Source organism: Lepidochelys olivacea (assembly GCF_965140295.1).
Source record: "Lepidochelys olivacea isolate rLepOli2 genome assembly, chromosome: 8".
Taxonomy (NCBI): Eukaryota; Metazoa; Chordata; order Testudines; family Cheloniidae; genus Lepidochelys; species Lepidochelys olivacea.
In genome coordinates, this window is record NC_140418.1 from 39,022,701 (window position 1) to 39,304,862 (window position 282,162).

At 54.5% G+C, this 282,162-nt stretch overlaps 4 protein-coding genes, 1 long non-coding RNA gene and 1 pseudogene across 13 annotated transcripts; 2 read left to right on the forward strand and 4 right to left on the reverse strand.

The window, feature by feature from the left end:
* Window positions 1-9,286: 9,286 nt before the first annotated feature.
* Window positions 9,287-14,654, reverse strand: LOC311525051. Of its 3 annotated transcripts, none has more exons than XR_014712663.1 (4): window positions 14,162-14,654; window positions 12,027-12,253; window positions 11,444-11,510; window positions 9,287-10,671 (listed from the first exon to the last, which is right to left on the reverse strand). It is a non-coding gene; the product is annotated as an uncharacterized lncRNA (long non-coding RNA). The 3 variants fall into 3 exon arrangements; XR_014712664.1 differs by having other exon boundaries at window positions 12,027-12,079; window positions 14,162-14,646; XR_014712665.1 differs by lacking the exon at window positions 12,027-12,253 and having other exon boundaries at window positions 14,162-14,642.
* Window positions 14,655-15,610: 956 nt separating this feature from the next.
* Window positions 15,611-59,655, forward strand: RELL2 (RELT like 2). 5 transcript variants are annotated; one of them, XM_084636790.1, is made up of 9 exons: window positions 15,611-16,018; window positions 17,957-18,170; window positions 24,370-24,435; window positions 24,518-24,584; window positions 25,920-26,108; window positions 26,845-26,919; window positions 33,654-34,215; window positions 56,141-56,183; window positions 58,216-59,655. In XM_084636790.1, exons 2-8 carry the CDS (start codon window positions 17,963-17,965, stop codon window positions 56,180-56,182), a joined length of 1,209 nt encoding a protein of 402 aa, XP_084492916.1. In that variant the 5' UTR covers window positions 15,611-16,018; window positions 17,957-17,962; the 3' UTR covers window position 56,183; window positions 58,216-59,655. The 5 variants fall into 5 exon arrangements, with proteins under 5 accessions (XP_084492916.1, XP_084492919.1, XP_084492920.1 ...); XM_084636792.1 differs by lacking the exon at window positions 15,611-16,018 and adding an exon at window positions 16,083-16,310; XM_084636791.1 differs by lacking the exon at window positions 15,611-16,018 and adding an exon at window positions 16,549-16,671.
* On the reverse strand, window positions 59,645-85,485 carry FCHSD1 (FCH and double SH3 domains 1). The gene is made up of 20 exons (XM_084636789.1): window positions 85,407-85,485; window positions 84,973-85,070; window positions 84,015-84,060; window positions 78,109-78,182; window positions 70,917-71,061; window positions 70,630-70,766; window positions 70,241-70,304; window positions 69,833-69,961; window positions 68,195-68,317; window positions 67,828-67,923; window positions 67,559-67,675; window positions 67,143-67,247; window positions 64,820-64,981; window positions 64,444-64,572; window positions 64,106-64,189; window positions 63,589-63,766; window positions 62,792-62,997; window positions 61,782-61,878; window positions 61,266-61,333; window positions 59,645-60,654 (listed from the first exon to the last, which is right to left on the reverse strand). Exons 1-20 carry the CDS (start codon window positions 85,425-85,427, stop codon window positions 60,589-60,591), a joined length of 2,145 nt encoding a protein of 714 aa, XP_084492915.1. The 5' UTR covers window positions 85,428-85,485; the 3' UTR covers window positions 59,645-60,588.
* Window positions 85,486-91,544: 6,059 nt separating this feature from the next.
* LOC311524598 (proteinase-activated receptor 4-like) lies at window positions 91,545-104,361 on the forward strand (annotated as a pseudogene). The gene is made up of 2 exons: window positions 91,545-91,698; window positions 103,319-104,361. The product of its transcript is annotated as a proteinase-activated receptor 4-like (transcript).
* A 7,331-nt stretch (window positions 104,362-111,692) lies between these two features.
* On the reverse strand, window positions 111,693-165,313 carry ARAP3 (ArfGAP with RhoGAP domain, ankyrin repeat and PH domain 3). Of its 2 annotated transcripts, none has more exons than XM_084635733.1 (34): window positions 165,193-165,313; window positions 161,434-162,629; window positions 158,523-158,572; window positions 157,587-157,660; window positions 157,183-157,259; window positions 146,649-146,918; window positions 146,056-146,125; window positions 140,931-141,051; window positions 140,070-140,257; window positions 139,146-139,252; window positions 138,786-138,985; window positions 138,497-138,582; window positions 138,021-138,203; window positions 137,587-137,749; window positions 131,877-132,008; window positions 131,630-131,783; window positions 130,728-130,830; window positions 130,108-130,306; window positions 129,731-129,794; window positions 127,794-127,957; window positions 127,003-127,215; window positions 126,497-126,602; window positions 125,357-125,501; window positions 125,207-125,275; window positions 123,926-124,000; window positions 121,450-121,564; window positions 120,615-120,743; window positions 119,676-119,809; window positions 119,037-119,119; window positions 118,578-118,613; window positions 116,737-116,800; window positions 116,505-116,642; window positions 114,862-114,900; window positions 111,693-113,042 (listed from the first exon to the last, which is right to left on the reverse strand). In XM_084635733.1, exons 2-34 carry the CDS (start codon window positions 162,588-162,590, stop codon window positions 112,428-112,430), a joined length of 5,523 nt encoding a protein of 1,840 aa, XP_084491859.1. In that variant the 5' UTR covers window positions 162,591-162,629; window positions 165,193-165,313; the 3' UTR covers window positions 111,693-112,427. The 2 variants fall into 2 exon arrangements, with proteins under 2 accessions (XP_084491859.1, XP_084491860.1); XM_084635734.1 differs by lacking the exon at window positions 165,193-165,313 and adding an exon at window positions 163,651-163,689.
* Window positions 165,314-201,025: 35,712 nt separating this feature from the next.
* Window positions 201,026-247,289, reverse strand: LOC311525459 (START domain-containing protein 10-like). Its single transcript, XM_084637634.1, has 6 exons — window positions 246,593-247,289; window positions 208,569-208,716; window positions 207,522-207,625; window positions 207,078-207,195; window positions 204,819-204,871; window positions 201,026-202,204 (listed from the first exon to the last, which is right to left on the reverse strand). Exons 1-6 carry the CDS (start codon window positions 246,755-246,757, stop codon window positions 201,992-201,994), a joined length of 801 nt encoding a protein of 266 aa, XP_084493760.1. The 5' UTR covers window positions 246,758-247,289; the 3' UTR covers window positions 201,026-201,991.
* Between the last annotated feature and the right edge of the window lie 34,873 nt (window positions 247,290-282,162).

Sequence of the window (282,162 nt, forward strand, 5' to 3'; positions counted from 1 at the left end):
TGTTCCACCTTGTATTTAGCTGTGACACTCCAGCCTGGTCTATACGAGGAAATTAGAGTGGTGTGAAAAATCCAACCCTCTGAGCAACACAGTTAACTCAACCTAACTCCCAGTGTAGACAGCACTATAGTCAATGGGAGAATTCTCCTATCTACTGCTCAGGGAGGTGGATTACCTACACTGATGAGAGAACTGCTCCCATTGGCACAGGCAGTGTCTTCACTGAAGTGTAACTGTAGCATTTTAAGTGTAGACAAGTGTTCAGAGTACCTTCCTGAGACCCGAAGAAAGCTCTGTGTAGCTCAAAAATGTGTTTCTTCCACAAAAAGAAGTCGTTCCAGTAAAGGATATTATCTCGCCCACTTGTCTCTCTAATATCCTGGAACCAACATGACTACAACACTGCAAATAGATCTTCTTTCGGTATTTAAGTGCCTAACTCCCATTGATTTCAATGGGAGTTATGTGCTAAATACATTGAGGCCTGCATCCTCAAGATACTATATTATATTGATGAGAACCATGTATATATATAGACTGCTGATGAGGGAGCAAAAAACCTCATTTAAGAGGTTTCACTAGGAAGAGCTGGATATTATGCTCAGGTGTTTGAAATGACTCAAGTTGTAGTTTGTTTTATTCAGCTTTGAAGGTTTCAAGCTAGGGAATAGACAAGTGTGTGTTCCTACCCGACAGTCCTCTGAGCTACCCTAGGCTGTCTCTGCATCCACACCTACTGAGTACTGGGAGGGGTGCGGAAAAGAGAAGAAGTTAGTTGAGATGGACTGGAGCTGTCGTTGTTGTTGTTAAAGCCAGATCCCATTTCCTGAAAGACAAAACAAGACAAATACACACACAAGGGAAGAGAAAAGAGCAAAGACAGAAAATGCAGCTTGTCTCTGGTATTGACTCACCTGCAGCTTCATTGCTGGAAAAACACAGGCCCAGCACATGGTCTGATCAGCCCCTCTGAGACCTGGCAAACTTAGACCAGCATCAGGCTGTTTAGCGCATTGCTTTTAGTTGTCTCTCTGATCAGAGGCTCACAGCAGTGTTGCAAAATATGTAGTCTTAGTTGGCTAAGCCTGGCTCTTATTAGACAGAAGGAAATGGGGGGTGGGGAGGGAGAAGAAGTAAGATAGGAAAGGAAAAAGACATTGAGGGGGGCTGGGGGAGAGAGACAAAGTCTCACGTCCCAGGTGTTCAGGTTTCAGCTGGTGCAGGTGACAATGTCATCTGGCTCCCTTTCTTGTTGGCCTGGTCTTGACAGGACTTATCTCAGAATTAGAGTGAAGATGACCCAGGGTCCCAGGAGATGATGGGTGCGGCAGCCAGGATGGTAGAACTCCCTCCAGTAGCCAATTTTTCTCCAGACGTTTCTCCTCATCTCCTCATTCTTTTGTTAACTAATTAGGCCTAATGTCCTACATAGCAATTTTGGTTCACTGATTTTCAGTCTCACCCTGTTCTTGTTCACCAGGCATGATCCAAGCACAGTCCTTGAGTTATATCAAAAGGCCTTTTTGTTTGCACTAATTCAGTCTTTGCATCTCCCCTTTGTACCTTTTCCCACCACCTTATAGGTTATTGTGCCATCATACGACCTTACACTCACATCTCACAGTTGAGCTCACAGTCAGGGTAAACTTGTAGGCCCAAATATCACAACAGACCCTACAGGCAGGAGGTGGCAGCATGGATTCAGGTTTGGTGGGAAGAGTCAGTTCTGGTAGGCTTGGGTCAGGTTAGGCTAGAGCAAACTTCTACCTTGGGCCAGATTCACAAAGGGATTTAGGTATTCCCATGCTTAGCATCTAAACTTTTAGGTGCCTAGAAAAATCACTGGAACAACTCTGATCCCCAAAGCCTCAGTTAACCATGAGGGCTCCCTATAAAGTGAATGGGGGAAGATTAGTGCCTTATGTATACTAACCCCTAGCCAGTGGGATATTCTCACCTGGGGCTCCCTTGGTGCCTCCTGTTGAAGTTATTCCACTTCAATTAAACAACTGAATAATTAAAGATTAGTTGGGTCAGAGAAAAAGTGAGACTGACTCTATAGTCCAATGCTTAGAGCGCTCAGCTGAGAGATGGCAAATCCCTGTTCAAATCCCTTCTCATCAGGCACAGAGTGGACTTGAACTGGGGTCTTCCACATCTTGGGTGAGTACCTATAACACTTCCTAGGGATACCCAGGGTTGTGAGGTACCTTGCTATCACCTGCCCCTAGTGTAAGAAAGCCTTGTCTGTGACTTCTGTGGGTCAATTCCCCGACTTCACCAGCCATGGGCAGCACAAGCACTGCCTCCCAAGTCTCTGCAGGCCTCTCTCTCTCTTTACAAGTTAACAGGGGGTGCACACCAATACCTGAGCACACAGAGGTCCCTGTGGAGTGTCCAGCCCCGTTCCACTGACAGTCATAGAATTCAGACCTGCTACTCTGAAAGGAGTAGTACACAGTAGCTTACCAGTTATACCTCAAGATCACTGTGCCGCTCAACACACAGCACTTAGATACATTTGTGGTAAAAACAAGAAGTTTAACAAAGAACAGAGGTTCAAGAAGAAGCAGGTAGAATTAATGGAAACAAATGGTTACATATATAAAAAAAAAAATCACACCACCTCTAGAGCCGGAACTTAATGAACAAGTCAGTCCCCAGACCTAGAAATGTTAGCTCACCCAAAGTTTGTCTCCCAGCATTTAACAGCCAGACCAACTGTGATCCTCCACTCATAAGACTAGCCTTGTCTGGTAGCTTATCCCCTAGATGAAGATCATAGAATCATAGAATATCAGGGTTGGAAGGGACCTCAGGAGGTCATCTAGTCCAACCCCCTGCTCAAAGCAGGGCCAATCCCCAACTAAATCATCCCAGCCAGGACTTTCTCAAGCCTGATCTTAAAAACTTTAAAAGCCTTAAAGATAACTGGGTGTACCTCTGCACCCCCAGATATAGTTCCAAGATTCATTGTCTTCACTTGTAAAAAGGGTAACCCCCATGCTTGCTTTTTCCTGTTTAGAATCTCACCTGGAGACCTTACAATCACTTGATTAGCATTTTGTGCAAACTGTAAGCAGGCAGTCTTTGTGATCTACACACTACCCAATCTACATATAGCCAGACAGGTGGATCAGTGTGTCCCGCCAGAAAGCAGCCTATTTATTTCCTTCTGGTGACCAGCCCCAACTCAGATACCTATATTTTCAGCATAGATACATACTCGTTACATGTTATCCATCCATCCCTTATGCAATGATTGACACAGGCCTTCAGAGAGCTGAAATGGCACCTTCTGGCCCCAACTGTATGTAGTTACCAGACCCAGGAGTCCCTGTAACCTTATGCACCCCTGTGAACTCTGCCAGTTGGCACCAACAGGTCCCTGGGTCACAATGCCATTACCACTGGGCCACAGGTATGTAACCCTTCTGCCCATCAGAGCTGGCAGCAACAAGGGCCGGGTTCAATATCTAGGGGATCCATTCCAATAACACAATGCAAAACCAGCTCGAGCCCCCACCCACTGACCTGGGACAACCACCCCCGCTGGGCGCTTCCAAGAGACAATACTTCCCCTCTCGCAAGCACAGAGTCTGAGTGTAGCAAAAAGTCTTTTAATAACAGAGATAAACAATGTGGCATTATGTTGGGGAAACACCAGGAACAGGATTCATAACACAACCCATGAGCAAAAACCCACCCCAAGCAGATTGGGGCGTGTCCTTTCGCTTGGGTTCTTGAGTCCAGCAACCCGAAATCACCCAAAGTCTCGAAAGTCCAATGGCCCAGAAGTCTCTGGTCAGGGCAGCCCCAGAGTTCAAAAGTTTATCTGCATAGTTTTACCTCCCAACCTGGGTGGAGATGGGGGGGGGGGCAAGAGAAGAGGTAAGGGGGCACCTTACATGATCTGAAGCTGACTGCCCCACAGCTCCACTTCGCTCCTCCAGCCAGTCCACAAGCCGCTCCTGCTGTCCCATGAACTGCTCCACCAGCCAGTCCACAAGCTGCTCCAGCCTTCCCGCAAACTGCTCCACAATATATCCATCAGGCTCCCCCACTACTTAACACAACACTCAGTGATTTCAGTTCTTAGTCAGTTTTTAGCTCTTTTGTGATTTCAGCTTGTAGTAGGGGAGCCTTAGGGCTGGCACACCATTAGCCCAAAGTGAATTCAGCTCAGCAGCCTGTAATTAGACTCCTAATAGAATCAACATTAGCTCTAACATTCCACAGTGGAGAGAGGAGGAAGTGTAATTAGCACATAAGGCCCTCTCTAGGGAGCCAATACCACCAAGTATAAATACCTATCCTCAGCCTCTCTCAAGTCACAGAGTTTTGGAACCCATGTCCCTTGCCTAGCGAGTGCTACTTAGTGGATGGCGAGTCCCTCCATCATAACAAAAGGCCAAGTACAGTTCCAAGCACAGTTCCCATAATCAGGGTAATAACAATTTATTCTTCCTGCCCCAATAACAGAGACACTGGGGATCCCACAGCAGCCAAAGTGACCATTTGGGCAGCTATGGCCTTATTCTAGGCGGGGTGGGTGTACCTATGCAAATGAGATCAGCCCCTAAAGTTCTTTTCCACAACTTGCCACACCTCACCACCAGATGTCAGGGTGGAGCTCATCCTGACTCTGCTTACAGGTACAAGGAGGCCTCCTCCCCACCCAGCTGTTCTTTGTAGAGCTAGGTGGCCTATGAGCACACCTATTGGATTAGGCCCAGCACATAAATAAGACAGAGGAGCACCTATCTTCCCCCGGTTCATGGAGCACTGTGGGGCCTAGGCAGGAGATAGATATGTGGATGCTGTGTGTAGGCCAGAGGAAGAAACTTACGTGCTGAGTGAGTTTAGGCACCTAAAGGCTTAGATGGTTGTTGAGCAGGTGCTTCGTGGATCACAGTAGTGCCTAAACATAGGACTTAAGTGCCTAATTCTGGGGTTTAGGCACTTAAGTTCTTTTGTGAATTCAGGCCCTTGACCTGAAGGGAAGGGGCATTATTTTAGGGAAGTTCTACAGCCACTTTGGGGGAAGTTCTCTGGTCTGTGTTATCCAGGAGTTCAGACCAAATAATAACAATGGTCCCATCTGGCCTTCGAATCTATGAATGGGATATGAAGCGATTCACAGTTAGATGCTTTGTATATTAGGCCAAGTGGTCACCATACTTTAATGAACAATAAGGGGTATGAACTTAGTCAAAATGAGCAGCTGTTTGAAACTGGAACAAGTTATTACAAGCCCCACTTTTGTAGAATCTAGAATAATTAGGAATACAGGTTTGCTATAGTGTAGGTAGACTAGTCTATCTCAATCTCACAGCTGCCAATTAAGCCATAGGGGGAAAAGTAGTTCCATGACACCAGATAAAAACACCTATGAAACCCACATTATTTTATAAAACTATCAGGGAGTGATGTGATGATAAAGCTATTGCAAGTATGCATCATAATGTGGTAATCAGTCAACATAAACAGGAAGTACAAAGGAGGCATTGTTTTAGTGTTTGTTGATGAAAGTACAGAGCATATGCTGAGATCTGAAAGAAAGAGGAGCTGAATTTCATTTAAAGAGTGTGCTGCAGTCTTTGTTAGAACAGCTAATGATCAGCCTGTACTCTGAAGCAGCAGGACTGACAGCCCTTATAGTTAATTGTTTTTTGCATATTGTGTATAATTTTCAGAATCTTACCAAACTATTTTCCTGCAGTATTTCTTGTAATATCCTGTGCCAGTGAGTTGCACAAGTTGATAATGTTATGTAAAAGGAATACAGTATTAGAGATGAGGTAGGTGAGGTAACTTCTTTGTTCAACCAATGTATTGGTCTTGTCTACACTTGACATGCTACAGCAGCAACCCTGAGGCAGTTTCTACACTGAAGTGCTACAGCAGCATAGGTAATCCCATCTCCCCCAGCGGCAGTATTTAGGTCAATGGAAGAATTCTTCCATCTACTTAGCACTACCTACACTGGGGCCTAGGTCAGCTTAACTATGCTGCTCAGGGTGGGCATCACACTTTAAGAAAAATGTGGCTAAATTGGAGACAGTCCAGAGGAGAACAACAAAAATGATAAAAAGTTTAGAAAACTTGACCTACAAGGAAAGGCTAAAAAAACAAAGGCCTATGAACTGGTGATATTTAGTCTTGAGAAAAAAAGACTGAGGGTGGACCTGATAGGGGCTGTGATAAAGAGGACATTGATCAATGTCTGCTGAAGGTAGGACAAAGAAGCAATGGGCTTAATCTGTAGCAAGGGAGATTTAGGTTAGTTGTTAGGAAAAACTTTCTAACTCTCAGGGTAGTGAAGCTCTGGACCAGGCTCCAAGGGATGTTGTGGAATCCCTGCCACTGGAAGTTTTTACGAACAGGTCAGACAAACACCAGTCAGGGATGGTCTGGGTTTCCTTGGTCCTGCCTCAGTGCTGGACTTGACGACTGCTTGAGGTTCCTGCCAACCCTACATTTCTGCGATGACAGCCACCAGCACCTTCCAGCATAACATCTCCACCCACCCCACCCCCAACTTGTGTCCTTGACCCCAGCACTCATCCCCAACACCTGCTCCTTCCCAGTATGTTATCCTGCCTGCACAGCTAAACTTGTCCCAGGGAATCAGCCTCACTCTTGCCATCTGCTCCTACTTCCGCTGTGTTCTCAGCGGCTCCAGTCCCAGCTGTGACCCCATCCTGCTCCTTCTTCCTGCAGCTTTCTCCTGCCAGACCTCCCTACCCCTAAAGATCCCACTTCCTGCCTGGCCAGGCTCCTGCAGTTCCTGTGAGTATCTCTTGGCTGTTGGTACACATGACCCCAGATTCACCACATACCCACTGTATAAACAGAGATCATTTAATGGCTGCTGTGACAGGCTTGGGATATAATGGGATATGACGTGAGTGCTGGCTGAGGCCTTTTGTCTGCCTGACAGAACTGTCTAATGCAGCCATCACTCCCAGTTCTGTCTGGTAAGAGACCCAAACAAGGCATAGGGTTTAGAAAGCCATGATTGTGTGACTCCAGTGTTGCCGTGGTTGTGTTATTTTCACATCCAGCAGACCCAGCTCTGTGTATAACAGACTGCACACTCTGACATCCTCTCAAACAACACCATCAGCCTGGGTGTAGATATGGGTGCTTCCTACTCATGCATTGCATGCCTCACATATGCACACATGCACACACACACTGGGGTTCTGCGCCTAAAACCAGGAAACAATGCTGATTCTGCCCGTGTCATATATACAACCTGGCACTGTCACAAACCAACTATACATCAGTCTTGCAAAACTCTGCTTACCCTGAGTGGGGCTGGAAATTCTCATGCTAGTTTTGCAGAGCTGACACATACACATACAGAGACAGTGTGTGTGTTTGGTGTCTGAGTGCTTCTAGGGACCCTGTCACCATAGTATCTGAGTGCTTCCCAAGTATTTAAAAAACAGACATGATTTTCTCTGTCTTCCAGGTCTGTATGAGAAATAGCTTAATTAGGAAGTGTTCATGCTTGCTGCTGGGAGTGGGTGGGTGTGTTTGCCGCATGTGAACAACTTATTCATGAGAAGCTAAGTAGAAGAAATGAGTTTTGCATTCATTTTGAGTGTGATGTGGCCTGTGGTCATTCTTCTCACTTGTGGGAGTGAATTTCAGGTCCAACTCCTGTGAAGGTTCTGTCCCTGGCACCACAAGTCTCTCTTAGGCTCCCCAGTACTCACAGATCTGCTGGCTGACACTTGCATTGTTTGGCTGGAATGCAGCTGTTGTGGGAGGTTGCAGCTGTGAGGGTGGGGAGGTTTCTCAAGTAGTGAGGGCATGTGCATGGAGGGCTTTGACCATCACAGCAGAAATCCTGATCTGGATTCTGTATTCCACAGGGAGCCAGTGCAGAGAGTGGAGTATTGGGGAGATATACCCTTGGCAGCCTGTGCTGCTGTGTTCTGTACCAGTTGGAGTCATTTCAGGGGGTGAGGCTTCATTCCTAGGTAGAATGAGCTGCAGTAATCAAGTCTGGAGATCATGAATTCATGGGTTATCGTGGCCAGGTCTGTATCTGATAGGATGAGGCACAATCTTCTGGTCCGCTGCAGATGGGAATGGGCACTTTTGTCATTGTCATATTTGGGTACTAATAGCATTAAGTCCCAAAGGACCCCAAGGGGGTAAAATGATACAACAATGAACAGGCAGATGCCTTTGATCATGGGGAATGTTTGAAAGGAGGCCAGGTGTGATGCTGGTGGATCAGGTGCCAAAGCCCCAGGTCTCACTGAACACTTACAAATGCATGGCTGGAATCCATGCCAATTCCCTTCTGTATTAGTATAGCTCAAAGTGATTGTTAAATGTATGAGAATGTATTTGGTGTTTAAACTTCATGAAAATTAATGGATGCTGCATGCATTGTTTTCCCTTATCTGTATCCTGTTATAATGTAATAGCAAACATTTACATTGCATATATCCCTGTAACTAAATAATCCATCAACAAGAAAGAAGCCTTGGATAATGCAAATGAAGAACTTTAACAGAAAAGTGCACATTTCTTGCGCATTTCAAAGATCCCCAGAGTTATTCAGAGAAGCCCTAAGAGACTTTTGGGAAACTGGTAGATAACTACATCTCTGCTACCATTTGGGAATTAGAGACTGTGACTCACCTGCACATATATTTTACCTGTTGTAACCTCTCAATAACTCCCATTTATTCTTCCTAGCTAATAAACCTTTAGTTAGTTTACTACAGAATTGCTGACCATCATTGTCTTTGATGGGAGATCTAGGATACAAATCGATCTGGGTCAGTGACTGGTCTCTTGGGACTGGGGGTAACCTGAATATTTGTGATTTTTGGTGTAAGTGACCATTTGTCATATAGTCCATCTTGCCTGGGTAGCAAGATAGACTGAAGTGTCTAAGGGGACTGCCTGTGAGTCCATAATAATATTACTGCAGTACTTTAGGAGTTCACATTTGTTACTGGCTTGGTGAAATCTAATTATAGAACCAGGGGGTGTCTGCCCTGGTTATGATAGTCTGCCCTGAGGTGGGTACACACAGTCATGAGCCCTCCAGACAGCGGGACACCGGGTCTTCCAAAAAGCAAAGGAGTACTTGTGGCACCTTAGAGACTAACCAATTTATTTGAGCATGAGCTTTCGTGAGCTACAGCTCACTTCATCGGATGCATACTGTGGAAAATACAGAAGGTGTTTCTATACACACAAACCATGAAAAAATGGGTGTTTGTTGCGGTTCAGTGATGAGACAGAACACAGCTTTATGCAAGCAAACAGGCTGGTCAGCGGAGATGGGCTGTTCTGCCCCCCCTGCCTTCCACCTTCTCCTTTTATTATATTTCTCCCCCTAAGCATTACACACTGCTACACAAAGGAATGTATGACGTTGATTCATATGCTTAGTTACCATCCTCTATCTACTACAGTCCTGGTTCTCAGGCCTTGAGCCCAGGCTAAAGAAACCTCCCACAGTTGCTGTCCAAACAATCAAGTTCTCAGGGTTCATATCTAGCCCTTGTCCTTGGATAGAGCAATGTGTGCATTGCTTCTAGGAAACAGTCAGGGTGTGCCCCGCCTGCTTCCAGGTGGAATAGCTAGACATTAACCCTTCATCTCCCCTTTTTTTGTTTATTGAAGTTGGCCATCTCATGGTAGCCGCCAATTTGTTTTGTCATGCTATTTAACTCCCAGACAGACAAGGACATAACCTGGGGAGCTTTCCAGGGCAAAAATTTTACAAAGTCTTAACAAGGAAGGAATACATTGTACACAGCAGCAACAAAAAAAATAAGCCCAATGATTACAAACACAAAATAACCAAAAGCTTAACATCTGCAATATAATCATCTAAAAGGGGTACACTTCTTTTACTACAATTGTGACCAGCAAAAGGCAATATAAATATCATTCTACTAAGACAGCAAAGGGTGCCATCGCTTAAATTTGCAGGAATATAATTAAAGGTACATGAACCACAAGTAAAAACCCATCCTGATGGTAGGATGATATGGCCATAATTATATGAAACATTAACAGCATGGGAACAATTTAAAAGGGATTGAGAAATTTTTTGACAGCCCAATGGCACCTTTGTACTAGTGCAGTTAACTACACGCGCACAGGTGACATTGTGAGCCCCGGCCGGGTACGGTGTGTGAAGGGATATAGCCGTGCGAGGCAGAGTATAGTTGGCCGGGCCCCAATTAGCCATGCTAGAGTACTGGGAGGAAAGATTAGCATAAGCAAAGAGCAGTGTCTTATTCTCCTTCGGGCTTGTAATGGGGGAGGCGCTTCCGAGCCAACCCCTACAGGAAATAGCAGGCACAAAAGGCACACAATCATCACAGAATTAGCAGTGATTTGGGCGAGAATCGCCACAAACAAAGTCTTAGGAGTTTCTGGCTGCTGATCTGCTGCCAGTTTTCGTTGAGCCGTGGCGACCAATGCTTTTACTGCTCCCCATGTCACGGGCTGGCTTGGGACGCTACGCGTCCTCCGTTTCCGTCCCGCCGTTGTCGACTCGGGGGACAACGCGGTCTCCTCCAAGGTCAGCTGAAACTCTGGTATGGGATTCGACAGCCCCTGGTGCCATGCCATGTTGTTTAAGTGCTGGTCGCACACACCGGGCTGGAACCCACAACGGTCCTGCAGGGAGAGACACAGCAGCATATCCCCGACCCCAAGTGATTAGAGGTGCTGGGCCCAGCCACTGTGGATCGGGCAGCTGACGGTAAAAGACACGCGGTCTTTCCAGTACCTCAGATTTGTGAAAATGCCGATCCGCAGGGGTCTGCTGATCTGCATTCAGTGTTAAATTATTTAAAGTAAACAAGAGGATATACATTTGTTGTTGAATGTCTCCTAAGGTTCGGAGACGCAGCTCCCCTTGTTTTAATTGTTTATCTAGCAAGGTTTTGAGTGTGCGATTGGCACGTTCAACAATGGCTTGGCCCGTGGAATTATAAGGGATTCCGTGTTTAAGACGGATGTCCCAGCGGGCACAAAAGGTGGAGAGGGCTGCAGAGCAGTAGGCTGGGGCATTATCTGTTTTAATTTGGCAGGGGCGACCCATAACAGAAAAGCAGGCCAGCAAATGGTGAATAACTTTGTTAGTGGCTTCCCCACGTTGTGGGGTTGCCCAAAGGAAGCCTGAATAAGTATCAACGGAAACATGTAAAAATTAATAGGGGTGGAATTGTGGTACATGAGTAACATCCATTTGCCACAGCTGATTTGCTGCGGTACCTCGGGGGTTAACGGCATAAGAAAAAGTAGGAGCAGCAGCAGCACAGTGGGGGCAGGAACGAACAATGGAACGTGCATGATCAGCAGGAATGTGAAACTGCCGGGCCAAAACAGAGGCAGACTGATGAAAAAAGGCATGGCTTTCAATGGGGTCAGAAAAAAGGGAATTTACCTGACCACGCAACGTGCGATCGGCGCGTGCATTGCCCTCAGTGAGTGGCCCAGGCAGAGGGGTATGACTGCGAATATAAGCAACAAAGTAAGGGAAATGACGAGTGGCAAGAAGATGCTGTAAAGACAAAAACAGGTGAAGGAGGTCTGCATCAACCTGAGGGGTAATGAGGGCAAGGGGTAAATGATCAATTACCTGATAAGCATAATGGGTATCCACAATTAAATTAAAGGGACAATCAGCAAAAGATTGAAAGGCCAAAATAACAGCAGCTAATTCTGAACGCTGTGCCGAACGCTGAGGCAGTGTAAAACGAGAATGCCAACGAGGGGGGTCACCCAACTGATAAGTGACTACACCTCGGTGGGGAGAGCCATCAGATGTTAATATCGAGGGTGGTGTCTAACTTTGTAAGTAAATCACGGCCCCAAATATTGAGGTGGACAGGGAGCACAAAAGGGCGGATTGTAGCAAGGGCACGGCCTCCTGGTTTAGAGACTGTGACCCAAGACAAACTTTGGTGCCCGGGTTTGCTACCCCCAATCCCCCACAACTCTTTAGAAGGAACCGTAGGCCAACTAACCGGCCACTCCAGATCACGAATCACTGTAACGTCAGCTCCAGTGTCCACCAGCCCTGTAAAAGGAACATCATTTAAGAGAAGTGTTAACTGAGGTTTCGAGGGGCGGACTGACATTGTCAGAGCAACAAGTGGAGAAGACGCGCTGTGAGACGGCGAGTGAGACAATGTAGATCCAAAGCCTCTTCCGCCCCGAGTTCGATCCTCGGCAGCTGGCACCTGATAGGGGACTAAAATCAATTGTGCAATTGACCGTCCACGTGGGAGCGACTGTGGAAGATGAGTCCACACCTGAACCTTAATAATGCCAGTGTAATCAGCATCAATGACCCCTGGAATGACAAAAAAGCCCTGTTTCCCAGCATGTGAGCGAGGGAGAACAAGACCTACAAAGCCGGCAGGGAGAGGTCCCATCACCTGTGTAGGTATGGCACAGACCTCCCCTGGCAGCTGAAAGTCAGTGTCCTCCTGCATGATCAAATCAAGCCCTGCACTTCCAGCAGTCGCTGCCCTCATAGAGTCTACGGATTCCAAGGCAGAGGAGCGATTGCCTGAGTAGGAAACACCCCTGTTTGGCCCTGGGTTCGGGGGGGACCCGTCGCGCGGTTTCCTGACCCGCCACGACACTGATTAGCCCAGTGATAACCTTTCCCACACTTGGGGCACTTCTTTGAGGGTCGGGCTGGTGCCTTAGATGAGCGGCACTCCCGCTGAAAATGACCCTCCTTACCACAGCGGTAACAGCGCTTCCCCTCCTTCCCAGTTTTTCTGAGGGCGGCAGCCAGAACTCCAGCCTTGTGGGCTTGTGTGCCAATGTTCTGGCACGCCCGCAGCATGTCTGAGAGCTCTAAAATACCAGAGACTTGTGCTGCCTGGAGAGCACGGCGGCAATCCTCATTTGCATTTTCAACTGCCAATTTTAACAGGAGCTCGTGAGCTGCCTCAGTGTTATCCACCTGTCGGAGGATAGCCTCCTGCAATCTGTTGGTAAAATCCAAAAAGGACTCTAAGGCACCCTGACGGATACTGACAAAGCGTTTGGTAGGCTTGCCTGAATCCGGGACCTTCTTGAAAGCATGCTGGGCACAGGTGGAAATAATGGGGAAGACGGCCTGAGGGAGTTGAGACTGCATCTCAATAGTAGCAAACTGGCCCTCCCCTGCCAAATGCTCATAAATGATACCTTGCTCTCTATATACCTGGGCTTGGCGTTCTGCCATCTGCCGATACTCACTAAGCCAAATAACATACTGACTGGGTGACAACATCATGCGCAGCAGCGTTTTCCAATCCTCAGGGATTAGGGAGTACCCAGCACCCATCCCTTCAATGAGACCACGCACAAAGGTGCTAGTCAGGCCAAATTCACGAATTGCTTTCTTTACCTCTCTAACCACCGAGTATGGCAGAGTGGTCCAGGTGCCCACGGGGTTGCCCTGGTCATCATTCTGCCAGGTCACCGGGCAAACGGAGACCAGATCAGCCAGCTCCTCTGCTGTAAGATCTGATCGAGCTTTCGCTGCGTGAACCATTTGTTGCACCAGCGAAAGCTTCTGAGCAGATGCAGATGACTCTCCGGGGGGCCCCACGGGGGGGGAGGGTGATCACACACCAGCTCCGGTGGGGAAGGCCAGGGAGGCGGTGGTAATAGAGGCACTGGGGGCGAAGCAGGGGGAGGGATGGCTGCAGGAGCGGACGGGGGTGGCAGGATCGGCAGCTCCTCTGTTGGTGCTGGAGAGGGCCTTTCCGAGGCGACACGCTGTGTCGCATCGCCAGGAGGGGGGATGGCTGCAGGGGCGGACGGGGGCGGCGAGAGCACCAGCCTCGCGAGGGAGGGTCTGTCCGAAGCGACACGCTGTACCATGTCGCGGCAGAGGTGCCAGGCATGTAAAGCCTGCACGGGTGCCCGAGGCTCTTTGTGCAATGTCTGGCCCAACTGCTCCCAGTCCGCTAGCTTAAGGCTTCCGGCTTCAGGATACCACGGGCACTTGGCACGCACCTCCTGTAGCAGGAGAATGAGTTCTCGAGCCGGGCAGTCATGCTGAGCCTTACGCAGCAAATACTGCAGCTCATTGCGGTGTTGCACTTGCAAAGCAGAGAGGGAGCTTCCCATACTTACCACAATGAAAAATACTCACCGGGATCCACGAAGTGGATGAGTGACGCGTCTGAAACCCTTGCCGGGCGAGGTGAGTGCTGAGGGCCCCACGTTTGGGCGCCAGTTGTTGCGGTTCAGTGATGAGACAGAACACAGCTTTATGCAAGCAAACAGGCTGGTCAGCGGAGATGGGCTGTTCTGCCCCCCCTGCCTTCCACCTTCTCCTTTTATTATATTTCTCCCCCTAAGCATTACACACTGCTACACAAAGGAATGTATGACGTTGATTCATATGCTTAGTTACCATCCTCTATCTACTACAATCCTGGTTCTCAGGCCTTGAGCCCAGGCTAAAGAAACCTCCCACAGTTGCTGTCCAAACAATCAAGTTCTCAGGGTTCATATCTAGCCCTTGTCCTTGGATAGAGCAATGTGTGCATTGCTCCTAGGAAACAGTCAGGGTGTGCCCCGCCTGCTTCCAGGTGGAATAGCTAGACATTAACCCTTCAGGTGTTTATCACTACAAAAGGTTTTCTCTCCCCCACCCCACTCTCCTGCTGGTAATAGCTTATGTAAGGAGAGTGATCACTTTACACTTTTGTGAGCTGTAGCTCACAAAAGCTTATGCTCAAATAAATTGGTTAGTCTCTAAGGTGCCACAAGTCCTCCTTTTCTTTTTGCGAATACAGACTAACACGGCTGTTACTCTGAAACGGGTCTTCCAAGCGCTTCTCTCTTTTGTCCCCTCTTGGCCAGGCTCAGCCCTAGACAGCTGCTGTTCACCCAGACACTGGATGTGTAGGAGATGTGGAGCCTGGAGTCCATTGTGAGCTGCTGGCATTAGTCCGGGTTCTCTCACCAGCTCTCTGGATGGCTTCTTATATCATGTTAAATACCGTGGTGCAGACAGCTGAGCCCTGTGGGACTCTGGGGACAGGAGCAGTTCCCAGGACAACCTTCTGGGTTTGGTCTGAGAGGAAGGACCTAGAACTGCTTCAGGATGTTCCCAATCCTGACTGCAGCCTTGGCAGATGGGACAAGAGTGTTTAGTGACCAATAGTATCACATGCTGCTGAGGGTTCAGCTGGGTGAGTCTGTGGCTGGAGTTCCCTTGTCTAGGGGCAGCAACAGTCCTCTCTGTACTGGTCTTTGACTTAAGGCCTGGCTGAGAGGGAACCAGGATTCTCACAGCTAAGAAGTTGTTTTTATTAGGCTAGACACCAGGCAGTAGTTTGTGAAATCTCTGCCATCAAAAGAGCCCATTAGTGCTGTCATAATGCTGCACCCCCACCCCCCATGAACATGCAGGTGTGCACACACGTGCCCTGGCACAGACACAGTCTGCTGCTATTTGCTGTCATAACTATACTGGCTAGTGCAGATAAACTCATGTGTCTCCTCAACCCCCGCCCCACTGCAGGTACTGCCACCCTCTTGCTAAGTAGTATTTTCAGCATTGTCCTTTCAAAATGTCTCCTTGCTCTCTAGATGGAGAAGTGCTGCTGTGGAAGGACAGGGCTGTAGAAATGGAGGCGATCGCTATTGTTTCCATGATGTTACAACGCGCACCTGCCTCCCCCACCCCACAGATGTGTGCAGCCTGCAAATGCTGTCTCCATTCCAGGCTCCCTGTTGTATGTTCCTGCCAGCTGCTGCTGGCTTTGTTCTGGGGGAGTGCCCTGAGCTTCAGTGGTTTTCTGGGTGTCCGAGAACAGGCAGGTGCCTGGAACAGACAGCAGAAGGCTGCTCAGAGGGACAGAAGCAGCCCGGAGCCTGCCTGGTTTGGTGCTTCCCGAGAAGGAGAAGGATGCTCCCGGCCGTAGCCAGCGGCAGGGATGCTGAGTTGCTAGGAGACAGGTGAAGAGAGAGGACCGATGTGCAGAGGCGGGACGCTCAGGTACCTGCTGCCCTCTGGCAAACGCTGCCCAGGAATGGCAGGAGGGACAGTGGCGGCTGCGCCCGGGCTGCTGAGGCGGCCTGGAGCCCGAGAGCAGCCGGCTGCAGGACCGGGACTCCGGGACAGGCCCGGAGCGGGGGGCTGCGGCGGATGCTGAAGCCCAGGCAGAGCCCCGCCAGGCTCCGGATCGGGCAGACGATGCTGGAGCTGCCGGCTCCCTTTGCTGCTCCCGAGCCCTGCCGGTGCTAACCCCGCTCCCCGGGGCTGACCGTCCCCTCTGAGCCCCGCCGCTGTAAGTGCCTGCCGCGGCCCGCGCCGGGAGCGCCCGGGCGGCTGCTGCAGGACTGCGGGGCGGGCGAAGGGGCCGAGGGGAGAGCGAGGCACAGCGAGCGCGGCTCTCCCAGCTGCAGAGCCTGAGCGCGGAACCAGTGCCCTTGGGAACCCGCCGGGAAACGAACCCGCCGGGAAAGCCGCAGCAGGGCCCCGAGGGAGAGACACACCTGGGAGGGCTGAGAGCGGGGCTGCTGGAGCCCGAGGGAGGGAGCCCGCGGCTGCTCGGAGGGGGGGATGGAGCGAGGCGTGCAAGGCTCGCGGCGTCCTTGGGAAACCCGCAGCAGCGCAGGGAGCGAGGAAATGCAGAGAGACGCGGGCAGGTAAACAAAAGAAGAGGCAGGGGCTCCCCGGGGTTCCTCCGACTCCCGCCCTTGTGTCTGACCCTTCCCAGAGCAGCCGGGGGAGGGGGCGCTCGGTGTTCAGGAGCCCCGGGGGGGACGGGACGCGGGACAGCGAGCCGGCAGTGGGACAGCGCGGCGTTTTGGCATGGCAGAAGGCAGCGTGCACTAGGGGTACGGCAAGGTGGTATGGCAGGGCAGAGGGCAGCGCCGGTAGCAGTAAAGGGAGGCGGCAGGGAGTGGCAGAGGGCAGTGTGCCGACAGCGGTATGGCATGTCGGTATGGAGTGGCAGAGGGCACGGTGCCAGTGGCAGTAAGGCGAGGCGGCACGGAGTGGCAGAGGGGAGTGTGCCTCTACCAGTATGGCTAGGCAGTGGAATGGCAGAGGGCAGTGTGCCGGTAGCCATACCGTTAGGCGGTTTGGCATGGCAGAGGGGAGAGTGCGGTAGTGGTATGTCAAGGCGGTATTGCACAGCAGAGGGCAGTGTGTTGGTAGCAGTGCGGCGAGGCGGTATGGAATGGCAGAGGGCAGTGTGCCGGTCGTGGTATGGTGATGCCGTATGGCATGGCAGAGGGCAGTGCCAGTGGCTGTACGGTGCGGCGGTATGGAATGGCAGAGGGCAGTGCCGGTGGCTGGACGGTGAGGCGGTATGGAATGGCAGAGGGCAGTGCCGGTGGCTGGACGGTGCGGCGGTATGGAATGGCAGAGGGCAGTGCCGGTGGCTGGACGGTGCGGCGGTATGGAATGGCAGAGGGCAGTGCCGGTGGCTGTACGGTGCGGCCGTATGGAATGGCAGAGGGCAGTGCCGGTGGCTGTACGGTGAGGCGGTATGGAATGGCAGAGGGCAGTGCCGGTGGCTGGACGGTGCGGCGCTATGGAATGGCAGAGGGCAGTGCCGGTGGCTGGACGGTGCGGCGGTATGGAATGGCAGAGGGCAGTGCCGGTGGCTGTACGGTGAGGCGGTATGGAATGGCAGAGGGCAGTGCCGGTGGCTGGACGGTGCGGCGGTATGGAATGGCAGAGGGCAGTGCCGGTGGCTGGACGGTGCGGCGGTATGGAATGGCAGAGGGCAGTGCCGGTGGCTGGACGGTGCGGCGGTATGGAATGGCAGAGGGCAGTTTGCCAGTAGCAGCATGGAGAGGCAGTATGGAATGACAGAGAGCAGTGTTCCGGTAGCGTTACGGCGAGGCAGTATTGAATGGCAGAGGGGAGTCTGCCAAGGGGTGAATGGTAGGGCTCTGAGTCGTCTTCCCTGCTTTCTCCTAGACCCCTATGTCGGAGCAGAACAGCACCAGTGATGGGGATGCGGATCCCCATCACAGCATGTCTATGCTCTTGCTACTCGTGCTGGTCTTCTTCATCATGGGACTTGTGGGGTTCCTGATCTGCCATGTCCTGAAGAAAAAGGGTTATCGCTGTCGGACCTTTCGCGATGAGCTAGACCTGGAGCACAAGGAGGTGCTGACGGAGCTGCAGGCCAGTGAGTAATGGGGCAGCAGGGTGCGGGAGGGGCTTTCAGCTGGACCCATTCTGCATGTCTTGGCAGCCCCAGCTCACTGACAGGCTGGAGCTGAGTAAGGGAGTGCTGAACCCAGGGAGCCTATGGAAGCCAGTGGTGGATAAGCTATACAGCGAGTGTGAGTGGGTCACAGCAAGTAAATGGCAGTATAGTAAATGGCAAGCAGCACATGCACCGTACATGTCACATGAGTGGGAGGGGCCGGGGAGCAGAAAAAGCAGCCAATATCAGCGTGGAAGATAAAGGGCCCTCATTTTAGCATGTGATCAATAGGGTAAGTTTAGCCCTGGTGTAACTGAGTACAAGTCCCACTGATTTAATCGTGCCTGCTTATGCTAAGGGCTAAATGTGTACTTTACGCTCCTTTGCCACTCATACTGACCGCCAGATCGGTGGCAGTTCCACTTAACGTTCACAGCAGCCATGTAATTTACACCATCATTATGTCACCACTGAATTTGGCCCTGAGAGTACAACTCTGTTTGACTGTGTCTGGCTCAGAGATGCAGCAGTGACGTGCCTGGGGGATTAACAGGGCCAAGATCATGAGGGGGAACGAAAAGCAGGGGTGCATTGCCTATGAGCCCCTCTCTGTTTGGCCATTCCAGCCCTGCCACGGGAAAGGGAGAGCCACACACCTCAACTGCCTTAGCCAAAAGAGATCTCTGGGCATATCTTAGGCCACCAGCACTGGTAACAAATGAGTGCCTGCATCTAGAGCCTGCTGGGCACTGGGTCAGGATGACAGCACAAGGTTGCTTTCCTAATATAATCCCACACACGCTTTGTAAAGGCAGAGCTGGTGCAGAGTGTGTTGCTCTGTAGTAGTGTTAATATCACAGATGGTTCTTAATGGAAGCTAGAAACTCGGTTAAGGTTCCAACACCTCGTTTCTGACTCACGTCCCCATCTGTTTTTCAGTGTACAAGCAGGAGACCCTTTACAGCTGTGACACAAAATGCCAGTCTGTCCTGTTGAGTATGTTCTTCAGCTGTATGTTTCTATAGCCTACATGTGCACCCTTCAGCCTAGATCACGAGTAGGGGCATTTCTACTATGGATCAGGAGGCTGTCAAGGCTGTCCGTCTGTGAGATCTGGACCCCAGGCTGTAAAGGGCCCCCATATCTGGCAGTGCAGAGCTGAAGGCTGCTGGAGAGCCCTGCCCTGCTGCCCTCTACCATGCAGGACTCAGACTGAGTGGACAGAGGAGCACGGGAGGGAGCTACAAGGTGGCTTGCCACCAGGGCCGATTAATCTTTTGTGGGCCCGGTGCCAAACATATTTGTGGGCCCCCATGGGGACAAAGGAGCATGCCATGGGGAGTTCAGTCTCCAGAGCAAGGAGTCAGCCAAGGCCAATGGGGCATAGCATGGTGGAGCCGGCCCCGCTCCACCCAGCCCAGTGCAAGGGAACTGTATACAAACCAGCAGTTGCCAGATGCACACTGGCCCACCCAGCCCTGTGTTGCCAGGGCACCCCTTCCCCTTGGGGGTGGGCCCATGCTGTGCCACACAGCACCCGACTTCCTATGCCCAGCCTCCCCCAGAACTGCTATGCCCATCAGCCCCACACACAGACCCTCCACCACAAATGCACAGTGGCCTGCACACTACCACCCCTGCCCAGCACCCCCCCCACACACAGCCGCACCACTACTGCCCAATGCACTTCCCCAGAGCCCACCACCACAACTACACAGCACCCCACTCAGACCCCCCACTGCCCAGCATCCCAACACACAGACCTCCCTCAAGAGACCCCCCCACTGGCCAGCAGCCCCCCACACACCTCCAGAGGCCCACTCCCTCACATCCTGCCCCCACCGACCAGCCCTGCTGGAAGGTGACAGTGTCTGCCAGGCTGAGCTGGCAGCGTGGCCAGGGCCGGTGCAGTGCCAGGGCGGGGAAACACTCCAGCCTCTCGGGAGTGGCATGATTAGCCAGGCCAGGGTCTGCCAGACTCCCTCAGGACCCACTTGCCTGGAGATAGGGTGACCATACGTCCCCGTTTGGCTGGGACAGTTCCCTTTTTAAGCTCTGTCCCGGCCATCCTGACTTGTTTGACAAAAATGGGCATTTATTCCGTTCGCTCTTGGCAACTGATGAGTTGGCAAGAGCAAATGAACAACTGCCCAGTTTACCAAAAATGTCTGGTGCGCCCCCCTCGCGGGGCGGGGAGGAACGTGTGGGGGGGCGTGGCAATGAGAGGTGTCATGCAGCAGGGCTTGGGGGGGTCAGCCTCAGCCCCTGCCAGAAGGGAGCTTGGGGGGGTGTGGGGGTTAAGGGCCAGCCCCTGGCAGCGGTGTGGGAAGGGTGTCAGCCCCAGCCCCTGGCAGCGGTGTGGGAAGGGTGTCAGCCCCAGCTCCTGGCAGTGGCATGTGGAGCTCGGGGAGTGGGGGGTCAGCCCCTGGCTGTGGTTGCGGGAGCTGTGGGGGAGGGGTCAACCCCAGTGGCAGATTTAGAGTTAGTGGGGCCCTGTGCTGAGCTTCATTTTGGGAGCCCCTCCTAGGGACCCAGCCAAGAAAAAGAACATTCTCTCTTATCTCCCTCCCACCCCTGTTTTTCATTCTTTTTTTCTTCCTCCTCCTCCTATAAGTTATAGCAAGTAAATGAAAATAAAGGGAGATACCTTGATTGTTCTTGTAGTCTGACCTATTTTTCCACAGATCACTTGAAAATCGCGGGGGGTCTCGGCGGACACTTAATGATCTTTCCAAATATTGTTTGTACCGTTAGCTAACGATTGTAGAGCGCTTTATAAAAAAAATGTAAAAAGACATTGGGGTGTGGGGTCTGACCAGGGTTTAGGGTGTGGGAGGGGGCTCAGGGCTGGGGGTGCAGGGTCTGGGAGGGAGTTAGGGTGCAGGAGCAGGCTGGGGGTTGGGGTGTGGGTTCTGACCAGGGTTTAGGGTGTGGGAGGGGGCTCAGGGCTGGGGGTGCAGGGTCTGGGAGGGAGTTAGGGTGCAGGAGCTGGCTGGGGGTTGGGGTGTGGGGTCTGACCAGGCCTTAGGGTGCGGGAGGGGGCTCAGGGCTGGGGGTGCAGGGTCTGGGAGGGAATTAGGGTGCAGGAGCAGGCTGTGGGTTGGGGTGCAGGCTCTGGCCAGGAGTTAGGATGCAGGAGGGGGCTCAGGGTTGGGGCAGGAGATTGGGGTGTGGAGCGCTTACCAGGGGCAGCTTCCATTTGGTGCGAGGGGTGCAGGTGGGGATGTGGGGGGTGCAGGAGTCAGAGAGGGCAGGGAGCTGGGTGTGTGTGAGAGGGATGCAGGACTCAGGGAGGGCAGGGGACTGGGGGTATATGAGGGGGTGCAGGAGTCAGGGCTCGGGGTGCAGGAGCAGGCTGGGAGTTGGAGTGCAGGGTCTGGCCAGGAGTTAGGATGCAGGAGGTGGCTCAGCGTTGGGGTGTGGAGTGCTTACGTGGGGCAGCTCCCATTTGGTGCTAGGGGTGCAGATTGGGATGTGGGGGGTGGGGGTGCAGTAGCTCCAATTTGGTTCTCAGGGTGGGGGTGGGTATGTGCAGGAGTCAGGGCATGAGGTGGGGAGGGCTGGGTATGTGTGGGGGGCCAGTGGAGCCATGGTAAACCCGGTACTGCTTGCCACTCCCCAGGTGACTTGGTGTGAGAGCTGAGGGAAGGGGATTTAGGGCAGAGTCAGGTGCTGCCAAGCAGGGCCCTACAGACAGCCACTCCCATCTCCAGCTGTGGGGAGAGGAGTAGAAGTAAAGCCCCTGCTCGGTATATGAAGTGCTCTGGCTATGCTGTTGTGTATGTTGAGTGGGTGGGGTAAAGTTGGAATCCTGGCTGGAATGTGAAAGATGGCATCTCCCATCCCTCTGGGGAGGGTGATCAGATTAGGAGCAATGGGGCTGCTAGTACATTTCTGGGGCATGGAGTCTACCCTCTAGCCCCATGTGAGACAGCAGCTGAGGGAGGGGACTGTCTCCAGATCGAAGGTGAGCGATAAATGCAAGATGATGTAGTCTTTGGCTGGGAGCAGGAAGGTGACTGAGCCTCTGGCCTGTCTGGGGGGAGCAAGTAGAGAGGGAGGGTAGGCATGGTGCTGGGGAAAGGTCTGTGTTGCCAGTGGGGAGGGGTGAGAGGAGCAGCATTAAGGGGATCTGGTTTGGAGGTGGAAGAGAGGGTAGGGTTAAGGTTGGTTTGCAAGTATGGAAGTTTCACTGCAAATCTCCTGTATTAATTGTGTTTAGTCAGACACTGAGCCATTCTGTCAGTGCTGTTCTAAGGGGCGATGTATTATCAGCCAGAGCTCAGCCTTAGCCACGGTTGTTTGGTAATTTCCTTAGCTTTTACTGAAGTAGAAAAAATATGTGTTTTTCGTGCTTCTTTCATAACTCAGACTGGCTGAGCAGCTCTTGCATAACTGCAGTGAGTCCTGCATTTCAGCAGTGGGTTTGGGAGAGCTGCGGGCTTGGACTGCACAGAGCATCTCTAGCTGGCAGTGCTTACACCTTCCGTGGAGCACATGTGGCTCTCACCACCATTGAACCCCCTCCCGCAGCTGCACAGGTGGAACTTCGAGGTAGCCTCAGACCTAGGTTTGAGTAGCTTGGCTTAGTGGAAACATATCTGGGCTTCCCTGAAATCATTAGCTTTGTACGCTCAGCTACTAGAGGGCTCAATCCAAAGCCCATTGAAATCAGTGGGAGTCTTTCCTTTGCTGGATCGGGCCCAGAGATCGCAGCTGTGGGGAATAGTTAGTTTCAGGCCTCCCTAAAGTTACAAGCTCTGCTGGCATAGTACCTGGGGGCTCCATGCTTCCTGGTACAGCTCAGCTTTTAAATAACTAGAAAAGTTTTCATGGGGCTCAGAATTCAGGGCCCCTATGGGAACCACTGAGGAGGCCCCTCCTTGACATTTTGCTCTGCCCATTGCAAGCAGAACACATGAGGCTCTGAGAGTGGCCAGGCAAACCTGGCACCCCTACATGAGCATGGCCTTGGGGAATGCGTCCCAGGAAATGTTTGTGATGTCCGATGACAAATCGCTCAGGGGCATTCGTTCAAATCAGGTCTTAAATCAAAATAAATCATATGGTGTATGGAAAACTGAACTAAAATTACAGAGCTAAGGTTTTAAATGTTCTGGGGTTTCACAGTCCTGCTGGCAGCCGAGGGGGTTCTGAAGGCCATGTGCAGCAGTCAATTCAGCAGACAGTCAGCTTCAGTGATGCAGGGGGAGCTGTGCCGCTGGTTTAGGGAGTAGCCTGCTTTGTCTCTGGTTTTTGGAGCTCCTATGTGCTATTGTCTGAATTTTAAATAATAAAATAGGGTTAGATTGCAGCCACCCAAGCAGGAGCAATGGTTTGTTTAGGTAATGTCTGTGTACGTATGTACACTAGGAACATAACAACCCTTCCTCACTCTAGGTGAGGAAGATGGGGCAGGCTGGGCCGAAGGCCAAGCATCTGACACCATGTTCCCCTTGACTTAAGGAAGCAGAAGTCCAGCTTCCTGTGGTGGGCTTCAGTGATGCCCTGCAGCTACCTGCCTTGGTCCCAAGCACACTGCAAAGCCAGGAGCATGATTGACAGTGAAGCATGCATGTCTCAGGGGGCCTGCGTTCTCGGATTTTATCTGAAGTTGTTTCTCTTGGACGATGTAATATTCCTGCCTTTTGAACTCCAGTGAGTTCAGGAGCCACTGCCACGGGGAGCCATGGTTCCCCATAGCATGAAATTAGAGATGAGTATTCCACCTCCATCTGCCTACTTCGCCATAGGCATGAAGGCCCAGAACCTCAAAGGTATTTAGGCTGTGGGGGAAAGGGAGGGCTTAAGTACCTTTGAGGATCTGGGCTGAAGGTCCTACCACCACATGTCTTCTAAGAGGGGGATGTGAAGATTCCCTCTCTCCTGCCCCCCCCCACCGCAGAGGAGAACGAAGTACCAGAGCATCTAGTTTCTGCTGCTGCTAAGGGGTTCCTGTAGCATTGAGGCTGGAAGGTGAACGAGAAGGCCCAGACACATGGTGTGTCAGCCCCAGGGCACGGTGGCAGGGGAGCTCTGCTTTCAGGGCTCTCCATATGTAGCTGGGGAGCACTGGGCTTTACTCTGTTGTACTTCAGAGCTGGGCTGGCTGTGGAAAGTCTCCTCACCAGGCGACTGCCTGAATCCCTTCACCTGCTGCCACTTTCTCTCCTTCCAGACGAAGAGGAGGAGCTAAACGAGGACACGGTGGAGAAGATAGTGAGATGTATCATTCAGAATGAAGGTGGGTGTTTCCTGGCTCAGCTCGGTGGGCTTTCCCAAGCACCTGGCTCCCTCACACATTTCCTCGTTCTTCTCTTTGCCAGCAAATGTGGAGGCCCTGAAGGAGATGCTGGGGGACAGTGAAGGGGATGTGCCGGTGCCAATGCTCAGGTGAGGCATGCATCCACCACTCCGTGACTCTTGCAAGGTGTGCAGGAGTCGACTGGGTCCAGCAGAGAAGCTCTTTCTGCTCTAGCAGCCCCTGTTGGCAGCCACTCCAGTGCTGTGGCAATCTGCCTCTTCTCACACCTCAGCCCTCCGGCCAGGTTAGGTGTAGCTCCACCCTCCTGTTGAGCAGGAAGTCCTGCACCACAGAAGTCCAACATCCTTACATAGGGGCTTTTGACCCAACTCTGGGCCCCATGCTTCTTACATCCTCTTATCTCAGGTCTCTCAAAAGTCCTTATCCCCTTGGACCATGGGGCTTCACACCACCTTTTCCAGTGACTGGCAGGGAACCCAGGCCTGCTCTGTATGCTGGGTTCCAGTCCAGGGACCTATAACCAGCAGCCCAGATCTACTTCATCAGCCTCTCTACGTTTACCCTTCTTTCAGGGCCAGGACTCACAAGCCTCTCCCCTGGAATCCACCAATAAATCCCAAACCAAAACCAACCTCTGCCCTCCACGAGCTTCGCCTTTCATCCTTCTCCTTCCCTTCCACTGCTCCTCCACTAAACACCTCCCAGGACTCTCTCCCCCAGACTTTTACCAGGGTTCACCACCACAGCCTGCTCCACCCCCCTGGCTACTCTGTGTCTCTCCTGGCCTCTTGCCAGACTTCTCCACTTAGGACAGGATCCCTGGGCCAACTCTTCCACGGGCTTCCTCCTGGTCCCCACCAGTCTCTGGTTTCTCTACTGCCAAGAGAGGGACTACAGAGTTTCTCTCTGAAGCCCCCTTCTGCCCCAGACTCCCTCTCTTTAAACTGTGCACTGAGAACCATTCTTAACTGAGCCTGGCATCCCCTTCTGGTGTGACCTGATGAGCTAATTTGCCTCTCCAGCTCCAGTTAACTTTTTCTGAGCCCATCACACAAAGATCTTAGGGATCAGCAGTGCCATGGGAGGCACTCCATTCTGAGGCCCCCTGAGTTCGCTCCAGCCCCTTGGCCAGTCCCACTCAGACTCAGTGCCTGGCTGGAAAGTATATTGCCATTGATGAGGAAGAGGAGAGGTTGAGGCCTTATGGTTCAGCCGTGGAGAAGCCAGATCCTCCAATATATGGAGGCCTCATTTCTTTGACTCCATGTGAATGCTGCCCTGCCAGCAGGCTGGCACATGCCTTCCCTGCTTCCAACCTGTTGCCCTCATGTTGTGAGATAAAGGGGCATTTCTTCAAGAGCTGCTGCCTCTCAGAGTACAATGACCTGAAGCCAGGCCAAGGCGAGAGGTGGACCCCCAGGCGAAAGGAACTGACTGTCTCTTTGTTTGCTCTCCTACTGCAGCCTTTGTCCACATCGTAACAGCCAGGATGGGGGCCTGCCACATCACCACACGGTGCACCTGGGCTCCACTCAGGCACCATGCATTCACTGCAGCAAGAGAAAGAGGCCCCCACTGCAGCGCCAAGGCAGATCCAAGGACGGCAAAGGCAAGATGCACCCTAGAGAGACCACGGTCTTCTCCGTGGGCAGGTACTTGGCGAGACCGACCACCACATGTCTGTCTGCACGTGTGCTGTAACCAGGTTGGCCTTAGGTTCTGAGAGAGACAAGGTGGGTGAGGTAATATGTTTTATTGGACCAACTTCTGTTGGTGGAAGGTGTGTAGCTCGAAAGCTTGTTCCTTCCACCAATAGAAGCTGATCCCATAAAAGATGTTCCCTCCTGCACTGTGTCTCCACCACATTTCTGTCAGCCTTAGCAGTTATTGTGTGTGACGCTCTCCTCAAGGAGCCCAGAACTGTAAGCCTCGGTGTTACATCTCTGCCATAGCAAGGGAGAGCTTTGCTGGTGCTTGAACTGTGTCAGCCCCCTGCCATGCCAGCCTGCCTTTCCACCGACTCCTCGCAACTCTGCCAGTCAAAGCCTTGCAGTATAAGTCAGCGAACCCCAGCTCCCGAGTTCCCCAGAGACGTCCCAAGCAGTGGCCAGTCCCTCTCACTGGGCACTCACAAAAATGATTAGCTTCACTGCCTGCAAAGAGACAGTACATCCCACTAGCCCGTTAGCCCAGCCATGGACACCCATTTCATCTTAATCCACAGCACGGAGGCAGTTTATAGTAAAACTAAGAATAAGTTTATTTATAAAGAGCAGAGATTTAAGTGATACTAAGCAAGAGAAAAAGACATGTCTGTTTACAAACACAAAACAGTCTTTCTAGTGACTACAGCTTAACTTTAGCAAGCTATAATCTTCTCCTAAGCAGGTTTCTCATTTCCATCAAGCTGTCACCATCGCCTGGCCCTGAGGCAGGAGGCTCTACCGTTCACAGGATCAGAGGGTGCTGACTCCTTTGTTCTCTATGTCAGCGTTTCTCAAACTGGTACTCCAGGGGGGTCCGCAGGCCCCTCTGATCAACTCCTCCCCCTCCCTCCCAGTGCCTCCTACACACTGGAAAACAGCTGTTCAGCAGCATGCAGGAGGTGCTGGGAGGGAGAGGGAGGAGCGGGGACAGGGTGCACTCAGGGGAGGGGGCGGAATCATGTCCAGGGCCACTGGCCCCACTGATTAACTCTTCCCCCTTCTCCCAATGCCTCCTGCATGCCGGGGAACAGCTGTTCCATGACATGCAGGAGGCACTGGGAGGGAGGGGGAGGAGCAGGGACAGGTGTGCTCAGGGGAGGGGTGCGTTCGGGGGAGGGGGTGGAAAGAGGGGAGAAGAGGAGGGGTTGGGGAGGAGTGGGGGCAGGAAGAGGGGGGGTGGAGGCTTGGGGGAAGGAGTGAAGTGGGGATAGGGCCTGGGGATGAATGGGGGGGGATTTGAGGGTCCATGAAAAATTTTAAATCAAAATGGGGGTCCTTGGGTTGCTAAGTTTGAGAATTGCTGCTCTAAGTGATGGGTAACTAAGGGCTTCTCTCCCCTGCTTTTTATCATCCATGAAACCTTTGCAATATATTCCTTCCAAGTGCACAGCCCAGACAGAGTGCTTCTCCCCGGCTGACATGCAGACGCCATGCTGTCATCCTCATCCCCTGCTGTAACGCTGCTGGTTCTGGCAGGATCCAGCTGAGAGTGCCAATTCAGGACAAATTGCTTAAAGCTGGGCAGTTACAGCCCAAGGCTGGGGTTTCTGGGCACACCAAGGCAAACCAAACCAGCCAGCCAGAGAGGACTTTGGTTTTACCCTGCTGGCTAACCACAAGTCACACAAGTAATTCCCTTAGACACCCCAGTTTCCCAGTATCACCACCAGTGCCACTCGTTATGGGGACAAATGGTTATGAAAACCAATACCCCAGTAAAAGAAAAAAGGTTCTCTCGATCCCAAAGGACCAAACCCTAGACTCAGGTCAATATACAAATCAGATCTTACCCACAAATCACGCTGTTGCCAGTCCTTTAGAATCTAAAATCTAAAGGTTTATTCATAAAAGGAAAAAGATATAGATGAGAGCTAGGATTGGTTAAATGGAATCAATTACATACAGTCATGGCAAAGTTCTTGGGTCAGGCTTGTAGCAGTGATAGAATAAACTGCAGGCTCAAATCCAGTCTCTGGAGTACATCCACAGCTGGGATGGGTCAGTCAGTTCTCTGTTCAGAACTTCATTTTGTAGCAAAGTCCCCCCAGAGGTCAGAAGCAGGATTGAAGACAAGATGGAGGAGCTGCAGTAGCTTTTTATAGTCTCTTGCCATGTGGTCTTTCTTTCTTTGTCCCAAGGACAAGCTGTCCATCACATGGCCTGGAAAAACCTCAGAGTTCTGTCCATAGGCATGTCCCTGCATACCTTGCTGAGTCACAAGGTGTTTCTGCCTTTTCTCAATGGGTCAGTTGTATAGCTGATGATCCTTAACGGGCCATCAAGCAGGCTAGGCATAGCTGACGCCAACTTGTTGGTGTCAGGAGTCTTCCGGGGTCAGGGGACAAAGGGACCTAAGGCAGGGCCTGAGGACAAGCTGCCAGCAGCCTCTAGTGACTTTGGCAAAAGGCAGAGTGGAGCAGCACTAATAAATGGCTGAATGTGTCAAGGAAGGGCAGTGCTGGGCCCCTCTTCCATCAGGCTGCATAAGCCATATGGGGAAACTCCATTCAGAGTTCATGGCTTGCAGGGCCACTGGGCACTGGGGAGGGGAGAAGGGGCTAATGCTCCATTTGCTAGAGAAAAATGCCTTCTCTCCAGAAGCCGAGCCACACAGGGCAACGCACCATTTGGAAATCACGTGGGACTGTCCCATGCGTGTCAGTAGGAAAGTTAACCAGACAATCTTCATACCAACTGGCGTGAGGGATAAACAAATGGAGAGAGACACATGCCTTCTCCCTTGAGAGGGTATTCCTAACTGAAATGGTACCCTCTTGGAGGATGACTTCAGGCTGGTCTCATCTTACGCCATGAGGTTAAAACGGGCAGCTGCTGTCGGTCAGCCTCTCTCAGAGCTTTGTGACCAGCTAGCAAGACAAATATGACAGCAACAGCCATTCTGCAAAGCATGAAGGGAAATGTGTACAAAGAGGAGGGTCAGGGAGGGCAGCATGTCCAAGGGGCAGGAGCAATGAAATTGGGGTCATGAGAAGCATGGCCAAGGGGCAGGAGCAAGGTGTGTTTGTGGAGGGGGGTTCAGGATGTGCATAATGAAGGTGTTTGCATGAAGAGGGTCAGAATTCAGTTGTCAGCAAGCATGCTGAAGTGTTGTGGAGGGTCTGAGGTCCAACATCAGATGGCCTGTGGAAGTCAGAGGTCATTACTGACATCTGAAGGGGTTGGCTTGATGGGGTCAGATGTAAGTACCAGCATGAAGGAAGAGTCAGAATGAGAGTTCAGGATTCAATTACAGTATGTTGAAAGAAAATATAAAGGAACTAGGGGTCAGAGACTGGAGGGGGGCATCAGCACAGCAGTAGGATGGGAACGAGGTGTCCGAGGCTGGAGGGCGGCACCGAGATGGAAATAGGATGGTGTGGTGGTGTATGCACACCCTGTCCCCCTCGGGGGGGGAGGGGATTGTGAGTATGCTGACACTGCAATTAGTCTACCTCAACTGTCCTGGGCCTCAACAATGTGGCCCAATGGCCAGAGTCAAAGTGGTGGCCCTTTGGTTCTGGGCTGCATTGTTACCTGTACAAAATTCTCTGTTACTCACACACTCTAGGGGGCACCCACTTTTACCCAGTTCCTAGGGCTCAAGGCATAACACTCTTAATTTAGACACACACACCCTTACCCAATTCCTAGTGCTCAGGGTGTACTCTTTGTGGGTCTGCAGGACCTTTTACCAGTGAAAGAGCCTTACACAGTAATATCCTTATCCTCTATTTATTAACAAATTTCCAAGCAGAATACACATGCTAAGCATACAATGATACACTCACCAATCCTGATCAGGCAGGCGGACTTTTCCTGATGACCAGGCAAGGTCAATCTCATCTGGATTCTGGTTACTGCATGTCATGGTTGTGCAGAAGATTCATAGCAGCTTTGATCTTAAGCTGTGTCTTAGAGGTGAGTTCTTTTTCTTCTTCCCGGTCTTTCCTTCTTCTTATTCTTCTGTTCCTTCCGCTGGTCTTCTTCTTGGACCCCAGTTTATATAGTGAAACTTGAGTCCTGCTTAACTATACCTTAACCAATCATTTTATTAAATTTTACTAACCAATCCTAACATATTGAAACAAAATTCTCTAGCCTAATCATACCCCACCACCTTATTAATTTACACCTAGCAAACTTAATTATAGAACAGACAGAAACAATCAAAGAACCAGACAGATATACATACAAACAATAGAGAAGTGGGTACCATAAAGATAAAACAATAAAGAAATGAGGATTTCACAACCACAACTATTAATAAGTGATTTCTTGCCAGACAGAACAATATCAAACTAAGTTTTCTTTAACCATCTTAAGCTCTGTTTCTTTATCTGAAAAAAGAAAAGGAGTACTTGTGGCACCTTAGAGACTAACCAATTTATTTGAGCATGAGCTTTCGTGAGCTACAGCTCACTTCATCGGATGCATACCGTGGAAACTGCAGCAGACTTTATATACACACAGAGAATATGAAACAATACCTCCTCCCACCCCACTGTCCTGCTGGTAATAGCTTATCTAAAGTGATCATCAGGTTGGGCCATTTCCAGCACAAATCCAGGTTTTCTCATCCTCCACCCCCCCACACAAATTCACTCTCCTGCTGGTGATAGCCCATCCAAAGTGACAACTCTTTACACAATGTGCATGATAATCAAGTTGGGCCATTTCCTGCACAAATCCAGGTTCTCTCACCCCCCTCCCAAAAACCACACACACAAACTCACTCTCCTGCTGGTAATAGCTCATCCAAACTGACCACTCTCCAAGTTTAAATCCAAGTTAAACCAGAACATCGGGGGGGGGGGGGTAGGAAAAAACAAGGGGAAATAGGCTACCTTGCATAATGACTTAGCCACTCCCAGTCTCTATTTAAGCCTAAAATAATAGTATCCAATTTGCAAATGAATTCCAATTCAGCAGTTTCTCGCTGGAGTCTGGATTTGAAGTTTTTTTGTTTTAAGATAGCGACCTTCATGTCTGTGATTGCGTGACCAGAGAGATTGAAGTGTTCTCCGACTGGTTTATGAATGTTATAATTCTTGACATCTGATTTGTGTCCATTTATTCTTTTACGTAGAGACTGTCCAGTTTGACCAATGTAAATGGCAGAGGGGCATTGCTGGCACATGATGGCATATATCACATTGGTGGATGTGCAGGTGAACGAGCCTCTGATAGTGTGGCTGATGTTATTAGGCCCTGTGATGGTGTCCCCTGAATAGATATGTGGGCACAATTGGCAACGGGCTTTGTTGCAAGGATAAGTTCTGGGGTTAGTGGTTCTGTTGTGTGGTATGTGGTTGTTGGTGAGTATTTGCTTCAGGTTGCGGGGCTGTCTGTAGGCAAGGACTGGCCTGTCTCCCAAGGTTTGTGAGAGTGTTGGGTCATCCCTTAGGATAGGTTGTAGATCCTTAATAATGAGTTGGAGGGGTTTTAGTTGGGGGCTGAAGGTGACGGCTAGTGGCGTTCTGTTATTTTCTTTGTTAGGCCTGTCCTGTAGTAGGTAACTTCTGGGAACTCTTCTGGCTCTATCAATCTGTTTCTTTACTTCCGCAGGTGGGTATTGTAGTTGTAAGAAAGCTTGACAGAGATCTTGTAGGTGTTTGTCTCTGTCTGAGGGGTTGGAGCAAATGCGGTTGTATCGCAGAGCTTGGCTGTAGACGATGGATCGTGTGGTGTGGTCAGGGTGAAAGCTGGGGGCATGCAGGTAGGAATAGCGGTCAGTAGGTTTCCGGTATAGGGTGGTGTTTATGTGACCATTGTTTGTTAGCACTATAGTGTCCAGGAAGTGGATCTCTTGTGTGGACTGGACCAGGCTGAGGTTGGTGGTGGGATGGAAATTGTTGAAATCATGGTGGAATTCCTCAAGGGCTTCTTTTCCATGGGTCCAGATGATGAAGATGTCATCAATATAGCGCAAGTAGAGTAGGGGCTTTAGGGGACGAGAGCTGAGGCCCCACAGTATGCCAACATTTTTATGGCTGACTTAGAACAACGCTTCCTCAACTCTCGTCCCCTAAAGTATTGTTTCATATTCTCTGTGTGTATATAAAGTCTGCTGCAGTTTCCACGGTATGCATCCGATGAAGTGAGCTGTAGCTCACGAAAGCTCATGCTCAAATAAATTGGTTAGTCTCTAAGGTGCCACAAGTACTCCTTTTCTTTTTGCGAATACAGACTAACACGGCTGTTACTCTGAAACCTTTCTTTATCTGGTGATGGTGGGTGCTATTAGGACAGAACCGCCTTCTTAACAGCCCAATATTACCTTGTTTTAATGTAATTGAGATGGAATGTGAGGATGTGACTTCCTGCTTCATAGCTAATGGCTGCTGCTCTCCTAATATGGCTGCAGACAAAGGACTTAGGCCTTACGATATGGCTACAGGAAAAGGCCTTATCCTTACAGCACAGTCTAATGGCCCGAGAAAATGTGGCTGCCCATGAGCATAGGGCGATGTGGCCTAGTGGCTGGAGTCAATATAGCGGCCCTCGAGTGCAAGGCGGAGTGGCCTAGTGGCCAGAGTCAGTACAACGGCCCTTGAGTGCAGGGCAGCACGGCCTAATGGCCAAATCTGGGGGCTGCCACCAAAGGGGGTGGCGGCCAGGGTAGGGGACCCAGGCCCACCCAACAACACCAGGTCCCAACCCAGGGCCCTAACAGTGGTGGAATAGTCTACCACTGGGTCAGTGGGGAATTCAACCACAACACACTGACCTTATATGGGTGGGAGATTCCACTCACTCCATCTCCCTGGGTTACTTCCTACCGGGCTTCCTGAAGCTGCAGTCCATGTGATGTCAGGCTCTCCGGGCTCCTCGGCACAGGTAACTCCCTGGGACTCTGACTCCAGCTGGTCAGCTGTAGGCAACAGGTCTCCAGTCTGGGTCTCGGGATCTCCAGTTCCCGCAGGCAAGGGTTGTAACGGCTTCTGGGCTGGAGCCTCCACCACAGGTCCTTGCTCCTTGGCGGTCAGCACAGACTGAGTTGGGCTGCTCTCCTTTATACTAGCACAGCAGTTGGAACATGCCCAGCAGGATTTGAGGGGTGGGATTTCCTCTGCCCATTGTGTGGGATTAACCCTTTCCTGCCTAGTTCGGGGTATGCATACCCCATCACAGATGGAAATGATGGGTCCGAGGCTGGAGAGCAGCACCGGCATGGCGATAAAATGGGAACAAGGGGTCAGAGGCTGTAGGGCAGCACCAGCACGGAGATAGAATGGGAACGAGGGGTCTGAGGTGGAGGGTGATGCCAGCATGGCAATAGGATGGGAACAAGGGGTCAGAGGCTGGAGGGCGGTGCTGGCACGGTGATAGGATAGGAACGAGGGGTCCAAGGCCTGAGGGCAGCATTGGCATAGCGATAGGATGGGAACAGGGTGTCCGAAGCTGGAGGGCAGTGCCAGCACATTGAAGGGCTGGGTGAGATTGTAGGAGGGAGCCATCACCACTTGTGACCGGACTCTCTTGCCCTGGTAGGTTTCATGTGACCCACATTGAGAAGAAGCCCATTTTCCCAGAGCAGCAGGATGTGTCACTTTCTGATGGCAGCAAGGAAGCTGGGGCCAGAGACCCAGCGGTCCATAGCAATGAACAGCTCCATCAGGAGGGTCTGCAAAATGGAACCATCCAGACAGAGTGTTGTCCAAATGGAACAGGCCAAGGGGAGGATCCTCCTAATGCACCAGTCAAGGCAGATGCTCCCACCAATGGGCCAGTGGGGAAGAGGTTTGGTAAGACAGGTTCACTGCAGGACGTTGACCTCCAAGACCTTACCCCAGGGAATGGACATGACCAAAGCAAGGGGGAGGGGCTTCAGGCCCCAGGAGCACAGGGTGCTGGAGCCCCTGCAGACTTGCAGAAGGAGGTGAAGTGCGCTGAGCCACATGATGCCATGCAGGAGGAGGCTGTACCAGGGCCAGCTAATGAAACGGCAGAAGTTAAAGGAAGCCAAGGTGTGCAAGAAGGAACCCGAGCTGCCATGGCAGGAAACAAGGATGCCAACAGGAAAGAATCTAGAGTGGAGGACATGGGGCAACAGGTAAGGTCCCCTCCACTCGTTCCTCATCCCCAGTGCAGGGTATGCAAAGTCCGCCTGGGGCTCCCTGAGCAGCCACTCTGCAGGGAGTTGTGGCTGAGGGGTGTAAAACTACAAGGGGATAAGAAAGTTCAGGCAAATATCAAAGCCCACACAGCGTATCCAAAGCCTGGAAGTGTTTGGTGCTGCTGAGCAGACCAGGTACCATGAGTCCACAGATCCATTGAGTTAGTGCAATGTGGAGGCAGCACAGTGGGCGCAGTGCAGGACAAGCAGCAAAAGTGTTATGCTGTGAGTCATTGCTCAGGTTTCCTTTAGACTTGGGTTCTGGAGACAGGGAGCAAATCTGCCTAATCCAGCGTAACCGCCCGCGAGAAGAGCTCTCCGAGAGCAGCTCCCTCAGCACCAGGCCTGCAAAGGCCCCACGGATTTCAGCCCATTAGTGTGATGAGCATCAGCTCCTTGAGGCAGAAATTGCCCAGACATTGGTGATGTGACTCCGTCTCCTTCCCTGGAGCAGAGCCCAGGGGCTGCGGGCACCTTCCTTGTCTACAGACCCTGATGGGAGGAAATGGCCCTTTTCTGGGAGGGGCAGGGGAAAGGCCAAGCATGTACTCAGGGAGGGCTGGGCTCCCTGCATGGGGCGGCTGTTACCAGCTTTGCCCGTTACTTTGGGGTATCCTCGTTTATTAGGATTACTCCTCTGGGGACAAGAGGGGGTTTTGTACTTCTATCAATGCACTGCTTGTGTCACTTGTGTTCTCATACAGAGGTCTACTTCTCCCTGCTGCAAGTCCCTCCCAATGGAGCTATCCTGCAGGACCTAGGTTAAACACACACACACACACACTAACAGAGCACATTGGAGAGGACCGGGTTAATCAGCACTCCCAAACTGACCCCTTATATGTCCCTGGACTCAGCAGGCTGGGTAGAGCAGCACCTCCAAGCTGCTACCCTCCTATGTCCCAGGTTCAGCACCTCTCTATCCCCACTTTCAAGTTACAATTGTTCTGGCAGTAGCCCACTTCATGGGCAAACCCCACAGGATTTTTGGGCGCTGCAGGGATTTTTAGCTTAGGTACAAGGAGCGTTGCTGCAGAGTGAATGAGGAAACCAAAAAACATCCATGAAGGGGAGAGAGAGAGAAGCAACCAGCTTAATCATGAAAGTTATTTATTGCCAGGTAATAACCATAGGGGAGCCAAACAAACAAAACAGTTATAATATTAAATCTAACTTGATTTTGTATATTAATAATATTTTTTTTAATTTTTAATTTAATTTAATTTTTAATAATAATATTAAATCTGCACTTGATTATAAAAGTTAGGTTTAGAAAACCATAACTGATCACAGAAGTCAGGGTCAGAAGGCTATACTTAGAGAGAGAGAGAGCTGGGTTCTTACCACTCCATGAAGCTTGAATCGATCAGGGGTCCCAGGTGGTGGGGGTAGCTAAGGGTCCAGAGTGCTAGAAACAGGCAGAGCCCCCAGCATGATCAGTCAGGAGAAGATGAAGTCCCAATGGCACTGATACAGACTCTGGATCCAGGCATCACACCCCTTACTTGAGCATGGATAGGGGTTTTTGTAGAGAAACAACAATGGTTCAAGGGAGAGCACTAGATTTGTTTATATGTAAACAAGGGAGTATACCAAAGTTGTTTTGTTCAGGTTAGACATGGAAGCTGATCATTCCTGGCTATGGGCGTTCCTTGGAGGGAGCTCACAGTGCAATTAGGCAGCTTCACTATTTTGGATACCAATAAAGGATTTATTACTAGAATTGGTCTGGTAACTACTGAGCTGGGTGTGTGCAGGCGTGGGTTCATTAACATCTGGAGTGGAGATCCCCTATCATGCAGTGCTTCCCTTCTTTTCTGGTTCCAGAGTTCCTTGCGGTTCTTGCCTTGGAATCTCTCTTCTCCATTCTTTATGCTAATGGAGATGTCTACTTGTCCCATCTTTGATGCAAATGAAGCTAGGGGAGTTTCCTTAATCCTGTCATGCTTATCCCAGGGGTTTAGGTGTGCCTCCCACTGCCTTTTCATTGCTTTTTGTAAGCCTTTCTTCTGATACAGATATTGTTCAAGCAGAGGCTGGGGATGGGCGGGTGTCTTTTATGAGTCAGACAGGCTGGGTACTGTGCCCTGATTCCCCCTGCTAGGTAACAAGTTCCCCCTTTGATAGGGTGCTTGCAATGAGCGAGTATCCCCATCACATCCTTACTCTGTGGTACCGGGTCTGATCTTCAATCCATTGCAGCCACCGCATCAGTCGCTGGATCCAGCAAACCAGTAGAACAAGACTAATTGCTTGTATAATTTGGAAACTGATGATCACCACAATGGGGCGAAGCATGATATTCAAAAGACCTGTTGCACTGGGGCTCCACCCATGCAAAGTCTCCCGCCAGGAGTGATGGCCTGTGTTTTTAACTGTAGCTGCTAGCCTAGAGAGCTCCTGGTTGTGGTGCTGAATCTCGAGTTTGCCATTCTCCCGCAAAGTTCGGAGCTTCTGCAGCTCAGTCTGTAAGGAGGGATGAGTTAATAGTCCCTTAATGGCAGTGAGACCCATTCCCAGTGAAATGGGAGAAACCTCCTTGTAGAGCTCAGGATAGGCTTTTAAATGTTGTACAGTCCATATAGGCACTGTACACTTAATATTACAACTAACAATAGTGGTTACATTACGGAAACAGCAATTAACGTAAGGCACCATGGGTTGAATCCAATGTCTATTAATCAATACAATATTACATTTTGTTCTTACACACACGTGCTTTACCAACATAGATAAAATCAAGACCCCTTTTCCTGGGCAACATTGAAGGAACAGTGAGACTTATTCCCAGGTTGTGGGAAGAAGTATTCATCATGTTCCTCCAATGCTTGGTCTTCACAGATATAGCCCAAACATTCTTTCCTCCTACACTCCTTTACATTTACTGTGTTCCACACATTATCTTTCTGCCAGGCCCAAGTGTTAGGATCTCTGAAGTACATTATTGAGTTATCATTTGTCTGTAATCCCAGTGGGACTACTGGGTGGATTACTCTAATTTCTTTACCTGCCACAGTTATCAAAAATAACTGCAAGCTTTGCTGGTGGTGATTGTACAAAGCATTAACTAGTCTCCACCAGGGCCATAGGACTAATTCTTCTTCTGTTACATGGGACTGAATCAAGGTTGATTGCCTCCATGGGAATTTGTCCGGCTATGGCTTGCCGAATCATTCCCATGATTACGTTCTGGGTGAGAGCCTGAGTTTGCTCACATGCTGAGGTCAATGAGACATTATTCTGGAGGGACTGTACATCAGACATCATTAACTCTTCGTCTTTTTCTATGAGTCTTTCCCACCCAGGAAATACCTTACTTATTAACCGCTGTTCCTCACTTAACTGTTTCAAAGATGCTGTTAATGGGGTTCCCATCTTTCAAGGCTGATTCCCCACTCTGGCACTTGGAGTGCAGAAGGTGGGGGCCCTCAAGGATTCTAATAATTAATACTGGCCACTCCAGGCTTGTATTAAACTCCCAAGGTTACAGCTTTTCTCTGACCTTGGATGGGTAGATGCTGCCATCACGCAAGTGCCAAAGCCCTTTGAGCACCCAGGAAGGCGCACTTGGGAATTCCTTCCTGTGGGGTACCCTCAAGCTCTTTCACCTCCCCTCCAGGGAAGAGCTGAGAAAGAAAAACAAAGGAAATCAGCTGTTGCCACCAGCTAATTAAAACAACATGCACAAACCTCTTAGGACACAAAAATTCAATTCTGTTCTTTAAAAAAGGTAAACTTTATTAAAAAAAGAAAAAGGAAGAAAATACATTTGGGAACTTAGGCTATTGCTAGATTTAAAGAGAACAACTACAATGATTAAGCATCAAGAATAGTTTCTTGAGGTCCAGCTTAAAGGTTATAAGCAAAATAAAAGCATTTGGCTTAGCACAGAAGAGACCACAAGCCATAAATAAATAAAAAGAGAGAAACCTAATCGCATCTTCCTAGACATTTCCTGATCTACTTACATATCTGGGATTTCAAATGAGTAGTTTCTAGGTATGATACTGAAGATTTTTCATACCTGGCCCCAAGCTTCTTACAGCATAGTTGCTCCCTGTCTGCCTCTCCCCGAGAGCAACCACAGATAGACAAAGGGGAAGTTTTTTCCCCAAGTTTAAAAAGTTCTAGTCTTCCCATTGGTTCTTTTGGTCAGGTGCCCACTCCCTTTCTTTTACTTATGCATAGCAGGGAGACTTTTTAACCCTTTACAGGTAAAGCAAGTAGAGAACAGCTACTAAGAGGGATTTTATAGCTAACTGGCTGTCTGGGTGTCCATAAAAGGGAGCTACTCCTCTTCCCCCCCTTCATTTATCACACCATCTTTCCTATATTTTCAGTGGCATATGATAGAAGTTCTGGCTAATAAACTATGTCTGCCGCATCAACTAAAGAGATCCCTGTTCTTGCAGGTGCAATCCAATCATTTAATTCCCTTTGTACTCTATTTACATGGTCAGCCCCTTGCCACATTCTTACCCATTCATCCCAACCCTTATGGGTAGTTCCAATCAAGGGAGTGCATACAGGTGCTATGTGAGAGATAGTCATACCTTCTAAATGGATTTGAACCTCCTTCAGAGAATTCTGAAGATGAAGAACCAAATGTTCTTGTTGATCCAATTTAAACACAGGGGGTCCTGAAATTGGGGCTCTTAAATGTCAGAGGAGAGTGAAGTTTGTGATCAGAGGGTCAAAATTTAAAACTGTTTTTTGTTGTTGGCCCAACCTGAGGAGCTGCCGACAGCATAGAACTGGTAGTGATGCTGCAGGGCCAGGGGGTTGCTTCCATTCCCATAGAATCCATGTATGTGGCACAGCAATTTTACTTCCTGGGCTCCAGCTGGCAAGCACCTCCAGAGGTTCAGAGGGATTGCAGGTTCAGCATAGAGAATGGACAGCATCAGACTCCAGACACTTGTGAACAGCAGGGTGCTGGTGCAATGATGGGATGTCATGGCTCATGTTCGGGATCTGTGAGGGGGCAGAGAAGAGAGAACAAACTCCCACACTCCCCCCGTATATACTGGGAGAGTCTGGGACCAATCCTGCATGGTGAACATGAAGCAGTGACCTATGTGAGTGTGGCCATAATAAGTTGAAGACTTCTCTGGCCTTTTTCTGCCTCAACATCGGGGTAGGCACTGACAAGCCCACCCGACGCGTATTTTCCGAAGGCCCCAAGCTGTTCCTTCTTGCTAGCCAAGAAGGGTGGCTGGCAGGATGGAGAAGACAGTTATACTATTCCTTGTGGGTCAGATGGTTTACCCTTCCACTCTTTCAGCTGTGAGGAATGAAACCATTTCCACCAGGGTTTCCCATTTTTCCCATTTAGGATTTCTACCTGATAAACACTGGGACTGGCCCGATTCACAGTAAAGCAGGGGCCATACCAGGTGTGTGCCAAAGAGTACTCCTTTGCTGAAAACTTTCTGTACATTACTGGTTAGCCTAATTGTTACCCGCACAAAATTCTGTTACTTACGCTCTAGGGCAGGGGTGGGCAAACTTTTTGGCCCAAGGGCCACATCGGGGTTGCAAAATTGTATGGAGGGCAGGGTAGGGAAGGCTGTGCCTCCCCAAACAGCCTGGCCCCTGCCCCCATCCGCCCCCTCCCACTTCCCGCCCCCTGACTGCCCCCCTCAGAATCCCTGACCCATCCAACCCCCCCTGCTCCTGGTCCCCCAACTGCCCCCTCCTGGGATCCCCCACCCCATCCAACCCCCCTGCTTCCTGTCCCCTGACAGCCCCGCCCCCTATCCACACCCCTGCCCCCTGACAGGGCCCCTGGGACTCCCACACCTATCCAACCCCCCCTATTCCCCATCCCCTGACTGCCCTTTCCGCCCCAGAACCTCCGCCCCATCCAACCGCCCCCTGCTCCCCGACTGCCCATCCGGGACCCTCTGCCCCTTATCCAACCCCTTCACCCTGCTCCCCACCCCTTACCATGCTGCTCAGAGCAGCAGGAGCTCGCAGCCCCGATGGAGCCAGCCAGCCAGGAGCCGCAGGCTAGAGTGCTGGCGGCACGGCGAGGTGAGGCTGCGAGGATGAGGGACAGTGAGGGAGGGGCCGGAGGCTAAACTCCCTGGCCGGGAACTCAAGGGCTGGGCAGGACGGTCCCGCGGGCCAGATGTGGCCCGCGGCTGTAGTTTGCCCACCTCTGCTCTAGGGGCACCCACCTTTACCCAGTTCCTAGGGCTCAAGGCATAACCCTCTTAATCTAGGCACTCACACCTTTTCCCAGTTCCTAGGGCTCCAGGCGAAAGGCACCTAATTTTACCCTCCTAGTGAAATAGTTTTTCCTAATATCCAACCTAGACCTCCCACACTGCAACTGGAGACCATTGCTTCTTGTTCTGTCATCTGCTACCACTCGGGTTACCCGATAAAATTGGGACTGTCCCAATTTTTAGTTCTTTGTCCCGCGTCCCAGCTGATGCACGGTCGGGACACCATTTGTCCCGATATTGCAGCTTTCGTTGCTTTTCTTTTTTTTTTGCTTCCCCCATGTATCCCGATATTTTGTCCATTTCATCTGGTCACCATAACTACCACTGAGAACAGCTGAGCTCCATCCTCTTTGGAACCCCTCTTCAGGTAGTTGAAGGCTGCTATCAAATCCCCCCTCACTCTTCTCTTCTGCAGACTAAATAACCCCAGTTCCCTCAGTCTCCTCATAAGTCTTGTGACCCAGCCCCCTAATCATTTTAGTTGCTCTACGCTGGACTCTCTCCAGTTTGTCCACATCCTTTCTGTACTGGGGGGCCTAAAACTGGACATAATACTCCAGATGTGGCCTCACCAGTGTTGAATAGAGGGGAATAATCACTTCCCTCAGTCTGCTGGCAATGCTCCTACTAATGCAGCCCAATATGTCCTTAGTCTTCTTGACAACAAGGGCACACTGTTGACTCATATCCAGCTTCTCATCTACTGTAATCCCCAGGTCTTTTTCTGCAGAACTGTTGCTTAGCCAGTTGGTCCCCAGCCTGTAGCGGTGCATGGGATTCTTCCATCCTAAGTGCAGGACTCCGCACTTGTCCTTGTTGAGCCTCATCAGATTTCTTTTGGCCCAATCCTCCAATTTGTCTAGGTCACTCTGGACCCTATCCCTACCCTCCAGAGTATCTACCTCTCCCTGCAGCTTAGTGTTGGCCGCAAACTTGCTGAGGGTACAATCCATCCCATCATCCAGATTATTAATGAAGATGTTGAACAAAACTGACCCCAGGACCTAAGTTCCCTGTAAACTGTGTGGCTATGCAGCAGCCTATTTAGTGCCATGCAGGTACTCATGGAACCTGCCCAGGGACTTGCTGTGGCTGGGGACTGGCCGGGGGAGGAGCACCCCTCCCCCAGCCCCAACCTAACCAGGCCCCCAACCTGACGTGGCCAGGGCGCCCCTCCCCCATCCCCAACCTGCCATGGCCAGGGCACCCAGCCCTGCCGGGGTGGCCTGACCCGGCCCAGCCCAGCCCAGCCCGGACTCAGGAGCAGCTTGGGGTGGCGCAGACCCAAGAGGGGCCTAGCTCGGCCCAGACCCAAACATGGACAGAGCGGCCCAGCCCAGCCCAAACCTGTGTGTGGCTGGAGCGGCCTGGCCCGGCCTGGACCCAGGCACGGCAGAAGCAGTGTGGCCCAGCCCAGCCCAGCCCTAGCCACAGCCAGGGTGGCGTGGACAGCCCGGCCCCAGGCGCACCCAGGGCGGCACGGCCCGGACCCAGGCACAGCTGGAGTGCCCCTCCCCTGGCTTGAACCCAGTCCAGGCCTGGACCTGCTGGGGCCAGGGAAAGGGCACCTATCCTTCAGCCCCAACCCCAGAGATGCCTCAGCAGGGAGAGGCGCCTCTCCCTCACAGCCCAAGTGTTGCTGCAGGGAGAGAGAGCTGGGGGGAGTCCTCTCTCCTTGCCGTAGCCCCAGAGCCCCCTCCTGCACCCCAAGCCCCTTATCCCCAGCCCCACCCCAGAGCCTGCACCCCCAGCCGGAGCCCTCACCCCTGCGCCCCACATATCACATATCACCTCCATATTGGTGCACATAAAATTAATTCCGCATATGGGTGGGAAAAATTAGTGGGAATGCTGCCCAGGACCGACCCCTGGGGCACTCCGCTTGATACCGGCTGCCAACTAGACATTGAACCATTGATCACTACCCTTTTAGCCCAACGATCTAGCCAGATTTCTATCCACCTTATATAGGGTGACCAGATGTCCCAATTTTATAGGGACAGTCCCCATGTTTGGGTATTTTTCTTATATAGGCTCCTATTACCCGTGGGGGGCTGTGGGCCCCAGGCCTCCTCCCCCCCAGGGTCTGGGAGGCAGGAGCTGTGTGGGGGCACTTTTGGATGCCTCACAGGCCCAGAGTGGCCCAGGGGATTAGCGGGGGGCTGGGAGCAGCCTGCTCCAGTTCTCTTACCCTGGTCCCAGCCATGTCGCTCGGGGGAGGAGGCTTGGGGGAAGGGATCCGCCCCCCACACTCACCAGCAGCGGGAAATGAAGCAGTCCAGCCCCAGCCTGCTCTATTCTGCCAGCTGCCAGCCACAGGGCTCCGCTTCCCGCCACCAGTGAGAGCAGGGGGTGGTCCTTTTCCCCAACCCGAGCGACATGGCTGGGGCTGGGACAAGGGAAGCGGAGTGGGCTGAGGCCGCATCGCTCCGCTTCCCGCTGCCGGTGAGTGCAGGGGGCGGTACTTTCCCCAACCTGCAACTCACCGGTGGCAGGAAGCGGAGTTCCACGGCTGGGATCTGGTGGAGTGGAGTGGGCTGAGGCCGGGTTGCTCTGCTTCCCACCAATGCCAGTGAGTGCGGGGTCGCTGGGGGGAAGAGGTGGAATGCGGGCAGGCCAGGGGTGGAGCATGGGGGAAGGTTAGAGGTGGAACAGAGGGAGTTGTCCAGGGCCCCACACACCCCTAGGGACGGGCCTGGCCCTTGCAGTGGGCACAGCCCTTAGAGGGGGTGGGGGCTGCCGAGGGATAGGGCTGGTTACCAGGGCTGGTGCTGCTACGTATGCAGCAGGCAGCTGCCTAGGGCACCATGAAATTTGGGGCAATTTGATCCCTGGGCCTGAGCGCGAAGCCGCCGCCTGCTTCTCAGCCCTCCCAGGCTTCCCGTACGAACAGCTGATCCGCGGGAAGCCGGGGTGGGGCGGAGAAGCAGAGCGGGGTGGCGCATTCAGGGAGGAGGCGGAGCGGAGGTGAGCTGGGGCTGGGTGCGGGGCGGGGAGCTGCCGGTGGAGTCTCTGCACCCACCAAATTTCCCCCATGGGTGCTCCAGCCCCGGAACACCCACAGAGTCAGTGCCTAAGGCGCCGCTTTTGATGTGATCAGTGGGGGGAGCAGGTGCTCCCCCGCTCCTCCCCTAGCTACACTACCCCACCCCTAGGAGCCAGAGGGACCTGCCAGATGCTTCCTGGGAGCCGCCCCAGGTAAGCACCACCAGGACTTCCCACCTCACCCCCCGGCAGATCCCTCTCGCTTTTAGGGGGCGGGGTGGGCACCCACTACGGTGGCCCACGGACCCTCTTGCCTGGTTCTGGGGGCAGTCAGGGGACAGGGGAGGGGAGTGGATGGGGCCGGGGTCCCGGGGGGGCATCAAGGAATGTGGGGGGGGTTGGCTGGGGCAGGAGTCCTGGGGGGCAGAGGTGGGCTAGGACCCCCTCGTGGGGTGAGGAGGGAACCGGTTGTTAAGATTTTGGCAGCTCATCACTGCATGGAGCCACTTGCACCATTGTAAACCCGGCACTGTCTGGATGACAGTCTGCACAATCCCCCTCCTATGGCATCACCAAGCATCATGGGGTCAGAGCCCCCAGCCTCACGGACTGCTGCTGTAGGTCATGAGCAGGAGCTCAGTGGTGTACACTGCTGCCCCACTGGGCCCTTTTGGAACAGAGCCGGCATTTTAATTGTAGAGTGGGATTTTCAGCAGGGCTCCCCACTGGCCTAACTCTGCTCTGAGTCCAGCGGGAGCCACATTAGGCAAACACTTTGGGAATTCCCCCCCATGCAGCTGGAGGAGTTAGAGTTAGGGGCAGGCTTTTTACACACTTTTGGGACCCATCTGGCCATTGTGTTTTCTTCATGTTTTCAGGCCTTTCCTTTATAACTGAGACCAAGTCCTCTGGCCTCAAGCCATGTCCCTTCTGTGATGGTGCCAGGGCCATGACAGAGGTGTATGATCGATTTCTTCTCTGCTTAGAGGAGGGGCACGTTCCCAGATGAGCTCTTTGTGCCATGCTTTTACCTAATGCACATACAGAGCTAAAAAGAGTCACCCTGAGCTCCAGCTGCTGGGAGCGGCCATGTGGGCGACTCTTCCTGGTTCTGATTGTTCAGAGGAGTTGCCACCCACACTCTTGCCCGTTGAGTCAGGAACAGGTATCCAGATGGGTTCTGTGCCTGGGTTAAATGCAATAGCCAGAACACAGTGATGTCATCCCAGATACTATGCATCTGGTCTGAGAGTCAGTGTGAAGAGCCTACAAGGAACTCTCTGGCCTTTTTGTCATGTTCCCAAAAATCTAGCAGCAAGAGTAGGAAGAGGCTGACTCCACCAAAAGCACTCGCTGACTTGGATGAAGAGTCCATGTGCCCGCCCTATGGAGCTGGTTCTGGAACTGGTTCCTGGCATGATGTTTCGTCCTCCGAGCTGAGGAAGGAGAAGCCCAGCCATGAGTCACACACCTTGTCTTGACATCATGACTGCATGACACTATACCAGCTTTGCTGCCTAGAATGATGGGGACCTGCCTCTGGAGCCGCAGACCCAAGGGTCTCTGCTGCATTGGGCCGGGGCGTTCTGGTGTTGGCTGCCCTGGGCTCAGTTGCCTTGGTGAGAGCCTTTTAGCGCTGCATGCATCAAGCTCTCTTCCCTGGTGCTCAATATTTTGGTTAGGGATCCTGAGCAGTGGGACAGTCAATCTAGGGTGTCAGTTATTCTGGCACTGTCTGCTACTTTGATTGAGATCCCGGTCACAGATCTGGTTCCCTCGGCACCAGCCCTCCCGAGCCATAGTTTCTGTAGGCTTTGTTATCTTCTACAGCTGTGAGCTGGGAACCTTTCTCTGCTTCCCTTGTTCGTATCTCCCCATACCACATCCTGGAGGGGTCAATCCTGTGGCTGTTGATGACCTCACTGCCTTCTGGGATGGTGCCTGAGTTGCACCCCAGGAGCACTTGCCCTTATGGCCTACTTACGTGCCTCAGCTCGAGTATTCCCCTGGTTTGTGGGTTCCTCTGGGGATGAATCCACCTCCTCTTAGGGACCACTAGCACTTGGTCCTTTTGGATTATGTGGACTCAGTCACCTGAGACCTAGGAAGCCAGCCGCTGCTCTACCAGAAGAACTGGGAAGTCCCATGTCATCTCCTTTTACGAGATGCCTTTTATCAGTTTGTGACGGGTTGGATCACAGAAAACCCCCTTGGGGCTGCCAACTGATCTGCTGAGACTACTTTTGCCCCTGCCTTCCCTGCCAGCTTGGGACTCCAGCACCCTGCCTGGTTGAGCCAGACACGCCTGCCAGCTACAAATCCAGACCCAGGTCTGAACCACATCCCACAAACTGCAGGCTTAACTGAAAGCGGCTTAAGAAGTGTTCCAGTCTCTAACACTCAGATGCCCAGCTCCCAGTGAGGTCCAAGCCCCAAATAAATCCATTTTACCCTGTATAAAGCTTATACAGGGTAAACTCATAAATTGTTCGCCCTCTATAACACTGATAGAGACATGTGCACAGCTGTTAACCCGCCCCCCCCCCCCCCGGTATTAATACATACTCTGGGTTAATAAGTGAAAAGTGATTTTATTAAATACAAAAAGTAGGATTTAAGTGGTTCCAAGTAATAACCAACAGAACCAAGTAAATTACCAAGCAAAATAAAATAAAAAAACACAAGTCTATGCCTAATACAGTAAGAAAACTGAATACGGATAAAACCTCACCCTCAGATGTTTCAATAAGCTTCTGTCACAGACTGGACTCCTTCGTAGTCTGGGCCTAATCCTTTCCCCTGGTACAGCCCTTGTTCCAGCTCAGGTGATAACTAGGGGATTTCTCATGATTGCAGCCCCCTTTGTTCTGTTCCACGCCCTTATATAGCTTTAGCACAAGGCAGGAATCTTTTGTCTCTCTGGGTCCCCACTCGCCCCTTCTAAATGGAAAAGCACCAGGTTTAAAATGGATTTCAGTACCAGGTGACATGGTCACATGCCCTGTGAGACCCCAAGCCTTCATTCCTCCCAGCCTGACTCACAGGAAGGCCTGCCTGCAAACAGAGCCATCCATAGTCAATTGTCCTGGCTGATGGGAGCCAGGAAGATTCCAAACCACCATTAATAGCCCACACTTTGCATAATTACAGTAGGCTCTCAGAGTTATATTTCATATTTCTAGTTTCAGATACAAGAATGATACATTCATAGATTTTTATTTCATTTGATTCTACATTTTCCTTACAAAAGATATTGCAGCTCCAGCAGTGGCCAGTCTGTCACCCTCTCTCAAGGTTCAGGTTGTGCCTCTAGGAGTGTGACCTGGGGCTCCCACCCCATGCGGATCCAGTGTAGGGGATGCACATGGGCCATGTGCCCTGGGGACCTCACCGCTTGCTCTAGGCTTTCTGAGAGGAGGCAGGAGAGCTCACTCACTCCCCCATCTCCTCCAGAGTGATGGTAGTGCCGTTCCAGCCTCCTCTTCCCACAGCTCTTGCTCGAGTCTGTATCCTCTGGGTGCCCAGACACATGCACAACCCGCCTCCTCCTCTCTGTGCTGCTGCAGGCACCTGGGCTCTGGAAATCACAGGCAGGATTAGCCTCCTACTACCAGCCCAGATTCAGTGCGATGATCCCCCAGGGCCAGCTAGTCTTGGTCCCTCCATGGGAAAACCTGGTGTTGCCTGCGTATCCCCACCCATTGTCTCCATCCGCCTGGGACCCCTCTTTACTGCTCTTTGGTTTCCAGGAGAGCCCTCCCAATTCAGCAGTCTTCTCACGCATCTAGTCAATGGCCACAGCCCAGCTCCGCAAAGGTACTTAAGCTCATAGCTTCCACTGATTTCAATGGGAGTCAGGTGCCTACATATCGCTGAGGAGCTGGGCCCAGCCAATCCTGGCCAGACTTGGCCTCTACCCACCTCCCTTGGTAGACTCTAAGGGACCTTAGAGTCTTACCTCTTGTAATGCACACAAAGGGCACAGGCTCAGACTCACTCTCCCACAACTCTGCTTCCAACTGCGGTCTCAGAATCAGAGTTTCTCTCACCTTACCCTCCATGTGCACTTTTCAGACATCACCCTCCTTCCCCCACTGCCCCCTAGGAGCCCAACAACTTAACATCACCCCATCTCTGGTGCTTTTCTTATGCAGACTGGAAGTAGCAGAAAACCTATCTCATTCCCGGCGCCACTTGTCACATGCAGGTGGGGATCTACGGGCACCCACCTCCCATAGAACTGCCTTGTGCCCTGTAGGCACAGCCCCATTTTAGTGGGGGAGGAGAACAGGACATGCCCCGTTGCAGGCGTCTGCTAGGAGGAATGCTGACTGACATGGCAGCTCCACCTCTCTTTAGCAAATGCAGCATGTATGACCTTGACCTAGCAGTGCTGCTAGCATGGCTCTGAGCAGCCTCACACCTCCATGCAAAGACAGCCCCACTCTGGCCTCTTTACTGCTCACACTAACTGCACGTGTCCACGGAACCTGCTCGCTGCCCCGTGCTGTGAGATCTTCCTCAGAAAGGGGGAAAGAACCCACGTTACCACAGACAATGTGATATTGTTCTTGCTAGTCAATCAGCACTGTTTGCAACATCCTGGTGTCCCCACTGTCTGGTGATGGACAGGACCACAGGGCAACTAATGAACTAACCCCAGCCTTGAATTCAATAATTTTTGTGCATTTCATGTTTGGTTTTCTAGTTTTTGCCTTTTTTCCTTGTCAGCCTTGGTCACTGTCTTGCTGACTCAACAATGGTTTTTGTCTAGGAATTTCCAGATTTTATTTTTAAGGGAGTTGATTTAGATTCTAGACATTTCCAAGAGTTCTGTGTGGTTCTTTCTGACACTGTTTTAAAGCAGTAACCATCCTGGAAAATGCATAGTGAAGAATACAGACAACTTGTAGGGAATTTCCCATGTATCAAACCCAGGAAGGCATTGAAGCAGAATTAGTGGGGGCTGCTTGTCGCCTCCCAGGAGATCTGGTACATGGCAGCAACAGGGCTCCATTTTGCTAGCTAGGAGACTTAAGGAACAGAAGCACTGGTGACCTCACTCCCTGGGGAGAGATCCTAGGAGGAGACAAAAAAAAAAGAGAACACCAAGGAGTACTTGTGGCACCTTAGAGACTAACAAATTTATTTGGGCATAAGCTTTTGTGGGCTAAAACCCACTTAATCAGATGCATGCAGTGAAAAATACAGTAGGAAGACTATATCTATCTATACACACAAACACACACACCATGAAAAAAATGGGGGTTGCCATACCAACTGTAATGAGACTAATCAATTAAGGTGGGCTATTATCAGCAGTAGAAGAAAAAAAAACTTTTGTAGTGATAATCAGGATGGCCATTTCAAAAAGTTGACAAGAAGCTGAGTAACAGTAGCGGGAAAATTAGCATGGGGAAATAGTTTTTATTTTGTGTAATGATCCATCCACTCCCAGTCTTTATTCAAGCCTAATTTAATGGTGTCCAGTTTGCAAATTAATTCCAATTCTGCAGTTTCTCATTGGAGTCTGTTTTTGAAGTTTTTTTGTTGGAGAATTGCGACTTTTAGGTCTGAAATCGAGTGACCAGAGAGATTGAAGTGTTCTCCGGCTGGTTTTTGAATTTCTAATTCCTGACGTCTGATTTGTGTCCATTTATTCTTTTACGTAGAGACTGTCTGGTTTGGCCAATGTACATGGCAGAGGGGCATTGCTGGTACATGATGGCATATATCACATTGGTAGATGTGCAGGTGAATGAGCTTCTGATGGTGTGGCTGATGTGGTTAGGTCCTATGATGGTGTCCCCTGAATAGATATGTGGACAGAGTTGGAAACGGGCTTTGTTGCAAGGATACATTCCTGGGTTAGTGGTTCTGTTGTGTGGTTGCTGGTGAGTTTTCGCTTCAGGTTGTGGGGCTGTCTGTAAGTGAGGACTGGCCTGTCTCCCAAGATCTGTGAGAGTGAGGTATCGTCGTTCAGGATAGGTTGTAGATCCTTGATGATGCGCTGGAGAGGTTTTAGCTGGGGAGAGTGGGAGACAGTGGCTCTTTTTTGCTCCCAGGGTTGGCAGCAACAAGACTCTGCTTCCTTCCTCATGTGCTGCAAGCACAGGGCCTATTCGTCCCTCTCAGAGCAATTGGTCTGTGAGGAATTGTCCCACCTGCTAGACTTCCATGGTGAAAGGTTTCTGTGCAAAACACAGTTTTGTTGTAATGCCTAGAACAGCATCTACACAACAGCCTTCCCTAGACAGCTTTCCATACACAAGCACACTGGCTAGACGTTTGCTGTGCAAGGATTTCTGAGCTAGAAAGGCTCAGGTGTGAGGGACTTGGGGCTAGAGCTTTCCTTCCATGCCCTGGAACACTGGGGAGGTCTCCAAACAGGTGTAGTAACTTAGACCCAGATCCCCAAAGATATTTTGGCTTCTAGCTGCCTTTGCTGTCAGTGGAAGTTAGGAGCCTAAACGCCTTTGGGAATCTGGCCCTTAAGCTGGGATTTTAAAAGGAGGCCTAACGTGCCCAGCTCTTAGATTTTCATTCTGTATGCAAACTGCCACAGTTACCTAAACATGATACCACATCTTTCTCCTCAAGGTTCACAATGGCTGGTTGGCTGTTGAAATGCAAGATACTGAGAATGAAGGATTTTTACGTTATAGAGCAAGCAAAAGTGGCCACTATAATTAAGATTGTAGAAAGGAGGGGCTTGCACAATGTTGGCTTTAGTCTTTCCTAAGGCAGGTCAGCAAGAACTGGGCACCTAACTCACTTAGGCCCCTTTGAAAATTCCAGCCTTAATGATTTCCCTGATATTTCTGTCTTCAAATGTAATGATTGACCTTGATGAAGAGCTATTTGAGTTCTGAGACCTACAATGCAGGTTAGTACCTTGACTGCAGCTGTTGACCTTTGATCCTTGACAGAGCTGTCATGGGTTCATGGCAATCAGCACCGGGTAAATGGCCTGCAGACTTTGTAAGCTTCTTAGCTGCACACCCAGAGTTTACCAGCTCTACAGGATGAAGGCTGAGGGTCTTGTAAAGTCTGGGGGGGCTTTTACTTTCCCTGGAGGTACTACTGAGCTCTGATGCCAGCCAGCAGCAACCACCCAGCTCAGTGTCTACAAAGCTTTGAGCAAAGCGGATCTCCTCATGGGGAAAAAACTAAGGACCATACCTCCTAGGGACATGGAAGGGGGGAGTGCCCACTCCCCTGCATCATTTCCCCTCTTTAAGACCTCACAGATGCCTCTTTAGGGAGACCCCAGAGGTAGGGTTGAGCATGGTTCTGGGGCAAGGGGTGCTTTTTGCACCCCAGTGCCTCTAGCAGGGAAATTATTGCTGATCTCATCAGCCTTAGCTCACCCACTGTCCCACACTCCTGTGTGAACCCTGCCCTCCTATGGGAATGCTGAATGCAGGGGCTCCGGCAGGAGGTGCCCAGGGAGGTGGGAAACACCACAGAGGCACAGTGCTGCTGTGCAGATGGCCTGGAGCTCCCACAGACCTCAGGGAAGAGCAAAGGAAAATCCATGGGTGCAAACACGCAGCATTTCCTGCAGAGAGGGGGATAGGGCCCTATACAGATTAGGCACTGAAGGAGGCTATTCAGCTTGACCTCTGTGCTAGGCCTTCCGGGGCGTGTGAGATGAGTTTGTCAATGTTAGCCCAAACCAGTTTTCAAATGGGGGGGCCCATATCTGAATGGCCGTTCAATGCCTCACGAGAGTTTTCAATCACTGGGCTCCCAGTCATGTGTCACATTTGCTTTGCTGTGGATAAGTACCCACAACCTCAGACCCCAGGGACACGGAGAAGGAGCCAGAGCTTGAGTCGAGCCTAGAAGCTCTCTCCAACCAGACCAGATGGTGAAGGCGCTACTGTGACTCCCCAGTCCCTTACCTACCTCACCGGGGTGCTGGGAGGATTAATTAGATGCTGTTCGGTAAACACTGAGAGATTTTCTGATGGAAGGTTAAAGCTCTATTGTTTGTTTGTTATCCCAGGCCTCCCCCTCTTCCAGCTTTTCCAGTGCTCCTCACCGTGACTGATCGCACCTGCAACTAGGGCAGTGCTCATGTTAAATCATAGGCCCAAAGAGTCCGAGGTGTTAATGTGACCCAGTCACTGTCCAGCACTAAACAGGGTTAAACAAGGGTCAGGGTTTGCTACCTGGAGACCCCAGCCTGCATCTTACTGTGGCAACACCCCATTAAACAGCCTGTTATTGAAGATACAGCAAAGGAGGAAAAACAGTTCCAAGTGTTTGAAACGTGAAGTATTAAGTCAGGCTGTCAGTGTAACCACATCCCTGGGTCCATTCCCCTTAGCTGGAGAGGAAACTCCCCCCATATGACTGCCTTTTAAAATGGTAATAAAAGTGTCCTTTTGGGGGGACAAGAAAAAGTTCATGGAGATGGACTGGAGCTGACATTGGTAAAGTCTAAAAGACAAGCCAAACTGTGACCTCGCTGGGCACAATCCAGCCCAATGAGCAGCTGGGTCACCCCACCCTCTAACCTGGGGTGCCCTTTATACAGCCTGGCTGCTCACAAACCGACTCCAGCATGCTAGTCACTCCCAGCCATTTCTCTGTGTGCTGCAGCCAGCCAGCCACACCTTGGTGCTCACCAACCTTAAAGAGTCTACAGGGTGAGCCCAGCACACTCTCAGTCCCAAATCGCCCCCCAGAAACATGTGTCCTGTACTACCCAGTCCTCTCCTGCACAGTGCAAATATAGCCGGGCCACTATTCCTTGAAGGGAAAAGGCAAAAGATTTATACGATCTGAAGAGAAACCAGAGTACACACAACTTGCTACCCCAAATGAAGGTACCCAGACACTGCAACTTGAGCACATTGGATTAGATCAAACAATAAAATAAGTTTACTAACTACAAAGAGAGAGAGATTTAAGGGCATACAAGTCATGAGGCATAAAAGTCAGAAATGCTTACAAGACAAATAAAGATAAAACACTTCCTGATGCTTAACTTAACAAACTACATTAGATTCAAAGCAAATTTTCTCATCACATGCTATCAGCTCTGTTACTGACCAAATGCCTTAGGTCATGATCTCTCCCCCAGAGTTTATCAGCTGTTTCCTTTTTCTCTTCAGGTGCAGAGAATACAATTGGAGGGTAGGGGGGAGAGGTTCCTTGAGGTGTTTTCCCCTCCTTTTTATAACTTCAGTCCCCCTCTTGCAAAACATTTCCAGCTGAGATCCTAGAGCCAAAGAGTCCATGTGGAAGGATGTTCCCTGCTAGTTTTTGTACCTGTTTGTACTTCCTTTTTTTCCCCTCCCTGCTTGATGACTTTGTTTACTGCTTACATGCAAATTAAGCAGAGTGCACGTTCCTTTGTTTAGGACAGAGCTGTTTGCCAGCTTCCATTTGCGCAGGGCTGTGTGGTTTGGAACATGTGTTCATAACATCACACAGGGTAATCTTGTAACTTCTCATACACTGTTGCCATACATATTTTACCAGGACTGTACTGACCAGCAAATTATGAGTTTTCAAAGGATACAAGGCATACCTTGTACACAGCCTAGTACCCTAGTGTGTGAACACAGGGGTGTATTCTGTCACACAAACATACACAAAAAGGGAGAGACAAGACCAGCAAAGACAGAAAAATGCAGTTTCTGGCTCTGGTGTTTACTTTCACTTGCAGCCTTATCTGCTGGAAAAACACAGGCCGTGCACAGGGTCTGATCAGCACTTCTGAGACTTGCCAAACTTGTACCAGCAACAGACTGTTTAGGGCATTGCTTTGAGCTGCTTCTTTCTGGTTACAGTCTCTCAGCAGCATTGCAAAATATACAGGCTTAGTTGAGTAAGGCAGACTTTAATTAAACAGAAGGCAAAAGGAGAGAGAGAGAGGAAAGTGAAGAAATAAGGTGGGTATGGGCAGTGGGTATAGCTGCTGCAGGATGCTGGACTGGGGCTGCTCCAGCTCGCATAGTTGAGACTGCTCTGGCCCCAGGCCGGCCCAAGCTGCTGGGGCCGCTGGGGCCAGGACTCGGGTCGGTTGGCCAGCTGGGGCTAGGCTGGGGCTCTTTGGCTGGGGGGAAGGGGCTCAGGGTTCTGGCTGGCCCAGGGCTTCTCTAGCCACAGGGGGGTTGTCTCAGGGCTCTGGCCACAGGGGGACCTTGTGCGGAAGGGGCGGAGCCGCAGGGCTAGCCTCCCTGATGCGGGGGAGGGGCACCTGCCACCCATTAAGGTGAGGAAGGAAAAGGATGTGTGGGTGTGGGGGGATGATGTCATCTGGGTCTCTCTTACTGGCCCAGTCTAGGCAGGATAAAGGCCCAACAGTGTCAGGGTCAATCCCAGGGTCCCAGGAGATGGGAGGAGGTGGCAGCCTTGAGGATAAAGCTCGCGCCTTTCCTTCCTCACAGTCTGCAGTTGTTGTCAGACAGCTTCGTCTGCCTTTCCCCCCACAAACGACCTTTCTTGTGAGACCCCCCCAAAGAGGGGGGGTTGGGAGAAATATTCCGTCCCCTCAATATTTTGTTCACTAATTAGGCCTAATTGTCAAGACACCAATTTTGGTTTATTGATTTTCGGTACCACGCGTTGCTAGTTCACCAGGCGTGATGCTCGCACAGCCCTACTGCTAGGAGGATGTTTTGTTTGGACTTACTTGGTTTTTTTATGTCTCACATTTGCACCTTTTTCCCATCAACAGTAAATGTTATAAGTTAGTTGCCTCTGAAGAAGTGGGTTTTTTACCCACAAAAGCTTATGCCCGAATAAATCTCTTAAGGTGCCACAGGACTCCTCATTGTTTTTGTGGATACAGACTAACAAGGCTACCATTCTGATAATAGGTTAGTGTGACACTTTACACACTTTCACTCACTGGTCACAGTTGAGCTTGTATGTAAGCAGGGTCTGAATGAATGCTTCCCTGACAGCTAGCTGGGAGCGGAGAGGGAGAGACTTGAGTGTGTTTATGTGAATACAGGATTCAGAGTAGCAGCCGTGTTAGTCTGTATTTGTAAAAAGAAAAGGAGTATTTGTGGCACCTTAGAGACTAACAAATTTATTAGTCTCTAAGGTGCCACAAGTACTCCTTTTCTTTTTATGTGAATACAGTTTGCTTGTACTCTGTTTATGTATTCAGCAGAATATAGTGGTGTCCAACTGGTATTTGGTACAAATCATCTTAGTACTGAATGCAAGGGTAGTGAAATATGGTTTCCAGTGTTGTAATTGTTGTGGGAATACAGGAAAGCAGGACTATGCTTAACCTGTCCCAAATGGGGAGGGGCGGCACCCTCAGTTAAATGAACCTCGTGAAAGCAGAGGCTCGAATGTCAGAGCTCTGTGAAAATAAGAGGCGGGTGGGGGACAGGAGTCCTGGTATCATGGTCAGGAGGCTGCATAACTCCCTCCCTGCGGGGTCCTCTCTACAGTGGCTTAACCTGTTCTTCCCCACTGTTCAAAGACTGGTGCTAAATAGGCTTTATTAGGAGCCTCTTGTTATTTTAATTGCTCAATCAGAGCTGAAAACAGTTGTAGTAGGACTGTATTTCTGTCCTGCCTGCGATGAACTAAAATCACTGGAGATGGGGCAGTGTTTCTGCCCAACAACCCAAAAGTCCTTTTCACATGCCTGACCCTTATCTGCACCCCACTCACAGTTGCTGTTCTTGGTCAGTGCAGACCCAGAGTTCAGAGGTGCATCTGCAGAGTTCACCTTCCACACTGGGGTGTTTGTGGAAAGAGGCATCTTACTCGCTCTGCATTGCGCCTCTCTGCTGTGGCCCTGCTGGCCACTCATCGCACCTCTCTGCTGCCACCCATTCACCAGCTCACTGTCAGTCACCTTCTGCCTCTCTGCTGTGACCTCAGCACATCAGTCTCTCAATGATGTTCAGCTCTTAGCAAGCAGAGCAGAAACACAGTCCTACCACAGCTGGTTTCAGCTCTGATTGAACAATTAAAGTAACAAAATTGGTTCCTAATGAAGCCTATTTAGCTCCAGTCTTTGAACAGTGGGGAAGAACAAGTTAAGCCAGGGGAGAGAGAACCCCCAGGAAGATCATTCCACCTCCTGATCACAATACCAGGACTCTAACCCTGCACACACCCCTCATTCACAGGGCTCTGACATTCAAGCCTCTGCTTTCACAAGGTTCTTAGAGGTGAGAGTGACCCCCCCCCCTCCCATTTGGGACAGGTTAAGCACAGTCCTGTTTTCCTGCATTCGTACAACAATTACAACATTGGTAACCATATTTCACTACCCTTGCATTCAGTACTAAAGTGATTTGTACCCAACACCAGTTTGACACCACTGTATTCTGCTGAATATGTAAACAGAGCAGGAGCAAACTGTATTCACATAAACACACCCAAGTCTCTTCCCCTCTCAGCTAGCTGTCAGGGAAGCATTCATTCAGACCCTGCTTACATGTACATTGGTGGGCAAATTTATCGCACTAGTCCTCACACAGCGCCACCGCTGCACCTGACTCTTGACACATCTTGTTCAGGGCGAGGGGGCCCCTGCACAGCTCTGCCAGCGTCCCGCATCCTAACCTGCAGCACTCCCCATCTCCTTTGTGTAGCAAGAGCTACAAAATGCTCTCTGGTCTTGTCTCTCATGTTTCTGTCTCCCTTTCCCTCAGGAGCAGAACTCTGCGGCGCACGACCCAGGAGTGACGGTGTGACGTAAGTGCCACCTTCTAGCTACTGGCAGCAGGGACCAGAGCCGACTTTGTGCGTGTGTGTGCGTGTCTGTGCATATGTCCGTGTGTGCGTGCACATGTGCATGTTTGCATGCGTGCGCATGTTTGTGTATGGACACGTGTCAGTGATGCAAGATGTAATGCCGAAGGGCAGCCACGCTGTCTCAGGTTGTGAGTCTCACGACTGTCACATGCTGAGCAGGCCCTGGCCTTGCAAACACCGGCCTTGCAAACACCTGCGTTAAGAGAGCTCCAAGGAATTCCCGGGTGCGGCAAGAAATGGAATTGCTGACGCAGTAGGCACACATCTCCCTCGGGCAGCACTGACCCCAGTGCCCTCAGTTAGCTGTAGTGGGGTGGTGTAATGCTCTTGTGGTGGTTAAAGATGCCCTGGTGCTTTTCTCAGGAGTAGGAAAATCAGTCGCAGCCTCCTGGCACAATTCCAGCTTCTATTTCTCTCGACCTGCCACTGCATTTTCAGCCAGACACAGCATTCTCCATGCCTGTGCGAGGCTGCTGCGTGTCACTCCAGAGGCAGCTGCAGTGCAGTGGCAAGTGAAGTGTTGGGGATGGGAGGAAGCCATAACCAATGTTGCTGGGATCCCTCTGGCTGGAAGCCAGCAGAGCTGCGCACTATAGAGACAGAGGCTCAGTGCAGGTTGGATGCAGGCGAGGTGCCAGCAGTGGGCTGCATTATCTCTGTCCCTCTTACATCCCTGTGTTCGCTTTCTTGCTGAGGCACCTGAACCATGAGATAAGGGCAGCAGGAACCACATCAGCGGCTCAAGCCAGGCCTAGTTGGGGCAGGGTGTCCTGAACAAGAATCCTGAACTACCTCATGGAGGGGCAGGGGGGTGTTTGGTGGTGACAGCAGGGGAGCGTGTGTGTTGGGTTGAGATTGCCAAGGCAGACAAGGGGCTTCTCTGCCTTTACACTGTCAATCCCCGTCCTCACCGTTCCCATGTGCCTTCCCCATAGCAGCCTTACAGCTGTGTCAGCATAGGAACCCAGAACACGCCTATGCGTGGCAGAGCCCAGGCAGAGCACAAACACAAGCACAAACACAAACACTCCATCAGCATGGCGGGTGGGATGGTCAAAGCTAAAGGAAATTACTTAGCAGACAGGAAACTCCGTTGCCTGGAGACACAATTTTATGGGGAAATCCATGGAAGTTAGGAGCCTAAATACATCTCAGGATCTGGGCCTCTGTGCCTGCCAGCCCTTCCCCTTGTCAGGGCCTTGTTCTCCTAGATCCCTGTCTCCACCGATTCCCTCCTATTGCAGGCACTCTGTGCCCACAGATTCGTAGACCTGCTGTGTGGGCCATGCCCTTGGGCTTTCCCCCCAACCCTGCCCATGGGCACCCGGGGAGCCAGCAGAGGTACTGGTGTTTGCAGCACTGAGAAAAGTAGGCCGGAGAGCTACAAGGTGTGGGGACAGTGAATTTCTCCTCCCCACATCCTGGCCTACAGAAACTTGGTGTGATTTGCAAGGCTAGGGCTCAGCTGGCTCTAAGCCTTCTTGGGAAAGAATCAAGGCTCTTGAAGGGTGTTGCCTGGGGGCCGGAGGGAGAAGTACCCTGACATGGATCAGCAGGGGCCAGACACTAGCCCAGCTTTGCTCACCACTGTTCTCTCTGATAGAGCAGGAGCCCTGCCAACCAAAGGGCAAGACAAGAGTCAGATGAAGGTTGGCATGGGTGGCCCAGTGCCAGTAGCAAGAGGAAGCAGGATAGGTGGGAGCGATGGCCAAGCTGGGAGGGGGATTGAATCCAGGTTCACAGCTGGGAGCACCCTGGGAATTCCCCACTGACTGGCAGGACATGGCCCAGGACAGTCCTGCCTCTCCGGGAGTTTCTCAGGTGCCAGCTTTAACCAGCACTAGCCAGAGCAGCACTCCAGCTTCTGAAGGGCCAGTGGCAGCCCTGGGGAGGAGAGGGGCCCGTCTGCAGCCAACACCTGACACGTTTGTCTTCATTCTCTCCTCTCGCAACTCTCTCCACTCCCACACAGACACAGCCAACCCAAGGCAGGCTCAGCGCGAGGAGCTGAGTGGGGACAATAGAGGCAAGCCCTGGCCCAGAAGAGCTAAACTGCACTTGGCATGGCCAGAGCGACGCATGGATGCGCTGCTTCATTAAACAAACGACTGTACTTGGCGACAGACTCATACCCATCGGCAAGTCACCGGAGCTCCCAGCCCCCCCTTGTGCCCCCCCTCAGAGTGCAGGCTGCCCCATGCCCTGGGGACACCCCACATTTGGCCCTCTGGGGAACCCTTCCACTCCCCCAGCCAGACTGGCACTGGTAGGAAATCACCAGCCCCATGAGCCTGGCGTTGGCATGCTGGGCAGGCCCAGCTCCACAACCTGCACCCTGCTGCTATACAGATCTTCCCAGCTCCTACCAGCTGACTGGGCAGGACGCCCGCTCTGTGACCCTGCCTAGCTGGGGTACTTGGACTGGCTCAGCCCTGCGCTTCACTCTGGGGCTCGAGGGACTGAGCCATAGACACTGGGCTCCAGTCCCAGCTCCACCTCGCAGCCATGGTGCTTCAGCGACACTTGCCCTCCCAAGGGGTGACCCAGGGCCCAGTGCTTCTGAGTCGTTCGTGGTGCTGAGCTCGGAGCTCACCCCTTGGAGGAACCGCTCTGCCCTCTCCTAGCGTCTGCCATTTCAAGCATAACCCGCGTTGTCTCCAGCAGCCCAGGGCTGGGCGCCCCCTAGGAATTGCCATTCTGAGACAGCTAGTGAGTGCAAAGGGGCCAGAGCTGGGATAGCGCAGCCTATGCCGAGCCCAGGGCAAGGATTCACACACTGACCAGCACTGGCTGCTGTGAGCAGCCCTAGCAAGCCAAGTCCAGCATGGCAGCAGCAGTGTGTCTGCACCAACCCCTGCCTGGAGAGCTAAGTGCCATGCAGAGCACAGCAGCTGGTGCAGCTCAGGCAGGGTCTGTCTGTGTGTGGCCCCACCAAAGCAAGCTGAGACAGACGGTCATCACCTCCGGCAGGGGGCACTGCCCAGACTACCACCAGCCAAGGACTGGCAGAGCTGGTACAGCAGTCTCTCCACAAGGACAGAGCCACAAATGGCACCATCTCCTCTTCTGAGCAGCTGCTGCCCAATGAGCAGAGGGGAGCTGCCTGGACCAGCTCTGCTGTAGGACTTCATGGCAGGGGACCTGGGCCATGGCCTGGGGCAGACCGGGTGGAAGTGGCTTTTACCCAGCGCTGTAGCAGAGGGGCAGGAGCAGCCTGCTCTCCACAGCCTAGCTAGGAAGAAGGGGTCAGAGCAGGATGGAAGCAGCTTCCCTGTAGCTACATTGGTGTGTATTATAGCGTAGTGTGTTGGTGGTGACCAGAACAGTGCACAGCCCAGCTGCTGGGGCCCGGCTTTGGTGTTTAACCCCACTGTAAATAGACAAGCCGAAACCATTAAAGCTGCTGAGCACACGTGCAGAATGAAATCTGTTTATTGGGGCCTAGTGACCAGGCCGTCCCCAGCACAGGCGGAAGGCAGCCGAGGCAACCAGGGTCCAGCCTGAACACAGCTGCTCAGCAGAAGCATCCGCTGCTGGGCCCTGCAGAAAGAGGGGCACAGTGCACTCAGTGCAGTTCTTCCCATCCTGCCCTGCGCTCACCTGCAGCCCTGCTCTAGGGACAGGGCACAGGGCAGGTCTCTCGGTGCCTTTCAGGGGGAATGTGCAGAAATGCCAGCTACCAGCAGATGAGCCAGGGAGGGGCAGGATGGGCACAAGAGATGCTAGATACCCCACCCTGAAAGAGGATTAATCCTCACATGCCCACAGGTGGGAGGGCCCCTGGGCTCAGCACTTGACAGGGGGTCTGGCAGAACTGAGAGCCAGTTGGAAGCGGGCAGTGAAAGGAGGAGGGAGACAGTGCTGGCTACAGGTCCCCAGCCTCCTGGCAGATGCGTTTCCCACTCCAAGCCTAGGGGTGGGAGCACCCTGCTGGCAGCTGCCTGGAAGGGAAGTGGCTGCAGATGTACTTCTCCATCCCTTTGCTGCAGGTCTCCTGGGGTGAGGGACCCACTGTCCAGTCCCCTCAGTGCTGGGGGAGTGAGGAGCATGCATTCGGTAGCTCTCTGCCCTCCCCTGGGACTATGCTCCCCCAGGACCCCTCCAGAATGATCAGCCCATGGGGGTGCAGACAGGCAGCGTGGGCTGCTGATCAGGCTCTCTGCCGCACTAGGGGTGAGCTCCAGCACCCCCATCCCCGCCGTGGGACCATCCCCAGATTTCTGCTGCTGGCTGGGGAGGAGTGGGAAGGTTCTGAAGCAGCAGGAAGCCAGCGCACCCACAGGGTGGCGAAGTCGGTGGCAGCAGTTTTGCTCAGGCGACACACTGCGCTCCCAGCTGAATGGCATCAGCTGATGCGCGGTTCAGGCTCGGGTTCTGAGGCTTTGGCAGGGGGAGGAGGCGGCGCTCGCAGCTAGAGAGAGAGAGAGAGAGAGATACTGATTACAAGAGGCCAAGGACCCTGCACTGCACCCACACGTCCCCGCTCCGTGCCATCTCCCCACCCTCCCTCCTCACACACGGGGCACATGGGGATCAGGAACACAGCCCTCAGAGAGGAGAAGCTGCTCCAGGCAAAGGTGTAATTACGGGGGCCCCTCCCCAGCTTCCAGGCTGTGAGGGACAGCGATGTCTGCGGTCCCAACAGGAGGGCTGGGGGCAGTGAACAGCACAGGACCGTCGGAGGCTGCGTTATGTACCAAGCTCAGCAGAGATCCCTGGCTGCAGACCCCCAAACCGTGGAGCCGCAATGGAGAGGCAGGGGTTAAGGAGGGACTCGCAGCTAGGGGAGAGAGGACAGGCCAGGGGGACTAGGGTTGGACGATGGCTGTGGTGCAAGCATGGAACAGGGTGAGGAGAGTTGGACATTTGGGAGGAAGTAACAGGGTGACGCTGCTGGGAGCCGAGGCAGGCTCATGGGCCCCCCCAGGAAGCCTTTGTCCTCACGCGCCACTTTGTGAGCACCAGCCCGAACCCCTGGATGGGGCAGACGTGATTCATCCTGTGCCTGCAAATGCTTCTTACCGGGCGGATCCGTGCTGCTCCCAGGTCTGGAGAGCTCGGTCCACTGGCTACACCATCCTGCCTGCAGGCTGAGAACACAGACCGGCGTTAATGGCAGGACACCGGCTGCTCTCCACACGCCTGCACACCAGCCCAGCAGGGACCCCCAAGATGCTGGGCCCAGTCTCTTTCCACCCTCACCAGTTCCCTCCCTATCCCCCCAACCTCCACAACACAGACACCCCATGTGCCAAGCGGCCCTAGCAGTACCCTTCCCACCAGGAACCCACTTTCCATCCACGGCTGCCATTGGGGGCTCCTGCACAGAAGAAACGCCTGCTGTCTTGCTGAGGGGACATATTTCTGGAGGTTTCCTCACATGACAATCTTTAATTTCTGGAGATTCCAGGACAATTCTGGAGAGCTGGCAACCCTAGTCTTGCCCCCTTCTGAGCATTCCGTTTAGGCCAATGCCCTGGAGCCATCTGGGGGAAATCATTAGAGCAGCGGGAGGCCAGCACCCCGTGAGGCACTCACCTCCCAGCAGCACTTCCGGAAGGGGGTGGGAGCCCAGCCTGGCACCGGGCACAAGGACCGGAGGGGAGAAGGCTGGAGGAGATGGTGATGGGAGCTCCTGGAAATACAAGCACAAGCAGGCCGCAATTAAAGAATTTTGGGGCCTTCATACTAAGGAAATTGCTCCCGCCACCTTCCTTAGAGTGCCCACACTCACACAGACCCCGCATGCCCCTCAAACCCACCAATCATACTGGGGCGCTGTGACAATTTCTAGAGGAGGTGCTGAAAGCCATTGAACTGTAACCCTGTGCGTGACAGAAGCCAGGCACTCACTTGCTATTACTCCAAGCTGCTGCACGCTCAGCACCCCTAGTTCCAGTGCCCCAGTGTGCCCCACCAACCTTCCACCAGACCCCCAACATCCCAATCACCGCAGCCCCCAACTTCACTCCACAGCTCCCTCAACACTCCCCACAGCCCACCAACAACTTGTCCACACCTACTTCTCCCAGGACCTTCCTGACCATTCACTGGTGCCCCCCCCACCCCCCCGGCTCAGCAATCCATTCCCGTCTCAGGCTAGGGTGGCTCCTTCCAATCACGGGGGCCCCATCACCTGCCCCACACACCCACAGCCCCACGCAGACAAAGTCCCCAGGCTAGGGGAAGAGTCTCCCCATGGGAATTCAGTGACCAGGAGCCAGAAGCAGAGCCTGGAAAGGAATTCAAGGCAGTGCCCCCTCCTAGGCGTACAGGGGAACTCAATCCACACCCTGGTTTGGTCCTGGGAGGAACAAGGAACAGAGGCCTTGTCTACACTATGGAACTTCAGTACTTCTGAAGCCAGCTGCCAGTAGCCATGTTAGCTGAACAGGGCTGGGAACAGGAAGTCCCTTGTCCGCCCTTACAACTGCTCTAGGCCACTGGCACAATGCTGGGAATCGGGGCCTGTCTCCGTCAGTCTGTCTTGGAGAGAGGGACACAGACAGCCAAGCCTGAGAATGGCAAAAGGGGAAGTGGAGACCAACCTGCCCAGCCACTCCTATGGCTCCAGTTATTTCTTCCACCACCAGTGAAGGGAAGACCCCAACACGCCCGTTGAAGTCCCCTTTCCAGAAGCCATCGTCCACTTCCCCCTCCTCTCTGGGGAGCACTCGGATTATGGCTCCCTCGGGGAAGGTCAGCTCCTCCACACTCTGCCCCTCGTAATCGTAGAGGGCTCGCACCAGCCATGCTGCAGGCAGCCAGAGAGAGCAGGCAGAGCTGGCGCCAGCCGGGCACACACATAGAGACATTGAAGAGCCTCCGCCCCGCATGGGACGGTCTGAGCCCATTCTGCTGACACTGAGGGACACTGAGGCAGAGGTGCCAAGGCTCAGGGGGACTAGGCAAATGCTGATACCAGATGGAGGCACTGGGGTTTTCAGAGGTGACAGGAGCCCCCATTGGCTCTGCAGGTCAGGGGGAGCTGCGGGTACTGAGGTCAGGGGGAGCTGCGGGTTCCGAGCCCCCCAGGAACCAGGCCCTGGGCATGCCCCATGGCAGGCCTGTTAAGTCAGGGGCCACTCTTGGAAGTGCTGGCCAAAGGTCCCAGGGGAGACAGGCATGAGTGGCCACAGGACTGGGACCATGTGCTCAAGCCAGCGGCCAGCCCCCCTCAGCCACGCTGCAGGCAGAGCTGCTGGTCCCCAATCATCCAGGGACGGACCCTGGGAACTGAACTCCTTCCCCAGCTGCGTGTGCCCAGGGCACTCCTCTTCCCACATGCGGACACAACCCCATTGTCCCAGTGCACCCACACGGAGCCCCAGGGCTTGCCACCTACCTCCTGGCTCCAGCACCAGGTCCATGGTCATAATGCTAGTGAGCTCCCTTTCCAAGGCAGTCTCGGAGGAGCCCTCCTGGCAGCTCCCGGTCAGCGCCCTGCGCTCTCTCCCCACAGCGTCCAGGAACATCAGGTACTTCTCGGGGACATAGCCCACCTGCCCCGCTTGGTTCCGAGCCTACAGACAGCCGCCGGGGGCAGGAGAAGCCGAGTTAGGAGAACCCAGCCAGCTCCCGGGGCCAGGCAGCAAGGACTCAGCCCTGAGCCAACCCAACTCCTGCACGAGAACCCAGGGCAGCCAACCCAAGGCTCCCCCATCCCATCCCAGGTCACGGGCCAGCGCCCAGGAGGGAGGGAGGCCCGAGGGAGCCAGCGTCCACAGCCCATTCCCCAGCTCTCTCCGGTGCTGCCTCCAGCGAGGGAGGAGGCTAACCAGCTGCTGTGCTGGAAGGGGATGTGCCCATGGTGGTTCTTCCCCTCCCTCATCACAGACACATCCCCACTGCCCCGTGCCCACCTTGACCCATTCTTCCACATCGCCGTCCTCAATGACCTCCAGCTCCTCGCCCTGGAGGATGGACAGCTCGTCAGACTGGCAGGCCTGCACAAGGGACAAAAGCCATGGGACAAGTCAGAAGCAGTGCTCCCTGCAGCCAGCTCCGGCTGCCAAGCTCCTGGAGGAATGCAGTGCCCCAGCCTGGGGGGAGGGGGGAGGGAGCAGAGAACCTGCTGCCAGCAGGCATTACCCCAGCCTGGGGCACAGGGCCCTTCACTCAGCATCCAGAGCACCCTGAAAGAGCGTTGCATGGTTCAGAGGTCTCCTGGGTGCTAGTGTCCCTGGGGTGGGGGCCTTACCTGGTACCCGAAGAACACCCTGCAGGTGGATGGGTAGATGCGGGCAGTGCCAGGGCAGAGACCAGCATCCTCAAAGAGCTCCTCATTATCATCATAATCGTCAAACTCTGCCAGATCAAACTCTTCTGCCTGTGGACAAACCCAGCATGAGAGAGCACCCTGCACCCTTTCGCCCTGCCACTCCCTGGGCACACGGGGCTGCCACAGGACCAAGTCTACACTCCTGGCCCAGGCCACCCCAGCAGCAGATGCTCCCGCTCCCCACAGCCGCTGGCACAGAGGGCTCCGCCCTGCGGAAGGGGTGCTCTGGGCTCTCAAGGGCGCTCTGGGCTCTCAGGGGTGGATGGGAAACCAAGAGCACAGGGACAGCTCTCACCGTGGGAGTCGACTCCTTGTCCGACTTGCGGGCCTCGCTCAGCCGTCGCTCCTGCTCCAGCTCCTCCAGGACCTGCCCCATGGCTCCTGCCAGCCAGGTGTCCACATCTAGGCCGGCCTGGCGCAGCAATGCCAGCCGGGCATCGGCCTTTACTCTGCTGACCTTAGGGACAGTGGGAGAGCAAGCGCCTAGTCAGCTCAGGCCTCAGCACCTGCCATGGGCCTGGGCCCCCAGCCAGCCAGCCAGCATGAGGAGTCCCTCCTGCCCAGCAGCAGGGCTGGGCCGGGGCCATCAGCTGGTGCCAGAGCCATGTGGGGGGCAGGGTTGCCAACTTTCTAATCACAGCAACAGACTGGACTTTTACCGGCCTATTAAAATCTCCCAGATTGCTTTCAATAGCCATCAGGAGATCGAAGCCGATTCCAGTACATGCACGGCCAGTCCAGGAGGGTTGACAACCCTAACGGGGCAGGGGCAGGGGGTGGGAGGGCTTGAGTCTTGTTCAAGTTGGAATCATGTTTTTATGCAACTCCACTTGTGTCTCCAAGGAATAGCCCTGTCCCTGCTCCTCCCCGCAACCCTCTTGGATGTTTTTTTCCCCAAGAGTTCTGCTCTGCGAATAATTTGGGGGCAGGTCTCTGGCCTGTGCTATACAGGAGGTCAGGCTGGATGATCCCAATGATCCCGTCTGCTTTGGAATCTATGAGTGCGTGTGAAATACACCCTGGACCCTGCTTCAACCCAGACTAGATGAAGTTTAACAGAATAATAGGGGACTAGGCATGCCAGAGATGCCCCTACATGACCATTGTCATTCACTGTGGCCAGAGCGGGCTGCACAGAGGGCTAACAGTCTGCAGAGATGCATGCCACATACATGGCAGGAGCTAGAGATGCTGGGCCAGACTGTTGCTAGTGACATGAGTAGGGCCCTACCAAATTCACAATCCATTTTGGTCAATTTCACGGTCATAGGATTTTAAAACAAGTAAATTTCATGATTTCAGCTATTTAAATCTGAAATTTCAGTGTTGTAATTGTAGGCGTCCTGACCCAAAAAGGAGTTGTGGGGGAGCAGTGGCGCTGGAACATTTTAAAAAAAGTGGTGGTGCTGAAAGCCAGCCCCCCTTACCCTTGTCCACTCTCCCACCCACCTGAGGCTGGGAGCAAAGCTCCAGGGGTGGGACTGGCAGCCGGAGCCCTGGGCCAGCTGCCCTGGGCCGGCAGCACCCCCTCATCCCTAGTTCCTGCACCTATGTGTGGGAGTTACAAAGTTATTGTGGTACTGCTACCCTTACTTCTGCGCTCCTGCTGGTGGCCGTGCTGCTTTCAGAGTTGGGCAGCTGGAGAGCGGCGGTTGCTGGCCGGGAGCCCAGCTTTGAAGGCAGCACCGCCGCCAGCAGCAGCACAGAAGTAAGGATGGCACGGTATGGTATTGCCACCCTTACTTCTGCGCTGCTGCCTGCAGAGCTGGGCCCTCAGTCAGCAGCTGCCGCTCTCCGGCCAACCAGCTCTGAGGGCAGCGCAAAAGTAAAGGTGACAATACCGCAACCCCTGTAAAATAACCTTGCGACCCCCCTGCAACCCGCTTTTGGGTCAGGACCCCCAATTTGAGAAACGCTGGTCTCCCCTGTGAAATCTGTATAGTATAGAGTAAAAGCACACACAAGACCAGATTTCACAGAGGGAGACCAGATTTCACGGTTTTTCATGGGCATGAATTTGGTAAGGCCCTAGACATGAGAGTAAGAAAAAGCCAATTCAAATACCGTGCAATGCTGCATGTGGGGCAGAGACCCGAGGACAGAGCCCAAGGCTGCTCTGTTGCCTTGAGAAGAGTTCACGGCCAGGTAATCCAAGACCAACACGTCTGCTAAGGGGCAGAGGGAAAGCCAGGGCCACCCTGCTGATTCTAAGCAACACACGTGGCAAGCAGCATGTTCTCTCCACAATGCTTTCGTAATGCAGCATTATCGACAGCATTGTCTGTGCATTGTGGGGCCCCGTTGCAGCTGCCACAGAAGCATGGCGTGTCGGGAACTTGTGTTACCCTGCCCGTCTACCCCCCTTGCTGCTGGGATTCACGTCCTGGCCAGTCCTTCCCATTCCAGCTGCACGGAGGGCTCTGCAGGCACAAATCCTGGCAGAACAAGCTGCATCCAGCAGCAGCAGCGCTGGGTGCACTGGCCAGCAACAGGAGCAGCAGCACAGGAGCGGAGGATGGGTAACCAGTGGGCACAGTACAAGTGGTGCACATGGAACAAAGCCAGTAGCCAGAGGGATGCGCAGCCCTACGGACCTGCCCCCCACCTGCCAGACCCACCTCTGCTTTCCGGATGTTCTCGCTCACTTCTTCCATCCTTCTCTCCATGCCGGGCATCTCCACTTCAGGGGCCTGCTGCCTCCTGGCTTCCATCCTCTGCAGAACCTGCACAAGTCCAGGCCAGACTGAGCCCTCCTGCCGCCTGGGGCTGCGGCTCCACCACAACCCCACTGGCCCCAGACCCCTGCCCCGGAGAGAGACCGGGACTACTGGGTTGGGGGCTGCCCTCACTTCCCCCTGACGAGGCCAGAGACCCCCTGGCCATGCCCCACAAGAGTAGAGAGGTTTTTTGGGGGCAGGGAGAAGTGGATCCGTCCCGCACCGGAGGCAGAGGACAAGCCCTGCAGCGAGGATGCTCCTTCTGCTCTGGGACGAACCCAGGACTGGGGCTTAGCTGGGCAGCCCTAGGCACTCACCTGCTTGCCATGAGTCTTTATTTTGTAGTCTCTGGCTGCCCGGGTGGCCCAGCGCCGAGCCTCCTTCTCCAGCCCGCTCTCCACAGCGCTGCCACTCCTCGCCTCCAGGAGGCGCGCCTAGGACAGAGTATCACAGGTCAGAGTGCACCCTGCCACCTTCTGCTGCCAGCCCTCAGACACCTCTGCCGGCTGCCTGGCACCACCCTGGGAGAGCTCTGCCAGGGAGTCCCTTGTCCCCACTGCTACACGAGCCCGGCCTCCCGTCTTACCTGGTCAGCGCCCGATGGCTGGAACTGCTGCTCAGGAGTTGGGGCGAAGGCAGTGTTATCCTGCAGGAACAGGAGGAGGCTCTGCTCCCTGCACACCTGCAGGAGCAACAGTGGGAGGGTGAGCGGGGCAGCACACTGGGCCCTGGGAGGGGTTTGGGGTAGGGGCAGTCGGGGCCAAGTCACTGCTTGGTCACTAGGAACCCATGACCCATGGCAGTCCACATCCAAGCCAGGTGCAGGGGCACAGGCATGCCTGGGGGCTGGCACCATGCCAGGAGGTAGGGGTGTGGGGACAGCCAGCACTACACAAGGTGTGGAGATGGGATGAGACTGGCCCCTCCTTGCAAAGCAGGGCAGATTCCATTACCTGTGCGGAGGCCTCCAGGATTCCCCGAAACCGCTCCTGCGTGGCGTGGCAGGCCTCTAATTCTGTCTGACTGACCAGGGTCAGGTGATCCCGGAGCCGCTCGTACAAGTCACCATCCAGGGTCTGGAAAAGCACAATCAGGCCAGATACTGGGGGGAGGACAGGGTTGGCGGGACTCCCCAAGAACGACCTTGTGCGCCCACAGGAGAGGAGAGTCCTCCTCTGAGCTCTGCTGCACAGGGGGAGGGATAGCTCAGTGGTTTGAACATTGGCCTGCTAAACCCAGGGTTGTGAGTTCAATCCTTGAGGGGGCCATTTAGGGATCTGGGGCAAAAATTGGGGATAGCTCCTGCTTTGAGCGGGGGGTTGGACTAGATGACCTCCTGAGGTCCCTTCCAACCCGGAGATTCTATGATCACACAGACCAGAGGAAAACTAGGATGGCTCCTCAAAGGACAAGAGAGCCCCCTACTGCCAGGGGAGAAGGCAGCCAGTGAATGGCAACAGGATCAGCTGGAGTGAGGTCTGCTTGGAGAAGGGGCAAACAGGCCAGCTGGGGCTGGGGAGAAAGGGGTCAGAGGTGCACGGGGCTTCGCGTGGGTTCAGGCTGATCCATGGTTTGCGGCTCCTGAGCCGGCCCCAAAGGACATTCTGGAAAGAACTGAAGGGACAGCTGCAGCTGCTTGGCTTATGGGACAGGGCTGCACTCAGGGAATGCAGGGCTTCCCCCTAAGCTACTGTCCCAACACAGCATGAGCTTGTGTGGATCTCCCAGCTCCTGGCCTGACCCACCAGGGGGCGCTGTGGGGGCAGGAGTTCTGGCTGTAGGGGTACTCACCGTCCCAGCCTCTGCCAGGAAGGCTGCTGTAGTGCTGGGGAATCTCTTTCAGCCCATCAGCAGTTTTGTGCCATATGACAAACACGTCCTTCCCTGCCCATGGGACACCGAGCTGGGGCTGCCCATTGGCAGCGACCTTGGACTCCTCCCCTCCCAGAATCACAGCGGTTCCGCCATGCCTGACGTGCGGAAGAGGAGCGAGCGCTGCATCCCCAGCCTGGGAGCAGGTGGGTACATGCAGCAAACCCTCTGCACCAAGAACCACGCCCTGGTGCTCAAAGGCAGAGCCCAGGGGGAAGCTGCACAGGAGACATATCACAGTCTGCCCTAGACACTGGGAGGCCCAGGCAGATATGGCCTGGCTTCAGGTCTCAGGGGAACCCCAACAGGAGGGAAGGGCCTTCGCCCATGTCCGGCCCCAGCTGCACAGCAGATGCTTTCCAAAGCAAACCTGGAACTCCAGGACCTCAAGCCCACCACCACCCAAGGCCTCTGCTCCCAGCTCTGCCACCCTCCTGGGGCAGGGCTAAGAGGCTCCTGCCTCCTCAGTGAGCTACACAGGAAACCTCCACAGGCCCCAGGATGCTGTCACCCTAGGGAACCCGGCAGAGAGAGGGGCTGGGGCACTCAGCAAAGCAGCAACACAGCCTGGGAACAGCTCCAGGATTCGGGGTTGTTCGTCTCCCCTCTAGTCACTGGAGCCTGCCTCCCGCCCCTAGACTGGCTTCTTAGGGCAGGCAGGAGCATGAGTGCCCCAGCTGGAAGAGGGGCTGGCTGGCTGCAAGGCGAGGCTCTTCTACCTTCATGACGGCAGGCAGCTCGATGTGGTAGTAGTGCCCCAGGTGGGCATTGGCAGCTCCCAGCGTCAGCAGGTATTCATTCTGCGCCACCGCCAGCTGCTGCGAGTACTCGGCCAGCTGCACGGAAAACTGTGGGTGGTGGGGAGAGCACAGCCTGGGTAATGGGGCAGAGCATGGCCCGCTGCCCCGTGCCCTCTGCAGGGAATCCCCCGATCAGGCCCGGCATCCCCCTCTCCCCACAATCAGCCCCTCCCTCAAAGGGCTCTGCCCTCCTCTCATATGGTGTCTCAGGGCCTCCCAGCAACCCTGTACCCAAAGCACTGCCCCTCCCACAGGAAGAGTCAGGCTTTCCCCACCGTGCCTGCCAGGCCCCCTTGGCCAGAGGCCTGGGCCTGCAACAAGTCTGACCTTGGTGCTGAGCTTCTGCAAACTGGCCTTGGTGTGGAATATGCCATGGTCACTCTTCCGGAGCCTACAGAAGGGACATGGCTATCAGTGCTCAGGTCGCTTCCCCTTCCCACAGGCCCCTCCAAGACAGGCACACTCATCCCACACCAAGGGAGCCACGTCTGCAGTGGGGGCTCTCTCTAGGCCCCACAGAGCACCCTGCTCTCATGGGGTGCAGCCAGAGGCAGAGGTGGGTGGTCAGGAGATCCCCTCCCCCTTCCCAGGACTGGTGGGATCATGTTTCCTGCATGGACCATCTGACCAATACCCAGGCACCATGGTGCCCTCTACTAGATGCCCTTACAGGCCCCCCCCAGCCCCGATCCACAGGGCAGGTGCTGCTTGCTCACCGGGCCTCCACATCAGTCGCTTTCTCCTTGGCCACCTCGCTGACCCGCTGCAGATGCACGTAGCGCTTCTTGGCTTTGCCCACTTCCTTCACTGTCTCCAGGAGCTCTGCCTGTACCCTCTGCAGCTGCTCCGTGCTCTGGGGCAGAGAGGGGGTGTGAGCCCCACAGCCCCTCCCCCAGCCCGCCCGGCGCCTGCCCCCTCCTCTGGGAAGCCCCTCTGAAGAGCAGGAGGTTGGGGCCTGTACCCCAGTCTCTCCTCCCCTCCCCCCCACCCCCAAAGACTGTACCTTTTTGAGCAGGTGTTCCTTGGACAGTCGGGTGGTTTTAGCCACCTCCAGACTCAGGTTGCGGTAATTCTCTGAGGCTGCCACCCGGGCCTGCCCGGTGCACACTGTGCTGTCAATCGCCCCCTTCCAGACGGCAAAGGCACTCCTGCAGGGGACGAACACCGGAAGGAGCCTGGCTGCCCCCACGGAGCAGAACAGCCCCTCTCCCCCACACTGGCCCTGTACACGCACCCTGTCTCCCGCCCCCTGTCTCCACAGCAGCTGTCCCAGCTCCTCCATTGCACCTGGATGGCCAACCTGCTCCAGGGACCCCATGGCTCCCAGACCCTGAATGGAGAGCCCTGGGTCGGGTGCTTTGCACAGCCCAGCCTGGCTGGCTCTTCCCTGGGTTTCTGCTGATGTGCAGTCCCAGATCTATCTCGGGGCCATTATCCAGCCCTGCCTCTGGAAGCAGCAAAGCCATTTCCTGAGCTTCTGTCCACCCACCTCAGTTGCCCGAGCCCCACCCACATCCTGCATCAGCCCTGCAAACGACTGGCCATGCTTGCAGGCCTTGGCAGAATCACTGCTGTCCAGCTGGTTTTTGGGAAGCCCTGTCCCTCGGGATCTCACCTTGCTGCCCAGAAAGTCTGACCCAGAAAAACCCCGTTATTACAGCACAAAGCACCCCCACATGCTTCTCCACAGCCCCTGCAGAACATGACATGGCCTAATGCTGCATGGCCTACGACAGCTCCTGTCATAAATATAAAGGGAAGGGTAAACCCCTTTAAAATCCCTCCTGGCCAGAGGAAAAATCCTCTCACCTGTAAAGGGTTAAGAAGCTAAAGGTAACCTCGCTGGCACCTGACCCAAATGACCAATGAGGAGACAAGATACTTTCAAAAGCTGGGAGGAAGGAGAGAAACAAAGGGTCTGTGTCTGCCTGTATGCTGCTTTTGCTGGGGATAGACCAGGAATGGAGTCTTAGAACTTTTAGTAAGTAATCTAGCTTATGATTTCTTTAAATGGCTGAGAATATCAGGGTTGGAAGGGACCTCAGGAGGTCATTTAGTCCAACCCCCTGCTCAAAGCAGGACCAATCCCCAATTAAATCATCCCAGCCAGGGCTTTGTCAAGCCTGACCTTAAAAACTTCTAAGGAAGGAGATTCTACCAGAAAGGAACTGTGCTGAATAGAATGACTATTCCTGTCTGTGTGTCTTTTTTGTAACTTAAGGTTCTGCCTAGAGGGATTCTCTATGTTTTGAATCTAATTACCCTGTAAGGTATCTACCATCCTGATTTTACAGAGGGGATTTCTTTACTTCTATTAAAAGTCTTCTTGTAAGAAAACTAAATGCTTTTTCATTGTTCTCAGATCCAAGGGTTTGGGTCTGTGGTCACCTATGCAAATTGGTGAGGATTTTTACCAAACCTTTCCCAGGAAGTGGGGTGCAAGGGTGGGGAGGATTTTGGGGGGAAAGACATGTCCAAACTACGTTTCCCAGTAAACCCAGTTAGAGTTTGGTGGTGGCAGTGGAGATCCAGGGACAAAGGATAAAATTAATTTGTACCTTGGGGAAGTTTTAACCTAAGCTGGTGAAAGTAAGCTTAGGAGGTTTTCATGCAGGTCCCCACATCTGTACCCTAGAGTTCAGAGTGGGGGAGGAACCTTGACAGCTCCCTCCCCAGCTGCCTTTCCCCTCACGCCGACTCCAGCTCCTAGCTCTCCCCTCCCACTGGCCTCCACTCAGTAGCTTTGGATTTCTCTCTGGCCCTGGACTTTTCTTCTCTCCCCACATGCGCTCCATCAGCAAGGCAGGACATCTCCATCTCTGAAGCACTACCCCTGCCGTCCCCTGTGCGGAGACCCTCTCCGAGCCTTCCTCTCCTGTACCTCTTCCTCCTCATCCCCACCCGAGCCCCAGCTCTCCAGACCAGGGCTGCCCTCCTCACACACGGGAAGAGGTGCAATCCTCAAACTTGGGCTCCCAACAGGCACCACAGTGCAGGGGACAAGAGCCCCCTTGGGGGAAGAGGCAGATTACCATTTTGAGGGGCCCTAGGCCAGAGTAAGTGGGGGCCACTCCCCACCCCTTTTGCCTGCAGTCGCCCTTGCCCCCCGCCTCTCCTCAGCACTCCTGCCGGGGAAATGAGGTTGGGGCACGAGGGCTTGCCAGTGTGCTCCTGCTGGGGAGCAGGGGAAGCCCCTGCACCCCAACCCCATTCTCCAGCAGAAGCACTGGGTGGGTGGGCGGAGCAGGGCATGGGGGCACCCATTTTTCCAGGGCCCCGCAATTGGCATGGGCCCCACTGGTCCAGTAGCTAATCCGCCACTGCTTCGTGGGTTGCTCTAATGAGCCAATGGGTCTTCTCTCCTGGCCCCTATGTCTTTCCTCTCTGCAACTCCTATTGCCTGTACTGAGCTTCCTGCATCTCTCTACCTCATTGACTCTTGCCCCTCATATCTCCCAGGTGAAAACCTCTCCGCTCTCCACTGCCCCTCTCGTATGCCAGAAAATAAATAGCTCTGGACAGTGTTTAGCGGGACCATCTTCCCCCTAGAATACCAGAGCTCTCAAGAATGCCACACATATGTACACGCACTCCCATACACACACACACACGCCACTGCAGTGCATGGTTAAACTCTGCCGCATTTCACCCCAGAAGTGGCTGAATTTTCGTGGTAGATGAGCGACTCTCACACAGGTATCACTCGTTCTGTAAATGTAGTCACCTCTGGGGTGAAACATGGCAAAGTTTAACAATGCACTGCAATGCCACAAAACCTGGTGGGGAATGGGAAGCGAAGAAGAATTTCATTGTGATGCTGGCAGCTTGTGCCAGGGTCCTAGGTCTTGCTGAATGCTTACAAATGCATAGCGAAACCAGTCCGTCTTCCCTGTGTGTTGGCACAATCCAAATAGATGTTAGATGTGAAGTTGATAAGAATGTGTTTAATGTTTTATAAAATGCTTGTAGGATGCTGCATGTATTGTCCTCACTCAGCTACGCCCCATATTATAAAGTGATAGCAAGCATCTGCATTGTAAACCTCTGACTGCGTAACTCACCACACAGGGAAAAAGCCTTGTGTAATGCAAATGATGGACTCTAACAATGTTAAATCCTGTTCATTAAATGCAAAGGAGCCATGGTGTGAGATCAAGGCTCAAAGACTTCAAGTGCTTTCTTTCCCCTCATCCCATGAAGAAGGGACCTGCATGGGAACTGTTGTGATTGGCTTGATTTCTGAGGAAAGAAGATATAAAAATGCCTTACAGTGAAAACTGACCATCTCTTTGCTGCTTGAAGCAAACAGGTCCAGGGCTGGGGACTCTATACTGAAGTGAGAGATCTTCCAGGGTTATCCCTGGGTTTGCCCAGAAAGACATTTTGAATGGACAGATTATTACATCTGTCACCTTTAGGAATCACACATGGTAACTCACTTGTGTATACATTTGCTTGCTTCAACCTGTAAATAACCCATTTCTTTATCTAGAGGTTTATTAACTAGGAAAATTTATTACAGGATGGGCTACAGGTGTTGTCTTTGGTGTAAGACCTACAGTACCAGTTGATCTGGGGGTAAGTGACTGATCTCTTGGGACTGGAAGCAATCTGAATATTGTGTGATTTTTTTTTTTTTTTTTGGTGTAAGTGACCATTTATCGCTAAATCCACCTTGCCTGGGTAGCAACATAGACTAGAGAGTCTGAGGGAACTGTCTGTGACTCCATGGTGAGACTGGTACAGTGATCCAGGAGTTCACAGTTGTTACAGGGTTGGTGAAATCTAATTACAGAACACGCCGCCAGCTTGGGGTGTCTGCCCTCTTTCTGACAGTCTGCCCTCAGTGTCATGAGCCTCCAGACAGCATGACACCCCTCTCCAGTTCAAACGGGCAGAAAGATAATTGCCCACTTTCAGTACCAAGAAATTCCAATGGCCAAGGCACAAAGGCTGTGTCTGCACCAAGCATTCACAGCTCTCCCCACGGTTGGCCTAGCACTGCTCAAGCTCTGCCTGGGCTAGCAATGGCAGAAGGACCCATGATGGCTAGACAAGGGTGAAATGCCCACAGCCAAATCTACACAACTGCTCCCACCAGGGTAGGGGAACCAGGAACAGGGGAACAGCAGGGAAAATGCTGAGGTTCTACTCTAACAGCATTAGCTAGCAGGTGCCTCCCACCCCAAGGCCTAGCTACACCATCCTCCTTCCCCAACATCCCCGTAGATCTACACCCTGATATAGACACCACCCTGCCCACAAGACCTAGCCGCACCTGCTCTGGGATCTACACCATAACAGACACCCCTGCACCCCAGACATCCCCATGTCCCCCTGCCCCGACACCCCTGGGGATGTACACTCCAAAACAGACACCCCAATAATCTAGCCTCTCCCCCATGCTCTGTTCCTCTGGGATCTAGCCCCCTGCACCCACCCACTCTCCCCCCTCCTCGCTGATCAGCTGCCATAGTTAGGCCAGCTTCCGCAGCAGGGCTGGGGGTCTCTGCTCTGGTGCAACTGGGATGTAGCACCACCTCTGCTTGAGCACTGCTCCATCCCCCTCAGAGCCCCCCGGCACAATTCCCTGCTGGCTGAAAATCTGGGACATTCAAAATGGGGCCGAGAGTGGCTGGTTCTGTACATGGACTTGGCAGCCTCAAACTGTCAGGGTGAGCTCAGGAACTTCCTGCTGGTTCAGCACTTGCACATGCCAGGCCATGCAGGGAGGCACCTGACAAAGACTTCAGGAACCTCACTGCAGGCCCCATTGTTTACATTCCTGGCCTGAATTAGCTCTGACCTCCCCACAGCCAGCACTCCTGCCCCATTCCTCATAGCGCCCCCTGCTGGGAGAGGCTGGGGCTGGAGTATCTGGGAGCTCCCCACAGCCAGTGCTCCTGCCCCATTCCTCAGAGTGCCCCCTGCTGGCAAAGGTGGTGAGCTTTTGTGATAATTGGGCCTACAAATGTATCCTGCTTGTGAACCTAACTGTGGGAAGTGGCTAAAGATTTATGAAATGTTCCGATAACAATGAAGGTTGTTGGGAAAAGGTGCAAAAAGGAGACAGGGAAACAGAATTAGTCCAAATAAAAAGGCTTCTATCACTCAAGGATTGTGCTAGGATCAGGCCTGGTGAACAAGAAAAGTGTGAGACTGGAAATTAATGGATCAAAATAGGGTTGCCAACTTTCTAATTGCACAAACCTGAACACTCTTTCCCCACCCTGTCCCTTCCCTGAGGCCCTGCTCATTCCACCGCCCCCCATTTCTCACTCTCCCCCACCCTCACTCACTTTTACCAGGCTGGGACAGGGGATTGGGGTGCAGGAGGAGGTGAGGGCTCCAGCTGGGGGTGTAGGCTCCGGGAGGGGCAGAAATGGGGGGTTCAGGGCATGGGAGAGGGCTCTGGGTTGGGGCAGAGGGTTGGGGTGCAAGAGGTGGTGAGGGCTGTGGCTGGGGGTGTGGGTTTCAAAGTGCAGGAGGGGGCTCAAGGGTGGGGGTTTGGGGTGCAGGCTCTGGGAGGGAGTTTAGGTGCAGAAGGGAGCTAAGGGCTGGGGCAAAATGTTGGGGGGGGGGGTCTCTGGGAGGGAGTTTGGGTGTGGGAGCAGTTCCGACCTGGGGTAGGGGTTTGGGGTGCACTTACCTCAGGCGGCTCCTGGAAGCAGCCAGCATGTCTGGCTCCTAGGCTCAGGGGCAGCCAGTAGGCTCTGTGTGCTGCCCCTGCCTGCAGGCACTGCCCCTGCAGCTCCCGTTAGCCATGGTTCCTGGCCAATGGGAGCTGAGGAGCTGGTGCTTGCGGTGCGGGCAGCACGCAGAGACCCCCTGGCCGCCTCTCTGCCTAGGAGCCGGACATGCCAGTCGCTTCTGGGAGCCGTGCAGAGCCAGGGCAGGCAGGGAGCCTGCCTTAGACCTGTTGCGCCCCAACTGGACTTTGGCCTATTAAAATCTCCCAGATCACCTTTTAATAGTCACCGGGAGATTGAGGCCAATTCCGGGAGACCCCCAGCCGATCCAGGAAGGTTAGCAACCCTAACTGGCAATTAGACCGAATTGGCGACCAACATACTGAGAGGATGGGCTAGTCCGCCAACACTGCTCCTTGTGTTCTCAGAAAGAAACTTTGTGGGGGGACTGCTTCCCCCCCACCCCCATGTGTCTCTTTTCTTCCCTACCTTATTTCTTCTCTTTCCTCTTCTCTTCTCCCTCTTCCCCTTTTTCCTTCGGTCTAATATGAGTCTGGCTTAACCAGCCAAGACTGCATATTTTGCAACACTTCTGTGAGCCTGGCATCAAAGAGGAAGCTCAAAGCAATGCCCTAAACAGCCTGATACTGGTACTAGTTTGCCAGGTCTCAGGGCAGCTAATCAGACCATGTGCTGGGCCTGTTTTGTTCCAGCAGCAAGGCTGCAAATAAAAGTCAACACCAGAGCCAGAAGCTGCATTTTCTGCCCTCACTGTTCTCATCTCTCCCCTTCGGTGTGTGTTTGGCTTGTTTTGTTTTCTAGACAGCAGGATCAGGCTTTAACAACAATTCCAGCTCCAGTTAACTGGCCTTTCGGGGAAAAGAAGTTATTACCATCTCTGATACCATCTGAGAGACTGTCCAACAAGGGGCTTTTCCTTCTAAAGACTCTCCAGCTAAGGAGAAGGGACCCAGGGATGTGGTTACACTGACAGCCTGACTTAATACTTCACATTTCAAACTCTTGAACTGTTTCTCCTCCTTTGCTGTATCTTCAATAACAGGCTGCTTAATGGGGTGCTGCCACGGTACGACGTACGCTGGGGTCTCTGGGTAGCAAACCCTGACCCTTGTTTAACCCTGTTTAGTGCTGGACAGTGAGTAAGTGTGTCACATTAACACCTCTGACTCTTTGTGCCCATATCTTCCACCTAAGTTAACAGAACAGAGCTCCCCCAACAGCCAGCTCTCCTGTTCTGCTCCCTACAGCGCCCCATGCTGGAGAAGGCTGGGACTGGAGTTACTCTGAGCTCCCTACAGCTGGTGTTCCTATGCTATTCTTTATAGTGCCTCCTGCTGGCAAGTCCAGGACTAACATAGCAGAGAGCTGCCCCTGGCTGGAGCTCCCTCACAGCCCCAGATGCTGACGGCAGGGCAGGGCAGGGCAGGCCAGCCCAGTACAAACAGCGCGTGGCTAGCAGGCTCGGGGCCCAGCGAGCTGTCCCACCTGGAGTTGTTGGTCTCATTTCGGCCCCGCTGCCAGTCTCTCTTCAGGAACTGACCAGCCAGCCTCTGCAGTGCCTGCAAATAAACCCTAGATCAGTCACCAGTGCGTCTCCTCTACCGGCCCCACCTGGGGCTTCCAGCCAATGCGGGGAGGAGGCTTCTCCCAGACAGGGCTCGCACCCAGGGCACCAAGCTCCTCCACCTCCTGGTTTGTTCCCAGCAATGCCCCACTCAGAGAACAAAACCACGGCTGTTCCTATGCACACTGCACATGTCCCAGCAACGCCCCCCAGGGCACACTTCCCGCACCGGGACAGTCAGAAGAACTGGGGAACGAGCGCGGCACCGACCAAGGCTGTGCAGTCATTCAGCTGGGTACAGAGTCAAGTGCGTTGTCTCTATCCATGAGCCCCCCTCCCTCCAGGGCCTCCCTCTGGGAGAGGCTGGCAACGGAGCAGCAAGGAGCCAGCACTAATGCACCTCTCCCTCCAGTGCTTCCTGCTGCGGGAGGCTGAGAGCTCTCCAAGGCCAGAGTTTGGCCACTGTTCTCTGCCCCTTTGGGCCCTTTGCTACCTGCAACAACAATGAAATGGGAGTGAGAAATGGAGGGGCAGTGCAAGCGAGGGGACAGAATGAGTGGGGCAGGAGGGGCAGCGGGAGAGCGAGAGCACAAGTATCTATTACAGGAGAACCCTGGTCTGCGAGGGAGGCAGGAAACGAGGCAGCTGAGTGGAGCAGGGGCGATGGAGTCACAAACCAAGAGCAGGCCGACACTCAGAAGGCTTGGCCAGGGTGGTTATACCACTGTCCTACACTGGCAACGTGCTCCTCACGCGGACAAGCCTGGCAAACTGTATTTGGACTAGCCCAGCGTAATCCAGTCCCCTCAGCGAGATAAGCCACTCTGGCAAAGATGCAGCATGACGGGGGTTTGGGTTGTTATCTCAGTGCGGCTGTGCCTGCACTAGGGCTTTGGCTGGCACTATTCGAGCTATACCACTCTTCACCCCGCTGACCGATTGGCTAGGCCGGCCAAGTCTGCCTCAGAGACGGGCCAACAACACAATCAGCTGCATCCTGGAGGCAGGATGGGGTGGGGGCAGGGAGGGGCACCAGCCACTGAGATGGGGAAGCCAATGGAGGGCAAGAGGCCAGGAATGACCCTGCTTCCAGCACAGAGAACTATGTGGGCAGCTGGCACAGGCTCCTGAGGGGACTCAGAGCCTAGCACAGCCCCCTGCAGCCCAGGGTCTGTGGCCTGACTGCACAGCCGCCATACACATTGTGAGCATCTCTCAGAGAAAGCAGGTAGCTCTGCTGCGGGGGCACATCTCCCTCCTGAGCACCACGCAGAAACAGAGGCCTGCTCAAGGCAGGGAGCTTGGCAAACTCTGCTGAGGCTGTGGCATCATTACACAATTGGTTGGCGAGACAATGCCCACTGCCGCCCGATGCAGCAGGCACAGCCCATCCTCTCTGTGGTACCCACTAAGGGCTGTCGCACTGGTTTAACCCAACCCTTGTGTGGATGCTCTTATTCTGGTTTAAACCAGCCTTTTGTCCATTTCGGTTCACTTGAGTGGGGACAGGTTCAGGCTACATGGAAATGAGCTGCTTGGGAAGAGAAAGTGTCCACGGCGGGGTCTGCACCACTTCAACACCACCACCTTCGCAACCAGTTCAAATGAATCCGGCGCATCCTTCCTGTGTGGTCACAGCCCAAGGAACATGGCCCTCATGCAAGTGACACCTGCAGCTACCGGGAGGCCTGCATGTCACCTCCAGCAGGGGCCCCATTCTCCCCGCGAGCTCGAGAGCACAGAGCCCTGGGGAGGAGGTGGGAGTGGAAGAACCAAGCTCTGGCTGATGCTGGTCGCCCAGTCTCTTTGGCTAAGGGGACTGACCCGGTGAGCCCCAGTGCCCACAGGGTTCCAGAGCTTAGACATTAGCATGTGCTGGCTCAGCTGGCAGAGTCAGCAGCTCTCAGGAGCCGCCTAGCAACAGCGACACTATAGAGCTGCCGCCAGGGGACTGCAGCGAGATGTCAGCCCCTGAATAATGTGATCTGGAAAGGGAACAATCCTGCTTCTCCTGGGCCTGCTCACCCACCATGGGGGGAAACCAGCAACAGGATTAAAGCAAATAAACAGTGGCAGTTTTCAGGAGTGAGAGCAGCTAGAGATAAAGGAGTGAAGTCAGAGCCCCCTGGGCAAGCTGGAGAGCCAGCAGTGTGCTAGAGTTCAAGGCTATGAAACAGCTCGACCAGTCAGCCAATTCACTGGCACCTTCCAAAATATTCTCCTCCAACCCCAGACTAAATCCAAGACGTGTCAGACCTGGAGGAGGGTCTGGGGTTTTGAGGAGTGACAGCCAGCTCCCTTCTCCGCCCCATCTCTCAAACTCGGCTGAGAGTCGTGACCACGACTGGCCAGCAAACGCCCAGCTCGCAGCATGGGAAAAGGTGTCCAGCCAGGGGCCAGTTCAGAAGACTGTGTAGCAGCCTGGCAAATGGGGGCTTGCTGACAACACAGAATGATCTATTCTATGGGAATCAAGGCTGAGAGATTTAACCTAGGAAATGGGACATGGCAGCAGATGGAATCAACACAGACAGGTGGAACACAACACACAGTGGGGCCACATCAAGTACTCACACACAGCTGGGCGGGGAGTTAGTGGTAATCTCTCGAGCTAGGCCTAGGAATCAACATGGGCAGTGATGACGTCTGCTCAGCGCCCAGCAGCAGCCAGGAGAGAGAAGAAGAAGTTAGGTCGGAGCAGGGACAGGCAGGAAATAACACAGGAAGGATGTCAAGTGCACAGGAGACACCTCTGCGCTCGCTTGCCTACCCACCTTGCCAGAGGAGCGGGCCAGACAAGGAGACAGGTGGCCAGAGCAGCCGCGAGAGGAAGCAACACAGATCAGGGCCCTTTCATTTTGGAGAGGAGAAAAGCAAGAGGCACAGACAGGCCCCAGCCCACAGTCATAGAGGCCCACAGCCACCATCTCTGAGGTGTGCCTAGGATCCCGGCCCCTCTCACAGGGACACGCAGCCCCCCCTCTCTGGGTTGTCCCCACCACCTCCTGCCTTGTCACAGGGGCACACAGCCCCCCTCTCTGGGGTGTCCCTTAGTCCTGATTCCCTGGAAGAAGCCCGCATGCGCGTCTGTCTCAGGATGTTCCCAGGTGCCCTACTCAGCTTTGCTCGCTGCACTCATCCACTTGGCGACACTGTCTCGGTTCCTGGCCAGCGGTACCATCAGCACACAGAGGGCCTCCCACTCTCTGCGTAGCCACCTCTCTCTCCACCTGCCTTTCTCCACTTCCTCTTGAGTGAAGGCAATTTGAACAGGGCCTGGCAGCAATCCTACCCTCCCTCATGCGAGCATGCCCCATATCCTCCTGGTATCACCACTAGGAGCCCCAGCTTCCTCATTAGTCAGCTTCTCCTCAGTGCAGCCATGTGTCTAACCTTATAGGCATCTCACAGCCCTGCCACAGAGCCAATGGGGCCAGAGCCTCCGCAGCCCCAGCAGCCACTTGCTGGTGGGTCACACCTCTCGTCTTCCTTCTGCTCACGGCACAGTCCTCAGCCACCCACGCAGTCCCCTCTGCTCTTTTTCAGGAGAGCTCAGGCTCAAGCCCCTCTGGGAGATCTGGCCCCACCAGGGGCACTGAGCACTTGGGAACCCTGACCCTTAACGCCACAGGTTGACCCAGCACTCCTCCCCTCATTCCTTCACACCTGCCGGCTGCTCCCTTCACTCCTCCTGTCTCCACGAATTCTTCTCTTGCTGAGTCTATCACACTCTCTCTATTACCCCCAGCTCTTTGGGGAGCTCATTCTCTTTCCACCCTTTCAAACCCTCACCTGGTACCTTCAAGTTTCTTCCCTTCCTCACCTTGCAGGCTCAGCATTTGGTTCTCCCTTGTGGGCTGCAGCTCGGGTGGGCTGGTGTTACTTATTGTCCTTTGTAGCAGAAGCTCTGTACCATGAAAACACAATGTAATACTGGATAACGAACTCTCCTGAGAAGGCCATTTAGAGGCTTTCATTGCCTAAGGACCAGGTGGCACGTGAAGTAAAAAGGCTAACGTTCTGAATGAATCAAAGGAAAGGATTCTCCGCTAACCTATGGAATTCACTGCAGCAGGACATTTGAGGCAAACCACTTAAGAAAAACCTGCCACTTAAAAGAGCAGCACACACCATGGCCCTAGCAAGGAGAATAGAGAAAGTGGGCCCCATTACCAAGTCCCTGAAAGATTCTAGCCATTCCATATCCACTCTCTGCAAGATGGAGATTGGACTGGAACTTTACAAGAGGATTCTCCAGCTTCAGGGCACAAGGTGGAGCTCAGCCAGGCTCAGAGAGGAATTTGCTTCCAAGGGGTAACACTGTGGACACAACACATAGCGTGACGGGCATTTCACGTTTTACATCAGACCAGTGACCTACTTAGGAATGACGGTGCCTCTGTTTCTATTGCAGGTGGGAGGGAGCTATGGGGGGGGAAAGGAGGGGGAGATCGTGAGGAGGAAATCCAGAGTAAGGTGGATGGGGAGCCGGCAGGGGGGAGCTGTGAGAGTGCAGGAGGCATAAGGGTTTTGCTGAATGAACACCAAGCTCCTCCTTGGGCCCAGTTCTACAAACGCTTAGTCCCAGTCATGGCCCAGCTGGCTCCAATGTGGCCGTGTGGGAAAATTACTGCAGGATCAGGCCCTCTCTAGATATTTTGATTACACCCACTGCCATGGTCTCTCTCTAGCACTGGGAGAAAACAGCCCAGCAGAAGGGACCGAATGCCCCTGCCTAGGGCTGGGTACAGAATCATTTATCCTGGATGTGTTCTCATTCGTGACCTATGCCCAAGGAAAAACTACTGGGCCAGGTGGGAGCAGGAGAAGAGGGGCTAATGGCAGCAACACCCATTGCTGGTGGGACTCACCAGAGCCATGAGGGTTAAACATATGCCCCCACCCCCTCCTGCAGTCTAACACCCAGCACTGCAGGCAGCAGGACGGAGAGAGCAGAAGTGTGCCGTGTCAGCCTGGCAGAGATGCTCCCCTCTGACCAGGTGCAGAGCAGCCCTGCTCCAAGTGACTGTTATGCCCAGGGCTCTGCACATCACCCAGATGGTCTCCCCAATGACAGCTCCATGCTGGTGCCAGCTGACACCAGAGGAGGCATCAATGCTGGGAGAGGTAGTGATGGAACCCGGATGCCACATTGCCCCAGCTCAGGTACCATTGGTGAAGGAGGGCTGACTCAGAGCCTGTCCAGCGGAGGAACGACGAGAGCTGCCCGCTCAGCTACACCATGTCCAATGCCAATAGATCCTTTTGGACTCCAGTGGAAGGGCTCAAGCCTGTAGAGTGGATGGAGGGACCCAGCACCTCGTTGGATGGGGCCCAGCCTGGCTTTCCCCAAACTTCACCCCAAGGAATAGACATATGACCTGACCTCCCGCGAACAGACCTGATTCATCCCTGGGCTTCGGGCCTCCCTCGCATGCACTCTGATGGCTCCACAGCACCCATGTGCCCAAATAACCAAAGCCTGGAGAACAAGACAATGACAGCTGCACATCTTGCCCTCCACCAGACCCCCCCAGCGGCTCTGGGGTTCATTCCACAGCTCGGAAGAACAATGGCTTCAAACAGGTGGAACAGGCCAGCCCTATTCCTCCTGCTTGGCGTGACATTACTGTGAGCTCTGAGCCATGACAAACAGGCCATGACTAAGGCTGGTTGCCAAACTGCTTTGACTTCTTGCCCTAATTGCCTTCGAGTCACCCCTGCCATGGCCTGTGATTAGCACCTTGGGATTCAGATTACACACACCTGTACCGGAATGCGCTCAGTGATGTCTCTGAACAAAGCCCGAGACATGGCCCCTCCTTACCTGCCCATACTCCCGCTCGATGGCAGATCTCTGCTTGCTGTAGGACCTGCAGGGAGAGCACATGGTGGTAAGTGGCAGCTTGTACATGGCTCAGGACATGCCCAGAGCCCCTCACCCTTCATCTGTCAGCCCGGCTTCGTTGCAGCTCCCCATGCACCCTGCACGGCCACTGGGACACCACACCCATGAGTCCTGGGGATTGCCTGCATCAGAGCTAGTAAAAGGGCATGGAGCCTTTTGCCTCCACGGTGCCCATCCCAACATACTCCAGGTGAGCAGCAAATGGAAGCTGTTCCCACGTGACGGCTGCTTGATGGCCCACAAGAGGAACAAGTGGCTGAGACTTAGGTCAGTCCCTGGTCAGTACGTATCCTCACCATGTAAAGCAAGATCACAACCGACACCAGCCAGCACAGGCACAAAACGAATGGGCCCACATTGGGGTGGGGCGGGGGGGACGCGAATGGGCCCCGCAGATGACACACCGTGTCCAGTGGGGCAGCAGAAGTGTATTGCCACTGCCTACACCTTACAGGGCTGAGGATTCTGCCTCCAGCCTCGGCTGTCAGTGACCTCTTAGTAGCTGCTAAATGCATCTTAAATTACCGTCGCTGTAATATATCCCCGCTATGCTGTCCCCCACCCTGCATTCCCATGGGTCTCTTCCGGCACCATCACCAGGAGCTGCTGGTGAACAGCACAGGACACAGGCTGCCCAGAGGGTTCCTGCTTCTCAGCTTCATTTGTCTCCTTCCCCCACTGTGAAGAAGGAAAAAGACTCCACCTAGCTCATTGCCCAAATGAGGGATGTCCCCGGGGGAGGGGTACAGCCTGGCGGAGTTTGCAGGTCTCAGCCAGAAGGATCAGCCTGGGGGGCTGACAGCAAGGCACAAGGCGCAGGATAGACACAGCCACTCTCTGCTAGTCCCTGATCCAAGGCAGCTTTGGCCTCCGGTACCTGATGTCCTCCAACAGCTCTGTCTCTCGCTGCTGCTTACTCTGCAGGCTGGACAGCTGCTCTATGAAGCGCACTTTCACCTCCTGGGTCAATTTCACCTGCCAAGGAAGGAGTTCTTAGGTCAGGGCCATGCTCTCCACCCCGGGCCTCACACGCTCCGCAGCATCAGCGGCCCCCTCCCACGATCGGCTCGCCGCCGTCCACACCACAGACCCCTCCCCCCGCCCGGTGTGGCCTGACTTCCAGACCCTGCTAAGCAGGAACCCAGCAATAGCCTGGAAAAGCAGGAGCCGAGAGGGGACAAGGCAGGGTGCTGCAGGGCTGAGCTGGCAGGGCAAGGGCCGAGCGCAGCCACTGTCCACAGCCCGCACCGGACACTGCCGGTCTGGGCACCGGGCTCCTCCGCTCCGCTCCCTAGCTGCGTCCTGACCCACCTTGCGGGGAGGCGGCTGCATCCTCCCCGGTGAGCTGCGCCGCGTCCTGCAGCGGCCGGGGTTGGGGGAGCCCGGAACTGCCGGGATCCGCCCCCGCCTGTCGGCTCCGCCCCGGCCGGGCCCGGACTCCTCCTAGCAGCGGGGCGCTGCTCCACGGGCACAGCCAGTGCCTCGGGCCCGCGGCGTAGGGAGGGCAGTGATCCCAGGCGGGGCCTGGCCACGGACCGGCAGGGAGAGGTGTTGGGCTGGGTACAGAGGGAGCCCTGGGCACAGACCGGCAGGGAGGGGGCACTGGACTGGGTACAGAGGGAGCCCTGGGCACAGACCGGCAGGGAGAATCATAGAATATCAGGGTTGGAAGGGACCCCAGAAGGTCATCTAGTCCAACCTCCTGCTTGAAGCAGGACCAATTCCCAGTTAAATCATCCCAGCCAGGGCTTTGTCAAGCCTGACCTTAAAAACCTCTAAGGAAGGAGATTGGGCGTTGGGCTGGGCTGGGCACAGAAGGAGCCCTGGGCACAGACCGGCAGGGAGGGGGCGTTGGGCTGGGCACAAAGAGAGCCCTGGGCACAGACCGGCAGGGAGGGGGCGTTGGGCTGGGCACAAAGAGAGCCCTGGGCACAGACCGGCAGGGAGGGGGCGTTGGGCTGGGCACAGAGGGAGTCCTGGGCACAGACCGGCAGGGAGGGGGTGTTGGCCAGGGATGAGCACCCTGGAAATACTGCTTGGTGTTACTGTTACACCGTGTCTGTTGGTGGCACCAACCTCTGCCTGGGGCCCTGTGCCCATGTCTTTACTCTTCCAGTTGCAGGTCTCAGGCCCTGTGCCCATGTCTTTACTCTTCCAGTTGCAGGTCTCAGTGCCAAGGCAGCTCCAGGTCTCTCTGGGGCAGCTGCATGCCCAGTGTCTATGCAAGGTGCTCACGGCCCTATCTGGCTGCCTGGCCCTTGCAGCCAGCATTGCCCTGGACTCACGGCCACAACCACCGCCTGGTGCTTTCTGTGGGAGCCCCACTCCTGCCTCAGCCTGGCAGAACCCGGCTGTTCTCTCTCCATCTCATCCCGAGCTGGATCCCCCACACGAAGGGCTCAGAGGACCAGCTGGTGGCACAGGCCTCTGCCTGGTTGGGGAGGATCTCATCTGGAAAATGTACTGTAGGGGCCCCCAGCAACGCTTTCTTCCCCATCAAAGCTAGTTGGGCTACAACAGCTGCTTGCCTGGAGCTAGAGCTCTGTCCCAGGTATGCCCCTCACCCTGCCCTGGCCCAGAGGTGGGCACAGTGTGGGACTCGCACATACCTGAGTCCTGCGGGAGCTGGGCCCTTGGGGTGACTGGCTCTGGCTCTCTTCTGATGCCTGTGATAGTCCACAGGAAAGTGAGGGTTGGCACATCTGTGCCAATGCAGTTACAGGGGAGAGGACATCCCTCCAATTGCGGGGCAGGTAAGAGCTGCGACCTCAGCTCCTGATGTGGTTCCAATTCCTGGGAGGCTCCTTGGGCTGGGAGTCTGGACAGGGCCGGAGGACACGGTTCAGCAGTAGTGCCGCAGTATGTAAGGACCTGGCTGGCCAGGTAGCCAGCACAACTGTCCCCTGCTCCCCAGGCCCATTGGTTATCCTGGCCAGCCTTAAAGGACTGAACAGCAGCTCTGGCCGTTCCAAAGCTGGTACACTCACAAGAAGCATGAGCAATGCTTGGGGGAGGGGAGATTGTGGGCAAGTGAGTCCGGGGGGGTGCTAGGACAGTGCTCTGGTGTGGAGGGGGCCCCCTGGAAGAGGCTGAGATTATCACCTGATAAACTGTTGCGATTTGGTGTCAAGGATCCAGGCCAATCCTGCACTTGCATCCATCATGCACTAGCTACAAAGCTGTGTCTTTCCTTGCTTTCCCTTGTCCTCTTCCTGCTCTGCCATCCCCATCTTCCCCTTCCCCTCTGCCTCCAGCTCCCTCTCTCTGTCTCATACCATTCCTATCTGAGGCATTGCCACCCATGTGTTCCCTCCTCGATTAGCCTCATTTCCTGCGACTCGTTAATATTGCCCGATCCACCATGCCCCTTCCCTTTGCTCCACCTTCTCCCCACAAGGAGCTTCCCTGCACCCAGGGACCTGACTGGGGATGGGGCTGAGGGTGATTCATGGGACAGGGACAGCCTGGGGTTTGGCCCACAGGAGCCAGGCTGGAGAAGAGGTGTGTGGTACATAGAGATGCCCAGATAAACCCTGGAGCGGAGCAGAGCAGACCAGGGTGAATAACTGAGGTTTTGGATTGGCGGCAATTCTGAAATATAGAAGAAAAACACTGGATTCAGCTCCAGCCAAATCTGAACTGGTTTGTGATTGTTAGTGAATCGAAAAAGCCATTTTTGGTCTGTTCGAGAGAGGGGATGTCCTGGGGTGGCACTGGGCATGTGGAGCTATTGGTTAGCCTGGCCCTGGGGGAGAGGGCTGGGGAGCAGGGCAGTTCTCAGTCCTGGGACTGAAACAATCCAAGCCCGCAAGCTGGGGGAGCTTTGGGGGACCTGTCACTGAGGGATGTCTGGGGCTGGGAGGCTCCTCGCCAGCTTTGAAGAGTAGCTGTGGCTCACTCGCCCCATGCAGCACCCATGGCCCGAGTGCTGTCCCTGCACCGTACACAGTTACAAGGCCTGGGGCCCCTTGCTGAATGGGGCAGTGTCAGCCCCTAGCACTGTGCCCTCACCTGCCGCTCCAGTGTAATCTGGCCCGTGGTTCTGAGCTACACAGGTCAGTGACTAGTAGTGAGTATTAGTTAAATCCCCAGGGATGGGCATTTGCTCAGTTCTACATTTTCTGCTGTTACTTTAAACCAATCCATGGATCAACGCTGCTCTCCCCACTGTGCTCTAGCGACTTGCCCACTATGACCTTTCAGTGCTCAGGCACTTCCAGGCTCTTCTCACCTAAACAAGGTCAGAACTTTGTAGCTGGGCAAATCCCTCTTCTGACTCCTAGCCCAGAAACACAGCCTGACTTATCTCAATTCATCCAAGACCAGTCAGTCTCCCTTCAGGGGCAGGTTTCGGCTGGTTCTCTGGCTGGGCAAACAGGGATTTGCAGCTCTAGCATGGGAACTGTTTTGCAACATTAACCATGATGATCAAACCCAGCATGTCAGCTGATGTGCTAGGCCCCAATCCTGTAGCCAGATCCAAGGGGGCAAGCCCAATGGGTCTCTCATGGACACAGGTAGGGCTCCCACCTCTGAGGTGCAAAATATGGGCCTTGTGGGCTGATCCTGAGCCCATAACACTGGCCAGCTGGCAGTGGGCACTGAGCACCCATCCAGCTTTCCTGGGACAGGTACCTCAAAAAATGGATGCTACTGAGAAAACCTGAACAGGTGGCAGCTCTACTGTGGTGTCCTGCTGCACAGATATGACCAAGGGATTGGGACCTGAGTGAGTTTATTGGTGGTTTAAATGACAGAGGCTGGGGCCCCCTGTTCCAGGCCCATTCTTAGTCTCACCCCAGGCCCAGCCTGACCTCCAGGAAAAGGTGTCATGGGGCCTCACTGCTTCTGAGCTCTGTCATGTTCTCCACCCCAGGTCAGTTCTCTGAAGCATGGCACTAGCTAGGGGACTTGCTAAGCCTGGCTCCTGCAACGTCCCTGCGGCGCCCTGTTCCACCAGCCCAGCTCTTCGGAACATTCTGAAAATAGAATTGGTTGAATAATGCAGAAAAGTCCTGAATAATTTATTCACCGAATAACAATATTATTCACCATCTCCATTATTCAGCCAGCTGCACAGGGCTAGAGCCCGGCTCAGGGCTTTTTGCTGTTCAGAAGGCGCCACACTGCAGTAACGGCTGCCCAGTCTGCCCCAGTCCTGCTGGGAGGTGGCGGGATTTCTGCTCTCTTTGCTGGTGCTTTATTGGTGTAAGATGGCTGCAGGTGAGAGAGGCCCTGGGCAACAGCACAGCAGCCTGGGCTGTTAGTTATGGCTTGGAATAAGGGGGTGAGATAGAAGCCACAGGGCACGGTCACTCTGCTGGCCTTTCTCTAGGGACCCATAAAGGGTGCACAGGGAGTTGGGCCAGTGGCTCCTTCTCCCTTTTTCCCATTGCTCGTTCCCCCTGCCCCCAGTATCTCATTGCAGGAAGCTGCATCGTTGGCTGGCCAAGGAAGGATGGGTGGGAGAAGGGAGTCATGACCAAGTTTTCCAAAGTGCTCAGCTCGCAGAGGAGGATAAGAGTGGCAGGGGCTGCTGGGGGTTGTGCTGCTTTGACAGCCTGCTGCTAAGGAGGTGCCTGCACTGGCCAGCTCGCAAGAAAGCTAAAGGCAGCAGGAGGTCGGGGGGGGGGGGGGGGCTAGAGAGCAGACCAGGAAACTGCATGTAGAGGTGGGTTGTAGCGGCTGCAAGATTCACACTCGGTGCTGCAGCTTGGTCCTGCTCTGTTGGGTCCTCTCCATGCATCACTGGTACGTCCAGCAATGGGGCAAGTGGGGATGAGTTGGTCCATCCCTGCACCACGGCGCTTGGGGGGGATGCAGGAGGGGAGTTCCCCTTGCCGCAGCTGCTGCAGCTAAAGCAATGATGGGTGCTCCCACACCATTGCAGTGGCCTGAGTGAGCGGCAGCCGGCTCGGTGCAAGCCTCAGCGAGAGCTGGATGTCTTAGCAAGCAGCCACAGCATTTCTAGGAGCCTGCAGCACACTGTCCTACCCCGCCATGCATCCGATCCCTGCCCATCCTAGTCATTCCACGATGCACAGCTCTTTGGGAATCACCCATCTGTCACTGTGTCACTGGACCTTACAGTGTGTGCACCCTGTGGAAAAGTCCTCCTGGGTGTAAAGGAGAACAAGGAGTTTCCAGAGGCTTCCCCTTGGAAAAGGACCCAGTTCTCTATGAAATGCTCCAGATGTCTAGAGTAATTTCTACAGGCTCCTATTAAATGGCTAGAGAACCCAGTAGTTTAATCCTTATTCCAGCCTGTTGCTCTGTCCCACAAGGGCATGGGATGGGGAGAAGTCTTTGGCCAGCCAAAGAACTGTTTGTTCCTTTCAGCCCCAGTATCTGGTTGCTGGCCGTGGATGTTTCCAAGGGACCTGGGCCAGATTTTTTAAGTTGCCGAGAGGCACCGGCTGGGACTTTCCAAAGTGCCTTGGTGCAGCTAAATACCGTTACAAATATGTTACACTGCTGAGCTGTGATTCTGCTGCTTAGGGCCCAGGGCTGGCTCCCCAGGCTGACTACAGGGTGTCTCGCAACCTGCTAGTTGCCATGTGTGCCTATGGCATGTCTATGTCTCTGGCTCTCCCTGGCAGGTGTAGGCATTTGAAAATCCGGACCCCCTGTCTGGTTGCCATTACGCTGTCCTGGCTGTATGCCCCCAGAGACATGCTGTTGTTGCCGGCACCCAGTGCCGAGAGGCAAAACAACAGCAGGGGTTGGTTCGTTACCCGGTATGCTTCACCCAATAATCACAACGGGGTGGAGAAGCAGGAAAGTTTATTTGCAGCTGCAAAAAGGTACAGGGAAAATAGAATCTCAAATCCTGCACACAGAGCAGGAAGTTGTACAGGCTTTTATACATTTTTTTTTAAGCATACTTATTTAATAGCAAGCTGCCCTAAGTATCCATATAGCCAGCTAATTTAGTTACCAGCTAGTTTCCTTGTTTTTTTGTATTATTTGTTAAACTATACATAAAGCTGCTTTATTTAGCATTGTTTTTTTATATTTGCCCTGTGTGGCCTTGTTTAGTTTCAGGCAATCTGACTCTGCAACATATTGTTGCAGATTCTCAGCATAACTGCTGCGAGTGCCTCCAGGCGGGGGGGGGGCCAAGGACACCTGGGCCTAGTGCGAGGGGGCTTCATCAACACTCATGGTCTTCCATCCCCTCGAGTTACCTAGTGGCCATGCCCCAGGGTCCCCAACACTGTGGCTGGGAACATTTCAGGCCTCCTCTGTCAGCTCCTCAGGTGTGAGCGCCTGCCCTGGGCGTTCAAACGCAGAATCACAGAGACCCCGGCCTGCAAGGAAAGAGGAAGAGAAAGCGACAGAAAAGGAACCAGAGAGGGAGTTGTCTAGCGCCTGTGCCATCACTGGGACTCTCCCCGCAGGGGCCGCCCCCTCATCCAGCACTTTACAGAGCCTGACAATGCACCACGCATGTGCTGCACTCGCTGCCCCAGTTCAGATGAAGTCTAGCCTGCCTGGGTTGCAAACATGTTGTCCCTGCAGTCTGGACCATACTCTGCAGCTCTCTGCACCTCACTTCTACTCACCTGCACCTGGCTGGGCTGGGCTGAGCAATGCCCCACAGGTAAGCGCCCTGCGAGGCTCCTTTGCTCCACATGGTGAGGAGGTTTTCCGCTCCTGCCCCCCCCCCGCTTCAAGCCATCCCAATGCCCATGGGAGTCTCCCCTCTTGGGCTCACTGCAGTGGGGGCAGGGAGCAACTCCGGGGAGGACTCTCTTAGCACTGGCTGGGTAGAATTGGACACGCTGCTTATAAGGTTGCATAAGGCAAGTGGGTTCTTCCTTCTCTCTGCCTAGGTGCCGAGCTGCCTGGTGGGTGAGGCCAGGGCCCCACAGGCCATCGGGATGAATGCATTGCCATGGCTTCCTGTTTGGTGCAAGGATTTCTTGCTCCCAGAGGCCTCAGCTGGACACCTGTCTGATGGGTGAGAGCCTGGCTATGAATCCCATGACCTGGGGGGGAATTCCCACCCATAGCCCAGGGCTTATAGTGCATTAGGTCCGAGCCCTCCTGTCCCCACTCTGACCGGCTGGCCAGCCGCTGTTTGTTGTCAGGATGTCAGGCCCGTGGGCTCTGTTATCACCGAGGACTGCTATTGCTGAGGCGGTGGAGCAGGGATGTGCCTGCCCATTTGGAGCTGGGAGCATTTGGGGCAGGCTGTTTGTTCATCTCAGAGTAGTGGCTCTCAACCTTTCCAGACAACTGGACCCCTTTCAGTCTGATTTGTCTTGTGTACCCCAAGTTTCACCTCACTTAAAAACTACTTGCTTATAAAATCAGACATAAAAATGCAAAAGTGACTCAGCTCATTGTTACTGAACAACTTTCTCATTTTTACCATATAATTATAAAATAAATCAATTGGGATATAAATATTGTCCTTACAGTTCAGTGTACAGTATATAGAGCAGTATAAACAAGTCATTGTCTGTATGAAATTTTAGTTTGTACTGACTTCACTAGTGCTTTTTCTGCAGCCTGTTGTAAAACTAGGCAAATATCTAGATGAGTTGATGTACCCCCTGGAAGATCTCTGCATACCCCCAGGAGTGCACATACCACTGTTTTAGAGACAGTCAGACTGAGACTCCGCTGGGGTTGGGGGAGGAGGGATGGGAGCCATGAACTTCCTTCTTCTCAGCTGGTAGACTTTCCAAATGAAAAAGCCATGGGCTTGTGGGTTGGGCTCCCTTCCTTCACCTTGGCTGGGTAGAAATAACACCAAATGCCCCTGCTGGCCTGCAATGCTCCCTGCCTGGTCCGAGAGCCAAGGGGCAGGCTTGGGCGCAGGCCGCAGGAAATCCATCCAGCTGGGTCTGAAACATGACCGAGGAACATTGCAGGCTGCTGTTTGGCTCCTACATCCATCTGCAGGGAGGTGGTGGAATCTCCTTCCTTAGAAGTTTTTAAGGTCAGGCTTGACAAAGCCCTGGCTGGGATGATTTAATTGGGTATGGGTCCTGCTTTTGAGCAGGGGGTTGGACTAGATGACCTCCTGAGGTCCCTTCCAACCCTGATATTCTATGATTCTATGCAGGCACCTAAAGGAGTGGTTTGATTTTCAAAGGTGCTGAGATCCCACTGGAGTCAACAGGAGTGGCTGGGGATTCGCTGCCTTTGAAAATCAGGCCATCTACTTAGGGCCATCTAAATATGGACCCAGGAGCCTGCCCGTAAGCCACCCATGTTGACAGTCTTATCTGAAGGTTTTTGGTTTCCCCTGGTGCTTTATGCCCTCCTGTCTGCAACTCAGGTGAGCTCTCGACCTCCCTCCCTGGGAACCGCCCCTGCCCCACGCGCCTGAATTCCTGGGTTCAGCGGCTCCGTGCACTCGTAACATTCCCCCTGCTGTGGACGGTGGCAGGGCTGGATGCACAGTGCTTCACAGACATAAATGGGGCTGGTGCACTGGGCCCATGGTATCATATTCAGGAAGGGTGTTGTGGGTATCACAATCACAGCAGGTCGATGCATGGCCTCCCTGCATGACTACATCCTGGATGCGGCAGTGTCCAACGCTCTCGGCCACTCGGCCAGCTGTCATAGAATCCAATGGCTGTAAAGGAGGCTGGGGAGGACAGCTCAGCTTTATGGAGCACAGCGTGAGCAGCACTGTGCTCACGTACATACCTTACAATGCTGTGCATTCTTTATGCCCGTGCCAGAGGGGATGTTACAAGTCGATACATTAAGCTCAGCTGCGTGGAGCCAGCTACTTGGCTCCATGCAGCTGAGCGTAATGCATTGACTTGTAACATCCCCTCTGGCACGGGCATAAAGAATGCACAAATGCATTAACCATCCAACCTGCACCCTCTGCTAGAAACCCAGTCAGCACTAATGCCTGCACCCTGGGAAAACTCTCTGTGTTTAGCAAGAGCAAACAGATACCACAATCCCAACTGCTGTCTGCTGCTGCCTGCCGAGTCTCTCTCTCTCCTGAGTCCTGCAATCCTGCTGGGGCTGCAATCACCCCTGTGCATGAGGGGAGCTGCAGGCACCTCCCAGCTCTGCACACAGGTTGCTATCTCGGTTGGCTCAGGCACCATGGGAAATGTGGCTGTATCTCTGATGTCGCTATATCTGCCTCCCCGGGGCTGTCGGCTCAGCCCAGGTCCCGCTTTCCAGTGGGGTGGTTGGAGATGGCTTTCCTCGCTGTGTCAGCCCAGATAACACTCTGGTCGACCCTTGGCTTGGCAATCAGTGAATTGTGTGCTCAGTTCCTCTTTCCTCAGTTCCTTGTCGGCTGTTCCCCTGGACGTTTTCCACTGTTGCCGGCACAGAGTGCCCGAAGCAAGCAACAGCTGGGTTCGTTGCCCGGTGTGCGTCGCGCCAATGACCATAACGGGGTGGCGAAGCAGAGAGATTTATTTGGAGCTCCAAATAGGGCGCAGGGAGACTGAGCTGTCTCAAATCCTGCAGCAGCGCAGCAAATTCCAGTATACATTTTATACCTTTGCCTATTTCACTATACAAGCTTATGCAACCAATTACCTGTTGCCCCATACAATACCGTAGCCAATCAGCTAAAGCAGCCAGTTGTGTTTTTCCTCAGTAGCATTGCCCAAGCCTTGCCCTATTTGTTACTGGTTTTTGCTAAACATTTCTGCCTTATCCATCTGTTTCCCAGGCTGAAGCTGGCCTTGGCTGGCGAGCCATGTGCAAACCTGTCTGTTTGTGCTAGCTTCCTCAGAGTTATGCAGGATCACAGAGGGTTCAAGGAGCAAAGGGGCCTTGGTTTATCCAGGCCTAGAGCAGGAGGGCTTCCTCGACACTCGTGGTCTTCCACCCTCCCGAGTTACCTAGTGTAGTGCCCAGTGTCACCAACACCATCACCCAGGCTGCTGCCAGTGCAGTCCGCTGCGGTATTCCACTCGGCCAGTGCAGCTCCTTGCCAAGCTCTGAGCAGCTGTGGTCAGGCTGCTGACTCAGGCTTTCCGCTGGGCTGTGCAGTTGAGTTCATGTGCTCCAACAGCCAGCCTTTGCTCAGACTCAGCCCGAGAGAGTTGGGCGCCATTATCAGTTTTCACTTGCAGCACTGGCCAGCTGGGGCTGTGTTAGTGTCTGCGAGAGGATCCAGCTCCCAAAAGCCTAGCCATCAGCTCTTACCGAGTAGTCTGGCCATTTTGCTACAGTTCAGGCCATTCTCACTTGGTCCAAGCTTGGGTTGCCATGTCACGTGTTATACATGGCTCCTTTGCTTGGCCTTTCACAAGGGCTCCAATTTCCAGTCCCCCTGTGGCCAGAATGGCACCTCTCAAGCGTGTGTGCGACTCAGTCGCTAGCAGGGATCCCTGCCGAAGTCTGAGGCCTCAGAACTCTGCATATGCTGGATCTTGGCCCTTTGGGTGTGGCCTCCCCGATCCCTACCACTGTCAGCGCCACAGGCTTTCCCATCTAGCCGTCCTGCTGGAGCAGTTGCTTCAGGGCCGTGGGGCCTCATTTTGGCACTGATGCTATTGAATCTGTGTCAGGTGTGGCTCTGACACACAGGAATTCAGCAAAGCGACTTTGCCCAGCTTCTGCCCTGAAGGTTGCTAAGGCAGGAGTTCGGGCCCATCTTGTAGGGCACTTCTAGGCTGTGTGGTGCAGCAGCAGCAATGAAGTGTTAGGCTGATGGCAGGTGTTGAGTCTTTGCTGTCTGTGCAACATTAAGAAAGAGGAAGCCACATGGGCACTGCTGGTGACTGGTTTTAGTAACCACATGCAAAGCAGGCCTAGTTATATATATATACGTGCACTATTGCCCTGTTAAGATCTGGTGGCTTCTGCTATCGAGGACTGGAAGACTCACTGTCCAATACCCGTCCATTACACAAAGGTGTTCTGAAGATATTTTCTAGAAGGGCATGGTTCAAATTGACGCTGACCACTTCTTGGACATGGCTGAATCTCTCATACTCTGCCACTTATCACAGATGGGGTCAGGTTCCCGGAGCAGCATGCTGTGTGGGGAACCCAGCCTCTGGACTCCTGTGTGTTTTAAGCCTCCTGAATCTGAACAGTGTCCAGGCACTGCCCCAGGCTTGGGGTCCCTCTAGAGTGACCAGATGAAACGGACAAAATATTGGGACACATGGGGGAAGCAAAAAAAAAAAAAAGCAGCCGGAGCATCGGAATGTCTGGTCACCCTAGGTCCCTCAGCATACTCAGGGTGCACACCATCGATCTAGCACCCCCTCCTGAGAGCTGGAGCCTACATGGTGCCCCTGAACTAGTACTGGCCCTTGGACTCAGCCTGGAGCATAAACACGTGCTCTCCCAGAACTTCAGCGAAAGTGTGAACCTTCTGGGTTACGGTTAACTATCTCAGGGGTAGCACGGAACACACAGACACTGTGCTCCATAACACTGGTGCTCTTTACTAAATCACACACAAGAAATACACAGATTAGGGTTGTCGATTAATCACAGATAACTCACGTGGTTAAATCAAAAAAATTCATCATGATAAAAAAAATTCATTGCGATTAATTGCAATTTTAATCGCACTGTTAATCAATAGAATACCAATTGAAATGTATTAAATATTTTGGATGCTTTTTCTACATTTTCAAATATATTGATTTCAGTTACAACACAGAATACAAAGTATATACTACTCACTTTATATTATTATTTTTGATTACAAATATTTGGACTCTAAAAATGATAAACAAATGAAAGTATTTTTTCAGTTCACCTCATATAAGTACTGTAGTGCAATCTCTTTACCATGAAAATACAACTTACAAATGTAGACTTTTTTTTTGTTACATAACTGCACTCAAAAACAAATCAATGCAAAACTTTAGCGCCTACAAGTCCACTCAGTCCTACTTCTTGTTCAGCCAATTGTTAAGACAAACAAGTTTGTTTACATTTACAGGAGATAATGCTGCCCACTTCTTATTTACAATGTCATGGGAAAGTGAGAACAGGTGTTCGCATGGGACTTTTGCAGCTGGCATTGCAAGGTACGTGCCAGATATGCTAAACATTCGTATGCCCCTTTATGCTTCGGCCACCATTCCAGGGGACATGCTTCTATGCTGATGATGCTCATTAAAAAAATAATGCGTTAATTAAATTTGTGACCGAACTCTTTGGGGGAGAATTGTATGTCTGCGGCTCTGTTTTACCCACATTCTGCATATATTTCATGTTATAGTAGTCTCAGATGACTCAGCACATGTTCATTTTAAGAACACTTTCGCTGCAGATTTGACAAAACGCAAAGCAGGTACCAATGTGAGATTTCTAAAGACAGCTATAGCACTTAACCGAAGGTTTAAAAATCTTAAGTGCCTTCCAAAATCTGAGAGGGATGAGGTGTGGAGCATGCTTTCAGAAGTCTTAAAAGATCAACTCTCTGATGCGGAAACTACAGAACCCAAACCTTTTACTGGTGGCATCTGACTCAGATTATGAAAATGAACATGCATCGGTCCGCATTGCTTTGGATCGTTATCGAGCAGAACCCATCATCAGCATGGACGCTGATGGAATGATGAATGAAGCACAAAGGGACATATGAATCTTTAGCACATCTGGTATGTAAATATCTTGGGACACCAGCTGCAACAGTGCGAACGCCTATTCTCACTTTCAAGGGACACTGTGAACAAGAAGCAGGCAGCTTTATCTCCTGCAAATGTAAACAAACTTGTTTGTCTGAACAACTGAACAAGAAGTAGGACTGAGCGGACTTATAGGCTCTAAAGTTTTACATTGTTTTATTTTTGAATGCAGTTATTTTTTGCAAATAATTCTACATTTTTAAGTTCAACTTTCATGATAAAGAGATTGCATTACAGTACTTGTATTAGGTGAATTGAAAATACTATTTCTTTTGTTTTTTACAGTGCAAATATTTGTAATAAAAATAAATATAAAGTGAGCACTGTACACTTTGTATTCTGTATAGTAATTGAAATCAGTCAATTTGAAAATATAGAAAACATCCAAAATATTTAAATAAATTGTATTCTATTACTGTTTAATCGCACAATTAATCTCTATTAATTTTTTTAATTGTTTGACAGCCCTAACACAGATCCATACAAAATAAACCCTACCTGCATTTCCCCCCATTCAGCTCTGTGGGAGGCCATCGTCAGGTAGATGGGTCCCACCACAACATCCAGCTTCCCTCATCTTAAACTGGTGAAAAATGAGCACAGAGAGAGGGACACACACACACCAGCTTCTGCCCTTCTAGTCCTGCAGTCACCAGCAGGTGACTTTGTTGCCAGACAACCGCTCCCCTGACAGACCAGTTCTCCAAGGTAAAATCCAGCCTTTTGTCCAAGGGGCTTCCTTTTACAATGGAGGCCCATCAAGATTTAATGCCCCTCTGCTGTCCTAGGAGGAGGCGATACCAGATCATAAAGGATACACAGAGCCCAGGGGGCATTCCTGATTAAGTTGTACAGGTTGGTTTCCAAAATCACTCCAACACTACAGCAAGTAGAGCAGGTCAACATGGTTTTGAACAAAAAAATCCTAGCTGGATTTTATCGGAACTCCAAGAGACCAGGTCCATTTGGCTAGAAGTTTTCTGTGGAAAAATGATGCTACTGTCCAGACAAAACATTTGAGTATTTTGTGTTTCATGTTGATGTTTGGAAACTGAAACACAACAACAAAAATGGTTTCCAATTTGGTTTGAGTATTTTGGGGACTTCCACTTGTAAAAGGGGTGTTTGCCAGATTTGTGCCTAGTTCCTGCTCCTGTGCATCTCAGTGATTTGTAGTTTCTGCATTGGCATCAGGACTGGGTGGTGAGTACTTGTCTCTGTTTGATAGCTTTGTCATGTGCTTTGCAGACCAAGACACTGTCTGGGAATGGCACACATTGGTGGGCAAACTGGAACAGGTTGCTGTAAATCTTCAGCGCCCCCTTATGGCAAAACCAGGCAACACAGCAACTCTGCCTCATTTTCCCTATTCCTTTGATGTACCAATTACCATCTAGCCTGCTTGTTTGGGTCTTTGATGTCACCTCAGCCCTCTGGCCAGGTTGTTGCTAGTCCTTTCCTCTTTTGGGATGGTAAACAGTCCACAATGTCAGGAGGCCAGATGCCCTAGATGAGGGGCTCACAGTCCCTGGCCTCTTTGGGCCTGGCTTGCTTTTTCAAGGCTTTAACAACCCAGGTGTAAGGGCCTGGGACGTAGGCAATCTGGCCTAGCACTCAAAGCTGGGGTGGTGGCCACACATCAAGGATAGCATTGAGGCTTCAGTCAGCAAGCAGGGACTGGATTAATCACTAGAGCCATGATCCATAGGCAAGTGTCAGGTTCAGGTAGGGGTGGAGAGCTGAGGTAGCCAGGCTGGGGTCAGAGACAGCGATCAGGAAGCCAGGCTCAGTCTGGAGTCACAGCTGACCAGAAGTCTGTGTTTCTATCCAGACAACTTCCTGGGCCAACCTCCAGGCTTAAATAGTGAGCATGGGCCAATCAGAAACCTGTAGGGTGCTCTCACTCAGGACCCTTTGGGCAGTACTTCCTGTGGTGCCTAATCTTCCTGTGGCACTCAGCATGGCCTCCTGGTAGTGACGTGGAAACGTCAGCCAGTCCAATCTCGGTCTCCCGCCCTACTTCCTTGCAAATGGCTGAACTATTTTGGCTGCAACTTTCCTCCCAAAGTTCAGCCTGAGGCAGGCACCCTGCGTGGACAATTTCAGCCCAAGTGGATAAGTAAAGCTGTAGGGAACTGAAAACAGGGCCCTGTAACAGGAAGTGCTGGGCAACCTTAATAACAGATGGTGCTACCAGCCTAGTTCACCCTGTGAAAAGTCCACTGCTATTTTCCTATGTATATCTCCCCTTAACTTCACCCCATTGCTCCTAGTCGGACCCCCCTTCTGCCTGCTCTGCCCTTGGCGTGCTCCCACTCAGATCTCTACGGCTGGGGAGTGCGGCCCTGCTTAGCCATTGCTTCTTCGCCAAGCTAGGCTTTCTTCTGTCTTTACCAGGGAGGGCTGAGCTGCGTTGCACATACCCTGGGTGAGGGGTAGGGGAAGAAGGCATGCTGCTGTAACACACATCAAACTCCAGTAGTGGGCTCTGTGGGCCCGGGATTCTTGCTCAGTCCTGCTAGAACGAACACCTGCAATCAGAGCAGCAAGAGATTCAGGGTCTGTCTGGAGCAGGGCTCAGATGGAATTGTCTCAAACACAGTTTAATGTGCAACTCAGTAGTCTACTACCATGAGCCCTGTGGTTAAAGTGCTCTGCTCCCAGCGGTCAAGGACTACCACGCAGAATACCAACAAACTGCAGCTAATTTCCTGTAACAGCGTCTGTCTGGTACTTTGAACCAGGTTCTAGTTAAGCATTAGCTGCTCTCGAACCTTTAAAGCATAAACTCTGCGCAGACACCTGTAACACACAGCAGAGCGCTAGGCTCCTCCTCAGAACAGGGCTGAGACTAACTGCCCCTGGACCACAGCAACCCCAGCCACCCAGGCAGGGTGTGTCCCAACATCCCAACCTCTGGGGAGCACAAGCTGTGTGTGTCTGGCTGGGTGTTCTGGGAGGGTGGAGGGCCAGCAAGTTGAGACACTGTGAAAACCTCAGTGAGCAGTGGAAGCTCACAGCATGCCCCTGGTGCATCTGCCACTTTGCAGTGTGTCCGGGCTGCTGCTGCTGGCAGCATCCTTTGATCTAGGAGATTTTCGACTGAGTCCTTGGGCTTCTCCCCACAGCTCTGGCAGCTCTCAACAGGCTGGGCCCAGGGGAAGGGCTGTCAGAGGCTCGGGACCTTCCTTCTTTTTGAATATGGTTCCTAACACCTAATCTGGGGCCTGGCCAGCCCAGCCCTGGGGATGGAGGCCATGCTGGGCCAGTCCACCTGGCCCTGACCTGATGCCAGGAGTCATTGGAGGAAGCCCTGGCCCTGCCATCCTCTGCCTGCAACTGGCTTCTCACTCCAGGAATGACCTGGGGGAGGTGATGGATTCTTTGGGGCCTAGTGTGCAGGAATCAGCTCACCAGGGTGGGAGGGCTCTGGGCAGTGGGGGGATGGGGGGGGAACAGCAGGGGCTATCAGTTCTGGTCACTTCTTACACATCCGCCCCGGGGCTCCAGTGACAGCCTCTGGGAGCCTGGGATTCAAAGGCAAGGCCATGTGCTCGCAGTGCCTGTACAGCAGGGCTCATGGCTGGGCCTGGAGAGCACATCCATGCCACTCATTCCTCCCCCACCTGGGCCATAAGCAGGGGCAGGATGCTCTGTGGCTCTCCCATGGCTGCCCTGCACAGTGCCCCCTGCAGGAGGCAACTATAACACAGACAGGGGGCCCAGCGTGTCCTCTGGGGAGTGCCCCCAAGATGGGGCATTGCCTGGGTCTGCCCTCCAAACACCCCAGCCCGCTCCCAAATGGGGTCCTCCTGGCTTAGTCCACGGGGCTCACCCCTACAGCAGCCCCCTTCTTTCCCTGCACTCCCAGCACTCTGTGTGCTCGCGGCCTCACCGACATGGGTAAGACTGGGGAGACCCTGCTGCGAGCAGCCAAGAGCAGGGGCTGAGCCCTGACAGCATCTCCTCCCTTCCCCTCCTATGCCTTGGGGTTGTGTGCCATCCCTGCCCCCGTATACATGACCTTCCCCTGCCTTCCCCCTCTCATACCCAATGTTTCTCTGCCATCTCCTTAGGGGGTGCTCCTGTCCCATTTCACACTGACCCCATCTCCCCCCACCTCTCCCTCACCATGTGCTGTGCTGTGCATGTCCTAGTGCTGCTTCCTCTTTCCCGGCCCCCACAACCTGACTGCGCCAGCCTCCGCAGCATGCAGGCCATGCAGACCCGCCCTCTTCACCACCCGCTTGCCTACCTCAGCTCCGCCCTGGCTGCCTGGCCCTGCTCCTATTCCAAGTCCACCTCAGCGCCTCCCTCTGGTTCCCCCACACCAAGCGCCCCTCCTCCACATGCTTATCCTGCCTTCCGAGTGGCAGGGTGACACTGGCAGCTCCTCAGGGTGGGCACCCTGCCTGGTAATGCAATCCTGCCCCTCAGCTGGAGCAAGAGCCATCCCCTACCCCCAACAAACATCTGCCCCCCCAAGAAGTTGCCCCCTCCCTCCCCATTGAGCTGCCAAGGGGGGAGGGGTGTGATCAGTGTGGTATGCTACCGGTACTTGGTATCTCTTTGGCCAGGGCTGGGCGATGGGTCTGGGGCGGCTCCCGCTGGGCTGCACTGGGGATAATCCCAGGGGTGAAAGGGCTCCAGGCAGAGCCCAGCCTGGTATTCCAGTGCCTGGGAAACCCGCTCAGTCCAGAGCCAAGGCAGGTGAGCTCAGATTTGTCAGTGGGAGAGCCGAAGTCTGAGGCTACACAGAGCTCTTCCTCAGCTGGTAAAGGGGCTCAGGCCAGGGTAAGGCAACCCAGCTCCCTCACTTGGGGTGAAAAATCCACCCCCTGAGCCTCGAGTGAACCGGACCTCCCCCCATGTGGACAGCACTCTGGGGACAGAATCCTTCCAGTGCCTGCCTGGTGTGCGATTATTGACAACACTGGGAGGACCCGCGCCAGTGGCTACACTGAAGCACTGCAGCGCAGTAGCTGTGCCCCAGTAGCGGTTTGAGTGTAGACGTAGCCTCGGAGTGTCACAGCTGAACACTGGGTGGAGAGGTCATTAATGGGTATTGCAAGGGCCCATGCCAGGTGATGGGGCCTGCAAACACCTCTGGCTCCGGGTACCTTTCCCAGCCCTGAAGGAGAGCTGTGTGTAGCTCAAAGCTTGTCTCTCTTCCCATCAGCAGTTGGTCCAGTGAAAGCTGTTCCCTCCCCCACCTTGTCTCTCTAGCATCCTGGGACCCACCTAGCTACTGTTGCAAATCCCCAACCATAGTCACTGGGACCCAGCGTTGTGCTAGAACACTGCCCTCTGATGGCTACTTACAGTCATGGGAAGGCCGGTCTGTGGCTTACACACAGGAGTCAGATCCAGGACTCCTGGGTTTTTATCCTGCCTCTGCCTCTGACTGGCTTCATGGCCTTGGGAGCCTTCTTGCCTTGGGTACCCTTCTGCAGAATGGGGATACCCATGGGTCTGAGTTCCCCGTGCCTGCACAGTGCCCCAAGCAGGGGCTGGGCAGAGCGTTGGTGATCTGTAGGCCTGGCGTCGGGGGGGCGGCAGGCTGTGCCCAGGCTCCTGGCCTGAAGACTGTAGGAATGCCCTTACCCTTCTATCTTGGCCCTGCAGCACCCAGGCAAACCAAAGGCCGAGCCATGATCCGCATCTCAACCTGCGAGGAGGCCGGCAGGAACACCACGTTCTCTGGCTCCTGGCTGGAGTCTCACCTCCGCAGCCCAGTGACCACGCTGGTCCTCCCCACGCTCTACTCCATGGTGCTGCTGATCGGGCTGCCAGCCAATACCCTGGCTTTCTGGGTGTTGGCCACCAAGACCAAGAAATGCTCCTCCACCATCTTCCTGCTCAACCTGGCCGGTGCTGACCTGCTCTTCACCCTCCTGCTGCCCTTCAAGATCTCCTACCATCTGCTGGGCAACAACTGGCTCCTTGGGGACTATGCATGCCGTGCTTTGGTCACCCTCTTCTATGGGAACATGTATGGCTCCATCCTCTTGCTCACCTGCATCAGCCTGGACCGCTACGTCTCGCTGGTGCACCCCTTCCTGTGGAGGGGTTCCTCGCATGTCTGGCAGGCAGTGGGAGTCTGTGTGGGTGTCTGGCTGGCCGTGGGGCTGGGTTTGAGCCCGCTGCTGCGCTACCACCATTCCCAGCCCGTCCTAGAGTTGAACATCACCACCTGCCACGACATCCTCGACCCGGACACAGAGCACGAGCTGGCCTACTACTTCCCTGCACTGGTGGTGGTGGGCTTCGCCGTGCCCTTCGTGCTCATCACCTTCTCCTACGGCTGGGTGCTGGGGTGGCTGCTCCTCAAGGGGCAGCACTATGGCCATGTGGTACGCCTCCTGGCCCTGGTGCTGCTGGTCTTCGCCCTGTGCTTCACGCCCAGCAATGTGCTGCTTTTCTTCCACTACCTGCAGTCCCAGCCCGAGTGGCACAACCGCACCTACACCTGGTATGTGCTGGCCCTGGCCGCCAGCGCCTTCAACAACTGCATCGACCCCTTCATCTACTTCTACGTCTCTCGAGACTTCCGGGCCCGGCTCCGAGCTAGGCCCTGCTGCTGGAGGGGGGATGACAAGTCCTCCTCAGGCAGGGCCTCTGAGAAGTTTATGCTGCCCCAGAGGTCCAGCGAGCAGTGCCAGCACTAGGCCACGGCCCTGGGGAGCCCTCAGGCAGTGGGAGGGGACTGGGAAGCTGCTTTCTGTTTTCACCACCACTGCCCATGGGGCAACCAAGCATTTGGAAATGGCTTGCTCCCCAGCTCTGCCCCCAGTGCTTCCTTTGTGACGCAGGGCCCACACCTCGCTCTGCCCCAGCTCTGGGTGAGCTGCACAGAGGGCACCTCCAGCCATGCCACGGGCGCTATCTCAGGAGAGGGAGACAGGGACCAGGAGTAGCACTGACACTGCCTTCCTCTGGGTCCTTGGCTGAGTCCCTTCTCCTTTAAGCGGTGCAGCCCTACCCCATGGGGCTCGGTACCTAATGCACATCAGCCCATCAGTATCCTCAGGCTCTGCACACTCCAGTGAGCTGGACTCACCAGCTGCAGTAGGGTCCTCCTGGTCTCTGGGGGCACACACTGCAAACCGGCAGCATCCTGGACATCCAGATGTGGCTAGGATCAGGGGTGCCCATGCACACATGGGCCCCAGTTACTGAGTCTGGAACTCAGCTCCGCACTGGCTGCTCCCCGCCCCCCCGTCATGTGTCAATGTGGTGCCATGTTGTATTGACTGTGTGGAGCTGCGCTGAGTCGCAGCCAGGGGCACGTGGCCAGCTTGGCGGAGGGGCTGCTGGCCCCAGTTCAGCCTGTTTGGAATCAAGGGGGTAAAATATTCACTGCTGCGATGCTCAGCAGTGGGGTCGTGTTTGCGCTGTCATTAGGTTTCAGAATCCACCCCTATTCAGATGAGGAGGCAGTTCCTCCCACTGGGAGCTGTCTCAGGCTGGCTGCAGACTCAGGCAGACTCCCTGCATCGGCAACACTGGGGTCATGGTTTCGAGGTAACTGCACCCTTGCAAACAGGAGGCTGAGATCCCAGTACAGGTGTCTGCACCCTGGGCCCCTCTCCCGGACGTGTCCATTAGACTAAAGGCAAAGTGATTTTACCCTCACTGTTTTCTGCGTCATAGAATCATAGAATATCAGGGTTGGAAGGGACCCCAGAAGGTCATCTAGTCCAACCCCCTGCTCGAAGCAGGACCAATTCCCAGTTAAATCATCCCAGCCAGGGCTTTGTCAAGCCTGACCTTAAAAACCTCTAAGGAAGGAGATTCTACCACCTCCCTAGGTAACGCATTCCAGTATTTCACCACCCTCTTAGTGAAAAAGTTTTTCCTAATATCCAATCTAAACCTCCCCCACTGCAACTTGAGACCATTACTCCTCGTTCTGTCGTCCTCGTGTGTCTCATGTACAATCCCCAGCTAGCACCTGTCCCCCCCGCCCCCGAGTGAGCCTGGGATAGGGGGAGTTCTTCCTTGGGAGGCTGTCCCTCCCTCACCGCAGGGTGCTCTCAGCTCAGCCCCAGTGTGACCCTGAGACTCCCCCAGGGCTGACCCACACCCACACCTTGACACCAGCTCCATGCCAGTAACTCAGTGACCCACTGCAGCCTGGAGCACCCCCAGTGCTGGAGCACAAACCTCGCTGTGACCCTCCTCTCAGCTCTGGCCCTCGGCTCCTGATGGGACCCTCAACCCCCCGGATATGCCCAGGGTCCCAGATGGGAGTGCACCCACTGGGGCTCCTGCCATGACCGCCATTTCCCTGCTGCGGCCCTGAGGCCCCCGCTGTGCCCCTTTTCAACATCAGTGTCAGCCCCCAGCCCTCTCCCTTCCCCCAGGGCTCCCTGCAGGGTGAGCACTGTCCCATGATGTGGCTCCCAGCTCCCCCCCCCCCCCATCTCCAGCAGGTGGCCAGGGGCCGCTTTCCTGCTGACAGCTGTGTCATCTCAGCCGCTGCCCGTCATAGAAAGCCGAGCACAGGCTTGAGAGCCAGCACAGTGCTGCTTCCCTCAGAGAAACCCCCTTCCTGCGGAGGCATCCCCTCCCTGGGGCTGCCTAGCACTGCAGTAACCGCCAGACTCCTGCCACGGCAGCAGCATTCCCAGACATGACTCCCCCCATGACTCGGCAGGGTTGCTGTGTGCATGTCCGTCTATCTGTCCAGTGGGCTCTGATTTCTCCCAAAGTAGCAGGCACCCACCCCTTTCCTGGCAGGAAGGGCCAGGAATGGCCCACGCTCAGCTATGGGCAGATGCAGGGCCTGAGTATGTGAGCCCCCAGAGCAATACAGAGGCTGTCTTGGCAGTGCATGGACCCTATGTCTGAGGATGCTGCTTGGAGCCATTTCTGTGCTATGAGGAGACCGAACTCCCACTGGGGGAGAAAGGCCTGGACGTTGGCCAGTCGTTCAGAGTCCATGGTGAGAAGCGTGACTTTCCCTGAAGGGCAAAAGAGCAGATGCTCTTCAGTGCTGCATTGCCCCAGCAGGTGTCCCGTGTCCTGCCTGTTTCAGCCCGGCCCTTCTGGAGCTATGGTTGCTCCCTGACCTGGCCTGTGCTCAGGAGTGCAGGGACAGAGTACAGGCACAACTCCGGCAGCACTCTGGGAACCCCACGGTCCTGGGCTCCTGTGTCCATGTGCTGCAGCCTCATCACAACTGCCAGAACAGGGGCTGCAGACAGCTTCTCCTTCCTGCTCAGCCTGGGCCGGGCTTAACCCCTCAGGGCTCTGGCAGAAGGTGTCACTGAGGGCAGAGGCTGGGGAGGTACCTAGGGAACCCCCACCATACACTGCAGCCCCTGTGCACCAGAGCAGCTCCTTCCCCTGCACCATTGCCCCAGGAGGGGAGCTTGCCGCACAGCCAAGGGCCTGCACTCGCCCAGCCTCCTGTCCTTCCAGCTGCATGGCATCTCCCAGCGCATCACAGCCAGCTTAACGCTTGGGGCCAAGTCAGGCTCCTAACCACACAGACAGACACAGTGCTGAGTGCCCACAGCTCAGGCCTTGGCAGCAGGGCTATTGGAGAGCACAATGCCCGGGCAGCCGACAGCTCATACCTCCCCCAGCGCGGTCTGTGGTGAGCGCTGGTGCCAGGCAAACACCCCCAACCCTCTGCTGCTCACCACATGTGGGCCCCAATGCCCTTCTGGCTCCCGCACCCCCTGCTCCCTCCCAGCTCACCACACACCCTGGCGCCCATGCACCAGTCACAGCCTTCCAGCTGCCTCTGCCTGTCATGCCTCACAGCTTGGCTCAGGCCCATGTTGTGCAGCTCAGCCCATGTTGTGGCTCACATGCCCTGGTCACGCCTGTGCAGCTCAGCTCCCATTAGTCGAACCCTCTGCCTGCAAAAAGAGTCTTTATTTGCACTGCAGGTGGAGGGAATGAGTATAAATATCCAGGAACAGGACCGGGGGTCCATCCTCCAGCCTGGTCCTGCCCCAGGCAGCATGTACACGGTCTATACTGACACTATATACACATGCAGAGTTGTGCTGGGCCATGGCATAGCACAGGTCAGCAGGGAGGACTCTTCACTGCCTGGCTGCTCTCTCATCTTGGCTACTGCCCCTAATTCCTCCTCAAGCCCCTCTTCTCAGAAGAGGTGATACCAGTCAGCTCTGTGTTCTTGGGGAACCAGGGTGCAGTATCCAGCCTGTCTGACTCATGAAAGACACCCCCACACACCAGTCTCTGCTTGAACCAAAACTGATCAGAGAAAAGGCTTACAGAGAGCAGTGAAAGGCATTGGGAGACACACCCAGACCTCCCCCCCCCCAACAAGGGTGACAAGATTAAGACATCTCCATTAGCATTCAAAATAAAGAACAGGGACAACACCCCTAGCCTCATCTGCATGAAAGATGGGACAGGGAGACATCCCTATTTGCATACAGAATGGAGAACAGAGAACCACACTGAATTCTGGGACCAGAAAAGCAGGGAAGCACTGCATCATGGGGGAATCTCTGCTCCAGATATTAATGAACCTATGCCTGCAGACACCCAGCTCAGCAGTTATCAGACCAATTCTAGTAATGAATCCTTGATTGATATCCAAAATACTGAAGCAGCCTAGTTGCACTGTGAGCTCCCTGGAAGAAAACACCACCCATAGTCAAGAGTGATCAGCTCCTAAACCCTTACGTCATCAGTTTACCCATAAACAAATCTAGTGTTCTCCCTTGAACCATTGTATTTTCTCTACAAAAACCCTTACCTATGCCTAAGTAAGTGTTCTGATGCATAGACCCAAACTCTGTATCAGTTTCACTGGGATTCCATCTCGTGACTGATCATGCTGGGGGCTCTGCCTGTCTCCAGCACTCAGGACCCTGAGCTACCACCATCACCTGGGAACCCTGACCAGTTAAAGCTCTGTGGAGTGGGTGTGGTCCCTCCCTCCCTTCTCTCTGTTTCCTTTTCTACCTCAGGTATTAACCTTTAATAATGTAACTGTTATGTTGGTTTAGGTTCTCCTTGTGTAGTTATCACTATTATTCAATAAATAACTTTTATGGTTAAGTTGGTTGCTTCTCTCTCGCTCTCTGAACTTTACTCTTGTGTTTTTAGCTTCCCCCATTTACTCTGCAGCAACACTTATTTTACCTAAAGATGCCTGCAGTGCCCAAAATACTGTGAGGTTTGCTCATCAAGTGGGTTACTACCAGTACAATTGTGATGTGAAAGTAGGGATAGAGACATGTTAAACCTGTGGCACATAAGGGTGGCACCTGAAAGTGCTGCTTTGCCCAGCCTATTGAGACCAGAGGCACATAAGGATGACAGCTTGAAAGTGCTGCTTGACCCAGCCCATTGAGTACAGGGACATGTAAGGGGGTCAGCTTGAGAGTGCTGATTGACCCGGTCCGCTCAGACTTGCTCTGTTAGTGTGGGTGTGTGTGCATGCATGTTCATCTGGTTCTAGGGCTAGAAGAACCCAGTCCTGGGGAACCTAGGTTCTGCAGGATAGCTCCATTGGAAGGGGACTTGCAGAAGGAAGGAGTAGAGCTCCATATGAACACACAAGTGACATAAGCAGTACATTAATAGAATTACAGAATCCCCTCCCCCGAAGAGTAACCCTAATAAATGAGCATACCCCAAAGTAATGGGCATATCTGGTAACAGAGGCCCCAACGCTGCTGGGCCCTTCCGAGGGGCACTGCCTCCACCAGCCGGACCTGGGCTCTAGCTACGCAGCAAGAATTGGGATCTTCTTCCATCTCCCCTCCAGTTCTGGACCCCTCATACCATGGGAGGTCAATCCCTCAGTGCAGGAAACTACATGACACGTAGGCATCATGCACATGGGAACCATAAACAGCCATCGCACACCTCCCACACAGCCAGCACAGGTATTGTGCACACTCGAACCATACACAACCATTGCACACCTCCCGCACAGTGGGCACATGCACTGTGCCACAGGAACCACACACAGCCATCGCACACACCTCCCACGCAGATGTAATACACACTGGAGCCACCCAGACAGAAAGACGCACACACCTCCCACGCAGACACCCAGGCACAATACAAGTCTGCAAAAATTCGCCTCGTTCCTGTAATTTAGTTTCTGCTTTTCCCTTCTCAGTGACTTCCCTTTGCTTTGCAGAGCTGGGCTCAGGCACAATCTCCTCCTCCCGCCTCAGTTGCCCTGCCCATGACCCAGGGCAGACTCCAGTCCCATGCCCTCCCGTGGGGGTATCGGAGCTGGCGTGTCCCCCTGCAGTGGGTGCAGTGCTCTGGTGGCAGACACTGCTCTGACTCAGTGCTCAAGGGGCAGAGCTGACTTCTGTATCCCACTAACAAGCACCTGGAGATGTCCCCCTTGCTGCCTTTAGCTGACACTACCTGGCCTAGGCAGGAGAGCTGGAGGAACCCTGGGAGGGCAGTTTGTGATGTTATTGACACAAACTGTGACCGTGTAGACCATTGTTGCAACCAAGATCCTGATATTGTACATGATATGGCACCAAATATTGTACAAAGGTTGTTGAGTGAGGTGTCTATGTCCAGGTTATGATTTGCTGGTTATGATTACACTGTCTGTATCATTTTTGTAGTTAAAGTTATAAGTATATGGACTTTGGGAGATGCCAATCCACATCTGAGCTTTCCTGGGAACGTTCAAACTAACATGTAAACAATGGCATCGGCCTGCAAATTGAGTCATGCATGGACATGTGACTCCAGACTCCATCTTGCTGCTGTGATTTTCCACAGTAAAAACAAAGGGGTGTCCTTAGAATCATAGAATATCAGGGTTGGAAGGGACCCCTGAAGGTCATCTAGTCCAACCCCCTGCTCGAAGCAGGACCAATTCCCAGTTAAATCATCCCAGCCAGGGCTTTGTCAAGCCTGACCTTAAAAACCTCTAAGGAAGGAGATTCTACCACCTCCCTAGGTAACGCATTCCAGTGTTTCACCACCCTCTTAGTGAAAAAGTTTTTCCTAATATCCAATCTAAACCTCCCCCACTGCAACTTGAGACCATTACTCCTCGTTCTGTCATCTGCTACCATTGAGAACAGTCTAGAGCCATCCTCTTTGGAACCCCCTTTCAGGTAGTTGAAAGCAGCTATCAAATCCCCCCTCATTCTTCTCTTCTGCAGGCTAAACAATCCCAGCTCCCTCAGCCTCTCCTCATAAGTCATGTGTTCTAGACCCCTAATCATTTTTGTTGCCCTCCGCTGGACTCTTTCCAATTTATCCACATCCTTCTTGTAGTGTGGGGCCCAAAACTGGACACAGTACTCCAGATGAGGCCTCACCAATGTTGAATAGAGGGGAATGATCACGTCCCTCGATCTGCTCGCTATGCCCCTACTTATACATCCCAAAATGCCATTGGCCTTCTTGGCAACAAGAGCACACTGCTGACTCATATCCAGCTTCTCGTCCACTGTCACCCCTAGGTCCTTTTCCGCAGAACTGCTGCCTAGCCATTCGGTCCCTAGTCTGTAGCGGTGCATTGGGTTCTTCCGTCCTAAGTGCAGGACCCTGCACTTATCCTTATTGAACCTCATCAGATTTCTTTTGGCCCAATCCTCCAATTTGTCTAGGTCCTTCTGTATCCTATCCCTCCCCTCCAGCGTATCTACCACTCTTCCCAGTTTAGTATCATCCGCAAATTTGCTGAGAGTGCAATCCACACCATCCTCCAGATCATTTATGAAGATATTGAACAAAACCGGCCCCAGGACCGACCCTTGGGGCACTCCACTTGATACCGGTTGCCAACTAGACATGGAGCCATTGATCACTACCCGTTGAGCCCGACAATCTAGCCAGCTTTCTACCCACCTTATAGTCCTTCCACAGGCAGAGAATATAAAAGGCCCTGAAAACCTCTCCATCTTCTCTTCAGTCCTGCTTCTGACCTCTGGAGGAACCTTGCTACAAACCAAAGCTCTGAACAAAGGACTGAATGACCCATCCCAGCTGTGGATGCACTCCAGAGACTTGATTTGAAACTGCAGTTTATTCCATCACAGCTACAAGCCTGACCCAAGAACTTTGCCATGACTGTATGTAATTGATTTCATTTAACTAATTCTAGCTCTCATCTATATCTTTTTCCTTTTATAAATAAACCTTTAGATTTTAGATTCTAAAGGACCAGCAACAGCATGATTTGTGGGTAAGATCTGATTTGTCTATTGACATGGGTCTGGGGCTTGGTCTTTTGGGATCGACAGAACTTTTTCTTTTACTGGGATACTGGTTTTCATAACCATTTGTCCCCATAACAAGTGGCACTGGTGGTGATACTGGAAAACTGGAGTGTCTAAGAGAATTGCTTGTGTGACTTGTGGTTAGCCAGTGGGGTAAAACCAAAGTCCTCTCTGTTTGGCTGGTTTGGTGTGCCTTAAAAGTGGAGAAACCCCAGCCTTGGGCTGTAACTGCCCTGCTCTAAGCAGTTTGTCCTGAATTGGTACAGGCTGTAACTGCCCTGCTCTAAGCAGTTTGTCCTGAATTGGTACTCTCAGCAGTGTCCCACCAAAGGCAGCATCGTTACACAGGGCTGGAAGCTTGAATGCTGTGTCCCATCCCGGGGTGGCTCGCTCAGCTCCTCAGGGTTGGGGGAGGCAGGGGCACAGCAGTCAGCCCTGGGAATACCAGGTGGGGAGTGAGGCAGGAGTGTCCAGAGAGGGCTCAGGTATCACAGGATGGAATCTGTGGCTGTCCCTAACACGCACGGTCACGTGACCTGCTGCTCAGGCCCGTCTGCTTGGCACTCGTTCTTCTTGAGGATGATGCTGCTGAGTTCCTGAATGAGTTTCTCATTCATGGGTGATGGCAGCTGGGCACTCCTCTTCCTGGCACCATCCTGCAGGGGCTCGGGGCTGGGAGACAGCTCCAGGGGAAGGGGCAGCAGCGCAGTGTGCGGGTTCCGAGTCCAGTTCTGCTCCCTCCCCACAGCAGGCAGATTGCGGGGCAGCTCCATGTTTCTCTCGAGCGAGGCTGTTTGGGTGGCTCTGAGCCCAGGGGACCTGTCCCACCCCGGGGCCTTTTCAGGCTCCAGGGTCAGGCCCCTTTCAAGGGAAAGTGACTTGGTGAAGTGGGCGCCAGACGCTCTCTGCTCTGGGCTGATGGGCTGGGTGGAGTGAAGTGCTGGGGGCGCAGGCTGCTCTGGGAACAGGACCGGCTTCTTGGATCTGTCCACAGTGGGCACCTGGGAGAGCTCGGCCAGGAGGCCTCCGTCCAGCCCCAGCGGGGCCAGCACTGGGAAGTCGCCCACCTCCTCGTAGACAGGCTCCGTGTCCGCTGCCTCCTCCTGCTGCTCCTCTACCGAGTCCTGGTGCAGCTTCATGGGCTGAGCGAGGGCCAAGGGGAGAGAGGGGAGAGGGCTGGGAACCGTACCCCATGCTTCCTGGGCGAGTCCCCTGCAGTACCCAGCCCTGCCCCAGGGCCAAGCAGCAGGGGGCCCAGACCCAGGGAACACTGCGCAGGACTGATCCCTTCTGGGGGGCAGAGAGAGAGGGCAAGTACCTACAGACCCTCACTGTGCACCAAGCACAGGAGCAGCAGGTGCTGCCAGGGAGCGGGAGCAGGGCCTTTCTGGGATGTCTGCCAGCGGGGAGGCAGGGGGGAGGTGTGAGCCCCCGGTTGCTGCCCCTGCTTCAGGGGGAGCTGCTGGATCCAAGAGGCTCCTGTGCCTGACTCATATCAGAGGGTCTAGCCTCCCCCAGGCCTGGGCTGGCCCTAGGCAGGAGGGGCTTCTGCTGCCACTCTGGGGCCTTCTCAGCCACCAGCTTTGCCTAAGACAAGGCTGGGAGCAGCCAGGGGCTAGGACAAAGGGTGTGCCAGCTGCATCCTCCTCTGCCCCGCCTGACACCACCCTCAGTGCCTGCCCAGCCAGACTTTGCCTGGGTGAAAGGGGTCCGTGGCCAGGCACCCAGAGCAGGGCCTAGACCAAGCCTGAGCTGGAGTGATCAGCTGGATGGATATATTCTGTCCCTGACCTAGGCCCACTGGCTGAGAGTGCTCCCGTTTGTACCCACAGCTGGAGCTGTGCCACCAGGGGCAGCGACCCCAGAGCAGGGGGCAGGATGACAGCAGCCCAGGAACCTGGGGTACAATACGCAGGATGTGCAAGCTAACGCTACCCCTCCCCCCTCCCAGCATGGCTGCTGTCCCCCACTGGCTTGTTCCCTGGGCTGGCTTTCAAGGCAGAGGCAGCTGGTAGACCTTCTGCATCACAGCTCCTGGTGCAGCACAGACCCTATTCAGCACCAACTGGAGCCATTCTGAGTGCCAGGCCCTGCCTCTCCCAGCCCAACTCGGCCACGCTGCCTCCACCCTCCAGCTCCTTCCCAACTTGTCGGGAGACTCCAGCGTGTGGTCGAGACAGAGCACAAAGCCATGCATAACCACCCCCCCATGCCAGCTCTAGCCACCCGCGTGTGGAAGGAGCATGCCGCTCAGACTCCCCTGGCAGCCCTGGGCTGGCAAGATGGGGCCAGCTGACTCCAAACACATGGGGGGAAAGGGGGATGAAAACAGTCCTTTCCTGCTGACACCCCAGATGTGCCCTTGGGGCAACCTGACCTGAGCAGTGACATCACAGCACAGAGCACCTGTGGGGCTCTCAGCAACAGCAGGGAGTGTTGGAACGATGTTAACACCTGCCTGGCGCTCGCTGGATGGGGCTGCATCGCCCATCTCTGGGCTGGGATGCGGCAGCCGTTGGACAGCACATGGTAACAGCCATTTGGGGCAGCAAAGAAAGGGGACTCCCATGCCCAACTGAAGGGGCAGAGGAATCTAGGGAGGCCAAGTGGACTGACCCAGATTCGAATTTGGCCAGGACACCAAAGCTTGAGAGAAAGGGCCTGGGATCTCTAAGGAGTGCAAGTGGCTAGGACCTCCGCTTCCCAGTCCATGCTCCTCAGAGCTAGGTTCCCAGCCCATGCACAGCCTCCGGGCATGGCACTGCACTGGCCATGCCTGGGTCGGCACTGCCAGGAAAGCAGATTGCCCATGGGGTGTAAGCTGAGGCCCTGCAGTGCAATGGAAGCACTGTGACTGCAGCTAATCCAGAGCTCCCCGGGCTACCCTGGGCATGGCACAGCACAGCAAGGCACAAAGCAAAGCACCCTGCGGAAACATGCAGCCCACATGCAGATACTTACAAAGAACATAGACAAAGTCCTTCGCGTATGCAGGCGGCGCTAGAAACAGAGGGAGACGGGGAGAGTAAGCGACTGCCAGTGCAGAGGGGTTGGGCTGCAGGAAAGGGGAAAGCAAACCCCTCACGTGGGGCCAGGCAGGACATACTGCTACGCACAGGGGTGCACGGCTCACTGTGCAGCAGGGCTGGGACCTCTGCACAGACACAGCCTCACCCACAGGCACAGACACAGCCCTGGGGACAGTCCCCCCCTGCAGACACAGCCCTGCAGGCAGCCCCCGCAGAAGCGCCCCCAACCACAGACCTGGCCCCCACTCACTCTATCCCCCCGTCCCTCTGTCACTCACTCTCCCCACCCTCACTCTCTTGCTCGTTTTCACCGGGCTGGCTCAGGGGGTTGGGGTGCGGGAGGACATGAGGGCTCCAGCTGGGGGTGTGGGCTCTGGGGTGGGGCCAGAAATGAGGAGTTCTGGGTGCAAGAAGGGGCTCGAGGCTGAGGCAGTGGGTTGGAATGCAAGAGGGGGTGAGGGCTCCGGCGTGGGGCCAGGGATGAGGGGTTTGGGGTGCAGGACGGGGCTCCCAGATGGCGGGTGGAGCCAGATGGGAGGTGGAGCCGAGGGGGTTTAGAGTACGGGAGGGGGCTCTGAGTGAGGCAAGGGGTTGGGGTGTGGGAGGAGGTATGGGCTCTGGGCTGGGGGTGTGGGCTCTGGGGTGGGGCCAGAAATGAGGGGCTCAGGGTGTGGGAGGGTGCTTCGGGCTGGGGCAGGTGGTTGGAGAGCAGAGGGGGGTTGAGAGCTCTGGCTGGGGATGTGGGCTCTGGGGGGAAGGGGCTGGGGATGAGAGGTTTGGGATGCAGGAGGGTGCTCCGGGCTGGGACTAAGGGGTTTGGGGTGCGGGATGGGCAGTGAGGGCTGCAGCTGGGGGTGTAGGTTCGGGGGCAGGGCCGGAGATGAGGGGAAGAGGGGGAACAGGGCTGGGGCAGGGGGTTGGGGCCTGGGACAGGGTCAGGGGTGCAAGCTCCAGGCAGCGCTTACCTCAAGCAGCTCCCGGAAGCAGCAGCATGTCCCCCGTCCCGCTTCTATGTGGAGGTGTGGCCAGGCAGGGGGGGACACAGGGGGGACATGCTGGCTACTTCCCAGGAGCTGCATGGCATGGACGCTAGCAGGGAGCCTGCCAGCCCCGCTGTGCAGTGCCACCAACCGGACAGTCAACGGCCCGGTCAGCAGTGCTGATCGGAATCACCTGGATCCCTTTTTGACTGGGCATTCTGGTCGAAAACCAGATACCTGGTCACCATAGCCGCCCTCCCCCCACAGACGCGGTCTCACAGGCAGCCTCCCCCCACACTCCGCGAAGACGTGGCCCCACCCACAGACACGGACTCGCCGATAGCAACCCCCCCATGCAGATGCGGCCCCGTCTGCAAACACAGCCCCACCCACACCCTGTCCAGCCCCAGCCCCACTCACACCCAGATCACCCCCTGCCCAGCCCAGCCCAGCTCTCACACCCGCAGCACAGAGAGGCAGCCCTGCACGACGGACACAGACTGCAGCACCCCTGCATGTTTCACTGGTTCTCCCCTGAGGCTGTCTGGAGCTGGGTGGGGGTGTTTGGAGGTGGCGGGTGCTGGCGCTCTCTTACCAGGGTCTGGTTGGCAGAGAGCATGGTGGCATCTGTATTGTCTCCCCGCAGAGGGATCAGGGGCATGGTGCCAAACTTCTGCTTGGCGAGGTCAGAGGAGGAGCGCCGCCGCATGATCACTGGGCGCAGGTCGTCGTGCTGCATGAGAGTGCCAACAAGTCACTGCTTGGTGTTCCCAGCCCCCACCCTGTCCTAGGCCCACTACATGCCTGGCACACCGGCTCTCACCCACCTGAGCCTTCAGAATGCTTGTGGTCCAGTCCCACAGCTCGGCCTGCCCCATGCACGCCAGGTACCTGCAGAGCCAGAGGAGACACTGGCTAGATATTGGGGACCTGGCACCTGCTGCTATCCACAGAGAGAAGTGCTACCCCAGGGCAGCTCGCTGTGATGGCATCAGCCAGCTGCAGGGCTCTGCCCGCCTGGCTCTCAGCTCCCCCAGGGGCTGCCTGAAGATGGGAAGTTCCTCACACAGGGGCCGGGGGCTGGGAGCCCAGCAGGGATCAGCTCACCCCACAGCCCGGGGATCTCTAACTAGCACCAATGCCAGCACCGCCTCCCTTTAGTGCTGAGAACTTTGTGCACAGTCACAATCCCCAGTGTTGTGGCTCCCCCAGTGCACGGCACGGGCATGTGAGGGGAGACAGCTGGCAGCCCAGCCCTGCCCCCCAGACTCTCTGGCTGTGGGGAAGTTACCATTCTCAGCCTTCATGCTGCACAGCCACAGGGGTCACATGCACTGAAGGGGAAAGAAAAAGGAAGTGGCTTGGCTGGTGTCACACAGCCTGCTTGTATCATCCCTAGCAGTACTGCCAGCTACCAGCCCCGAGCTGGACCGGGCCGCTGGGACTGCTGGCTGCTCAGCACCGCTCCAGCAGAGCACAGGGGCAGGGACAGTGCTCTGGGGGCTGGCAGTTGGGGCAAGGGGTGCACAGCTGACCTAGGGATACCGTGTAGAGCAGTGTGCGATGCAATGAGCTCATGGAGGTAGTGGGAACATGCCATCAGGACCACGCGCCCTGGCAGGCTCACTGGGTGGGGATCCAGACTGTGAGAAAAGACCAGGGGATGGACAAGCATCTGGCCCATCACAGGGGATGGGCTGGGGCCAGCAGACTCTAGACTGGAACCGGGGGTGCGGGAGGCCACGTGCTGGGCGCTCTTAAAGGTGCAGTGCATGGTGGGCCCTAGAGCCCCAGAGCAAGTCTGGACAGTCTGGAAAAATCAAGTGGGGTGAAATCAAGCAGTGAATTCAGGGACAGAGGCCGGTGCACACACGTGTGTATGCAGCACAGGGAGCAGGGGCCAGTGGGGGAGAGTGGAGCGCAGGGAGCAGGCAGTGTCCATGCTGCTGATGCTCTGCAGTCTGTGCCCCCAGGATGGGCAGCTAGTGGCTCTGGCAGAACCTGGCTGCCCATGCAGTCAGTCAGGGCTTGCTTATTTCCAGGCTCAGTAGGTGTGCTGAAGGCCCCGTGCCCAGCTGGGGCCAGGGAAATCAGCAAACAGAGGGTGTGAGTGCACGCATACACACAAACAAAAGATGTCTGCGCACCCAAGCAGGGGTTGTGCACGCACATAGACACCCACAGGGCATCACACACAAAGGATGTATGTGCACACAGGGTACACGCACAGAGGGCACATGCGCACACACACACACGTGCAGGTGCAGCAGAATGTTTGAAGCAGAGACACAATTTGCTTTCCCATTTTCGGGGGTCTATGCAACTTCCCTGCCAAGGTCCCTCTGCTTCCGCTCCAACAGCTGGGGCTGCCAGCCCAGCCTGCAGCCTCAATAACCACTGGGGCCTGGTGAGAGCCAGACACTCCCACTGCCGCACCCTCCTGTGCGCAAGCCTGGTCTGTGCTGTGACTCCATGTCACTGCGCCCCTGCCTGGGTGCTCTCAGCTTCCAGCTCCCCAAGTCAGATTCCTGACCCCTACTTGCCAGGGCTGGGGGAAGGGGGATCCCAATGGCCTGACTAGAGCTGGGGATGCCGAGCAGCAGGCCATGGCTACAGGGACCCTGGCGTCCTGCGTCCCTGGGGCGAGGGGACCGCACGAGATACTCACAGCTGCTGCTTGTCCAGGATCAGAGTGAATCCCCACCTAGAGCAGAGGGACACAAGGCACAGTCAGGCCATGGCAGGTGCTAGAGCCAGAGCTCAGTTGTGGGGCGGGGTTTGAACTGGGGGTTGCAGTGTCTGAGCTGGGGCAGACTGGCAGGTCCCTACCAGGTGGGTTCTGGAGCTGAGGCTTGGGGCACTGCAGCTGGGCGATGGGATTAGAGCTCGCCTAGCACAAGGGGGGTTGAATCAGGGCTCCACCTGGTGGAGGTTACGCCCTGAGCTGTAGGACAAGTCTGGGGTAGGGTTAGGGGTAGCGCCAGGCAAACGGGCCCAGGAAGCGGGGGTGCTGGCAGAGGCTAGGCACAGTGCTGGGGCCGGCTCTGGGCAGAGGGTGCGGGGAGGTTACCGTCAGGGCAGGTGTTACCGCTCAAAAGGCTCCTGCACCCCGGAGCCCAACTCTTACTGGGACGGCGGCTTCAGCTTCTTCCGAATCCCCATGTAAACCTTGGCCATGTCGAGGGGCCACTCCCGCTCCGGCCGGGCACTCTGGGAAGCGAGAGCCAGACAGACAATCAGCCCTGCCCATGGACACTCCCCATCCCCCCAGCCCAGCCCTGCCCTGCCCTCCCCTCCCCTGGCCCCACCCTGCCCTCCCCTTTCTGCCAGCTCCCCTCCACCAGCCCTGCACTCACTCTCTGCCAGCACCTCTCCCACACTAGCCCAGCCCTTCCAGCCTTGCTGGCACCCCTCTCTTCCTCTCTCTGAGGCCTCCTATCCGCACCTGCCCCAGGGATGTGACAGGGCCCCAAGACTTGGGGTGTGTGAGGGGCACAGAGAGAATCCAGAACCTTCCCCTGACACGAGCTGGTCGAACGGCCGCCCCTCAGAGCCTGGTCTGGCAGCCCCTCCCCCCGGACTGCACGCCCCATTCCTGTGGCTGGAGGCAGGGCAGGCGTTGGCCTGGCTGCCCAATCTCTGGGAGAGCTTTCCACCACAGGAGAGGGGGGCCCTGATCCCAGGGGCCGTGGCAGGCCCGCTCCTAGCCCAGCACTGACCATGTGTCTGGGCTGCCCCGGAGGGCCAGGTCTGGGTCCTGCTTTACCCTTTTCTCCTTCAGCAGCAGCAGCTTGTGATCCTGGATGACGAAGTATCGCTCCTGAAACTTGCAGCCCAGGAGTTTGGGGGGCTCCTCCCGACACTTCAGCACCCCACACTTGGGGCTCTTGCGCTTGGCACCTGCACGAAAGGGGAGAACAAGAGGGTGAGGAATATCCTGGGCACCCAGAGAGAGGGCCTGGGCAGGGCAGGAGCAGGCTGGGGATGGGGATTAGGAGCGCAAGGGGTTGGGGGGGGTGTCAGACAATAGTGGGGGGCAAACAGTAGGAGCGGGGGGGGGTGTCAGACAATAGGAGCAGAGGCTGGGGGAAGGGGGATCCCGAGGCCCTGGGATCAAGGCCCCCCTCGCCCTGGCTCTGTCCCCCTGGTTTCCCTGAGGGAGTCGCTGGTTCACAGCCCTGGCTGGCTCTGAGCGTCACTAACAGGACAAGTCTTTTTTCACCTCCAGGGTGTGAGGACTGGCCCAGCCTGGGGCCGTGGCATCACAGCTCACTCAGCGGCCTGTGCACTCCCAGCCTGCAGCCTAAGTCACACAACAGGCACTGACTGCCCCCCTGCAGGCAGCCTCAGCACAGGCCACAGACTGTGCGGGCCATGGGGACCAGCCAGTGCCACTGTTCTGGGTCCCATGGCTGGGCTGGGCCAGGCCAGGGCCAAGGGTCAGAGCCATGGGCAAGGAAGGGCCTGACAGAGGCCATGGGCAGGGGGATCTGTGGCCAAGCCGGGCTGGGGCCATGGTCAGGGGAAGCTGGGGCCAGGGCCAGACCCGGACTGGGGCCATGGGCAGGGGGAGCTGGGGCCAGGGCTGGACTGGAGCCATGGGCAGCAGGAGCTGGCCTTGCTGCATGTGCTGCACTCTATTCTGCAGGAATGGCCATGGGCTCATGCAGGGCCTTGCAGCCCAGACATGGCAGGTGGCGCTTACCTGTGAAGAGACAGCTGCCTTCTCCAATGGGAACCTTCCTCACCAACAGGTAGGCGGTACTGGGCTCAGGCAGCTTACACCACTGCAGAGCCTGCTCCAGGACCTTCTCCTTGGGGTGTAGGGGGCGCTCTAGTGAGAGGAAAGGAGGCCGTTTGCACCCCGGGCAGCAGAGGAACTGCCCTGGGCCCTGAGGCCAGGGAGGGTCCAGCTCCCTCAGCAGGGCCAGGCCCACCACAGCTCAGACAGGGCCGGTGCTGCCCTGCTGTGCCAGGGCGCGGGGCTGTCAGAAGGCGTGGGCACCCCCTGCCTCCACAGCATCTGGGGCTGTGTAGGCAGGGAGAGGGGATCCAAAGTGTGAGCGCTGCATGGATGGAATGGTCCAACCTTCCTCCCCTCACAGTTCAATGGGCCTCCGCCCAGCATCCGCCCCCAATGGTAAACGACCACCCCCATTCCCATGGAGAAGTGCTGTCCCCATTCAGCCCCCACTCCAATAACGAAAGGCCATTCCCATCCCTCCCCGTCTCCACCGCCACTCACCCAGCCCCTGCCCCCATGGTGAGGTGCCACCCTCACTACTCACCTGGCCCCCCATCCTAATAGATAGATAACACTCCCATCACCCAGCCAGCCCCCCAATGGAGAAGCACCCCTGTCACTCAGCCAGCCCCTACCCCCAATGGAGAGATGCCCCCGTCACCCAGCCAACCCCCAGCCCTCCCAGTGGAGAAGCACCCCCATTACTCAGCTAGTCCCCGCTCCCCCAGTGGAGAAATGCCCCTGTCACACAGCCATCCCCCAGCCCCCACAGTGGAGAGGAGCCTCCGTCACTCACCCAGCTCCCCATTCTCCAGGGCCTCGAAGGTCAGCCAGATGTCCAGGCTCGCTGACACGTTGCGCATCTCCAGTACCTGATTGGTCAGCTCCTCCGCCGTCATGGTAGGCGACACCTATGGGGAGCGCAGAGATCAGCTCGTGCCCAGTCTCCACCCCAGGCCAAGGACTGGCCTGAGCCCTCTAGGCACCACCGAGTCTGTTGGCAGCAGGATGGGAATTAGCAAGAGAGAGGCATGCCCGGGCGGACCCTGGACTTCAGAAAAGCAGACTTTGACTCCCTCAGGGAACTGATGGGCAGGATCCCCTGGGAGAATAACATGAGGGGGAAAGGAGTCCAGGAGAACTGTTTGTATTTTAAAGAATCCTTACTGAGGTTGCAGGAACAAACCATCCCGATGTGTAGAAAGAATAGTAAATACAGCAGGTGACCAGCTTGGCTTAACAGTGAAATCCTCACTGATCTTAAACACAAAAAAGAAGCTTACAAGAAGTGGAAGCTTGGACAAATGACTAGGGAGGAGTATAAAAATATTGCTCAGGCATGCAGGAGTGAAATCAGGAAGGCCAAATCACACTTGGAGTTGCAGCTTGTTAAGGGTAACAAGAAGGGTTTCTACAGGTATGTTAGCAACAAGAAGGTGGTCAGGGAAAGTGTGGGACCCTTACTGAATGGGGGAGGCAACCTAGTGACGGAGGATGCGGAAAAAGCTAATGTACTCAATGCTTTTTTTGTCTCTGTCTTCATGAACAAGGTCAGCTTCCAGACTACTGCACTGGGCAGCACAGTATGGGGAGGAGGTGACCAGCCCTCTGTGGAGAAAGTTCAAGACTATTTAGAAAAGCTGGACGAGCACAAGTCCATGGGGCTAGATGCGCTGCATCCGAGAGTGCTAAAGGAGTTGGCGGATGTGATTGCAGAGCCATTGGCCATTATCTTTGAAAACTCATAGCGATCGGGGGAGATCTCGGATGACTGGAAAAAGGCTAATGTAGTGCCCATCTTTAAAAAAGGGAAGGAGGAGGATCCGGGGAACTACAGGCCAGTCAGCCTCACCTCAGTCCCTGGAAAAATCGTGGAGCAAGTCCTCAAGGAATCAATTTTGAAGCACTTCGAGGAGAGGAAAGTGATCAGGAACAGCCAGCGTGGATTCACCAAGGGCAAGTCATGCCTGACTAATCTAATTGCCTTCTGTGATGAGATAACTGGCTCTGTGGATATGTTATTCCTTGACTTTAGCAAAGCTTTTGATACGGTCTCCCACAGTATTCTTGCCAGCAATTTAAAGAAGTATGGGCTGGATGAAGGACTATAAGGTGGATAGAAAGCTGGCTAGATCGTCTCAATGGGTCGTGATCAATGGCTCCATGTCTAGTTGGCAGCCAGTATCAAGCGGAATGCCACAAGGGTCAGTCCTGGGGCCGGTTTTGTTCAATATCTTCATTAATGATCTGGAGGATGGCGTGGATTGCACCCTCAGCAAGTTTGCAGATGACACTAAACTGGGAAGAGTGGTAGATACGCTGGCGGGTAGGGATAGGATAGAGGGACCTAGACAAATTGGAGGATTGGGCCAAAAGAAATCTGATGAGGTTCAACAAGGACAAGTGCAGAGTCCTGCACTTAGGATGGAAGAATCCCATGCACTGCTACAGACTAGGGACCGAATGGCTCGGCAGCCATTCTGCAGAAAAGGACTGACGGGTTACAGTGGACAGGAAGCTGGATAGGAGTCAACAGTGTGCCCTTGTTGCCAAGAAGGCTAACAGCATTTTGGGCTATATAAGTATGAGCATTGCCAGCATATTTGGCACTGGTGAGACCTCATCTGGAGAACTGTGTCCAGTTTTGGGCCCCACACTACAAGAAGGATGTGGAAAAATTGGAAAGTGTCCAGCGAAGGGCAACAAAAATTATTAGGGGGCAGGAACACATGACTTATGAGGAGAGGCTGAGGGAACTGGGATTATTTAGTCTGCAGAAGAGAAAAATCAGGGAGTTTGATAGCTGCTTTCAACTACATGAAAGGGGGTTCCAAAGAGGATGGTCTAGACTGTTCTCAGTGGTAGCAGATGACAGAACAAGGAGCAATGGTCTCAAGTTGCAGTGGGGGAGGTATAGGTTGGATATTAGGACACACTATTTCACTAGGAGGGTAGTGAAGCACTGGAATGCGTTACCTAACGAGGTGGTGGAATCTCCTTCCTTAGGAGTTTTTAAGGTCAGACTTGACAAAGCCCTGGCTGGGATGATTTAGTTGGGGATTGGTCCTGCTTTGAGCAGGGGGTCGGACTAGATGACCTCCTGAGTCCTTTCCAACCCTGATATTCTATGATTTTATGATCTCCGAACCCTGCAGGGCAGCTCTGGCCCCCTGAAGGTTCCCTCCCAGTGGACAGCGAGGCCGGGACACTGAGGGTGGGCGATGCAGCTGCCCTGCCTGAGCCATGGCTGCAGCCAAGACATCCTCACTCACCTTCAGGGTGACACAGCAGTCGGGCAGCTTCTGCTCCAGGTAAACCTCAATGATGAGATCTCCAGCCTGAGAGAGCTGCGGGGAGAGACGGCAGAGGGTGGGCAAAGCCTGGGCCAAGTGCTGGACTGGGAGGCTGGCATCGGTGCGGCTGAGCCAGCAGCTCACAGCATCTGCCTGCAGGGAGCTGAGGAAGGGGCTGCTTGCGTCCAGAGTGGCTGCATGCTGTGACCGGTGCCGGGGGTGAGAAGGGTGGGGGTTACAAAGCAGGTTGGGGGCCCCACCCACCTGGGAGAGGGACCAGGAGAGCGAGGGCCTGGGGCAGGGCGATGGGGGGAGGCAGGGCCCTTTCCTGTTCCTGGGGAGGCCTCGTAAGAGATTATCTCATTGCAGAGCGAACACAGGGCCCATTGTGTGGCTAGGGCAGCCCATGCTGGAGCTGGGATCCATGCAGGGACAGCAGGACTTGCAGCTAGGGCAGGGGTGGGCAAAATTTTTGGGCCAAGGGCCACATCTGGGTGGGGAAATTGTATGCAGGGCCGGGGCAGGGGGTGGGCATGCGGGAGGGAGTGCGGGGTATGGGAGGGGGTGCAGTGTGCAGGAACGGGCTCAGGGCAAGGGATTGGGGCAGAGGAGGTGTGGGGTGTATGAGGGGACTCAGGGAAGGGGGTTGGGGTGCAGGAGGGGTGCAGAGTGCAGGATGGGGCTCAGGGCAGGGGTGTAGGAGGGGTGCAGACTGTGGGAGGGAGCTCAGGGCAGGGGGTTGGGTGAAGGAGGGGGGTGGGGTGCAACAGGGGGCTCAGGGCAGGGAGTTGGGCTGCAGGAGGGGTTCGGGCTCCAGCTTAAAGCGGCTTCGGGGTGGCAGCGGTGTGCACCGGGCCCAGGGCAGGCTCCCTGCATGCCTGCCCTGGCCCCATGCCACGCTGCATCGGGAAGCAGCCCCCACTCAGAAGCGGCCGGCACTGCGTGGCAAGGGCAATGCACAGAGCCCTCTGCCCTACCTCCTCCAAACCGCAGGGACGTGGTGCTGGCCAATTCTGAGAGTGGCGCGGGGCCTGCGGCACCACGGGGGGCAATCCCATGGGCCGGATCCAAAGTCCTGAGGGGCCGGATCCGGCCTGCGGGCTGTAGTTTGCCCACCCCTGAGCTAGGGGCCTGTGCTGGGCTGCTCTCCAGCTGTCTGCCTCCACCATGGAAGCTCACCGATGTCCATGGGCCCAGGCAGAGGCCGATGGACAAATCAGCAGGAGGATCCAAGATATGGGGAGTGCATGGAGTGAGTACCTGCACATCCCTCCAGGTGGTGATGAGGCTGTTCTCTAGATCCATCTGTGACACCTGGTCCTCGTCAATCTAGCGGGCAAGAGAAGGGATGTGAGGTGCAGGAGGGAGAGGAGACAGTCCTGGGGGAGGCAGGGCGAGTGGGGGGCTTACGTTGAAAATGCGGACATAGTTGTCAATCAGGTCCTCCATCACCTTGACCTCATCCCCTTTGCCATCTGTCTGGAAAAGGCTGGGAGCAAAGAGCAGTGACAGGTTCTTGGTGTTCATCTGATTGAAGTCAGCACATTTCTGCACGCTGCAAGCCGGGGCAGAGAGAGAGAGAGAGATTGAGATTTCTGAGCGTGTGCCCAGCAGCCCCAGCGTGGGATGAGGCTGGGCCGCTCAGGACCACCCACCCAGCTGCTGGAGTCAGGCAGAACTTCTTGTTCTAAACCTTTTTCTAACTTCCATGAAAAAAAAGGTCACAGGGTTATGAAATTTTCCACTTTTCTCATCAAAACATAAAACTAAAAACTTTAATTTCAATACTTTGAATGTCAAGTTTTTGGCCTTTTGTTCCCCCTTTTGGTCACTGAATGCACTTGAACGTGCAATGGCCTCAGAGTGGGTTTCCCCTACTTCCTCCAATTTCTCTCTGTGTTCATTGTAACATTTCCACCTTGAGAAAAGTCACATAGCAGCAAAGGGCAGAATTGACTGGTATCTGGCTGCTCCGTGATTCCTCTGGCATCAGGAAAGTTTTGAAAAGTTACAAAGTAATAAAAGGAAGATGGAAAGAAGATGAAAGTGTGAAGCCCCAACTGTGGGACATCCACCATTTTCTGGCAAAATGGAACCAGAAGATAACAACTGGGAAGAAAGGAGGAAAAAACCTCACGAAGATTACAGAATGCTAACCCTGTAAACTGGTCTGTGCCGACCTCTGAGAAATGCAGACAAGTCACCTTCATTTGCACAATTGCTTGCCATTTTTTGCTGCCAGAGGGAAGGCCCAGCCCCAGGCTTACTGCATGGTCCTCCCAGCCTTTCTATACGGCTCAGAGACAGGGGGGTGTCCCAGGGCCATTTGTCAAACTCTATCCCTGGATCACCCCCCGCTGGCACTGGCCTTTCCGTATCCCTGGGGGACCCAGAGACCCTGAAGCTGAGTGGGAAGTGAAGGGGGCAGACAGTGGACACAGCATGTCTGGACTGAACCATGTCAGCTGGTGACGCTCCCCCGATTTCCTGGACCATGCTGTTCCCTGAAGAAGTGACATATGCACACTGCCCAAGGAGGGACAGACTGACCGGTAGAGGTGACCAATCAGAGCAGCCAGTGTCCTGCGGTTGAGGCGGGGCAGGCGGTTGATCAACTCCTTGTAGCGCTCCAGCCGTTGGGACTTCAGGGCTATTGCTGGAGGAAGCAGACCGTCACAAACACAACACTGCGCAAAGGCACAACTACCATCACCAGGCATGAGCTGCTAGCCCCAGGCCATGCACGGACTGGCAGGGAGCTGTGCCCCAACTTACCCACACTCACACCAATCACCCAGCCCCTCGTGGGGCCAGTGCTCCAGGTCAGACTGGCATGATTCCCACCCTCTGTGCATTGGCGCAAATGATGGAGCCAGGGGCAGGGGAGAATGGGGCCCAGAGCGCCCCGCACCAGCGGAGCTCAGCACTGGGCTGGCCTAGGTCTGTTCCTGGCATGTGGTTGGTGGCAGGAGAAGGGGCATCAGGGTGAGAGGGAGCCCAAGGCAGAGAACAGCTGCTGCATGGTGAGGGTGGGGGGACAGCAAGAAGATGAGTACCCGCAGCCTCCTTCCACTGGGGGTGCAGCTCCGAAGTGAAGACAGGGTCCTCGAGCTCCCGGAAGAATCTCTTCAGCACGTCGGTCACATCCTCGATGAAGTTGTCACTGATGCGCAGCTTGACGTTGCGGGCATCCCTGCGGAACTGCTCCATCAGCACCTTGATCCGGGACTTGGCCCCATTCTTCCGGTAAATGCCTTCATGTCGCAGCCCTGCGGGCAGAGCAAGAGAGAGACCATGTCATGGGAGCCGCGTGCTAAAGGGGGAGCCCGGATCAGCACCACCAATGCAGGGGTGGCGCAGGTAGCGGACTAATGGGAAGCCCAGAGTGTGTCCTCCCAGCTCTAGATCACTCAGTGTGTGTGTGCGGTGGTTGGGGGTGGTGTAAGCAGGTAGATCATAGAGTGCCCTCCACGGCCCAGATCAGTGTGTGTGTGTGGGAACTCAGAGTGTACCCTTGCAGGCCCTGATCAGTGTGTGTAGCTCAGAGTGTACCCTCACAGGCCCTGATCAGTGTGTGTAGCTCAGAGTGTACCCTCACAGGCCCTGATCAGTGTGTGTGTGGGGGGGGTAGGAAATGGGGGGAGATAGATGGGAGTATGCCCTTGCAGCCTGCTCCCAGTGGGTGCCCCATGCCAACTTGGGAGATGCCTGACGTACAAGTGGCAGCTCTGCACTCCCCCCTGAGGTGATGCCACCTGCCTCACAGGAGAACGCGGCACAGGGCTCCTGGCAGCACTGCCAGTACCCAACAGGAGGTGCCAGGCCATCCCTGAGCAGAGGGGCTCACCGTATTGGGTGATGAAGGCAATGCAGCTGTCCACGAGGATGGGGATGTCGCTCCTGCTGAGCTGCTGGTCGCGCAGGGCGTTGCCCCGTCCCCCTGCCGAGGCCTGGATGTCCGTGCACCATGCTGCAAAGTCCATCCGCGACACCCCCTGCAGGTAAAAGGTCCTGAGGACAGGTGTGACGTTATTAATATAACCTGTGACCGCATAGATCATTGGTGCAACCACTGTTATATATTTGCAGCAAATATTGTACAAAGGTGTCTATGGAAAGATTATGATTTGCTAATTATGATTATGCTACCTGTAGGTGTGTCTCATTTTTGTAGTTGAAGTTATGAATATTGGCTATGTACTTGTCTATCAGTGTGTTTTGATTCTGAAGTAGCCTTAGTAAAGCATTTGGCCAGCTTCTTGAGAAAGGAATTTGCAAATTAAATGTCCAATCAAGAAACACTTAACTGACAATGGGCCTTGGAAGACTCCAATCCCCATAAAAAGTCTTCCTGGGGACGTTCAAGATAGCATGTGAACAATGGCTGCCGCCTCTAAAGAACTGAGTCATACATGGATATGTGACTTGCCCATGTGACTCCAAACTCCATTTTGCTGTAATTTTCCACAGCAAGAACAAAGAGGTGTTCTTACACCTGGAAGAGACTAAAAAAGGCAGCTGCCTCATCTCCATCTTGTCTTCAATCCTGCTTCTTACCTCTGTAGGGCCTTCGCTACAAACTGAAGCTCTGAACAAAGGACTGAATGACCCATCCCAGTTGTGGATGTACTCCAGAGACTTGATTTCAACCTGCAGTTTATTCTATCACTGCTGCAAGCCTGAACCAAGAACTTCGCCATGACTGTATGTAATTGATTCCATTTAACCAATTCTAGCTCTCATCTATATTTCTTTCTTTTTATAAATAAACGTTTAGATTTTAGATTCTATAGGATTGGCAACAGCGTGATTTGTGGGTAAGATCTGATTTGTATATTGAGCTGGGTCTGGGGCTTGGTCCTTTGGGATCGGGAAAACCTTTTACCTTTTACTGAGGTATTGCTTTGCATAACCATTTGTCCCCATAACGAGTGGCACTGGTGGTGATACTAGGAAACTGGAGTGTCTAAGGGAATTGCTTGTGTGACTTGTGGTTAGCCAGTGGGGTAAAACCAAAGTCCTCTCTCTTTGGCTGGTTTGGTTTGCCTTGGTGTGCAAAGGAACCCCAGCCTTGGACTGTAACTGCCCTGCTTTAAGCAATTTGTCCTGAATTGGCACTCTCAGTTGGGTCCCACCAAAGCCAGCATCGTTACAACAGGGCAGAGAGCAGGAGGTGAAACACAGCTGGGTACACAGCACAGGGCTGACTCACACAGCATCCCCAGCTCCCTTCCTGCCCCCGGCATGCCCCATTGCCCTGGTGCAGGCACGGGAGAGCTGCCTGGCCCAGGAGCCTGGCTCCTCCGCCAGACACAGACCTGTCCATAGGCACTGCCCCCGCCCGAGCCTCAGGGGGCAGGGCAGACATTTAGGGGAGACCGGGGGGGCGTAGCTTAGAGCGTAGCCTCCTAGGCCCATATCAGCTAATCCCAGTGGGGTTAAGAGCAATGCGGGGAATTAGACAAAAGGAAAATCTAGGCTGAGTCTCAGGGTGCCCCTCGTGGTGACGGGTCCCACTGCATGGCTGTTCAGCCTGCGCTGGCCCAGCAAACACAGCACTGCTCCCGTCCCGGGGCAAGGATTAGATCCCGCCCGCCCCCATGTGGGCTCAGGCAGACTCCTCTCCCCGAGCTGTGCTCAGACTCCGTTCCCTGGAAGTCCACTGACCAGGCTGTCTGTATGTTTATTCACCCCCAGGCTTAGTCTGTCCAGACCCTGGGCCAGTAACACCTCCTTGCAGGCAGGAGGTGCTGCTCATCTGTGTCATGTCCTGGCAGAGCTCACCTCCCCATCTCCACCAGGATCAGCACCTCCTTCTTCTCAGGAGTCTCAGTGAGGGGCACCACACCTGCACAGGAGCAAATGGAGACTTTAGATGCAAATCCTACCCAGGGGCCAGGGAGAGACCTTGGGAGCTGTGCTGGGCCCACACTGGGCCCCCCAGGGCAGCTAGAAGGATCCCCGAAGCTTTACATACTGTGTATATGCAATCACTGACCCAGCACTGGAATGCAGCACTGCTGGGGTGGGGCATGGCTGGTAGTGAACAGTGCTCGGCCACACAGCACAGGGCTCACTGACCCAGCACCGCAATGCAGTCCCTCTGGGGTGGGGCACAGCTGCTGTTTCCCACAGTTGGGACGGGCAAAGGCTGTACTCACTGAGCTCCTGCAGCCTCCGGAGGTTGATGCTGTCCTCGGCTGCGCCCTCCTCCCCTGGGCAGAAGAACAGGTGGGCTTTCTGCAGAATGAAGAAGCCCTGCAGCCACTGCTCAGGGCTGAGCATGGATCTGTAGTGCAACCGCCCCACTCTCTGGAACTCGTAGCCCAGCAGGCAGTGACAGCTGAGCGGTGTGAACCACTGCATGGGACGGAGAGACCGGTTAGATCCAGGCTGAGCGCAGGGTGAGGGCATCACAGAGGGCTGTACCCCAGTTTGGGTGGCTGTGGGTGGGGACAGGAACTGGGGGAAGGACTATGCCCTGCATTGTGGATGGAGCCAGGCAGAACACTATACTCTGCATGTGTGTGTGTAAGGGGGCAGTGCCAGGGCGGAGGGCTATGCCCCATGTGGCAGGCAGGAGGGATGCTGATTGGATCCTGCACACACACCCCCGCCAGCAGCATGCCAATGTGGGGGAGGGTCTGTCATGCCAGGGAGATGAGGCAAGTTAGTGCTGCAGCTCTCAGCAGCTGCTTCCCAGCCTGGCCCATGGAAGAGGCTGGTACTGCTGGGTGCAGTGCCACACTGGGCCTGTGCCCTGGGTGACTGTGTCACACACCTTGCCGATGGCGCTGGCCCAGGCCTGCAGGGTGTCCGGCCCATCAGCTCCCAGCTGCTGCACTTTGTCACCACTCAGGAAGAGCTCCAAAGCGAAGCGAAACCTGTAGACGAAGGCAAAAGCATGAGGGGGGCAGGGCTCCCACAGCAGCCCAGTGCCCTGCCCACCACAGCCCTTGCACTCTGGTTCAGCAGTGAAAGTGACCCTTCCTGAGGCTGCGCCGTACTGAGCTCTGCTGCATGGAGGCCAAGGCCCTGAGGACTGGCCCTGCTCATGGGGCTCGCTAGACCCAGGGCGCAAGGCCAGCAGGTGGCCGGAGGGCAGCAGGCCCTTCCAAATGGCCCAGCTTTAGCTGCCTCCCCACACACAGGAGCCAGAGCGCAACTTCCCCAGGCAGCAGAAGCAGGGGGCCCAGGGTCACTAGGTAGCTTTCACTGGGACATCTGCAGCACCAAGCAGCAGACCCGAGCAGTCAGGGTTTGGGCCCAGTGGGGCGAACTCAGAGGGCCTGGCTATGGAGAAGCAGGGAGCTGGCTGCAGGGACTCAGCAGGCCTGACCCCTGCACCACAGTCCCTTCAGCATAAGGGCATAGTGCCCCTTCACTGCTAATCTCCCTCCCTCCCCAGTGCATGTCCGCAGAACTGCTTGGACCCCAAGGTGGTTGCCTGCCTCTCCCTGCAGGGCAGCCCCATGCCCAACACACTGCCTGCACCCAGTGCCTGGGGGTCTGGCTGCCTCTGATCCGCTTGCCACATGGGGGCCCCAACAATGGACTGCATCCTGGGGGATTTCGGGGAGTAACCTGACTGTGCTCCAGCCAGGGTGCCGACTGAGGTGGGAGAAGGTGGGCATGTGCCAGGGTGTGGACGGGGAAGGGGCATGTCCCTTCGGGGCAAGGTACCTGTCCGGAGGTCCAGGACTGGCCAGTTCATCTGCTCTGCTCACGCCCAGCGAGACCATGTCAGCCAGCTCAACCTTCCCCACTGACTCAGCACATTTGTCAGTCTCATAGAAGAGGAGAGACTTCTCCAGGGAGCACCAGACGCGGTGCAGTTCTGCAGGGAACACACTGTCAGCAAGAGCAGGTCCCTGACGTACCAAGCAGCCTCTCTCCATCCTAGCCACCATGGGACCTGGCCCATACCTACCATCTCTGCTCTTCCTGGTGCCGGAGAGCTTGGAGAGGGCTGGTGCTTTGTAGAGGTAGCCACTGTGCACCACAGGCTGGGTGATCTCATTGTAGACCCCTTCCAGACTTGGCTCCTGAGCGCTGGGGCTCCCTGCCAAACACAATAACCTAAGAACAGCCATACTGGGTGTGACGTTATTGACATGAACTGTGACCATACAGATCGTTGTTGCAACCAGGGTCCTATGCTGGCACCAAGTCTTGTACAGAGGAGGTCAAGTGGAGTGTCTATGGAAAGGTTGTAGTTTGCAGGTTATGATTATGCTATCTGTATGTGTGTATCATTTTTGTAGTTGAAGTTATCAATATTGGCTATGTACTGGTCTCTTAATGTGTTTGACTCTAAGTAGCCTCAGTGAAGCATTTGGTCTGCTTCTTGAGAAAGGACTATTCTCAGTAAGTGCCCAATCAAGAAACACTTAACTGACAATGGACTTTGGGAGATGCCAATCCATATCTGAGCTTTTCTGGGAACCTTCAAACTAACATGTATACAATGGCGTTGGCCTGCAAAAAGCTGAATCATTCATGGACATGGGACTTGCCCAGGTGACTAAAAAGTCCATTTTGTTGCTGTGATTTTGCACAAGAGAACAAAAAGGGTTTCCGCCCACAAGGAGAGAATATAAAAGGCCCTGGAAGCCTCTCCTTTTTGTCTTCAACTGGCTTAAGAGATAGCCTCTCCACCCCCAAGAGATGCCTGAAAGAAACTGGAACAAAGGACAGTAACTACAGGGGTGTGAGTGATTGCTGAACCCAAACTAGGAAGGAGTCCAGTCTGTGAAAGAAGCTTATTGGAACATCTCTGAGGGTGAGATTTACCTGTACAGTAACTCCTCACTTAACGCTGTAGTTATGGTCCTGAAAAATGCAACTTTAAGTGAAATGATGTTAAGTGAATCAAATTTCCCCGTAAGAATGAATGTGATGGGGGGGGTTTAGGTTCCAGGGAATTTTTTTTTGCCCTACAGTACAGTCCAGTACTATAGTTGGGAGGGGCCCCCGCCTTACCCCACACAGGCACAGCCCACTGGCACTGCAGGCAGTGAGGCAGGCAAGGAGGCAGAAGGTGCTGTAGGCTAGGAGAAGCACGTTGCGCAGGGGCAGCTTCCCCTACTCTGCAAGCACCAGGGGCAGGGGGCTAAACCCTCGGCCCGCCTACTCCACCCCTTCCCCCAAGTCCCCATCCTTATCCTCCCTCTTCTTCCTCCCCTCCTCCCCCTTTACTCCGCATGCCGCATCCTCGCTCCTCCCCCCTCCCTCCCCTGCCTCCTGCCCACGGCAATCAGCTGGCTTGGGACGTTCAGGGGATAGGAGGGACGGGGGAGGAGCGAGGACGCGGTACGCAGCCTCCCCCCCTCCGTCTCCTGCCTGCAGCAATCAGCTGGTTTGTGGTGTTCAAGAGGCGGCGGGGGAGGGGAGCCTACGTGCTGTGTCTTCACTCCTCCTCCCTCCCTCCTGAACGCTGCAAGCCAGCTGATTGCCACGGGCAGGAGGCGGGGTGAGGAGTGGGAGGGTGCAGGGGAGCTGATGGGGGGCTGCCAGCTGTGGACAAAGCAGGCTGCCAAACGACGTTACAGCGAAGCACTGCACAACTTTAAATGGAGCATATTCTATAATTGAGCAGGGACATAAGATTGAAACAACGTTAATCGAGAGGACGTTAAGTGGAGAGTTACTGTATGCAGTTTCTTAATGTATTAGTCTTAGACTTGTGTGTTTTGTTTTATTTTTTTTTGGTAACTTACTTTGTTCTATTACTTGGCATCACTTAAATCCTACTTTTTATACTTAATAAAATCACTTTTGCTTATTATTGAACCCAGAGTTAGTGACTAATACTTGGGGGAGCAAACAGCTGTGCATATCTCTCTATTAGTGTTATAGAGGATGGACAATTTATGAGTTTATACTGTATAAGATTTATACAGAGTAAAATGAATTCATTTGGGGTTTAAGCTCCCAGAAAGACTGAATACTGGGGGCTGGGAAAGTCTCTGTTAACTAAGAAACTCCTGAGCTGAGTGGATCTCAGTTTCAGTGAACTGCAGGGGGGCGTGGCCCAAGCTTTTGGTCTGTGCTGTAACTGACTGGAGTGTCTTACTCAATAAGACAAGAGTGGAGGGAAGCCTTCTCTGGCAGGGGGGTTTGTTTTCAGTGGTATCCCAGCACATCTAGTGACAGTCTAGTCACATCTAGTGACCAGACTGTGACCAGAATTGCATGCAGTATTCAAAGTGTGGGCGTACCATGGATTTTACTCCTGAGGGCATTCTGCACGGAAATATTAAAAATTATGCTCACAATATTTTAAAATTCTACAAATATTATCTGTCAAATAAATGTGAAGGCTCCAGCATGGCATTGGGGAGCACAGGCTACTGGCTGCGCTGAGGTGGGAGATCACTGTGCAGCTCCCCCTCGGGACATGGACTCAGTGGTGAGGCTGCACCCAATCCTGACACAGCACAAGGACTGGGCCTGCTCCAGAAACATCCCAGGGCCCTGCCCCTCCATGCCAGGTGCACCAGGTAGGGGCAGACAGGCTCAGCAAAGCAGGATCCAAGTGTGGAGGGGTTTAGTGTGGGAGGATCCAGGTGTGGGTTGAGAGCAGGGGCGGGCAAACTTTTTGGCCTGAGGGCCGCATCGGGTTTCTGAAATTGTATAGAGGGCCAGTTGGGGGAGGCTGTGCCTCCCCAAACAGCTAAGCATGGCCTGGCCCCTGCCCCCATCTGACCCCCCCTGGTTCTCGCCCCCTGACAGCCCCCTTGGTACTCCTGCCCCATCCAACCCCCCTGTTCCCTGACGGCCCCCCAGGGACCCCTACCCCATCCACCCCTCACTCTCCGTCCCCTGACCGACCCCGGACTCCCCACCCCTAACTGCCCCCCAGCCACCCCATCAAACCCCCCCTCTCCTTCCTGACTGCCCCCCCCCGGGACCCCTGCCACATCCAACCACCCCTTGACCCTGTCCCCTGACTGCCCCCGGAATCCCTGCCCCTGACTGCTCCCCACCACCCAATCCAACCCCCCTCTCCTTCCGGAATGCCCCCCCCGGGACCCTTGCCCCCATTCAACCACCCTGTTCCCCGCCCTCTGACTTCCCCATCCACACCCCTGTCCCCTGACAACCACCCCCAAACTCCCGTGCCCTCTAGCCAACCCTCCCTGCTCCCTGCCTCCTTACCGCGTTCCCTGGAGCACCGGTGGCTGGCGGCGCATCAGGACAGGCAGCTGCGCCGTCTGGCTGGAGCCAGCCATGCACCGCGCAGCACAGAGCACCGGGTCAGGCCGGACTCTGCAGCTGTGCTGCCCCAGGAGCTCGCTGCTCCACCAGCCAGAGCATTGCGCTGGCGGAGCAGTGAGCTGCGGCTGCGGGGGAAGGGGGAACACAGGGGAGGGGCCGAGGGCGAGCCTCCCAGGCCAGGAGCTCATGGGCCAGGCAGGCTGGTCCCATGGCCAGATGTGGCCCACGGGCTGTAGTTCGCCCACCTCTGGTTGAGAGGGTTCTGTGTGGGGCAATCTGGGTGCAGGTGGCTCAGTGGGGGATCCAGGTGTAGGGGGGCAATCTGGATGCACATGGGCTTGTTGGATGGTTCTGGGTGCAATGGTAATAGGACTCTGCAGGGGGTCCAGGTGAAGGTGGTTAGGGGTCAGCGGGGGCGGGTCTGGGTGTGGGGGGGGATCAGTGGGGGGGTTCCAGATGCTGGGGGAGTGGGGCTCAGTGGGGTTGGGATCCATGTGCAGCTGGTTGGGGTTCGGTAGGGTGGGGATTCGGGTGTAGGTGGCTTGTCAGGGTGGTCCAGGTGCAGGGGGAGTGGGCTCATCAGAGGGGGTTCTGGGTGTGAGGGAGTCTGCATGCACGGGGATTGGGTGGATGGGGGAGCTGCTCACAGTATAGTGATACCTCGCCCTGCAGCTCAGGAGCGATAGGCGCAGGAAGCGTGTGGCGGGGGTTGGGGGGAGAGTTTGCAGAGCTTCCTACAGCCAGAAGAGAAATCTGGGGGTGGGTCTGACATGGCCCTGAATGCCGTGCAGGGAAAGAGGAAGTTCCATCCTCCTCAGCCCAGCTGGGACTAGCAGCTGAGCCTGGCACAGGGTAGGAGCCACCAGTCGGGTCTTCTCCAGTCCCGCCCCCTGCCCCACAGTGATTTACCTCTCTGCCGGCTGCCCTGGGCACCTGAAACATACTGCTGGGGAGGGTTGAATGACAGCTCTTGTGGCTTCCATTTGCTTCCCTGTCAGAAAGTCATTTTTCTGCAGGGAAGCAAAGAAATCTGCAGGGGACATAAATTTTGCACAGTGGTGCAGAATTCCCCCAGGATTTATATAGTGGCATTATGATATTTACTGTCTTATCATCTATCCCTTTCCTTATGGTTCCTAACATTCTGTTAGCTTTTTTGATTACTGCTGCACAATGAGCAGAAAATTTCAGAGAACTATCCACAATGACTCCAAGATCTCTTTCTTGAGGGATAACAGCTAATTTAGATCCCATCGTTTTGGTATGTATAGTTGGGATGATGTTTTCCAATATGTATTAATTTGCATTTATCAACATTAAATTTCATTTGACATTTTGTTTCCCAGTTATACAGTTTTGTGATGTCCCTTTGTAACTCTTTGCAGTCTGCTTTGGACTTAACTATCTTGAGTAGTTTTGTATTGTCTTCAAATTTTGCCATCTCACTGTCTGCCCCTTTTTCCAGATTATTTATATTGAACAGCATTGGTCACAGTGCAGATCCCTGGGGGACACCACTATTTAGCTTTCTCCATTCTGAAAACTGACCATTTATTCCCACCCTGTTTCCTGTCTTTTAACCAGTTACTGATCCATGAGAGGACCTTCCCTCTTATCCCGTGACAGCTTACTTTGCTCAAGAGCCTTTGGGGAAGGACCTTGTCAAAGGCTTTCTGAAAGTCCAAGTACACTATATCCACTGGATCCACGTTGTCCACATGCTTACTCATGCCCTCAAAGAATTCCAATAGATTGGAGAGGCATGATTTACCTTTACAAAAGATGTGTTGACCCTTCCCCAACACACTGCAGAGAGTAGCAGAGCAAAACCTGTGGTTGCCTTGACCCCATGGAAACATTGCCACGTCGCTGGGGTTGGGCGGTGACCCTGGGAAGGTCAGTGGCATAGAGACCAATGGTCCAAGTGTGGGGAAGGGGTGTGTTCCAAAAGCGGTGTGTTCCATGTGACACTGGGAGATTCCAGGTGGGGCAGGGTGGGTTCCATGTGGGGCGTGGGGTTCCAGGGGAGGTGAAGTTCTGTGTTGGCAGGGGGTTTCCGGGGATGGTGGGTTGCCTGCGGAGCAGAGAGTCCCCTGTGCAGGACACAGGGGGCTCACAGGCATCCCTCTCAGTCTGCCATGGCTCAAAGGTGGGCACAATGTGGGATAATGACAAAGCTGGCCCCTGCAGGACCTGGAGAACTGTGGTTTCTGCTCCTTGGGATGACTGGCTCTGGCCAGAGCCTCAGCCTCACGGTTCTCTTCTGATGCCCCTGACATTCCATGGGAAAACGGGTGGCACAACTTTGCCAACGCTGAGGGCAGCAGGACCAGAATGGGCAGGGGCAGGGGAGGAGGCAGTGACAGATAAGCCACCCCCATCACTGCTGTGGGGTAGGGGGCTCTGGGATCTCCATTTACCTGGATGGTTCCCATGCCAGCTGCTCTCAGGGGTCTGCCAGAGCTCGGTTCCCTGCGACCCGTCGCAGCCCCCTGTGTCAGCTGCCATCCCGGCTTCAGTGGCAGAGAAGAAATGCAGGATCGTCTTCAGCAGGCTGGGCCCTGCCACAGCAGCACAGAGCGCCTGGGGCGAGAGACACGATCAGATCCCTAGCCTTGGCACACCCGCTGTCCACGGACACCTGGCTGCCAGCTCAGGGGCAGGAGGGGGAGCAATGCAGGCACATGTGTGTGCCCACACAGAAGGCCAGATCTATCCTGCCCATCCCCATGGCTTCTGAACCCCTGCCACAAGTGCAGGAGGGAGCATTGGGTCAGTAAGGGAGTTCACTGTGCTCTCTGTGCAGAGCCTGTGCCACTGCCCCACGACCGTCCAAGCCCAGTCTGCCGATTACCTGCAGCACGTCAACCTGGGAAGGGTAGCGGGGGTGTGGGCGGCGGTACCGCCCGTCGCGGTATTTGTGAGTGATGAAGACCTGTCTCTGCTCCGTGCTGGCGTCTGGGTAGAGGGCCTCAGAGGGCGGGAGGCACGCGGCCCAGAACCGGTTCGCTCGCTCGTTTCCCAGCATGATGAACAGCTGAATGAAAGCGCAGAGTCACTGGGGAAGGGGGCAAGATAGCACTGGGGGATTCTGTGGGTTGTTGAGGGGGGACATTGCAAGCCCCTGGAGGGGGCTGGGTGTCAGAGATGGACAGGGGATTCCCTGGGGGAATGCTCTGGGTCCTCTCCCCGCTGCCAGGGCATCCCCAGGAAGATCAGCCCCCCACCCCAGACCCCGACTGTGACACACATTTCTGTAATGTCAGCTCTGCCTTGTGGGCGCTGGCTGTGGCAGCACATGGATGGGGGTGAGCAGGGCAGTCTCTGTACCTGGACAATCTCATTGCTCCAGACGCTGGTGTCGAGCTTCAGGCTCTGCACCTTGGACACGCTGGAGCCCAGGCTCCGGTGCTGACCTGTCAGGAGCAGCAGAGAGACTGTGAGCAGCCCGGCTGCCCGGCTGCCCGACCTGGCCGGCCAATCAGCTGCCAACCCATCCACCTGCCCAGCCAGCCAGCCAACCTTTTGACCCAGCCACTCAGCCCCCCACTGACCCGCCAGGCCCCAATACCCCCCCCCTCCCACACCGGCAGGAAAGGGAGGAAGGAAATGCACTGGCCTGCACACTGCTTGCAGATCACCACGCACAGGTTGATGGATGCCCAGTCGGGGCTCAGGGCTCTGCAGTCAGCACAGAACTTGTTGGCTTTGTTGGACCAGATTTTCTCAGCCACCTCGTAGTCATACAGCATCTCTGCAATGGCATCCTGCAGGGCCTCCATCCACTCCCGTTTTTCCCGCTCTGACTCAGCCACGAAGCTGGGCAAAGGCACAACCAGGAAACTCAGAGTGTCCTGGGCTTGTCCTTGGGCACCCGAGTTACACAGAGCCCCGCTGCAGCACCCAGGTATGCCAGGGCACCCAATACGCTGCCCAGCCTCCAGCCAAACCCCAGACTGGCACCCCCCAGCACAGTTACCTGAAGATCTTGAGTGGGCTGATGAGCTCGAAGCTACGGTTCTTGGCCTCCCGGATGGTGGCACCGTGGAGCTCTATCAGGCAGATGGCGATGCCCATTTTAAAGAACTACGAATGGAGATGGATGCAGTGAGAGGCTGCAGCCTTAGCCCTGCAGAGCCATGGCCCAGCAGGGGGTACAGCACCCACAACCCTGCAGGACAGCTGCACACGCTCCAGGTACACCCACAGACAGCAATGCCTGCATGGGGCACTCTCCCCCTTGGCATACCAGCGGGCCCGCTTTGCCAGCCTGCACTGAGACTCCACAAAAGCACATATCCTGTGGGGTGGGGGTGGGTGGGTACACACCCCCTCAAACACTACCCATGCCAGGAATAACCCGTCCCTGGTAAGGTGGGGACTCAGACTCTGGTCTTACAGACCAGGCCTGTCTGCTACATTATCCTCTCTGCCCTGTCCCCCGTCCCTGGCTCCTCCCGCACACTGCTGGGGGTGGGCCAGGCCAGGGAGAATGGCCACCCCGTGTTACGGAGGGGAAGCAACTGGCTCTGGAACCAGAGGCCACCATCTACTCATCCCAGCGCAGTGCCCTCTCCTCTGTCAGGTCCCACAGGGGAAAGGGGCTGGTCCCCAGTCAGAGCGGCCTGGCCCGCACTGGCATTAGGCACATGTAATCCTTGAGCGGGCGTCCACAGCTCCTTGGCCTGCCCACAGACATGGGCACACAGGTTCCGGGCCATCATCTCTGATCCCAACTACAGGGGCCTCAGCGGCATGTGGGTCTCCTTGGGAGTCCCAAGCTGGGGCCATTGGGTGCTGGGCCCAGGCCCGTGGGGGTGGCCTCAGACTCAGCCTGGCTCCATGCTGCTGGGGGACTCTAGGGCTCCCCACCTGCAGCATGGCCAGGCCCCGCCTCGCTCACCTGCTCACTCTTGTACAGCCACATGTTGGCCAGGCTGAGGGCTGCAAACAGCTTGGACTTGTGGCCCTTGAGCTCCAGGGTGCCACACTTCTGGCAGTGAGTGCTGCTGGCCAGGCGGGGCTGGGGGCTGACCAACCGCTGCTCTGCCACCTTTCTCTGCAGGGTGGAGCACCACTCGTTCCTCTGAGCTGCAGGGCACAGCAGGGGTGGGGTGGAGACAGGCAATGAGTGTCCACACGCAGTCCAGCACCACCTGGGCATAGCCAGGACACCACAGATGGAGCCCAGCCAGGAGCCGGCCCCAGACATCCCAGCCCCAGGGCTCGGGAAGCAGAGCAGGGATGAGCAACTGGCCCAGCCGCAGCAGAGGGGCGCTTGCTGTGGCAGACCTGGGGGAGCTCCCCATGGTGGCAGGCTGGGCCAGGGGAGCAGTGAGCACTGTCAGTGGGAAGCAGGGACTCCACGGGGAAGCAGTGTCTGAGGGAGGCCATGGGTCGGGGGGCAGGGAGAGGAATGGTCCGTACAGGGGGCACAGAGGTCAGGCTGGAGGAAGCAGCTGGGGCCAGGGAAGAGTTGTGGATGCAGGCACCTAAGGGAGTTTGGGCTGAAGGACCTGCAGTGGAGGTGGGGGCTCTGACTTGGGAGGGGAGGCCTGAGGATGGGGGAAACCCCTCAAAGGGGAGTGGGCTCCGGTTGGGTGAGGGGAAGGCTCTGGCCAGGGGCTGTGGATTAGGGGCAGTCTCTAGCCATGGGGGCTCTGGCTGTGGATGGGAGGCAATCTCTGGAGGGGGGGCTCTGGCTGGGGGCTGTGGATGGGGGGTGGTTTCTGGATGGGGGGCTCTGGTCAGGGGTCTCTCTCACCTTCATTCTCGGCTCTGAAGACAAAGATCCTGTGGCTTGTGACGACCTGGAACTTGTTCTCCTTGGTGGCGCGTGCCATCTCAATGACAGAGAGCGGGATCACACCCTTGGGATATGGCTCCTGGAACAGCCCCAAGAGGGTTACACTCCAGACTCTGATAGGACCCCATTGCCCCTGGTGGCAGTGTGCCCCCTTCAGGCAGGGCCCAGGGAGTTTGCTTTGGGCTAACTTAGTGTTTACATTGCTCTTTTATTACCCAGAAGCTCTGTGTTCTTGGGGAACCAGGGCACAGTACCCAGCCTGTCTGACTCACGAAAGACCTTCCCCACCACCACCTCTGCTTGAACCAAAACGGATCAGAAGAAAGACTTATAAAAAGCAATGAAAAGGCACTGGGAGACACACCTAAACCCCTGGGATAAGGGTGACAGGATTAAGGAAACTCCCCTAGCTTCATTTGCATGGAAGATGAGACAAGTAGGCATCTCCATTAGCATACAGAATGGAGAACAGAGATTCCACAGCAAGAACTGCACAGAACTCTGGGACCAAAAAAAGCAGGGAAGCACTGCATGATGGGGGATCTCTGCTCCAGATGTTAATGAACCCACGCCTGTACACACCCAGCTCAGTAGTTATCAGACCAATTCTAGTAATAAATCCTTTATTGGTATCCAAAAGAGTGAAGCTGCCTAATTGCATTGAGAGCTCCCTCCAAGGAACACCACCCATAGCCAGGAATGATCAGCTTCCACTGTCTAGCCTGAACAAAACAACTTTGGTATACTCCCTTGAGCCATCAGTGTACACATAAACAAATCTAGTGTTCTCCCTTGAACCATTTTTGTTTCTCTACAAAAACCCCAACCCATTCTCAAGTAAGTGTTCTGATGCCTGAATCCAAAATCTGCCTCAGTTCCATTCAGACTTCATCTTCTCCTGACTGATCATGCTGGGGACTCTGCCTGTCTCCAGCACTCCAGACCCTCAGCTACCACCACCACCTGGGACCCCCAATCGATTCAAGGGGTGGTGAGAACCCAGCTCTCTCTCTCTCTCTGTATAGCCTTCTAGCCCTGACTTGAGTGATCAGTTACAGTTTTCTCAACCTGAATTTTATAATCAAGTGCAAGTTAGATTTAATATTATAACTGTTTTGTTTGTTTGGCTCCCCTATGATTATTACCTGGAAATAAATAACTTTCATGATTAAGCTGGTTGCTTCTCTCTCTCTCTCTCTCCCCCTCCCCCACCCTTGTGGGTGTTTTTTGGTTTCCTCATTCATTCTGCAGCAACGCTCCTCGAACCTAAGTTAAAAGATCCCTGCAGCACCCAAAAATCCTGTGGGGTTTGCTCATGAAGTGGGTCACTATCAGAACAACTGTAACGTGAAAGTGGGGATAGGGACGTGCTGAACCTGGGACGTAGGAGGGTGGCAGCTTGGAGGTGCTGCTCAACCCTGCCTGCTGAGTCCAGGGACATACAAGGGGTCAGCTTGGGAGTGCTGATTAACGCGGGTCCTCTCCGATGTGCTCTGTTAATGTGTCTGTTTGTCTAATTCTGGGGCTGGTATTGAGGTGCCAGAGGTATTAACTGCCAAGTCTAGAGATGTTAAATGGCTCACTGAGAGCTGAAACCAGTTGTGGTGAGACTGTGTTTCTGCCCAGACCTGAAATCACTTGTGGCAGGACTGTATTTCTGCACAGAGCTAAAATCACTAAGAGACTGCGCAGCAGAGCAGCAAGCAGGCAGCCGGTGATGAGAGACCAGCAGGGTGGCAGTGGAGACATGTGATGATCGAGTAAGTGCCTCTTACTGCCCACCCAGGGTAGGAGGTGTGACGAAGTGGGCCTGTTCTTAATGTTTCCTCCGAATATTGTGGGGGTGCCTCAGTTTCCCCTATGCAGTTCTTAAGTATCTAGGGGGTGGGGTAAGGGTGTATGATCCTTGCAAAGCCCTAGAGGGCAGGTGTGTGCAGGGGTCTGGACACAGAGAATGGCCAACACCCTGTTTCCTGGCAACTGATGGCCTGGGCCCTTCCCCCCCTGCAAGGTGAGAGCTGAAGGGTTGGAGAACAAAGGAATCAGGTGACCTCCTGGCCCGGGAAAGGAACAAAGCCCAGAGGAGGAGGGGCTGGAGGGAGTTTCAGTTTGGGGCTGGCTGGGACATGGAGTGAAGTGCAGATGTGGTTGTCTGGCTCACTGCCCCCCAAAATGGACCCAGCTGAGGGGTCCCGTTCTCTGCACCTGCAAGCTCTGTTTTAGACCATGTTCCTGTCGTCTAATAAACCTTCTGTTTTACTGGCTGGCTGAGAGTCACGTCTGACTGCGGAGTTGGGGTGCAGGACCCTCTGGCTTCCCCAGGAGCCCCACCTGAGTGGACTCGCTGTGGGGAAGCGCACGGAGGGGCAGAGGATGCTGAATGCTCCGAGGTCAGACCCAGGAAGGTGGAAGCTGTGTGAGCTGTGTGTCCTGAAGACAGGCTGCTCACAGAAAGGCGACTGCCCCAGAGTCCTGACTGGCTTCATGGGGAGCAGTTCCAGAGCATCGCCCAGGGACTCCGTGACAGGAGGTGAACTCTGCAGATGCACCTCTGAATTCCGGGTCTGCACCGACCAAAGGCAGCAATTGTGAGTGGGGTGCAGAGAAGGGTCGGGCATGTGAAGGGGACTTTTGGGTTGCTAGACTTAAGACTCTGAGGGAAAAAGAAGCATTGCCAGCAGATCAAGGTAAGTGATTATTCCCCTCTCTTCAGCACTGGTGAGGCCACATCTGGCGTACTGCGTCCAGTTTTGGGCCCCCCACTACAGAAAGGAAGTGGACAAATTTGAGGGAGTCCAGCGGAGGGCAACAAAAATGATCAGGTGTCTGGGGCACATGACTTACGAAGAGAGGCTGAGGGAACTGGGCTTGTTTAGTCTGCAGAAGAGAAGAGTGAGGGGGGATTTGATAGCAGCCTTCAACTACCTGAAGGGGGGTTCCAAAGAGGATGGAGCTCGGCTGTTCTCAGTGGTGGCAGATAACAGAACAAGAAGCAATGGTCTCAAGTTGCAGTGGGGGATGTCTAGGTTGGATATTACGAAAAACTATTTCAGTAGGAGGGTGGTGAAGCACTGGAATGGGTTACCTAGGGAGGTGGTGGAATCTCCTTCCTTAGAGGTTTTTAAGGCCCGGCTCGACAAAGCCCTGGCTGGGATGATTTAGTTGGTGTTGGTCCTGCTTTGAGCAAGGGGTTGCACTAGATGACCTCCTGAGGGTCTCTTCCAACTCTAATCTTCTATGATACTATGAAAAGGAAACTGCCCAACCTACTTGGGGTGGGTCTTTTACTCATTGTTTATGTTTATGAACTCTGTGGTGTTTTCCCAAATTAATGCCAAGTTACTTCCCTCCTTTTATTAAAAGTTTCTTTTCTACACTCACTGTGCTTGTGAGTGGGGAGGAAGTATTGCCGCTCAGAGGTGCCTAGGGGTGCTACATAAATTTCCTAGGTTACGGGGTGGGGGCTCAAACCAATTCTGTGTTGGATCGATGGAAAGGAACCCCTAGATATTGAACCCGGCCCTGGCTGCAGCTGGCTCCACCTGGCAGAAGGGTTACACGTGCATAAGTGTTGCAACACCTCTGGGATGGCAGGGGGTGTGAATGGACAGGCCTTGGCCCAGCTTGACTCAGAGCCCAGACCGAGTCCCTGGCACTGACAAAGTGAGCAAACAGCTCGGCCCTTGGGCCCAGGAGCACACAGTGCATGTGCCTTGAGAGGCCATGAACAAGGAGTCCTTCAGCATCATGCACCCACGTCTCAGAGTCAAGCACATGCAACTCCATGGCTCTGGCATGTTCCTTCAGGTGCCTGCTCCCGGGATATTCCTCATTCACAGCACTGGGATGGGCACATATACAGCCGCTCCTAAGGATGCCCCCCCGGTCAGGCGCTTGGGCCCCCTCCTGGGCTGTTCCCAGGATCAGGCCACGTACGCACTGGGAGCTGCACAGCTCCTGGCTACTAGCTGCACCATTCCAATGTGCCTGGGGCAGGAGAGTCCTGAGTGCCCAGGAGAGCAGGCCCGGCCCAGCTCCTTGGCACCCTGCTGGGGTGCTGCATGTCACTGGTGAGGAGGGCCCTACTTCAGCCTTAGCTCCCCTCTCCCTGAGCAAGAGCGCAGACCCTGCCGGGCGCCCAGGGCAACACAAAGGCTCCCAACTCAGGCCAATCCACCCTGCTGTCCTGGGAAGGCTCCCAAGGGGACTGTTCAAGGGGGAAATACACCATTGCCCTGCCCCACCTCCCCTCGGACTCACAGGGCAGAACCAGTTTCCCTCATCCCCCTCCTCTCCCCTTGGCAAAGTCCAGCCTGGTCACAGCCCAAAGCGGGAGGGGCACGGGGCACTGCAGCAGGGAATACGGAGGCAGAAAGAAAATGGAAACTGCTATGCCCCAGGGCACAAAGGGGTGCTCCTGCTCAATGAACTGGGACTGGGACATGCCACTCCCACCCCTTCCCCCTCCTCCATTAACCTCATCCCTATCCCTACCCCAGCCCTTCCCCCCCTCATCAATTTTATCCCCTAATCCTGACCCCTAACCCTGCCCCTTCCCCCATTAACCTCATCCCCTAATCCCAGCCCATCCCGCAACCCCAGCCCTTCCCTGTCCTCATCAAACTCATCTCCATCCCCCACCCTTCCCCCTCTTCTTCAACCTCATACCCTAATCCCACCCCATCCTCTAACTCTTTCCTCTCCCCCATCACCCAAATCCACCCCATCCCCTAACCAAGGCTTAATTTATAATGAAAGAGGTGCTGGGGCTCAGACCCTGCACAAATTAAGCACTGGCTGTGAGGCCAGAGAGTGGCGGCTGCAGACTGGGCACCCAGCTCAGGACAGAATTACGGGTGGCATGGTATGGAGGTGTCAGGGCTATTAAATGCCAAGTCTAGAGGTGCTGGGGCTCAGCCCCCGCACAAATTAAGCACTGCCCCTAACCCTGCCCCTCTCCCCTTCTCCTAACCCTGCCTACCCCAGCTCCACCCCTCTCCCTGTCCTGCCAGCCCATCCCCTGACCGGGCCCTGGTAGCAGACTGCTCACTGTGCAGCTGGGCTGCGGTCCATACAGACTCACCTTCTCGCTGTGGAAGTACATGAGGTTTTTCCCGTCGAATCTGATGAAGCGCCTCTGGAAAACATAATTCCTGGTGGGAGGGCAGAGGAGGGGAGGCTGCTGGGGTCAGATCCTGGCAGAGCCCTGGCCCCTGAGACACCCTCAGACTAGCTAGAGCCCACTGCAGAAACAAGGGGAGGGCACCCCTGCAGGAGGTGAGACAGGGCTCCCTGGGTTGGACTCCCCGTCCCAGCAGTCGTGCTGCACCATCCCAGCGACCCGACTGGCCCAGCAGGTCTAGGCAGGCATGTCGTATATAGCAAGGCTCCCAGCAGTTGCAGGCCTACTTGCAGGTGGCAGCCTCACCCAGCATGGGAGCACCCAGCGTATTCACTTGCCAAGATGCACCAACACCCGCCATGGAGCAAACCAGCCTCCTGTGGGCAGAGAGTGACGCCAGGAGTGGAGCCTGGGCAAAGCCAGTGTGGATCCCAATCCCATCTCCAACCAGAACTGCACATGGCCTTACGCAGGCACAGGGCGGGGACCTGCTCATCACTCACTGAGGTCCCCTGATGGGCACTCACAAACCCTCCCCGGGGCTGGGCACTTACCCCTGCGGGGAGAGCTTGTCCAGCCAGCCACTGAGCACAGTGGGTGGGCGCTCGGACAGCAAGGTGTAGCTGGCATACGGGGAGATGGTCAAGTCATCCAGGACCTCGTCTGGGTAGAGGTGAGACGGAAGGCTGAACTGGGAGCCCTCGGCCTGAGGAGCCTCCACCATGGCATAGTCCTTCGTGTTGTTCTGGAGGATCCAGTTGATCCGTTGGGCCCGGCTCTCATGCTCCTCTGCTGTTCCCTCACTGCTGCACTCGCTGCTGGTCCTGCGGGTGGGACACAGCCTGCCTACTGCTGCTTTCTGGACGAGGGACAGCTGGGGTCCAGCAGCCCCCAGGCAGCACAGACACAGCCTCAGACCTAGCCCTGCCCCACTTCTCCCCATAGAGCCAGAGCTCAGCCCCGGCACATGCTCCACAGGGCACCAGATGAGATGTTTAGGCTGCACCTGTGGGGTCCAGGAGTGGAGACGTGGTGCTGCATATGACTGTCACACAAAGTGCCCCACAGACCCCAGCTGGCCCCCACAAACCTTAAATGACAAATTGCCATGTGGGACCCCAGCATGGGCACAGAGCACCCCCTAAACATATGCTCTGGGTTTGCTTACAGAAAGCAGCAGAGCCTCTGAGGGGCATCCTTGGGCTACTAGTGGGGTCCAACCCCCCTTCTTCCCCTCAAACCCCAGCACCAACCTGCCTCTGCCCCACAAACCCCGTCACTGACCCCCTATTCCCACCCCTCAAACCCCAGCACCGACTGCTCCCCTCCCGCCCCACAAACCCCAGCACCAACCCTGCCTCCACTCCTCAAACTCTGGCATCAACCCCGTCTTCTCTCCCTCAAACCCCGGCATCAACCCACCCTTCTCTCCCTCAAACCCCGGCATCAACCCCCTCCCGCCCCACAAACCCCAACACCGACTGTGTGGGAGAGAGGACTGTAGCATGACACACAGGGTAACAACTAGGGCCAGGAGATGTTGCTGCTGTTGCCTACTCTGACCTTGTCTCTGGTTGTTTCCCCACCTGTTTTCCTTTCTCTAGCTTTGGCACCTGCCCCGCCTCCGTGGGGCACCCCTCCTATCTTGGTCTGTCATTTTTAATCCTCTGACTTCAGCTCCCTCCATTTCTTCTAGAAGGCCTGTAAACTTTCTGTAATGGAATGCTAAACTGCAGCCAGTCCATATGTGGTACAGAAGAACATGACATGGTGTCAGGAGTAAACTAAGAACAGAAACAGAAGGCAAACAGCAACAAAGGTTGCAGACAAAAGGAACAGCAACAAAGGTTGCAGGATCTCATCAACATGCCCCAGAGAACTTCAGCTTTAACAAACCTTCAGACTGGACAGACCAGAAACCATATTTTGCAAGATTTCACATTGCTCCCAAGCTGCACAGAGAAACTGGAGATATACAGGTATCTTCTTTAATTTATGCTATGGGGAGGCAAGCAGAATGAATCTTTCAGTCCTCTGACTTTACTGAAGACAGTCACAAAGAAGACTGTGAAAGGGTTCTGGCTATGTTTGATGCATACTTTAGATTGCAGAGAAATACAACTTGTGAAAGAGCATGTATTCACCAGAGAATTCAAGAACCAGGGGGAAATGTTGAATGTTTTATAAGAACTCTGAATAAATTGTCTGAAAACTGTGATTTTGGGAATGCAAACCATGAAAATACACCTCTACCCCAATATAACATGACCAGATATAACACAAATTTGGATATAATGTGGTAAAGCAGCGCTCCCGGGGGCGGGGCTTTGACGTCCGGTGGCTCAAAGCAAGTTCGATATAACGCGGTTTCACCTATAACGCGATAAGATTTTTTGGCTCCTGAGGACAGCGTTATATCGGGGTAGAGGTGTATCAGAGAGAGGCTGGTCTTGGGTTAAGAGATATAAAACTTTCAGAGCAGCTACAAGTGAAGAGAGATTTAACTCTAGCCACCGCTATACAGATACCAAAATAGTCTGAAATTATGAAAAAGCAAAACCTAGAGAAACTTAACAAACTTGCAAAACCTGTGTAAAGCTGAGCCAATGAAGGATTAACAATCAGCAAGCTAGGGGACCTATAAGCAATCCTCAAGGGCATATCAAAAGGGTATTGCAATGGTAAACAGGGTCATTCCTTGTAGATGGTTAGCAAAGCCACGTCAGGTAGACTAGAATCTTTAACATGTTTGTCTGTATTGTTAGCGAACCAAAGGGCAGATGCTAAGTCTATTCGTCTCTGTTTACTTATATCTTGTTAGAAGTTTAACCATGTAACCAGATTAGCTTGTAGATGCAAATTTGTTTTCATGTCTTAATTGCCTTATATTATGTATGAGGCTGGTTCAGTTAACCATAAGATCAAAGATGTAAGATACTGTAGGAAATTAATAATATTATTTATGCGGTCTTCAACTCCCTATGCTATAATGAAATATCAGCTGATTGCCTGATGTCAATGAACGCAACTAGTTTACCTGTGTCTGCAGAGGAAATAGAAGATTAGCTTCAAAGCAACGCTCCACAAGACAATCTGCACTGCCTATTCTTCCTCAGGGGCAGGTCCTGCTGTGACAAGAGACTTGTCAGCTTGCTAGAGAGCTTTAAAGAAACATCCCAGGCCTTATCCTGCTATCTCTAGTCTGCTTAAACTTTGAACAGGAAAAATATAAGTCGTAAGACGGAGATCTTCCAAAAATGATTTGGAATAACCTGGAAAATACTTGGAAAGACTTGAACAGACTCTACACTTGGACTGCCTATTGGACTGTACCTCTTAAATTGATTCCAGAAAGACTTTTACAAATCAGCAGCCTCACCTCACCATCTCTGCTGTTTTCAGAGTAACAGCCGTGTTAGTCTGTATTTGCAAAAAGAAAAGGAGTACTTGTGGCACCTTAGAGACTAACCAATTTATTTGAGCATAAGCTTTCACATCAGATGAAGTGAGCTGTAGCTCACGAAAGCTTAAGCTCAAATAAATTGGTTAGTCTCTAAGGTGCCACAAGTACTCTTTTTCTTTTTGCATCTCTGCTGTGAAATTGACCTATGGACTTTACACATATCTGTATATATATCGAGCTTTTAACCGTTGTAACTCTCCTCTTTGTATTCCCTTTTTAATATTAAACCTGTAGTTTTTAGTTACTAAAGGATTGGCATCAGCGGGATTATTGGGTAAGATCTGAGACTCAAACTGACCTGGGGATAAATCCTTTGAGATTGGCAAACCTCACATATGGTGTACCAGGTTTTCAATAACCTCTCTCTATATTAGGCTTGTCTGTCTAATTCAGGGGTGGGCAAAGTTTTTGGCCTGAGGGCCACATCTGGGTGGGAAAATTGCTTGCAGGGCCATGAATGTAGGGCTCGAGCAGGGGGTTGGGGTGCAGGAGGGAGTGTGGGATGTGGGAGGGGATGCACTGTGCAGGAAGGGGCTCAGGGCAAGGGGTTGGGGCAGAGGAGGCATGCAGGGTGTATGAGGGGGCTCAGGGAAGGGGGTTGTGGTGCAGGAGTGGGTGCATAGTGCAGGAGGGGGCTCAGGGCAGTGGTGCAGCGAGGGGTGCGGAGTGTGGGAGGGGGCTCAGGGCAGGGGGGGTGTGGGGTGCAGGCAGGGTGCAGGCAGGGGGCTCAGGGCAGGGAGCTGGGGTGCAGGAGGTACAAGGGGGCTAAGGGAAGGGGGTTGAGGTGCAGGAGGGGTGCGGGGTGCGGCAGGGGGTTGGGGTGCAGGCAGGGGTCTCAGGGCAGGGAGTTGGGGTGCAGGGTGCATTCGGGGTGTGGCTCCGGCCCGGCGCAGCTTACCTGGAGCGGCTCCCTGCCTGCCTGCCCTGGCCCCGGCCCTGTGCTGCTCTGGCACCACGTCCCTGCGACCCCTGGAGTGCCTCCCCCAAAGCTCCCATTGGCTGCAGTTCCCCGTTCCCGAAATCAACAGTGGAGAATTCAACAGAAACAATTGACATCTACAATTTGTTCTTCAGAAAGAACAATCAACAGAGAAAACACTACAAATGATAAACGCAGAACAAGAAGGCGGGTCAAGGATTCCAAAGTGACCATAGCTAGTCGTTGCAACTAATGGACAGCCAGCTGACCAAGTTGTTACATGTTCGGGTATTGTAATTAGAAAACCAGCACAATTCAGACACACTTAACAGACAAACTTCAAAGACAGCATAAATATTGTAAATGGTGGAATATAGGACTTAAAGTGGGAGATGTGACGGAATGCTAAACTGTATTATACTGTTCAGCCTGTAGGTGGCAGTATGTAAAATACTGTATTTAAACTGGTTTCAGAGTAACAGCCGTGTTAGTCTGTATTCGCAAAAAGAAAAGGAGGACTTGTGGCACCTTAGAGACTAACCAATTTATTTGAGCATAAGCTTTCGGGAACTACAGCTCACTTCATCGGATGCATACTGTGGAAACTGCAGAAGACATTATATACACAGAGACCATGAAACAATACCTCCTCCCACCCCATGCTCCTGCTGGTAATAGCTTATCTAAAGTGATCACTCTCCTTACAATGTGTATGATAATCAAGGTGGGCCATTTCCAGCACAAATCCAGGTTTTCTCACCCTCTGCCCCCCCCCCCATACACAAACTCACTCTCCTGCTGGTAATAGCCCATCCAAAGTGACCACTCTCTTTACAATGTGTATGATAATCAAGGTGGGCCATTTCCAGCACAAATCCAGGTTTTCTCACCCCCCCCCCCTTTTTTTTTCCCAAAAACCACACACACAAACTCACTCTCCTAATGGTAATAGCTTATCTAAAGTGACCACTCTCCCTACAATGTGCATGATAATCAAGGTGGGCCATTTCCAGCACAAATCCAGGTTTTCTCACCCCCACCCCCATACACACACAAACTCACTCTCCTGCTGGTAATAGTTCATCCAAAGTGACCACTCTCCCTACAATGTGCATGATAATCAAGGTGGGCCATTTCCAGCACAAATCCAGGTTTTCTCACCCCCCCGCCCCAACTCACTCTCCTGCTGGTAATAGCTCATCCAAACTGACCACTCTCCTTACAATGCGCATGATAATCAAGGTGGGCCATTTCCATCATAAATCCAAGTTTAACCAGAACGTCGGGGGGCGGGGCGAGAGGTAGGAAAAAACAAGGGGAAATAGGCTACCTTGCATAATGACTTAGCCACTCCCAGTCTCTATTGAAGCCTAAATAAATAGGTTTCAGAGTAACAGCCGTGTTAGTCTGTATTCGCAAAAAGAAAAGGAGTACTTGTGGCACCTTAGAGACTAACCAATTTATTTGAGCATGAGCTTTCGTGAGCTACAGCTCACTTCATCGGATGCATGCCGTGGAAACTGTAGCAGACTTTACATATACACAGAGAATATGAAAAAATACCTCCTCCCACCCCACTGTCCAGCTGGTAATAGCTTATCTAAAGTGATCATCAGGTTGGGCCATTTCCAGCACAAATCCAGGTTTTCTCACCCTCCACCCCCCACACAAATTCACTCTCCTGCTGGTGATAGCCCATCCAAAGTGACAACTCTTTACACAATGTGCATGATAATCAAGTTGGGCCATTTCCTGCACAAATCCAGGTTCTCTCACCCCCTCACTCCCCTCCCAAAAACCACACACACAAACTCACTATCCTGCTGGTAAATAAATAGTATCCGATTTGCAAATGAATTCCAATTCAGCAGTTTCTCCAGAGAGAACTGGAATTGGAATTTCTCCAAATGCTGAATTGGAATTCATTTGCAAATTGGATACTATTAATTTAGGCTTAAATAGAGACTGGGAGTGGCTAAGTCATTATGCAAGGTAGCCTATTTCCCCTTGTTTTTTCCTCCCCCCTCCCCCCCCAAGAAAAATTCTTTTTGTATTTAAACTAACCTTAGTCAGATCTGGGAAAGCATTACAGGATCTTATGATGAACCCAGCTGGTGTGTACAAGTAAGCTCTGTAGCCACTCCAGATCTGGTAGAGAAGAACATGACACCCTCCAACCTCCATCCACCTCAAGTAAAGTCTGTGGGGGGGTGGGGGTGGGGTAGATCATCTGCTAAATCTGACCAATTTTCAGAGTAACAGCCGTGTTAGTCTGTATTCTCAAAAAGAAAAGGAGTACTTGTGCTCAAATTTATTTGAGCACAAGCATCCAATGAAGTGAGCTGTAGCTCACAAAAGCTTATGCTCAAATAAATTTATTAGTCTCTAAGGTGCCACAAGTACTCCTTTTCTTTTTGCGGATACAGACTAACACGGCTGCTACTCTGAAACCTGTTAATCTGCTTATGAGACCCTGGCACCCATTGATCAGCTAAACCATACTCATGCAGTAGTAACTCCCTAGGACTCAGGGGTTCTCACTGTTACACACTGTGTGTACCTGGCACTAAATGAGGGCAGCAGATCTTCAACTTAGATTCTTCTGTTCCAAAGGCACAGGCCCCTAATTCTTGAGCTGTAGGATAGCTTTCATTGGTTAATGGCTGGCTATAGGGAGCTGATGACATGCAGCCTTTGACACCATCCAGTACTAGCTGGTTCATTACCACACACATATTTGTGGCCATGTACATAGTCATCTCCTCCATGTAAAGAACATAAGACAAGACCGCTCTGATGATTGGAGGCCATGACAAATCATCTCATCTTTGTTCTTTTGATTATTGTTTATGTCACCAAGGCTCTTTGATCCCACATGTACCTAGCACATTCCTCTCTATATATTTTAAAATATAATCACCCAGCTTCAAGGACACGGACAGAGTCAATACTAGACACTGAGTCTCCCTATGCCGCTCAACATCAAGGAGTATCGAAATAACTCTGCTCCAAATACTGAACATATTCATGGGGGCTTCCCTCACAGCACTAGCTCAGAGAGGGAGAAATTCACCCCTGTGCAGAGACCAGCATGAAGAGGACGTAAATGAAGCCAAAGTGCGGCACAGATCTTGGACTGGCCTGGGCCACAAAGTTTTAAGCCGGAAATGAACATTCACCACTTTCCAGGTGTCTGGGTCTTGGGTGTATCACTGCAGAGATTTAGGTAAAAAGCAGTGACTTGGCTTCATAGAATCATAGAATATCAGGATTGGAAGGGACCTCAGGAGGTCATCTAGTCCAACCCCCTGCTCAAAGCAGGACCAATCCCCAACTAAATCATCCCAGCCAGGGCTTTGTCAAGCCTGACCTTAAAAATCTCTAAGGAAGGAGATTCTACCACCTCCCTAGGTAACCCATTCCAGTGCTTCACCACCCTCCTAGTGAAATAGTGTGTCCTAATATCCAACCTAAACCTCCCCCACTGCAACTTGAGACCATTACTCCTCGTTCTGTCATCTGCTACCACTGAGAACAGTCTAGATCCATCCTCTTTGGAACCCCCTTTCAGGTAGTTGAAAGCAGCTATCAAATCCCCCCTCATTCTTCTCTTCCACAGACTAAACAATCCCAGTTCCCTCAGCCTCTCCTCATAAGTCATGTGTTCCAGTCCCCTAATCATTTTTGTTGCCCTCCGCTGGACTCTTTCCAATTTTTCCACATCCTTCTTGTAGTGTGGGGCCCAAAACTGGACACAGTACTTCAGATGAGGCCTCACCAATGTCAAATAGAGGGGAACGATCACGTCCCTCGATCTGCTGGCAATGCCCCTACTTATACAGCCCAAAATGCCATTGGCCTTCTTGGCAACAACGGCACACTGTTGACTCATATCCAGCTTCTCGTCCACTGTAACCCCTAGGTCCTTTTCTGCAGAACTGCTGCCTAGCCATTCGGTCCCTAGTCTGTAGCAGTGCATGGGATTCTTCCGTCCTAAGTGCAGGACTCTGCACTTGTCCTAGTTGAAGCTCATCAGATTTCTTTTGGCCCAATCCTCTAATGCATCTAGGGCCCTCTGTATCCTATCCCTACCCTCCAGCATATCTACCTCTCCTCCCAGTTTAGTGTCATCTGCAAACTTGCTGAGGGTGCAATCCACACCATCCTCCAGATCATTAATGAAGATATTGAACAAAACCAGCCCAAGGACCGACCCTTGGGGCACTCTACTTGATACCAGCTGTCTACTAGACGTGGAGCCATTGATCACTACCCTCTGAGCCCGACAATCTAGCCAGCTTTCTATCCACCTTATTATAGTCCATTCATCCAGCCCATACTTCTTTAACTTGCTGGCAAGAATACTGTGGGAGACTGTCAAAAGCTTTGCTAAAGTCAAGGAACAACACGTCCACTGCTTTCCCCTCATCCACAGAGCCAGTTACCTCGTCATAGAAGGCAATTAGATTAGTCAGGCATGACTTGCCCTTGGTGAATCCATGCTGACTGTTCCTGATCACTTTCCTCTCCTCTAAATGCTTCAGAATCGATTCCTTGAGGACCTGCTCCATGGTTTTTCCAGGCACTGATTTTTCCAGGTTCTGTTAGCAGGGCAGGACAATGACCTGGTGTTTGCTAAATGAATCAATGGGAAAAGCCTTTTTTTTTTGCCATGCTAAGGGGCTACCAGAAGTAAAGGAAAGTTAATTTAAAAATAAGTATTGGATAGTGAACCTTTAAATTCTGCTGGGATTTACCTGGTGCGGGAGGGGCTAATTTAAACTCCTGAGACTTTCTGATGCGCCGAGGGAGAGAAGTGGATTTCTGAATGGGAAGATACGGTTGGCTAAGTAAATTCTACAGAAAGCAGCATTGCCTCGATCTAGTTAACAAATGAAGGTGTGATTCTCCGACAGAAGAGCTGAGGGGAAATAAGAGCTGGTAACAAGCAACAGTGATACCCATGAAGGAGAAAAATGAAAAAAAATCTAATGTCTGTGAGAATCATTTTAATCTGATCTGAGTCCCAAAGATTGAAATGTTCTAATCATAATTGTGCGGATTTTGCATGGTGTCACAGGGCAGTTACTACATGGTAGTTTGCAGAGTTACTGTTATTCCTAAAATAATTAACAGATTTACGTGCTGTGACCGAGTGGGCATATTTTTATGAGTCCTGTTTGTGCCTCAGTTTCCCCTATGTACTGCACTGTTACCAAATGAGTGGAAGGGGACTGTTTGCTCTCAGGGCAGGTTGACACATACAGGTGTGGGTGTCACCTACTGTCTGGGCTTTAGTCTCCAGAAGGGAGCATCTGAGAAGGCAGTGGCAAATCCAATCACTAGGACGTTGGCACCTAGCAACCAACAACCCAGAGGGGAGATGGATTTCCATGCCTCTCCTTAGGTAACATGCACAACAATCCCTCAAGTTGGGATCAAAAGACTGGAGAGATGGGGAATAAGAGCTGGCTGCTGTAAGGAGTCAGGGCTCCCAACTGGTATCTGAGGAAGGAGATCAGACAAAGGGACAGACCAAGCTTGAACCAAGGGGTTCCCTACAGCTTGGCTGGGCTCTAGGCTGACCAGAATGGACTATGTGTTAACCTTCATTTCTCTGTACTACCATAAGGCCTTTCTGTGCTGTGTGCCAGTTAACAAGAAAACCCGACTGTGTCGACAGCACTGGGTGAGCGTCACTGCCAATGCTGGGCGAGGTGCATTGATCTCTGCAGAGAGGACTGGTCTCCATTGGGGTCGTCTCAGTTGGACTCGCTGAGCAGAGCTCATGGGGTGCAGCAGGGGGGCTGGAGCCCCAGAGGTCCAGTCTGAGGAGACAGTGAAGCCACGTGGCTGATCGTGGGAGAAGAGTGAGACCCCAGGGGTCTGGGACACTGAGGGGTTCCTCCTAGACACTGTTACACAGCTGGGAGTGTAGCCCCAACCCTGCGGATCCGTGACATGCCCATGCTGTGCTCAGAGCGTGAGTGATGTCATTTTGAGAAAACTAAATCCTCTGCATTTTATACATAAGAGCCTGAATCAGGACTTCAAGTGCAAACTTCAACCCTACTCTGAGGTCGCGATCGATGCTTCTGCCTCTACATTCGGCCCCAGCCCCCTGCAGCTACCATCACCCTGGCACAGGCCACCTGCAAGCCAGCATGAAGCTCAGGAGGAGCGCGCTGAGGACACTAACAATGGCTGAGAGGAAAAACGCGTGTGACACCCAACCAACCCCTGGAGCATCTGGCTAGCCAGGGAACAGCTTCCCTGCAGAATCCTCTGTGAGCATGTGGTCCCTCTGAGCTGCAGTGCCATGCCTTGCCAGGAGTACTGCTCTGCCCTGTACATACCAGGGGCTGCTGGTGCATGGCATGGCACGACTGTCTCACCCCAGCTAATGGTGAGAGAAGGAGCACATCCAGCTGCAAGGGACATACAACAAACACCAGTTCCAGCCTCGCCCACCTTGGCATCCCCACCTGCTCCTCCATGCAGCCAGGTTCTCCCCACACACGGAAGGAGCAACTCCCTCAGTCAAACCAGACTGACCCTGGCTTTCCTTGCCCTCTATTGCCCCAGCAGCAGACACCTCTCCCCAAAGCCTGGAAACTACCATCCAACCTGCTTCTCCTGCCCCCTGGGAGCATAGAGGCTCCACGGAGCAGGTTTGGGGCCAGGGGCTATGGGCAGTGGTGCTTACCTGGGCCTCTCTCTCTCCAGCTCTGGGAAGTGCTCTGGCACCGCTTCACAGTCTGGCACAGCGGGGATCCCTGTGCTCTGAAAGAAGACCCTGGTGAGAGCTCTGCTCCATAGCTCTGTCTGCCCAGGCCACCCGCCCCTCAACCTCAGGCCTCCTTGGACTGCCTTCCCCTGCATCAGCCAGTGCCCAGGAGCCAGGGCCTACCACCACCCCATCACCTGGCTCTGCCAGGGCCTGCACTCTGCTGAGCAGCCGAGGCCCGTGGTCCAGCACACACTGCTGCGAGGTGCAGCCAGAGGGAGCGGAAGCCGGAGCGTGGCCTCACTCCTATTTCATCCAGACTCGAGGCAGGAGCTGGGCCCAAACATCCCCGCCCTCCAGCCTGCACTCTTGGTGGCCCTCACCTTCTGCTCCCAGGCAGGGAGCCCACGTCCAAACACGGCCTCACAGTAGGGACTGATGGGGTCCTCGGCAGGCTCTGCGGGCACAGACACAGCAGGAGAGGCAGTGAGCTGCCAGTCAGAGCTCTGCTGGAGATGAGGGGCTGGGGGCCCAGGGGGGATGGGGATGGGGTGGGGGCCCCGCAAGAGCAGGAGAAACCCCCCTTGTGACTCTATCCCTCAGCACTTGGGCACTGCTGTGGGAGGCAGGAGGGCCTGGCGTGGGACACAGGGCACGCCGTTCACCCCCCGGATGTCCCTGACGCCAGCAGCTCTCACAGGAGCACAGCCCAGCACTGGGGGCAGCGCCGCCTACCCTCAGCGCTTCCCAGCGGGGCGGTCCAGGCATGTGTCTGGGGACAAGCCCCTTGCTAGACAGAGAACCCAGGAGTCACCCTCCGGACTGGACAGAGGCCGCCATGGAAGCAGACACCACTGGGTGGGTTCTGGGGGGCTGGCAGCTTCCAAAACCATAGAAAGACACAGACCCCAGCAACTTCCCTTTGCTCTAGCAGTGCCCTCACCCCCATCCATGTATGGGCACCAAACCCCCATTCTAGCAATGCCCCACCACCAAACCCCTATGGGCCTCAACTCCTCGCATTCTAGCCATGCCCCCCATGGGCCTCAACGCCCACCCAGCCCTAGCAGTGCCCCAGCCCCCATATGAGCTCCCAACCCCTCCCTACCCCATTCCCCTATTGCCCACTCCATCAATGCCCCACCCCACCATCCCTGTATGGGCCTCAATCCCCTCCTACTCTACTAATGCCCCCAAAAGGGCCAACCCCCCAACTCTATTCATGCCCCTGCACCACCCCCATCCCCGGGAGGAGGCGACACGGGGGCCTTCAGGGGGACAGGCTGTGCACGTAGAGCGCCACAGCCCCCAGCTCTCACCTGGCCTCTGTGGGATGGGGGGCAGGTCCAGGCTGGGCCATCTGGGAGAGCTAGGAGAGCAGAGGAAACACGTCAGAGCCTCGGGCAGCAGGGTTACCACCTGGCACCCTCTAGAGTGGGGTCTGCGCTTGGGGCAACCCTGCCCGGGATGCGCTGCCCAGACAGGGAGCAGCAAGGCAGCGTGGGCCAGAGGAAGGCCCAGTACTGGGCTCGGGGGAGGGAGCTGTGGAGCCTGGTGCAGAGTGCTACTCAGTGTCTACAGGGAAATCTCCCAGGGTGAGGGGAGGGCTCCAGCCTCACAGCCGGCAGGGCCCTTGGGAGAAGGGCTGGCGCTTGCACCCGCTGTCTTCCCCCAGCCTCTGATTGCACAGGCCGGGCTGGCGGTGGAGGGGCTTCCTGGTTCCTGCCATGGGAGCAGGGCTGCTCCCCTCCTCAGTGCCACCACGGGGGAGCCTGCGACTGGAAGGAGTGCTCCCCTCCCCAGTGCTGCCACGGGGGAACCTGAGACTGGCGGGGAGCTGCTCCCCTCCCCGGCACAGCCACGGGGAAGCCTGTGACGGGGGCTTGGGTTTGAAGGCTTCTTTCTCCCGGATTTCCCATCAATCCTAGACTGCAACGAGGGTTGTCTGGAGGGCAGGGCCTCGGCCTGTCCAGACAGCCCCCTCCCCCACCCCGCCCCCAGCTTTACTTTCCTAGCTCTCCAGTGGGATCAGGCCATTACTGCTGCCCACACCCGAGGCCTGGCACTGATGCTTCAGATTCCCTCCCCTGGTGGGCCTGCCCCAGCCACCCAGCTGTTGGCCACCAGCTCTAAATCATCAGCCAGGCCTTCTGATGCAGCAGCCTGGTGCTGCCTGCCCCACCTCACCCCACTCTACCCAGCCCAGCACTGCCCACTCTCCACGGCACAGTAAGGCACAGGCAGGCTCCCTGCAGACGAGCCCTGGGCTCCTCCTAAGCCCCAGGCAGTGTGCCAGCTGCCAGGAGGGCACGTGCATGCTGCATCGGGACTGTAGGTAAAGGCATTCCCCAACTAGCTGTGATCTAGCTAGACAATTGCAGTAGGCCATGGCAACCCGGGCAGCAGCATGGGTGAGCCACCAGAATATGCATGCAGGGTGCTGGGCAGTACTGGACCCAGACAGCTGGCCCACTATTCCACCACAGCTACACTGCTATTCCCAGGGAGCAAGCTCCATCTCAGCTAGCGTGGGCAGGGGAACACACCCGGGAGGCAGAGCCTGTGTCCCCAGGTGAGCGAGGAGGGGACCGGGCATGGAGCAAGGAGTGAGGGAGATGACGAGAGCCCTACCAAATTCACGGTCCATTTTGGTCAAATTCACAGTCACAGGATTTTTTAAATCATTGATTTCAGCCATTTAAATCTGAAATTTCACAGTGTTGTAATTGTAGGGCTCCTGACCCAAAAAGGAGTTGTGGGGGTGTTGCAAGGTTATTTTAGGCAGTGAGGGTTGTGGTACTGCTACCCTCACTTCTGCGCTGCGGCTGGCGGCGGTGCTGCCTCCAGAGCTGGGCAGCTGGAGAGCGGTGGCTGCTGGCCGGGAGCCCAGCTTTGAAGGCAGCACCGCCGCCAGCAGCAGCGCTGAAGTAAGGATGGCATGGTATGGTATTGCCACCCTTACTTCTGCGCTGCTGCCTGCAGACGTGGCCCTCAGTCAGCAGCCGCCACTTTCCAGCAGACCAGCTCTGAAGGCAGCAGTGCAGAAGTAAGGGTGGCAATACTGCAATCCCTGTAAAATAACCTTGTGACCCCCTCCTCCCCCGTAACTCCCTTTTGGTTCAGGACCCCCAATTTGAGAAACGCTAGTCTCCCCCCAAAATCAGAATAGTATAGGGTAAAAGCACACACAAGACCAGATTTCACGGGGAGAGACCAAATTTCATGGGCTGTGATGTGTTTTTCATGGTCATGAATTTGGTAGGGCTCTAGAGATGACCCAGCCCTCCCCATCCTGCCACAGCCCCTGCACTATGACCTGACCATGGGACCCTGAGCCCTCCCCAACCTGGTCCGGCCCCTTGCACTGTGACCCAGTCACTGGGCCCTGAGCCCTCCCCAGCCTGGCCCCTGCACTGTGACAAAGCCACGGGCCCTGAGTCTTCCCCAGTCCCCTGTGCTGTGACCCGGCCATGGGCCCGGATCCCTCCCCAGCTTGGCCCCCTGCACTGTCACCTGGCCACATGACCCCGAGCCCTCCCCAGCCCCCTGTGCATTGACCTGGTCACTGGACCCTGAGCCCTCCCCTGCCTGGCCCAGCCCCCTGCGCTGTGACCCAGTCAGGGCCCTGAGCCCTCCCCAGGTGGGTCCCTGAGCTGTGACCTGCAGGCACAGTTCCTTCCTCTTTTAACCTCTAGTAACTGGATCCTGGAACAACAGCAATGCTGCCCACTAGCCACAGGAACCTCCACTGCTCCTGAGCCAGCCCCAAAGTAACCTCAGCAAGTCCCCTTCTGCCTAGAGGCCCGCAAGACCCAGCAGATCCCTTCCTCAGGGCGTAACCTGCGCTCAGGGCCCAGCACTAGCCTGTCCCCCAAGGCGTGAGAGATCCTGGCCTGGCTCATCCATGCTGTGCGCCTTGCCGCAGGGCTCTCCTCATTTCTGACCTCAGCACAGAGGAGTGCTGTGAAAGGGGCTTTGTTAGGGTCCATGCACACCCTCCACCCCCTTCCAGAGGGTTGGGAGCTGCAGTGAAACGGGGCCTGGGGCTGTCATTTAAGCCAGATGGTTGCACTGCTGGACAAGGCTCTAAGAGGAGACCTAAGCAATGTCTACAGGAAACATGAGGCGCACAGCAGGAGTTCGGCCTGCCCTGCCCTGCCTGAGCTCTGCCCCTTTTCCTGCTTCCAGGTAGAGGGCAGACCGTGGTGCTAGGAGCAGGCTCACACTTACTCAGGCTTCTCTGCTGGTGTGGTCCCTTGCTGCGCGGCTGAGTCCAGTGGCCATGGGGTAGGTCGGTTCCTCGCAGGCTCCTCATCCCCTGAACACCCAGCTGGTTGTGAAGGGGGCTCTAGTCCCTCATAAATGATATTCGAAACCATCTCCATCCTGCCCCATGCAGAGGCTGGCTGGGAGGGGGCGCCCGGGGCTGGCGAAGGCTCTCTTTGCGCGCTGGCAGCAGGGCTGGTTGGAGCAGACCGTGGGAAGCTGCACAGCGAGTGGCTCATCCCTGGGCTTGCGGGGCTGCAATCAGCTGGCTGGATCCCATGGCCGAGGCATGGAGAGACACCGGGGATGGAAGGGGAGGATTTTCCACACCCAGCCTGGATCTCCACATTATCCAAACCCACTTCAGCCACCCCAGCCCGTGGTGCTGGCATAGGCTCCAGAGCACTCTCCCTACCCACAGGCTGGGGGGCCTGAGGGCCTGCTAAGCCTCTCTCTCCTGAGCCGGCCTGCTGCTCCAGGGTGAACTCCGAGCGCCCAAGATCCATGGAGCTTTCCCCTGGCACAAACCCCTCGTGTACAATGAAAGCAGCAGAAGGCCCCTCACAGCCAGGTTTGCGTGTTGGCACCGATGTCCGTGCCAGCGGCGTGGGCACCAGGCCCTGCTCTGGCCTCACTGCTCGGCTAGGGCGTTGGAAGAACGTCCTGGGCTTGGGTACCGGCTTGGCAACGGGTGGAGCAGGCTGCCTCTCCAGAGATTGGTTTTGGCTGGGGCCAGCTGAGCACTGGTGGTTCCCAAGCCCATCAATGGCTGCTACTGGGGCTCCATTAGCAGTACTTGTACCATTGTTCTCCTTGCCTGCTTGGCACACTCTGGGCACTTCCAGGGGCTCTGTACATGTGCCAGGCTTGGCACAGGCATCTCCTGCCACGGGCCTGCCTTTGTCTTGCACCAACAGCTGCGTCTGCTGCACCAGACTCAGGATCCTTTTGCGGTGCCCAGTGGCAGTGATGCCGATCCGCTGCAGGTCCTCGTTACCCAGGGAGACAGCATCTCTGGTCACTTGGTACCCATGCTGCTTAAAGGTTTCCTGGTATCTCTCCAAATGGATGGTGGCCAGCCAATCAGCGATGTCACAGTCGGCGTCGCACGGGGAGAACATGGCCTGCGGACCCCCACCAGGGGACTGTCAAGCCATCATCTGAGGAAAGAGAAGAGAGAGGTTGCCTGAGGAGACAGGAGGAGATGGCAGTGCCACAGAATAGCCAGAAGGCCCAGTGCTTGGAAGAGCCTGTAGGATCCATGCCCACTCCAGCGCTTTGCTAGGACACCCCTCTGAGCTCTGACTGCTCTGCTCCCAGCTCCGTTAGAACCTGCCATGGGCAGTCAGTCACTCACATGGGCAGTCAGTCACTCACTGCCAGAGGGTGTGAGTGCTCTGAGCAAGGGTCGGAGCATCAATTGCCAAACCCTGCCCCAAGCCTTCAAACCCTGACCCCCCTTTCATCTGAGAGGTCACGACCCCAGCCTAGGCAGGAACCGTCCCTCGCAGGCTGTGAGGGTCTCACACAAACACAGGCTTCCAGCTCCCGAGACAGAGCTGACTCGATTAGACATGGGGTTGTCCCTGGCCAGACAAAAGCAAGCCCTGTCAATGGGCATCACTGACTCCATCCCTGCTAGCCCCTCCTCAGGCAAGTCAGACAGAGGAGCCAGTGCCTGACTCCGGCTGGGATTTGTGCTTTGCTGGTAGGGAGGATATTGGGCCATTTGCTGTATCCAGAATCTCAGCCCATCCCTTGAGCAGGGGGACCAGGGAACTCAGATACCCATGGTGCAGCTGCCCCCCCCCCCCCGGGACGGTTCTCTGATGCTGGCTGGCTTGGGGAGGGCTCTGCTCTGCTACTGGAAGGATAGCATCAGAATCTCCCTGACGGTAGGGAGGGCATGGGAGAGGTCAGCATGACTCATAGGCAAGCCCAGGGAGACAGCATCTGGGACACAGCCCCCAGCCACACGCATTCCAGGCAGACAGGCTCCCAGCTGTGCTCCCCACACTGCCTGGGGAGATTGCCCACGCAGCTTGGAGGGGCAGCCCCTCTCCCTTCGGATAAGGGCCTCTCTCAGATACCTTGGGACTCTGCAGGACTGGGGCCTGCGTGTCTGTGCAGCACCCAGCATGACGGGGCCCTGATCCTGCTTGGGGCTTCCATAACACAAACCATAATAACACCAGCTCTCCTCCGCCCCCAGCTCAGGGCTGCCAGCAGAGCTCCCTCCATCCAAGGTCCCAGGACAAAGCTCAGGAGCCCTGTCTGCAGCACGATGAGGTTGCTGTGAGGTCCTTTTCCCATGAATCATACTGCTCTGTATCAAGCCAGCTGCGCTGACTCCACAGCCACCAGCAGGGTTTCCAGTTCCTCCATTTCCCCCTATTGTTCAGGGCAGACTTCCTTCCTTCCTGCCGCTCACATTCTCCCACGCAGCCCCCTCCCGCCTCCCCGGAGCCCTGTCGTCCATGCACTGGGAATGTGCGGCGCTGGGAATGGGTAGGTGCGCCTCTGTGCACAAGTGTGCACTGGTGTGTCTGCGATCATGTGATGTGTGAGGCTGTGAGAGTCTGTTGGTGTCCGCAGCAGCTTGGTGCAGATGTATTTGTGTGTGTGCAGTTGTGGTGAGAACAGAGGATACATTAATCTGTCCAGAACCAATTAGCTAAAAAACGTGGTATGCCAATTAACCTGGAAAGCTCTCCCTGTCACAAGCAGGAAGCACAGCTGTTTACGTGTAGGACCTACACTAAATGCCATGAATGTTTTTAATGCCATTCAGTTTTGGAAAAGTGCCCAGGCTAGAGCAGGCCTTTACATCAGTGGGAACATTTGCCACGACCCAGGCTGCACAGGCACTCAACCATCTGGACCTTCGCTGGCAGGCCCACTTCTGCAGTATGGAAAAGGAAACCTAGTCTGCGGAGGTGGGGCAGTAGCAAAGCAGGGTCCCAGGCCTGCCTGTGGCTTTATAATCGCACCTTCCTAACAAAACAGCCGCTCTCTCCTCTGTCAGCGGAGGAGGGCCCCAAACAACAACTAGGCAGAGACTGAGCAGGGCAACGGCGATCCGGCCAAGCAGCCATGGGGACCAGAAAAGAAATATTTACCTGTAGGAAGCCCCCTCCCTGCCATACCAGGCACCAGAGGGCACTGGCTGGCAGAGCCGGGGGTTTCTCAGCCACCCAGTACCAGGTGCCAGGGGGCATTGGTTGGCAGGGGGGATTCTCAGCCCCCTGTACCAGGCACTAGGGGGCATTGAGTGGTGGGGGGTTCTCAGGCCCCCTAGTACCAAGTGCTAGGGTGCATAGACTGGGGTGGGTTCTCAGATCCCTGGTACCAGGGTGAATTGGCGGTGGGGAGGAGAGAGGAGAGTGCACTGGAAGCTGACTGCCTCTGCCAACTGTCCAACTGAAAGAGAAGGTTTCCTGCAGACCGAAGAACAGAACCCCCCGCCCCTCGCCCGGCTACCCGAGCTCACGGAAACCCAAGCGGGAAGCGATCCGCGCCAGTCACCGCTCCCGGCCGTTAACTCTGGAGCCGAGCGATGTCGAGTCCGAGGATAGCCGCCCCGTTCGCGCTGTCAAAGCCGAGCCCCAAAGGGGAGCCGAGTCGGCCCGGCCCCGCGGACCCCTCCGCGCGGCCGGCCCTGCCTGGCAGAGCCGCTGCCGCGGGCGGTGCCCTGCGCCCCGTCCAGTCCCCTGAGCCCCTCACCTCTCGCCCTGCAGCGCCGTCCGCTGTGGCCAGCGCGGCCGCCAGCCCGGGCCGCTCCCCGGGCACAGGTCTCTGCGCCGCTCCCCGGGCTCAGAAGAACTGCGGCTGGGGCTCGACAGCGGGACGCGACTAAGCGCCCTCCCCCGGCCGGCCGGCCCCTCCCCTCCCCTCGCCGGCACTTCCTCGCCATCCACCGGCTCCTGTACCCCTGCCCCCACCCCGCACTGCCCTTGCCCCCTGCCCTGGCACTGCCCCCTGCCCCCCCATCACCCCTGCCCCCTCCCTCCCTGGCCACTACCCCTGCCCCCCCTGCATTGTCCTGCCTCCCTCCCTCCCTTACCACTGCCCCCTGCCCCCCCTGCATTTCCCCTCCCTCTCCCTTTCTGGGCACTGCCCCCCACCCCACCCCTGTATTGCCCCTGCTCCCTCCCTCCCTGGGCACAATCCCCTGCATTGCCCCTCCCCCACCCTTCCTGGGCATGCCCCCCCCCGCATTGCTCCTGACCTTCCCTCCCCCCAGCACTGGCCCCTCCCTCCCTGGCACTGTTCCCTGCCCCTGTCCTTCCTCTCCCATCCACTAGCCTCTGCCCTTGCCCCCACCCTCCCCACATTGCCCCTGCCCTCTGCCCTTCCACTCCCCTCCCCTCCCCTCCCGAGCACTGCTCCTTTCCTTCCTTCCTTCCTCTGGCACTGCGGCTGCCCCCTCCCTCCCTGTGCACCATCCCCTGTCCCTGTGCTTCCACTCCCCTCTCTTTGCTACACCTGTCCCCTCTCTCCCATCCACCAGCCCCTGTCTCCACCTCTACCCTCTTCACATTGCCCCTGCCCCCTCCTTCCCTCAGCACTGCCCCCTGCCACTGCACTTTGAGTCCCCCCCGGGCACTGCCCCTACCCTTCCCCTCTCATCCATCAGCTCCTGTCATTGGAGTCCCCCCTCCCCCGGGCACTGCCCCTACCCTTCCCCTCTCATCCATCAGCTCCTGTCATTGTTCCAGCCCCTCTCTTCCACCCCTCCCCACCCACCCCCGCCCCGGCAATGCCCCGGCCCCTGCTTTTCCTCTCATATACACAGGACCCTGCCCCTCCATCTGTCACTGCTCTGTCCCCGACACTGGATCTGCCGATCTGCCCCTGCCTCCCACTCTGCCCATGGCCTGCCCCTTTGCCCTGGCCCTTCTCTCTCCTTCTCAGCCCGTTTCTTGCCCTGTGGCTGGCAGTCGATCTCTGAAGCCTCCAGTGTAAGCTGCTGTGGGGTGAGGATACTGGACTCAGCAGGGCCGTGGTCTGGTGTGTGAGGGGAGGGGAGAGTTACGGGGCTAGAAGGGCCCTCGATCAGAGCTGGTGGGGTGAAGAAGTCTGAGAGCTGCTGAAGGGGATCCCGGGAGCCCAAGGCAGCAGGAGGGAGCCGGAGGGGACGCAGTGCTGGGAGCGCCAGTTACAGGTGGAAGTGGAACCATTGTTTATGCTGAAACCCTAGACTCACCAGTGGGTCTCTCCCAGGCTGTAGCTTAGGAAGGCCTGGCTTGGAGTCTTGCTCTCCTGACAGGCGTGACTCAACCGCCCATCCGGCCGGCCCAGGGAGCCCAGGTGGCATCTTTCCCCACAGAGAGAAGCCACAGGGACAGCTCCAGCCCATGCCGGGGTCCCACTGAGCACAGCGCTCTGCAGGAGAGCCGTGGGGAGTGCCCTGGGCCAGGGCTCGCTGCCAGGCCTGGGCCCCTGCCAGCTTGGTGCACCATGGGCTCCTGCCGCCTTGGCATGGGAGAGAGACGCAGCCTCGCTGCTCAGCCTGGGGCCGAGGCGCTTGCTACTGTTGCGTGGTGCATGACACACTACTCCAAGCTGAGCCCCCTGCAAACACGAGCACAGTTGGCCTCCCCCTCGCTGGACACTGACTGGCCACGGCTGCTGGAGGAATGAGCTGGCCAGATCCCTAGGGCTGCAGCCTTGGGTATGATGGTGCTGACAGAGCAGCTACATGCTATTGGTGGAGCCCTTGCATTGTGTGGGCTCCACGGGAAGCAGGGGATGAGCTAGCTGGTGTCGTCTCTGCCCCTCGTGGCAGAGGAGGGGTTGCTGCTGGAGCATGGCTGGGCCTGCTTTCTCCTTCACCCCCAAGGCACAGGAGTCCCCTAGCGCCCCCACCTCAGCTCCAGAGCTGCTTTCACACAGTCCAGCCTGCTCTGCTCAAGTGCAGCCCATTGCAAGAGCCCTGTACAGCCTGGGGATTGCACCACTGCTGCCCTGTTACCCAACCCCAGCCGCAGGGCTAGGTGAACTGAAGGGAGAGGCTATCTGTTGCTGGGGGGGCAAAGGCTGAGCTTCCGGCCAGTCTCACAATATCCGTCTGCCCCTCCTATGGCTGCTAGCAAGGTGGAGAAGGGCTCTGCGCCCAGTCAGGATTGCTCAAGTGCCCAGCTCCCTGCACTGCAGCCCCGGGTCTCCCTGGCCCACGCCCAGGCCCAGCAAGCAGGACGGGGGAGTTGCAGCTACGGGTGAGAAGCTGAAGGAGGCCTGCCATGTGGAAGTCTGAACTGTGCTACTGGGGCAGAGGCGCAACTTCTCCTTATCGCTGGCTTGTTTCCACTTTGGACACAGCAGAAGCAGAACTCTCTGTAAGAGCTCAGAGCTCAGTCTAACCAGAGCCCTCCTTCCTCCATCTCCCTCACTGGCCTGTCCGCTGTGGCGTAGCCTGAGCCCCCTGGAGCTGCAGTCCTGCACAGGCCAGCATCGCCAGCAAGGGATTGTGGCAGGCCACCTGCAGCATCTAGAAAGCCTGAGCTGGGTGACCATCGATCCTGCCATCAGATAAGGCTAGCAGCTAACACCCTGCCTCTGTTGGCGGCTGCATCCGTTCAACTGCTGGCTGAATAGAAACTGCTCAGCTGGCTGGTGGAAAGTTTGGCTTTGCAGAGGCAGGAGCCACCCTTCTCAGCATTGCTCTGTCTCAGCAGGACAGGCGTGCTGAGGGGCTATTTATACAAGGCCCATATTCCTGAACAGGGATTGGGGTGATCCCAGACACATGGCATGGACGTTAGAGAGCTGGCCAAGTTCTGTTCCATCACCGGCCATCTCTTGGGCCTCTGGCCTGGTCTTCACAGAACGCTTGCTAGTGCTGTGTCCTGAGATTCACCAGTGCTTTTTTGTTACGCTCCGAGATCCCCCTTAGCCATCCCATCCCCCAGGGTATGGTAGGTGAGCAGGTGTGCCCTAGGCACCGGGGAAGGGAAGGGGGGAAGCAGGTATGCCCTAGGCATGGGGGGAGGGGAGCAGGCAGGGCCTTGGCATGGGTTGGGGGGGACAGCAGGCGGGGCCTTTGGACAGAGTGGGGGGGAGCAGATGGTGTTTGCTCTGCAGTGCTGCAGCCCAGGGAAGGGAATCTGTGTGAGTGAGAACCTGTCACTCAAAGCTATTTCTGACAGTGTTGTGACTGGGGCCCTTCCTCTGTTTCCTGTTGATGTATTTGCGGGCATGCTGGGTTAGTCCTGCTGCCTACGGCCTGGTTGTCTCCGCCTATGGGAGCTGGTGGGACATTTTTGATTAAATGTCTTTTCACAGAAATCTTCTGTTTCACTGAAGCCAACACATTTCATGCAGACGTATGGATTTTGGTCAAGTTGACAGGAAGGTCTCTGAGATCAAGGGGGGAGTCAGTTCCAGAGAGAGAGGAGCCCAAATCAGAAACTCGACCTTTTTGATCCAAAAATATATGTTTTTACACAATACCGTTTTGTGATAACACACAAAAGGGTTTAGTTTTGCTCCAAGGTGAAATCGCCAAAGTTTCACAAAACGGACATTGTCATCCTCTGACCAGCTCTTCTTTTCTATCTATCTATCTATCCCCATACATTCTATGCCTGATTGGAGAATAGAGGCCGGCAATAGCACATGTAGTTGGGAGCAGGTGAGGTATTAGTCACCTGGTCTCTGCAAGAGGCTTGCAGAAAGTGCCGGTAAGGAACCAAAGCTGAACATTGGGGACCAGTAGCAGGTCGGAGAAGCCTGCCCTGTCTGCAGTGCCCTTCGTGCCCTTATTCTCGATGTGCTGAGTGACCTGCCAGTTGGGCTAGCCACTGTTAGTGCCATACAGCCATGCTGGCTGCTGTGTGGCTGCAAGGGCCATTGCAGTGTGACAGTTCCAGGACAGTAATGACATATCTCCCTTTATTGGGGGCACGTGGGGCCTGGACTGAGGACCCAGCCCTGTGTGCATTCATAGACCTGGGTATGTTTGTGCATAGCCCAGCCGCTTTGCAGAGCTGCCAGCCATGCACAGGCTGAGGACCAATAGCCAAGGTTTCAGAGCCAAGCCCTCCGACCTCAGGAAACGTGTGTCTCAGTTTAAGCCCATGTTCCTCTGGCAGCCTGATGTGGGGGGCTGGTTCCTCCCTCATGTCTCAGTCCCCAGCCCAGCTGGGGCTAGGAAGTGATTGAGATGAGCAGATAATGTACGGGGGTGGGGGGAAGAGCAGGGGGCTGGATTCCTCCAGAGGTGCAAGAGCAGTTTAGGAATGAGACCCGCAAAGGCCTTCTAGGAATCCCTGTTCCTCAAGACAAGGGAAGTTGCCCAGAACTTTCTTCTGCTGCCGCAGTGACCTTCCCCTGTGGGGCTGCCCTCCACGTGACCCCCGTCTGTGCAGTAAGGCTGAGTGTGGTTGGGATGGGTGTTGCCTTTGGTTGAGAAGAGCAGATAATGTAGCAGAGCATGACTGTCATGGAAGGAAGAAGTAGTGTGGGATGGGGGGGGAGTGCTGGATCCCTCCAGGGATGCCTGGGGCCCATTTGATAGAAGAATGGTAGTGTAGGGAGCCCAGGGCTGATTGCCTGTAGGCAGGGATTTCCCCACACACCCCCTGAATTTCCCCAACACCCCCTCCCAGTTTTGTGAACTAGTTACATGCAGTGTTGCCTGTTTAGTGACTGTTTGGAAATTTGAATTGAAATTGAAACATTAATACACACTTTAAAAGCATATACAGTGTATGATAAAATACGTGTATCTGAAAAAGTATAATAGATTTGAAAAGTATAAACATAGACTAGCTTCCTTATACAGCTGTTGTTTTTTATGACAATGTCAGTGCATTCATTTCAGTGTTGTTGGCCAACCTAATAATTTCAAATTATGATTTGTAAACAAAGTCTAAATGATCTCTCCATGAAAGCTAGTGATGAGCTGGAGGATGGGGGGAAAGGCTTCAGGACCAGATTGTATTTACATTCACAACTAATCTACCTAGGTATCCAGCAAACAGAGCTGCATTGCCCAAGTGATAGATTCTGGCTGGGGTTGGGTAACAAATCACTTGAATGTGGGGGGAAGGAGGGTAATGAAATGTTGTTGTTCTTATTGTAGGAGTAAAGGGCAGTAGAACTGTACTTAGCCTGTGCTGATTGAGGGCATCAAGACAGAGGGTGGGGACACGTGTTTTGCTTGATGGTCTGCCTGAGTCACAAGTACTATTTGACCTGCCCCTCTCCACTGTTTAAAGACAAAAAGAACAGGAGTACTTGTGGCACCTTAGAGACTAACAAATTTATTTGAGCATAAGCTTTCACCCACGAAAGCTTATGCTCAAATAAATTTGTTAGTCTATAAGGTGCCACAAGTACTCCTGTTCTTTTTTCGGATACAGACTAACACGGCTGCTACTCTAAAACCTGTTTAAAGACAGAGCTGATTAGGCTCCATAGATAGTCTTTTGTTTTGTTCAGTGACCATTACAGCTGAAATCAGGTTTAAGTCTTAGACCTGCTGGGGGACAGTGTTTCTGTGGAAGAGACAGCCCGGTCTGCACTAGCAGCAAGGTTCCCCCACTGAGAGCTCAGCTGAAATCACTGAGAGCTGGGTGGAACCTCAAGAGACCACCTCGCAGAGGTCACAGTGGCAGGTGGCAGCAGAAGGTGATGGCGCAGGGCCATTGGCAGCAGAGCGATGGAGTGAATGGTGGCACAACGAACAACAGTGGCCAGAGCGAACAATGAGCAGCTGGGGGAACGAGCAAGGTGCCTTCTTGCCCCCCACCTGGGAGGTAAACTCATGTGAAAGCACCTCTGAACTCTGAGTCTCCACTGCCCAAGGACAACACCGGTGAGTGTTAATGAGTCTGTTAAGAATGCTGGAGACACAACACAGTTCATCGTAACAGCCGTATTAGTCTGTCTTTGCAAAAAGAAAAGGAGTACTTGTGGCACCTTAGAGACTAACCAATTTAAAAAAATTGGAAAGGAAGATGATGTCTGTCTGTATCTGTACAAGTTTTTTCATGCAGTTGATTAGTCTCTAAGGTGCCACAAGTACTCCTTTTCTTTTAGCACAGTTCATGCGAACAAACATGGCTGTGGCATCATACTGTCTATTTAAGAAGAGATACCACACACTACAAACTGGAGGCCAATGTTAAGTGCATTGTCACTTGTTCATCCTGAAGTTGAACACTGGTTCTGAACAAGACCAGCAAATGCTCACTATCTTTCTGCAAGAAACTCAGCTGACTGGCTAGACGCATGCGGTGCAACAGTGAAAGACTCAACAGTTCAAAAAATGAAGAACTCTCTCCCCACAAAAAAAATTTGCATACATGGCTGATGAATGCACCGATGCAAATGGCAATCAAGTATTAAGTCAGTGTGTACATTACCTTGATGTCAGTGGTAGGCCAGTAGATGCATTTCTAGATGTTCAAGTTATAGAAGACACATCGGCTGCATCTGTGACAACCCACATCTTAGAAGAGTTAAATGCTTGTCAATTGGACCCCAAACAGATGGCTGCTTGTGCATTTGATGGAGCTGCAAACTTCTCTAGAAGACATGGTGGAAGTACAAGCTTTTCTCAGAGAAAAGCATAACCCTAATCTCTCCTATACACACTGCAGAGGCCATCTACTCCAACTAGCGCTTAGTACAAGCTGCAGACTCTTCAAAAGACATTAAAAAAGCTATACATTTAATGTCTTCATTATATTATTTTTTCAGCAAGAGTCCAAAAAGACTGAATATCTTGGAAAATATAGAAGATACACTGGGACTGAAGTTCAAATTAGTCCAACCTGGGAAAACCCTCTGGCTTTCTCATGAGAGATCCTTGGCTGTTGTCTTAAAATTACTCCAGCCATTATTTCTGGCTTTGGAAAGTATCTACCAAGATGGGATGGATCTAAGTAGTGAGGCTGGTGGATTACTTTTGCTACTACGTTCAGAGAAGACTATTGCCATTCTCTCCCTTGTAAGTCTACTGTTGAAACCACTTGGGTCATTAAACAATGCCATCCCGGCATCTGCTACAACAGTAGTAGATCTTTGTCCAGCAATAGAAGCTCCATTTGGATCAATCAGAGAGCTATCCATTGAAAAAGTACTGGAAGAAGCAAAGACTTCAGTCCAGAAGTTGAGTAATGAAGACATTTATATTGAATCCTTAAGTGAAGAGGACAAGAAGTGTTTGTTAAGACAACTGAAAAAGTACACAGACTTGATTCTTAAAAATCTACAACGGTGACTTCTAGATTCTATTCAACCTCTACGTAGCTTTTCCAGATCCCTGTCCTATAAAACACCAACATTTGAGTGGAGTGAGGCACTACCAGCAATGGGTCTGCCATGTGCTCAGGACAGAATAGAGAATTTGAACACAGAGTGGAATATCATACGACAAATGAATGAAGATTTGACTTCAACTTCGTTTTTATCATCACTAGTGGCTTGACCCAATCTTTGTGCTATGTTTCTTGGGATGAAAGAAGTAGGAATTCATCTCTTGTTACTCCCAGTCACAACAGCTACAGCTGAGCATTCTTTTGCCTCGATTGAATAGAATTTTGTGTTCTGAAAGAAGTCGCCTTCTGCCTGATCTTGTGAATGATCTAATGAGCATATCAACTGAAGGAATGGAAGTACCGGACACATGAGAAGCCACCAAAGATGAACGTATTGCATTCAAGAAGTTCATTAACAGACTTGTGCAAAATTATAACAAGAAACCAAGAAGGATGAAGATGTAGTGCTTCATAGAAGGCTTGAGTAGCCAACTTTAATTTGTGTGATGATTTTAAAACATGAGTTAAATCTAATTAAATGGTCATGAAACATTTTTCAGTTTTTACTATGGTGCCATTGAGCCACCTTAACCCTCACAGTCTCACCCCGCATCGGCCCTGACTCCCACCTGTAAATTCGAACACCCGCCCTCCCCCATTTCAATTCCTGGGGAAAACACTGGCCTGTAGGGACTGACTCCCTCTCTGACCCCAGGAGGAGGGGGCTTCCCTCACACTTGCTAGTCTCAGATTGACCTGTCCCCTTGGAATGACCTTGGGACAGCTGGTTGCCTGTGAGGGTCAGGCGACTCCCCAGGGCTGCCCCTCCAGAAGGTGCCGGCTGCTTTGGGGGCAGACAATCCCGGTGCTCTGCAGGTAGCACTGTCAGGTAGGCGGTACCTCTGGAAGCTGCATGCTCTCCCCAGGCACAGCTGCACCCAGCAGAGGCATCCAGGCTGCAGGCCCTGGGAGCTGCCAGCAGGCGTCCTCCGTGAAGCCACTCAACTCTGGGACATGCTTGTGCCCTTGCTCAGCTGGAGCCCAGGTATGCTCAGCCAGGCTCATCTCCCTGCAAGGCATGCAGAAGAGGGTGGGATGGGGCTACTTCTAGGGCAAGGCCTGGATCTGGTGAGGACTGTGGGGCACTGGCTATTGGGGAGAGGGTTAATGGGGGCACTAGCTATCGGGGAGAAAGTTAATGGGGGTGTTGGCTATCAGGGAGAGGGTTAATGAGGGCACTGGCGATCGGGGAGAGGGTTAATGGGGGTGTTGGATATCAGGGAGAAGGTTAATGTGGGTGTTGGCTATTGAGGAGAGGGTTAATGGGCATGTTGGCTATTGAGGAGAGGGTTAATGAGGGCACTGGCTATCGGGGAGAGGGTTAATGGGGATGTTGGCTATTGGGGAGAGGGTTAATGGGGCACTGGCTATCGGGGAGAGGGTTAATGGTGGTGTTGGCAAGACTAAGTTCTGTAAGGGGCACTGGAGCATGGAGACAGCTGTCTAGTTTCAGTGTAAATGAAAACAGTAATGGGGCACTGTGGCTCCAGCACGTCTGCAGGCCAACAGGGAAGGCAGAATGCTGAGGGATGGGGACTTGGGGGATCAGCAGCTCGAGAGGGAAGGGGTGGAAGGGAAATCAGGAGGGGACCACCAGCCTCTGTCCAGAACAGAGGCAGAACGAGCCAAGTCTGTGAGACCATGACACAATATGGTCCCTGCCAGAGCTGGTCACACTGGGTGGTGTCTTGGGTCCTAAGCTCACTAAGGATGGGGCAGGCATCTAGTCACAGATTCCAGGCCAGAATGGGCCAGTCTGACCCTCTGTATCACACAGGCAAGAGACCTACAAGACCTACAAGAGACCTACCCCAGAAGCATTCCTAGAGCAGAGCTTTGAGTAAAAGAGCCAATCTGCATCTAAAAATTGCCAGTGACGGAGAATCCCCCACGACCCTGGGTAAGTTATTCCAGTGGTTAATTCCCCTCACTCTTAAACATTTTCACTTATTTCCAGTCTGAATGTCTCATTTCAGCTTCCAGCCATTGGATCGTGTTATCCTTTCTCTGCTAGACTGAAGAGCCCATTTTCCACAGGCACCGACTTTGCCATTGCCCAGGGGGTGCTGAACCCCCGCTCCACCCTACGCCCTACCCCCACTCCACCCCTTCCCCGAAGACCCCACCCTCAGCCCACGTCTTCTGTCCCCCGCCCCACCTCTTCCCGCTCTAATGCCATCCCTCCCACCTCAGCGCCTCCTGCATGCCACTGAACAGCTGATGGCAGTGGGTGGGAGGAGCTGGGAGGGTGGGGGAGGAGCTGGGAGGGTGGGCAAGGAGCTGATCAACAGGGCCTGCCAGGGGGTGCTGAGCACCCACTATTTTTTTCCTGTGGGTGCTCCAGCCCCAGAGCACCCATGGAATTGCACTTATGCTGTTATCAAATATTTGTTCCCCATGCAGATACTCACAGACTGTAATCAAGTCCCCCCTGCAGCTTCTCTTTGCTAAACTAAATAGTTTGACCTCCTTGAGTATATCATTAAAAGGCAGGATTTTTAATCCTTTAATCATTCTTGTGGCTCTTCTCTGACCCCTCTCCAATCTATCGACATCCTTCTTGAATTGTGGGCACCCAGAACTGGATAGTGTATTCCAGCAGCAGTCACACCAGTGCCAAATCCAGAGGTAAAATAACGTCAATTAGCCAATTTTTAATCCATTTAATGTGTGCCTTGTTAATTTTATATTGTCCTAGTTTTTAAATCAAGATGTAATGTGGCACCAAATTAAATGTCTTACAGAAGTCTAAGTATATTACATCAACACTATTAACTTTATCCACTGAAGTTATAAGCTTATCAAAAAAGATATCAAGTTAGTATGACAGAATCTATTTTCCATAATGCCATGTTGCTTTCATTAATTACATTACCCTCATTTCATTCTTTATTAACTGAGTCCTGTATTAGCCACTCCATTATCTTGCCTGTGATCAATGTCAGGCTGACAAGCCTATAATTACCCAGGTCATCTCATTTATGATTTTAAAAATTGGCACAACATTAGCTTTCTTCCAATCTCCTGGAATTTCCCCAGTGCTCCGAGCCTTATTGAAAATCAACATTAACGGTACAGGAAGCTCCTTAGCCAGCTCTTTTAAAACTCTTAGGTGCAAGTTATCTGGACCTGCTGATATTAAAATGTCTAACTTTAGTAGCTTCTGTTTTACTTCCTTCAGAGATACTAGTAGAATGGAAAGTGTGTTATCACCACTATATGAAGAGACTGCATCATCTGTTTTTTTCCTCAAATATAGAACAGAAGTATTCATGGAACACTTCTGCCTTTTCTGCATTACAACTGATAATTCTACCAGTTCCATCTAGTACCAAAATCACTCTCAGGATTCATTTTGTTCCAAATATATGTGTGCTGGGCAGGAGCTTGTGCACCCACCCCAAAGGGAGTTTAATGAATCAATACTAGGTGTGAGATACAGGTGATGCTATACATGAGGGGTAAATACCAGCTCTGATTTACACAGGATAGCTACTAGGTGTGATATATGCAGGACAGATACTAGGTGTGATATACATGGGATAGATACTAGGTGTAAATGCCAGGTGTGATATACCAGGGCTGATGGTGATGGCAGGAGAAGCAGTTAGAGTTTTTCATTTCACGTCCCCTCCCCCTGCATCCCACCTGCCAACCCCGCCAGGGGCAGGGCTCAGCTGCCATCCCAGGTGCAGAGCTGCCAACTCTCTTGCTCTTTGATGCGTTTCTCGAAGCCCACACTCCAGGAGCCCTGTGACTAGGGGAGGGTACAGTCCTGCATTTTCAAGACAGTAAGTGCCTTGTTGCAGAGAGAAGCTAGACAGCATGGCTCCCCCAAGCTCAGAGATACAGCGGCAGAGACAGATCTGACAGGGGTTATTTTCAAAGATCTCTGCTTTGGGAGGTGAGCTCTGGATCCTGGGGCTGGCGGGTGGGCTGGCTGTGCTGCAGCGAGCACCCTCCCTCCCCAACTGGCACTTGGTCTCACAATGTCCATTTGGGCTGAGGCCAGGCCAGACTTTTCAGCCCGAATGGCCTAGAAAGGGCTCATCAGCCAGAAAGGACTACTCAGCGCTTGCCCCAGCACTGCCCAGTGGCTCCCTCCCTGCAGGAACCCCTCCCACCCAGCAGTCGAGCAGCCCCGACCACAAAGGCTTTGCTGCCTTGTATTTCCCGCCCCAGCGAACCTTTGCCCCGTGCCTTGGGGTTTATCTCCCTGCTCAGCTCTGGGGAGGAGTCTTTTGCAGGGCTAGTCAGCCAGCCTCACACTGACACCAGGTGGGCCCAGCATTGCCGTGGAGCTGAGGTTTCTAGATCCAGGACATGGGGCTGCACAGCTGTTGGGTGCAGGGGAAACTGAGGAAAGGACTTGGCTGCCCGTGGTGGAGTGCACTGGACCTTTGGGATTCAGTGCCAGCAGCCCATGAGCCCTAAACCCCACTGCCCCCGACTGTGGTATGGGGTTTAACCCGCAGGGGGTGCTGTGTTAGCCTGCCAGCTAGGCCCTGATAACCAGCTGACCAGGCTGGCAGCCCAGGCAGCACACAAGGGGTCTCTAGCCCAGGGTTTCTTGTAGATGCTGCTGAACCCTAGAGACCCAAGGGAGGGGGGCAGGGGCCTTGGTTTGTTCTGTACCAGCCCTCAGGGAGCAGGAGGACACTGCCTGGCTGTCCCTCAGGGAGCCGGACAGCACCAGGCAGGAGCTGGGCAACGAAAAGCAGTTGTCTGCTGGGCAGTGGGGGCTGGGGAAGGACATGGCGGTGCAGAGCAGGCCTATCAGAGCAGAGGGGCAGGCTGACATCACCTGTCCCTGCTGGCCTTGCTTCCCGGCTGCATGGCTAATCTCAGGCCCAGCACTGCTTCCTGTTTCCTCTCCAATCTCTGCCTGGGAGGGGGCTCCAAACAGGAAACCTGGCCAGCTGTGTCCCGCAAGAGCCCCCTCCCCACTCAGTCACAGCCCCTGCTCCCCTGGGACTGCCTGAGGCCAAGGGGGCTTAGTGCCCCAGCCCCCTGGCATCACTCCTCCCTAGATGCTTCCTGTGGCTCCCCTGGGCTGAGCCCCTGGGGCTCACGGCCGGACGGGGCTCTGATTGGGACTTGAAGCACAAACGCCTTCCTGTTTATAAAACAGGAAGCCCAGCCATGAGTCATCAGGCACTAAGAGAAAGCTGCACCGGACTCCTTCCTCAGGCCCCCAGAGCACCCCACAGGGCTCGCCTGCCTGCCCTACCCCACCCCCCAGCACCGCTGCCAAGGTCAGTGCAGCTCCATGAGTGAGACTGGAAGCAAATTCTAATGTGAATATTAGCAAGTAATTTGCATATCATTGTAAATTCTGGTTTAACAAATTTTGCAGCTGAAGCGCTCATGCAGCCCTGGGGACGAGCCCTTTGATTATCCTTGGACAGCAATAGGGCAGCTTCCCCAACCCCCCTGCCCTGCCAGCAGCCTCACCCTGGCCTGGGAGCTGCATCTCAGGGCCATGGGGCAGTTCAGTCCCCTGGCCCAGGCTGTTCTCGGCCACTCTTGTTGAGTTGGCCAATCAGTGTAGAGTACAGGGTGAGTTTGTGATGTGGGAGCTGGCACTGAAACCCTCCCAAACTCATCCCATACAAGCCTGCTGTAAAACATGAGACTTGTATGTTTATTAATGTCACTTTTCCCAGCCTCTCTGTTAGCCAGCACGTCTGCTGTGAAAAGTGATGTTAACAAACACACAACTAGCACTGTTCACAAAAGCAGACTTACTAGCCAGCAAGTCTAAAGAAAAAGCAACCAGAAAACCGAAAGAAAAAACAATGAAAAAGAGAAGAACGTGCAAAGCACCTTATTTGTGTTTCTAGTCTGTGTAGGTCCATTAAAGAATAGAGATAACTTCATATTATTTTGATTGAGTCTGGAAAAAAAAACCCTAAATGAATAAATACCATTGTTTTGGATCTATATCTGTGCATATTAATTTGTTTTTCCTAAAGTTAATTATGTGTAAGCAGAGTCAGGATGAGCTCCACCCTGACATCTGGTGGTGAGGTGTGGCAAGTTGTGGAAAAGAACTTCAGGGGCTGATCTCATTTGCATAGGCACACCCACCCCGCCTAGCATGGGGCCATAGCTGCCCAAATGGTCACTTTGGCTGCTGTGGGATCCCCAGTGTCTCTGTTATTGGGGCAGGAAGAATAAATTGTTATTACCCTGATTATGGGAACTGTGCTGGGAACTGTACGTGGCCTTTTGTTATGATGGAGGGACTCACCATCCACTAAGTAGCACTCGCTAGGCAAGGGTCATGGGTTCCAAAACTCTGTGAATAGAGAGAAATTGGAGACAAGTATTAGTATTTGGTGGTATAGGCCTCTTAGTGAGGGCCTTATATGCTAATTGCACTTAGTTTCTCCACTGTGGAATATCAGAGCTAATTTTGATTCCATTAGGAGTCTAGTCACAGGCTGCTGAGCTCTCTTTGGGGCTAAGGGTGCACCAGCACTGAGGCTCCTCTACTACAAGCTGAATTCACCAAAGAGCTGAGCTGAAATCACTGAGTGTTGTGTTAAGTAGGGGGGGAGCCTGAAGATATATTGTGGAGGAGTTTGTGGGATGGCTGGAGTGCCTGGGGGACAGGCTGGTGGAGTAGTTTGTGGGATGGTGGGAGCTGCTGGTGGGACGCGGAGTGGAGCAGTTTGTGGACCGGCTGGTGGAGCAATTTGAGGGACAGCAGAAGCTGCTTGTGGGATGCGGAGCTGGTGGAGTGGAGCCCTATGGAGCTGCTGGGCAGTCAGCTTCAGATCATGTAAGGTGCCCCTTACCTCTCTCCCCTTCCCCCCCCCCCCCCCCCCGATCTCCAGCCAGGTTGGGAGGTAAAGCTCTGCAGATAAACTTTCGAACTCTGGGGCTGCCCTGACCAGGGACAGAGACTTTTGGGTCATTGGACTTTTGGGACTTTGGGTGATTTCGGGTTGCTGGACTCAAGAACCAAAGGGAAAGGACACGACCCAATTTGCTTGGGGTGGGTTTTTGCTCATGGGTTGTGTTATGAATCCTGTTGGTGGTGTTTCCCCAACATAATGCCACATTGTTTCTCTCTGTTATTAAAAGGCTTTTTGCCACACTCAGACTCTGTGCTTGCGAGAGGGGAAGTATTGCCTCTTGGAGGCGCCCAGCGGGGGTGGTATATATTTGTCCCAGGTCACTGGGTGGGGGCTCGAGCTGGTTTTGCATTGTGTTATTGGACTGGATCCCCTAGATATTGAACCCGGCCCTTGTTGCTGCCAACTCTGATGGGCAGAAGGGTTACATTTTTGGGGGCTCATCTGGGATCCCTGGGTCAGTACCCCTCGCAAGCACCTGTTGGGTGATCCACTACATTGGGAAACAATTTATATTTTGTTTGTTTGTGCTTATATTTTGAGGAAATTACTGTCTGTATAATGGCTAATATGTCAGGTTTGTTGGGCCCCGGCTCAGCAGCTTCTAGCTCAGAGGCTGCAACCTCTGCCAATGATTGGACAAAAGCTCTGGGGCAAACATTGGAAAAGATTGTGCTGTTCCATGCTGCATCAAACTCTTGTTGTAAGTTAAGGTTATTTGCTGGGGAGGAGGAGTTTGAACCCTGGTTGGAGCATACCACTGAAATGCTGCAAGAGTGGGCCATACCAGATGCAGAAAAGCAAAGATGCCTCATAGAGAGCCTTGGCGGCCCAGCATTAGTTGTGATTTGCACCCTGAAGATCATTGACCTTGGGGTCAGTGTGAAGGACTGCCTAGAGGCCCTTGAACACACCTTTGGCAGCGTAGAGGGCCCTGAAGACAGCTACTGTAAATTCCTTAATTCCCGACAGCAAATGGACGAGAAGGCTTCAGCCTACATACAGAGACTGGAGAGACTGCTTCAGAGAGCTGTCATGAGGAGAGCAGTGACTGCTGAGCAGATGGATCAGACCAGACTGGCTCAAATTGTAAGAGGAACTCAGTATCAGAACCCGATTCTACTTCATCTCCAGCTAAGAGAACGACAGGAACATCCCCCAAGTTATTCCCAGCTGATAAAAGAGGTCAGAGAGGAGGAAGAAAGGCAGGCTGCCAGTGAGTTTTGGGAAGCCCAAACATCGGATCCAGCCAGCACAACACCACTGCAAATGGCCAGTGTACTGACGGTGAGCACCAGAGAGGAACTTGCCCAACAAATGCAGGTCCTGACGGAACGGATAGCTGAGCTGCAAAGTACAGTTGACCGAGTTAAGACTTCCAGGAATAAGAAGCCTCAAACTGTGGTGATTGAGAAGCCCACACTTAGAGCCACCATCCCACCCAGGTGAAGGGGGAAAGGTCAATTCTTCTGCTACCGATGTGGTCAGGATGGACACAGTGCTGCCAAGTGCCATAATGAAGAAAACCCCTCCTTAGTGTATGGAAAGCTGAAGATCAGTTGGGAGAGATCCGGTAGCTGCCAGAAGGTCTGGGGACAGGGACCCCCCAGGTCTGCAGGATTTGAAGATTCCCCCAGAAAAGACTGCCCAGCTGGGATCCCCGCAGGACTGATAGGGTTCGAGCAGAGGTCACGGTGAGGATTGAAGGGTGGAGTGTAAAGCAGTGCTTGACACTGGATCTCAAGTGACTATTATATTTCAGTCATACTACCAACAGATGCTTAGGCACCTGCTTATACAGCCACTGACTGGCCTTGGCCTGTGTGGCCTCAGCATGGATGAATACCCCTACCAAGGGTATGTCATAGTGCACCTGGAATTCCCAGAGGAGGTTGCTGGGGTAAGAGAAGAGGTAGACACAGCTGCCTTAATATGCCCTGACCCTAAAGGGACCTCTGATGTGTCTGTGCTGATAGGGACTAACTCTAGTCTCTTCAAGGTACTCGCGGATTACTGCAGAAGGCGGGCTGGGGACCAGTACCTGAATACCCTGATGATGCATACGCTTTGTGCTGAAGCCTATAGGAAAATTGAGAGCGCTAAAAGGGACACATCTGAGCTACCGCTTGGGGCACTGAAATATGCGGGCATGACCCCCTTAGTAGTGCCTGCAAGGATGGAGCAAGAAGTACTTGTCATGAGTACCTGGCTGAAAGGCAGTAAAGGGACGTTAGCAATTATAGAGCAGCCGATGGGAGGAGAGTTCCCTGAAGGAGTGCTGGTCCCCAGTGGTCCCCTGCTGAAGCCCAGGAAAGGGTGACTATACTGATTGTTAATGAAACGAGTCGTGATGCTGTTGTGAAGCAAGGACAAAAGATAGCAGACCTCTTTGAGCCTGAGTCGATTGTAAAACCCCAGTGTGAAACTCAAGTTCCGACAATAGACCCAGCAAAGTTTGACTTTGGAGATTCACCAGTGTCTGAGGAGTGGAAAGATCGCCTGAGGAAGAAACTTTGTGAAAGATCCAAGGTGTTCTCACTGCATGAGTGGGATGTGGGATGTGCAAAAGGAGTAGAGCACAATATCAGACTACATGACTCTCGACCTTTCAGGGAGAGATCTAGGAAGATTGCTCTCTCTGAGATGGAAGATGTGCGACATCATCTTCAGGAGCTGGCTGCGAATGGCATCATTACAGAGTCCCGCAGCCCATACGCCTCACCCATTGTGGTAGTCCGTAAAAAGAATGGGAAAATCCGGATGTGTATTGACTACCGCACCCTAAACAGCTGTACTGTGGTCGACCAGTACACTATGCCTCGAGTGCAAGATGCCTTAGACTGTTTGCTGGGAAGCCAGTGGTTTTCTGTGTTGGATCTTTGAAGTGGATACTACCAGATCCCTCTGGGAGAAGAAGATAAGGAGAAGACAGCCTTCATCTGCCCATTAGGGTTTTATCAGTTCGAACGCATGCCCCAAGGGATTTCTGGAGCACCTGCCACCTTTCAACGTCTCATGGAGAAAGTTGTGGGAGACATGAATTTACTGCAAGTGTTAGTTTATTTGGATGACCTGATTGTGTTTGGAAGAACCTTAGAGGAGCATGAAGAAAGACTTCTTAAAGTGTTTGATAGGTTGGAGGATTATGGTCTGAAGCTTTCAATTGACAAATGCCAGTTCTGCAGAACCTCAGTGAAGTATGTGGGTCACATCGTGTCCCAAGAGGGTGTGAGTACTGATCCCAATAAAATAGAAGCACTCACTACATGGCCACATCCAGGTAACTACAGAGAACTCAAGACCTTTCTTGGATTTAGTGGCTACTACCACAGACTTGTGAAAAACTATGCTACGATTGTAAAGCCTCTGAATGATCTTACCAGGGGACATCAATCCAGCAAGAACAAATCTAAGACCAAGAATAAGGGGAGGTCCCCAAAGCCTCCTGTGCAGAGACACTACGGCCCCTTTGAACCATTTGGGCCACGGTGGGATGAGAGATGTGAAAGGGCTTTTCGAGAAATCATTACTTACCTAACTCATGCTCCAGTCCTAGTTTTTGCTGACCCAAGCAAACCATTTGTCCTGCATACTGATGCCAGTTTGGAAGGTCTGGGAGCAGTCCTGTACCAGGAAGTGGAAGGCAAACATAAACCTATAGCCTTTGCCAGCCAAGAATTGTCTGATAGTGAAACTCGCTATCCCACCCACAAGTTGGAATTCTTGGCCTTGAAATGGGCAATCACTGAGAAATTTCGAGACTACTTGTATGGTGCTCAGTTCCAGGTGTGGACAGACAACAATCCACTGACTTATGTGTTAACAAGTGCTAAGCTGGATGCTACAGAGCAGAGATGGGTGGCCGCCTTGGCTAGCTATGAGTTCAGCATTCAGTACCGATCAAGGAGAAGCAATGTAGATGCAGATGCATTGTCCAGGCGTCCGCAGGCTCCAGAAGTTGCTGTGATACCCACAGATGGAGTGAGAGCTATTTGCAGTGTGAGTCGCCGAGAGCCAGAGGCCCGTGAGAGCCTTCAGGGATGTGTTGCAGAAGCTTTGGGCCTGCCCCCTGAATGTATGCCTTCTGCTTCAGTGAACTATATTGCATTGGACCAATCTCCCTTGCCCATGCTCAATGCGGCTGACTGGCAAGAAGCCCAGCGGTAAGATATTGACAGTCGTGATACACTACTTGCCAAAAGGGAGGGGCGAAGCCCAGCTGCGGTTGTCCCACCTAACCCAGAGGGTAAACTACTATTGAGAGAATGGACCAAACTAAAACTGATTCAGGGAGTGCTACACCGAATGACCACCGACCCTTTACAAAAGCAACGAGCACAACTAGTACTGCCAAAAGAGTACAGAGACCTGGCCATGAGGGCCCTGCATGATGACTTTGGGCATTTAGGGATGGAGAGGACCCTGGAACTTATTCATAGTAGGTTCTTTTGGCCCCGAATGGCTGAAGATGTTTGCAGGAAATGTGAGACTTGCACTCGATGTGTTCAAAGGAAAACTCTGCCCACGAGGGCTGCATATCTCAAGAACATCACCAGCAACAAACCTTTGGAATTTGTATGCATTGATTTCTTGTCTGTAGAGGTAGACGAGGAATGTTGGGAACATTCTAGTAATGACTGACCATTTTACACGGTATGCACAGGCATATCCCACAAGTGATCAGAGGGCCACCACTGTCGCTCGAGTATTGTGGCACAAATATTTCTCAGTCTATGGATTCCCAGCTCGGGTACACTCTGATCAGGGGCAGGATTTTGAGAGTCACCTTCTGAAGGAGGTGCTGAAGATAGCAGGAATTAAAAAGTCTAGGACAACGCCTTATCACCCCCAAGGTGATCCTCAGCCAGAGAGGTTCAACCGAACCCTATTAGATATGTTGGGAACTTTGCGACCAGAGCAGAAGGCAACCTGGAGCCAGCATGTCGCATTTCTGGTGCATGCCTACAATGCCACAAAGAACGATGCTATGGGAGTCACCCCATATCTCTTGATGTTTGGGCGAGAACCAAGATTACCCATAGACTTGTGCTTTGGTGTATCAGAGGATGGAGATTGCTGATGAGTTTCATAGCTATATGTATCCCGACTAAGAGAAAAGCTGTGGGATGCTTATCACTTAGTTACCGCTGCGGCTCGGAAGAACGCAGACCGCAACAAACATCAATATGATGCTAGAGTGCGTTCGCAGGAGCTCCAGCCGGGGGACAGAGTCCTGCTGCGAAATTTGGGTATTGCTGGCAAACACAAGATAGCTGACAGATGGAAGGCAATACCTTACATGGTGATGGAAAAGCTGGGAGATCTGCCGGTCTACAAGATCAAACTTGAAGACGGTCCAGGGCAAATAAAGATGGTGTATAGAAACCTTTTGCTCCCTGCGGGGGAATTGGTAAGCACCCCTTATGAGATGGGCCACGACAGGGCAGCCGGGCAGAACAGAAGTGCTAGACCAAAGCTGCCATCCAACACAGACAGCGGGCCCCCTGCAGCTAACTTACCCCTATTCTGCACATCTGACAGTGAGTCTGAGGAGGAAGACACAACCCTAGTGTATCCTGGGATGGAGACAAGATTTCAGTCTCGATCAGCTGAACCAAATGAGAGTTCTCCCTCTTCCACCCTAAACCCCATGGTGGAATTATTTAGGCCCATTTCTGACACCCCTGTGCCGCTGATGAGACCCCCGTGTGATGACACACACAGGTTATTGGACAGGGGAGACACACAGGTAGAGGATGTCCTGGGCACCTTGGACCCTTCAGCGTTAGAACTAGGAGAACAGGGACCTACACCAGTAGCCAAGGGACCCTCAAAGGAAGCCTCTCCATCCGTCACTCAAGAGGATGTTGCCCCTACCTCGGCAACAGAGATTCTCAATAGACGAGACAGGGTGATAAGACCAGTAAAACGGTTAATTTATGATGCACCTGGGGTGACTAGTGAGGAGCCAATACATTTAGCACGCAGGCTTGTGGAAGCTAAAGTGGGCTTCCTGAGGCCCTTTGGAGGAAACAAATGAGTTGGTATAAAGGGAGTGTGATTTGTCGGGACAACAAATTCTTGGCTGGGGAGAGGATGTAACCAGAGTCAGGATGAGCTCCACCCTGACATCTGGTGGTGAGGTGTGGCAAGTTGTGGAAAAGAACTTCAGGGGCTGATCTCATTTGCATAGGCACACCCACCCCGCCTAGAATGAGGCCATAGCTGCCCAAATGGTCACTTTGGCTGCTGTGGGATCCCCAGAGTCTCTGTTATTGGGGCAGGAAGAATAAATTGTTATTACCCTGATTATGGGAACTGTGCTTGGAACTGTACTTGGCCTTTTGTTATGATGGAGGGACTCACCATCAACTAAGTAGCACTCGCTCGGCAAGGGTCATGGGTTCCAAAACTCTGAGTTGAGAGAGGCTGGGGACAAGTATTAATACTTGGTGGTATGGGCCCCTTACATGCTAATTGCATCTTCTCTTCTCTGTGGAATATCAGAGCTAATTTTGGTTCCATTAGGAGTCTAGTCACAGGCTGCTGAGCTCCTTTTGGGGCTAATGGTGCACTAGCACTGAGGTTCCTCTACTACAAGCTGAATTCACCAAAGAGCTGACTTGACTAAGAGCTGAAATCACTGAGTGTTGTGTTAAGTAGTGAGGGAGCCTGAAGATATATTGTGGAGCAGTTTGTGGGATGGCTGGAGTGCCTGGTGGACCAGCTGCTGGAGCAGTTCATGGGACAGCGGGGGCTGCTTGTGGGATGTGAAGCAAAGCGGAGCCCTATGGAGGTGTGGGGCAGTCAGCTTCAGATCATGTAAGATGCCCCTTACCTCTCTTTCCCCACCCCTCCCCTGATCTCCACCCAGGTTGGGAGGTAAAGCTCTGCAGATCATAGAATCATAGAACATCAGGGTAGGAAGGGACCTCAGGAGGTCATCTAGTCCAACCCCCTGCTCAAAGCAGGACCAATCCCCAATTAAATCATCCCAGCCAGGGCTTTGTCAAGCCTGACCTTAAAAACTTCTAAGGAAGGAGATTCTACCACCTCCCTAGGTAACGCATTCCAGTGTTTCACCACCCTCCTAGTGAAAAAGTTTTTCCTAATATCCAACCTAAACCTCCCCCACTGCAACTTGAGACCATTACTCCTTGTCCTGTCCTCTTCTACCACTGAGAATAGTCTAGAACCATCCTCTCTGGAACCACCTCTCAGGTAGTCGAAAGCAGCTATCAAATCCCCCCTCATTCTTCTCTTCTGCAGGCTAAACAATCCCAGTTCCCTCAGCCTCTCCTCATAAGTCATGTGTTCCAGACCCCTAATCATTTTTGTTGCCCTTCGCTGGACTCTCTCCAATTTATTCACATCCTTCTTGTAGTGTGGGGCCCAAAACTGGACACAGTACTCCAGATGAGGCCTCACCAATGTTGAATAGAGGGGGACGATCACGTCCCTCGATCTGCTCGCTATGCCCCTACTTATACATCCCAAAATGCCATTGGCCTTCTTGGCAACAAGGGCACACTGCTGACTCATATCCAGCTTCTCATCCACTGTCACCCCTACGTCCTTTTCCGCAGAACTGCTGCCTAGCCATTTGGTCCCTAGTCTGTAGCTGTGCATTGGGTTCTTCCGTCCTAAGTGCAGGACCCTGCACTTATCCTTGCTGAACCTCATCAGATTTCTTTTGGCACAATCCTCCAATTTGTCTAGGTCCCTCTGTATCCTGTCTCTGCCCTCCAGCGTATCTACCACTCTTCCCAGTTTAGTATCATCCGCAAATTTGCTGAGAGTGCAATCCACACCATCCTCCAGATCATTTATGAAGATATTGAACAAAACCGGTCCCAGGACTGACCCCTGGGGCACTCCACTTGACACCGGCTGCCAACTAGACATGGAGCCATTGATCACTACCCGTTGAGCCCGACAATCTAGCCAACTTTCTACCACTTTATAGTGCATTCATCCAACCCATACTTCTTTAACTTGCTGACAAGAATACTGTGGGAGACGGTGTCAAAAGTTTTGCTAAAGTCAAGAAACAATACATCCACTGCTTTCCCTTCATCCACAGAACCAGTAATCTCATCATAGAAGGCGATTAGATTAGTCAGGCATGACCTTCCCTTGGTGAATCCATGCTGACTGTTCCTGATCACTTTCCTCTTATGTAAGTGCTTCAGGATTGATTCTTTGAGGACCTGCTCCATGATTTTTCTGGGGACTGAGGTGAGGCTGACTGGCCTGTAGTTCCCAGGCTCCTCCTTCTTCCCTTTTTTAAAGATTGGCACTACATTAGCCTTTTTCCAGTCATCCGGGACTTCCCCCGTTTGCCACGAGTTTTCAAAGATAATGGCCAATGGCTCTGCAATCACAGCCGCCAATTCCTTTAGCATTCTCGGATGCAACTCGTCCGGCCAATAAACTTTCGAACTCTGGGGCTGCCCTGACCAGGGACAGAGACTTTTGGGTCATTGAACTTTTGGGACTTTGGGTGATTTCGGGTTGCTGGACTCAAGAACCAAAGGGAAAGGACACGACCCAATTTGCTTGGGGTGGGTTTTTGCTCATGGGTTGTGTTATGAATCCTGTTGGTGGTGTTTCCCCAACATAATGCCACATTGTTTCTCTCTGTTATTAAAAGGCTTTTTGCCACACTCAGACTCTGTGCTTGCGAGAGGGGAAGTATTGCCTCTTGGAGGCGCCCAGCGGGGGTGGTATACATTTGTCCCAGGTCACTGGGTGGGGGCTCGAGCCGGTTTTGCATTGTGTTATTGGACTGGATCCCCTAGATATTGAACCCAGCCCTTGTTGCTGCCAACTCTGATGGGCAGAAGGGTTACATACGTATTGTAGGAAATATTGTCAGTGTAGCCACCAGCAAGAGTTGGTGGCCACACTCTGAGGCTACCAAGAATTTGTTGTGAGACTTCCTGCCCTAGAATGTAAGCATCAGCCTGTTTTTAAAGAGACAGCTCCCATAGCCCAAAGACGAATGCGTCAGCCCTAACATAACCAAACCTTAGCATGCTCTGGGAAGTCACTGCTACTGGTAATGCGGTGAAGTAGAATAGCCTCACCCCAGCGTACACAGATCCCCCCTCCGGCGAGTTTGCCCCTGCAGATTCACACTGGGCCATGCTGGTGTTGTAGCTAGAGGAGTGCCATTCCAGCCAGCAGGCACCCCTCAGGGGTGAGCTAGCACTAGGGCACTGAGCCGCGGGGGAGGATCTAAAGCAGGGGCGGGCAAACTTTTTGGCCTGAGAGCCACATCAGGTTTCCAAAATTGTATGGAGGGCAGGTTAGGGGAGGCTGTGTCTCCTCAAACAGCCAGGCGTGCCCCGGCCCCTGCCCCCTATCTGACCCCCCTGCTTCCTGTCCCCTGACAGCTCCCCCCGGACTCCTGCCCCATCCAAACCCCCGTGTCCCCTGATGGCCTCCCAGGACTCCTGCCCCATCCACCACTCCCTGTCCCCTGACTGCCCCCTGCCGCCCCATCCAACTCCCCCTCTCATTCCTGACTGTCCCCCCCCCCCCCCCGGAACCCCTGCCCCATCCAACCCCCCTATTACCCGCCCTCTGGCCACCCCGACCCCTATCCACACCCCCAACCCCTGACCACAGCCCCTGAACTCTCCTGCCCTCTATCCAACCCCACTTGCCCCCTTACTGCGCTGCCTGGAGCACCAGTGGCTGGCGGCGCTACAGCCGTGCCGCCCAGAGCACCGGGTCAGGCCGCGGCTCTGCAACTGCGCAGCCCGGCTGCCCAGAGTGTTGCACCAGTGGCACGCTGAGGCTGTGGGGGCGGGGCAACAGCATGGGAGGGGCCAGGGGCTAGTCTCCTGGGCCAGGAGCTCAGGGGCCGGGCAGGAGGGTCCTGCGGGCTGTAGTTTGCCCACATCTGATCTAGAGACAGCACTGTCCAGGGACAGCACCTGCGTTGGGTCGCCAGCAGGAACCGGACGTGGGCTATTGAGTGAACAGTGGGAGATGCTCTGTGTGTTCTCTGTCAGCTCAGCAGCAGCAGACTTGTCAGCCTTCATCTCCCGACTAGCCAGCAGAGCGGGACAAGGAGCTGCAGGGTTAATGGGGGGTGGAAAGCATGTAACTCGGTGCAGAACCCCCAAGCACCAGGGCTGCAGAGCGCATGAGCCGTGGCTGTCAGAGCCTAGTACTGGGTTCTCTGCCCACACCGCCTGCAGCCCCCTTGTGCAGTTGCTTCATTACCCTGTGCTATAACCCAGGAGGACTGTGGCCTCTCCTGAGGTTGCAGAGCAGGTGGCTTTGTGCAGTAGGCCCTTGGACCACACAGACAAGCTATTGGTGGACTCCAACTCCACTTCTGCTTTCCCCACCACCACCGGGCCGGGGCTCCCTGGAGTCTCTGCAGTTCCCCAAGTGTTGTTAGGGACACCCTCGACACTGGCTTAGCTCTGCCCTCAGCTGCTGGGGTGTGGGGGCTGGGCACTGGGCTCCTTCCCCTGAGCTCCGCAGTGTGACATTATTGACATAAACTGTAACCATATAGATCATTGTTGCAACCACTGTTATATATTTGCAGCAAATATTGTACAAAGCTTGTCGTGTAAGGTGTCTATGGAAAGGGTATGATATGCTGGTTATAATTATGCTATCTGTATCATTTTTGTAGTTGAAGTTATGAATATTGGCTATGTACTTGTATCTCAATGTGTTTTGATTCTAAGTAGCCTCAGTGAAGCATTTGGTCAGCTTCTTGAGACAGGACTATTCTCAGTAAGTGCCCAATCAAGAAACACTTAACTGAAAATAAACTTTGGGAGATGCCAATCCACATCTGAGCTTTCCTGGGAACGTTCAAACTAACATGTAAACAATGGCATTGGCCTGTAAAGAACTGAGTCATGCATGGACATGTGACTTGCCCATGTGACTCCAAACTTCATCTTGCTGTTGTGATCTTCCACATGGCAAGAGACTATAAAAGGCTGCTGCAGCTCCTCCATTTTGTCTTCAATCCTGCTTCTGATGGGACTTTGCTACAAATTGAAGCTCTGAACAAAGGACTGACTGACCCATCCCAGCTATGGATGTACTCCAGAGACTTGATTTGAACCTGCAGTTTATTCTATCACTGCTACAAGCCTGCACCAAGAACTTTGCCATTACTGTATGTAATTGATTCCATTTAACCAATTTTAGCTCTCATCTATATCTTTTTCCTTTTATGACTAAACCTTTAGATTTTAGATTCTAAAGGACTGGCAACAGCGTGATTTGTGGGTAAGATCCCATTTGTCTATTGACCTGGGTCTGGGGCTTGGTCCTTTGGGATCGGAAGAACCTTTTTCTTTTACTGGGGTATTGGTTTTCATAACCATTTGTCCCCATAACAAGTGGCACTGGTAGTGATACTGGGAAACTGGAGTGTCTAAGGGAATTGCTTGTGTGACTTGTGGTTAGCCAGTGTGGTAAAACTGAAGTCTTCTCTGTCTGTCTGGTCACTCTGTCTGTGTGCCTTAGAAGTGGAGAAACCCCAGCTGTAACTGCCCTGCTCTAAGCAATTTGTCCTGAATTGGTACTCTCAGTTGTGTCCCACCAAGGGCAGCATCATTTACACATGGCTGAACAGCCTTTAGCTGAAACAGCAGGGGAGGGGGCCTAGGAACCATTCGGGCTCCTTTACAGAGCTGGGGGGGAGGGAGGGCGCAAGTGATTCACATTATAACCTCTGGCCATATCTGCCCTGTTCCACCTGGATGCCTCTCTGGCGGACGAGGGCACTGGTGTGGTTTGACACCAGCAGGTAAATGAGTCACCGAGCTGGCTTGGAATGCTTGGTTTGGGGGTTGCTCTCTTTGCACCATGTCTCTCAGCTGCCCAAGGAACACAGCAAAAAGGGTCTTTTTGGTAAAGATCCATCAGCTGACAAGCTGAGGGAGTTCACGGTGCCCACACCCAGACAGGGAGCACAGGCCATGGCAGCCCAGGATCTAACAGGATAAACACTAGTAGCTGCCCACCTGCCTTCATTGATTTGCTGGCCTAAGGAAGCACCCAAGGGCATGACCCCATTTCTCCTCCTTGGCTCTTTACAGCTGGATTTTTTCAGCGGAGCAAACTCAAACCCAGGCCAGCAACGAGTGAGACCCCTGCGGAGGCAGGTCGAGGTGCTGGCTCCTCCGGTGCTGGTGCCTGGCACTGCCAGAGGAGTGGTGCTCCTGGCTCTTGTCATAAATATAAAGGGAAGGGTAAACATCTTTAAAATCCCTCCTGGCCAGAGGAAAAACCCTTTCACCTGTAAAGGGTTAAGAAGCTAGGATAACCTTGCTGGCACCTGACCAAAATGGCCAATGAGGAGACAAGATACTCTCAAAAGCTGGAGGGGGGAGAAACAAAGGTTGTCTCTGTCTGTGTGATGCTTTTGCCAGGAACAGACCAAGAAGGGAGTCTTAGAACTTAGTAAGTAATCTAGCTAGATATGCGTTAGATTCTGTTTTCTTTAAATGGCTGAGAAAATAAGCTGTGTTTAATGGAATGGATATTCCTGTTTTTGTGTCTTTTTGTAACTTAAGGTTTTGCCTAGAGGGATTCTCTATGTTTTGAATCTAATTACCGTGTAAGGTATTTACCATCCTGATTTTACAGAGGTGATTCTTTTTACTTTTTCTTCTATTAAAATTCTTCTTTTAAGAACCTGATTGCTTTTTCATTGTTCTTAAGATCCAAGGGTTTGGGTCTGTGCAATGCAAATTGATGAGGATTTTTATCAAACATTCCCCAGGAAAGGGGGCGTAAGGTTTGGGAGGATTTTAGGGGGAAAGACGTTTCCAAGTGGGCTCTTTCCCGGTTATATATCTGTTAGATGTTTGGTGGTGGCAGCGATAAAGTCCAAGGGCAAAAAGTAAAATAGTTTGTACCTTGGGGAAGTTTTAACCTAAGCTGGTAAAAATAAGCTTAGAGAGTTTTCATGCAGGTCCCCACATCTGTACCCTAGAGTTCAGAGTGGGGAAGGAACCTTGACAGCTCTGTTCTATGGAGACCACCTTTTCAGAATACAAAAACAGGACATGTGCAGGAGCCCCACCCCCTTCCGTGGCCCTTTCCTCCTGCTCTTTCTCTTGCCCTGAGGCCCTGCCTCCTGGCCAGGCTGGAAGCCTGAGCTGGGCCATGGTAAGGGGGAGCCCTGGACCCTCTATCTGTCCTGGGCAAGGGACTGGGGTGCCTGAGAGCAGCCCCCAGCCCGTGTCCCCGTTCCTCCAGGTGCACCACCCAGGGCAGGCGGAGGATCCTGGGCTCTCCACAGCAGCCCAGGCTCCCTGGGTGGTTCTTACCATGGCCCAGCTCTGGCTTCCAGCCTGACTAAGGGAGTGGGGCATGGGGGGAGAGGAGGAGGGGCATTGTGGTGATATGGGGTTAAGGCTCACCTCAGGCCCCCCCTCATCGGGAAGAGGCTAGTGCTACCCCTGAGCCTTGGGCTGGCATGGAATGGCACTCCAGGGAATCCGGACAACTGCCAAGAACCTGGGCTTGGACTCTGTATTTTGGGACTGTCCTGCCCAATTCAGGGTGGGCGGCCCCTTGGTCCCTGGCACCTCCTCCTCGCAGAGGCAGCCTGGCCTTAGCTCTCAGCAGCTGCAACAATTAGGCTCGCCAACCCTCCAGGGTTGGCCTGGAGTCTCCAGGAATTAAAATGAAAGATGAATCTTTAATTAAAGGTGATGTCATGTGACGAAACCTCCGGGAATACATCCCACTGAAACCGGCAACCCTAGCAACAACTGTCCCCTCCCTGCCTAGAGACCCCGGTGACTGGGGTGGAGCAGGCGGGGGCTCGGCAAATAAGGTCCCCTGTTTAATGGAGATGGGCATGGCCCCCTCAGCCGTATGCGAGGTGAGCTTGAACCTGAACCGTCCACAGCAGGCACTCTGGAGACAGGTGCCCTGGAGGAGGCCTTGCTTTCTCTGCCACGTGCCCACTGGGGCTCCCCACTTACACCCCTTGTGGCTGCGCGGTCTGGCCCAGCCATCACTGCAGCCAGCCCGAGGTGTTCCCTGCCACTGGCTGCTGTGGGAGGCGGCTCAGGCCCCAGGGGGCAGCTGGCTGACGGGGCTGCTGCGCGGAGCTGGATGGCCTGACTCATGGCCTGGGGAGCTAACCACACTAGGCTCTCCCCTCTGGCTGTGCCCTTGGCAGTACTGCACACCACCCAGTGACAGCACAGATCATTTCCTTCGGACACCAGTCCTGCCTCGGCTCTGCAGCCACCTAGCACTGGGGTGAACGAACCGGACACAAGTTCCACCTGCCTCCTTTTTCCCAGAGAGAAGCTAATGCAAAGATCAGCTGGGGCCCTGGCTCCTGCCCAGAGATCCAGCCCTGCCCGGCGCGTGTGGAAGGCAGTGGCCATACTCCCGTGGAATTCCTTGCGAGCCAGATTGAGCCCACACCCAGCAGTAGCAGCACAGCCCTATTCCTCTGTACCAGGGGAAGGACAGTGCAGGAGTTCAGATCACACGGGGCCTGGATCCAGTCCAACCAAAGGCCCCTTTCTAGCAGTGCTCCTAGCTCTCTGCCCTGTCAGTGCTACTGTCCCTCTGACATCTAGGCCCCATGGCAGACTCCAGCATGCTCTGGGGCTGGCTGCTTCTCCTGGGTCCCAACTTTGTGGGTCTATGAGCACCCTGCCAGCACAGGGCCTGAATCTATGGGTCCTGCTTTGAACCTCCCCAGGCTATAAAACACCAGCAGAAGTAGGTCTGAGTGTGAGCAGCAGGGAATCTCCATCCCACTGCATGAGCGTGAGTTCCTGTTTCCATGGAGTGTTTGGCGTTGAGCTTGCATATTAAAGGGGGCAGTCCAATGGGATAGTTTACTGGATTAGGTGGGGCAGGAGGGGACCATGCTGAGGGGTGTAGTCCTTGGGCCAGGCTAGACTTTCTAACCACCCCCCCGCAAATAATTCAGCAATCCCTAGAGTCTGTGCAGGCTCACCCCATGCCGGTAAGATGGGGAGATCAGGGGAGCAGATCTGGTGAGAGTCACTGTCCAGGATTCATGAGAACAGTGGCCTGCCCTGCCCCCACCCTGTGAGCTGTGTGGGGTTCCCCTGCAAGGTACTCGGTTGGGGGAATAGCTGCTCAGCCACCCGCTCCCTCCCTGTGGACACTCTGGGAAAGGCCTAGCCCATTGAGGGTGGAGGGAGCTGAGGTAGGTGGGGACCAGTCCCAGCCACCTGCCCCTGGCTGCTGCCCCACCCCAAAGGGCAGAGTTTAGAGGCTGTTGGATCTCTGGACAGCCAGAAGTGTTCCAGGAATTTTGCCAGAGCAATCTGCACTTCCCCCTTTGGCCACCAGAGGTTGCTGTGCCCTGGTTAGAGGAGGCAGGGCAGAGCTATAGGGTGGGTAGGGGTCAGGAGGGGAGAGGTTTGGGCAGGGGGCTGGAAGGGGGAGTGGAGGAAAGAGGACTGGGGGCAGTAGCGTTGCCAACTTTCTATTTGGAGAAAACCAAACACCCTTGCCCTACCCCCTGCCCCGCCATGGTCCCGAGGCCCCGCTCATGCCCTGCCCCTTCTCAGTCCATCCCCCCTCCCTCCGTCGCTCACTCTCACCCACCCTCGTTCACTCACTCATTTTCACTGGGACGGGACAGGGGGTTAGGGTGCAAGGGGGGTGAGGGTTCTGGCTGGGGATGTGGGCTCTGGGAGGGAGTTTGGGTGCAGGAGGGGGCTCAGGGCTGGGGCAGTGGGTTGAGGCATGGGAGGAGGTTTGGGGTGCGGGTTCCAGGAGGCGCTCATCTCAGGTGGCTCCCGGGAAGCAGCGACATATCCCTCCAGCTTGTAGGTGTAGTGATGATAATGGGGCTCTGCCCGCTGCCCCCATCACTAGGCGCCGCCCCAGCAGCTCCCATTGGCTGCAGTTGGGAATGGAAGCTGTGGAGCCAGTGCTCGGGGCGGGGGCAGCGCGCAGAGCCCCCGTGGCTGCTGCTATGCCTAGGAGCCAGAGGGAGATGCTGGCAGCTTCTCAGGAGCTGGGCGGAGCCAGTCAGGCACCCTGCCTGCCCAGCTGTGGGCAACCAACTGGACTTTTTATGGCCCGGTCAGCCAGGATTCCTTTTTGACCAGGCGTTTTGGTTGCCTGGCAACCCCAGGCGGCAGACGCGGGGGAGGCAGGTGTTGGGGGAGAGAAAAAGGGGATGGGGACAGACGGGTGGGAGAAGAGAGGGCTGGGAGCAAATGGATGGGAGAAGAGAGAGGGCTAGGGGCAGATAGGGGGGAGAAGAGAAGGCCAGGGGCAGATGTGGGAGGGGAGAAAGGGCCGGCAGAAGATGGGGGCAGAGAATAGAGACGGCTGGGGGCAGACAGGAAAGAGACCAGAGAGGGCTGGGGGAGGTGGGAGGGGAAAAAGAAAGAGGGCCAGGGGCAGATGGGGGATGGGAGAAGAAAGAGGGCCGGGGGCAGGCGGCTGGGGGAGAAGAATGAGGGCTGGGGGCAGACAGTGGGAGACAAGAGAGGGCCAGGGCATACGGGGGAGGGGAGAGAGGGCCAGCAGAAGATGTGCGGGAGGATAAAAGCATAGAATATAGGATTGGGCCAAAAGAAATCTGATGAGGTTCAACAAGGATAAGTGCAGAGTCCTGCTACAGACTAGGGACCGAATGGCTCGGCAGCAGTTCTGCAGAAAAGGACCTAGGGGTGACAGTGGACGAGAAGCCGGATATGAGACAACAGTGTGCCCTTGTTGCCAAGAAGGCCAATGGCATTTTGGGATGTATATGTAGGAGCATTGCCAGCAGATCGAGGGACGTGATCGTTCCCCTCTATTCGACATTGGTGAGGCCACACCTGGAGTACTGTGTCCAGTTTCGGGCCCCACACTACAAGAAGGTTGTGGAAAAATTGGAGAGTCCAGCGGAGGGCAACAAAAATGATTAGGGGTCTAGAACACATGACTTATGAGGAGAGGCTGAGGGAGCTGGGATTGTTTAGTCTGCAGAAGAGAAGAATGAGGGGGGATTTGATAGCTGCTTTCAACTACCTGAAAGGGGGTTCCAAAGAGGATGGATCTAGACTGTTCTCAGTCGGAGCTGATGACAGAACAAGGAGTAATGGTCTCAAGTTGCAGTGGGGGAGGTTTAGGTTGGATGTTAGGAAAAACTTTTTCACTAGAAGGGTGGTGAAACACTAGAATGCATTACCTAGGGAGGTGGTGGAATCTCCTTCCTTAGGTATTTTTAAGGTCAGGCTTGACAAAGCCCTGGCTGGGATGATTTAGTTGGGGATTGATCCTGCTTTGAGCAGGGGGTTGGACTAGATGACCTCCAGAGGTCCCTTCCAACCCTGATATTCTATGATTCTAATATTAGGGTTGGAAGAGACCTCAGGAGGTCATCTAGTCCAACCCCTTGCTCAAAGCAGGACCAACACCAAGTAAGTCATCCCAGCCAGGGCTTTGTCGAGCCGGGCCTTAAAAACCTCTAAGGAGATTCCACCACCTCCCTAGGTAACCCATTCCAGTGCTTCACCACCCTCCTACTGAAATAGTTTTTCGTAATATCCAACCTAGACATCCCCCACTGCAACTTGAGACCATTACTCCTTGTTCTGTCATCTGCCACCACTGAGAACCACCGAGCTCCATCCTCTTTGGAACCCCCTTTCAGGTAGTTGAAGGCTGCTATCAAATCCCCCCTTCATTCTTCTCTTCTGCAGACTAAACAAGCCCAGTTCCCTCAGCCTCTCCTCGTAAGTCATGTGCCCCAGTCCCCCAATCATTTTTGTTGCCCTCCGCTGGATTTCTCTCCAATTTGTCCACATCCCTTCTGTAGTGGGGGGGTCCAAAACTGGACACAATAGATAGCAAGGTCCAGGGGAAGACAGGGAGGAGACCAGAGAGGGCCAGGGGCAGGTGGGCGGAGGAGAAGAACGAGGGCCGGTGGCAGACCGTGGGAGATGAGAGAGGGCCGGGAGCACATGCGGGGAGAAAAGAGAGGGCTGAAGGCAGACAGGGAGGAGACCAAAGAGGGCCAGGGGCAGGTGGGCAGGGAAAAAGAGAGAGGGCCAGGGGCAGACAGTGGGAGAAGAGAGAGGGCTGGAGGCACATGCGGGGAGAAGAGAGAGGGCTGGGAGCACATGCAGGGAGAAGAGAGGGCTGGGGGCAGACAGGGAGGAGATGAGAGAGGGCTGGGGGCAGGAGAAAAGACGGAGGGCTGGGGTAGATGGGGGGTGGAGAAGAGAGAGGGCCAGCAGCAGACAGTTGGAGAAGAGAGAGGACTGGGGGCACACAGGAGCAAAAGAGAGAGGGCCAGGGGCAGAGAGGGAAGAGACTAGAGGGGGTGGCATGAGGAGAAGAGGCTGGGGAGAGGTTCGGGGCACAGCTAATACTAACACGGTACGGCTCTCAGCTAGCCTGTTCTGTCTCTGATCTCAAAGCCTTTAACAGCGAGCTCAGTATCCCCAGCCCCCTCACAGACAGGATCTGTGCCCAGTGATGCGGGGCAGGGCTTAGGGGGTGGCGAGTTGGGAGGGAGGGGTCGGAGAGTGAGGGCAGTCACAGGGGAGGCAGGGGTTGGGGTAGGAGAGAGGAAAGAAGGGGGGTTCGTGGGAGGGCAGAGACCCAGGGGTGGTGGAACTAGGGCTCCTGGGGAAGCTGCCGCATCCCTGGCTCGAAGTGGTTTCCATGGTGTGCAGGATTTACAGTTTGGATCAATGGTTCCCAGGACCCCCCATACAGATTGTTCCAGCCCCTGCTGAGACCCAGAGGGGAGGTTTCAGTGCTGAGCCCCTGGTGGGGGTGGTGGCAATGGGGAAAGGGTCACCCCCACATCCCACCTGGAGTGAGGTTGCTCTGTGGGGAAGAGCCAGCCTTGGGCTGGTCTAGGTCAGGAAGAGGTGGTTGCTGGCTCTGCCGTAGGCACTGTGGTTTACCAGGCCCATCAAGTCCAGCTGCCTCAATGCTGTGCAGGGGTCATTCACAACCCCGCACAGAGCCCCCAGTAGGCGGGGCAGCCTGCCTCATGGCTCACGGGGCAGAGCAGAGGAAGAGTAGAGAGTAGCCTGACCAATTGCTCACAGGAGGGGAGGAGGAGGAGGGTCAGACTGAATCATTGCTCACAAATGGGAGGGGGAGAAGGGGGAAAACTGACCCATTGCTCACAGGGGGCAGGGGGATGAGGAGGAGACTGACTCATAGCTCACAGGCGTGGGGAGGAAGAGGAGGCAGGTATCTAATGATGTCCACCAGTTCTCCTTTATTCCCTAGTTTGCCAACATTCCCATGAGCTCTACTGGGCAGAGAGGCCGCATTTCCCTTGCAGAAAGTCCCACTGGCCATACCCCTCTGCTTGTTTCACCTGACTGTCTGGTGCTGATGGGCCTGCTGGTCCACAGTGTCCTGGAGCACCCGCCCAGGGCCAGCATCCTTTATGGTGAAGACTGGTGCAAAGGTCTATTCAGTTTCTGGGGGCTGCCCTTCTCCCCTGCTGCACCCTCCTCCCATGGCCCAACTGGTTTGCTGGCCCCCCCACCCAGGGCACACTGAACCTGGGGATTCTTTGCTCCTTCTGTTGGCTCTTTGCCCTCCCAATTTTCACCTGGGCTGTTTCCTGCCGTGATCTACGCCCTCTCTGTTACCCTCGCGTGGGCCGTTTCCATTTCTTGAAGGAGGCTTTTGGCTCGGCTAAGCTACAGTTACAGTTTCCTGCTGGCGTCCCTGTGTAGCGCTAGCCAGGCCTCCTGGGACCTCCCTGCTGCATGGAAGGATGTTAGTGCCTCCCTTTTCACTCTAGGCCCCTTAGACAAGCTTCCTAAGTGACTGAAATGCCCCTTTCCAAAGCTCACTGCTTTTAAAACAATCCCTCCCCTATGTAGGGTAAGCATCTTTCCCAAAGGGACAATGGCACACTGCGGGGCTGGCCTCAGCCACTCACCTGAGCCCTGCCCCCCTCCCCCCTGCACAGGGCTCTTGTCGGAGCCCAGCCTGCTCCCTGCATGGGGCTGGCGTCGCTCCTCACCTGAACTCCGCTTGCCCCGAAGGTGGCTTTTGTCGCTGGTGGCTGTCCCCCCCGGCCCCCCGTCAGCAGGGCTGGGGTTGCCTCTTATCCCCCACATGTTTTTCTGTGCCCCACTAAGGGTGCACACCCCACTTCTTTGGCAAAAGTGGGCATTTGTCCCATTTTCTCTTGCCAAGTGCTGATGTTGATCAGTTGCCAAGAGCAAATGGGACAAATACCCAGGTTTGCCAAAAAAGTCAGGATGGCCAGAACAGGGCTTAGAAAAGGGACTGTTGCCAGCCAGAATGAGATGTACGGTCACCCTACCGCTAAGGATGCTGAACTGAATTCTAATGAGATCACTATTGCTTAGTGTGTCGATCCTAGTTACTTCTTAAACCGGTTTCTAGCTGTGCCTCAGGATGACCGTGAGTGAAACCTCTCCTGTGCACTCCAGAACCAGCCATTCCACAATGCAGCTGGGCAAGGTGTCAAGACGTTGCTTCCCTAACCCTTGTCCTGAAGTGACCTTTGGCCGGTTTACATGCGGGTCGTCAACCCGCCATGTTATTACTGCTTTCTCCGACCCTGTGTCTTTGATTTCCCCCAACAGGGAGCAGCCGGTATCCTTCACCGAGTGGGAGGCTGCTTGTGTGTTGGCATTCACAGGCCTTGGGAGAGCTGTCTGTACCGAAGCTCCTGGGGCGCTGCCTCAGCTCAGAGTTCTGATCTCACTGGGTTCACTAAGGCCCCCTCCTCACTTCTATGCCCGCATCTCCCTCCCTGTACAGTTCAGAACCAGCTGTTACAGCCCCCGCTGCTCTTTGTCCCTCCCAGGGCTCAGCAGGGCTAGCTCGGCTGAGAGCCTCCCCAGGGCCAAATATTCCAGGTCACCTAGTCGGGGTTTCAGCTCCTTGCAATGGCAGTCAGTCGTTTATAGCTTTAATTTCTCATCATGGGCCTGTTTGTGTCTAATGCCCTGGCCTGAAAACCCTGTTCCTCTCCTGAGCTGGAGATCTGTGATTTCAGCCTGGCCCTGCTCCACTTCTGTGGGGATTTCTGTCCCAGCCTTTGTTGGATGCAGAGAAACCTTCATATTAGTGACATCCCTGTGTGACGTGCTGGTGTGAGCTGAGTGCTCCTCAGTGTCTGCTGCCTTTCCTCCAGCGCCTGGCTGACATAACCCCAGACCACAGTCATTTTCTGTGCCAGGAGCCTGGTTCTCTCTGGCTAAGGTGGAGTCTGTCCCTCCCATCCAGGCTCTCCCTACCCCACGGCACCCCCAGTGCCTCATGCATTTAAACACAATGACCTGCTGCCGCAGACATCTGGGTGTTGCTTGTGCACCCCGGTGTGTCGCTCCAAAGGAAGCACGCTCACACCCCAATTCCTTTATTGGTTTGGTAGAAATCACAGCAGCAGCAGCAAACGCTGGAGGAGAATCGCTGGGAGAAACATCGGTTGGAGCCCAGTGGTTTGGAGAGCAGCCACCCTGCTGGGTCCAGTCCCAGGTCTTGAAGGAAAGACCAAACCAGTCTCCTGGCCCACTCCCACGTGCTCCCAAGGCCCCAGAATGGTGCTGGGCTGGAGTAGCCCCACAGGGGGGATGGCCAGACACTAGGGGTGGGGCTGAGGAGGCACCCCTGAGCTGAGCAGGTGACCCAGGGCCAGGACCACTGAGGTCTGGGAGGGGCCATCCTGTCTGAGTGAGCTGCTGGGTGGGAGGATGGGAGCAGAGAGGGGAAATACAGGCCTAAGTCATTCCTGTGCTGCTGCAGAGCCTGGGGCAGGGACAGATGGTGGCAGCTTGGGCCAGTCCATCCCCCTCGGGACATCCAGCTGTCTAGAGCCCCACTAGATCCAGCAGCAGTCGAGAAATAGCTGGGGTAGGAATGCTGATGCCTACTCCCTGCCCTACCCCAGCCGTCCCCAGCCCCCTGAGAAGCCCTGAAACACATCTGCACAGACTGGGGCTCCTCCTTACACAGCCAGCTCTCTGTCTCTGGCCAGGGCATCCCCAGGGGGCTAGGCAGCTGCTCACAGGGCCTTTGGTCAGGCAAAGTAGGGGCATTTCCCCCAACAGAGGGCTCTGTGTGCCAGGTGGGTGGGTGGGGGCAGTTCTTTCTCCCCTGAACAGAGGGCTCTGTGTGCCAGGAGCAGGATGAACAGATGCTGAAGGATACATTCACACCAGGAGTACTGGAGACAAATTTGGAACTATGCCCCCAATCCGCTGCCAGGCTTCTGTGGTGCTGGGAGAATGGTGCTGACTGCCCCTGAGCATGCAGTGGAGGGGCAGGAACCTGGCCTCTCCCCCACCCTGCTGGCAGGTGCAGGGTGGCTGCGGGCCCCACTCAGGCCTCATCATCGCTGATATGCGTCCTGTCCTCAGCCAGGCCACTCTCGTCAATGTTTTCCAGGGAGTCGGCATGCTGCAGGGACAGCTCGGCCAGGCTGATGCTGGGCAGCATGTTCTGCTCTGGGTACACCCAGGGCTTAAAGCCAGGCTCATGCTTCTGCTTCCATTCCCGGTACTTCAGCCCTGCCTTGTAGATCTTCTTCATGGCCTGGAGGGGCAGAGCAGCCCCAGCCTGTCACTGAGCCCCACTGGCAGTCTGCCCATCCCCCCGGGGCCCAGGGCTGGAGCCTGCCCTGCAGTCCATTCCCATTGGCCGGAGCTCGCCAGGCCTGGGCAACGCCCTTGGGTGCTTTCCTCCTGAGCCCCTTTCCAGGCTCCCCTGGGATGGTGAGGGTCCCCTAAAGGGGGCCCTGATGCAGGAGGGTGGGAGTGGGAGCCCTCCCTGCCTGTGGCCTCACAGCCATGCTCACATGCAGGGTATTGATTTGGCTCCAGCCCCACGCACAAGAGGCAGGATAGGAGCCCCAGGCTACATATGCCGTGGAAGCCCCATCCCTGCTCTCATGCTGCCAGCCAGACTGGCATTGTAGCCACTAGGATTAGAGACCCAGCCCCATCCCAGAGCAGGGGAACACCTCTCCCTGCCCCCACCACACACACAGCCAGGAAAGAGAAGGGCCAACACACTGGAGGGCAAGGACAGGAGACCCTGAGTGCCCCAGGGAAGAGGGAAAACCTCCCTGCAGCAACCAAGGAAACAGGGACGCCCCTCCCAGCATCACCCACCGTGCACAGCGCTCCCCACCCCCTTCCCAGCAACAGGGAGGGAGGGGCCAGGAGGGCTGGTGCCATGGCACCCCAAGGCTGGGTGTGGGGTCACCTGAGGGTGCCCCAGCAGGGGAAATGTTCTGCCTTGAGTTCCTGCTGTTGGTGTGTCAGGCTGGCTCAGCCCTGTGCTCCGAGCATGTCCTGGCGTGCAGTGCACACAGCACCACAGTCCCTGAACCTCCTCCCTGTGCCCACCCCCGCTGGGCTGCTGCAGCTATTTAGAGACAACTCAGTTCCATAGGGAGTGGCAAGTCCTGGAGCAGGCCTGAGCAAATCAAAGCTCTGGAGGCTCTTAGCTGCAACAAGAGGCCCGTGAACTCACACCAGCGGAGTGGACGGGGGTGTGTGCAAGGGATGGAGTCACAGACGTGCTGTGTGCCCACAGTGCTGGGAGCTGCGTGAACTCACAGCCACACTTAGATGGCCCAGGCCTAGGCAGCTGCTCACCACTGACCATGTGTCGCACAGAATGCACCTTGACAAGCACCATGGGGCAGTGGCTTGGACACCCTGTGGTCTAATTGATCTTCAAGGCTGCAGCACAGTGCCACTGCGCTATATGCATGAGGTGGCTGGATCCATCAGGACAGGGAGGGACTTCCCCAGAGCGATTCCCCTTTCTCTGCTGCACTGGTAGGATCTGGTGGGCCAACCCATGCCATTGGTATACCGTGGCTGCACAGGGCTGGCCTACCTGAACCTTGTCTCTTCCTGCTTTGCCCAGCTGTATTTCCCTGTCACTGCCCTGCTCCTCCCTGGGCCCATAGGCACCTGTGTATAAGGGGATTGTTGTCCCTTTACTAAAACTCAGTGGGGTTTTTTTGGTTGGCTAGCTCCCAGTACCAAAAGTAAGGGGAAGGGGTCAGTAAGGGGAAGCCCATTCCTGCATCTGGTGGCTATTTGCTTATGGGACACTGATATGAACCTGGTGTGAGTTCTAGCCAATGACCTGGGCCAGGTCTATTTTGCCAAGTTTTGCTGGCTTAGCTCTGTTGGCTAGTATAGCTCTGCTGGCAAAACTCCCTGTGGAAATGCAGCTTATACCAGCAAAAGAGTCATAAGGGTAGCCCTACTGGGTCAGAGCAATGGTCCAGCTAGCCCAGTGTCCTGTCTTCTGACAGTGGCCAATGCCAGGTGCTTCAGAGGGAATGAACAGAACAGGCAATCAAGTGATCCATCCCCTGTCATCCACTCCCAGCTTCTGGAAGTCAGAGGCCAGGGACACCCAGAGCATGGGATTGCATCCCTGCCCATCTGGCTACTAGCCATTTGGGCCTATCCTCCATGAATTTACCTAATTCTTTTTTTAACCCAGTTATACTTTTGGTCTTCACAACATCCCCTGGCAACGAGTTCTACAGGTTAACTGTGCGTTGTGTGAAGTACAGCCTTCTGTTTGTTTTAAACCTGCTGCCTAATAATTTCAGTGGGTGATCCCTGGTTTGTGTGCTATGTGAAGGGGGGAATAGCACTTCCGTAGTCACTGTCTCCACACCAGCCATGATTTTCTTGCCCTCTATCATAGTCCTCCTCAGTTGTCTCTTTTCCAGTCTTTGTAATCTCCTTTGCTGGGATAGCTCATACCCCACAGGGTGTGATTATGCTGGCAGAACAGCACCAGTCACACTGCACCCCAACGGGGCGCTCTGCACAGCTGCACTAGCCAAGCCGGTGCTGAGAAGACAAAAGGCCTTTTTGCCATTGCAAGCTGTCACTACCAGGGGTCAACAGCTGGTGTAGCTATCCCGGCAAACTCTTTTCTAGTGTAGCTGAGGCCTATGTGAGCAGAGTGGGGAAAGCAGAGCCCCCGGGGGCATGGCCAGGCCAGGTCGGAGACTGCTCCATTCACCAGGCCTTACACTGATAACAGCCTCCAGGTGTGGCTTAGCTGTCACTCTGCTAAAGGGGAGCGGTGCTGCAAGCTGGATGAACCCGCTGGCGCCCGCTGCTCCTGCCAGCATGCGGTAACCCAGCCGCCTCCGCACCCAGCTTACCTTTGGAGCCACAAACTGGGACACTTTGTTCACCACCCACTTTGGTAACGAACCTAGAACAAACCCGAGTTACTCAGACAGCAAGTGAGGCAGCCCCAGCGCTCCTCTGGGGCTGTCTGTCCCTCTTTGTCCTTGTGTCTGGCAGTTCAACGGCGTAAATACCAGAAAGGCAGCTTGACAGCAGGTAGTGTACACTCCGTGGGGCCGTCCCTCCCTGGCGCCGATGCCCCATCACAAGGGGTCTAAGCTCCTGTCTGCACTTCAGTTTCTTGTTTAATCTCCTGTGATGTCAGAGCTGGAGCACTGGTGTAGACAGGGCCAGCACTCCCCAGGGCTCCTAGGCCTTCCTGCTGTACAGTGGGGTGGCTTGGTCTCTTCCCCCACCCCAGAAGGTCAGTAATGCTGCAGACAGCACCAGGAAACCAGTTTATGCATAAAACCGAGGAGCAGCTTTCCCTGGCGTGCCCCATGGAAGCCACCAGGCCCCTGCCTGAATCCCACAGGGAGCTCCTTGGGGCAGGGCTCAGGTGGGAGGTCTGAGCAGCTCCAAGGATACTGGCTGCAGCTGTAATTAACCATAACCATCCAGCTGAGCTCTGGGAAGGAGGTGAGAGCTCCCCAGCTGGGCTGGGTCTGCTGGCCCAGCAACCACACCCAAGGCAGGCAGAGGAGGTACCAGATCTTGCAGGATAAGCCAGGGGCCAAGCCTTTCCTAGCTGGCTGAGTGCCCCTCTCAGCCCCATTGCTGTGGTGGCTCCTGACTGATCCCAGTGCTAGAGTTGTGGGGTGCCCAGCCCCATGGCTGAAGGGGGGCTCCCTCCTCAGCACTGTTCGGAGTGGCTAGGGACCTGTCTCTTCTTGTGGGCTGAGCAGGGCAGAGGGCTGGACTCTGGCCCTCTATAGCTTCCTCCCCACCTCAGTGACATCAGTCCAGGGGTACTCAGTGCGCCCCCCCAGCAACAGAAATCCCATGAGCCTCAGCACCACCGGGCTGCTCCCTGAGGGAGGGGGCAGGTTTGGTCTGCCCTGGAACCCTGAAACCTATATCAACAGCTGCTTAGCCAACAGCAGCCTCCAGAACTTGGAGGGCAGGGCTATGGGGCTGGCAGTGCCCTGGGGATGGGCTCAGGGACAGGGCTGTGGGGCTTGGCAGGGCCCTGGGGATGGAGTCAGAGCTTGGGGGGTAGGGCTGTGTGGCTAGCAGTGCCCTGGGGATGGGCTTGGAGGGGGCATGCTGTGGGGCTGTCAGTGCCCTGGGGATGGGCTCAGGGGGCAGGGCTGTGGGGCTGGCAGTGCCCTGGGGATGGGCTCAGAGCTTGGGGGGCAGGGCTGTGGAGCTGGCAGTGCCCTGGGGATGGGCTCAGGGAGCACGGCTGTGGGGCTGTCAGTGCCCTGGGGATGGGCTCAGAGCTTGGGGGGGCAGGGCTGTGGGGCTGTCAGTGCCCTGGGGATGGGCTCAGAGCTTGGGGGGCAGGGCTGTGGAGCTGGCAGTGCCCTGGGGATGGGCTCAGGGAGCACGGCTGTGGGGCTGTCAGTGCCCTGGAGACAGAGGTGGCTCTACCAATTTTGCCGCCCCAAGCAGATGCCGCCGAATTGCCGCCGTGGGACTGCTGCCCCATTCTCCATGCCAGAAAGCTGGTGCCTGGAGATGGGCTCGGGGGTGGGGGACCAGGGGCTAGTTCTGATGTGAGGGCAGGGAAGAGAAGGCTGCAGCACATAACCATGGTGCGAGCCGGGTGGAGCCGAGCACAGGGCACAGCAGCTGGCAAACACTAACCAATGGGCCAGGCCACCCAAGGCGGGCACAGGAGTGCAGCAGTGTCCCCAAGGGAGCCTAGCGGAGAAAAGGGATGGGGGGCAGGGGGAGTGGGCAGCAAGCCCCACCAGCCCATGGGCACTGGGCAGACAGGTGGAGCTCAGTGTGACTGTCTGTCTGGCTCTCACATAGTCTTCTGCTGCCCTACTGATCTCCCCTGCCCCGACTGGGAAGGGAAGGGAAGCAAAGGGCTGGCTACTCCCTTGGGGACAGGCCCCCCGGGGATGCTCCATGTTCTTGCTTCACTGTTCATCACCAACTTTGTGTTTGGGGGGTGCCAAGAAATTGGCCCCATCGCTTTGCGGGGGTGTTTCCCCCCAGGTACAGCATGTCAAGCATTACCTCCCCCTGCATGGAGCTGCCTCTGCCCCCCAAGCCACCTCTGCCCCAGCAGAAGGAACTGCAGCATTCCCCCTGGCTCATGTGCCATGCTGGGTGCTCACCTCGGGGGTCCACCTGGGTGAGGTAGTAGAGGGTGCAGCCGTGGGGTCCGTTGGCCCTGACCAGGTAGCCCGTCTGCAGAGACACAGCCCTCACAAAGTCCTTCCGCGGTGGGTACTTCTGCAGAGAGACACCGCACACAGCTCAGTGCCTGCTGTGCACAGGCTCACCGGGCAGCCACGCCACACAGGGGCCATGCTCCAGCCCGCTCTGCCTCAAGTTGTGCCTCCTGTGGCTGGGAGGCCAGGCCAGCACCAAGGCTTGGCCTGGCTGGGCCTTTCCCACCAGCATTGCCCTGAGCCCTACCCCTGAGCCAAAAGTCCAGTGCCTGATGCCAGGCTGGGCAGACAAGCTGGCAGGAGAGGTGGTGTACAGTAGAGGCCCGGCTCCCCTGGGTGGTGCCAGGCAGCAGGAGCAGAGCTGCAATTGGCAGGGCAGGGGCTCACCGGGTGCTTGACGCTGTAGTTGATGATCATGTAGTCGTTGCCCAGGGGCAGCCAGGAGCGCAGGGTGACGAAGTCCCTGTTCTTCAGGGGGCTCGGGCACTTCCCTGCAAGGGAGAGAGTCTGTTATACCCCAAGCACCTGCAGCCATGTCCCCCCACCCCCTCCCAGGGACATTCCGCCCTGGGTTCACTCGCACAGCTAGGACCTCGCGCAGGGCCACGTACGGTTCCCAACCTTTTAATCACACAAAACCAAACGCTGCCCCGCCCCTTCTCAGAGGCCCTGCCCCCCACTTGCTCCATTTCCCACTCCCTCCATTGCTACTCTTCCCCACCCTCACGCACTTTCACCGGGCTGGGGTTGGGGAGAGGGAGCAGGTATGGGCTCTGGGCTGTGGGTGCAGGCTCTGGGCGGGGCCAGGAATGAGGGGCTTGGGGTGTGGGAGGGGACTCCAGACTGGGCCAGAGGGTTGGGGTGCAGGGGGGGTGCAGGCTGGAGATGAGGGGTCTGGGAAGCAGGAGAGGGCTCTGGGCTGGGGCAGGGGATTGGGGTGTGGGAGGGGGTGCGAGGTCCTAGCGGCACTTACAGCGGCTCCGAGGAAGTGGCTGCCAGGTCCCTGCGGCCTCTAGGCACATAGGCAGCCAGGCGGCTCTGTGCAGTGCCTTTGTGTCCTCAGGCACCAGCTGCCGCAGCTCCCATTCGTCACAGTTCCCAGCCAATGGGAGCTGCGGAGCTGACACTTGGGCGGGGGCAGTGCGTGGAGGCTCTCTGGCTGCCTATGGGCCGCAGGGACCTTGTGGCTCCTTCGGGAACAGCGCGGAACCAGGGCAGGCAGGGAGCCTGCCTTAGCCCCGCTGAACCGCCGACCAGACTTTTAACAGCCCAGATGCCGACCGGAGGTGCTAGGGTCCCTTTTCTGGTCCAAAACCAGATGCCTGGCAACACTAGGGCTGAGGCCCTGCCTGACGGGAAGGGTGGCAGGTGAGGGGCCCAGGGGAGGGGAGGGTTGTTCCACCACCTCCCCAGCCCCCCGTTGCCCCTACTCACAGGCATAGTATCCCACATCAGCGTTGGCCGTCAGGCGCCCGATGTCATAGGTCTCGATGACGTTGGAGTCCCATTTCTTGCGGTAGTGGGTGTCATGCAGCACGTCGTAGAGCGTCGCGGCCGGCACGTCCTTGCAGGCGATGCGCAGCTGCAAGGGAATGATGGAGGGAGGGCCAGCAGTCAGCGAGGCACTGACAGGAGCCCAACACGCCTGCACAGGCTTGGGGGCACGGGCAGGGCACGCCAGGGGCAAGTGTAAGAGAGGGGCACATGCGTCTGACAACAGCCATCTGACCATGCATGTCAGGTACATCGGCACAAAGGGGTAGTGTGGCTCATCGCGGCTAGTGTGTGGTTATGTATGGGGGATGGCTCAGCATAGTGCGGGCTAGGATAACCACAATCTAGGGCTGGAAGGGCCCTCCAGAGGGCATGTAGTCCAGCCCCCGGCACTGAGCCAGGACTAACTATACATATAAAATAATGGGGTCTAAATGAACTCTTACCACTCTAGAAAGAGATCTTGGAGTCATTGTGGATAGTTCATAGAATATCAGGGTTGGAAGGGACCCCAGAAGGTCATCTAGTCCATCCCCCTGCCCGAAGCAGGACCAATTCCCAGTTAAATCATCCCAGCCAGGGCTTTGTCAAGCCTGATCTTAAAAACCTCTAAGGAAGGAGATTCTACCACCTCCCTAGGTAACGCATTCCAGTGTTTCACCACCCTCTTAGTGAAAAAGTTTTTCCTAATATCCAATCTAAACCTCCCCCACTGCAACTTGAGACCATTACTCCTCGTTCTCTCATCTGCTACCATTGAGAACAGTCTAGAGCCATCCTCTTTGGAACCCCCTTTCAGGTAGTTGAAAGCAGCTATCAAATCCCCCCTCATTCTTCTCTTCTGCAGGCTAAACAATCCCAGCTCCCTCAGCCTCTCCTCATAAGTCATGTGTTCCAGTCCCCTAATCATTTTTGTTGCCCTTCGCTGGACTCTCTCCAATTTATCCACATCCTTCTTGTAGTGTGGGGCCCAGAACTGGACACAGTACTCCAGATGAGGCCTCACCAATGTCGAATAGAGGGGAACGATCACGTCCCTCGATCTGCTCGCTATGCCCCTACTTATACATCCCAAAATGCCATTGGCCTTCTTGGCAACAAGGGCACACTGCTGACTCATATCCAGCTTCTCGTCCACTGTCACCCCTAGGTCCTTTTCCGCAGAACTGCTGCCTAGCCATTCGGTCCCTAGTCTGTAGCTGTGCATTGGGTTCTTCCGTCCTAAGTGCAGGACCCTGCACTTATCCTAATTGAACCTCATCAGATTTCTTTTGGCCCAATTCTCCAATTTGTCTAGGTCCTTCTGTATCCTATCCCTCCCCTCCAGCGTATCTACCACTCCTCCCAGTTTAGTATCATCCGCAAATTTGCTGAGAGTGCAATCCACACCATCCTCCAGATCATTTATGAAGATATTGAACAAAACCGGCCCCAGGACCGACCCTTGGGACACTCCACTTGATACCGGCTGCCAACTAGACATGGAGCCATTGATCACTACCCGTTGAGCCCGACAATCTAGCCAGCTTTCTACCCACCTTATAGTGCATTCATCCAGCCCATACTTCCTTAACTTGCTGAGAAGAATACTGTGGGAGACGGTGTCAAAAGCTTTGCTAAAGTCAAGAAACAATACATCCACTGCTTTCCCTTCATCCACAGAACCAGTAATCTCATCATAAAAGGCGATTAGATTAGTCAGGCATGACCTTCCCTTGGTGAATCCATGCTGGCTGTTCCTGATCACTTTCCTCTCATGCAAGTGCTTCAGGATTGATTCTTTGAGGACCTGCTCCATGATTTTTCCAGGGACTGAGGTGAGGCTGACTGGCCTGTAGTTCCCAGGATCTTCCTTCTTCCCTTTTTTAAAGATTGGCACTACATTAGCCTTTTTCCAGTCATCCGGGACTTCCCCGGTTCGCCACGAGTTTTCAAAGATAATGGCCAATGGCTCTGCAATCACAGCCGCCAATTCCTTCAGCACTCTCGGATGCAACTCGTCCGGCCCCATGGACTTGTGCACGTCCAGCTTTTCTAAATAGTCCCTAACCACCTCTATCTCCACAGAGGGCTGGCCATCTCTTCCCCATTTTGTGATGCCCAGCGCAGCAGTCTGGGAGCTGACCTTGTTAGTGAAAACAGAGGCAAAAAAAGCATTGAGTACATTAGCTTTTTCCACATCCACTGTCACTAGGTTGCCTCCCTCATTCAGTAAGGGGCCCACACTTTCCTTGGCTTTCTTCTTGTTGCCAACATACCTGAAGAAACCCTTCTTGTTACTCTTAACATCTCTTGCTAGCTGCAGCTCCAGGTGCGATTTGGCCCTCCTGATATCATTCCTACATGCCCGAGCAATATTTTTATACTCTTCCCTGGTCATATGTCCAACCTTCCACTTCTTGTAAGCTTCTTTTTTATGTTTAAGATCCGCTAGGATTTCACCATTAAGCCGAGCTGGTTGCCTGCCATATTTACTATTCTTTCAACTCATTGGGATGGTTTGTCCCTGTAACCTCAACAGGGATTCCTTGAAATACAGCCAGCTCTCCTGGACTCCTTTCCCCTTCAAGTTAGTCCCCCAGGGGATCCTGGCCATCCGTTCCCTGAGAGAGTCGAACTCTGCTTTCCTGAAGTCCAGGGTCCATATCCTGCTGCTTACCTTTCTTCCCTGCGTCAGGATCCTGAACTCAACCAACTCATGGTCACTGCCTCCCAGATTCCCATCCACTTTTGCTTCCCCCACTAATTCTACCCGGTTTGTGAGCAGCAGGTCAAGAAAAGCGCCCCCCCCTAGTTGGCTCCTCTAGCACTTGCGCCAGGAAATTCATAGAATCATAGAATCATAGAATATCAGGGTTGGAAGGGACCCCAGAAGGTCATCTAGTCCAACCCCCTGCTCAAAGCAGGACCAATTCCCAGTTAAATAATCCCAGCCAGGGCTTTGTCAAGCCTGACCTTAAAAACCTCTAAGGAAGGAGATTCTACCACCTCCCTAGGTAACGCATTCCAGTGTTTCACCACCCTCTTAGTGAAAAAGTTTTTCCTAATATCCAATCTAAACCTCCCCCACTGCAACTTGAGACCATTACTCCTCGTTCTCTCATCTGCTACCATTGAGAACAGTCTAGAGCCATCCTCTTTGGAACCCCCTTTCAGGTAGTTGAAAGCAGCTATCAAATCCCCCCTCATTCTTCTCTTCTGCAGACTAAACAATCCCAGCTCCCTCAGCCTCTCCTCATAACTCATGTGTTCCAGTCCCCTAATCATTTTTGTTGCCCTTCGCTGGACTCTCTCCAATTTATCCACATCCTTCTTGAAGTGTGGGGCCCAAAACTGGACACAGTACTCCAGATGAGGCCTCACCAATGTCGAATAGAGGGGAACGATCACGTCCCTCGATCTGCTCGCTATGCCCCTACTTATACATCCCAAAATGCCATTGGCCTTCTTGGCAACAAGGGCACACTGCTGACTCATATCCAGCTTCTCGTCCACTGTCACCCCTAGGTCTTTTTCCGCAGAACTGCTGCCTAGCCATTCGGTCCCTAGTCTGTAGCTGTGCATTGGGTTCTTCCGTCCTAAGTGCAGGACCCTGCACTTATCCTTATTGAACCTCATCAGATTCCTTTTGGCCCAATCTTCCAATTGGTCTAGGTCCTTCTGTATCCTATCCCTCCCCTCCAGCGTATCTACCACTCCTCCCAGTTTAGTATCATCCGCAAATTTGCTGAGAGTGCAATCCACACCATCCTCCAGATCATTTATGAAGATATTGAATAAAACCGGCCCCAGGACCGACCCTTGGGGCACTCCACTTGATACCGGCTGCCAACTAGACATGGAGCCATTGATCACTACCCGTTGAGCCCGACAATCTAGCCAGCTTTCTACCCACCTTATAGTGCATTCATCCAGCCCATACTTCCTTAACTTGCTGACAAGAATACTATGGGAGACCGTGTCAAAAGCTTTGCTAAAGTCAAGAAACAATACATCCACTGCTTTCCCTTCATCCACAGAACGAATAATCTCATCATAAAAGGCGATTAGATTAGTCAGGCATGACCTTCCCTTGGTGAATCCATGCTGACTGTTCCTGATCACTTTCCTCTCATGCAAGTGCTTCAGGATTGATTCTTTGAGGACCTGCTCCATGATTTTTCCAGGGACTGAGGTGAGGCTGACTGGCCTGTAGTTCCCAGGATCTTCCTTCTTCCCTTTTTTAAAGATTGGCACTACATTAGCCTTTTTCCAGTCATCCGGGACTTCCCCGGTTCGCCACGAGTTTTCAAAGATAATGGCCAGTGGCTCTGCAATCACAACCGCCAATTCCTTCAGCACTCTCGGATGCAACTCGTCCGGCCCCATGGACTTGTGCACGTCCAGCTTTTCTAAATAGTCCCTAACCGCCTCTATCTCCACAGAGGGCTGGCCATCTCTTCCCCATTTTGTGATGCCCAGCGCAGCAGTCTGGGAGCTGACCTTGTTAGTGAAAACAGAGGCAAAAAAAGCATTGAGTACATTAGCTTTTTCCACATCCTCTGTCACTAGGTTGCCTCCTTCATTCAGTAAGGGGCCCACACTTTCCTTGGCTTTCTTCTTGTTGCCAACATACCTGAAGAAACCCTTCTTGTTACTCTTGACGTCTCTCGCTAGCTGCAGCTCCAGGTGCGATTTGGCCCTCCTGATTTCATTCCTACATGCCCGAGCAATATTTTTATACTCTTCCCTAGTCATATGTCCAACCTTCCACTTCTTGTAAGCTTCTTTTTTATGTTTAAGATCCGCTAGGATTTCACCATTAAGCCAAGCTGGTCGCCTGCCATATTTACTATTCTTTCGACTCATTGGGATGGTTTGTCCCTGTAACCTCAACAGGGATTCCTTGAAATACAGCCAGCTCTCCTGGACTCCTTTCCCCTTCAAGTTAGTCCCCCAGGGGATCCTGGCCATCCGTTCCCTGAGGGAGTCGAAGTCTGCTTTCCTGAAGTCCAGGGTCCTTATCCTGCTGCTTACCTTTCTTCCCTGCGTCAGGATCCTGAACTCAACCAACTCATGGTCACTGCCTCCCAGATTCCCATCCACTTTTGCTTCCCCCACTAATTCTACCCGGTTTGTGAGCAGCAGGTCAAGAAAAACGCCCCCCCTAGTTGGCTCCTCTAGCACTTGCGCCAGGAAATTGTCCCCTACGCTTTCCAAAAACTTCCTGGATTGTCTATGCACCGCTGTATTGCTCTCCCAGCAGATATCAGGAAAATTAAAGTCACCCATGAGAATCAGGGCATGCGATCTAGTAGCTTCCGTGAGCTGCCGGAAGAAAGCCTCATCCACCTCATCCCCCTGGTCCGGTGGTCTATAGCAGACTCCCACCACTACATCACTCTTGTTGCACACACTTCTAAACTTAATCCAGAGACACTCAGGTTTTTCTGCAGTTTCGTACCGGAGCTCTGAGCAGTCATACTGCTCCCTTACATACAGTGCTACTCCCCCACCTTTTCTGCCCTGCCTGTCCTTCCTGAACAGTTTATAACCATCCATGACAGTACTCCAGTCATGTGAGTTATCCCACCAAGTCTCTGTTATTCCGATCACGTCATAGTTCCTTGACATCACCAGGACCTCCAGTTCTCCCTGCTTGTTTCCAAGGCTTTGTGCATTTGTATATAAGCACTTGAGATAACCTGTTGATCGCCCCTCATTGCCAGTATGAGGCAGGAGCCCTCCCCCCACAGACATTCCTGCCTGTGCTTCCTCCCGGTATCCCGCTTTCCCACTTACCTCAGGGCTTTGGTCTCCTTCCCCCGGTGAACCTAGTTTAAAGCCCTCCTCACTAGGTTAGCCAGCCTGCTGGCAAAGATGCTCTTCCCTCTCTTCGTAAGATGGAGCCCGTCTCTGCCCAGCACTCCTCCTTCATGGAACACCATCCCATGGTCAAAGAAACCAAAGCCTTCTCTCCGACACCACCTGCGTAGCCATTCGTTGACTTCCACGATTCGACGCTCCCTACCTAGGCCTTTTCCTTCCACGGGGAGGATGGACGAGAACACCACTTGCGCCTCCAACTCCTTTATCCTTCTTCCTAGAGCCACATAGTCCGCAGTGATCCGCTCAAGATCATTCTTGGCAGTATCATTGGTGCCCACGTGGAGAAGCAGGAAGGGGTAGCGATCCGAGGGCTTGATGAGTCTCGGCAGTCTCTCCGTCACATCGCGAATCTTAGACCCTGGCAAGCAGCAGACTTCTCGGTTTTCCCGGTCAGGGCGGCAGATAGATGACTCAGTCCCCCGGAGGAGAGAGTCCCCGACCACCACCACCCGCCTTCTCCTCTTGGGAGTGGTGGTCGTGGAACCCCCAACCTCAGGACAGCGCATCTCATGCCTTCCAACCAGCGGAGTCTCCTTCTGCTTTCTCGCCCCAGACATATCATCTGGTCCACTCTCCGCAACGATACCTGTGGAGAGAACATGAAAATTGTCCCCTACGCTTTCCAAAAACTTCCTGGAGTTCTCTGTAAACATCCACTCAATGTGCAGTGGTAGGCTAAAAAGCGAACAAAATGTTGGGAATCATTAAGAAAGGGATAGCTAATGAGAGAAAATATCATATTGCCTCTATATAAATCCATGGTACACCCACATCTTGAATTCTGCCTGCAGATGTGGTCGCCCCATCTCGAAAAAGATATATTGGAATTCGAAAAGGTTCAGAAAAGGGTAACAAAAATGATTAGGAGTATGGAACAGCTTCCATATGAGGAGAGATTAATAAGACTAGGACTTTTCAGCTTAGATAAGACATCTAAGGGGAGATATGATAAAGGTCTATAAAATCATGACTGGTGTGGAGAAACTAAATAAGGAAGTGTTATTTACTCCTTCTCATAACACAAGAACTAAGGGACACCAAATGAAATTAATAGGCAGCAGGTTTAAAACAAACAAAAAAAAAGGAAATATTTTTTCACACAATGCACAGTCAACCTGTGGAACTCCTTGCCAGAGGATGTTGTGAAGGCCAAGACTATAACAGGGTTCAAAAAAGAACTAGATAAATTCATAGAGGATAGGTCCATCAATGGCTATTAGACAGGATGGGCAGGGATGGTGTCCCTTGCCTTTGATTGACAGAAGCTGGGAATGGACGACAGGGGGGTGGATCATTTGATGATACCTGTTCTGTTCATTCCCTCTGGGACACCTGGCATTGGCCACTGTCAGAAGACAGGATACTGAGCTAGATGGACCTTTGGTCTGACCCAGTATGGCTGTTCTTATGACCATCCCTGATGAGTGTTTGTCTAACCAGCTCTTTAAATTCCACTGGCAGAATCCACAACCTCCCTGGGCAATTTATTCAAGTGCTTAACTACCCTGGCTGGTAGGGAATGTTTCCTAATGTCCAACCTGAACCATCCAGGCTGCAACTGAAGCCGATTGCTTCTTGTCCTGTCCTGGGGCTAAGGAGAACAACTGATTGCCTCTCCTCTAGGTAATGGGTTTCTAAAGCGGGGTTTTCAAACATCCGACTTTCCAGCACGGCTGAAGGGACCCTCCCAGTGGTCATGCTCCATTAACAGCAACCTGAGTCTGGGTGCCTGCCTGTCCAGCTCTGCCTCAGCTCCCAAACCCACTCTTCAGTCACACAGAGCCGGGCCAGGGTGGATTCTGCTGGATGTACAGCCAGCTGGCGATGCAGTGGGCTTATGGGAGCCTGAGAGCAGGGGGAGGGGCCTGGGGAATTAATGTGTGACACCCAGGGATGCTGGCTTTGTTCCCTTGCCCCAGTCACATGACCTGGGCCAGGGATCCCAAGGGGTTACCTCTGGAACATGGCAGAGGCTGGAATTAAATGCATAATAAAAAACCAAGCCAAGCCAAATGCCACAACTGAGCCCATCCCCATCCCCAGAGGGCACTCAGGGTGACGGGCTGCACCCTGGCATGGGCTTTGGTCTCTCCTTGGATGTCTGACCGTTCCATCTGGGCTCTGAGCAGTGCCCCTCACCGAGATCTCTGGCAGGAACGACCATACCTGCCCTCTGTGGGTCTGATCATGTGGGCCCGACTTGTGCTGGGAGCAGGTCCTGCTGCTGCGGGGTCAGGGGCCACGCTGGGTCTGCCCCGGAGCCTGTGTTCGCTGCTTCCGGTGCATTTCACTATCAGTGGCAGGGTGGGCAGGACAGACGGCGGTGATTGGGAGGAAGTTCCTGGGATCCCAGCCCTGCTGAGGCTCTTCTGCCTGCCCAGAGGTTGTGGCTTTCTGCTCTGTTCTCCGGGCTGGGGCTGTGTGTCCCCCAGGCTCATGGAGCACAGCTCTCTGTCCCCTTCCAGGGGCTGGCACACAGAGCACTCCACTGGCTCGGAGCTCACAGTGGGTCCAGCAGCTCAGACAGGCGAGGCTCATGTTCCAGGCCCAGAGGGGGTGGGTCTGTTCCCACTGCTGCTGGCAGGGCAGGAAGCTGGCTGGTGGCTCCAGCTCCTGACCTAGCTGTGTGGGGGGCTTTTGGGGAGTGTCCTGGAGCCATCCCACCCACCCTCACTGCAAGGGGACAGACCCCTGAGGCCCTGCTGGGGCTGGGGTATTTGAGGTACTAGCTACTCTCTGCCCCAGGAAGCTGTAGGCAACGAGCACTGGCCCAGCTCCCAGGAGGTAGAATATACACACACAGGTTGGCACTGGTGCTGGGGTGGCCCGGAGCTGTCAGAGCGCTTGCCTGGGCATGCCTTGTTTTGCCCAGTGGCTTGGCTTCTCACTCCCTGAGACAAGGGGCAGCTGCATGCTGAGCGGGAGATCTCTGCCACCAGGTGAGGGTGTGAGAGGTGGGCCCTGGGGCTGTGAACACTGAAGGCAGCCGATCTCCCCCTACCCTCCCAAATCAACCTTTGTGACCATTTCAGAGTAACAGCCGTGTTAGTCTGTATTCGCAAAAAGAAAAGGAGTACTTGTGGCACCTTAGAGACTAACCAATTTATTAGAGCATAAGCTTTCGTGAGCTACAGCTCACTTCCTCAGATGCATATCCTCAGATGCTTAAGCCTGCTGCAGTTTCCACGATATGCATCTGAGGAAGTGAGCTGTAGCTCACGAAAGCTTATGCTCTAATAAATTGGTTAGTCTCTAAGGTGCCACAAGTACTCCTTTTCTTTGTGACCATGTGACTCAGCAGGGAGGGGGGAGTGTTGACCTGGGAATGTGCCCTGGGGATGGGAGACCTGAGAGCCTCTCACCTGAGCCAGGAGGGGGAGGGGGAGGTAACACCTCTGCCCAGGAATGTGGACGGAGACTGCAGCAGGGAACCTGCTGGGTGGGTTTAGTTTTCAGTTTGGGGCTGGGTGGAGGAACACAGGGAACCCCAGGGCTGGGGTCTAAGCTCCCTGCTCCCCCAGAAGGACGTGATTGAGGGGTCCTGGTTGTACCCACAAGCTCTGTTGGGGGCTGTGTTCCTGTTGTCCAATAAACCTTCTGTTTTACTGGCTGGCTGAGAGTCTCAGTGGATCCCAGCAAGAGGGGTGCAGGGCCTGGACTCCCCCACACTCCGTGACAACTGGTGGTAGCGGTGGGATGTACTGCACCCCGTGAATGGCGCTTCCTGCAGTAAGTGACTGGGGAACAGTAAAACGAAGGGGAATTGACAGGGACCAGGCGTGCTGAAGATTCAGAGAGAGACGGTTTCCGGGGGCAGTTAACCCCTGGGAATGTGTGACCAGAGAGAAGGACTTTTGCAGTAACAGGGTCCCCCGGGGGATTGCAGCGAGTGGTCCCAGGGGCGGAGGAGTCTGCAGCTTGACCCTGGCAAAGAGTCGGTGACCTCAAGAAGGACTGGCACACTAAGGGCTTTTCCTGGAAACCGTGGGAAGCTGCCCGGCCTGCGAGTGACCAGCAGGGAGATGTACGCTAAACGCCTTAAGAGTGACCTGGTGGAGCTGTGCAGGCAGAGGGGGCTGCGCATCGGGAGGTCCACCAAGGAACAGCTGATTGCCCAGTTGGAGGAGAGGGATCGCTTGGATGACCCGATCCCTGTCCCTGAGGGGAGCCGCCCGGCAGACGCAGCGTGGGCCCTGGGGCCTGACCGGGCTGGGAGGGGTCAGACTGCTGCCGAGGACATCCCGAGACCCTTCCTACCTATGCCTAGGGGAGGGGTTGGGGGAAGCCCAGCGAATACCGAGGGCACCCTGACCCCAGCAGCCAGCAGGGGATCCTCCCGGCAGAGCTCCCCATCTCTGGAGCGGAGGCGGCTGGAATGGGAGAGGGAGATGAAAATGAGGGAGCTGGAGGATCATGAAAAACAACGTCAACATGAGCAGGTGGAGAAGGAGAAACAACGTCAACATGAACGTCAGGAGAAGGAGAAACAAAGACAGCATGAACTGGAGCTGGCCAGGCTGAGGAGCAGTGGGGCCCCGGCTGTGGTGAGTGAGGGGGGACCCAAGACTGCAAGGAACTTTGATAAGTGCTTCCTGGCCCAGCGTAAGGAGGGGGAGGACATAGATAGCTTCCTGACAGCCTTTGAGAATGCCTGCGAGATGCACAGGGTTGACCCCGCAGACAGGCTCCAGTTCCTCACCCCCTTACTGGACCCCAAAGCCGTGGAGGTGTACAGCCGGATGACAGGGCCGGAGGCAGGGGACTATGAACTGTTCAAACAGGCCCTGCTCCGTGAGTTTGGGCTGACCCCCGAGATGTACCGGAGAAGGTTCCGGAGTCAGCGTAAAACGCCTGAGGTCACCTACCTACAACTGGTCAACCGGATGCAGGGGTATGCCGCAAGTGGACAGCTGGGGCCCAAGCTAAAGAGGACCTGCTTGACCTAATCGTACTGGAGCAACTGTATGAACAGTGCCCTTCCGACCTGAGGCTGTGGTTGGTGGACAAAAAGCTCGAGAACCCCCAGCACGCAGGGCAGCTGGCCGACGAGTTTGTGAACAGTCGGTCAGGGGGTAGCCGGGAGGAGCCCCAAAAGAACAGGCCCCCCCCCGATGCAGAGAGAGAGTCACCAGGGGGCCTCCCAGCGGGGAAATAGGGAGAACCCCCTCCAAAGGGGAACGCCTGGCGTCGGGCCCCTCCGACCTGCTCGAGGGGACCAACGTGACCTGAGCTGCTATCACTGTGGCCAGAGAGGCCACGTACGGTCCCAGTGCCCCGGGCTCAGGGACAAACTGAGCAGACCCAACCTACCCAGGGTTAACTGGGTAGGGACCCAGCTGGACGAGGGGCAGACGACCCAGGAAAGGGGGCCTACCAGTTTACCACCTGCTCAGGAGGGAAGAGTACCCCAGGCCAGCTCCACCAGAGGGCTGGAGGCTCTGGACTCAGGGTGCTCGGTTTACAGGGTGGGCACGGGGCTGTCCCTCCGGAGAGAGTGCCTTGTTCCCCTGGAGGTGTATGGGAGGAAGGTCAATGGATACTGGGATACAGGCGCGGAGGTGACGCTGGCCCGGCCCGAGGTGGTGGCCCCAGATCGGGTGGTGCCCAACACCTACCTGACCCTGACAGGGGTGGGCGGGACCCCATTTAAGGTGCCCGTGGCAAGGGTACACCTGAAATGGGGGGCCAAGGAGGGCCCCAAGAATGTGGGGGTGCACCACCATTTGCCCACTGAAGTTTTGATGGGGGGAGACCTAGAGGACTGGCCAAGCAAGCCCCAGACCGCCCTGGTTGTGACCCGTAGCCAGAGCCGGCGAGGGGCACTGCGCCCTGACCTCGGGGAGGGTACCACACCGGAGGTGCAGGACCCTACCCTGGTGGGGAGGGAGCGCTGAGGGGTACGGCTCAGAGAGGCGGAGGCCTCAGACCTGGCCACTGAGGGGGGACCAGGCCCCATTCCTTCCCCAGCTGCTGAGTTCCAGGCCGAGTTGAGGAAAGATCCCTCCTTGAGGAAGCTCAGGGACCTGGCCGACCTCAGGGGGGTACGGACCATGAGGAGAGGCTGCCAGGAGAGGTTCCTGTGGGAGAAGGGGTTCCTGTACCAAGAATGGGCTCCCACAAGGGAAGTAGAGTCCTGTGGGATAAGGAGGCAGCTGGTGGTCCCCCAGAAGTATCGCCGCAAGCTACTGTACCTGGCCCATGACATCCCCCTCGCAGGGCACCAGAGAATCCGGCGCACCCGGCAGAGGTTGCTACAGAACTTTTACTGGCCCGGGGTCTTTACCACGGTCCGGCAGTATTGCTGATCCTGTGACCCCTGTCAGAGGGTGGGGAAGGCCCGGGACAAGGGGAAAGCGGCTTTGAGACCTTTGCCCATCATAGAGGAGCCTTTCCAGAAGGTGGCCATGGACATCGTGGGGCCTCTCAGCAAGACGACCCGGTCGGGGAAGAAATACATTCTGGTGGTGGTAGATTTTGCCACCCGCTACCCCGAGGCAGTACCCTTAGCTTCCATTGAAGCAGACACCGTGGCTGATGCGCTCCTGACCATTTTCAGCCGAGTGGGGTTCCCCAAGGAAGTCTTGACAGACCAAGGCTCCAACTTCATGTTGGCCCTGCTCCGGTGCTTGTGGGAGAAATGTGGGGTCCGGCACGACTGGGCCTCAGCTTATCACCCCCAGTCCAATGGGCTGGTGGAGAGGTTTAACGGGACGCTAAAGATGATGCTGAAAACCTTTATGAACCAGCACCCGCAGGATTGGGACAAGTACTTACCTCACCTGCTGTTCGCATACAGGGAGGTGCCCCAGGAGTCGACTGGATTTTCGCCTTTCGAACTGTTATATGGCAGGAGGGTGAGGGGCCCCCTGGACCTGATGAGAGATGAGTGGGAGGGGAAGGCCACTCCCGATGGAGAGTCAGTGGTGGAGTATGTCCTGATCTTCCGAGAGAGACTGGCTGAACTCATGGGCCTGGCCAGGGAGAATCTGGCCAGAGCCCAGAAGAAGCAGAAGGTCTGGTATGACCGCACAGCGCGGGCCCGTGCCTACGCCACCGGGGATCCGGTGATGGGTCTCATCCCAGTGAGAAAGAACAAACTACAGGCCGCCTGGGAGGGCCCTTTCAAGGTCGTCAAGCAGCTCAATGAGGTAAACTATGTGGTGGAGCTGTCGAACCGGGCGCCCCACCGCCGGGTGTATCATGTGAATATGATGAAGCCATATTATGCCAGGGGGAATGTGGTGTTGGCCGTGTGTGGACAGTGGGAAGAGCAGGGAGATGACCCTTTAGTAGATCTATTCCCTGGGACCAGAGCTGGTTCCCCCCTGGAAACAATTCCCCTCTCGGATCAGCTAACCCCTGCCCAGCAAGCTGAGGTCAGGGGGGTGCTGCATCCATACCGACAGCTGTTTTCCAACCAGCCTGGACACACTAATCTGACTGTCCACCGGGTGCAGACCGGGTCGCACCCGCCGATAAGATGCTCCCCCTTCCGAGTCACAGGGAAAACTGCTCAGGACTTGGAAAGAGAGGTCCGGGACATGCTGGCTTTGGGGGTGATCCAGCCATCTGCCAGCCCTTGGGCCTCGCCGGTGGTGCTGGTCCCCAAAAAGGACGGGTCGGTCCGGTTCTGTGTGGACTATCGGAAGCTCAATGCCATCACTGTATCTGATGCCTACCCCCTGCCCAGGCCGGACGAGCTCCTAGACAAGCTGGGAGGAGCTCGGTACCTCACTACCATGGACCTTACAAAGGGCTACTGGCAAGTGCCGCTGGATGCAGATGCCCGACTGAAATCGGCCTTTATCACCCCTCTGGGGCTCTATGAGTTCCTGACCCTGCCTTTCGGCCTCAAGGGAGCGCCGGCCACTTTCCAGCACCTAGTGGACCAGCTCCTGAGGGGGATGGAGAGTTTTGCCGTGGCGTATATTGATGACATCTGTGTCTTTAGCCAGACCTGGGAGGACCACGTGTCCCAGGTTAGACAAGTGCTGGACTGACTCCAAGGGGCTGGGCTGACTGTAAAAGTGGAGAAGTGCAAGGTGGGGATGGCGGAAGTATCTTACCTGGGCCATCGGGTGGGGAGCGGCCGCCTAAAGCCGGAACCAGCCAAGGTGGAGGTGATCAGAGACTGGCCCGCTCCCCACACCAAAAAGCAGGTCCAAGCCTTTATCGGGATGGCAGGATACTACCAAAGAATTGTGCCCCACTTTAGTGCCATAGCCACCCCCATCACTGAGCTATGCAAGAAGGGGAAGCCAGACAAGGTGGTCTGGACTGAGCAGTGCCAGGAGGCTTTCCAGGCGCTGAAGGAGGCTCTGGTCAGTGGCCCAGTTCTGGCAAACCCAGACTTTGACAAGCCCTTTGTGGTGTTCACCGACGCCTCCGACACGGGACTGGGGGCGGTGTTAATGCAGGAGGATGAAAAGGGGGAGAGACACCCCATCGTGTACCTGAACAAGAAGTTGCTACCCCGGGAGCAACACTACGCAGCCATCGAGAAGGAGTGCCTGGCCATGGTGTGGGCCCTCAAGAAACTAGAGCCCTATCTCTTCGGGCGACACTTCACCGTCTACACCGACCACTCTCCCCTGACCTGGCTGCACCAGATGAAAGGAGCCAACGCCAAGCTCCTGAGATGGAGCCTGCTCCTGCAGGATTACGACATGGACGTGGCCCACGTGAAGGGAAGTGCCAACCTGATAGCGGATGCGCTGTCCCGGAGAGGGGGCCCCGAACTTCCCCAGGTCACTGGTCTCAGTGACCCCGCTCAGTTCAGTCTCGAAGGGGGGAGAGATGTGACCATGTGACTCAGCAGGGAGGGGGGAGTGTTGACCTGGGAATGTGCCCTGGGGATGGGAGACCTGAGAGCCTCTCACCTGAGCCAGGAGGGGGAGGGGGAGGTAACACCTCTGCCCAGGAATGTGGACGGAGACTGCAGCAGGGAACCTGCTGGGTGGGTTTAGTTTTCAGTTTGGGGCTGGGTGGAGGAACACAGGGAACCCCAGGGCTGGGGTCTAAGCTCCCTGCTCCCCCAGAAGGACGTGATTGAGGGGTCCTGGTTGTACCCACAAGCTCTGTTGGGGGCTGTGTTCCTGTTGTCCAATAAACCTTCTGTTTTACTGGCTGGCTGAGAGTCTCAGTGGATCCCAGCAAGAGGGGTGCAGGGCCTGGACTCCCCCACACTCCGTGACAACCTTCTCATCTGAAAACCGATCCAGCCATCCCTGTGCATTGTCCCATCCAAATCACACCCCAGAGCAAGCAGGGTTGGGTTTCTCTCACTGGCCCCTGGCTGGGCTCTTTGAGATCAGCGGTAACCGAAGCTATTAACTGGTAACCCAAGCTGCAGCGTGGTGTCAAGTCCTCGAGAAAGCGGGTGCATTATTGATGAGCCCACCCTGCCTGGGTGCCCTCAATGCTACATGGCTGCAGACGCAGCACCGGGTGGGCTCACGGAGACCTCTACGACTCCTCATTAGAGGCCCTGCATTTTTGATGAGGTGCTCAGCAGCTGCCAGGTAACTAGAGACAGCCCTTTGTATAGGCTGCCATTGTCTCTCTCTCTCACACACACGCGTGCGCACATCAGTTAATCTCTGACGGGCCCACCCAGCTCCCCCTAGAAGTCCCCCATAGGCACTTCCTGGCCCAGTTTGTTTGCAGAGCAGATGCCCCATGACGGTTATCCTCTCTTTTCCTCTCCTCTTGTGGGTAGGCGCTGGGACTTCTGGCAGGCTGCTGTCTGCCCCCATCGCACATCCACCTCCTAGGCCTGCAGCCTTCAGCCCCTACCCCAACGGGCACTGCTGGGTACACGGTGAAGCTGTACCTAGGACAGAGAGACCCGGGCCACCCCTTCTGCTGTACTGCCTGTGCAGGGGCCAGTAAGGATACCCCCAGAGTGCACCTGGCCAACTGCGCAATGCTGAAGAGTATCTGAGCAACGGTGTGGTTGGGGTGGGCAGGTTCCAAACCCCCAGCTCTGCAGCTTGACTCAGCTAACTGGAGGCGTTGAGAAGTGTGCTTAGCAGAGCTCAGCCAGGAAGACGCTTACAAGAACTCCATGCATTAAAGTATCCCTAGCTCACTGGGGTTAGAGTTTCACAGCTGGGAAATTGGGACATACGTCTCTGCAGCTTCCCCCTGTATCAGCTCCCCTTTCCCCGCCCACCACGAACACCCCAGTTTCCAGCCAGTGGATCTCCGTGGTTGTCCCAACAGATGCCAAAGTCCCCAACTCAGCTGCTGCACGTGCACCCAGCCCCTCTGCAAGGTACCATCCAGAAACAGCTCCCTCCCCAGCCCTCTGCAATCCAGGGATCCCCAGACTGTGCCACACAGATGGGAAACCCCACTTGGCCGGCACCCCCTTGTTCCCAAGCTGCTAACAAGCTCCATTGCAACCCCCTGGCCTGGTGAGTGCCGGGGTCCCACAGTCACAGACACACTGAAGCCCATGGCCAGAATGGGGGCACTTTCAGCGGGGGCAGTGCCGTGAAATGTTTCTGAAGTTGGGCTGCTCCTCAAGCTCCCTATGAGCCCTGGGTAGTGGGGCTGGGGGCAGAGCTAAGGGTGTTGGATTGCAGATGTGTGGAGTTTTAAGAGTGCCTGTGTTCTACTGAACTGAATGTGCCTCTGTAAACAGCCCAGTGAGCTGTGGGTGCTGCTCCCACAGCGACCCCAGCTCAGACGTGCCTGCTCCACAGGCTTGTTCTGACAGCCAGCCTGAGCTCCGGGCAGCAGGTCGGGCTCCCTCCTCCTGTGCACCACCTGCCACAATGATTCTGCAGCCAAGCCAGGCCCTTGGTGACAACAGTGCAAGTTCTGCCTTCAAGGTGTGTGCACTGAGTGGCACTGACAGACCACGATGCACTGCCAACCTGATTGCAAAGTTTGCCCTCTCACTCCCCGTCTCCTCCAGCTAGGGAGCGTGCATGAGAAATGCCAACTGGGAAGCAGCCTTCTGGGGATGATCTGAGTGAGGGTTCAGAGCAGAACGTGAGTTTCAGACCACCTCGCTCCCTCGTCATGGCTGCAAGATGCTGAGTTACAATGCAAGTTTTCTAAAGCAGTTTCAATAGTTATGCCATGTACCTGCTCCCATTGTTGTAGTCTCTGAGCCCCACATCAATAGCCACCTCGGGGAGGAGAGGCAGCATCATCAGCGCCATTTAACAGGGGGACGCTGAGGCCCAGACAGGCTGAGTGACTGGCCCAAGGTCACACAGGGAGACTGTGGCAGAGACCTGAACCTACGCCTTCCAAGGTCCCAGCTGATGCCTACGCACTGGGCCATTCTGCCATCCCCAGCATATGTGTGTGCATGCACCCCCACACAGAATCACCCCCCCACACACACACACAGAATCACCCCACCCCCCCACACACTTCCATGCACAGTTACACACCCGCCAGAGGACACACACTGTGTGGCCATTCACCTAAAGAGACTCTCCACCTGCCCATGTTCACACAGCCTCTACACAGTCTGGATGGGAGCGAAGCTGTACATGGCCTAACCCACAGCCAGCTCAGCTTCCTGCGGCCCCAGCTCCATTTCAGTGGCAAAGGAACAATTTCCTCCCTCTGTGCTGCAGGGCTAGCCCCACAGCAAGGAAGTCAGGTCTGGAGAGTGAGTGGGGGGAGGGCACAGTGCACCCTGCCTGGCTCAGGAGGGGGAGCAGCTTTCCCACATCCCACTGACTGGGCAATCAGTGCATATCGGGCAGCTCAAGAACTCAATATTGAATCTCAATTAATCTCCCCAGCTAGCACTGGCCCATAATGCACTGGGTCAGAAACTGTGGGAGCCCATGACTGGTGTATTGTTTTCTGCCCCTCTGACACCCTGCCTGATGGATGCACATCACACATGAGCAGTGCAGCAGAGCTAGCCTAGCAGGCAGGAGAGATGGTAAAAGCATGCATAGTTAGGAATGTCCCCTGTGGGGCAGGTACCCCCATGCAGAGATACCCAGGGCCCCTGTGGGGCAGGTACCTCTGTACGGAGATACTCAGGCACCCTGTGGGGTGGGTACCCCTGTGCGGTGTTACCCAGGGCCCCTGTGGGGCAGGTACCCCTGTGCAGGGATACCCAGGGCCCCTGTGTGGAGGGTACCCCTGTGTGGCAAAACCCAGGGCCCCTGTGGGGCAGGTACCACCGTGCGATGATACCCAGGGCCCCTGTGAGGCGGGTACCCCTGTGTGGTGATACCCAGGGCTCCTATGGAGCAGGTACCCCCATGCTGTGATACTCAGGGCCCCTGTGGGGAGGGTACCCCCATGCTGTGATGCTCAGTGCGAGTAGGGTGGGGAGGAATGAGTAACAAATGGAAGATGAAGGATTTGGTTTGTACCATTAATAGGCAATTAGCAATTTTTTAATTCCCTTTCCTTTCCTACCCACTAGTATGTTATTGCTATGCCCCCCGCACCCACCCCACCCATGGGACCTGCACACACTGCCAGTTATCGACCCTTCTGCTGCTCCTGGCCGTATGCCCGTCTGCCCGGCATCAGAACCTTCCTGTGTTGGTCTCCCCAGGTGATGTCCTGGTGCCTTTGACAGTCCCTGTGTCACAGATGTGGCATGGCAGCTGTGCCATGGGGCCAGCTGCGTCCTGGTGACCTCACCAACGGCAGGACCACTCTCCTGCCGCCCTGTGATCACTGGCTGGAGAAGATGCAGAGCAGCTGCTCTCCTACAGGAAAGTGTTTTCTGTTATTACCCTGAATAGCCCCTGGGAGCGTCACCAGATTCCCCCTCGAGCTTGCTGATCACAAGGCAGGCTGCGAAATCCATGCAGCCCAAACTGGAGCAGAGTGGTCCAAGGGACCCACCCACGGGGGATAAACACACTTCTGGGAACACCCTGCCCATGCTGGCTAGTTAACCCCCGGGGGCCTTTCCGCTTGTGCTCCATACTAGCTCCCATGTCCAGGGCTTGCTGCGGTTGAGCTCAGGCCAGTCCTACAGGAAGGAAATGCCACCAGTGGAGATCTGACTATGGCAGCCCGCTGCAGACTCCAAGCATCCGTGTGACTCTTGGAATGCTGGCAGCCCCTGGGCATGGTGTGTATGCCCATGTGTGCCCAGTGCCCCAGCCAGCACTGCACTAGAGTGCCCCCGCTGCACTTGGGGCCAGCTCAGATTTGGCAGCACAGCGTAGCACCCTGGCCAGCACCCCACTCTCCTCTCAGTGCATGAGCCCTTCTCCCCTTCGTACCTAGCAGAGCCTGCACAGGGCCATGGCACTGACTGGGGATCACGGGCTGCGGGAGGGCAGTGGGGATCGGCAGCTGCTTCCCTGGGCTGCACTGTGTGGGCACCATCCATGAAAGTGCTTTGGTGCTCCAGCAGGACAGGCCTTGTATCTCAGCAGCTCAGTATCACTAATGCATAACTCACGGACTCCTTTGCAAAGCCAGCCAGTGCCCTGCCATTCGCGGGGGCTGGGAGCACCCTGGACCAGGGCAGGGAGGGGCAGTATTTAATGCAGTGATGATGGTAATAATCAGGCTTTGCAAGTTTCCTGGGATCCCAAGATCTCAGCAGCTTTATGGACATCCTGGGACTGGGCTTCACAAGCCACTGGGCAGGCTCCTCAACTCAGCAAGGACCCTGCAAGGCCCCGAGGCCCTGCACTCAGAACAGCACACATCAGCTGGTTACCCAGCTCAAGTCAGTGCAGCTGGGATTTGCTGCCAGGCGCTTGGGGGCGGAGGTGACACAGTAGCCATCATGTGACATTCCTCCCTGTTTGTGAACTGGCCTGTGCCATATGCCAACTCCCTGCATGTGGGGTCCCAGGGCCTGGGGTTCCCCCTGCCCAGGCCCGGCCCAGCGCAGCTCTCTCTGTGCAGCAGCAGCATCCGCATTAATTCTCACGGCTCTGGTGTGCAGGCAGCTTTCGTGGGTGCCCCAGCCACACTCGATTCAGCAGATTTCTCAGGTAAGACTAAGCACCATTGTGGGCCCTGGATCTAGGCTGCTCCTCCCCAGCTCCGGGCCTGTGTATTCTAACAGACCAGGGCCAGCCTGTGCTTTCTGGGACAGGCCTGACGTCACCTTAAACTGAGCCTCCCCAGCTCATCACGCAGGGCCAGCTCAGCTTCCCTGGGCCCTGGCAGGGGCAGCACAGCTCAGCCTTCCAGCGCCACCCTAACCAGAGCACTGCAGAGCCACCCCGCCAGCTGGATGCAACTGACTTTAATCAGCACCCACGACTTGAGTTGCTGTTCCCCTCCTGGCCCAGCCCGTCCTCTCCCTGTTCCCTTCCCCCAGTCCCTCCTGGCCCCTTGCTGCAGCCAACACCTGGCCCACCTCTAAGTCTTGAGTCCCAATAGCCAGAGCTGCCCATGGCCACTGCAGGGGGAGGAGCCTTGCTGGGGAGGTGGGATGGGACAAAGTGGGAGTTTTGTAGTTTTATAAAGCCTATGTGTGCCTCAGTTTCTCCAGTGTGCTGCATTGTTAACCAGTGGGTGAAAAGGGGCTGTTGGCTCTTGGGGTAGCTAAGACACAGGTGTAAATGGCGCTTAGCTGTGTGGAACTAAGTGGGTCTTTGGCACACTGAGGGGTTCCTCCTGCAGGCTGTTCCAAAGCTGGGACCACAGCACCAACCCTGTGGGTCCATGACAGGGGAATGGGCTGCCCAAGCAGGGACATGGGAAGAGCAACAGAGTGTGTAAAGATGTGTTCAAAATGGTGTGTGCTAACCTGGGTGAATGTCCCCACCCTAAGGGGCCTCGGACACAAGGCAGGCACACATCAAGGATATGTGCAGGTTAGCAAGCTGGGTCTCTGGTTAGAACCCAGGGCTCTGGAGTCTCATTGCTCCACCCTGCCCTGACTGCATCCCTGAACATGTCCCTGTGTAGGATGGGCACAGGGGCACACAGCCCCTCCCTGGCACTCCCAGGCTTGGGTGGGTGTGGGGCTGATGCTGGTGGAGGGGCAGACGGTCTCATGTGTTCATACACCGAAATCGTGGGCCAGCCCCAAGGGGAGAGGGCTAGGGACTCAAGGCAAAAGCTACTGTACTTCCTGCCCTCAGGAATCTAACAGTCTCTAGGGTTTGGGGAGGGTGTTTGTGCAGAAGTTTTGGGGGGAGGGTGTGAGGTGTGTGTTTTGGGGGGATAGTGTGAGCATGGAAGCGAGGGGCTGTTTGTGCAGCAGTGGAACTAACCTGTGGGTCTCACTCATTTCAGAGCAGGAAACAGTCTAGTCTGGTGACTTGCGCACTGGGCTGGGACTTGGGAGCCCTGGCTTTATTCCTGGCTCTGCTACTGACCTGCTGTGTGCTTGGCCAAGTCACCTCCCCTATCCACCTTGTCTGTGCAGACTGGAAACTGAGAGGGCAGAATCTCTGCTGGGACTCCACCAACTGCCTGTCCCTCTGCACTTCGGGAACATGCTGTAACCACCCCTCATCATATTTGGTGTTTAGCTTAAAGGCCCAGCTCCAGAAGTCATGTGATGGCACAGAAATCTCAGCTTTCGTTTAATGAAGTAAGTTACTAGTGCTCACGGTCGTGGCAGCAGAGAGAGGAGCTGGCATAGGAGCTGGAACTAGGAGTGCGAGGGGTACTGAAGCACCCCCTGGCTTGAAGTGGTTTCTAGCGTATACAGTTTGGTTCAATGGCTCTCAGCAGCCCCGCTATAAAAATTGTTCCAGCACCGCTCGGAGCTGGGAAATGTGACTGAGAGCCCCCTACAGGCTCAGGACCAAACATGGATCAGGAGAACCCAAAACATATAAACCCAAAACATTTAAAATCTCACAGTTTTCAAGCTAACTCCATGATCCTTTGGGACCTACCCCCTGGTGCATGAGCACATGGGGTTGCAGTGCTGGGAGCACCCATGGAGCACTCAGCATGCTCGCCTCTAAGAATCCCGGGGAGAAAGCTATCAGCTGAAAGCAGCCCCCACAAACGAGCCAGGCTCTGGAGACTAAGCCATATCTGGGGCAGAGTTACAAGCCACCTCCACAGCTGGTATATGTGGGGTCTCTATAGAGGGGGCCTATGCACCGGTGAGTTACCAGGTTGTGGTCAGGAGACCAGGGAGTATCGGCCAGGCCCAGGTGATAGCAGGCAAGGAGCAGAGTCGGGGATGAACCAGGATCAGAAGCTGGAGCCTAGGGCCCATAGCAAGGTGAGGGCTGGAGCAGTGATGAGCTGCCAAAACCTTAACAAGGGGTTCCCTCCTCAGTCCATGAGGGGATCGTTGCCCACCCCCACGACCCCTGCCCCTGACTTCCCCCAGAACCAGGCAGGAGGGTCTCATAGGCCACCGTGGTAGGTGCCCACCGCACCCCTAAGTTGCCACTTTTGGCCAGTTAAATTTAGAAGCCCTTTTAGAAGCGGTTGTTCCCTGCAGGGGACAACTGGCTCTGTACTGGGCTGGAGCAGAAGCAAGCAGGCACATGCTCAGACAGCTCTCCATGCTGGCTTCCTGGTTTATATTCCAGCATGAACCAATCAGTGGGCTGTAAGGGGCTGCCACTCAGGCCCTGGTGGGCGATACTTCCTGCAGTGTTTAGCTTCCCAGGATCCTCCAGCAAAACTCTAGCCTGAGCTTCAGCAATACAGCAGAAGCAGCCCCAGGTTTTAGTCCTGCAGGTTCTTAGCTGTCCCTCCTCACTGCTGCCAGTTCTCCTGTTGGTTATCTACCTTGCATGACTGTGAGAATAACTCTATAGCCTGGTGGTTAGGCTAACCATGTGGGAGGTAGAAGAGCCAAGGGCCTTTGCCCCTGTCATAAATATAAAGGGAAGGGTAACCACCTTTCTGTACATAGTGCTATAAAATGCCTCCTGGCTAGAGGCAAAATCCTTTCACCTGTGAAGGATTAAGAAGCTAAGGTAAACTCGCTGGCACTTGACCCAAAATGACCAATGAGGGAACAAGATACTTTCAAATCTAGAGGAGAGGGGAGGGAGGGGACAAAGGGTTTTTGTCTGTCTGTGTGATACCTTTGTCAGAAACAAATCAAGGATACAAGTTCTCCAACTCCTGTAAAGTTAGTAAGTAATCTAGCTAGAAAATGCATTAGGTTTTCTTTGTTTAATGGCTTGTAAAATTCGCTGTGCTGGAGGGAATGTATATTCCTGTTTTTGTGCCTTTTTGAAACTTAAGGTTTTGCCTATGTTTTGAATCTGATTACCCTGTAAAGTAGTTACCATCCTGATTTTACAGAGGTGATTCTTTTACCTTTTCTTTAAATAAAATTCTTCTTTTAAGAACCTGATTGATTTTTCATTGTTCTTAAGATCCAAGGGTTTGGGTCTGTGTTCACCTGTACCAATTGGTGAGGATATTATTATCAAGCCTTCCCCAGGAAAGGGGGTGTAGGGCTTGGGGGAATATTTTGGGGAAATTGGACTCCAAGTGGTCCTTTCCCTGTTCTTTGTCTAAAACACTTGGTGGTGGCAACGTTTTACCTAATCCAAGGGCAAAGACTTTGTGCCTTGGGGAAGTTTTAACCTAAGCTGGTAGAAATAAGCTTAGGGGGTCTTTCATGCAGGTCCCCATATCTGTACCCTAGAGTTTAGAGTGGGGAAGGAATCTTGACATGGTGGCAGAGCGGTGGGATCATTTTGAACCAGAAGCACAGTAGGATTTTAAAAGGACAATTTTTTTTCCCTTTGGGTTGCTTGGAAGCAGGTTCTAAGGTGAAAGCAGTTAGAGTTTTTCTGTCTCTCTGCCTGGGGGACAGAGCATCTCCATAAAAAAAGGATTTTTCTATAGGCTGAGAACAGCTATCGGAAACAAAAGGTATCAGGTTATAGCACAGCAAAATTTGACAAGCCAGGGTTTTTTTTCCCTTTCTAACTCTCGGGTATAGCGAGGTTAAACACAGAGAGGTTAGGATGACAGAATGCAATGTTCAACAGAAACTGGAATTAGCCAGATTGGAAGCTGAGGAAAGACAGATGGAAATGAAAGATAGATAGAACTCAGACAGATGGAGATTCATGCACAAGTGGACAAAGAAAAAGCCAGGGTGGAGGCAGAAGAGGCTGCTCACCAAAGAGCTATGGAGGCAAAAGAAAAAGAAATGGAGGAGAGGGGAAAAAAAGAGGAAGCATGCACTGGAGATAGAGAAGGCAAAGGCTTAGCAGAATATACCGAATAACCCTAACAATCCTTCCCCAACAATCCACAAATGGGAGCGACTATGTCCACAGTATGATGAATCCAGTGATATTGCTGAATATTTTCTCACCTTTGAGAGACTGTGCACACTCCATAAAATTCCTGAAGCTCACAAGATGACTTTGGTTGCAAAATTGACTGGAAGAGCTCTGGACATATATAAGATGCCTATTGAGGAGGCTTCTGACTATAATAAATTCAAGGATTTAGTTTTAAAACAATTTCAAGTTACACCTGAAACTTACAGAGTAAAATTTAGAGCCTTTAAGAGAGGACCTGGACTAAGTAATGTGGCTTATGTAAACCAGATGACAAATCTGTTTGATGAATAGCTCAAAGGACAGGATGTAACCAGCTTTGGAGGAATGCGGGATTTGATGATACAGGAGCAATTCCTGAATATATCCAAGGATGACATAAAACAGTGTTTATGGGATAAGAAAATGGACTCAGCAGGAAGTCTTGCTTCTTATGCTGATCAATATGAGCAGTCTCAGACCGCCAGAGAGGTGGGGCAAACCGGAACAAAACGGGTGGAGGGAGGAGAGAGAAACAACCCTGGTCACAGTTGGAGTGGATACCAGACCCTCAGACCACACCCTACTGCTGGGGGCAGCCCAAGGAACACTCCAGACACCTTATCGTCCCGCCATACTGTTCTTCAGTAACCCACCGTGCCCCAGTGACCAATCAGCTAGGCGATGTTTTAAATGTAATGAGATGGGGCATGTAAAGGCCAACTTCCCCAAGAACCCCAACAGATTACAGTTCATTGCACCGGGGTCCCACCAAAGGTCCTCAGACCCAGATGCCTCCCAGATACCCTTAGCGTGGAGGGAAACTGTGAGTGTGGGTGGGAAGAAGGTCACAGCATGGAGGGACACAGGAGCACAAGTGTCGGCTATCCATGCTTCCTTAGTGGACCCCAATTTAATAGACCCAGAGGTCCAAGTGACAATTCAACCCTTCAAGTCAAACTGTTTTGACTTGCCTACAGCCAAGTTGCCGGTCCAGTACAAGGGCTGGTCAGGAATGTGGACTTTTGCAGTCTATGATGATTATCCCATCCCCATGCTGCTGGGGGAAGACTTGGCCAATCATGTGAAGCTAGCCAAGAGGGTGGGAATGGTCACCCGCAGCCAGGCTAAGCAAGCTGTCACACCTAGCTCTGTTCCGGAGACTTCTACCAGGACCTGGTCAGAAGTGATGGAACCGGACCACATGCCAACGTCTGCAACAGCAGTAGTGGATCCAGTCACAGAGACCCAGACAGAGCCAGTCCCAGAACCAGAACTGGTGGAACAACCAGCACCAGAACCATTGCCAGCACTGAATCCAGTGCTTGCAACCCCAACACCAGAAGGCCCCACCAAACCTTCACTGGCAGCAGCAGATAACCCAACACAAGAGGCTCAGCTGGAGCCTGAACCCCAACATAGTGCACCAGCGGAAAGTGGTTCACAGTCCACAGAAACAGCCCCATCCCCTACATCGCTTCCAGAGGGACCAAGCATAGGTCCACAATCCAATGAGGAACTGATGTCTCCAGCATCAAGGGAACAGTTCCAGATCGAACAGGAAGTAGATGGAAGCCTCCAGAGAGCTTGGATGGCAGCACCGAGCAACCCACCGCCTCTCCGCTCTTCTAATTGATCCAGGTTTGTTATAGAAAGAGGACTTTTATACAAGGAAACTCTGGTGGACACCAGGAAGACTGGCATCCTCAGAGACAGTTGGTAGTTCCAACTAAGTACTAGGCCAAGCTCTTGAGCTTAGCCCACAATCATCCTAGTGGCCATGCTGGGGTGAACAGGACCAAAGACCGTTTGGGGAGGTCATTCCACTGGGAGGGAATGGGCAAGGATGTTTCTACTTATGTCTGGTCTTGTGAGGTGTGCCAAAGAGTGGGAAAACCCCAAGACCAGGTCAAAGCCCCTCTCCAGCCACTCCCGATCATTGAAGTTCCATTTCAGCGAGTAGCTGTGGATATTCTGGGTCCTTTTCCGAAAAAGACACCCAGAGGAAAGCAGTACATACTAACTTTCATGGATTTTGCCACCCGATGGCCAGAAGCAGTAGCTCTAAGCAACACCAGGGCTAAAAGTGTGTGCCAGGCACTAGCAGACATTTTTGCCAGGGTAGGTTGGCCCTCCAACATCCTCACAGATGCAGGAACTAATTTCCTGGCAGGAACTATGAAAAGCCTTTGGGAAGCTCATAGGGTGAATCACTTGGTTGCCACTCCTTACCACCATCAAACAAATGGCCTGGTGGAGAAGTTTAATGGAACTTTGGGGGCCACAATACGTAAATGAGCACTCTAATGATTGGGACCTAGTGTTGCAGCAGTTGCTCTTTGCCTACAGAGCTGTATCCCATCCCAGTTTAGGGTTTTCACCATTTGAACTTGTATATGGCCATGAGATTAAGGGGCCATTACAGTTGGTGAAGCAGCAATGGGAGGGGTTTACACCTTCTCCAGGAACTAACATTCTGGACTTTGTAACCAACCTACAAAACACCCTCCAAACCTCTTTAGCCCTTGCTAAAGAAAACCTAAAAGATGCTCAAAAAGAGCAAAAAGCCTGGTATGATAAACATTCCAGAGAGCGTTCCTTCAAAGTAGGGGACCAGATCGTGGTCTTAAAGGTGCTCTAGGCCCATAAAATGGAAGCATTGTGGGAAGGGCCACTCACGGTCCAAGAGCACCTGGGAGCTGTTAATTATCTCATAGCATTCCCCACCTCCAACCGAAAGCCTAAGGTGTACCATATTAATTCTCGAAAGCCCTTTTATTCCAGAGAATTAAAGGTTTGTCAGTTTACAGCCCAGGGAGGAGATAACGCTGAGTGGCCTTAAAGTGTCTACTATGAAGGGAAAAGTGCTGGTGGCGTGGAAGAGGTGAACCTCTCCATGACCCTTGGGTGTATGCAGCGACAGCAGATCAAGGAACGGTGCACTAGCTACATGGCTGTGTTCTCAGCCACCCCAGGACTGACTGAACGAGCATACCACTCCATTGACACAGGTAATGTTCACGCAATTAGAGCCCAACCTTACCGGGTGTCTCCTCAAGCTAAAACTGCTATAGAACGGGAGATCCAGGATATGCTACAGATGGGTGTAATCCGCCCCTCTGGCAGTGCATGGGCATCTCCAGTGGTTCTCGTTCCCAAACCAGATGGGGAGACACGTTTTTGCGTGGACAACCATAAGCTAAATGCTGTAACTCGCCCAGACAACTATCCAATGCCACACACAGATGAACTATTGGAGAAACTGGGATGGGCTCAGTTTATCTCTACCTTGGACTTAACCAAGGGGTACTGGCAAGTACCGCTAGATGAATCTGCTAAGGAAAGGTCAGCCTTCATCACACATGTCAGGCTGTATGAATTTAATGTGCTCCCTTTCGGGCTGTGGAATGCACCCGCCATCTTCCAAAAATTTGTAGATGGTCTCCTAGCAGGATTGGGAGAATATGCAGTCGCCTACCTTGACGATGTGGCCATATTTTCGGATTCCTAGGCAGAACACCTGGAACATCTACGAAAAGTCTTCGAGCACATAAGGGAGACAGGACTAACTGTTAAGGCTAAGAAATGTCAAATAGGCCTCAACAGAGTGACTTACCTTGGACACCAGATGGGTCAAGGAACTATCAACCCCCTACAGGCCAAAGTGGATGCTATCCAAAAGTGGCCTGTTCCAAAGTCAATGAAACAGGTCCAATCCTTCTTAGGCTTGGCTGGATATTACAGGCAATTTGTACCGCAATACAGCCAAATCGCCGCCCCACTGACAGACCTAACCAAAAAGAAACAACCAAATGCAGTTCAGTAGACTGAAGAGTGTCAGAAGGCCTTTAACCAGCTTAAAGTGACACTCATGTCTGACCCTGTGCTAAGGGCCCCAGACTTTGACAAACTGTTCCTAGTAACCACAGATGCGTCTGAGTGTGGTGTCGGAGCATTCTTAATGCAGGAAGGACCGAATCAAGAATTTTCTGGAGCACCCACAGAAAAGAAATGGATGGATGTGGGTGGGGCCTGGGGTGGAGGTTGAGCACGCCCTGGGAACTCAGAAAGTCGGCGCCTCTGTTTGAGAGCATAGTGATTGTCTGGTTTCACCCACACTGTTGTTATTGGGGCATTTAGTGCACTGGATGAGATACACCACATGTTGTCATAGGCATGTGTAGGACCTATGGATCTGAAAGATTTGTGGTCGGGGGTGTGGATCATTGTAGCAATGGAGATATGTCTAGAGGTTTTGCACGTATTGTTCTGTCAGAGTCTGGTGCTGCTTTGAGTTGGTGTGTCCTGGTTTGTGGAGAATTTGCTTCTGATGATGAATTTGGAGAGGTTGGGGGGTTGTTTGAAGGCCAGAAGAGGGGGTTCCGGAAAGATTTATTTCAGGATGTGGTCCCCATTGAATATGGGTTGTAATTAAAAATCAGGAACAAAACTGAATGAGAAATCCTTCACAAATATCACATCCACTGCAATCTCTGCACGACTGACAGAAGAGCAATACGATCCCTGAAATTCAACCACCTGATAGTGATCAAACCAGCAGACAAAGGGGGTGCCATTGTAGTTCTCAACTGTGAAGACTACGTCAATGGGGCCAACTGACAACTCTCCGACACCACCTACAATAAAGAACTCAAAGAAGAGCCCACACCACAATTCACCCGGACATATCATCAAATCCTTCCCCAAACACCTCCAAGAGAAACTCTACAACCTCATCCCCCACAAACCTATCCCAGGGGCCTTCTACATGCTTCCCAAGATACACAAACTATGGAACCTAGGCAGACCCATCCTATCTGGCCATGGTACTCTTACTGAAGGAATACTGGGACTCAGAGAAACCATCCTCAAACCACTCACCACACAAAGGACCAGCTTCCTTCTGGACACAATTGACTTCCCCAGATACACCACAACGTTAACAGCCTCCCTCAGAACACTATCCTTGCCACCTTGGATGTCACCTCCCTATACACCAACATCCATCACAATTACGGCATCGCTTGCAGCCTCACATATCATAATAGAGGCTCAATTTAAATGTATACCCCAAATTAAAAAACATAGTAAGAAAACAAAAAAAGTGCCACCATGGCTAAACAACAAAGTAAAAGAAGCAGTGAGAGACAAAAAGGCAACCTTTAAAAAGTGGAAGTTAAATCCTGTTGAGAGAAATAGAAAGGAGCATAAACTCTGGCAAATGAAGTGTAAAACTATAATTAGGAAGGCCGAAAAGAATTTGAAAAACAGCGAGCCAAAGAGTCAAAAAGTAATAGATTTTTTTTTAAGTATATCAGAAGCAGGAAACCCGCTAAACAACCAGTGGGGCCACTGGACGATCGAGATGCTAACGAAGCACTCAAGGACAATAAGACCATTTCAGAGAAACTAAATGAATTCTTTGCATCGGTCTTCATGGCTGAGGAGGTGAGGGAGAATCCCAAACCTGAGTCATTCTTTTTGGGTGACAAATCTGAGGAACTGTCCCAGATTGAGGGATTATTAGAGGAGGTTTTGGAAAAAAATTGATAAACTAAACAGTAATAAGTCACCAGGACTAGATGGTATTCTCCCAAGAGTTTTGAAGGAACTCTGTAGTGAGGAGACGCGGTCTCCCAGCCTGTCAGAAGGGGAAAGACTTGAGATTGCCCTCTGGTGGGCAGAACCAGGCCACCTGCGGCTGCCCTGCCAGAAGCAGAGGGGTGGGACAGGAAGTTGGACTATAAAAACCCAGCTGCCCAGCCCAGTCAGGAGAGGGCTGCCAGAGGAGTAGGATGTCTTTTCCTTGCTGCTGGGGCCCAGAGCTGAAGGAGATGGCTGCCGGACCAGAGGAGTTACCTGAATTGCAGGAGACCAGCAATGCTGATGAACTGCTGGGGCTGCTGTTGACTGTTTACTCTGTAGAGACTGAGGATGACCCTCGAACCCAGGTGCCCCAAACTGAGGAGGATAGAAAGGAGCCCAGGGATGCCAAATAGGGTTTAGGTGTGCAATTGTTGTGAACTGGCCAGTGTGTTGCGAGCAGATCCCTGCTGACCTAGTGGTGAACTACCCTGCCACTAATAGAGCCCTGGGCTGGGAAACAAAGGAGTGGGAAGGCCTGTGTCCCCCTATCCCAGGCACCCCACCTGTGGAGGATGGCCACCTCCTCACTCAGAGGCCAGGAGACCTGAATTGGCTCTGGCACATGCCAGAGCTAGGGTACCAGGTGCATTTGCTGTTGCTCCCAGTTAAGAGCTAATTCCCCACCCTGAACTGCTGGGCTGTATCGCACGGACTCAGCCTGAGCTATAAACTGTGAATTGCCCTGATTGAGGAACTGGGGTGGAGAGACTGATTAAGGCCTGGACTTGATTGTCAGTCAGGCCTGCTCACTGCCCTGATTGAAGGATTGGGCAGAGGGACTAACTGCTACTTGGATTAATCACCAGGTGGACTCATTAGCTGGGAGCTGTGCCTTGCTTGAGAAACAGCAAGGAGGTGCAGCCTACCTCCCTGTCCAAAGGAGAGAGACACGTGTCCCTCCTTACAAACTCAAATGTGAAATTGAAGAACCATTAACTGTGGTATAAAACCTATCATTTAAATCAGCTTCTGTACCAAATGACTGGAGGATAGCTAATGTGATGCCAATTTTTTAAAAAGGCTCCAGCAGTGACCCTGGCAATTGTAGGCCAGTAAGCCTAACTTCAGTATGGGGCAAACTAGAAAAGAATGATCAGACACATAGATGAACATGATTTGTTGGGGAAGAGTCAACACTGTTTTTGTAAGGGGAAATCATGCCTCACCAATCTACTAGAATTCTTTGAGGGGATCAACAAGCATGTGGCCAAGGGATCTAGTGGATACAGTGAACTTAGATTTTCAGAAAGCCTTTCACAAGGTCCCTCGCCAAAGGCTCTTAAGTAAAGTTAGCTGTCATGGGATAAAAAGGAAGGTCCTCTCATGGATTGAGAACTGGTTAAAAGACAGGAAACAAAGGGTAGGAATAAATGGTCAGCTCTCAGAATGGAGAGAGGTAAATAGTGGTGTCCCCCAGGGATCTGTACTAGGCCCAGTCCTATTTAACATATTCATAAATGATTTGGAAAAAGGGGTAAACAGTGAGGTGGCAAAATTTGCAGATGATACAAAACTACTCAAGAAAGTTAAGTCCAAAGCAGACTGCGAAGAGTTACAAAGGGATCTCACAAAACTGAGTGACTGGGCAACAAAATGGCAGATGAAATTCAATGTTGATTGAAAACCATAATCCCAACCAGTGTTTCCTCTAATTTTTCCCACCCATGTGCGGAATGGATTTTGTTGCATGCACCAATATAGAGGTGATGTGTCACACATCACCTTCATATCATTGCACATGTAAGCAGAGTCAGGATGAGCTCCACCCTGACATCTGGTGGTGAGGTGTGGCAAGTTGTGGAAAAGAACTTCAGTGGATGATCTCATTTCCATAGGCACACCCACCCGGCCTAGAATGAGGCCATAACTGCCCAAATGGTCACTTTGGCTGTTGTGGGATCCCCAGTGTCTCTGTTATTGGGGTGGGAAGAATAAATTGTTATTACCCTGATTATGGGAACTGTGCTTGGAACTGTACTTGGCCTTTTGTTATGATGGAGGGACTCACCATCAACTAAGTAGCACTCGCTAGGCAAGGGACATGGGTTCCAAAACTCTGTGAATTGAAAGAGGTATTAGTACCTGGTGGGCCCAAAACACCAATTGCACCTCTCCCCCCCCCCCCCTCTCTCCACTGTGGAATGTCAGAACTAATTTTGGTTCTGTTAAGAGTCTTGCTACAGGTACTGTGCTAAATTCACTTTAGCCTTATGGTGTACCAGCCCTAAGGTTCCTACTACTATGAGCTGAAATCACTGAGCACTGTGTCAAGTAGTGGGGAGCTGGAAGATCTGGAGTGCAGTGGTGCTGTTCATGGATAGGCTGGCGGAGTGTTTGTGAGACGGCGAGGTGACCTGTGCAGAGCGGAGCCGTTTGTGAGACAGCGGAGCCCTGTGGGGCAGTCAGCTTCAGGTCACATAAGGTGCCCCTTACCTCTTTCCCCCAAACACAGGCACATTTTTAGCCAGACTGGGGAGTAACACTCTGCAGATGAACTTTTGAACTCTGGGGCTAGACTTCTTGGACTTTGGGTGATTTGTGGATTGCTGGAGTCGAGACGTTTGGTTCTGGGACTCAAGAACCCGAGGGAAAGGATGTGGCCCAATTTGCTGGGGTGGGTCTTTGCTCATGGTTTGGTTAATGAATACTAGTTGTGATGTTTCCCCAATTTAATGCTGATGTTGTTTACCTCATGTTATTAAAGATTCTCTGCTACACCGAGACTCTGTGCTTGCCAGAGGGGAAGTATTGCCTCTTTGAGGTGCCCAGGGGGTGTGTAAGATTTTCCCAGGTCACTGGGTGGGGGCTCGAGCCAGTTTTGCATTTGCTTTGATGAGAGGGAACCCCTGTGTACTGAACTCGGCCCTTGCTGTTATCAACTTGGCCTGGCAGAAGGGTTACACACATAACAAAATTCATGTGGTGGGGTGGGGCTGAGGGGTTTGGAGTGTGGGAGGGAGTTCGGGGGTGGGGCAGAGGGTTGGGGTGCAGGGCTGTGAGGGCTCTGGCTTGGGGTGCAGGCTTTGGGGTAGGGTTGGGGATGAGGTGCTCAGGGCTGGGGCAGAGGGTTGGGGTGTGAGGAATCTGGCTGGGGGTGCTGACTGGAGTGGGGGTGGGAATGAGGGGTTTGGGGTGCGGTAAGGTGTTCTGGGGCTATGGCAGGGAGAGAGGACTCCCCCTAGCTCTTTCTCCCTGCCGCAGCAGCAGCAGCTGGGTTAGGGGAGAGAGGCACCTCTCCCTGCTGGGGCAGCTCTGGGGCTGCAGGATAGTCACACCTCCCCCTGCCTCTGCAGGTCTGGCCAGGGCTGGGTTCAGGAACGGGCCCTCCAGCTGCAACAGGTCCGGGCTGTGGCAGGGTCTGGGCCATGCTGTGCTACCCCAACTGCAGTCGGGTCCGGCCCAGGCCATCCGGGTTCAGGCCAGGCCGCCCTGTGCTGCCCTGGCCATGGCTGGGTCCAGGCCGTGCTGCCTGTGTTCAGGCCAGGCCACCGTGGCTGGGTCCGGGTCGCGCCATACCGCCCTCGCCATGGCTGGGTCCAGGCCGTGCTGTGCTGCCCCGGACAGATCCAGGCCAGGGTAGGGACACCCCAGCCATGGCAGGTCTGAGCCGTGGCATAATTGGGGCCTGGAGGCTGCCTCGGCCGTGGCAGGTTGGGGCCGGGCTAGGTTGGGGCTGTGGGAGGGCCGCCCCTGCCCTGGCCGTGGTGGGGAGGGATAGCTCAGTGGTTTGAGCATTGGCCTGCTAAACCCAGGGTTGTGAGCTCAATCCTTGAGGGGGCCATTTAGGGATCTGGGGCAAAAATTGGGGATATTAGTCCTGCTTTGAGCAGGGGGTTGGACTACATGACCTCCTGCGGTCCCTTCCAACACTGATATTATAACTCTATGAGGAACCTGGGCAGGTTCCCTGAGTGTCTGTGCGGTGCTAAATAGGCTGCTGCACGGCCAGGCAGCTTACAGGGAACTTAGATCCCAGCTGTACGTGTAACCCTTCTGCCCATCACAGTTGGCAACAACAAGGGCCAGGTTCAGTATCTAGGGCAGAGGTGGGCAAACTACGGCCCCGCAGGACAGTCCTGCCTGGCCCCTGAGCTCCTGCCCAGGGAGGCTAGACCCCAGCCCCGCCACGCTGCCCTGTGGGGAGCACTCTGGCCTGCCCCTCCTTCCGGGCAGCATAGCTTGTGCCCACCCACCTCCCAGGCTTTCTAATAAGCCAGTCCTGCCACTCTGAGCGGCATGGTAAGCGGGTGGGGAGCAGGGTGGTGGTGGTGGGATAAGGGGCAGTGGATTCAATTTCGATAACACAATGCAAAACCGGCTTGAGCCCCCACCCAGTGACCTGGGACAATTACATACCACCCCGCTGGGCACCTCTGAGAGGCGATACTTCTCCTCTTGCAAGCACAGAGTCTGATTGTAGCAAAAGCCTTTTAATAAAGGAAGGGAAACAATGCAGCATTTTGTTGGGGAAACACCACAAACAGGATTCATGACACAAACCATGAGCAAAAGACCCACCTGAAGTCAGTTTGGCAGTGTCCTTTTCCCCACAGGGTCTTAAGTCCAGCAACCCAGCAGTCACCCCACCCGTGGTTTCTGTCCTTAGTCAGTGCAGCCCCCAGAATTCAGAAGTTCATCTGCAGAGTTTACCTCCCAGCCTGGGTGGAAGTGGGGGGAGGTATGGGGGCATCTTACATGCTCCACTGCTCAGGTCAACAGCTGCTTGCCATGCCTCTCTGTGTGGTTCTGCTGCAGTCCTCAGTGCTAGCCATCCTGCTAGCTGCTTGCTAATATGTCTTCAGGCCCCCCCCTCAACACAGCACTCAGTAACTTCAGCTCTCTAGTGATTTCAGCTGCCAGTAGGGGGCCACCAGTGTTAGCACACTCAGAACCACTAGCCCAAGGTAGACTTAATGCTTAGACCTAGGTATCTGTGATTTCAGCTCTGCAGCATGTAACAAGACTCCTAATAGAGTCAAAATTAGCTCTATTATTACACAATAGCAACAGAATAGACACAAAACAGGACTAAGAACCCCTCTCTCTCACTTCACTGTTCTTTGGAACCCATATCCCTTGCCTAGTGAGTGCTACTTAGTTGAGGGCAAGTCCCTCCATCATAAAATGTCAAGTACAGTTCTACTGTCCTTGATTCACATAACCAGGATAACAACACTTTATTACTCCTGCCGCAATAACAAAGAGACTGGGGATCCCACAGCAGCCAAAGTGACCATTTGGGCAAGCAGTCCCATCATGCTAAGCGGGGTGGGTGTGCCCATGCAAACGAGCTCAGCCCCTGAAGTTCTTTTCCACAACTCACCACCAGATGTCAGGGTAGAGCTCATTCTGACTCTACTTACATACATATAAAATGATGGTGTCTAAATTAGCTGTTACCACTCAAGAAAGATCTTGGAGTTATTGTGGATAGTTCTCTGAAAACATCCACTCAATCTGCAGCGGCAGTCAAAAAAGGGAACAGAATGCTGGGAATAATTAAAAAAGGGATAGATAATAAGACAGAAAATGTCATATTGCCTCTATATAAATCCATGATATGCCCACATCTTGAATTCGGTATGCAGACGAGGTCGCCCCATCTCAAAAAAGATATATTGGAATTGGAAAAGGTTCAGAAAACGGCAACAAAAATTATTAAGGGTATGGAATGGTTTACGTATGAGGAGAGATTAATAAGACTGGGACTTTTTAGCTTGGAAAATGGGGGATATGATACATGTCTATAAAATCATGACTGGTGTGGAGGAAAGTAAATAAGGAAGTGTTATTTACTCCTTCTCATAACACAAGAATTAGAGGTCACCAAATGAAATTAATAGGCAGCAGGTTTAAAACAAACAGAAGTATTTCTTCACACAATGCACAGTCAACCTGTGGAACTCTTTGCCAGAGGATGTTGTGAAGGTCAAGACTATAATGGGGTTCAAAAAAGAACTAGATAAGTCCATGGAGAATAGGTCCATCAATGGCTATTAGCCAGGATGGGCAGGGATGGTGTCCCTATCCTCTGTTTGACAGAAGCTGGGAATGAATGAGAGGGGATGGATCACTTGATGATTACCTGTTCTGTTCATTCCCTCTGGGGCACCAGTTTTGTGCAGGTTCCTGGTCCCACTTCCCAGGGTCCACTACTGGCCCCACACGTGAGGTGAAGTGGCAGCTCAGTCCCGGCCCCGTACTTGGGGTCCCGGCTGCCACCGGCCCCTCACTCAGGGCTCTTTTGCTGCCCCCACACCCGGGATCCCAGCTGCAAGACCCACACCTGGGGCTCTGCTCCCACCCCCAGCTGTGGTCCCAGGCTCAGTTCCCTTACTCCTGTCCATGTCCCCCCTTCCCAGAGCCAGCTCTGGGCAGAGGGAGAACAGACAGGGGTAAGGGGATGGAGCAAGGTAAAAAGTTTGGGGACCACTGGCTTTCAGCACCCCCCACTGTAAAAATTGTTCCAGCACCACCGCTTGTCTTTCTCTGGTTTGTGACTCACTCAGAGCTTGCGGGGAGCTAAGCGGCCCAACACCTACAGAGTGGCAGCAGGGCTCATGCGCAGAGGCAGAAACTTAGGCAATGAGTGAGTTTAGGGGCCACAGGGTTCGGTGCACATGTTGTGCAGTGGAGTCAAACTTAGACTCAGGTGCCTAAATCTGAGATTTAGGTGCCTAAGTCGGGGGTGTAGGCACCTGAGTACCTTCAGGGCTCAGGATCCTGGCCATTGTAACTGTAACAAGAGAAACACAGGCGTTTGCACTTGGCTAATCTACATCATTCAGCAACAGCAGCTCTCCCTGCTTCCCAGCAGAGCGTTCTGAGCCTTCACTATTCTTAGCAAGGCTTCTCCTGAATGTGTCCCAGGACACCCTGAAGTGCGAGCTTAAACAATGAACAGGACACAGCCAGCTCCAGCTTGGCTCAGAACACATATGGCTCATTCTCAGGCCAGCAGGATGGGGGCGTGTTATGTTTGATTTGAAAGGAAATAACTTGTTTTTGACCCAAAACTATTCCCTGCATGTGTGACCCCAACATCACAGGCTTCAGAACCCCAGAGGGAAACTGACTCCCACTGTGCATCATCGACCCAGAGAAGACAAAGGCAAAGCCAAGAAGCAAGCAAACAGCAGGCCCCCGGGTGGGTGCTTACATAGCCTTACCCCGTGAATAGGCTAGAGTGCTCTTAGGGATGAAGGCAAAGAAACATGTTTGTTTCAAGCAGGATTTTTCACCTGACAGTGTCGCTTTAAGACAACACCACAGAGGGGTGCCAGTGTAAATAAGCCAAGTCTACTTTGCACCTCAGTCCCCATGCCTTGGTCGAAGAGTGCCCAGATCGCTAACCCTTACTCCCCAAGTAACACCACTGGAGTTCATAGGGCATTGCACTGAACAGAGACCCATTGCTCACTTGCAGATTCCTTTATTTGCACTTCCGTTCTAACATGGGGACAGGTAAGTCGGCAGGCGACAGCAGTCCAAAATGCCCACCAGTGTTCAATTTGCAATGAAAGAGGTGCTGGGGAGCAAGCAGGTTTTTTTTACATTCATAACTGATACAGGAAGCCCAGAAGTACCAGGGCTCTAAATGGCCACGCCTGGAGGTGCCGGGGCTCAGGCCTGGCACAAATAAAGCACAGTTGCCCGTAAATGGGTACGCATCCGAAAATGAGCCTGAGCTACTTTCTGGGAGCTGTAGCACTTCAGCGTAGCCACTCACTGCTGCGGATGGGAAGGGTTCTCCCATTGCTGTAGTTAATCTGCCACCCTGAGAGGTGATAACTCAGTTGACAGAAGAAGTCTTCCCTCAACCGCGTGCTTTCTGCACCAGGAGTCAGGTCGCCTTAACTGCGTCGCTCAAGGGGGTGGATTTTTCACACACCTGAGTGACGTAGCTGGATTGACCTAGCTTGTTAGTGTAGCCCTGGCCTAAGTGACCCCAAGGCTTCCTGGAGTCTAGAACTAGCTGTGTGTGCATGTGTGTGTACATATGTTTGCGTGTGTGTACACACATGTAGAAACTTGGCACTAAGCAGCTTCAGTGAAACACATCAAGGCAGATTTGTACCTTCCAAACACACAAGGAGATTGAAAGTGGCAGAGAGGCCCCTGGCCACAGCAGGGGTTTGTCCCGACTCCTCCTGGCAGCACTGTGTCCAGGGAAAGGAGGGGATGAGAGTGGGTGCTGGCGGGGAGTCCCAGCACCTGGGGACAAAGCATGCTGTTGCTGTGGCACTGGCTGCACCTGCACGGGGCTCTTACCTTGATTTTCTGCACTGTCCGGCTCTCCCCCGGCGCCTGGCTCCACACCATCACCCCACCCTTGTTGTACTGGCTATGCCAGCCCTCCAGGCTCTCGCACTGGTCCCTGAATGAGCTGAAGTCAGAGTCGTCTGGGATATAAACCATCTCCCTTCCTCTCGACATGGAGATGAGCTTTGCCCAGCCCAGAGTGCCGTGGCCAGTGTGCGCCAGCCACCGGGGCCTGGGAAGTGGCTTTGCAGCACCTGGCACAGGATGGGTCTCTGCCTGGCCTGCTGAGAAACTTCCAGCTGCCGTCCTGGCTCTGCTCAGCTTTGTCTTGAGCTGGCTGCTCCGCTGTGCTGCGTCCCTGCCCTACTCACCCTGCCGCCCTCACCCCCAGAGCCTGGAGTCCATCCCTCTGCTCTCCCCAAACCTCCCCTTGGCAGGAGCTGTACACTGTGTCCTCTGGCAGCCCCTGGGCTGGAGAACTGCTGCTCCTATTCTCTCCGTTCCAGAGACTGCACTGTGCAGAGTAATTATCAGGAAGGCTCCTTCTCTGCAGTTGTTAATGCAGCTACTGGGAGCTCAGATATCAGATAAGCTCTGCAGACTGGTATCCCATTCCCTGGCCAGCAGGATCTCTGCTCCTCTATTATTCAACAGGTAATATCACACAGGTGTCTCAGATTTCTGTGCCAAGCTGCTCCCCGCTTTCCCTCCCCCGTCGCTCGCTGCCTTCTGTCTCAGAGTCTCTGGGCTGGACTTTGCAGCACTGAGTTACAGAACAGCTGATCACCTGCTGGGAACAGCAGCCAGCCACTGAGTCTGATGGGCCTTGCTAACTGCAGGGCATGGGCCAGAGGGGTCAGAGAGGGGACAGGTCTGCCTCGGCCAGCCTGCAGAATCACGCCTGTCCAGGACAAACTGCAAGGCTCCGGCAGTGGGTTCAAAGGCCAGGCTGTCTCCTGCTGGCACTGCCTATGACTGAGGGGCAGGGCAGTGCTTTTTTGTGACCCCGAGAACCCCTCAGTGTCAATGACAAAGGGTTCAATGTCATGTAACTGCAGCGCCTACCATGCCTGACGAACTCGCTACACCTAACACATTGCTGTCATGGTGTTTATCTACAAAGAATGTTGTGTAAGATCAGACCTGCGACTGGTCATCAATATCACTATGAAATGTACGTACTGACACTTGCATGAGGAATTATGAATACTCACTGATATTATGCTTTATAGTCTAACCAAACAGAGAACTGGGTTTTCCCCCAGACAAGAAAACGGAGGGTTACCGCCCTCTCTAGTGAATGTTTTTGAGCTGCTGCCTGTGTTAATCTCACTTATAATATCTGTATTCCATACTGTAAGGTAATATTTGAGCAGTTGAGTTGTGAATCCCTGTGACTGTGTAAATCCACCGGACAGTAGAGAGACATTAACTAGTGTGAAGGGCTGGTCTCCAACAGACAGTTAGTTAAAAAACAACATACATAAATAAATACAAATATCTTTTATTGGGCCAACTTCAGTTATCTCTCTCACCAGCAGTAGTTGGTCCACTAAAATATATTACCTCACCCACCTTGTCTCTCCAGTATCTCAACGGTGTCATGTGAAGTATTGTGTGTAAACTGTGTAAACGGAATGGCCTTGAAAATCATTTTGTGATGTATGTCTGGGTTGGGTACGAAGAGCTATAGACGTGGGCTGGAAATATGTTCTTAAAATGTTCAAAAAACCCAGCCTGCCCTAAACAAAGGAATGTGTATTTACTCTCTGACCAGCTTGCTCACTGGCAGAGGACAATGGGAGTACATTTACATATAAGGTAAGCAAAGCCATCAAGCTGAACGAGCAGGGAAGAACCTTATTTAACAATCAGATGGGAGGACAGAATCTGCACCCCAGGAAGCCCTCCCAGTTCCTGAGGCAGAGACAATGGACTTTGAGTAACATAAGGGCAGCAAAAAGACCTTTAAGTGATTCATCACTGAGGGGGCATAGGGTACAGCTCCCTGAGAGCCTGGGAAAGTGGCTTCCTAGTCTGGAGGGCTGGGGATGCTGGCAACTTGGTATAAAGAAGAAAACTGCAGAGGCAAAGATTGTAACTTGCTAACATTAAGCTGTAGTCACTAGAAAGCCTGGTTTGTTTGGATTATAACCAGACCTGTCTCTTTTTCTCTTGCTTAGGATCACTTAAAGCTCTGCTCTTTGATAATAAATTTATTCTTGTTTTATTTCAAAACCGTCTCAATGCTGGTTAGAGTGACGTGTGAGTCTTCAGCTCACCTGCCAGGTTGATGAGTGCCCTGTCCCTATGCAGGCAGTGAACATACTCATTTCTGTAAGTGTCCAGAGAGAGGGACTGGACACTGCAGGGTGATGGCTGTGGGGAACTTGCGAGCTGGGGTTCACTGCCTTGTGGCTTAGACTGACATAGTGCTGCAGAGTTTGCTGGCAAGGTGACAGGCTGGCGTGGCTGGGAGCTGACAGCTTATCTGCAGCAAAGCTCTCTCTTGCAGAGGCTGAGAGTGGTAACACAAGGGGCTCACAGCTCTGGGTGTCCAGAACACAATGTCACACCCCTTCTATTGGAGACACTCCGTTTTGCTACTCTGACCAGACCCTCCTGTCCTTCCCGCCAGCCCCTTCCCTGTCTAAGGGCTCCTCAAAGCCTGCAGAAGACGTGGCCCTGGCACTATGTGTGGGTGGAGGATTGAGTGTGCACTGCCCAGCTGGACTTTGATAATTGGTTTCAAACTGACGTGTCTCCAGTACACAGTAGGGTGCTTCATGTGTCCTTTCCATGTAGGAGCTGCACTCTCCTGGCCTGGGGGGTGTTTTGTGTGTGGAGAAACAGCAGCTCTGCCTCGTGTTTCTGGGCTAACTAGACCTTCAAGCCCAGGCAGGTGTGAGGAGTGGCTGTGCTCCATGTGCTACTGGACTGACCAGAAGTCTGAACTACCAGCAGGTCTATACCTGTGGCCTGAGCATTCCCACTCAAGCTGAGCTGGGCCTGGCATGTTTCCATCCCATGCAGAGCTGAGACTCTGGATGCACCAGCCCCCAGCCAAGCTGAAGAGACAAGCACAGACCCTTCCCGTGTCTCTGGACACCCCACCTCCAGCCCAGCCACGGAGGCAAACACGGACCCTCCCCGCATCCCTGGACGCTCTGCCCCCAGCCCAGCTACAGAGTCAAACACAGCCTCCCCGGGCAGACTGCCGAGGCAATTACAGTATTTGTGCTTTGGTTATTATGCAAAAATGGCCTCAAGTTGGCACCTCCCCATTGTTTCCTTTGAGGAGCAGCTGGTATATTTTGTGAGGGCTTCTCTCATTGTTTGGCCATTTGCAGCCCAGTGCACAAAGACCTTCCCCTTCATCACCCCTTTCTTTGATCTTGTGCCACTCTTACCCAAACAGCGCCCGCCTGCTTTGTCAGTGCAACTCTCCCCTAGCCATGAGGCCCTCTGCATCCTGTGCAGTCCAGAGGACACTCTTCTAAAGCCTTCTCAGGCCATCTTTCATCTGACCCCTCACTTTGTGGTGCCTTTGCTGGGCATGGATGGGGTCATCAGCTGTGCTGAGTCCATAGGGGGATTCTACTGTCCTCTGGCTTGATCCCTGCTCCACTCATCTTGACTTCGCCCCATGGTCTCTGCCAGTGGCCAGGTTTGAGCACCACAGGGGGGTGTTTGTGTGTGGATGGGTGGGGCAGGAGATTGCAAGGGTTCAGAGGGCGAGGAAGGGTTGAAAAGGGCTGTTTGAACCCATGGAATCCCTTCTTTGATCCCAATGCCCTGCCCCTGCAATGTGCACCCAAAACCTGCACAGACCCCAGTGAAGGCTGTAATGGCCCAAGTAGGTTGAGGCTCCCCAGGGCACACCCCATGCAGGAGCCAGGCCAAATATTGTAAAATTCAACTTTGAAAAGACTCAAATGAAATTCTGGGCCAACTATTCAATTTCCCCCAACCTTCGCAATCAGGAAATGGGCCTGAGGTTGGGACAAACCTGCGAGGTTTATAAAGATCTTCCTGGTCCCCCGACGATTCACAGTGTTCAAAGCTGCCCCTTCGCAGCTGCTGCCGCCAATGTCTGGGTCATGTTTCCTCAGAGCATTGCACTCGCATGGACACCCCGTAACCAGTGATGAGCTGCCAAAATCTTAACAACCGGTTCCCTATAAAAAGCTCTGATTTAAGGGATGTGCCCCAGTATGTATTTTTTGTACCAACAGGGTTACCATATGTCCGTATTTTCCCTGGACGGCGATTTAAGAACCAAAAAGCCTGACCTGTCCGGGAAAATACGGATGTATGTTAACCCTACCTAAGGTTCCTTTTTAAAAAGATGAGTCTGAACTAGAAATGAGCTCCGTTTCACATGTGTGGGTCCCCGCCACTCCCTGGGGGTGTGCTAGGGTGACCAGATGTCCCGATTTTATAGGGACAGTCCCGATTTTGGGGTCTTTTTCTTATATAGGCTCCTATTACCCCCCACCCCCTGTCCTGATTTTTCACACTTGCTGTCTGGTCACCCTACGGTGTGCACATGTGTGGGTCCCAGCTGCTCCATGCCCCCCCCTCATTGAAGCAGGTGTGCAAGGTTACTGCCCTGGGAACTGCAGGGCACCAGTGGACGTGGGGCTAGCTGCAAACAGAGGTGTGTACAGGGCTAGCTGGAAGCAGGGGGTGCGGGGCTGGCTGCGGGCAGGGCAGGAGCTGACTAGAGATAGGGGCTGGCTGCAGGCAGGGCAGGAGCTGACTAGAGATAGGGGCTGGCTGCAGGCAGGGCAGGGGGGTGCAGGGCTGACTGGAGACAGGGGGTGGCTGGAGGCAGGACAGGGGGTGTGGCAGGGGCTGGTGCGGGCAGGGCAGGGGGTGCGGCGGGGGCTGGTGCGGGCAGGGGGTGCAGAGGTGGCTGGAGACAGGGGCTGGTGCGGTCAGGGGGTGCGGGTGGAGACGGGGGCTGGCTGCAGGCAGGGGGTGCGGGGGGTGGCTGGAGGCAGGGGCTGGCTGCAGGCAGGGGGTGCGGCAGGGGCTGGCTGCATGCAGGGGGTGCCTGCATGCAGGGGATGCAGGGGTGGCTGAAGGCAGGGCAGGGGGGTGCAGGGGTGGCTGGAGGCAGGGGCTGGTGCGGGCAGTGGGTGTGGGGGCGGCTGGAGACGGGGGCTGGCTGCAGGCAGGGGGTGCAGGGGGTGGCTGGAGACACGGGCTGGCTGCAGGCAGGGGATGTGGGGGTGCCTGGAGGCAAGGCAGGAGGTGCAGGGGGAGGCTGGAGACAGGGGCTGGCTCCAGACAGAAGGTGCAGGGGGTGGCTGGAGGCAGGGCAGGGGGTGCACCAGAGGCTGGCTGCACGCAGGGGGTGCAGACAGGGGGCTGTAGACGGGGACTGGCTGTGGGCAGGGTGCTGGGTACTCACAGGGAGAGCAGCAGGATGCAGCCCAGGCCCAGCAGAGCAGCCGGGGACCCACCAGCAGCAGTGGGAGCCCCAGGGCCAGGGGTCGGGGGAGCAGCAACAGGGCTCGTGCCCCCAGCCAGGTGGCAGCCCACATGGCTCCCACAACGCAGCGGGTTAACAACCGCTTCTAAAACTGCTTCAAAATTTAACAACCGGTTTGCGCAAACCAGTGCGAACCGGCTCCAGCTCACCACCCCTGCAACCCTGACATCTGGCTGCAGCACCTTGTCCCTTGGAAACTTTCAGTGCATCTCTGCACAAGAAGAAGCAGGAGCCGCACAAGCTCTGTCGTGTGGCCTCTTGCAATCTAGCATTTGACCACTGGGTGCCTCCCAAACTCCACCAAGAAAAAATCCTGATTCAGCTCCTCAACAGGTGCAGAAATGGGTTACTCCCCTGGAGCCTGGGAGGAGCACCACTGATTTATACCCTATGGCCTGGCCCTGGAACATTGATCCTAATCAGTGCCGGTCCAATCCCTTCAGGAGCTGGGTTCACAGGCCCCATAAAGTGAGACAATCCCAGTACACTGCGGTCTGCAGGGCCCTTCCCCATGCTTCTGCTGCTGTGTCTATGCTGATTATATATGGTCTGTTTGTACAGCACCTGGCACAGCATGGCCCTGATTCCAGCGTGAGCATCTAGGTGCTACCACAATAATGATACAGTGCTTGTCATCAGGAGATCTCAAAGGAAGTCAGTATCACTATTCCTAGTCATCAATGGGGAAACTGAGGCAGACTGGCCTATGGTCACAGAACAGGCCTGCACCAGAGCTGGGAGTAGAACCAGTGGTGAGCTGGAGCCAGTTCGCACCGGTTCACGCCAATCGGTTGTTAAATTTTGAAGCAGTTTTAGAACCGGTTGTTAACCCGCTTCCCTGCAGGGGGCGCTGCGGCTTTGATGGGCTCCGGCTGGGAAGTGATGTAATTCCTCTTCCGGCCACCGGGGGCGCTGCGCTGTGGGAGCCATGTGGGCTGCCGCCTGGCCGGGGCATGAGCCCTGTTGCTGCTGCTGCTCCCCCGACCCCTGGCCCTGGGGCTCCCGCTGCTGCCTGGCGGGTCCCCAGCTGCTTTGCTGGGCCTGGGCTGTGTCCTGCTGCTCTCCCTATGAGTACCCACCACCCTGCCCACAGCCAGCCCCTGCCTCCAGCCACCCCCGCACCCCCTGCCTGCAGCCAGCCCCCGTCTCCAGCCACCCCTCACCCCCTGCCCGCACCAGCCCATCTCCAGCCACCCCTGCACCCCCTGCCCGCACCAGCCCCTGGCGCACCCCCTGCCCTGCCTGCAGCCAGCCCCTGTCTCCAGCCAGCCCCTGCCCTGTCTCCAGCCAACCCCGCACCCCCTGCCCTGCCCGCAGCCAGCCCTGCACCCCTTGCTTCCAGCTAGCCCTGCCCCACGTCCCTGTCTGCAGCTAGCCCCACGTCCACTGGTGCCCTGCAGTTCCCAGGGCGGTAACCCTGCACAACTGCTTCAATGAGGGGGGCATGGAGCAGCTGGGACCCACACATGTGCACACCATAGGGTGACCAGACAGCAAGTGTGAAAAATCAGGACAGGGGGTGGGGGGTAATAGGAGCCTATATAAGAAAAAGACCCCAAAATCGGGACTGTCCCTATAAAATTGAAACATCTGGTCACCCTAGCACACCCCCAGGGAGTGGCGGGGACCCACACATGTGAAACAGAGCTCATTTCTAGTTCAGACCCATCTTTTTAAAAAGGAACCTTAGGCAGGGTTAACATATATCCATATTTTCCCGGACAGGTCAGGCTTTTTGGTTCTTAAATCGCCGTCCAGGGAAAATACGGACGTATGGTAACCCTGTTGGTACAAAAAATACATACTGGGGCACATTCCTTAAATCAGAGCTTTTTATAGGGAACCGGTTGTTAAGATTTTGGCAGTTCATCACTGAATAGAACCAGAGTCCCCTTAGTCCCAGGCCAGCACACCATGCACTAGGCAACACTTCCCCCTAGCAGTAAGTGTCTGTACCTGCACGACACCCCTGTGAGATAGGGCAGGTGTTATTTAGGGTCCAGTGCTGGGAGAATTTCTGCAACAAGAGCCCCGTACTCTGCTGCAGTGTTAATTCCCTCAGGCATGCAGCTGGAGGTTGGAAGTTCTCACAGTGAAGGTGTCAGAGACTCATTCTCTCTTGGCTCCATACAGCCACTGGGAGTAACCGTCCTTCAGTGTGACAACCTTCCATGAAGGTTGCATTCTCTTGCCAGAGTTAGGCCCTCTGGCCTCACTACCCCCTGGGACCGTACCTCTGAGCTTTCTGCACACCTGTCTCTTGCCGTGTGCCCCCTCAGGGAGTCCACTCGCTTTGGACCCCCAGGGCCTCCACACCCAGAAGGAACAATGCCATCCCGGTTGCTAGCCTGTGCCAGTGTGAAACAGGGTTTATTGAATGTCTGAACCTAGCACAGGTGCTTCTCTGGGCCCTCAGGCCTAGCAACCCTCAGCACAGTACATCTAGGTCTCTCCTGCATCCAGGTGGGTTCTGGCTGCTCTCTCTCCCCAGTCCAGAAGTCCCCTTTTTCCTGCCAATCATCCTATAGCACCTCCCCCAACAGTTCCTCCCCTTTCCTTTATCTTCTGTCCCAGGTAAACATGTTTTTTCCCCCTCTGGCTGGAACTTGCTGGTCAGGTCACCAGGGTCCTCTCTCCTCAGCCCTTTGTCCTCCCACTGGCCAGAACCAGCTGGTTCCTGAGCTGGGCTGGGCCTCTTGGTCACGAGGTTACCAGTCGCTAGGGTACCCCATCTCTAGGCCATTTCCAGGCTGCTAGGTGAGGTCACACCTGGTCTAATGCAACAACAAGTCCTCTCCCACCACCTTGTTAAACATGCAGCACACAGGGAAATTGAGGCATGTATACAGTATTCATGTAAAACACTACAAAAATCCTCAGTGAGGAGTGTGTCACCACTGTGCTCCTGGAGTGGCCCAGCTCCATGGCTTCTGTTATGACAATGCTGTCTAGACAGCCTGGCTCTCCTCCCCCGACACAGTGCATGCCATGGAAGGGGGGGAGTGTGCAGTCACCTATCCTCCAAGCGGCCCAGCCATCCAGGCTGCACCTTCAGCTCCTTCCACTCCCTGGCTGCTCCCTGGACTCCAGCCCTGGCTCCCTGCCGCCGCCAGGTTCTACAGTGCAGTGCAGGGAGCGCGCTGTCATCAGCTAAGCTGGTTTGGGGGCCTCACTCCTAGTTTCTGACACCTGGGCTTAGTGGTGCTGTGGGTGACAACTCAGCGCAGGAATCTGGAGCACAGGCAGCCGCTGGCTCCACACAGAGGAAAAGGGCAGCAGAGGGAACATCCCCCGCCCCCAAGGGGTCACTCACTCCAGCACCACCCCTTTTGAGAACAGGGGGTCACAGATCCGGGTGGGCCCCCTGCTGGTGGACTGCTGTGAAAGGACCCAGCCATTAGCTCCACAGGTATTGTAAGTCTCCAGGGCCTGGAAAGAGCTCCAGCAGTGCCCCTCACTCAGGGTCCCCAGGCACACTCTCGGGGTGCAGACCTGCTGCCTAGCACTGCCCCCTGAGAGTTGGAACAGCTGCCTGGCCCTTGGGCTCAGTGCTGACCCTTCAGACTCCCTGGTGTGAGCCCCCTGGATTTGGGGTAACTCTCTCCGTGTTCATTGTGAAGCATTTAACACAGGGAGAGACACTTTCCCAGAAGCCTAACACATGATTGCTCTTTGCACTTATCAGATAAAGCACAAGAGAGCCTCCTGCAGGCCACTGTGTGTTGCCTGGCTTCTCCCTCTGAAGCCTGGCCCGCTCTCCTGTCCAGCCCCCTTTCCTGTTCCGGTGTGTCCTTACTGAGATCACTCAGCTCTCCAACTTTCTGCTGCTCCAACCCCCAGCCCAACCCCATACACTCCCTTGGCTCCAGTTACTCTTTAGCATAACTGCCCTGGTGAAAGCACAGGACTTCCCCATTGTCCTCAGGGGGGGAACGGGTAGGTAGGGACAGTGGATACAGAGAGGTAGCCATGATGCAGCAGTTTTCATAGTCACAACTCATAGTAACTTTATAGTAGCTACCAGATTCCCAGATCATCACACAGGGGCTAAGGCACATGAGAGACCCGAGGCCTCTGGAGGGGATCCCATGGCCCCATCACAGCTCTGCTGTGGTGGTGTTGGGGACCCTGCATGCAGAGGCCTCTGCTGGCAGTGAGGAACTTGTGCACAAAGTTCCCTGCTCAGGGAGTGGAGGTCGGAGCCTTCCCAGAATGGATCCTGGCCTGTCTGAACCAGGGAGCAGCAGACCCCCAGCCTGCCCCAGCAAGAGGAGCAGAGAAAGCCTCCTACCAGCCCAGCTAGGTTGCCAACTTTCTACTCACATAAAACCGAACACCCTTGCCCTGCCCTGCCCTGCCCCTCCTCCAAGGTCCTAACCACTGCTCACTCCATTCCCCCCCCCCCCGTCGCTTGCTCTCCCACCCTCACTCACTTGTTCATTTTCACCTGGCTGGATTAGGGAGTTGGGGTGCAGGAGGGGGTGAAGGCTCCAGCTGGAGGTGCAGGATCTTGGGTGGGGGCAGGGGGTTTTGGGCTGGGGAGTGGAGCCGAGGGGTTTGGAGTATGGGAGGGGGCCCCAGTCTGAGGCAGGAGGTTGGGGTGTGGGAGGGGGTGTGGGCTCTGGACTGGGGATGCGGGTTCTGAAGTGTTCAGGGTGCGGGAAGAGGGTCTGGCTGGGGCAGGGGGTTGGAGTTCGGGAGTTGTGAGGGCTCCGGTTGAAGGTGCAGACTCTGGGATAGGGCTGGGGATGAGGGGTTTGGGGTTCAGGAGGGTGGTCGGGGCAGGGACTGAGGGGTTAAGAGGGCAGGAGGTGGATCAGGGCTTGCCCCACCCCTGTCCCACCCCTCCTCCAAGGCCCCACCCCTGCTCACTCCATTCCCCCACCCACTGTTGCTCAATCTCCCCACCCTCACTCACTCGCTCATTTTCACTGGGCTGGGGCAGGGGATTGGGGGGTGGGGGGGGCTCTGTTGTGGGGCTGGGAATGAGGGATTTGGGGTGCAGGAGGTGGCTCTGGGCTGGGGCTGAGGGGTTCAGAGGGCAGGAAGGGGTTCAGGGCTGTGGCAGGGGGTTGGGGCGTGTGGGGGGGTGAAGGCTCCAGCTTGGGGTGCAGGCTCTGGGGTGGGGCTGGGGATGAGGGGTTTGGGGTGCAGGAGGGTGCTCCAGGGTGGGACTGAGGGGTTTGGAGTACAGGAGGGAGATGAGGGCTGGGGCAGGTGGTTGGGCTGTGGGAGGTGGGCAGGGGTGCAGGCTCTAGGGGGTACTTACTTTAAGCCGCTCCTAGAAGCAGCGGCGTTTCCTCCCTCCAGCTCCAGTGACCAGGGCTGAGCAGTGGGTTTCCTGCAGGCTGGTCAGGCGCGCCAGTGGGAATGGGCCCATCTAGTCTGTGGGGCCTGTGTGGGCAGTTCCCTTGGTAGCTCATGACAGGGGAGCCTGGCTCCCAGCTGGGTGACTGTCCCATCTCCTACTGTAGACCAGCAGTGCACCCTAACTGTGTTCTGTCACCCAGCTGCTCAGCTCCCAGGCTGTGGGAATTTGCTAGGCTGTTTGTTGCTAGATCAGGGGCTGGGTCCACTCTGAGTTATGGCTCAGCAGCCCAGCTGGCAGCCTGCCTCTGACCTAAGCTGCAGCCATGGGTGGCTTCTTCTGCCACTTGGGGGCCTGATCAGAAAATCTTCCATTTCACCAGCAGCTAATAACTCACCAGTGGAGCTCCGGGGAGAGGATCTGACAGCTAAGCAGGGATTATTTCCAGTTCTCTTCTAGGGGGAGATGTCCTCCTCCGCTCCTGCATTCTTTACCTTCCAATAATGACATCTCTTTCGACTCCCACTTCCCTTAGACACAAGCAAATGTTGCTTCTGACTTCCAGTTGTCACCTGTAGTCTCTGGACAAGTCCTTGCAAGCCTCCACTCCTCTGTCTATTCCCAAGCAATTCAAAGGAGGGGCGGAACCGTGCTGAACGTGTTCGAAGGAGTACGCGAGATGAAACCCACATTGGATCAACTGAACATACCATTAAAGATTTTCTCTAAGCAATTAGCACCAAGACAACTAATAATTACTTTGTGCAGCGTGTTCGAAACACACTACACACATCTGTGTAGAAGGACTGTTCCCATAATATTAAGATAGTGCTATTAACAGAAACAGGCACGTATGAAAACATCTCCGTGCTAATTCCTAATAAGCAACTGTGTGATTCCTCTACTCAAACCAAAGGAGGAAAAGAACCCTGCAGCATCCCACAGTAACTGCATTGCTTCCAGAGATGCACCTGCCATTGTACACCCTTGGGAGCACCGTGCCCACCGTGATGCTCGGACGGGCATAGCGAGCAGAGTGCATTGGAGTCACACACTGCTGCCCGCACCAGCCCCTGCAGGGCTATGGGGTATAAACTGGCTGTGTGGCTGCACCGTCCTTCAGTTCCTTCACCACCTTCAGGAATTCCTCTGCCAGGGAGTGTGGCCTATCTGAGCAGCCACCCTGCAGAGCACCAGTGGGACTGGGAAGGGATCGGTTTCCTCCTTTGAGATTTGTCCCCGCAGGCTAGGAGATGAGCAAGTGGCTGAGGAGGCAGGGAGTCTGCTGCTGTGGCCGGTCTTTGGAGCTTTTCTGCCTTGGAGGTTGGGCCGACCAGCTTGTGGCCTCTCCTGGACACCAACATCAAACAGGTTTTTGGAGACCAACAACACAGTAGTGCACAAGGCCTTGGACCAGCTCCCGGGGGCTCCAGTTGCAGCACCCCTGGGGTCAGCAGCAGGCCCTAATGAAGAGCAGAAGGAAGCACAGCCCAGTGGTGCCTGCAGCAGCCCAAGGGAAGCCACACTTGAGGGCTGGGCCCAGTGATAGCAGTGCGAATGGGGAGGATTGCTAGTTTACCTGCACTAGCCCGGGGAAAGACCAGGGTGCAGGGGGCCATAAGGTGAGGAGGGAACTGGCGAGGAGGCAGCCCCAGTCTGCTGCACCCAGGCTCAGGAGCTACCAGGCATCCAGGGCCACAGCCCCTTTCCTACCCCAGGCTGCTGGGAGGGGAAAGCAGAGTATCAGAGATGCCAATGGACACAGGAAGGTCCTGCACTCGGGACAGCCAGGGCACTCCGTTTCTCTCTCTCTCAGAGAAATGTTCTTCAAAGGGTCTCTTTAAGAGAGGCCATGTCTGCACAGCTAGTCTGAGTGTTGGGCAGCTGGTGTGACCTGGGCGTGGATGGCCCCCCTGCAAAGCCCTGCTCGCATTACTGTGCCCTCACTGGCACTGGGCTTCTCCATGTGTCTGGGGTCATTCCAAGGCCCTTTGCTCTGAAACACTGGGATTCTGTCCCAGTCAGTTGTATCTATGGCAGGGAGCTTGTCTGCCCATTGCGGGAACTGTGGGAAGGCCTTGCGGGGGCTGTGAGCCCTGGAGTGACCAAGCCCGCATCCTCCCTGCCATGTGGTCAGGTTCAGTCCAAGTTAAAGCAAAGCCTGGGTTCTAACCCACCCCAAGCCGGCAACTAGCCTGCACTTAGAACTCCTCCAAAGCCAGCTCAGGGTTTTCTGCGCGGATAGCTGGGGGGTGGTTGGGCTAAAACCTGGGTTAGAGCCTGACTTAAGTGTCAAGTGCAGGCATACATGTAGTGGGGCTGCCTGGGACCCTGCACTCTGGGCCTGCCCACCTTGCATGGGCCCCTCATCCCAGCCATGCCATCGCCTGCCAGTCCCCCACCCTAGGGGAGCCTAGAGATGGGCTGTTCTCCAGGGGTAGTGTTTCCAGAACACTCTCTTTCTTTAGCTGGATTCCAGATCCCTGAGGGACTTGGCCCTTCCTCTCCGCAGGTCCATTAGCTTGGTCGGTCCTGGTCAGTCGTACATTGAGTTCCCTTTTCCTCCTAAATAGAACAAAAGCTTCTCTCCCTGATGGCTACTCCCACGGCACTTCCTTCCTTTCCAGAGAGCACGGCACTAGCCAGTCAGCATTCATAGCTCCTTCCTCCTGTAGGAGAGTTGGTGTGATTGGTAGCAGCTCCCTCCCTCGGCATGGGGAAATCACCAGGTTCCCTCTTTCCCAGACAGACTTTCCCCCACCGCCCCGAGCTAAGCTCCTGGAGTGACTGCTGTCCTGCCACTGGGGCAGTGGGGCCCTTTGTTCAGTCCCAGGTTCCCCAGCCCTGGAACCATACGCCTCTCCTGGAGGCTGCCACTGGGTTCTGAACAGGCTGCCTGGGGTGGGGGTAGTTTGCCTTTGGCCCCCTGTTTGAGAGGCCCCCGCAAACCAAATGGTGGTGTGATCTGGTGGCAGTGCCTCTCAGGTTTGGCCCAGTTGTCCCCTCTGGCACGACGGAGGGGTGGCCAGGCCAATCCTGAATGGTGGTGTGACCCTGCTCTAGGTCGCAAGGCCTAAAGTTGGGAGCTGGGCCCAATACCATGCCCAGGGCCTCCCCTTTAGGGTAACATGTCTGGAAGGGTAACAAGGCTCAGTTTCAGACTTTGCCCTGGGTCCCCAAAGCACTATGCAGCTCTGCCCCATGGTGTCTGTGCAGGGCGCTCACTGCTCACTTACCCCCAGGGGTCAGGCTGGCACAGTCACTGAGAGTACTTCTACACTGCAGTTAGACACCTGTGGCTGGCCCGTGCCACTCGGGCTAGCGGGGCTCTACGGTGGGGCTGTTTCATAGCAGTGTAGACACCTGAGCCCGAGCTCTGAGACCCTCCCATCCCGCAGGGTCATAGAATCATAGAATATCAGGGTTGGAAGGGACCTCAGGAGGTCATCTAGTCCAACCCCCTGCTCAAAGCAGGACCAATCCCCACCTAAATTATCCCAGCCAGGGCTTTGTCAAGTCTGACCTTGAAAACCTCTAAGGAAGGAGATTCCACCACCTCCCTAGATAACCCATTCCAGTGCTTCACCACCCACCTAGTGAAAAAGATTTTCCTAACATCCAACCTAAACCTCCCCCACTGCAACTTTAGACCATTACTCCTTGTTCTGTCATCTGGTACCACTGAGAACAGTCTAGATCCATCCTCTTTGGAACCCCCCTTCAGGTAGTTGAAAGCAGCTATCAAATCACCCCTCATTATTCTCTTCTGCAGACTAAATAATCCCAGTTCCCTCAGCCTCTCATAAATCATGTGCTCCAGGCCCCTAATCATTTTTGTTGCCCTCTACTGGACTCTTCGATTTTTCCACATCCTTCTTGTAGTGTGGGGCCCAAAACTGGACACAGTACTCCAGATGAGGCCTCATCAATGCTGAATAGAGGGGAATGATCACATCCCTTGATCTGCAGGCAATGCCCCTACTTATACAACCCAAAATGCCATTAGCTTTCTTGGCAACAAGGGCACAATGCTGACTCATATCCAGCTTCTCGTTCACTGTAACCTCTAGGTCCTTTTCTGCAGAACTGATGCCTAGCCGCTTGGTTCCTAGTCTGTAGCAGTGCATGGGATTCTTCCATCTTAAGTGCAGGACGGAAGAATCCCATGCACTGTAGCTGTCTGGGCACCACCCACACCCGGACAGCTATACAGCAGTGAAACAGCCTCGCAGCCTGAGCCCCATGAGCCCGAGTCAGCTGGCACAGGCCAGCCGCAGGTGTCTAACTGCAGTGTAAACATACCTTTTAAGGAATCACAGACCAGCAGCATTTTGGGTGTTGGTCTCGCTGCTCCCTGACACCCCTGTGAAGAGCCACCCATGTGGCCTGGGATACAAATGGCCAATGCCTGGCACTGGGCAGTGCCCCCACCTTCATGGCCACGAACAGCCTTTGAGAGCCAGGCCCCTCTGGGGTGAACAATGCAGTGCGATGCTGGTGGATGGAAAACATCCTGTTGGAGTCCCCAGCAAAGCTGGGGCTGGTTTGTCCACAGAGCATGTGTCCTGGGGCACGTGCTGTCCCCCCCAACACACATTGCGTCTGACGGAGCAGGGCGGAAGAGCCACCTGGGCTCCAGCTGCCAGGTTGGGGCCTTGCAGCCTCAACCCAAGAGCGAGGTTCGGAGACCAGGGAATTCCAGCTCCAGAGACACTGGCTGATCAGGCAGAGTGGGGCTCAGCACCCAGGCTGAGTTCCATAGGGCTAGAGAGGGGCTCCCAGGGAGGGGCTAAGGGACAGGGAGAGGTGAGCAATCTGCAGTACAGAGGAGAGTCTCCTCTGGGAAGCTTCCAAGTAGTCCTGAGAAGGTTCTGAGGGGGCCAGGGCCAGGGGGATTAGGCGCAGAGGAAGGGGACACAGAGGCAGTTCCCCGAAGTAGATAAGCTGCTGCAGAGCTCTGGGGCAATGGCAGGAACCTACATGGTGCTGCCAGGAAAGCAGGGAGCAGTGGCAGGATCAGGTCCACAGGGCCCTAACACCAGGCCACGAAGCGTCCAGCACCTGGGATGTCAGCACTGACAGCAGCGCCCCCACCCCCATCATGCCTGCCCACAGGTTTGGCTGGGCAGCAGCAGCTCCTGCCAGTGGCCCCTGCTTCCCCCATCCTCATAGAGCAGGGCAAAAGGTGAGGAGAGAGCAGCTTCCCCCAAATCCCCCCACATACCCATAGGCAGACCCCATAGACACAGCCCTCCGCCCCCCACCCCAGCACCCTCCCCAACCCAGCTGATCCACCCCCTCCCCAATAGCCTCCCCCATCCACCCTTACTGCTCCCTCACCCAGCACCTCCCACCCCAGCCACTCCCCCCGCTCCCAGATTTCTCCCCACCCTGCCATGTGTGAGTCTCAGTGGCTGTGCCCCTGTGGCTTAGCAGCGGAGCTTCTTCACCAGGACTTCTGTTTCCAGCTGCAGGGAGGAGTCCGCAGGGCTCCCGCTCAGCCTCTGGCTCCTGTCTGCATGGGGGCTGAGGGCCCTGGCTGCAGATGATGGTTGAGGGGTATCTGTGTTTGTGGCCCTACCCATAACAAACATGGGATTGCCGAGAGAACAAGGCATCCCCTGCTTCAGGCCCTGCCTGAGCTGTCACACCTTCCTGGGGCAACCCCAAACCTGACCCCCTGCAGACTCCACCTGGGGTTATGCCCCCCGCGGCAAAACAAGCAGCCGTGCTGGACTGTTTCAGCATTAGCTGAGGTGAGCTCTCATTGGGGCCCTGGGCAACAGCATCCTGTGTATCCTGCACGTCAGACCAAGCTTGGGCACCTGCAGTTCTTCACTCTGGGTCTGTGTCCTGTGGGCTTAAACTCAAGGGTGTATTCATTTTAGCAGTAGGAGCAAAGCATTAGAGAGAAGGATTTTAAAACAACAGCCTGCAAATCGTACTGAAAGCCCTTCCGTCCTGATGATAACCTTGCAGGGCTGACTCCCCCTTAGCCACCTGAGCTATCCCTCCCCACAGGTGCTGGACGCTTGGTGGCCCAGTGTCAGGGCCTTGTGGGCCTGATCCTGCCACTGCTCCCTGCTTTCCTGGCAGCACCATGTAGGTTCCTGCCATTGCCCCAGAGCTCTGCAGCAGCTTATCTACTTCAGGGAACTGCCTCTGTAGCCCCTTCCTCTGTGCCTAATCCCCCTGGCTCTGGCCCCCTCAGAACCTTCTCAGGACTACTTGGAAGCCTCCCCTCCTGGGTCTCACCATGGTCCAAGCCCCTCTGCTAGCTAGAAGCCAAGGTTTCTGAGCACTTTGCCAGACTGTTCTCTGCTCCGCTCCACGGGGAGTGCAGGTCTCTCTGGGGGCAGGGGCTTCCCAGCTATACTGTTGCTACCTTTGTCGAGAAACGACTGCTGCACGCAAATGTGTGCGGGGCTGTGATTCCAGGGCTGCTCTGTGTACAGCGCGTCCTGCTTTTATTCTGTCAGTTTGAAACAGTTGTGATTAACATGGAGTAACTCCTGGGGATTCAGTAATACCAGTATATCCGTACAGCTCATTACCATTAATGTGGGGCCATAAACTGTGTGGGCACAAGTCACCTTCATCCTGGGATCTCTGCAGCCATCATGGGGTGTGTACCGGTGTAGCTAACCAGCCCCTAGCTGACAGGTAACTGGGTACAGCATGGCCTGGAGCCGGCCGCGGAGCGTTGGAGATGGCCCAGCCTGCTCTCATGAGAGGCAGGGGGCCCTGTCTGCCACCAGCCTGGCTCTGCAGATCTCCTATCTGTCTCTCTAAGGGGGCTGCCGAGTCCTCAGGAGGGCTGCCAGAGATCACAAGGGGCACATTGGGCCAGTGCTGAGAGCATTTGAAAATCCTTAATCCCTCTGGGCTTCAGGCCCCTGCCTGTAATAATCCCAGTACCCCAGTTCTGCCCCCACCCTGAATCTTGCCTGCACCATGGGGCAAGCTGTTCCGGGCAGGGATGGGGTCTCGCTCTACGGCAGTGCAGAGCCTGGCACAGCAGGGCCAGGATTTGGGTGGGGATCTTGAGGTGCCCCATAACACATAGACAGCCAGTAATAATCACCTCCTGAGGTGGCGAGCCCCCAGCGAGGCACCCCTTGCCTCCAGCTCTGTCAGGCTGGCCTAGGAATCACTCACCTCTCTGGGCCTGCTGAGCGCAGCGCTCAAGGCAGGAAGTGGGAGCCTTTGGTTGTCAGGCCCTCTGAGAACTGTGATGGGCAAGCTGAGGGCCCTAGTAACTAGCTCCCTCATCCTGTATTCTCATCTTCCCATTGTGCTCAGGTGAGTGGCCTGCATTGTGTGCCAGCTGCAGGCTCTGCTGGCTTCCATCATCAGCTCCAGTCTAGGGCGTGTACGAGGGCAGGTGCGAGGGGTGAGACCCAGAGCCAGACAGCCCACCGGTGCGTTGCCTCTGGTCTGGATCACGGCCCTGCATTAGCAGCTCTTCCCTTCCGAGCCACCTGGCAACCACCCATCCCCTGTGCAGTGTGCAAGCTGTGTATGGCACGGGGAGCGGAGGCTGCCAGGAGAATGGGGAGTGTGAGGAGTGGGCACGACTATCGCTAGTGATTGTCAGAGGCAGGAGCAATAACTGATATCAAACAGGGCTTGGCACTAGAGACATGAGAATGAGGGATCTCATGGAAAACCACAGCCTTCAGACTCGGCTCCCCAGCTGCTGTGTGTGAGGCTCCAGAAGCAGCAGCGTCTGAAATTATGTGTGCATCATTCAGCGGAAGTACACAGACTGGCAGGCTAGGTGCAGGGAGGGGATTTCTGATCTCTCCCCTAAGCCTGCTTGGAGGGGGCTCCCTGGGCTCTTATGCAGCCTCCACATGCCCCCAGAATTATTCTTTACCCCAATGGCCTGAGCAACAGGCTCTTGCAAGCCACAAGAGCTTGGAAGTCCCTGTCTGTAGATAGGAGCAGAGTCCCCCACACCCTGGTTTGTCTTGTGAATTGCTACGAACACACACTAACGTGTGCCCACACACACACATGGGTGGCCAGGCACAGATGCACTGTAAATACTTTATCCCTGTCAGTCCCATCAGCTCCACACAGGGTGCAGAGAGGCAGGGAGCGGGGTGCTGGGTGCTGGGCTGGCAAGTGCTGCTAGATGGCAGTGTTAGACTGAGACACCCGCCCGTTCCTTCCCTGCTGGCTGGGCTCAGGTTCTCCAGGGCGGCTGCTGGAGACAGAGGCTGCAGTGCTAGGAGAAGCAGGCGAAGCAGCAGCACAAGGCAGGACAGGAAGCATTTCCTGGCATCATGAGGTGGGTGTCCAGCCGCACAGGGGCACACCCAATAGCACAGGCCTGAGCGGGGGCTCTGGAGCTCTGCAGCATGGCTGAGCACCACGCCCAGGATGAGGGTGGGGGTACACTCAGAAGGGCCAGTCAATCCCATCGAAGGCATCCCTCTCCCAGTGCCTTAGTGGGGAGCAGGCTCTCTGCACTTGAGTGACAGGGAGGGGGCCAGGAGCAAGTGCCTCCCTCCCCAGCGAGAAGGCAGCTATAAAGCATCTTTGGGCAATCGAATGGGGAGATGCAGCCACTTGCAGTGCCCCCTTCCCCGGCTCCAGGGTTCCTGGGGTTCTGCCTCCCCTCAATGGGTAGAGTCCTGCACAGATACTTGTATCTGCATCCCATCCACAAACGTGGTCCATGGATATCCGCATCCCAATATCCATAGGATTGGAGAGCTGCAGACTTGCAGGGCTCTACCAATGGTCACTGCGCTGGGCAGAACTGCAGAGGGCACAAGTCACTGGATGGGGTGGGGAGTTCCCACCTCCCTGGATCCCCTCGTCCCGCTCCCTGGGCCTATACCATGGAGCAGCTGGCAGGTCAGTCAGGCCCCACCACAGCCACCATGAGTCTTCACTCCACCTTGGTGGTGTCAAAGACACACAGAGATTGTGGGCACTGACCCACAGGGACAGGGGAAGGCTACACACACTGACCCTCGGGGACATAGACACTGCAAAACAGCAAGTCTGCGCCTATGGCCATCGAGTGACACAGTGCTCAGCAACATGCCCACATGAATACCCAGTGCAGGGGTACACTAGTGTATCTGCAGACCATACACACACACATACAACATGGAGTGACTACATGTGCACCATGAGGGCACAAAATCATCCTGCGTTGGTGCACCTGTGCGTGAGTGTGCGAGATAGTGCTGCGTGGGTGGTTGTGTTGTGTGTCTGTCAGCATGTGTGTATCGTGGCTTTGAGGTGATGACTCCTAGATTCTTAGATTCCAAGGCCAGGCAGGACCATCAGGTCTGACCCCCTGTATAGCACAGGCCAGAGACCTGGCCCCAAATTATCTCTGAAGCAGAGCTTTGGGAAAACCAACCCATCCTGACTGACCAATTGTCAGCAATGGAGAATCCCCTCCCCCGATCCTCCGAGCCAACCCTGGGCCGTTCGCAGTGCCCCAGGCAGGGCTGGGGTGCAGTGGGGAGCAGATGGTGCCGCACAGCCCAGGCCTGTGGAGGCTGCGGGGACTGAGCTCTGGAGCTGTTAGGAAGAAGCTAGGTGGCAGAGGAGAAGGTTGAAGCAGGCTTAACCCTGGTGCCACAGGAGCCCAGATGCTTGCTGGGTTACAGGGGAATTACTGTATCCATAAGTGTATGAAGGGATGGCAATCCAGTTCACCCGCAGCCTCCTGGAAGCACGGCCTCCTCTTCCATACACCCAGGGGTCTGCTCACAGCCCTCCAGCACGCACACACATAGTTCTCCAGCGCACGCGCACACACACACACACACCTCCAGCACGCACACACACACACAGCCCTCCAGTGCACATGCACATGCAGCCCTCCAGCACACGTGCACACACAGCCCTACAGTGCACACGCACACAGGCCTCCAGCACACACACACACAGAACCCTCCGGTCCACACACACACACACTCTCGCTCTCTCTCTCTCTCAGCCCTCCAGTGTAAGGATGAGACCATTTCCTGTAGCTATATCGTAAGGCCTAAGTCTTTGTCTGCAGCCATATTAGGAGAGCAGCAGCCATTAGCTAAGAAGCAGGAAGTCACATCCTCCCATTCCAACTCAATTACATTAAAACAAGGTTATATTGAGCTGTTAAGAAGGCGGTCCTGTCCTAAAGCACCCACCATCACCAGATAAAGAAACAGAGCTTAAGATGGTTAAAGAAAGTTTGATAGCATTCTGTCTGGCAAGAAATCACTTCTCAATAGTTGTTGTTGTGAAATCCCTACTTCTTTACTGTTTTGTCTTTATGGTCTCCACTTCTCTATTGTTTATCTGTTAGGGTTGCCAGGTGTCCAGTTTTCGACTGGAATGCCCAGTCAAAAAGGGACCGTGGCAGTTCTGGTCAGCACTGCTGACTGAGCTGCTAAAAGTCCAGTTGGTGGCACAGCGAGGCTAAGGCAGGTTCCCTGCCCAGCTCCATGCAGCTCCCGGAAGTGGCGACATGATCCTGCGACTCCTCGGCACAGGGCAAGCTAGGGAGACTCCGCCAGCTGCCCCCACCCAAGCCCCGGCTCCGCAGCTCCCATTGGCCAGCAGCCGCCTAGAAGCCACAGGGACGTACTGGCTGCTTCCGGGAGCCACCTGAGGTCAGCACCACCTGGAGCTGACACCCGCGCACACCCTCCCATGCCCCAACCCTCTGCCCCATCCCTGAGCCCCTTCTTGCACCCCGAACCCCGCATCCCCGGCCCCACCCTAGAGCTTGCAGCTAGCTCTCACCCTCTGCCACAGCCTGTAGCCCCCTCCTGCACCCAACCCCCTCATCCCAGGCCCCACCCTGGAGCCCGCATCCCCAGATGGAGTCCTCACTCCCTCCCGCACCCCAACCCCCTGCCCCAGTCCAGTGAAAATGAGCGAGTGAGCAAGGGTGGGGGAGAGTGAGTGACAGAAGGAGGGTGGATGGGTGAGCGGGAGGCGGGGCCTTGGGGAAGGGGCAGAGCAAGGGTGTTTGGTTTTCGGCAATCAGAAAGTTGGCAACCCTATTATCTGTATGGTCTCTGTCTGGTTCTTTGATTGTTTCTGTCTGTTATAGAACTAATTTTGTAAGGTGTAAATAAGCAATGGTGGTGAGATATAATTGGTTAAAGAATTGTTTTACAATATGTTAGGATCTAAGTTCCCGAAAAGCTGCGCAGCTGCCTGGCAGCTCGGCAGTCTATCAAGGGCACCACAGGGGGAGAGGCGCCTCTGCCCCAGCCCCAGCCTTGGAGCTGTCACAGCTCGGGAGAGGCCCCCTCCCCTGGTCCCAGGTGCCTCTCCGTTGCTGGAGAGAAGTGCCCCTCTCCCAGCCCCAGGTTTGCTGCGGTGAGAGAGGGCTGGGGGGAGTCCTCTCTCCCCACCACAGCCCTGAAGCAACCTGCACCCCAAACTCCTCATCCCCAGCCCCACGCCAGAGCCTGCACCCCCAGCTGGAGCCCTCACCCCTCCACACCCCAACCCTCTGCCCCAGCCCTGAGCCCCCTCCCGCACCCTGAACTCCTCATCCCTGGCCCCACCCCACAGCCCTCATCCCCAGCTGGAGCCCTCATGCCTGCACCCAACCCTCTGCCCCAGCCCCATCCCCATCCCACAGCCCTCACCCCTTTCTGCACTCCAACTCCCTGCCCCAGCCCGGAGCCCCCTCCTGGCCCCTGAACCCCTCATTTCTGATCCCACCCCAGACCCCGCATCCTGTTAGAACCCTGACCCCCCCACACACACCCCAATCCCCTGCCCCAGCCCAGTGAAAGTGAGTGAGGGTGGGGGAGAGTGAGCCACCGAGGGAGGGGAAATGAAGTGAGGGGGGAGCAGAGCCTCAGGAAGGAGCAGGGCAGGGGCGGGGCCTTGGGGAAGGGGTGGGGCTAAAGTGTTCTGTTTTGTGGGATTAGAAAATTGGCAACCGTAATTGTATGCTTAGTGTGTGCATTCTTTTTTGGTGATTGTTAATAAATAGTGGTTAAGGATATTACTGTGTAGGGCTCCTTCACTAGTAAAAGACCCTGTAAACCTGCAGAAGATTACACCCTGTGCCCTTGGAACTGGGTAAGGATAGCCGTGTGTAATAGAGAATTTTGTGCGGATAACAGCTGCACACACACACATAGCCTTCCAGTGCACATGCACACAGAGCCCTCCAGCACACACAGACACACACAGAGCGCTCCAGTGCACACATAGAGCCCTCCAGCCACGCACACACACACAACCCTCCAGCACACACACAGAGCTCTCCCGTGCACATACACAGAGCCCTCCAGCACACACACACACACACATACACACACAGAGCGCTCCAGTGCACACATAGAGCCCTCCAGCCACGCACACACACACAACCCTCCAGCACACACACAGAGCTCTCCCGTGCACATACACAGAGCCCTCCAGCACACACACACACACACATACACACACAGAGCCCTCCAGAGCGCACACACACACACACACAGAGCCCTCCAGTGCACACACACACACAGCCCTCCAGCACATGAGCCCTCCAGCACACACACACACAGCCCTCCAGCACACTCACACATGAGCCCTCCAGTGCATACACACAGAGCCCTACCCACAGCCTTCCACTACACTATGGTTCTCAACCTATTTATCATTGTGGCCGCATATGTGGCCCACAAAGTGTTATCTGGGCCGCAGGTTGAGAATCACAGTGCCCCCCACCAAACCCCCCTCCACAAACCCTTATGCCCAGCGCCCTCTGCCCAGAACCCCCTCCTCAGAGTGGGGCCAGGAGCAGAGAGCTGGGAGCGAGGCCGCGGGCAGCCAGGACCCTGGACCTTGCTGTGTGGGGCCGGACAGCAGTTGGGACTAGGGTGACCAGACAGCAAATGTGAAAAATTGGGACGGGGGTGGGGGGTAATAGGAGTCTATGTAAGAAAAAGACCCAAAAATCGGGACTGTCCCTATAAAACTGGGACATGTAGTCACCCTAGCCGGGACCCTCTGCCGTGTGGCAGCCAGGAGCCCAGAGCCACGGCCTTTAGCACACAGCTGAGCTAGGCCACAGTTGTGTGCTAATTGGGCCGCAAGCAGCCCACGGGCTGCAGGTTGAGAACCATCCCACTACACACACTACAGCCTTCCTCACAGCCCTCTAGCGCATACACATATGCACACACACACACACACACACACACTCCATTCCAGCCCCTCCTGCATGCCTATGCGCACATCCCCATTATCCATCACACACACATATCTCCAGCCCATCACAGCCTTCTCACCCCCGCCCCCGCCATCCTGCTGTGCAGATTTGCAAGCCCTGGAGCTGAACTGTCAGTGCGCAGTTGCGTGGGGCATGCTTCTGGGAGCTGAGCGGGGACGGCACTTAGAGAAATGTGGAAAACCACATTTCAGTCTCACTTCTCGCCTGTCAGGGCAAGTGTGTGTGGCGCAGCGGGGGCTTCAGGGCCGCTCTCGGTGCTGGGCTTCAGCCACTGGGCTGAGGACAGGATGGTCTCCTGCTCTGGTGCGGGGCAAGAAATGCTCCCTGGACCTGCCTGCCTCTCCCTCCCCCGCCCGCACCCTTCACACTGGCCTTGCTTCCTGCCAGGAAGTTACCTCGCTGGCTCATGCTCCCCTCGGGCCTCACCGGTGGGATCAGGCTGGGCAGGAGCATCATACTTCAGTGATGCCAGAGGCACTCCCAGCAAGGGGGCCAAGCCAGGCCTGGGTGTATCATACCTGCACCCACAGCTCTGTCTGCCTTATGGACATCCCCTTAGCGCGCCTCCTCATGCTACCTTTCCCCAGCTCTCCTCTCGCACACCGACCTTTCCCACACCTTTCCCCTCGCGCCCCCGCACACTGCAGTCCTCCACACCCCCTTCCCCAGCTCCCCCTCATACACCCGCACAGCGCCTTCCCCCCAAACCCCTTCCCCTCTCCTCCCTCGTACTCCACCTTCCCCCACATCCCCTTCCCCAGCTCTCCTTCATACACCCACACACCGCCTTCCCCCAAACCCCTCCCCCTCTCCCCCTCACACTCCACCTTTCCCCACACCCCCTTCCGCAGCTCCCCCATACATCCGCACAACACCTTCCCCCCAACCCCCTCCCCTCTCCCCCTCGCACTCCACTTTCCTCCACACCCCCTTCCCCAGCTACCCCTTACACACCTGCACACCGCCTTCCCCCCAAACCCCTTCCCTTCTCCCCCCCTCGCACTCCACCTTCCCCCACATCCCCTGCCCCAGCTCCCCCCATACACCCGCACACTGCCTTCCCCCCAAACCCCTCCCCCTGTCCCCCCTCACACTCCACCTTTCCCCACACTCCCTTCTGCAGCTCCCCCCATACACCCGCACACCGCCTTCCCCCCAACTCCTTTCCCTCTCCCCCCCGCACTGCCCCTTCCCCCACACCCCTTTACCCTCACACCCTTGCACATCACCTTCCCCCCACCAACCCCTTCCCCTCTCCCCCTCGCTCCCCTGCACACTGCCTTCCCACCACCAACCCCTTCTGCAGCCCCATCTCTCCTCTCACCCCCATTTCCTTCCCCCTTCCTTCCCCCTCCTTCCCCATCTCTCTCTCACAGACACCCCGTCCCCTCCCCCTCTCCAGCTTCACTCCTTGCCAGCGGTGACTCTGCTAGGGCTTGCTGCTGCAGAGCACCCGCCAGCCAGGGAGGGGCTGCAGTCAACACTGCTGGGGCGGGGGGCACCCTAGTAAAATACATCACTTTGCTGCTCTTCAAAGGACGCTTCTTAAGCCCCCTCCTCTAATCTCCCTAAGCCCTGTCCACGCCTGGTCTCTGTGCTTCCCTCCGGCCACTTTCCTCTTCCGCCTTGATCCTTCCCCGCCTCAGCTCCAGGCTCCAGCTCTCCTCTATCAACCCGCTCTCTATCCTACCTAGGTATTTCTCCAGCTCTCTCCCCTGCCTCTCCGGTGGCCTTTTTGCCTCACTCCGTCTCCCTCCTCTTTGAGATTTATCTTCATTTGAATCTCAAGTATATTTGACACATCTCCATGTTGTTTTGATGCAGCTGGTTTGATTGGGGCATGTCAGGCTCTCACACGACTTTGCTTTAATTGCACTGGGGTGTGACTTCCTAAGCTGCTGTGTCAGCCAAGGAGGAATCGCTAATTAAAGCTTTGGAAGGCGATGACTTAAAAAAACCCAAAAAACCAAAGCAACGCAACATGGAAAAACCCAGCCAGCCTGCACTTCATTTCCTGCACTTTCATTCCCTTCTAAACCTCCTTCGCTTGTTTTTATTTCCCTCCGGAACGGCTCCAAGATGTGCAGCCCTTCTCTAGGCAGCTGGCCCGTATTTCACACGCCGGCCTTACTGTCCGCAAGGTGCTCCTCCTGCGCACTTGGCTTTCTGCATCAGAGCCCCTGCCCCCAGCATCAAGTCCTGCCCCAAGCTGGCTCATCAACCCAAGCCCAGTTTGGGCTGGAAGGACGAGATCCCGACCCCCTGGAATGGGCTATGGGTGCGGTCTGGGATGTTAAGACAATGGCTTTCTCCCCTCTGCACCCGAGGCTCTCCACACAGGCTGCACATTGAGAAGACTAGCACCTCTCATCTGGCTGAGTCTGGCAGCCAGCAGCACCTGCCCTAAACCTTGGAGGTCAGCCTCCACTCCCAGAGGATTACCGCACTGATGAGAGGGCCCAGTGAGGGCAGGGACTGGCCGTGGGTCTCACAGCAAGTCTGCGGCGGACCCAGACCTGCTATGGCCCAGGCCTTATTCTGACACCTGCCAGTTGGTGTCTCACCACCGGGGGAGCTGGGCTTCTTGGTTTGTCTGCTGGCAAAGTCCCTGAGGGCCTGCCAAAGCTACTGAATGGGGCACAGCCCTTTGCTTCCTCTGGTGCCGCTGCCAAGCCAGGGCCCCGCAAGAGTCTCTCCCTAGCTGGCTGCTGCAGGCTGGGAGGCCAGGAGCTGGATGATTTAGCAGGATGGTGAGAAATGTAGTTATTTTTTCCCATTCGGCTGGAAGTCAATACTCAGGGAAGGGATGTTTAATTATCTCTCTCGCCCTCCTAAATCTCTTCAGGAGAGGGCTTGGCTGCAAATCTCCACATCATGGCAAAGTTATTGGCTGGTGCAGCGCATGGCAGCACAGTAAATTAGCAGATTAGAAGGCGCCTGCCTTCCCCCCGTTTCAGCCGTGCGTCTGGCTGCACTGCGCATGCCCACCAGTCCCTAATCAACTCTTTTAATAAGAGGGGCAGCACTGTGGGGGGCGGGAAGCTGGGGTCCTCGCTCTTGATGAGATGATAAATCAGGAACAAGCAGAATCACTGGCATAGCATGTCAGTGCTGTTCAACACACAAGGCGGGAGCAGGCGGGGGCGCTGAGTGAGCACGCAGGGGGACAGGAGAGCTGGGCTGAGCAGGGCTGCAGGGGGCATAGACCCTGACCCCCTGGCTCATTGCTGAGAACCTCCCCGCAGGTTAGCTTAGCTGGAGGGGAAGGAGCCAGCACTAGGCACTGCACTACCCCCCTTCAACATCCAGCCAGCAGGGGGCGCTGTAACCTCTAGGGTGCAGGAAATGGCAGCGCCACCCTGAGGCCAGAGCGGAGCAGGCAGGAGAGGGACCCAGGGCTGCATGAGGGCAGGAGCCAGGGCTGGAGGCAGCAGCCTGGCAGCTGGCAGGGGGATGCTGGGAGCTGGGTCCTGAGAGCCGGGCAGAGCAGCAGTAGGTGGTTTAGCAACCCACAACCGTGGGTTTAGCAGGCCAATGCTCAAACCACTATGACCAGATGTCCTGATTTTATAGGGACAGTCCTGATTTTTGGGTCTTTTTCTTATATAGGCTCCTATTACCCGCCACCCCCATCCCGATTTTTCACATTTGCTGTCTGGTCACCCTAGGCAGCAGCCTGGTGGGGGGTGGGGGCAGGGTCAGCCCAGCAGCAGGAGGGGATGGGGAGCCCCATGCTGCAGGCATGCAGCAGGAGGGTTTGAATGGACCCTGCTGGGCCCATGCCCAGAAGAGCTGAGCTCTAGCTGGGGGCTGCAGGCTGGGTGCTGCTGGCCTGTGGGAGAGCAGTGGGCCAGGGGCTCTCCCTGGCACGAGGCTAAGGAGCCCCCCAGGGCAGAGGAACCTTTGCACCCTGCACTGTGCTGCCCCTAAGGTTGGTCTGGGCACTGCTGGGGGGTCTTTTACTGGAACTGCCGAGTCCCTGGACTTAAGGGTATTTGCCCCTTTATTTCTGCGAGCCCAAGGAACAGCCCTCTGTGACTTCTTCGGAATGGGCAGGCATCAGTGGGCCCACCAAGGGCTGGGCCTGGAGAGCCCCATGCCAGGAGCACGTGCAGCCTGCAGCTGGGGGTGGGGGTGGGGGTGGCTGGAGAACTGCAGTGCGCAGCCCCCCTGCCGTGGAGTTGACTACATTAGCACCTGTCTTGCTGTCGGGCCCAGGGACCCAGTCAGGATTTGCAGGATGCTGCGGAGTTTGTTGCGTGCATGCACATGGCTGTGCTTGCTTTGCAAACTCCCCTTTGCATTTGTGTGTGCCCAAAGCCTGTGCCAGGCGTGTGCCCGGGTGGGGCCTGGTGGCTGGAGTCCCCAGGAGCACCAGGCCTAGAATCACAGCGACGGGGCAGCAGGGAGGAGAATGTCAGAGATTGCACTTTGATCAGACCTCTGCCACGCTGAGCAACCGAGGAGAGACTGGGGGCAGAGTCCAGGCCCCCACCCCAGCCGCAGGCTCTTCCTGCGGAATGACTCTTTCCTGGTTCTTTGCCAATGGTGTGTTTGTTCTGCCCGCTCTGTCCTCGGCTCTGAACCTGTCTCCCCAACCCCATGGCTCCAGTGCACAGGCTAGTGTCTGAGCAGCAGGGCCTGACTTGTGCTGCACTGCTGGTAATGAGGACTGGGATGGAGCCAGCGTTCACCCTCACCTTTAGGGGAAGACGGATGGGGCCTCAGCGCCACCACTGAATCTAAAACCTAATCATGGAGAGGGGCCGGTGCCCCCATTTCCCTGGGCCCAGGCAATTGCAGATAAGGGATGGGACTCCCTGCTAATGGGATATTGACGTGGCAGCACCAGGGGCCATGCTGCAGCCACTTAATTGCTAGAGCAGACTGATCACAGGAGTTGCTGTTGCTAATGCCTGATGTGCCTCTCCTCTCTGTGCGTGCCCGCCCCGGAGAGCAGGGGAGTGGGAGGGAAAGAATGAGGCAAGGCGGCATAGAGGAAGAGGGAGCAGTAAATTGGTAGTGAAGATTCATCTCCATGGCATGCTTCTTTGCCTCGCCATGGGGGAGCCCGCAGCTGCTCAGCCCTGCCATCCCCCAGCAGGGGCACTGTGGACTTGGGGGCATCCTGCAGCTGCCCATCCCTGCTCCCCAAGCAGGGGGTGCTGTGACAGCAGGGGAGCCTGCAGCTGCTCAGCACTCCCCCCCAGTAGGGGGCATTCTGCATGTTAGGGGGACTCCTGTAGCTGCTCAGCCCTGCCCCCAGCAGGTCTGGCCCTGGCACGGGGGCGTGACGCCCTTGGGGCTCCCAGGGATTGCAGGCAGCGGCTTGTACATATTGTGGCTAAAGCAGCAGAACAGGGAAGCGGCTTAGGCGAGCCGCTTTGGCTGGGAGAGCAGAGTGCCACGGTTGCTGTGTAATTATAGGCAGAGCACACAGCGCAAGAAGGAAGGTACTACTGGGCCAGGTGGAGAGGTAGAGATAAGACAAACCTGAGTGCAATTAGCAAACAGACTGCCAGATGCTGACAGACACCTGGACAACGCTGCATGGGGAAGGCCTCTGAGCGGCACCCCAGGCCAATCATGCTTCTGTCCCTGATATCCTAGTAGTCCTGCCAACACCTCCTCCCCTTGATTCAGCTAGGGCGGGCGAGACGGGATTGGCATCTTATATGGAGTATGCAGTAAGGGGGACACACAGGCTGTGGGCTCCTGTGCAGTATTTCCACCTGGCCCTCAGCACTCCCAGCCTCCCACCTCCCTTCTGACACACATTCCTCTCTTAGCATTCCCCCATGTGCTACCCATGTGCCACCCATGTACCACCCAGCCCTTGTCTCCCAACCCCTGACCCTCCTTCTCTCTGCTCCTCCCCCCAACTTCCATTTTTACAACCACACAGGCAATGTCCAGTGTGACAAAGTGGGAATTTTTCATAATGTTTTGTATGAGTATGGTGTGTGCCTCAGTTTCCCCTATGTGGTGCATGGTTAACTAGGTGGGGGAAAAGGTTGTTTACTCTTTGCAGAGCTCCACGTGTGACTGATGCCTGGCTGTCTGGGGCCTGGGCCCATGCCCATGGAGAGCCTGAGAAGACAATAGCACCCCAATTGCCTGGACATTTGGTAACTAGCAACTAATGACCAGGGAGGGCTGACCCCTCCACAGGAAGCTAACTCGGTGTGAGGACTGAGGAGGGGCCAGGTGGGGTTGTTAAGTGTGGGCTGCTGGAAGGAGATGCTTCTGGACTGGGACAAAAGAGGGGTTAAGGGGCTCTGGATTGACCCATGTGGACTATTCTGTAACTTTCTATTCTCCATGTTCACCAAGGACTCTCTATGCTGTGTTCCAGACATCTAATGAACCCTCCTGCTTTGACACCGCTGGCTGAGAGTCACTCCAGACTGAGGAATTTAGGGGTTCATTGCTCCCTTTGGCCATGTACGTCTTTCTCAGGCACCCAGTCCAGGTGGACTCACTGTAGGGTGCTCACAGCATGAAACAGGGGGGCTGAAGGCTCCAAAGTTTGGTTCTAGGAGGTGGTGAAGCCCAGGAGCCTACCCAGAGAGGGAGTGTGACCCTTTGGGGGCTGATACTCTGAGGGGTCCTCCCCGCAACTGTTCCAGAGCCATGAGACAGCACCAGGCCTGTGGATCCAGGGTACACAGACCTGGCGGTGCCCCCGTCACCCATCCTGCTGCCCCTCCTGGCACACCACTATGGCTAGCCCTTGGCTTTCTCTCTGCTCCTTGCCGGGAATCCAGGGCTTCCTTTAACCAGTTTAAAGAACAGGAGTACTTGTGGCATCTTAGAGACTAGCAAATTTATTTGAGCATAAGCTTTCATGGGCTACAGCTCACTTCACTGGATGCATGCATCATTTCATCTTTTCCCCTGCATGCATCCGATGAAGTGAGCTGTAGTCCACGAAAGCTTATGCTCAAATAAATTTGTTAATCTCTAAGGTGCCACAAGTACTCCTGTTCTTTTTGCGAATACAGACTAACACGGCTGCTACTCTGAAATCTAACCAGTTTGAATCCCCAGGGCTAAGGACCCTGCCCCTGTCTGCTCTGCCCTGCCAGTGCATGGTGCATATTATGATTGTGCAAATCTCTAGCCCTCGTGGTTGGGAACAAAATCTTCCAAAGGTAAGCCAGTGTCAGTGCTGCTGTCTGCCTGAGTGTGTAGAGAGCCTGGAACAGTGGCTCAGGGCTCCTCTTCCTCCTTCACTCACACATCTCTCTGGGATGCTAATGGCCAGCAAGCACACTGTCAAATGCCAGCACCAGTTAGCTGCCAGTTGTCTTAGGCAGTGATACTCAGACTGAGGCTCACAAGCTGCAAGTAGCTCTTTAATGGATCTCCTGCAGTTCTTTGCAGCACATTAAATTAAAATATTGTGTGATTTAATTATTAACCAATCAGGAGGCTTTTACTATGTTATTAACCAATTAGCTGATCAAATAATAATACTTGGTCAGTCCTTTGGCTGTGAGAATAATATAGATATGTACAAAAACTATTTCCTCTGCCCTGCTGTTTAATATGACTATATAGTACTCTAGTAAATGAAACCCTGAATTCACACATTGGTGGCTCTTCTGGGTAGTGCTGATGGTTAATTTGGCTCCTGAACCGCAATTAGTAGCACCGTCTAGGGGATGGGAAGCGGGGATGGGGGCATGAGGAGACCCGAAGGCAGGGAGGAAGGACGTTTCTGCTGAGCTGGGAGCAGGGCAGAGCTGTCTCCTTCTCATCCAGCTCAGTGGCTCTGAGGGGACCCCACTGGGTCCAGGGCTGGGAACTAAGGCCCGGATGGGCTGGAGTGGGGGGTCTCCATCTGCCCTGCCCCTGCCCCATTTGGGCAGGATGCTCCTGCCTTCCCCCAGGGCCCTGTGTCCAGCACATGCCCCTCTCTAGCTGGGGCTGACCTCCTAGCCCTGTCGAGGTGCATGCTGGGCGACCCGGGCTGGCACTCCCAGCTCCCCCTCCCAGGCCGGGCACTCGCCCATGGAGCTATGTTTAGCTCGCTCACACAATTCTAGCAGGTGCTGGTGCCTTTGAAGTGCTGCTCGAGTATTTGCTGTTTGTGCTGCTGACGCAGAGCTGGGGGTGCTGGGTGCTGCTGATGAGCCTGGGATGAGTGCTGTGTGGTGCTGGGGCGATGCGGGGGCTGGGTGGTGTGGGAGCAGGGTGGTACTGGGTGGTGTTAGGGCAGGGAGTTGATATGCCCGGTTTTGACACCAAGTGGAGCTGATGGACTCTCACTGGTGCCATGTGTTGTAGACATTACACAACACCTTTCCCGTGCACATCCTGTCACAAACACTATACCAGCAACACGCTGACCCAGCACAGCCGGGTACATCCCATGCACACCATAACAGCTTTGCTCCCCTGACAGGCTCTCTGCACACGGCATGTACACAGGTGTCCTGACACATAGTCCTGTACCAAGCACTGCTTGGGGGCCATCCCTGCAAGCCAGCTCTGCCTCCGAGCAAGAACTGTGCCCTTGGAGGTTTATCTGCCCACCCTTGCCCCAGGCCTTCCCCCAGGCTGGCTCCCACCAGATGGTGCCTTTGTGCTTCCATAAAAAGCAGCAGCAGCACTGGGAAACCCGTCCCCGTCCTGGAAACCAGCTTGCAGTCAGCGCCTGCAGTTGCAGACAGTGAGTGCCCAGGGCTGTGCCAGTGAACCAAGCAGAGATGGCACAGCTCCCCCCCCCCCCACCTGCAATGCTGCAGGCTGCCCAGGGCAATTCTCAGCGGTGCTAGTGCTAAATGCACAGCCACGGTGTGGTGGGCAAGGGACCCCAGTGCCCCCACCAACTGCAGCCAGAGTAGGAATGGAGCGCCATGCATGGCTGGGTACGAGCGGTGCCATCCCACGCCAATGGGGGCATCCGGGCAGGAGAGCGCAACGTTCCACCCCCTGGATCAATCCCTGCGCTCTCGGGAACATCCTGTGAGGCTGCAGGCTGGAAGTTCTGGTGGTCCCCGCCCCCGGGCAGGCTTCTGTGCCCTCGAACTGGCTATGTGCTCCTGGAGAGGCTCAGGGCTGTGCGACCAGCCCAGCAAACAGGGCACCCGCCCAATTCAGACCATGCGCTCCAGCAGGGAGCAGCGCACGTGCCAGCAGAGACAAAGAGGCTGCTAGGCAGGCCCAGCCTGAGGACCCATGAGGGCCCATAACATGCCTGTCACCTCGTCTCCGGAGTGCAGGGCTGGCAGGAGAGCAGGGCACTGACACGTATATGTAATTACCCACCTTGGGGTTGGAGGTGTCCTCAGGTGTCCCCAGCGCATGACCATCCCCTGTGGGTTTCTGTGACTGCTCTAATCAGGGAGTGGCTGAGAAGCGACACGCTTTCCCAGCTGGCGGGTCTGGTCAAGGAGACAGTTCCCTCCCCAGGAGCAGGACCCTCCTCCAGGGCCTAGCGGGCTCATGCTGGGCTTTGGAAGAGGCTGCCTAGGAAATGGCCCATGTCTCTCTCAGCCTGGGAGCTGAAATCCGGTGCCAGCTGCTCTCCAGCTATTTCCTGATGCACAATAACAGAGGCCATCTGGTGAGAGCCAGCGAGATCAGCAACCTGAGAGCGAGACGGGAAGTGATGGCTCACAGAGCAGCTCCACAGGAACAAGGGATTATGCAGGGGGCACTGCCAGCCCCTGTGCCCTGGGCCTGAGCCCCATCCTTCCCACAGCACTGCCAGCCTCCTCCCAGCCCCGGGCTCTGCCCCTCCCACAGCATCCCTCTGCAGGGGGCACTGACAGCCCCCAGCCCAGAGCCATGCCCCTCCCACGGCATTCCCCTGCAGGGGGCACTGCCAGCCCCACCCCTCCCACAGCATTGCCAGCCCCCACCCAGCCCCAGGCTCTGCCCCTCCCACAGCATCCCTCTGCAGGGGGCACTGACAGCCCCACAGCCCAGGGCTTTGCCCCTCCCACAGCATTCCCCTGCAGGGGGCACTGACAGCCCCCCCCCAGTCCCAGACCTGAGTCTTACCCCTCCCACAGCACTGCCAGTCCTGCCCCCACAAGTCCTGGGTCCTGCCTTTCCCACAGTGAAGCCGTGATGATGCCCTTTCTCCCTTGGAGCTGCAACCAGACCATGGTTGACAGATAGCACTAATCCAGTCCTAGGGGCAGCAGGAACAGCCAGGGTGCTACCCCCTGGTGCTGGGTTGGGGTCCGAGATATGACACCTGGCTTCCACCCCTCAGCTGGTCCCTGAGTAGCCTGGCCTGCAGGGTGGGTGTGTTAGGATGTGGGGAGGGGAGCCCTTCCCCTTGGTATGTGCAGCCCCAGAGCAGTCGCTGCAGTGCGGCTGGGCACTGCATGCTGGGAGATGAGCCCACCACTGCTCCCTGCTGGGCTTGGGCTCGCTTCTTCATCCCCCCCTTCCTGGTTCTGGATTGCTGCTGCCCGGCCTTCCTAGGGTTGCCAACTCTGATTGAAGCTATGCCAGGATTCATCCCCCCCCCCAACATGCTGTAATGTCATTTTCTTAAAATATCCTATTAAAATCTCCTGGATTGCTTTCAGTAGTCACTGGGAGATCGATGCCGATTCCGGGAGACTCCAAGCCAGTTGGCAACCCTACCTCTGGGGCAGGGGTGCTGCAGCATCAGCTCCCTGCAGCAGGCCCAGTGGGGGCGCCCTGTGTGAGTACCAGGCTCAGCTTCCTGCCCATCATTGCTGATCATCTGGAGAGTGGGGGCACAGAGCAGCCTCCAGCCTCATTCGCTGTGGCAGGGGATGCGCCAGGCAGCTGGCACACTGGGTCTGGATGGGGCAATGCACTCAACCTGGGGTGGGCTGGTGGCTGGACACAGGTGCAGTGCAGAGCAGACCTGGCTCTGTGGGAGCTGGCCCCTGGTCTCCTAGATCAGTCGGAAACATCAGGTGCCCCAGAGTCCCTCACATAGCCAGGCTGGAAGAAAGGGGCCACAGGGTGGGCACAGGGTTCACAGGAGGTGTAGGGAACAGCAGGAAGGGGTGAGGGACAGAGCAGGTGGAGTGGGGAAGGCAGGGCTGGCTGCAGAGGAAGTCACGCTGCCATACAGCTGGGGTAGGCGAGCCCACCTATGGATCCCTCCTGGAGCGCGGATCTGCCTGGCCCCTGCCTCATACGTTAGGCTTCCTTGAGCCTGTGGAGTGGCTTTGGGAGCCCTGTGCTGTGCCTCCTCCACGTCCTGGTCCCCAGCCTGTCAGGCCCTCGGGGCGCTGGTTCTCTGCTCCTGCTTAGGGGCACTGGCTTTAGTCGCCAGGAGGCGGCCGAGGAGGAACGGCCTGGCCAGGGGCAGGAGCAGTGCCTGCTCTGAATCATAGAATCATAGAATATCAGGGTTGGAAGGGACCCCAGAAGATCATCTAGTCCAACCCCCTGCTCGAAGCAGGACCAATTCCCAGTTAAATCATCCCAGCCAGGGCTTTGTCAAGCCTGACCTTAAAAACCTCTAAGGAAGGAGATTCTACCACCTCCCTAGGTAACGCATTCCAGTGTTTCACCACCCTCATAGTGAAAAAGTTTTTCCTAGTATCCAATCTAAACCTCCC

Coding starts and splice junctions, on each gene's coding strand:
- RELL2 (XM_084636790.1), top strand. CDS start 17,963: ATGTCGGAGCAGAACAGCACCAGTGATGGGGATGCGGATCCCCATCAC. Junction 24,585..25,919: donor GTGCCGGTGCCAATGCTCAG/GTGAGGCATGCA, acceptor CTCCTACTGCAG/CCTTTGTCCACATCGTAACA. Junction 26,109..26,844: donor ACGGTCTTCTCCGTGGGCAG/GTACTTGGCGAG, acceptor TCTCCTAAGCAG/GTTTCTCATTTCCATCAAGC.
- FCHSD1 (XM_084636789.1), bottom strand. CDS start 85,427: ATGCAGCCGCCTCCCCGCAAG. Junction 85,071..85,406: donor TGCAGCCGCCTCCCCGCAAG/GTGGGTCAGGAC, acceptor CTTCCTTGGCAG/GTGAAATTGACCCAGGAGGT. Junction 70,767..70,916: donor AGGAACACCTGCTCAAAAAG/GTACAGTCTTTG, acceptor TCTCTGCCCCAG/AGCACGGAGCAGCTGCAGAG.
- ARAP3 (XM_084635733.1), bottom strand. CDS start 162,590: ATGTTCTCCCCGTGCGACGCCGACTGTGACATCGCTGATTGGCTGGCC. Junction 124,001..125,206: donor CCACCTGGAGGGATGTGCAG/GTACTCACTCCA, acceptor CTCTCCCCGCAG/CTCTCTCAGGCTGGAGATCT. Junction 116,801..118,577: donor ATCCTGGACAAGCAGCAGCT/GTGAGTATCTCG, acceptor CTGGCTCTGCAG/GTACCTGGCGTGCATGGGGC.
- LOC311525459 (XM_084637634.1), bottom strand. CDS start 246,757: ATGTCGAGAGGAAGGGAGATGGTTTATATCCCAGACGACTCTGACTTC. Junction 208,717..246,592: donor GGACAGTGCAGAAAATCAAG/GTAAGAGCCCCG, acceptor ATTCCCTTGCAG/CTGCGCATCGCCTGCAAGGA. Junction 207,626..208,568: donor TGATGTGGGATACTATGCCT/GTGAGTAGGGGC, acceptor TCTCCCTTGCAG/GGAAGTGCCCGAGCCCCCTG.